Source organism: Plectrocnemia conspersa, unplaced genomic scaffold (assembly GCF_051122295.1).
Source record: "Plectrocnemia conspersa isolate PC_06_02 unplaced genomic scaffold, ASM5112229v1 ptg000006l, whole genome shotgun sequence".
NCBI classification, from domain to species: domain Eukaryota; kingdom Metazoa; phylum Arthropoda; class Insecta; order Trichoptera; family Polycentropodidae; genus Plectrocnemia; species Plectrocnemia conspersa.
In genome coordinates, this window is record NW_028277170.1 from 9,202,962 (window position 1) to 9,460,797 (window position 257,836).

Consider the following 257,836-nt stretch of genomic DNA (forward strand, 5'->3'; position numbering starts at 1 on the left):
TACATTTCCGAATCGAGAGATTCTGCCACTGTTTTGATTAAACGGTGTAACGTGTAACTTATGACAAATCATGTCGGAGGCTTTCTCAAAATCAGTTTATACGTCTACGTGCATTCTCGCAACGAAAGATTTTATCATTGTTTTGGTGAAAGACAAGAGGTTTGTAACAGTAAAACGTGTGAAACAAACCCTTGCTGCTGGTTCAAAAAAAAAATGGAAAACTATTTAGAAGAGCTTAGCAGCAGCTGACAATACTACGCCTGGTCTGTAGTTTATTATGCACAATTTATTCCTCATTTTATGTATTTTCAAAGATCAGGAAATTATGACATTTTGAGATTGAGAAAATACGCTGTAAAGAAGTAGTGAGCTTGAATTCGTAACCCTTTAAAATAAAATCTGGAACTTAATCAGGCACAAAAGAGCTTCAACTTTTTAAAGTCGTATTTAAGGTCTGAGTTTCCTTGTATCTATCATAATTATGGTTTTAAAATCATCACAACTTAATATTAGCATATCTAGAAAAAGATTAACTATTGATCTAGTTAAAAAATATTAAAAAGCAGGGGAGATAATGTTTTATATTTTATATATAAATAGCATTTTGATAAAGCTAAGCTGTGACCATGTTTTGAGTTACAATTTTGTATCATAGAGAAAAAGGTTGATCTCGGGGATATTCACTGGGGAATCAAATATCATAAAGCGGTCTGTAACTAAACACTGTTGTTGTTGTTGTAAATAATAACCCTCATAAATATTACATGTCCATTTCGTGGTGTAATGTGAATAAACAATTACCTCAATTTGAAAGTTCTGACGTGCTTGTGTAAATTATGTGCCTTTATAATATATTAATATTTTTTCTTACGTTTTCGAATTAATTTTATTCATGGTACCAATTAATATTATATATGTACATATTTTTAACCCAAATTTAATGTAATTTAATAGACTTAATAATTTAAGTAAAATAACTTTTATTATCGTCTACGTATACATTAATGTATTTTTAAGAAAAAAAAATATATATTTATTGTGTTGGTATTTAAATATTTTTCTCAAAACAATACTTTTATGGGTTTTTTTTCAACATTAATATGGTTTAATAAGTCTAGTATACAAATAAATGCTAAGATGATGCAAGTTTTTTAAGGTTTTTACTGACAATATGATTCGAGATATAGGGATATGACATATTAAGATAAAAGTCGTTAGATTATTAAACATTCTTTTCAACTCAGTGATTAGAATAAGCTACTGTCAACCCAATGAAAGGTTGCTTGAATTATATTTTTTTTAAAACCAGTAAAATAAACCGACCGATAGATATATTCCTAGTTATGTCACATTTAAAAAAAAAAGCAAACTGGTAATAGAGGAATTTAATTTTTTTAAAAACATCAATTAGGCTTTAAAATATAGCAAGTGCATAAGTTTAAGCAAAAATTTCAGGCGTATCGTTGGAAAACAAAATGATAATCATAAAACCGGCGTGTTATTATAGAGCTCAGATTTGGAATGTGACCTCCATATCTAATATAAATATTTTCGAGAGATTCCAGAATAAATTTCATAGTTTCATGACCGTTGCTCCTTAGTTTGTGCCTAGCAATATATTAAATGACTGCAACCATTGTCATTAAAATACAATAAAAAAGATAAGCGAACAATATTTAAACAAATTAAAAACTCACCCCAATCTACTGTCATGTAATCTGCTACAATACAATGTTATAATCAAACGTAAACCTTCAATTTTCTACTCTGGAAATCGTATGAACAGTGTATATAATAATACACGTAAACAAAGGAAAGATATTTAATTATAATTATAAAAATTGAATTTGATCCATTGTTTTCCGAGCCACTGGTAATGTATTTTCTTGTTTCGGCCAATAAAAAATAAGCATTCAAATATAAAACAAGATGGCCGACATTATCGTGACAACAGTTTTAAATAATTTTGCTACGCGACATTCATTTTTATTATTTTGTCATGTGCGTTGTTCGATTTGACTAAATATAAATATTCGGATTGTGAACTAACTAGCTATGTTATAACTATGAAAATTAAATATATACATAGCGTGTAAAATACATTGATTAAACTATATAAACAATCATAAATCAATCTTCGTAATGAAATCGTCGACGGACTCCGAGGCCGAAAAGTGAGTTTTTTCTTTTATAATACATTAAAATTATCATTGTTTCTTATTTAATGCACATATTTGTTAGATTTGATTATTACTCGAATTGCAAATATATACTTAGTACATGTGATTAATGAGGTTAATGTCCATCAAACCATATAAATGCTAATAAAACGTATTATTATATCTATTGATATTTGGGGATCCTATCTTTCACGACGCTCGCGTGATAACGATTGTGATGCAGTCGGTTATTTATCTGAAGAAGTTTGGATCCATTTTTCCGTAGTCATCTTATTGCCTTGTATACACTAAGGTATATAAACAAATTCATTTGCATAAAAAAATTCATCTATTTTGTTTCGTTCCGAGCGACTTTACGTTTCATTTAAGTTTCAAATCCAAGTTTCAATTAAAATATTTTCTTCTGGAAATATTTAGCTTAGTTGTAAACCTATTTTCAAATGAATTGAAAATGTTAAGTAGTTTTTTATAGATTAAATCATTTTGACTTTAATTGAAAATCCTAAGTATTATTGTCTTAGTACAACCATTAAATTTAAAAATAGGTTAAAAAATAAAAACGAAGCCAAAATAATATTTTAATCATAAAAAGTTGAGGATGCGATATCTGCGCACTCGCTAGCTTTAGCTAGCTAGTTCGGTGATTATTGCGCAAACAAAAATGGCAAACGCGTAAATTTGTCATAGGGAAAATTTCGATTGATTGAATAAATTATTGCGCACTATTATTTATATACGGAATTTTTGCTTTGTGGAATTTTCACTGTGCGCAATTTATGCGATCGGAATTATTGTTTGCGCAATAATCGTGTCACGTATTAAAAATATATATTTCAAGCACATTTTTTCTTGTCTCTTCAACGTAATATTCCTGAATTACCAAAAACACAATGACACTGAAAAACTGTTTTAAAACCACCACAAAAATACTTTTCATCGACGTAACGATACTTTTTGCGAAAGATTTCAGTTAAAATTAATAAGTTTACTAAGCGCTAGTTCTGGTTCATTGAAATTACCATATGTAGTTTAAAATATATAACTATAAAATATGCGATATATGAAATTCCGAAAGTTTGTTCTCACAATGATTTCCAGCACTCAATACAAAAAAATGCTTAAAGGCAAAACCCACAGTAAACATTCATATGTAGTGATAAGTATATATATTAAGGCAAAATATTTTATGATATTGGGTAACTCTCGGAAGTTCTTAAATAAAAAAAGTCAAACGGTTTGAGCGATATTTTATGATTATTTATACACAAATGATGGGTTATAATATACATAAATTATAAATCTTGTTCAAACCGTTAAAGGTTTTTTCTTTTAACTCGTTTCGAAAAATATTTGTATGTTATATAATATTTTTGTATATACATACATATATGTATGTATGTATTTTATTATGTAGTAAGTAATGTTTTTTCTTTTAACTCGTTTCTAAAAATATTTATATAGTATATAATATTTTTGTATGTAGGTACATACGTATACGTAAGTCATGTTAATTAATAAATAATAAGACCACGGTAATAAATTAAACAATGTAAATAAGCCTTGCATTACATATTTAATTGTATTGAATTATTATCGTATCGCCCATTTGTCTGTCGCCCAGTTTTAATACAATTTTTCAATTAAAAACATTTCGAGCCAGATTTCTGCAAAACAAAGAGATTTGTATTTGTATTTGTATTTTTTTAAAGGTGAAACATTTTTACTTATGAATAATAAAATGACCGTAAGATAAGTTATCCTTTTTTACAAATATACATACATGCTATTTTTGCTTTACTACTTTTAAATTATTTTCTAGATTAGATATTCAATTTATATACTACTTAACCTGAATTTTGTCATGCAATAAAATTATCTACCATTCTTTACTATATTGTTATTAATAATGTTATAACAAATGCCAATTTGTTTTACGAACATAATTATCTATTATTATTATCGTTATATTTAATGGGTCAACGTTCTAAATACGAGATAAAGAAACAAAAAACATTGCAAATCGTACAATAAAAATAAAAGCATTAGTAAAATATATGTGATTTAAAGTACATTATAATGTAAATATACAATTAAAACAGTTAATGCTAACTAATCTCAATATGTAACTAGATAGTTGTATGAGCAATTAGCTGGCAATTTTAACAGAAGTTTGGTTAACCAATTTCACAGAAATACCACTAGGTCATGATAACCATATTATGTGTAAATCTTTATTTAAATATGTCTGATATCTTGGCGATAACATCGAGTATTTAATAATATTTAATTAATTTATATAATATTCATACATATATTATATAACAACCTTATGAATATGGACATTTTACTTAAAAATATACAAGATAATTTATTATAAAATTGATTAGACGTAGTAGATCACGCAGGACATGAAATCAGTCTTAAGAAAAACTAACATTCAACCGTTGTTGAATAAGGCGTACACGGCAACGTCACAAATGAGCGCAGACAAATGAGCGTGCGTTAAAAGAGCGCTGCATTATAAGCGTTGCGTCATTAGAGCGTTTACCAAAGTAGCGCTGTAACAAAATGCGCAGACAGTCATATGAGTGTTTGACAAAAAGTTGCTCTGTAAAGCTGATAATTTTGCGCATAATAATCAAAAAATTCCCCCACTCCTTGCATAGCGCTAGCGCCCCCACGATCGGTCGGAAGTCAGTCATCCCTTCGAGTGCACGCATCGTTTTCTCGGCGTCAATTGCATACTCGTACATTGGACAATTATTATTATTTTATTTGAGTACAGTTAAAAATCCAAACCATTGATTGTGATAAAGCAGGTGTGTGTTTCTACGTTTCATAGCTCTTTGCTGCAATTGCTGTCATATTAAACACACAATATTGTTTTGAATAAGTACCATTTTTTAGTACTTTTTCCTACTTTTTTTTTTAATTTTGAGTTCATTAGTTATATTTACCACCGCTTTTTAATGTAGATTTTATATACAATATAAAGCTTAGATCTATCTCTTTGTGATACATGTAAAATTGGCTGCGGATTTTTGCAGTTTTTAACACATTGCATACCATTATTCTTAAAAATCGGACGGGGTTTAGTCGCGAAAGCTAGGACCTAAGCGTTTTAAACTATTATAACTTCTTAACTAGGTGACATGTTAACGTCAAATTTAAAATACAGTTTTATAATGATAGTTATTTTTTATTAATATGATCACCATGGTAAAATCAGTAAACTTCAAATTGTGGATCGCGTACTAATAAAATAAAATAAAAATTTGCTTATAATCACCAAATATACACATATTTAAAAATGAAAACGATACCGAGTATGATAAAATACTAGTAAAATATTTTTTCTTGTTAAAAAAGCAGCAAATATCAAACTTTGTGACATATACAATTTATTTTTTATTTTTAACACTTGACGCGGCGAAATTCGCACGACCGTTCAACGCGGAATTCTTCTTCCTCGGGCCTACAATTTAAGATATATTTTAAATCTTAATAAAATAAAATTGCATGAATTATTACATGAGAAATAAAAATGAAAGTTTTTTTTTTTTTAATTTTTTTTTTAAAAAAAAGTTTGTTTTTCTATAATGTATTTTTTAACACTTATAATATTATATATTTGACTAAGAGCACTTATGGAATCAACCAAAGGGGAGAAATAATTTTGGCCGCCCAGATCAGGCAAATACCCCACAGTGCGCCGTACACATGTTTTGCTGGACTTCCTACCTAGGCTCTCGACAAACAATTGCGGTAGGTTAAATCTGCGTTAAATTATTGACGGTCTTATAGAATTCTATTTTTGTTGGAAACAGACAAGAAAGTTAACATGGATAAAGGAGACAGTCAACTTGTGTTTTTCTTACCTCAAGGAATATATATCTTTTACATTTATAATGTATCGATCTTCACCAATCGATATTTTACAAATCATGCGTATTTTTTAGAATCAATTTAGATAGGAACCATTATTAGCAATGATAAATAAATAAGAACGTATATAACTTCGTTATTACACGTCTTAAGAGCTTTCAAGAAGGTACTCCCTTGAGACACCGGGAATGCTCGTCTTTTATTCATCAGAATGACTCCTCGGGGCCGACCACGTCAAGAGTTTCTTTCAAGAAAGAGATCCACAATCTGGAATCTGCACCACTTCGTTCTCCAGGTAACAACACGAAAATGTTAAATTAATCTAAATCAAAGTGTTCTGTGCGTCACTTCAACTGGTTATGAATTGTCATCAAAAATATCAATAATACCAATAAAATAGATCTTTAGTGTTGATGTTTTTTTAAATGGTGCAATGATTTTACTCTTAATACTAGGCATAATATATTTTATGTATCTAATTATAATAACTATTATATGTTGTCCAATATGTTAAGTGTATGCATTATTTTTTATGTCTGCTTTAATTAAGTAAGTAAGTGTAATAAATCATGATAATGATATTAAGTATTGTATGTATCAAATGTATTATTAGAATACAGTGCCCTTTGATTTGTTTCATTAGCGATGATTCATAAAGTATACTCAGGATTGATTAGTAACTTTAATTTATATGTATGGTAACTTGAATGATGAAATGCATTGGATATGATTTATGTACTTTTGAATCTCTTACGCATTTTTATAATTTAAGATTAATTACTATATAAAATTACACGATATTTTATTTTTTAATGAAACAAAATAGCGCAAATATGATATTGAAAGAAGGACAAGGTAACGAAGTAATTGTGATGCAATTTTATCAAGGCGAAAAATCAGTTTCATAAATGTGTATGGTCACCTCAAGCGGGTTATCGCTCGTAATACGTCCAATGTTTCGTCAATAAATACTGTCACTCCACGGGTTATCGGTCGTTGGACGCCAATTTAGCATCAGTCTCTAAATCGCGATGTTGTCAAACGGTCTATTCTTTGTTTCCATCTTGACTTTTACGATAGTACAACCAGAGATCGCTCTGGCAGAAGATTCGGTCATTGACCAGTGGTTCTCTCAGAAGTTGGACCATTTCAATCCTTCGAACAATGCTACATGGAATCAGGTGATGTAGTTTTAATTTAAATATTTTATTTTAAGCTCCTCTTTTATACAACTTTAGCTTTAAGTATTTTTATGATGATTTTGCTTTACAGAATTATATTTTCAAGAACCGCAAGTTTTTCTGCTATGATTTTATTTGTGCTTGGTGGTGATCTAATAATATGTGTGCATCATTCTAAAATAATAATTGACAAATCATTCCAGCTAAAGGCATTGTTTCAATTTCTGATTTAATGAAAATTCTTTAAATGTAAAAAAGTGATTAGAAATACTTTTTATGTATATAGAACTTTTAGATGAAAAAGGCACGTACTATATGAAAACATTTTGGATGATAGTTATTGCTAAGCAAGACAGCTTCTATCACTTAAGTTACTAGTGCACACCTTTGCAAAACAACATTTCGAACTGACAGTAGTTGACAACCAGCTTCGCACTACTAAAACTAGCTTAGCGTTTTCTCATTTATCAACAATATATGATCGTTTTTTATCTTCATATTTAAGAGCGTATTCTTTGTTGTAGTACAAAAATACTTATACTGAAGCAGAATTGTTTGTGCATGAACAAACTAGTTCGCTTAAGCATTATTTATTTTGTGTATAATGGTACTGAGCAGATTGGTACGTGTTTGATCAAACTAGTATATTCATGAGCAAACGAAATGTACACTTGGACTTTAACATATTTATTTACGCTGGCGTTACCCCTTTGATGTGAAAGGAATAAAAATCATATATTATTTAAATTAAAAGTTTATTTATTATATTTACACGGAAAATACATTTATAAATATAAAAACTATAGAATATATGCAATAAAATAAATTTATTTTACTATTATGAAACAAGAGGATTCCCTTGAAAACATTTTCACTTCAATTTTGGAGAAATGATATTGCTTCATATTTGATACAATAACATCAAAAGCATACAAATATGACAGATCTTATTTTCTTTCAAAATCAATACGTACGTTATTATTGGAGCAAAGTTTAAAAAGTGAGATTCGTTTCGTTTATTGGCAATTTCAAATTTAAAGGGATCTATAGCTTGGTCATCCAAATAACCGGCCAAATACATTTTTTTCCGGTTTTTGGGCAGCTTAGTTCCGGGTAATTTTTGGCCACTAATATGCACTGACATGGAGTTAAAATTTAAAATTTAAAATACTTGGTTTTTGTATTTTGCTTAAGTAGTATTTAATTAAACAAATTAAAAAATGTTGAACACACATATCTGCCATTTTAAAAGCGGCTGGTTTTACCAATTCCTCACCAATAATATATGATTCCTCAAATCAAGCAATCAACCAGGCTACTTCAAACTTAATTTTTAATGATAATGTTAATTGAACGTAACTCTCAAATTGTTATATATTGATATTCTAAATTTACAAAATATTCCCGCGATTTGGAAAACAGATGTTGATGCAAATTATTCAAGTATTTCTTCAATTGACTTTTTTAAAGATTCTGCATTACGATTAAACAAAATACACACTGTAGTTTTATTATGTATTTGTCTTCTATTCGGGTAAATTCATAATACAATAACTCTTTCTGGTATAATATTTTTTTAGTTGATGTCATCTGAAGGGTGAAAAAGACAGTGATCGAAAAATTTTTTATTTATGCCTATTGAATACTCATTACCCTCAAGAAATTTCATTTTAGCCCCATTAGGGGTAATTTATCTCGATTCGTCGATCCCTGCTTTAATCCTAAAGCTTTGAATTATATAAGCTTCTTTGTATTGATTTTGATTTTTATATACAAATTCTTATATTTGTATATTACATCTTTCAATTCATATGTATTTATTATCATAATCTATTAAAATTACTCACTGAACTACAATTAAAACGTTACGAAATATTTTGTCATGGAAATTTTAAAGATCATTTCGAAAGACACGTCGATTGTATAACAGATTTGTGATTTATTTATTAAGACGAATGAATTTGTATAATTTAAAATATGATTTATTTTATATTTCTAGAGATATTTTATCAACTCGGAATTTTATTCGCCTGGTGGTCCTGCTTTTTTAATGATCGGTGGTGAATCAAAAGCTTCACCATTGTGGATGAGTACAGGACAATGGACGAAATTTGCCAAAAAATTCAATGCCATGTGCTTTATGCTAGAGCATAGATTTTATGGCAAAAGCAAACCAACAAAGTATTGTGAAATATTTAATACAAAATTTAATTTGCGATAATGCTTTATTTTTATACTTGTTACTATATATATTCAGAGACATGAGCGTGAAGAATTTAATATATCTAAATTCCGAGCAGGCTCTTGCCGACTTAGCATATTTCATTTCGGACATGAATGAACTTAAATTCAACACAACTAACAAATGGATCGTATTTGGAGGTTCATATCCTGGTTCTTTGGCGGCATGGATGAGGCTTAAATATCCTCATTTAGTACACGCAGCCGTTTCTTCCAGTGGCCCTCTGCTAGCAAAAAAGGATTTTAAAGGTAAGTTTTACTTTATTTTATTTTAAACATGATTTTTGTGTTTGTGTGTAGTAATGAATATATTTGTAAGTTATGTGTTAAAAATATGAAAAGTTAAATAGGAAAATATGTCTTACAAAATATTTAAAAAAATGAATTTCAAAGAATAGTAATAATATTTGTAGTTTATTGAAGTATGCGAACCATAATTAAAAAAATGCTATTGTTATAAATGTAAAGTTCATTAACAAATATAGAAATACTAAGATATCTTTTAAATATAAGCCTAGTTTTCTCCATATGTCTTGTCTCAGAAATATATGTCATAATAATGGCAGATAGAAAAAGATTCAATATTTTATATAAAGGTTATGTAGCTCATAGAGGAAATGGTAAAAAAAGATTGCTCAGATGTTCGACTGACAAAGTAAAATAAGGTATTGGGATTTTCTATGGTGAAGGCATTTCGGGTAATAGTATTAAGAATGACATCTTTCATACTCACACCAGTCAAATACTCGACCTTGTATATATGGATGGTTAGCTACAAATATAAAGTGTATTAAATAATCGTTTATGTTTCAGAATATTTTGAAGTAGTAGTAGATGCATTATCAACTAGTACTAGGTCATGTCCTATACGAGTTATGGAAGCATTTAAAAATATTAGTACGATGATGCAAAGTTCAGATGGACAAGCAGAATTAAACAAAATATACAAGTATATTAGTCTTCCACTTATATTTTACAACCATTTACATACATCTATATTTTTTAAAATGTAATTTAAGGTTATGTGATCCATTGAGTGAGAGTAACAAATTAAATCAGATGAGTTTCTACGAATCATTAGCTGGTAGATTTGCCGAAATTGTACAGTATAATAAAGATAATAGAGTTGGAAGTGAAGTGAAGTTAAAAAATGTAACAATTGACACTGTGAGTATTTTAATTATTTTATGTACATAATTGAATACCAATGCAAATCACCGCAAAGTTTACACTTAAACTAGATATAGTATGACGATTTGTTTACATAGCAAGTTTGATTGCTCATCCGGTGTTATATTTATTATTCAAACGGAGAGTTCGATATTGTATTTGTACGTTCACCACAGCTTCCTTTAATTAAGTCTATTGCTGAAATTGCTATTATTCCAAACGCCTTTCGCATAATTAACTTCCAACAATTCATAGAACTATAATATTAGTGTAAAAGTAATGAAGTATAATTTGCTTTAAAACTTTGAAATATTTAATTTGAGTGTATCAAAACATAATTTATATAAAATTAAATTATGTTTTGATACACTCAATGAATACATAAAATTCCATGTATACAATTTCTCAATGAAAACGGTTAGGGCTGAAGCGAATTTTTTTTTAAATGGGTTCATTTGAAACCATTTTGCTGACCGCGGTAGAATCAACAAGTCGCGGTATTTTATGCTCTTTTTGTTCGACGATGTATTGAAAGCAAAATAACCTACACAAACTATCTGCGAAATTTATTTAACACCCAGTAAAGCTGCCGAAATATCATAATTGGTGTTGATTGAGAGTTGAAGGAAAACCAAAAATCAAAAAGAACACTAAAATTAGATGAAAAGGTTCTGAAGTCACTAAACAAAGCTCATCCTTATAAAACCATTTAATAATTGTCATTAAAACTTGGTTGTCCTTGGTAAATTATAAAATATCATCTTAAAAGACTGAAAATAAACAACAGAGGCGATGAGTTTGGGTTCTACGTGACTTTTCCTAACATCTATGGAGCAGCGTCTCTAGAATCCATAGATGAAACTGAATCATTTGTAAAAGTAATTGTAATTAGTGATAAAATATATGTTTTTAGAGAATTAAATTTTTTTTTAGATGTTCTTGAATCATTAAAAAAATATTTTTTCTGAATTTTTTTATATAAAAATAATAATAAATTTAATTTAATGACCCATTATTATTTGTTAATTTTCTTTAATTTGCTTACTATTCACATTTTGTGTTTTTCAATATATTAGTAATCTGATTTTAATTCATCATTATTTATTTTAGGTTTGCGACATGATGACAGACGAAAGTGCTGGTTCACCTCTACAGAGATTGGCAAATTTCAATGATTTGATTATGAAGTTAAATAATGACACTTGCATGGATTACGACTACCAAAAAAATATAGATGCTAATAGAAACGACACTTGGAATGAAAAGGAAGGAGGTATAAAATATATTTCATTATATTCCAGATTATAAAAATATTATATTACACTTATTCATCTTTAGGTCGTCAGTGGGAGTATCAGAGTTGTAATGAGTTTGGATTTTTCCAAACGTCGTCAGGAGAATCGAACATATTCACTGAAAATTTTCCAATCAGTTATTTTGTTAAGCAATGCATGGATATATTTGGAAAAAAGTAGGCAAATTAAACATTACTAAAATAAATCATAATCTTATAGTATTAAATGGACTGATAAATGAATAAGTATAATTACAAATCAACATATGTTTTATATGTTTTAATAATAATAAACCATATATATTTATTAAATGATAAAATGGAATACTAAAAATGTTATGCACTTTTTAAGGTATGACTCTGAATATATAGACGAGGCAGTAAAACGGAGCAACATTATGTATGGTGGTTTAGATATTAAGATCACTAGAACTGTTTTCGTTCATGGAAGTATAGATCCATGGCATGCTCTTGGAAAACTACAATCAGATGACGAAGATAGTCCAGCTATATTTATAAATGGTACGTTCTACTACATTTTATGCTATTTGTACTCGCATGTTTATTTATTTTTATATATTAATTATTAAAAGGTACTGCACATTGTGCTGATATGTATCCGGATAAATTTGATGATCTACCACAGTTAATAATGGCAAGAGAAAAAATTGGAAATTTGATCGAAAAATGGCTTGGTGAAAAATAAATATTTAAGTACGGAATATGTTTATATATGTATATTGCTTAAAAGAAAATAAAAAATGTACTAAAATGCAAAAACATATCATCTTATTTTTAATTGTTATTTTATATTTTTCTTCAACAATAAATGGGTATTATTTTCTGATTTTAGAAACACTACTTGAGTTTCATTTGCATGTCTTAAAATATGTCTAGGTCAAAAGAGGTGTTAATTAATGTCGAGCCTGAAGATACATTGTATCACGGCTTAAATTATTGTATTTTAAATAAATAAGCTAATTAAATTATACTAATTTTTGCCACAAAGAGACTCATACTTTCTTTTAAGTATGTGGGAAAATTTCCTATGAAGTTTCCGGCTTTCAATTATACATATTTAATTTATTTTTGCCGCACATTATTTGAAGTCGAAATAGCATAGTAAGCCAAAGGCTGTTGTATCAAGCCACGGCAGCAGAATCAAATTTTTATTTAAGAAAAATGCGCTATTAATTAAAATCAGCTTTAGCTGTAAAAGTGACACCTATTGATTAGAAAAATAATACACATAATAATTTATTATTAAATAAATACAATAGATGTCACTGATTTCACTACTCGCTGTCGTCAATGAGCTGAAACAATATAATTTTTGAAGGTTATGAATAAATTGCCGATGGGTTTGCTCAATATTTTTAGACTGTATGTACTAATATTGGGTCGCATTCAGATTTTACTTCTAATTACTTAAAAACTTTAGTTTATTTGATCTAGCTTGTATAGTCATGACAATGTTTTCATGTTTTTATAATATATTATATGTATTTGTATGTTTGTATATGTATATGTATGTATGTATAAATATATATTTAAAATTTTTTCGCAAAACTCGTAAGCATGTATTAGCATTCAATAATATATTACATCCCAATAAAGCATTCTCTTTGACTTTGACATCTATCAGATTATCCGACTAAACAACGTTTAAAAATACTAAACATGACAATTAAGTAGAGTTGTAATTTAATTGTAATGTAATAGAAAAACAAGAATGGATTGGTTTTGCTTAAACAAGAATGTGTTTAGCAAATTAATTGCAGTTTATTCAATTAAAAAAATAAATATATTGAAATTAGGTTATATTGCATTGCAAAAAAAAATTATTTTTACCAAAAATGGTCGGTAATCTTTTTTTTATGAAACGCTCTTTTGTCGTATACATCTAAATTTTATTTTATGAACGAAACATATATTTTTTGTGTAATATTATATGTACACTTAAATATTAATTTTAAGTATATTATTAGATACGAAGTTACTTTGAACCTAAGCAAACTTTTCGCTGATTACATGAACTTAAAACGGTCGCATTGTATCGATAATACTTGCGAATTAATTTAAAATCCACAAATGCGTACTTGCTTAAAATATTAAATTTAGTTATAAATAAATTGGTATTTAGCAATTTGTCACAACCGTTTTTTAATACCAAAAGTTTACAATTGTCTGGCGTTAAGTAAAAATAAAAACATCAAAAAGGTAAATAAGATCAAGAAAATAATAGTCGTTTGAAATGATTTAACTGTATGATATTTTTGGTAAATTTGTAACTATTTACAATACATTTATATTCCTAAATAAAATAGGATTCTAAAAATTACATTTTCTCATAAAAGCGCTAATTTTCAAGTTTACGTATGAAATGAAACGGTTTTAAATTAACGCTCAGCATCTAATAAATATAAATTATTTTAGTTAAATTTTATTTTGAGCAAGTAAAAACACACACGGCAATAAACTAATAATACATACAAATTTATCGTTACTATTCTGTTTTACTAAATAATTATAAAATATAATTAAATTTTAAAGAAAAAATCTTAAACATATATAATACATTTAAAGGATTTTAAATCATCGACATATAAAGTAAAACTGGAATTTATAAGTAGTGTATTCATGTAATATATAATAATGAGAATAGCAGAGGGCTCAAGTTGAACCATTTCCATATAAACGGGCGGAATAAAAACCAAGCTGTTGTTCTTATCAAGAAAAGTACTCTTGAGTAATTGTTAAAATATCATTCGTTGCGGCACTGGCTCTTTTACGTCACAAACCATTGACGTAAATGCACTTGATTTTTATAATTGATTTGGGTGTCGACATGAAATTTTTAATTTTGTGATAAAAATAGTTTTTTGAGTTGCAGTTGATCATTAAACCATGGTTACCATGGAATATAGAATTAATTGGCAAAATTGTCAAATCAGCTCTAGTTTTGTAGTTTGATTTTCAATTGATTGTTAATCTTTTGTTGCAACATGGCAAACATCATTTCACTGTGTTTTAATAAGATAAATACAGTCAACAACTAATAGGAAAATGATGAGAAACAATACTTAAATTAATTTTCTAATAAGTGACATTTATTTTATAGATTGTAAACTATATTACAACTTACAATTCATATACACATTACCTAATTCGATTTTATTAAAATTATTCGCCACATTATTTCTCCATAAGATAAAGAAAATCTTTAAAAACCTTATCTGTAATAAACAATCGTTTTAAAAATATATATTAATCACACATTCCAATCTTTTAGACATGATTCATAACAATTTTAAAATAACAAATTTAATAACACTAGGTTCAATATGAGCTTCATACTCAAATTTCAGGTATTTCAAGTCTCCGACTACTAGTCAATAAATCACATATAGATTAGCAATGTTTTTATTAATTTATTATAGATTATAACCATATGTAATTTTAATTTATTACATTAATTTATTATTAAATCTTGAATATGCGATATCTAAAAAAAAAAAATTATAGGTTAAAAATTTAATCATATAAAATAGAATTCATTTTATATTGAAATATATTGTAAAACACTTGCCATGTGATTAGAACAATAACATAATTTCAATAGATTAATTAATTTTCCACGTGAAATTATTAAATTGAATTTATATACAATTGCTATTCTTAGTATTTGTTAAAATATAAACTTTTATGTAAACGGCTTAATATAGAATTTTAGAAACAAGGTTATAAATGTACATAAAATTGGACAGAACTATTTTTAGTACAAAGATATAATTTTATAATTAATAATTTCAATGCCTTATAATACTGAGAGAATTATTTTTGGATTTTTTATTTTTGTCTCGACTATGTTGTTTGATTATTTATTTATAAATTAGTATTTTAATGTTTAAAAACACAAGCAATACTTTATTAGGTGTTGGTTTTAAAATCAATGTGTTAAGATCAGTTTTGTTTAACACATATGGCGAAATTATTTTTTTAAATTTATTGTAAATGTTTTATTACAACATAACAGGCGTTAGTACAATGCGTTTTAAAAGTATTAATAAACCAGTGAAACTCCAGACAAAAATCAATGGATGACATATTTGATTGATCAATAACTATTATTACAGATAACATTCACTATATTTAACTTTGATTGATTGATTAACTCAACCGAATTGGATTTTAATGAAATTATTTGCCACGATATTTTTTTGTAATATCAAGAAAATCTAATAAAACTTGATCAATAATAAATGATCGTAATGAAAATTATATAAAAATCACTTAATCTAATCATAAAGAGTTTAAATTTTTTATAAATATAAATAATATTGATTACGTTAAAATAATATATTTTGGATTTTTTATTTTTTTATAATATTGTACCGACACCCACTAAATATTTATGTAATCTAAAATGAGAAATTAAATCTTAATTAAATTAAATATTTTTATGAAGTTTAAATTTATTCTTTATTGAATTATATACTATATATAGAACTTGCCATGTGATTGCAACAATTACATTGATACAATAGGTCCATTCATTTCCACGTAAAAATATATATACAATAGCTATTTTAAGTATTTATTATCGCTTAATATAGAACTGAAAAAATAATTTGCTAAAAATATTTATATAATTCTATAATTAACATCATGAATTCCTTTTAATATTAGAAAAATTTACTATATATATATATTTTGTGTTGGTTTCAGAATCAACGTGTTGCTGTATATTGGTCTTATAATTAAAGCTAAAAACATTGTCAAAGTCTTTTGTTGCAATATGATAGGTGTTACCCTAGTTTGCAACACTTTCCATGTAATGATTGATAGTAATTTTAATTATATAATAACTACAAATTTTGATTTCTCAGACACAATAGAAATTTTAAAATACTAGAGTATATAAGAAATTAGAACCCTGGCCTTAAAAATATTTGTTAATGACTTATACTTAGATGCAGTACATAAGGATGTTTGCCAGGTCGAGAACGAAAGCTTTTGCATATAAATATGTAGTGCAGATCGTATCTTGCCATTAAAATAGAAAATAACATAGAAAATATCTGCATTTCTCCAGATTTAAATATCTTAACATTATACATTTAATCTAATATAAGTATATTTTTATTAACGTTCCAGAAAATTTTAGATAATAATTTAGCATTAAATCTGTATGCACGTACATATATGTGAATAATAATATCAGATTTTATGTTACTATGGGTGACATACCAAATCTAATTATCTGAAACAATCTAGCGCGTGGTTATCTAGTAAATGGAGATTTGCTTTCGTTTGGTGATGACGTCACAGTCAGATAACAATTGCTTGTCGCCTCTTTCTCTCTTAGCGCATTTTGACAACGAGTGCGATAGAGACAAAACATACTTGTAACAAAGTAATTCGTTTGCATGACACTCAGCGTTTAAAACACAAATTATAAAATGCACGCGATGTTCACAATGGGCCTTTTATTTTAATCTTCTCTCTTGGGCTGTTAAGGTAACCCTTTTTTAATATGATGGATTCATTAGCGCATTTTGCTTTTTGGAACGCAATAATCAGAGTGTTTCAGGTACGTTCTTCTCGAATTTTAATTGCGCTGATAATTAAAGGCGAGTGCCACCACTTCGAAAATAGAATCCAACTTTCGCCACCCTCTTCTTTTAGAACGACCCTTGGTAGTTAATATTACACAAAACGTGTACTATAAAAGAGTTGTTGATTTACGATTATGCTATTCAATTTTATCGCGACACAATTATCAATTGAAACATTGTATATGATATGAATATATTTAGTGTTTCTCTAGCAGTATAATCATAAAAAAATTACTATTATAAGTTGTAATTAGTATACACACATGGGAAGTTGAAATTACCTGCGATATTAATTAAACTTTTAAGGCATACGACCACTTGAATAAAAAAAATAAAAAATTGAAATAAAAGAAAAGACATTATTATACTTAAAAAATTTTGGTTATAAAATTTACTATTTATTAACATTTACCTCTTAGCTAAAATATTTAATAACGACAGAGCGACAAAACCCAATTTAATAAAAAAGTATGAAAAATATCAGTATGCTACAACCATTTTAACAACAAGCACTCGACCATCATATAGACTTTCAGAACATATTTCTATCAATAGAAATAATATAAAAACACCTGTCCGTCAAATATCGAAAGAATTAAGTAGATTTCTGTAAATAAATGTGGATCCGTCAAAAATTAAATATTTATGGCCACTTACCAATTGTATTTTTTTATTTTTTAACCAAAATATCATATATTAATAGTTTTTTAAAAATTTTATTAATATTTTTTTTTAACCTATATTTTTTTCTCTTGATTTTATAATGGAGCTACGATTTTTTAATTATTTAATTAGTCGCCATTTTACAAATAGATAGCGGATCAGGCTGGCTAACGAAATTATTAGAGCTATTATCAAGGTCCATTTTTTTAAAAGTTTAATGGCAATATTTTAAAAATTAAGGCACTAATAATGCCTTCAAAAACCATTGACGAAAGAACGGACATTTTTTGCTCAGAAAAACTACCTGTCTATTCGGCTTCGAAAAGGAATAGATAATAATTCATTTTACTTGAATTGATTATATTTATTGATTGTAATTAATATTTTTTGCAATTAATATTTTTGGAAAAAGCAAACAATTTTGTTTTTCAAAATATTTTGGTAAAACATGTGCTTATGAACTTCCCTTTGAATTAAAATTTACTTCATTACTAAATCATATTAATTTTAATTGTTTTTAGTAATTACAAGAACTAATTGCACTGAACAAAAACTAGTGAAGAATATTGTAAATAATAAATAATAACAATACAAACATATTTGCTGTATGTTTATTTAAAACATAAAATCAAATTATGATAAATAAAATTAAAATTATTGAATACAAAATTTATATTTTAAATTGCATTTGCACCGCACACCGAGTCTAAAGTTTTACTGAAAATTGCCAGTTAGATTACAGTTTAATTGGTAGGGTAAGCAAATTACAGCTACAAAAATAATATATTTACGAGTATTACACTTAAATATCGGTAAGCAAAACATAACCATAATAAAAAAATGTGTCAACCCAAATAATTTATAGTGTCCCATAAAAAAAAGGGTAACATTGTCAGTGTTTATTTAATTTTAATTGCTATGCACTGACTTCAAGATAAATTAATTTTATTCTGACAACAGTAGTAGCATATTTCCAGCTTAGTTGTGGCCGAATTGTCACGATGTGAAACTTTGACTTTTAAAAAGTTACTTACATTCGATACTGTCTCTTTTTAAACATAGCAAATATTTATGCACTAGGAAGTACAGTGTAATAAAGATATCTACGTATTTATTTTAGTGATAATAAATGTCTGGTCCATATATTATTTCATCATTGTCAAAAACTCACATAAATAGCAAAATAATGTTTTTTTTTAAATACAAATTTTATGGCATATTTGCCGTAAATCAGGGACGGTCATTGGTGATGAAAATGCTGATCAATGTGTTAGGCAATTTTTCTTATGGTAATTTTTTGGAGAAGCTATTTGAAATTTGTTCAATTTCATTTACAATTAAATAAATTGAAACTTGTCAGTGTTATAAACTATTTTCATGCATGCTTACTTTGTTTTTTATAATTTTTAATACATTTGTACAATTACTGCTAAAATCTATTGATAAATCTCGAAAAACACCTGCAAAAATTGGTAATCCAGTACTTATACTTAAATTTTATTTCATGAGACGCTTAAAAAATATTTTTGTGAAATTTTCCGAGATTTTCATTTTAGAACTCTTGCAAAAATTCAATTACTGGTTATGCCTTATTTTTTTGTTAGGGTAATTTTGTTAATATTAGGAAGATTTTTTTAAGACTGATTTTTTCCTGCTAGCGTGGGGTGTAGTGTGCGCGCGCGCTTCTTGCTACACTCGCTTCAGTTTACGTCTGGTGATTGCGACACCATGACGCGCGCCGCGACCTCACCGCCACCGCGCCGCCGGCGCGCGCATGTAAACAAACGCGCAAACTAAACAAAAAACACATGAAAAGCGACGGTAAACGCCGCGACGCGGCGGTCGCGATCGAAACACGAGTTATCCATCTTATCCCTGCACACCTACGCAAACACCCCCCTTCCCCACACACAAGCACCCCTCTCTAACACCCACACAACCACATACCCATATATACACATAAAAATTATAATCACTGTATATACACACACACACATATATATAAATATATATATATTTCAACATGTTGATTAGTCTTGGGGGATAGAAGGGCTTGCGTATCACGTCTTTTCTAGGGTTGATTTAAATATAACTTGCTTTAAAACTGTTAACAAAGTATTTGAATCGGTTTTGTGTCGTTTTTTATTTATTTATTGCTAATTTAATAAAAATTTTGTTTTTTAAATTTTGCCTAAAAATTTATATGGTGATTTTAGTCAAAAGTATGGTTTGCCAAAGTTGATTGACTTTGTTAAACCAATCTTTCGATAAAAATCACCATGTAAATTTCAAGAAAAAAATACAATAAATAAAAGATGCGACTTAAAAGCTATTTTACTGGTTTTAAATATAAATTAAAGTGTGATAAAATTCATTTAAAAACTAATTTAAGCAAATGTTTTAAGCGTTGATTCACTTGTTGTTTTTCTAGCAACAAATATACAAGCACTACGGAATACTATTGCTAAAAATCATTGTCTTCGCGATGGTCAAGATAAGATCAAACTGAGCTAGAGATGATGACCCCAATATCAGAGGTCGAAACCTTGGTAAAAGAGATGCGAGCAAGAAAAGGCGAGCTCCTTCGTCTCCTAAAGTTTAGTAGTGTACATATATGAATATATATTCACACACAAACATATATGTATGTACATACATATATATTGAAAAATTGCAACATATTTTTCGATATTTTAGCTTTGATATCTCTGCCATGATCACAAATTTAAAGATATTAATTTTTCAAGATATGTAAAGATATTATTATTTTTTCGTAACATATACATATTTCAATGCATATATACGTATTTCGATATATATCGACATACATAACACAGACACACACTTCACCTTATTATTAACACACAATTATTTGCCTCCGCCAGACAAGTCAATTTTCAAGGTCACTGACATATTTGTATCAATCAATCTTTTCCACTATTGTAGATTTTTTTATTTACTACAAAGGTCAAATAACTTTATTATACGCTGATTTTTTGATAATTTCGAATCTGTTTTATTCTGACAAAATACTCAAAGATTATTTGTATTGAAGATTATAATGTATCAGTACGTGCATAGTATCTAAGAAAGAAATATATGTTTTTATTTAAATAAATATATTTTTGTTGCAGCAAGAGTCTATTTCTATAATAATATTTAAGCTGATATGTACAGATATTTACTTTGTTTACTAGTTATATGCAAAATTTACTTGGAATTGTATTTACTAATTCCAAGCAAAATATTGTATATTGTCATTATTTAAAAATAGATCTTTTGAGATAGGGTTTAAGCTAATACTAAAATTTTATATTTAATTCAGTTTTAATAGTTTGAAAAAGAACAGATATTTAAAGCGTGTGTGATGAATTGATAATATGTAGTTATTTGTTGTTGCTTATATTCAATGTTTTATACCTGTAATAGAGTTGTATCAATTTTTGATTTTAATGTATTTAAATTCCTAATTCCCTTGTTGAGATTAAGAAATAGTATGTTTTTTGCATTATATTGTATCATAATTAAAATACATTTAAGCATATTTTTAAATACTTTTTTACAAAAATCGTCTGCATGTACCTATATTTTTTTTGTTATAGTTTACGACTTTTGATATCTGTGACAAAAATTCGTGAGAGGTATTAATCAGCGACTATAAGCAAAATAAAACTATACATACACTCTCATAACATATTTTTTATAACAAAAATAATCTCACATAATCATAATTTAAAGCCTAAGCTAAGCTAATTTAAAGCCTAATATTTAAATAAAATAAACATGTATTATGCAACATACTGTATCAATATAATTAATAAAAACATATTTAAAAATATTTTTGAGTATTTTTTCTAAAGAACTGATTTCTTAATTCATTTATAAATTTATAGTCGACTATAACATAAAAAAGTTTATAATCGACTGTAACATACAAAATACAAAAAACTGGTTATCTATCAAAAACAGAAGATTTTACTTTTTTAATTAAAAATCAATGAAAACAATTATAATTTGTATTATTATCATAAAACTAAATTAAAATTACTATCATAAATTTATATATTTTTTTAAATTAAATAATAAATAGTTTGAGCTAATTAATCATCCTTTAATTTAATAAAAGAAGCACGTTAACACTTAACAAAGGATTATCAGTAATTTATATAATATGTTATGAAGTATTATCAAACACGGTAACCAAGTATGGAATTGCGTAAATTTTTAAGATAAATCCTACTACACAATTGGGCTCACATTCATGTTAATGAATAACCATAACAACTAAGACAAATTCATTTTAGTTGATAATAATTATATTTCATTAAATAATGTGCAATAAAAAGTATTTTTTTGCAAAGCGAAATTTTCAATATTTTTTTTGGCAACGTGTAGGAATCAGGATCATTTATGAAGAAAAGTTATAATTTTGAAACTATTTTTTTAAATAAGTATAACAAACTTTCATAAAGAAAATCGATTAAGTCAAAATAAGGAAAAGTTATAATATTCGAAATCAGCGTATAATTGTACATGTAAATCGGCCTGACCTTTGTGGCAAAAATCCTTGTGAAGTATTATATTATCACCTGTTTGAAATCAGATGTATTCAATCTGAAGATTACATTTTAAAACGAGAGGTAAATCGCTTTAAAATAAATACAGTAATATTTAACATATTATTTCCTCTCACTTTTTTCGAATTTTATATTTTTAAAAATTAAAGATTTTTAAATTGTACATATAAAAGGTACAGTGGCACATGTGGCATAAAAACAACATTTTGTAAAAATACAGTGAAATATATTTTTTAACATTAGCTGATTACGAATACAACTCTTAGTTAAAGTTTTATAAAGAATATTCGCAATTATTTAAAGATTTATACTTTATTGCATTTAATATCTCTTCTACGTAAACTAATAATAAATATTATATATTATATATTTATTAGGATATTTAGAAAATAACCTCATTTATAAACATACTTTAATTTTTAGCTTTCGGTCTTTACTCTGCTTACACTAAAATTAATAATATTTTTAATAATCATTTACCATTCGTGTAAATATTTATGTGAAATTCTTTATTTCATTGTGGTATGTAATACATATATTATTATACCATTAATATTTATAGAACATGGAAAATAATAAGTTGTTCAAATAGTAAATTATGGAAATCTTGGATATCGTGTCGATATATGTACATATGTACAAATGTCGCATGGGATTTATGTTGAAATATTTGGCTTTGGTTGATTTATTTATGGTACACCACGTTGATGAGATATCTTCCCAACACGTATGCCACAATATTGTCGATGCTTTGTTGTAGTCTTGCTAAATCTTACTAACTAAATTTGATCAATTTGGCTTTAACGGTTTTCGTTAATATGCATAGTCTGCTATCACAGGAGTGTATAAAGCACTACTAGATTTTTTTCATGGAAATAACTCTAAAACAATATATAATAAGTAAATAATCAACTAACCTGTATATTTTTATATTCACTGATATATTATTTATTTTATTTAGAAAGCTCACTATAAATTAACTGGATTGTGTTAATAAAAATAATACAAATTAGGGAATATTCAACTTTATTATATACACACTTGAACGCATCTTCAAAACAATTTATACATAATCTATATTCATCATTAGTATACTACTCACCGAGGCGGATAAAAAACCGACATTATGTAAGTTACACTTTCAAGGGCCTTTCTGGATATATTTAATGTCACACGTGATGCCTAAGGAATAAATATATTTGGTAAATAATTTAAGATTAGAGAGGCACACGATTGACATAATTTAAATATGTTTTATGCAACGATTTGGAATCATCGAACCCAACCTTCAAATACACTTGAATACATATTTATACTAATGAAACGAATAGTTGGTTTTGATATATGTGTAGTGTAAATCAAACTATGAATTTTAAATAAAACCATTTTGATTTTATTAATTTTTATATAAGTAAAATGTTTATTTAAAACAAAAAGTATTATAATTATCTTTTATTTATTTAAATTTTTGACTGACTTATGAAATTTTTGCGAGGTATTACAATCAAATTTTGTACATACACATGTATGTATTTGATGTTTCATTTAAGAATGTGTGCATATTAGCACCTTTTTTGATAATTTATATAACAGACGTCTTCGTGACAGAACACTATACGAACAAATACATAATTTCCACGTAATTTCTTACCTTAAAAATATATTTTTTTTTATTGATATTATATGTATATTAAATTCAGAAAAACTCATTTTATAAAATCAAATCATATATTTATTTACTTTAGTTTAATTCTGCAATGTTAGTCGGTTAAAGGTTAACATATTTTTTGCCTTTATTTAAGTTTTTAAGAATGAAAGATAACAAGCTAAAATTTTGCACTGACCTTTGTTTTGCCGTTCTAAAGATAGGGTGAAAAGTCTCATAAGATATCGTGTCTGCTAATCAAGATATTAAAGGTCAAAGGTCATAAAAATCGTTTTTTTTTAAATATATCGTCTCCTTTACGTCGCACGTCATTAGATTTTTAACAAAACTTATTGCACATAAAATTTTCTACAACTTTGTAATAATGTATTTCTTTGTATGGTTAATGGTTTTAGAGATATAGCGCGGAGAGTGGGAAACGCGCATCCGTTTATAGGATAACGCTATGTAAACTACGGAGCCAGAGTTACCTGCACATTCTTCTACAGTTTCATAGGAAGCATCGCAAATTGTTATCTGCTCAATAAACCCATCTAAAGCATTATAACTTTCAATCTCCATATCTGCAAAAATCATCATCGATAATGCAAAAGCGTGACCATCAAACATTTTGTTGACAGAATTCGAAGCATATATTGTACTGAGGGCTTCCTTGATTCCGCTTCCATTCATTATATACCCTATGCATCCAAGAAAAGACATAAGCATATGAAAACCTCTTCTGGACAAGTCTGAGTTAGCATCTGAAGCAGCTACGATTTCACGTGCTTTTATGTACAAAGGCTGATCAAAAGTTATTAAGCATGTTGTCTATCTGTGTTTCTTGGCAGTGTTTATAGCACACTGTAATGTGGTGTAAATAGTGTCCATATTACTCGCAGGATGATGAATAAAAGTAAGAAACAGAATCCGAGAAGTTACAAAGTTCTCATTGTTTTTTGTAAGTTGTTCAATAAATCCATTCCACCCTGGCAACGGTGAGATATTTTTCCACTTTCCGTACATACACAACAAATCAACTACATTAAACATTTGTTAGGTTAGTTCTTTTACATCATTAAAATTTTGTGCTTGAATTCTGCTCAATCCAGGTACGACGTGCTTTTCATACACTAGAAGGGGTATATGTGATGCTGCTGTTAACTCCTTTGCACTTGGTTTTGTTGTAAATTTCTTTATGCGTTCATCGGATATAACTGCAGATTTTAAAGTTATTATTTTTATCATTCCCATTACATAAACAGTATTAAAGCCATCAAGAGTATAAATATTTACATCTGCATTGTCCGCTGCATACTGTACTAAGGCTCTGACTCTGATGGTTGATTACGAAGCTGTGGGTGATAAACAGCTGAAATTTCATATTTTACAGTATCACTATATGAAGCGAAAAACCCTAAACTTGACAAAACATCCAAAAGTCTTTTTGATCCATATCTTCTATGAAGAAATACAGATAGGCCAATTAATAACTGCGATAAAAAGGACCATTTTTTTATGGAAGCCATTATAGCATGACTTATAGCTGTGTATTTCGTTTTCAAATGCCCTGTCCTTCCTTTTCTATTCTTTATAATAACTTTTTGCAGAAAATGTAATAAAGTTTTTGGAATTTCTGCATTAATATTGTCCAACATTTTACTCGGGGGCGGATAGGACTTGCTCTCAACAACAGAAGATTGAATATCTTCGCTAATAATCGCCGCAGCAGCTTCCACTACGCGCAAGCGTTCTTCTTCCGAAGTCCTTTTTTTATTTTTATACCAAGCTTTGGATAAAATATAAGCTTAAGCATCGCGAAAAGAAAAAATAGTGAATGATCCAGTCTTCGTTGTAATTATAATATCAGTTAAATATTTTTCTCTTAATTTGGAAATGATCGTCTTATCATCTGGTACATACTCCGTAAAGACATCTCTCAACAAATTTCTTGTCGAGCAAATTTTCACTCTTAATTCCTAATAAAACAATGAAGAAAGTAATAAAATTACGGTTCAAACGACTTGCCGAGACTACTTTTTTCACGATTGTTACTTTTTCAAAGCTTATACCAAGTTAAGCAGATAGAAATACTCGCTTAATTCTATAAACGGATATACGCTTCCCACTCTTCGCGCTATATCTCAAAAACGGTTAATTATACAAAGCATATATTTTAACCAAACTTGTAGAAAATTTTATGCTTTACAAGTTTTGAAATGCATCTAATGACGTGCGACGCATAAAAAGCGAGATATTTGCAAAAAAAATTGTGACCTTTAACCTTTGATATCTTGATTAGCAGACACGATATTTTATAAGACTTTTGCAAAATTTTAGCTTTTTATTTTTCATTCCGAAATTTAGCCTTTATTTCGCCTTATTTGACTGGACTATACAGCATTTTTTTGGACGACCAATGAGTACTGCGATGTTTTTTTAAAGCATTGCAGTTATTTTGCAACTGACTAAGACAAGAATAACAATTTTGTACTTTACCATAAAAGTCACCGTTTTTGGCATATTTGGCAGGGTGAACTCAAACAAGATTTAAAGAATGTGACGAACATAGTAATATTTACACTTTTAGCTATATTCGCCAGATTGTCATAACAACGAAGACTTAAATATTCAATATAAAAGTTTCAGTATGCAATTTGTCTATAATTTATTGTGTTATTTCCTCTTCAGTGTGATGTTTTGATTTGATAAATCAATGAACCTTTCTTTCATGGAACAATTTCTATGTTTTGTAATCTTAATTGTAATTATAATTAAAATTTACGTGTTGATATAACAACAACACCAGAATCGGTAATATATATTTCAATATGGTTGGCAAATTAATTTTTTATAAAGGGCATAACATTTTTTTTTAAATATAAATATGTTTTAAATAACGAATAAAAATTCCATTAAGCGGTGGTATACAAGTCCACTGCTAAGGATTCATAGCATTTTACCGATTTCAGCATTTAATCTGAATTTGAATACATCTATTGAAACTGAATAAATTAAATTCGAAGCAAATGCTCAATTCTGTAACACGTGCTACTTTATACCAAATTATTTTTATTTACTTTTGGTTACGATGAATAGATGCTAAATATGATTTTATTAATAAAAAATAATTATATAAATCAGTGACATTTATACAATATAAATATTTCAAATGTGACTCATTAACAGAGCAATTAACATTTTGTTTTATATAATCCATTTAAAAGTGGGCGATGGTACACTAACTAAAAATCTTTGTTTTCACTATTATTTTTAATAGAAAATGCGTACGGAATTCCCGTATTTTTTGCCATATATTATATAATTGTAATAATACTCGTTGCTTGTAATTGTTACGGCTGTAGGTGCGTGCTTATCTGGCTTTATCTAAGTGGCCAGCCTTTTAAAAAAAATCTTTTTGGTGTTTCCACACTATTCTCCATACATTGCTATCGTTTAATTTATCGGAAAATAATTTTCCAGAAGTTTGCTTCAGAGCGATTTTGATGTAGTGATTGCTTTTAATAGCACTGTAATCTTAAATGGAGAATGCAATGCCAATACCCTCGTTGGAATTATTCTAGAGAATGTTGCTACCCAAAATCGCCAATGAATTATCCTGCTAATAACATTACACCGTGAATCTTAGACAACGCTTTAATTTTCGGGGATACAGTGTCCTGTTCTGTCATTGAACCATCTCTTAGTGTTTTTTATACTGAAAGATAACATCGATGTCGCCCCTGAGATAATCTTCGACCACGTGAGAGCTGACTGGAAAAGCTGCAAAATCGATGTTGAAAATGGCTTACATTTCGAACAGTAAATATACAATGCGCAAGTCACTAAAACAATCGACGATGATATTAATTATTTCACGTCCGTAATTAAACAAACAGAAATATCTTTCGTTCTGACGCCTATATATACTCCCAATAAAATTGAACTAACTTCGTCGAGTATTGAATATATAAATTATGAAAGCAATGACATAAAATTAGCATACTGCATTTAATAATACCATAATACCATATTTAAATTAAAAAAACGACACGTGGTAGGATAAATTTTATCCGGCTGACGATTCGTTATAGAAAAAAATCAATATCGCTAAAAAATAAAAACCTTATAATTTAAAATTTAAACAACCGTAAATGACGTAGTAAAACTAATTAAGAAACGTATGAGATGTTAGCCAGTGATTTTTTGACGTCTTCTACGTTGACACAAAACTACACACGACTGATTTGTAATACTAAAAAATCAGTGATGGATAATTAATATACTTATTAATAAAAATCTGGTAAAAAAGATAGTATTTCCATTCATCATTAGTTCAATATTCTATTATTTTAGCTTAAAAATATTATAATGAAATAATCTCTTGTTTAAGAAATTATAAATGAATAAATTATTTTTAGCCAAATATATACAGTTTCTCAATAACTAAACAGGCCAAATTAATTTTAACGACAAAAAAGTACAAGACTAATAATGTTAGTTATTGAAAACGCATTCAGGGCTATTTTGTTTCGCTAAATAATGTACTCGTGATACCGCGTAAAATTCCACCTGGCGTTTTGCAGGATAGTTCGCACGGTCCGTTTCTTTTCATTCTATATATTAATGCCATTTATATTTTTTTTAAATATCTTTGACCGCTCACGACACGGGCATCTTATGATTAAGGGCAGATTTTATTCCAGACTACATTCTGAAAGGATGCAAGTCTGGTATTTTACAGCCTCTAAAATTTATATTTAATTTAATTTTGAGATCCTCTTGTTTTCCAGAATTGTGGAAATGTTCAAAAGTCACTCCGATTCATAAAAAGGGTCCCAAATCTCAGATTGACAATTACAGGCCAATAGCTTTGATCTCATCACCTGCAAAATTATTTGAAATTGTTTTGCATAAATACATTTTTAATCATTGCAGGTGTATGCTTCTCGACCAACAACATGGTTTCCGTAAATCTCGATCCACTGTCACTAATCTAATGGTTTTGTCTAACTATGTTTCAAAATCATTGGACTCTGGTGTACAAGTGGACGTCGTCTACACAGATTTTGAAAAAGCATTTGATAAAGTTAACCATGCTTTACTTGTAAAAAAGTTATCTAATTTCGGGTTTTCTGAAGATCTCATAAATCTATTCTCAAATTACTTGACCAATAGATATCAATTCGTCAAGTATAATAACTCCTTTTCAGAACGATATAAGACCCCTACTGGAGTACCTCAAGGATCCAATTTGGGTCTATTGTTGTTTTTATTGTTCATTAATGACATAGAAACAGCAATAGAGCATTCAGAGTTTTTATTATATGCAGATGACTTGAAAATTTACAAGAAAATGCATTCGATTTCTGATTCCCTCGACCTATAGGAGGATCTCAACTCTATATGGAAATGGGCTTGCTATAACCAATTGCCTTTCAGTGTAAAGAAATGTCACACAATTTCATTTTCAAGGTCGTTAACGCCGGCAAAATATTCATACAATCTAGGCGGATATTTTCTGGAAAGGTTTTCTTCAACTAAGGATTTAGGAGTGACTTTCGAAGAACGTTGGAAATTTAGCCAGCACATTGCAGAGACTCATAGCAAATCATTAAAAATGCTCGGTTTTATCTTGAGAAATGCGCGTTACTTCAGGAATACTTTAGTATTGCGCACTCTTTATGATACTCTAGTCCGCAGCATACTAGAAACTAGCTCCATCATTTGGATCGCAGGCGTAATGAATCAATGTAATGAATTGAAGCTGGAAAAAGTACAACGTAAATTTCTTCGATATTTATACTTGAAGGAATACGGGTATTATCCGTTCTTGTTTCCCAGTGCTTTTATTTTGGGGAGCCCTGGGATACGTTTCTTTGTCGACTCGAGAAGTGTTTATGTAATTAAACACTTCTGGAAATTGCTCAAGGGCATCGTAGACAATCCTTCAGTGCTCGAGCAGCTTCAAATGTGGGCTCCTGAAAGTGGTTATAGTTCTCGGTCGCGTCCACTATTCTTGCCTGTTAAGTGTAGAACTGGAGCACTTGCCAACTCTTCTCTGGCCAAGGCTATTCATCTGCTCAATTCTGTCCATAGTAATATTGACATTTTCTCTTGCACATATGGAGTTTTGGTTCAGTTCGTATGGGACAATGCACACCTGTTGAGGTGATTTGTGTCTGTTGTTTTGTCTCGTTTATATTTGTATGTATTATGATGTATTAGTACTTTTGACTATCGTGACGCATTAGGTTTGCCTATCAGGTCACAATGGTTATAATTTTAATAAATAAATAAATAAATATTAAACCAATTGTGATTGTGTTACAAAATTTTAATAACAATTAAAATAATACACAAAAAATATTAAAATAAAATAAAAAATCTAATTAAATAGCTAGAAATATCTGTAATCAAGACTAACTAAAACTAACATTGCAAAACTCAGATTAAAAATACTTGCTGCCATTGCGGCCTTAAAACCGATATTGAACAGAAGAAGCGCATTAACATTAAAAAAATGACTATACATACGTGGTCCATAAATTGTCTTCTTAATTAATTTATATGCGCTATCGTATCTCTCGGTCTTGGTAAAACGTTTTTCCTAAGTCTTTATAGTATAAGAATTTTTTGCTCATAAAAATTAAAAACCAACCCATGTTTTTAGTTTTTCTACGTTCATCTCATTATAGTGTAATTTTAGTTATAAAATTACAATTTTTTTTAACTAAGACAATAAAAATCTAATATTTAATAAGTTACACGATTGAAAGAAATGTAAAAAATACCACACAAAAATCTAAAAAAACTAACAAATTATCGATAAACTCAGTTCCCGTATTGGTGTTAAAATTATCATTTCAGCAAGATTGCTTTTAGTGCAGGATAAAGTCTTATAAGAAAAGGTGTCATTGCCAAAAACCTTTTGGTACGTATGGACTATATTTGTGTTATTAGCCCTATAAATCGTAATTATGTTGATATTTTAGAAACTCTTTTAATTGTTGTCGCAATTCTCCGACTAGGTGGAAAGGACTCATCCAGTTCTATTAGAAAATACAAATCCATGACTCGTCTGGTCTAATTAATAACTAATAGCAACCTAACTTTTGATCCTGTTGACTGTGTTTCTTTGCCTATACGAAGTGATACACTCCTGATCTGAATGTGAGGGCTTGATATTTCTCTAATTAGCCCGAGATAAATCACACTTTCGGTTTCGGGTTCATGTTGTTAGAGCATCTGTTGACATTTGCTTCTATTAATCGACGACGATCCCATATTTTGATAGTTTTTACAAAGGTGTCGTTGCATTGGATTTTTGTTTTTATCATATCGTTAATCACCAGTATGGTAGCAATACTCGTAATACGTTGCATGTCGTTCTTACCGATGTCCGACGTGCGTACCGATCTGTCCATCTCTAAAAACCTCGAAAGTCCTTTTTTCTGCCATTTTACCCCCTCTCTATTTCTAATATCTTTACTTAGCTGAAAGCCAGACAAACCGCCCTGATTTAGTCGGAAAACCATGCTATGTATAGCCGCCGGCGTGGTCGTACCTGCCGACATATCTTAAATAAATTTGATGGTAGGTTTAGTAGTGATAGTGGTAGCGCGTCTCTCGCTTGTATCCTGCAGGTATGTTGTTTTATTGTTGAATTAAACATACACATTTTAAGCGTTTGCATTTAATTAATTAGATGCATATAATTATTACATACTATGTATAATATATATATACATAAAAATTTAAAATATATTTTTTATAATTAGTATTTAATTTGAAGCTCTTCATCAGATAAATTTATTCAATCATTTATTTTTAAATGGTATTTATTACAATAATTTTATGCTTAACCTGTATAAAACTTACAGGATCAGAATAGTTGCTCTAATAATACATATGTACATATGCACACATATCGCGATAAATTCAATGCTTTTGCTTTCGGTTTTAATCAAATTAAATTCGAACCGTTTCATGCCGAAAGTTTAGAACGGAGATTTAGCTTCAAATACGGTTATGTGAAGTTGAGATGGGTGGAAAGGTTGTCGACATTATAATGGGTATACATAACACATATATTCATTATTAATACATTCAGGGTCGTTTGTCTTTACGGTTCCAAATATACAGCGGTACAAAGACTGTGGTTTTAATGGGGCACCACGTTTTACAAAATATGCCTATATAGGGTTTTCTATGTAGTATATAAGAACATACATATTGTAAATTGCTATTACTTGTAACTGACAAAATATGTGATTCTTTTATTGTTTTGTGTAAGTCAGCCTAATGAGGTTTGTAAAACACTTTAAATATATGAAATATTATAAATATTGAAATTTTCATTAATAAGTTGTAATTTTCCTGAGAAAATGTTATGGTTCAATTGGCCTCATCTTCAAATAATATAATCGGGTCCCTATGAATATTGCGCTCATTCGTCCTTAGAATACTTTTCATTTCTATTAAATGGGATAAGTGATGGAAACCTTAGATTTTCGTTCTGATTTGTAGGTATGTATATATTTATGTAGGTACATACAATACGGGACTTTTGGTACATGTATTCCAATTATATAAAAATACTTATCTAAAGACTCTGAAAATCAATAAAAGACGTTATTTATAAGTTATCCTTAATTATATAAATACAGTATTACAATGCATATACAAAATTACGATTAGAAATAAAGATAAGCTTAGTACTGTAAAAAACAAATATAGTGAAAAATGATGTTTATAATAATTTCACATTTTATTATATTGAATCTTATATCTAATTGATCTAAGCCGCTTCCGCCGTCGCTTCCGGACGCGCATAATTTAAATGATACATTCTCCGTTCAATTCTATACTTTGTAAATTGTATCGCTTTGTGTGAACGATGTATACACGGAAACAAAAGAAATATATTTATTTATAATAATAAATAATATTAAAAATAAAAATTAAATTTCGTGCCGCCGGTAATGCGTTCTGTTGTTTCGACCAATGAAAAATAAGCATTCAAATTAAATACAAGATGGCCGACAGTACCGTGACAACAGTTTTAAATAATTATTATTTAATTATAAAATTTTGCTATGCGACAATAATTTTCATTAATTCGTCATTTGACTTAATATAAATAATCGGATTGCAAATTAACTGGGTGTGTTTTAACCATGAAAATGAAATATATACATATTGTGTTGAGGATTAGAATAAAACATTGATTAAACTAAATAAACAATCATAAAATAATCTTCGTAATGAAATTTTCAAATATTCCTGGCGACGGGCTCCGAGGCCGAAAAGTGAGTTTTTTCTTTTATAAATAATCGGATTGAAAATTAACTAGCTATTTTATAACTATGAAAATTAAATATATACATAATGTGTTAAGGATAACAAGAATACAGTGATTAAATTAGATAAACCATCTTCGTAATGAAATCTTCAAATTTTGAATTCCTGTCACCGGGCTCCGAGGCCGAAAAGTGAGTTTTTTCTTTTATATTACATAAACATTATCATTGCTTCCGATTTAATGCACATATACGTTAGATTTTAAGAATTGCAAATAAACCGGTTTTTTTTAAACGTGAACGGGTAATATATCATTAGTGTATATTAGGATTGAATGTTAATGTCGATCAAATCGGCGCTGTCGCAGTGGGAACGCTATATATATCAGCCAACGGACAGCTTATAAACGTGTAGTTTTTTGGATGTTATCTAATAAGCGACATTTTACAATGATTATAAATATGTGATTGCATACCTGGAATAATCGATATCTAAAATATCTTAATTCGGATGTGGCAAAATATGTATACGTTATGGTTTTTATCCAATTTTTGTTCTGTGCCATCATTCCTCTTTCGGAATAGCAAAATTTAAGATATTCAGTTACATCAAACTTATGTAGTATGTTCTTTATTAAAAGATAATACTTGCTGACAGTGACTTCAACATAAGAAGATTCACTCTTTGTTTATATATACCAATTCTACGTTTAGCCATATAGGTCATCAAATTGTTCCATAATTGCCTCTGAAAAAAAATTAAAAAACAATATTATCTTTATCAAGAGTAAACATTGAGCACAATATTACTGCTAATAATCCATAAATTAAATTTAAACGAAAACCGAAGAACAAAATTGACGAAAGTTACTGTAGAGGATTAAACACGTTTGGCATCTCTTCATCTTCTACAAAATTGTCGCAATATGACATATATTAATTGGTTGCCATACGTAAATGTTATTAAATTTATCATTGCTTCTAAAAATGAACTGTAAACGATACTATATAGTGGGTTAAATGTAACTTTTTGTATACAATAATACGAGATTTTTCATTATTACTAGTATTGTAATATGTTTAATTAACTTTGGTATGTTTCCTTTAATTGTCCAATCGCCGCTGTTTGTTTTTTAATATTAGATCCTGGAAAGTCAATGGTAATTTTGTTAAAATAACCGTTATATATTATTCATATAACAAAACACTTACTGGCAAACTCATAATTTATAGTTTTGATTATATTGTCTGTAATTCCAATGCTACATAACTTTGAATCATCTTCAATTGACACTTTGTAAGAAAAACACCGTTATTATAACATATTTCACTGTTTATTTAATTGCACAGAAATTGGCACAGCGAGCGCTTGCCAGATGACAAGAACTGTCACATCACATCATTGAAAATCCTAATTAATAATGTCTAATTTGAACCATTAAATTTAAAAATATGTAAAAAAATCAGAACAAAGCAAAAATAATATTGAAAACCCAAAAAGTTGAGGGCCCGGTATTCTCACACCCGCTAGCTTCGGTACCTCACGATAGTGAGATACCGATGATTTTTCTCAACATTATCGATCATTTTACTAATTATTTTTAATGTATAGAAAGTAAATTTAAAAAATAATAATAATATAATATGATATAAGTAACAGTTAATAAAGTAAAAAAATATTTATATTTATATTTAAAATGAAAATAGAGCTATTAAATATTTTATAGAGATTTGTATATGTGAGATATGATTATAATTATATTGTATTATATAAGAAATACATTTCACATTGAAGTATATTGGTAAATTATTTTTATTACATTATCCATCTGAAAAAATGTTTCGAAAATTTGTGCAAAAAGGGCAATTTTGAATGGTCTTTACCTTGTTTGAACCCTTTGTTTAGGTCTGTGGTCTTTCAGGTACACCTGTTTGCTTTGTCAGGGCTTCAAAGGTCAATGTATGTATGTATGTATATACATACATACATAAATATATATAAATATATATATATGCATGTGTGTGTGTGTGTGTATATTCACATATAAACTATTTGTTATAGTACAATATTATATATACAAATGCAATCTGATTATTTAAATGATTATAAAATATTTTGGATCAAATAAAAATAAGCTTGTACTTTTTTAAAATTTTATGTTGGAACCGGTATAATATAACATAATAAACGTCTTTTATATGGATTGTTTTAAAGGTTCATGTTACTTTCATAGCTTTTTTTTCTTTCGAAATTCTGTTTTTTTCAACGCTTGGTTCTTTAGCCATGAAGTATTTATAGGCCTTTTAAAAACCGTGGGTAATAATAACTTGCTTATTAAAATGTATTATTGTTAGATGTAATTGTGTTTATTTCGGTATTGATATAATAGTATAAATTAGGTTTATTAAATACAGCAATTTTATTCTTGCTTTGGCGATCGGCTGAGATTGACGCGGATTATAATTCGGAGTGAAGTGACTACTCGCAATATTTTGAACGCGGTTTGTCTTTCTTATTCATCGGTCTTCAACATCTGATCCGCCATGACTGAATCTCAGACTAATGCAGACTATCTAAGCACGGAGTTCACTCAAGTAAGTGAGCATTCATCTTATTACTAGCCTCAAGGAGTTCCTTCGTCAGGAGCTCTTTGAGAATCGTGGACGACACAAATAGAAAATCTCATGACAATTATAATAATATATAACGCCTTTTATATATTATATTTAGATAAAATTTATATACAAAGGAAAAATTTAACGTAATGTATATTATATATTTCCCTAAATATTAAGTATATTAAAACCCTCTGTGCTAATCGATAACAAAAACGGCGGGAATGAGGAGGTAGTAATAAATTAATATTAAAATCAGAAACAACTTTATTATGAAAAACACTAAATTTGCTAATTTTGATTCTTTTCTCGATTTTGTCTTTGGCTAAATGTGAAGGTTGTTCTTTTATTTTTTCTGCCAAACAATAAAATCAGGATAATAATTTGTTAATGCTGAACTAAATAATTCTTGGTGTTACTTAAACTCACTCCAAAGAAAATACTATACACGAAAATAAAATACACGATTCACAAAAATATGTGGACCCAAAACACGAAATCGAATATTTAAAGCATCTTCGTAAATATTTATCATTAAATACATACTTCAAAAAAATATCACAGTGCAAAAAAATAATTTAACAATCAAGTAATAAATTGTAGAAATTAAATAACACTGCAAATTTGCTTGCAACTCATTTCATACTCACGTAATCTCCGTAGATTAAATATAAATTGTACCATGACTTAATAATAGCAACACTGTCTTTAATATATTGTATTAAGTTCTGAATTTAGTACATATTAAAAGTATTGTACGTTGTATACGATATGTTACGTTAAATACGTTAGATTTATTTCGTTACTTTTTTTTATAAATGTTCTTATGTTTGAGAATTTGGTAAAATGTTTATTTTCGGGAGGCATTGGATTATAATTAACTCACGTTTTTTAAATGAAAAAAAATACTTTCAATGAAATCACCGATCGTGCTATTTTTTCCTTGCAGTTTTAGATTCAATACACCTAATTTTATTGTGAAATATATTAAAAACGGTAAGCCACACAGAGAATTTGGATTTAGCAAGCACTGGTGAATCTTGCCGCTTTCTACAAGAAAGTGAAAAATCTCGTATAGCAAATATCGAAGTATTTAAAAATTTGCTTCTGCTTAACCCTTTAAATAGTGAGTTAATTTAAACACATTTGTTAATTTGTTAGTAAACATCTGGGAGTGAGTTGATTTTACGTATTTTTTCATAATTTATTTTGTTGTTATTTGATGTTTGTGATGACCTGTTGTCGCTGATCCTTATCGCAGCTTGCCGATTCCTTATTGACAATTTTAACAAAATATTTAAGTCATTGTAACTTTCGCTTATATTGATTACATTTTTTATTCTTATTCAGATAAATGGTAAAGTATTAAAAAAATATTTTCCAAATAAATCCAATTGCAATAAGAAATATGTATTCCAAAACCAAGCTGACGCAACTTATGTACACCAAAGTGAATACATCACTAATTTGCAACATTCGCAAATATTAATTTGGCTAGTGACAACAATACGTTAATTTATATATTTAGATTCACTACATTATATAACTGTTTTTATTATCAATCCTAATCTGTATCCGTAAGAGTGTCGCAGTATTAAAAAATTACAAAATAAACTGCTGAAAACTGCATTACAAAATTTACAAATTAAAAAAATGTGATAAGCACGTAATAATTAATTATTCTCGATTGACCACTTTGTTGTTTGCCCAGCTCAATGAACGAGTATTATAAGTCGTTGATTATTATTCTGAAAAACCTAGGTTTGATTCTTATATAGTCCTTAGTGTTGTTACATTTTTGTCGTGTCTGGGAGATCAGAATTAGTGATTATTATGTAATTTGATTAGGTTTACCTAGATTATCCTTATCGCACGGATAAGTACCGTAATGATTAATTAAAATCAATTACGAATTAAATATTCTCAATTTATGAGCTACTTTTGTTCATAGAGAGTAACTTATGTGTATTTGACAAAAAAAATATATCCCTCTTGTTGTGATAATATGGTCCTCTATAAGTTATAATGAGCGTTGCTTAAAGCGTGTTTGGTAATTCATTGACTGTTTTATCAGATAATTGTAAGTTTCATGTCCAATAAATTTATGTATCTAATTATTATTCATGTTCGTTTCACTTAGCGTGTCACGTGTACAATCCATTTGTATGTGAACATATGTAAAGAGTTTTATGTCAGATTTGATTTACTTCATTGTTTAATACTACATTAAATTTTTTGTACAATACATGTGCAAAACGATCGATAATATATTCAAATTAAGCTTAAACGAACTTTGATTTATTATTCTCTCTCCATAGAATATCAATATTAGATGTGATTTGAACCACATCTAAAATTCGTTGATGTATCAACCTTAAGCAGCCCTGCCAACAACAGTATTTAAAATTTAAGGAATATTGTATCAGATTTTAAAGCTGTCCTGTAAACTATGGGTTAATTAAAAAAAAATAACGCTTTTCTCCTCTAATTTATGGCTTTGGCTTTGCCAGTGATACATTATATATTTTTTTAAGTTCGATTGACTGAAAACGTGCAACAAAATTATGCTTTGTATATGGTGGGATCGTAAGATTATGGTCTGAAATATAACTAAACAGTTACAACTGAATGTTATTGTGATCAATTAACAAAAAAAAACACCACTGTCGAAAAGGTTAGACCTCAATTGGTAAACAGAAAGGGGGGTAGTTTTTTTACCATGGCAATGCGGGACCGCGTGTGGCGATGATAACCCATGACAAGCTAAAATAATTGAATTGAGATATTATTAGACATCTACCATAATTTGACTATCATCTGTTTACAAGATTTTTTACTGTAATGGAATAAACAAGCTAATAGAAAAATATGAGAAAGTTGAAGCAACCAAAATAAATTATGTAATTAAATAAATAATTTTATATGCAAAAAATTATATGCAATAATACATAATTATTGACATACTCTAGTTAACATTTATTCAGATCATTAACAAAAAACATAGATAACGCGCTTTTCTGCTCAGATTTTCTGGACACACTGCCTGCAGTATTCAGGCAACTTTAATCGTAAAAATCAGTGATTTTGAACGGGAAATACACAATAATAATTTTTATTTACCTTTTTTTATTATTTATTTTATTAATTTATTTAGCTTAATAGCTAATCTTTACATCTAACAAATTTAGTAAACATATATAAAAATATATAAAAAATACATAACAGAAAGAAAAAATAAAAGTATACAATAATAAAGACTTAATATTATAATTTATTTCTATATGTACGAAGGTGTTTTTTTCTTCCATTTATGAAACCCGTTATATTTTTGCTGTTTCGGATTTCTCTTGGAAGACTATTATGTAAATCAAAACCTCCGTACATAATTCCCCTAGCCGTACTCGTTTTCTTATACTTAATTATCTTTAAATTTTCTCTATTTCTAGTATTATATTTATGTACATCTTTATTTCTTATTAAATACTTATTAAAATATTCTGGTAACATATTATTTTCTAACTTATATATAAATACTAAAACATTCATACTCAATATTTCTTGAACATTCAACCATTCTAATCTATCAATCATACTTTTACAATTAGTTAATCTATTTTTATTTAAGATTACTCTCATTGCCCTATTTTGTAATTTTTGCAACATTTGTTTGTCTAATTTATTTAACATATTTAATAGTGTTGCACAATAATTAAAATGGGGCAATATTATACTATTGTAATTTTTTTTTTGTATTTATACTTAATATATTTCTTAATCTAGATAATAAACCTATTTTTCTACTAATTTTATTCGATTTACTTGACTTGACTCATGTTTTAAGTAATTAAAGTTATAATTATAAACAATACAGATGCGCTTGCTTTAATTTAATCTTAAACTAAAAAATAAATACCGATAGGAATAAAATTATATATTACAAATTGCGTTTGTACCGCACGCCAATAAGCTGCCAAATTTAAACAGTTATAGAATTTTTTTAGTTAGATTACAATTTAAATGATATGAAAAAATAGTTATTAAATAGTATAGTTACAAATAATATAAAAACAGCAATTGGCATGTATAAATACTTCTAAATTCGCCATTAAATCGACATTTGAGTGTCTTCTTCTTATAAGATTTATTATAGTTGGTGGCTAAAAAGGTTGACATTCTTACTATATACTTAAATTTTTACATGATAAACAAATTAAAAACATCTTTTGCAATTTTTACCTAAAAAAAAAACACTAAAAGCGAACATATAAACAAAAGATGTTTCATGGATGTCAATCGTGTCAATCTTACTCTTAATCACTCGCGACGTAAAAAAATCCATCATTTGATAAAATATCCTTATCTTATTCTTACAAATACTGCATATCACGTCAATAAAAATGTCTTAAAATTGCTTTAGTATTAATTTTCAGCAGCGAATACAAAATCAAATATTGCGATCGTGTAAATCAGGAATTTTTATCGCGTAAACTATTAGTGCGATAAAAAACTGTAATTTTATTAGTTTTGCAGTTATTAAAATTGCTTAAACGCAGTTATTAACATTGCTTAATAAAACTGAGATTTTGGGTAACCGCTTATTCAACTTCACAATCATAACAGTTAATTTTGATTCAAAACGCTACGATTGAAATCGCAAAGCATCAAAGGTAGACTCTTCTAGAATTTATTGTAAAGGAAAATAATAACGCGGAAGCCCTGATTACGCTTACACATTATTCAACATTCGGTTTATCAGGCACAATATATATTAGGTAGCTATAAATAAAAATATACCAAGCGCTAACGATATCGAAATTTACAATTCTCTTTAACCTTATTAAAACTAATCATGTGTTTATATGCTTTAACCATTTTACATATTTTTAATACGTATAAGATATTCTCTGTGAGATGTATTAACTCATTGTTGGAGAATTTTCAATACCATATATGTACGACCTAGATCAATTTTAATTAATTATCACGATATTCATCCGTGAGATTAGGAAAATCTAAGTAAACCTAATCTGATTGTTCAGATTGTTCAGGTAATTAAACTTTTGTAGGTGTATATTAAAAATATATTTTTTTAACAAAGGATTTTCATTAGAGTAGAAATAAATCTAAAAAAGAGGCTAAATGCATTATTAGATTATATACATATTTTTACATATATTTTTACTTGCTTTAATTAAAAATCCATACTTGAAATTTGTTAAACTAATAATTAATTTATAGTCTATTATAGTTAGTTATATAAATAGATTATTTTTCATGTTTAATTTAAACAACATTTGATTTTTTTTACAATAAATTAGAAGTTTACAACAGAGCTTTTATAAAACTAAATTTAAAAGCACTCAAATTCTAATAGTCGAATAGGACAAAATCGAGGTCGACCTTTGATGTCTAGGATTTTTAGTCAAAGGATTGCCAATAATCAGCAGTAATAATAACAATTAACCCTACAAAGTAAAGGGTCCTTCGATATAGCCGATTAACTGTGGGACTAGTCCCTTCGAATAAAGCGTCTATCCGAGCGTAGTAAACTTCTCATTTCGATTAAATGGGATAAGCGATGAAAACCTTAGATATCCGTTTCGATTTGTACGTATTTGTATATACCTAAGATTTGTGTTGGTGAAAACGACAGTGTCTAAAATAAAGCGTTAGAATCAACTAATGGCAAATATGAAGTCAGCTTATAATCTTTTGGATGAATAGAGTTATTGATTTGTGGTTTCAATATTGATTGTGTTTCAATGGTAACACCATTGAAATACGCTGATTGTGGTTAAATTGAGGTTTCGATATTACTTCTACGTAAACCCAGCTTATTTGAAAACATTTCAGAAACGACAGGTAAAAGTGTATTCGATCGAACAGGTACTTTGGTTGTGGCAGCGGAATTTGGAAGTTTTATATTGAAAAAATAACTGTAATAAAAAATGTATTTAAATCAAATATTTTTTTAAGCATTACATGTATTTATTGGGTTCGTTTAATTTTGCTCAAAACGACAATAATAATTTTCAGTTATAATCAGTTAATTATAATAAAAAGTTACTGTAAATAATGCTTAGCTATATCTTAACAGATTGTTTTTGTTTTTACTGGAAACCAGACGACCATATTACATGTGTAGTAAAATGATATTAATTAGTAGTTTTAATGTTGGAAACGAAACGATGTATTTCAGTTTGTAACTGATACTAGAAATTAGAAACTTTGTTGTATAAATTATACCTAATTGAGTACATATATATATAGGTAGCATAATTAAACATTATTTGCACTTTCATAATTAATTTGTTTTTGTTATTTTCTGTACACTAAATTATGAAGTATATTATATTCACATACCTTAAATTCCATTTGATGGAATTACAAATTTATTTATGCAAATTAACTTAAAATATTTATTTAAATTATCTGTTCTTATTAATAATGTGTGGCATAAAATCAGAATTTATATATTTTTTTATTGCACAGATTAAGTTGATTATAAGTTATAGTAAATGCCACTAACGAATTGTTACCAAAGTAGTGACAAAATATAACTCGTGCTATTTAAGCGATCGTAAAAATACAAATACAAATAGACGTTGTATGTACTGATTTTGAACAAGTTTTAGCCAAAGTTATGTTATATCTTATTACTGAGTGATAGTAAGTGGGTCTTAACCTATTGATGTTGATAGAGAAAATTAAAATAATAATATTTCACCCCTTCGGGAGTTCCACAAAGGCCCAACCTGACCCTTCTGTTTTATTTTGTATGCCGATGATTTCATATTGTTTAGAAACATTTAATTTATAACAGAATAATGATTTCAAAAGAGTTGCTAATATTTTCTATAGAGATGGGTTTCCGTTAACTGACATATAGTGTCATTTCCTGATCTCATTCGCAATAGTCTTACGGTCTCGGCGTGAACATTCCGGCTAAAGAAACTTTTACTACAGATATCAGAATCCCTTTTAAGAACAAGTAATGTTTCTGTCTACACGTAAACGACGTCTACGAAAAATCTTTGTTATGAAAAACGCATTTCAATTTGACGATCCGTCAGTTAGTCGTGTCGTAGTATTCTTATACAGAGATCTATAACCCCTTCGAGGGTTTTTATATGGTTCAACCTTTCTGCTCTTTACGGTATTTATTAATGACATAAATACAGCAGTTACAAGTTCAAGTTACGTTTAAATTTAGATGATATAAAATTGTTTATACGCATATCTCTACACAGTGATTTATATTCTATATTCTATATTTTATTTTTATTTTATTTTATTAATTTATTTAGCTTAATAGCTAATCTTTACATCTAACAAATTTAGTAAACACATATAAAAATATATACAAAATACATAACAGAAAGAAAAAATAAAAATATACAATAATAAAGTCTTAATATTATAATTTATTTCTATATGTAAAAAGGTGTTTTTTTATTCCATTTATGAAACCCGTTATATTTTTGCTGTTTCGGATTTCTCTTGGAAGACTATTATATAAATCAAAACCTCCGTACATAATTCCCCTAGCCGTACTCGTTTTCTTATACTTAATTATCTTTAAATTTTCTCTATTTCTAGTATTATATTTATATACATCTTTATTTCTTATTAAATACTTATTAAAATATTTTGGTAATATATTATTTTCTAACTTATATATAAATACTAAAACATTCATACTCAATATTTCTTGAACATTCAACCATTCTAATCTATCAGTCATACTTTTACAATTAGTTAATCTATTTTTATTTAAAATTACTCTCATTGCCCTATTTTGTAATTTTTGCAACATTTGTTTATCTAATTTATTTAACATATTTAATAGTGTTGCACAATAATTAAAATGGGGCAATATTATACTATTATAAATTTTTTTTATTGTATTTATACTTAATATATTTCTTAATCTAGATAATAAACCTATTTTTCTACTAATTTTTTTTTAATTGTAAAAACAATAATCTTTAAAATTTAATTTTGTATCAACAATTACTCCTAAATATTTTATATTATCCACTATTTCTATACTAGAGCTATTTATTACTATTTTGGTACTAATTTCTAACACATTTTTATAATTAATAAATATACATTTAGTTTTATTCTCATTTAATTTAAGTACATTATTCTTTAACCATATTTTTAATATACTTAATTCATTATTTAAATTATTTACAATTTCTTTAATGTTATCACCTATGCAATACATTAATGTGTCATCCGCAAATAGATGAATTTTACATTTTTTCACGTTATTAACTATATCATTAATATACAAAACAAATAACAATGGTCCCAATTTAGACCCTTGTGGTACTCCATAAGACACTAATTTCTCTTCAGAATATACATTATTTATTTTAACTTTTTGTTTTCTTTTATATAAGTAATTATTAAACCATCTTAAAACTATATCACTTATACCTATACTCTCCAACTTTTTCTGTCTATTGTTTCGAAGGCTCTCTTGAAATCTAAGAAAACTGCTCCAATGATTTTGTTTGTATTCTTAGCCAACAGCCAATCATTAATCACTACTTGTAATGCAGTTTCAGTGGAATGCTTTTCTCTAAATCCCGATTGTTGTTCACATATTATGTTTTGAGAAGTAATAAATTCCTTTAATTGTTTGATTACTACTTCTTCTATTATTTTTTCTATACACGGTAGCATGTTGATTGGTCTCATTTCTTCAACTTTTTTACTATTTTTTATTTTAGGTATAGGTACAATAGTAGCAATCTTTAAATTTTCAGGCATTTCTCCTAAGGAGAGTGCTTTATTTATTAAATAATTTAATTTAGTTCCTATTATTTCCCATGTTTCTTTAATTATATTTATATCTAGTTCATCAGTACTAGTTCCTTTTTTAAATTTACATATTATGTTATGAATTTCATCTAATGATACTGATTTAAATTTACTAAATTTTACAATTATTGCTTTATTATTATATTGTACTAAATTACTAATCCTTGGTATTGAATTCACAATTTCTTCTATGCTCTCAATGTAATATGTATTCATTTTTTCTGCTATTATATAAGGATCTTGATATATATTTCCATTAATTTCCATTTTTATTATGTCGTTTTGCTGAGTTGGATTAATTAATTGTTTTATTGATTTCCACATCTTATTTGGATCATCATGGAAACAAACTGCGTCTTCTCTTTATTGTTGAAAAGATATTGATAAATACGATTCACGCAGAAATTTGTAGGTCGCTAAGCACTTTATCAAGCTATTGAAAGACTTGATCATATTCACTAACAAAAATATATTTTTTACAATAAATCATAACCTACATTTAAATGATAAAAGTGTAGCTTTTTGTCATCACAACTATTAATTTTATAACTTTCTCTATTAGCACGGTCAACCGCAGTTAAACAGTTATTTAATTTATTAAAATGTTCGTATATTTAAAACACAACTTTTAAGATTGTGAACTACGGATTGATTTATGTTGTACGTTAGCGAAACAATAAGCGGGTTATTGACGAGCAGTCGGCATAGGTTTGTAAAATATTATCAACGGATTAACATATTTAACGTCGAATCTTAGTAATTTGACAATTTCAGGTAAAATGATTTGGTATTACCAAATATTTTTACCGTAATATACTAATAGGATCGGGAAGTAACTTAAGAAATAAAATATTGGAAGTCTTAATATTAAATCATTTAAAAAGGCGCCATATATTATATTTAGGTATGACATACATTTATTTTGACTTCTAAGGGTTAAATATGGGTTAAATGATTTATTGCTCTATAGTTTTTTAATTTTATTTTAGTGTATTATAAAACATCTGTGACCTTTTTCAACGAAAGATTATTTAAATCGTTAAAAGGTGACTGTCTTTGATAAAATCCCATAGAACAGATTGAAAATAAATCATGAATTTTTTGCTGAAAAATACAACTAAAGCAGGAGATTTTTTTTTAAATTTCACTGTCTGATTTTTATTAAATTGAGTATTTTTAAATATTTAAAATATGTTCTTATATATATCAGCAAACTGTATCTATCACACATTCACCAGTCTTTTCAATTTAGCACAATAACCTCGAGTACAAAGCCATAAAAAGTTCTATTTTGGTGAACAAACACACAAATATTGACATTTGCATTTTGATGAAACATACATATACATACACCATCGTTGCGTGAATGTGCTGTGCATATATTATACATATGTATATTCTATATCAATACGATCGCTTAAATCACTTAAATTTATATACAATATGTATGTACTTATATACATGCGAATACGTCGCGCTTAGATAATGAAATATCGGCTTATTGTCTTTGATAACAATAACGCCGTGACGTAATAGTACTGTTGTCCAATACAATATATTGTACAAGATAAGCAACAACCAAAAATACATTATGCCTTCAAGAATCGTATTTCCTGAACAACGTTAAAGTTATAATAAATATCGACTTTTGAAGTAATTCGCTAAAACAACTTCCTCTTTGTACTATCCAGTGCTATGTATTGGTGAAAATTATATATAAACGTGTTTAAGTTTTGGATCGATTTGTATTAATTTAATGCGCAATTTAAATATCAAAGAAATATTATATAAATTTTATTAAAATGTTTTTATTTTGTAGATATGTATATAGCAATTAAAATTGCGTAATTATTACGTAAACTAAACAATAAATATATTTGTATTTATTGTAGCAAAAATATCAAAGCATATACATACATATACAATACATATCAACAGTGTATTGAATTTTACTCTTTTTTGTATATTCTCAGTAATATTTTATTAAAGTTTCGAATGGTGTATCGAAATTCAGCTATTCCTATCATGCAGTCTATTTTTGGTTTAGTTTTCTACGTAAAAATGTACACAAAATCACGAGATAAACATTGTTTCCTCGATATACATTTGGGTAGAAATAAGATAACATAAAAAAGACGTATTTTTTCTGAATATTTAAACAAAACCTTATGGCTTTAATTGTGTTATATTTCTTAGAAGTTGGCAAATAATGGTTAAGAGCTTTCAAAGGCGGAACGAGTAAACAATGCAGACTTTTTGGTAAGTGTCAAATTTTTTCAATATTATTTTTATATTTTATTAAAGAATATGTTCTATTATGAAACATATACATTACGTAGTCGTGAAATAAATGTGTTTTTTAATGAAACGCTTTTACACTTTTATTTTAATTTTAACGATTTAAAATATAAGTACCCTCTTAAGATATAACTTCCTACCACGTTTTGGTCATTTTATATTTCCATTAGCAAAAAATGTTAAAAGCTTTGATTAAAATAATCTGATTTGTAATATTAATTTTTACAAAATATTCTAATGAAGTATCTTGATTTTATCGAGTCAATATCGCCAGTATTTCTATGCCATTTCTGTTGCCTTTTTTTACTTAAAGATAAGTTTCACTCGATCTTTAATTAGTTATTAAAAATTAGCGTCGCATACGAGTAATATATAAAAAGGTAAGTTAATGTCAAAGATGTTGAATTAGCAATTAAAAACTCTTGCACCTCATCGATAAATATAAATTTGGGTTTTAGCAAACATATCTAAATATTACCAAAACGAGTTTTTTAAAGATTAAAGATGCTAAATAATAATTTCTACTATAAATTTACTTAAAATAGTATCTGTAAATCATATTGTGTCATGGGTGCTAATTTAATTTTATTAAACAAAGTTTGTAGCTATTTACATCGAGCTGGATCAAGGGATGCGAAGAGAGAAGCGGTGACTTTTGCGATCTTCGATGTTCTAATTTTGAGTCGGACTCCTCCTTAGCAAACTTTTTGCATACACTTAGTATACATTTTTAATCATTGCAGGTGTATGCTTCTCGACCAACAACATGGTTTCCGTAAATCTCGATCCACTGTCACTAATCTAATGGTTTTGTCTAACTATGTTTCAAAATCATTGGACTCTGGTGTACAAGTGGACGTCATATACACAGACTTTGAAAAAGCATTTGATAAAGTTAACCATGCTTTACTTGTAAAAAAGTTATCTAATTTTGGGTTTTCTGAAGATCTCATAAATCTATTCTCAAATTACTTGACCAATAGATATCAATTCGTCAAGTATAATAACTCTTTTTCAGAACGATATAAGACCCCTACTGGAGTACCTCAAGGATCCAATTTGGGTCCATTGTTGTTTTTATTGTTCATTAATGACATAGAAACAGCAATAGAGCATTCAGATTTTTTATTATATGCAGATGATTTGAAAATTTACAAGAAAATGCATTCGATTTCTGATTCCCTCGACCTACAGGAGGATCTCAACTCTATATGGAAATGGGCTTGCTATAACCAATTGCCTTTCAGTGTAAAGAAATGTCACACAATTTCATTTTCAAGGTCGTTAACGCCGGCAAAATATTCATACCATCTAGGCGGATATTTTCTGGAAAGGTTTTCTTCAACTAAGGATTTAGGAGTGACTTTCGAAGAACGTTGGAAATTTAGCCAGCACATTGCAGAGACTCATAGCAAATCCTTAAAAATGCTCGGTTTTATCTTGAGAAATGCGCGTTACTTCAGGAATACTTTAGTATTGCGCACCCTTTATGATACTCTAGTCCGCAGCATACTAGAAACTAGCTCCATCATTTGGATCCCAGGCGTAATGAATCAATGTAATGAATTGAAGCTGGAAAAAGTACAACGTAAATTTCTTCGATATTTATACTTGAAGGAATACGGGTATTATCCGTTCTTGTTTCCCAGTGCTTTTATTTTGGGAGCCCTGGGATACGTTTCTTTGTCGACTCGCAGAAGTGTTTATGTAATTAAACACTTCTGGAAATTGCTCAAGGGCATCGTAGACAATCCTTCAGTGCTCGAGCAGCTTCAAATGTGGGCTCCTGAAGGTGGATATAGTTCTCGGTCGCGTCCACTATTCTTGCCTGTTAAGTGTAGAACTGGAGCACTTGCCAACTCTTCTCTGGCCAAGGCCATTTATCTGCTCAATTCTGTCCATAGTAATATTGACATTTTCTCTTGCACTTATGGAGTTTTGGTTCAATTCGTATGGGACAATGCACACCTGTTGAGGTGATTTGTGTCTGTTGTTTTGTCTTGTTTATATTTGTATGTATTATGATGTATTAGTACTTTTGACTATCGTGACGCATTAGGTTTGCCTGTCAGGTCACGATGGTTATAATTTTAATAAATAAATAAATAAAATAAAATAAATATCAAAGTTGAAGGGCCTTTGAATATTTCAAAAGATGTTTTTTCGGTGATGTTCCATTATAAAAAAGAGGTTTTTTGTCTTATACGCTTAAAACTCTTAGTAAATAACATGTTAAAACTGGCTTTGTCACCGATGTTTATAATTTAATAGCGTAATATTTTAATTCTCAGTCTAGAAAATTTTGCTAAAATATTTTTGACTGTCTTTAATCACTTGAGTGGTCCAGTTGTTAAGTAAAACGGTGGTACAATTTTTTTTTTTAAATTTATTTGTTATTATGACGTACTATTAATAAAGGTAATAATTATAATTAAAATTAAATAAATTACAAACGGGAAGATGGGTAATGGAGAATGAAAGGAAAAGCTATTTACCTATCGCAAGGGAGTTATTTATCCATCTGATTAAGGTTAATAATAATAAATGAATAATATTTCTAACATAATAATTATTTTTAATAAAAACTACATTTGTATAATAAGAAATAAAAAAATCTTAAATGAATTGAATTCGGTTAAATCTTACTTTATTATAATAATTATATTTCCATTATAATAACCGATTTTTGCGATTTATAAATAGAAAATCTTTGATGTTAAATGTTTGATTTTTTATGACTATGAATATAAATAACTCTAAGTTAATTAGAATAATAAATAAAAAATACTAAATTAATATAGCGAACAGAATGCTTATTAATTAAAAACTTGCTTTAAACATAAAACCAGATACTTTTTGTCGTTTAATTTATTACTTTGCTCACTTATGGCGTATATAAAAATAGCGTTCATTTATCGATCGGACAATAAATTTGCAGTTCAAAAGCCGCAATTACAGACAACGACCAACCAACTTTCATGGTAATTTTTACAAAAGTAAAGCGAAATCAATAGCCGGTTTATATTTACGCACTCTCGCTTTCAAGGTTTTGATAGTTCGCCAAAGCCTCGTGGACGTGTGCCAAAGGTTTCTGTTAAAAAAATGTAATATGATGGCACACTAAGAAAAATATATTTTTCTATCTTGTGTATTGGTTCAAAAAGAAAAAAGTGACCTAGATCAGAAGTTTTGCAAAAATGTGTGTGAATGTGGTACCCATATCTAGTACGTAGACACATACTCGTATCATGTGTCATTCCGAAATTATATTGAACAAACAGTTATGTTGTTTTTTTAATTTACACAAGTGCTGATAAAGTTATTAACGAGTACCAGTATTGTTATACTTTATGTAAAAAAACGTATACTGAAGCGTTTCACTCGTGCAATGCAATACAAAAACCTTAATAGGAAATTAAGTTGCTTTATAAAATGAGGATAATAATCTGAAGATTTTAAGGGTCGTATATTTGGTTTTTATATACTATATAGTATGCGACATTTTTTTTAAATAATAAAACATATTTACAGTTTAAAATATGAATTTATAATTTTACTCGCAGTTATAACAATTTAAATAAAAAAAATATTTGCCAATTTTATTGTTTGATTAATAATAAAATTTATATATTAGTAGCAAAGCAAATTTATTGGTAAAACAAACATACATTTATAAGGTTCTTGGTATTCAGTCGATTTTCCAAATGTCAATTAGAATTGTCAACATAAGTTATTGAGATAGAAGGGCATTATTTTCTCCATTTTGCGTCCAATTACAAAGTCACGGCCTGTGTGAAGTATTTCAACAAATTTACTTGTTTTCCTACAGTCGTGATTGAGTAAAGAGTGGCCTGAAATAGCTTATTGATATTGAGACGAAAATATATTACTTCGTTTCTCGATTTAATTCGATTACATCGATTTTGATTAAATAACCAAATAGATTTAAATGAGCGAAAGCACAGTATGTTGATTTATTATTAACAAGTAGCATTTGGTTTATAAATTATTAAATCGAAAACGAGACTTGCGATTTTTGACAGACATGAAAAAAAAACAGACCAAAGAAAATATATATCCGTTTGTCAAATAGTTTGTAAATGTAAAATCGTAATAAGTAAATAAATCATACATTTTTCTGAATAAATAACAAAATACACATATATATCCAGTGAAGTTTATTAAAAAAAATATTTTTAGTTATTTAATATAAAATATTATCTTAGAAAAGTGAAGACAGACTACATTTTGAGACATTTGACATTAAGAAAAATACTTTAATATAAATATAAAGAGTAATATTTTGTGTCTAATATAGTTGTATATTTTTGCTATTTATTTATCACAAATTTGATTATTGCATCATGATATCTTTTAAACAAAAAAAGTGTTAGACTACATTTCATATACATATGTACATACATATAAACATGGTAACTAGAGTCTCCAATTCGAGTAATCGAGTACTCGATACTCGAGTATTTTTGTCTATTTTTCAAGTACTTGATAATCGAGTATTTTGAAAATTACTCGATTAATACTCGAAATTAAATTTTTTTAAATATTTCAGAAACAAAAATAACTTTAACTCGGTCCGGTAAAGGTTACCGTCTTGCTTTTATTTGGCGTTTATACCCGAGTTAGAGCGGTTACTATCAGGTATAATTTTTTCATAGTTCCATAGTTGCATAGTTCCGGTCGTCGGCTATGTTAGTGGGTACGACAGAGAAATTTCTTTTGTGTTTTCAGCTCGACAGTCCCGACTTATCTAATTTATGGCAATGAACAATATGAAATATCAACAAAAAAATTTTTTAGGTTTTATGACTATACAGTTGTAGCGTAAAGTGTTGTAAATTGTTTATACTGATCCCTCAGCTTAAAATATAAATCAAAACAATTGTGTGTTTTAAAGGCATTTAAAGTAAAGTCAGTTCTTTGCGAACCGTTTAGCTCTAGAGTGAAAGGGATTCACCCAAATACATCTTCAAATGATATAGATTTAAATTCTTCGCATTAATCAGAAGGAGTAGAATATTGTATATTGTTAAGAAAAAAAAATCTATTCAAGAAGGATTACAAAATGCTATTTTGTCAATAGTCGAAGGAAATAAGAGAGAAGCAGAGAAGGGAATGAAAGAAGAGAACATAAAAAGAGAGTTCAAAAAATTTTATATATATAAAAAGCAAACAGATATAAATTAGAAGCCTTATCCAACGCGTTAATGACAATAAGACTAACATCAACAGCAACGGAAAGGGTTTTTTCCATAACGGGAATAATAAAACCAAAGGTTAGCAGTAATATTAAATTCGAGACACTTTTTGCATTATTGTTTTTAAAAAGTATGTTCGTGAAGTTAAAATAATGTTAAAAATTACCATACTAAGTGTTTTATTTATTAATTTATATGTGCACGAATTTGAATAATAGCTATTTTGGTACATTTGGTAAATACTCGAAAGTACTCGAGTACTCGAGTATTTTAAAATTTTAATATTCGATACTCGAGTAGTTGATGGTTCGAGTAATTGGAGACTCTAATGGGAACATTAGAATGCGAGTAATTTGCTTTGCAATTTTTTTGCAATACGAGCAAGTTTTTTTATTATTAAATTTTGCCTTAATAAACAAGAATATTGCGTATTGGGTCACACTCTCCATAACTGAGCCAACGATTCTTCCTTAGAGTCGATGATTCTTTATTCAGTGAAGACATACATTTTAAAAAATAATTTGCTACTCAAAGTTTTGCTGGTTATGGATAATGATCCTGCTTATTTTCAAGTCATCGGAGCCACCTAGATAAATTATAGCTCATTAAGATCAAGTATCTTCCTCACTATTTCTCCTGCATATAGATTAACAGTTTATTTTGATCATTGCATAAACGATGCTACGAAGTGATCGAAGAAACTAATTTTAGCTTCAGAGACTCTTGGAAAATCGTTTTCATACCGTGAGCTGTTTCAAGATCGTCGATAATACATAGGGTGCGGTTATCGAGAGAACTCTCAATTCTGTTTGGAGAAAACTGTGACGGAATTGCGTTAATAGGTTTGCTTATGAACGGGAGCTGCCAATTTTCTTAGAATAGAACATGGCACATGTCTAGTTAATGGATATTGAATAATTAGTAGAAAAACATGGCTTAAAGCTGATCACTGATAAACTAAAAGATCCAAGCATATTTTATCAGGCAGTTTTAAGTTAAATTGCAAAATTATACAAATATATGTCTGGCTAATTAAAAATATTTCTCGAAAGCATTTATCTTGCAAAAGTATTCCAGTTTTCATCCGTGTCGTAAATGCTCATTAGCGTAAACTTTTCATTTAATTAAAGGTAAAAGAGTGTTAATTCACCATTTATTCGCGTTAGCATTTCACAAGACACTTTGCACACTTGCTGAATAAACAAAACATCAAGAATTTTTACTTATTCTTTCTTACCCCTTCCGCTTCAAACGCGCCTCGGCTCATCCATCGATCCACAAGGTATGTTTTAATTATACAAGTGCTTAAAAGAGCACAGTTTTAATTAATATCAGGTTTTCATTCTAAATAACCCCATTTCAACGAAAGAAATATTAGAGTTTTCGTAAAAGCATATAAATTTTAAAAGTTAACTTTTCTGTAAATAATTTAAAATTTCTAATCTGAAAAATCGTTATTAAACTGTGTGGATAATTCAGAAGAATTAATTTAATTTTAAATTACACTGAAAAAATAAAATTATTGTCATTAAATATTTATGAAAACGAAAAATAAACTCAATAGTGCTTAAAATTCTATCGCATAAATGTGTGATTTTAGTGCCGCTTTTTGAGCTATGCTGTATGTATTAATACGCTTTGATGAGGTTTAACTAAATTTTAGTATTCGGTTGTTACATATAGTATAAAATTCTTAACATCTTAAATGAGATATTAAATATTTAAAACGATATATATTTTAAATTTTACTAATCAAAATATACTTCACAAAATATAAGTTTTGTTAGACCAGCAAAAGAAAGCTGAAAGTGATTGAATACATATATATGTATGATTTTTAAAGTAAGTCATGGAAACAACAGTTCAGATTTACAAATCAAACAATAAATACATTGACAGTATTACCGAAAATCTTGTTGAATTATCTTAATAAAAATTATAAGTGAAAAGTTTTTTTTATATATGTATACAAGTATATCTTAAAACATATAAAAACACGAGTTTACACTCAGAATGGGTCTCTCATGAGAATACAAAATCGCATCGTTCGATAAACGAATATATTCTATGCCGGGCACGATTTATTCAGCCGATTGTTCGACGGTAATGTAGGGTAAAATATACTTACTTAAACTCATGCATTACTTTTATTTTATTATCGCACAAAAATATTTTATTAAATATATCTCGAAATGGTCGGTTTCTAATAACGTAAATAATCGAAGGACCAGAACGGGTCGATTTACTTTGATTGATTACAGAGCTTCAAGTTACAAAGGAATTTCGGGCCCCCCGTTATTATACTCTAATCGTAGAGATAATTGATAAGAACAACTGCTAATACTTTTTTTACATTTTACATTTTTCATATTTCCAACAATGGATTATCGAAAAAGACAAGATTTTGACTTTGTGGAAAGCTTCTATACATATTTGTAATTTACCCAATTTCACCTGGAATATTCTTTTCTTATCTAAATAATAATGTAGTGGATAAGGAACTCTTTATGACATTCAAATACATCTGACTTCTATTAAAAGCTTTCAAGAAAGCATGCATATTTTGAAACATCTAGCACTAACCCACCCTTTTTATGCAGCAGTTGTAAATCATTCGAAAATATGTATACAAATTAAATTTTCACCAAAAATATATTTTAATAATACAATGCTTAGTTTTATTATTATTTAGTTAAGTTTTAAAACCTAATCTTAAATGATGCGCAATATTTAGTTTCATCATTATATGTTTCAAATCTGAAAATATTTAGCTAAGTTGTAAATCTATTTTCAAATGAATTGAAAATATTAAGTAGTTTTATATAGATTAAACTATTTTGACTATCATTGAAAATCTTAAATAATATTGTCGAATTTCAACCAATAAATTTAAAAAAAAATAGTAACAAAATCCGGTATGCGCACACTCGCTAGCTTCGGTACCTCACAACAGTGAGGTACCGACAGCATGTCTCATCATAATGTCACCCCACCGCTGTTGATTTTCCTTTATTTAAATATATCTTAATTTAGTATAAAATATTCGCATCCTGTCACATACAACCCGTACATTAAATTTTAAATGCTCCCCGCAGTTATCAAATTTCTGGTATAATGACATATACAATTTCATCATCATGTAGGTCAAACCCGTGTAAAATATGTATAAATACGGTATAATAAATTAAATAAAACAGACCGACGAAGCTGAGCTCTGATTTCAAAAGTATATATTATGAAATATTACATTTTTTGATATTAAATTGTTAAATAATAATTGTGATAATTGATTTAGACAGTTTTTTTGTCGTTATTGCTCGTAGCACAAATATCAATTGCATTGAATCGAACACTGCAAGATTTTCGTGGAAACGAACAGCTTAATATTATTAGCAGGTAATTTTCGCCACGTTCAATACCAGCTGATGAACTAAAAGCATCAACTTTGTGAAGAGATATTAATACATTCATTCGTGTTCAATTGCAAAAGGATGCTTTAGCAAAACGTTTATTAGATATTATAAAAGGCAAAATTTACACGCTGAATTAAATTATCAACCGATTTTTATAGTATCACACACTTCATTATGTCATCAATGGTTAAGTAAAAGTGCAATATTAACTGCAAAAAACGTGGATGTAAATGTTATCAATTTTTTCGCATCTTATTTAATTTTTCGTATACCAATTATACAGACATGTGCTTCTTACATAACTCATCGTTATTATTATTTTATTATTACATTCACGTAATCACATATTTGTCAAATCTGTTTCTCTAATTGAATTACCTATAATAAACCAATGTGTTCTAATATCAGGAAGAAATGATTACAATATGGTTTCATATTATTGTTCATTTAAATATTGCGTACAATTAGTGTACATTGCATTATCATGAGGAAAATTTAAAGTTAAGATTTTGACAAAATGATAAATTAAATTTGATCAAACAATAAAAAAACAAGAATAGTTTACAAAATTATGAAGTAAATAAAACAATTAAAAAAAAAAATAAGATAGATAGATTTGAAAATAAATAATTATTTGGTTATTTATTTTTTCTTATATAGATTGTAAATAGACAATTTATAAAAATTGCTGAGGTATTTTAACTACACTACTAATTAAACATTAAATTTTATTTTTTAATAATATTAAAGAATTAAAAAAATGAAATGCATAGCGCAAACTTTTATTTTAAATTTGTAGAAAAAATATATTTTGCAAATTATATTAATATTTCTTGCAATTTTATCTAAACAAATAGCAATTACTAATTTTTATTAGTAATATTTATATTAAATAAAATAACGAGTAATTTAAATATATTTTACTAAAATTAAACATTCCTATATAAAAAAAAAAATTATATAACTTACTTTTTGGTACGACAATTTATGTTCTACATTTATTCTTAAAGGCAAGAAACAATTAACCTATATAGATATAATTAGAGATTTTACATTTACTATTACATTATAATTTTCATTTCGATAACAAATACATATAAATTATTTTCTCAAATGCGAATTTTATCAAAAATCATTCTACTCATATTAGATATAATGGTGTTAAGGACCTGGAAAAGTAATCGGCTAGACCAGTGGTCGGCAAACTTATTAGCCAAAGAGCCAAACATGTACATTACAACGGCTAAAAAAAAATTGAGAGCCAAATTCATTTTTTAATTTAGCAAACCTTTATTATAATTTTCCAAATCAACACAAAGACGTTCAAATTTAGAGCTTCATATTTCCTTATTTTTTAAATCCGACGCGTCTTGCGTGAATGCCCGTAGATATTTGTGCCAGAGCCGCACTTAAGGGGCCAAAGAGCCGCATGCGGCTCCGGAGCCGCACTTTGCCGACCTCTGGGCTAGACGAACGATTTGTTTAAACAAGCGTATTACTGTTTTCGGTATCGAGTATACTATCGATTCATCGCTTCGATCAAACGAATGATACAAAATCGATCCCTTGTTTGCTCTAATTGCTTCACTATAAACAAACGTTCATATAACTCGATTTTGGGCGATTAATAAATTACATCACAGCATAGCAATTGCGTCTCAATCTTATTAAATTATATAATAATATGAATACATAGATTATAAATCAGGGTATATAACAATAGGAAATGTTTAAAAAATACCACTGTTCGCAGATAAGTAATTATAATAAATATTAATTATACTTTTTTGATAACTGTGAATAAATTAATGTGAGATATAAAATACTTAGGTGTAATTCGCCTTTTCATTGCAATTATTTGCAATCAAAAGCGGAAACCTTTGACGTTACTCAATAAGTAATTAGTATACATTTTCGACAAATTTTCACCTATTCAAATGATAGATACAGGTATTCAATGAAATGAAAGTGTTTATAGATAGGTATTGTAATTTCTTAAGTGATCTGAGGCCGCTAAATCTGATGCCATTGGACATTGATAAAATATGATTTTTATGACTGCTTCATGCGTTTCTTTATACTGATAATAACATTAATTTTAATGCTTAATATATATGCATGACAACAAACGACTCATCGTATGTATTATGCATATACGTAATTTGTTTTATTTAAAAAAATATTCATATTCAAGCATATTTCATATTATAAATTACGTAGGCCATGTAAATTCAAACTTCTTATTTTTTTATGAATAATTTACCGTTATCCATGCTAAATTGAACGACACACTTAGATGTTATCTATAACGTATTTTTCATTAAACAAACGTCAAAAATGTTTATATATTTTATATGAATAATTTTTCATAATATATTAAATTTTCATAATTTATTCGATTTTTATTAAAATAAAATACACATTTCCAAAAAAATATTATTAATAATAAATACTGATTCGTTTAATTTAAAACAGTAATTATTAAAGTATAAAGTCTCACATTATTATGAAGATATATAGTTAATAATATCGTGTGTCTTATGCATCTTATTAGTATTTGTTTTACCTTTCCTATGGCATCTAGAAAACTCTAGCTCTAAAAATTTCTGATTTTCTGTATGTGTTAGGTGGCTTTATTTGGTAAACTTATTATAATAACTCTCGGTTTATCAATGTTTCAAACATAGTTTCATGTTATAAATTGGCTGGTATGGATGAAGCTTGCCGGTGCTACAAATTTGATGTTGGTATTTTGCGTGTCGCTGCTGAATCCTGTGGTTTTGAGGTGGGTCTGAAACTTTCTATGTAACTAAATTCTCTTCTCAGCTTCTAGGTTCAAGGTATGAGGGGTTCTATTTCAGATTTTAAGTATAATAATGAAGATTATAGACACGCTATAAAATAATTTGTTACTATGTGAAGATCGATATTATCTGACTGGTTTATTACAAATGCTCTTGAAACAAATCTCCTGAAATATAACATATTTTAAATTAAACAATTTTGCTAACTAAAATTATAAGCGAGTAAGTGATTTTACAATAAGGTAATCCAAAAATTAAGGTTGTTTTTTTAATGAAAAAAAATTAATAATTTAAAATTTATTATCCATATTAAAATATACATTTTTTTAACTATTAGCATATGTTGAAGGCTTTGATTCAAAATATTTCAATAGTTCCCTTTTTACATCGTCTGCATTATTATTTTTTTTCGATCAATGTTGAAAAGTTGCATCGATTAAAATAAACAGGAGCTAAAAGAAGCAACGACTAAAGAATAAATGCGATACAACTTTCCAACCAAGTTTCTTAATTTACAAGAGAGTTTATTTGGGCACATGGGGACGCGTATTTTCACTTCCTTTTACAAATGTTTCAATTTAATATAATAAATTTATTTTTTAGCCAATTTTTAAAGTTTCGTAGTTTACAATCCCATTGAAATATCACTAAACACACTAAAAACATTTTCTTACAATGGCTTATTGTAAGAAAACGTTTTTTTGTGTGTGACCTTTGCCCAGTTCGTTTTGCAATTTGAACTGTCTTCTATAACGATAGCTATCAAATATTTTTTCTAATGTGTCTGCATTGTTTATTGTTGTTTGTTTGTCTCCCAAATCTAGCACAATTCTCAATATTGTAATTTTCTACACTTGTATTATTTTTTATCTTTCAAAGTTACAAACGTCATATGTGGCATGCTAAAAATACTATTATCAATAATAAGTCCATAAAATATTCAAGAGCGCTTTGAAATTGTAAAAATTCACTTTAAAAATTTGCCGAAAGTTTGGAGTGTTTTTGGTCGATATGAAGCGCCTTTCTGTTCAGATGTTGTTGATTTAATCAAGGAAGTCCCGACAGTGTTGCTGATGTAAAAAGAGAAAATATTACTCGTCCAATTTAATCTACTGAAAACATTTCTAATGTAGCTGAAAGCCCATATGTGTCAATAATAAGACGTGAACAGCAATTAGGCATTTCGTGTGGCACTTTGGCTCGCAGGTTTATGTATATAGTAAAATTCATTCAGTAATTAAGCAAACCAAATTTCTAAATTTAGAGCTGTAAAAACACAAGAACAACTGTTAAAATGCCTATCCATGCGGGCTCTTGCCCGGGTTTTGATTTTTATTCTGATTTTTTTCAATAATGAAGTTGTTGCCACGTTAATAGTGAATAGATTGCGTTTTTGATAAGCACATTTTTGTACTTATATGATATCTATTTTTATCAAGGTAGAGCTACATGGCACATAAGCCAGTTTTTAGGTAAAAAAATAAAAATAACGGCTGAGTTTGGGTCACCCTTTATTTTATGATAACACACGAATAAATAGGTAATGAGGGACTTGTTTATCATAAACCTATAATGTGGAATCCCAGTACGATGAAATAACAAAGAATAATTTACATTTTTTTTTCTGAAAGAATATGCATATTTTTCTGAATATCTAAAAAGTTTATATGTTGATATTTATGTTGAGGGCTTATTGCCACTTTAAACTTTATGTTTATTTGTTTCATTTATTATTACTATATATTTTACTTATTTATAATGTAATAATATAATTATTTAGATAATTTATAACACATTATTACACATTGGCGTTAAGCTGTTAAGTTGCTAAGCCTTGCAAATATAATAACCAAATAAGTCGTTCTATTTCTCTCTCTCACACTCACACGTTCACAACAAATGTTTGAAAATTTCACGTGACACATTTGATTTCCATCTAGTACAACTGTAGCACTAAGGTAATGGGACAAGGTTGAATTTGCAGTTATAGAGCAGGTGAAAGAGACGGGTAGGCCGTAAGCAAAATGTTTTGTGAATCGATACATATAGAAATACGTAAATTTGCACGCGTACCTTGTTTTAATATAATTGAGAATGTGTGAATATCTATCTACCTGCTAAATAATACAGTACATATTTGTAAAACATTGTATGTTTAGTATTAAGGTCATAATAATTTAATTATTTTTTATTTATATTATATTATTATACAAGATTTATATAATCTCTTGAACTGTGTTTTATTTTTTACAAAATAAATAAAAATTACTTTATCACATGCGATTGAATGGTATAATTAAAAAATAATAATTTAATACAATTTAATCTTATTTTTATTCTTACAAAAATTTCTAAAAATTTTAGGTTACAATTGATAGCCTTCAAAATTTAATATATAAATTGTAAATAAAGCTTGAAAATACAGAACCGTAGCGAGTCTAATAAAAAATAATAATATCAAAACAATATAATTTTCCGAAGAACGGCTTGCTTCGAAGCGATTTTGATGTCATGTATAGACTTGGCAGCTTAGTTATTTTAACTTAAGATGTTAATGCCGCACAGGTGTGAACTGATCCAAGAGATGGATATTTATTTATTTATTTATTGATTTTATTAATTTATTTAGCTTAATAGCTAATCTTTACATCTAACAAATTTAGTAAACATATATAAAAATATATAAAAAATACATAACAGAAAGAAAAAATAAAAATATACAATAATAAAGTCTTAATATTATAATTTATTTCTATATGTACGAAGGTGTTTTTTTATTCCATTTATGAAACCCGTTATATTTTTGCTGTTTCGGATTTCTCTTGGAAGACTATTATATAAATCAAAACCTCCGTACATAATTCCCCTAGCAGTACTCGTTTTCTTATACTTAATTATCTTTAAATTTTCTTTATTTCTAGTATTATATTTATGTACATCTTTATTTCTTATTAAATACTTATTAAAATATTTTGGTAACATATTATTTTCTAACTTATATATAAATACTAAAACATTCATACTCAATATTTCTTGAACATTCAACCATTCTAATCTATCAATCATACTTTTACAATTAGTTAATCTATTTAATAGTGTTGCACAATAATTAAAATGGGGCAATATTATACTATTGTAAATTATTTTTTTTGTATTTATACTTAATATATTTCTTAATCTAGATAATAAACCTATTTTTCTACTAATTTTTTTTAATATGTAATTACAATGTTCTTTAAAATTTAATTTTGTATCAACAATTACTCCTAAATATTTTATATTATCCACTATTTCTATACTAGAGTTATTTATTACTATTTTGGTACTATTACCTAACACATTTTTATAATTAATAAACATACATTTAGTTTTATTCTCATTTAATTTAAGTACATTATTCTTTAACCATATTTCTAATATACTTAATTCATTATTTAAATTATTTAGAATTTCTTTAATGTTATCACCTATGCAATACATTAATGTGTCATCCGCAAATAGATGAATTTTACATTTTTTCACGTTATTAACTATATCATTAATATACAAAACAAATAACAATGGTCCCAATTTAGACCCTTGTGGTACTCCATAAGACACTAATTTCTCTTCAGAATATACATTATTTATTTTAACTTTTTGTTTTCTTTTATATAAGTAATTATTAAACCATCTTAAAACTATATCACTTATACCTATACTCTCCAATTTCTTTAACATTATTTTTCTGTCTATTGTTTCGAAGGCTCTCTTGAAATCCAAGAAAACTGCTCCAATGATTTTGTTTGTATCCTTAGCCAACAACCAATCATTTATCACTACTTGTAATGCAGTTTCAGTCGAATGCTTTTCTCTGAATCCCGATTGTTGTTCACATATTATGTTTTGAGAAGTAATAAATTCCTTTAATTGTTTGATTACTACTTCTTCTATTATTTTTTTGAACAACACATATACGATTAAATAACACCTAAAATCATCAACGCATTTAGCTTTAGTCAAATGTAACTCTTGGACCTATGTATGTTATTTCGTTTAAATTAAAACAATCTAATAAAATGTAAAGATATTAGAGCAAAGCATTTGAAATAAAATGACTTTACAGATTAGGTCAATATACAGAATAATTATCACAATTTATACAATAATTTGGGTAATAGATTGAACAATTGTATTGACAAAAATAAATCATCCAATAAATTTAATTCAGTTTTTGACGAAGCCGATTTATTTTTACGTAGTAAAGGAACAGAGGTTATATATTGAAGTGTATTGAAGAGTTATGTATTTTTCATTATATATTTAGAGCAACAGACTCTTTTATATTTATTTTCGAATTCGACAGTGCCAAGCCGTAGATAATTGGTGATTATCCTTTAGTAAGATAGTCGCTAGTAGTCGACAAAGAAACTAAACGTAAGGGCAAATTTAATGATCCAATCAAGTTTCTGTTTTTCAGTTGGATTTATAAAACTTTACTTGTATTCACTGTGTCATGTTCTGCCATCAAAGCCCCAGTTGTCGACTTCATCAAATTACTTCAACTTACTTTTTGTAAGTCCATGATTATCGTAGTTGTCTGAATCAATTTGTAACCAAATTTTTGCTAAGGATTTTGTCATTATTGCCAACGATCTTAACTACTATTTGACTAAAAGATATCAATGTTTGACAACAATTTGTCAGGGTTCGCATCGTTAGCATTACATACTACAACAGTTTTGGGTTTTGAGGACGAAAAAGTGTGACTTTGCAGTCACAATACACACTGGTAAATCTGGTAATAGTATATTTTTATTATGTACAATTTACCACAGTAGAGAAATAGTGTCGAGTTGTATTTCGAAGACTGAGTGCTTTGGTTTGTCTTGAATGCCGTCTGCTGTCTCAAGTCGTATCTTTCGAATCACAGATGCGAATGTTGGTGAGGCAATTGCATCGCTTGATTATGCAACTAGCAAAATATGTTTAAACCTTGACGTAAAACTTTGGAAGATCCTCAATGCAAGATGTCGATTACAATAGCGGCACAGAATAGACGTATTGTATATTGCATATACATTACGCTCCAATAGGTAGTTTTTATGGTGCTTAGGATTGAAATTTAATAATCCCACGATCGTCAAATTGCATTTTTATATAAAATAGATTTATATATGCATATTCTTTAATGAATATTATTTAAAAACATACATATAACTGCCATTCAATAGGAATTTGTTCAATTAATAAGGATTCCGAAAGTTTTTGAGGAGACAGATTTAGAAACGAAGTATTTTTTCATGCTCTTTTTTTCAATCTACTTAAAAACCTATCATCGGCGACTTTTGGACCGCGGTACACCTTTGAAAAGATAGCTGAGAGTTGGATTTTTTCAACATTAAATATGTACATATGTCATAGCGCTCACGTGAAAAATTCAATAAATATAAATAAATTATCTTAAACATTGGGATACATTTACCTGTATACTTGTTTTGGATTTCCACTACGGAGAAATTTGCACTAATTGGCGTGGACTAATCTATTACGACCGTCGCTTCAATATATCACCTGTCATCTGGCGAAAAGGAGATGTTCTGAGAATACAAAGTATAATGAGATATTTGGACGTCTCGTTGAAATTTTCGTTGATAAGTCACTCCTTATCTTGCCTTCTTAGAATTTGGGACTATTTTCATCCGTTTAACTAGACATTTGTCGTGGATACACTTTTTTATTACTATAAAAAAGTATGTACCTATATGTATAATATCTAAAATATAAATTATGAAACTAAATTTATTTTCCAATACGTAACATGAAAATAATATCAATGCTCATAAGGCTTTAAACCTAATATGAATTTCATGTCTAAATACAATACACAAATAAATTCTATTACAATAATGATTAAACCAGTGTTATTTATCATTTACATTTTTTCTACAATACAAAAGAAGCAAACATTTGACTAAATGCAATATATTTTACATACATCTTTGTATTAAGACGCATATTTTGTTTCACCTATACATAACATAAATATTATTACATACTTGGTTTTATGAAAGAAATCTACTTTGTTAGGATAGATTCTATTTACGGCGTAAAAGGCCGAGTTTTCCTTTAAGCACATGTGCATACTGCCAGTACCGTGGAAGCCGTTTTCTCTTTCGAAAAATTGTTTTTTCAAAGGCTTAACGTCTCTTTTACGCTTTATATATTATAATATAACATAGCCCTGTATTTTATAATATTCCGAGTTTTGAAATCGCTATGTCAAAGAATCTTTATGAGTCTTTCATCTGCATTCATGATTTGCTATTTTACATAAATTGCCGGGTTAAAAGAGATTTTATGACTATAGCAAACAGATGTTCGCTGAAGGGAAAACGCATATTAAAATCTCAACAATTAGTATTAAAGGAAAATGTATACAAAAGAATAATTGTTTTTTCTGCTATTCTTGATGTATATTTTTTATTATTGTCAGCAGACATGATTTAAACACCGTGACGTTTAAAATATATTCATAATCACAATAGAACATATATTTGACTGAAGTATAAATATCTTAAAACTGCATTATTATAAAGGGTAGTACTAATCAAATTGCGCAGAATAAATTAACGCGAGGTCAGAGATTAAACACATACCCTTTTAAGATTTTACGACTATGGATGCTGCCATCAATTGTGGTCAAAGATCAAAACAAGCCTGGGAAATTTCGAGTACCGTTAAAATTCACGAACGACCTGAATGAGGGTCGATCCCATCAACCTAAGGCGATTACTTCACCAAATGATTGATTAAAATCGTAATGAACTTCAAACGTATTTTATATATTATAGTAATATTATCTAAGTATTATATTTTTTAATAATATATATGTATTTTAAAAATATATTTACATGTACTTTTAAAATCAATTTTTATAAAGATTGATGCTTAATTAATATTATTTACACATATGTATATCGTTAAGAACAAAAATACTGTATACTTTAATGTCTTTATTTGAACATATACTTAAAGATAATTTTTTGAAGACATTCATAAAAGATAATAATACTGAAAATATAAAAAAATATTTTTCGCAAAATATAATGTATGCAGAAAAAATCACATTTACGTTCGATAAGCAAAATAAAAGAAACAGCTTAGAAATAAAATTTTATTTCCAAATTAAATGGTAATGATGCAGTTTAAGAATGTAGATAGATCTTGTTGATGCAGTAATGTAATACATAAGTTTATATGTTATATTTAAATAAAATAATGGTAATATGTATATATTGTTTAAATAATAAACAAGATGCTATAATATGTTTGCTTGACAAATACACACGGTTACAATGTTATTTATTAATTAAACCTCAAATGCGTTAGACTTACGTTGAACTGTTTATTTTCCGAGTTGTGTTATTTATTTATATGGTTCAAATTTTGACGTAGATTATAATTTTGTGGTGTCAGAATAGTTTACATTACGTATGTTAATTTTACCAATGCTTCTTAATTGAAACATCTAATTGTTTATGCATATGCAAAAGTACTTGGTCGTCTAAAGTTTATATCTCTATTTTGAATAAATCTTTATTAAAAAATAATAATTGTATGATAGAGATGTATAAGCTTATAAAATATTAATTTAATTAAATGTCACATCATAACATGATGGCGTCAGTTTTACGCTTTTCGCTGACAATTTCGCTATCCTTTTTTATATTCTTGTAATTTATTATTTTATTCCCAGTATCTCGATTATAAAAATCGTTTTATAAAGCAAATTAGGTGTCAGGAACAAAGCACTGAGAAAACTATTCTTTTGAAGTTTTAAAACCACCTGATAGACGAGAGAAATAAAAAACTCTTTTATCATAAAACGCGATAAACCATTTCTACATTTTTATTCATATATTAATCAAAGATGTAACAGCAAGAAAAACGGATGAAATTTATAATTTATTCTATCGATATCTACTCTAAGGAATTAGTATTAATAACAAAATTCAGTATAAATAACATAATTTTATAAGCAAAATGAGTAAAAATAGAAATATTTTAATACAAAAAATGTATAAAAATAATTTTATGCTCACTCAAACAAAAGAGGAAGGGAGTGATAGTGAAATAATGGCACTTACCTCTGTTAAAACTTTACTGGACCATATAGACCAAAAGGGATTCTAATATAACGATATAATAACTCTTAGCAAAATTATTAAAAATAATATAGCAAACTATAGTTTTGTAAATTTTCTTTTAAACTAAAAAAAATTGTATAGTAAATACATGTTTTAAAACTAAATAAAAAGGAAAAATTCAGAATATCCTTGTTTTTATCTTATCCGCGCCCTTCTTTTCTAGCAATAGTCTGGATTGAAGCATTCAAACACCGGGTACCCGGTTCTCTTCCGGGTAATTTTTGGCAACTATTATATACTGACCCGTTGTTCAAATTAACGAATATTATATGTCTTGGTATGTAATATAAACTAAAATATCTGATTTTAGTAATTTGCTTAAATAGTATTTAGTTAAATAAATAAAAAAATCTTTGATTAGTAAATTAAAACATATTTTTCTTGATATCACTACTCGACACGATTTTTTTGCTAAAATATGAAATTTTGCTTTCTCAAAAATCTATATTTTTTTATAATGTTCATCAATACGCATTCATGATGATTAAATTTGTAATAAAAGACATAGTAAAATAAAATTATTTTGTGCAGTATATTCTTATAAATTAAATTTTATTTTTAAAAATTTTTCATCAGAGCAATTTAATGGATCATTACAGCTTAAGGTTGCCTAGATTTTCCTAATCTCACGGTTGAATATGGTGATGATTAATTAAAATCGAGGTATGTCGTACATTATAATAATGAGCTACTTAACTCACATAGTATGTTTTTAACAAAAAATAAATAATAAAATTTTCCACAAATACACGTTGGTTTCTCACGTTTCTAATATATGCTGTAAATGTTTCAACTTCATCTTATTGCTATCTTACCAAATATTTAAGATTCTGTAAGATCCATTTTTATCAGAATTTACCATTTTAAATATATTGTATAGCATATTTTGTATTTACTAAGGACGAATCAGAAAGATTTTATACGGTTGTTAGTATTAATAATATACGTTTGATCATATAATTTGTTTAATATATAACGAGGTAAATTTACGCGTGTCAATCAATGATAATGAAAATTTAAATAGCTAGCTAGAAGGGCGTTTCTGCTTTTCACCATCATTTTAACGCACACAGACAATATTGATTTTTGCTAAAAGCTTTCCGTATAATATCCACGACAAGCTGTATGAATATTTGCTTAAGCATTGCTATATCTAAACTTACAATTTTAAAACTACTATTGAGCCATTGATGATATTATATTTTTATTTTCACGAAGCTTATAAAAAATATGATTCTCTATAATTAAATATCTGTGCTACAAATATACTCACAATTGATAGCTTTTTAGAATCAAGCTTTAAATGAAATTATACAAAAAATAAAACAAGATTTTTGGTAAATTTAAAATACCTGCTGATTTTCAACTAGCACTAAAATAAATAAAATTATACGATTATAATAATTCATAAAAGAATTTTATGATGTTGTTATCAAGAGCAAATTGTAAAAAAACTATATCATTTGCCATTCAAAATCTTGATATAGAAAAAAATATTCAGACTCATCTTAGCATATGCCTGTTTGGTTTGGGGTAACACTAGTTATACTAATTTGTCTAAATTTAAAGATCTTCAAAATAAATCTATAAAAACAATACAAATATTATTCACCTATTTTTCTGATCTTAAAAATTTTATAAAGCCTTAAAATATCAACACTCAAAGAACACACAGTCTACTATTTATATTAAGAAAATATTTTATTAGTATTTATTTCCTCGTTTCTGTCATCAAGTTTAACTTTAATTTTTAATTAAAAACACAAAATTCTTTCTTTATTAATCTTCGTATACTATTTTTAGCTACTTAATGAACTCAAAATATATTTCGTTTCATTTCGTATTCAATAATTATTTCAGTGTAATCAGAATTTGAGAGATAAAGGATTAATTAGATAAAATATCAAATTACCATTACGTTCAGAACTGAACGATGAAATTTCGTCTTATACTAAAGGTAAATATAACGACATAAATAATAAGATGTTGATATTATAGTAGATGAACTAGAATTTTCGCAAAAGTTCTCGTTTGCGTTGTGACTTGCCGTATCATTTTTATCTTGCTGAAACAGAATAAATTGCCTGATATGTTTTTTTATTAGATAGTTAATGAAAAGATGTGTGCAGCATTTTTATTGATCATTTTTAATTTTGAAAAATTATACCTTTTGAAAAAATAAGCCATAGGTGAGTCGGCTAATGCCAACGTCCTGGCTCTAACGAGGATCAGAGGAGGACGCAATCGTGATACTCGAAAACGTTCCAGATCCCAAAAACTGTACCTCTTAAAAAATAGTGTGATTATCAACATAATTGTTAGTAGTTTAAAGAAATGCTGAACAACATACACCTTTATTAGACAACTCAGCGAATCGTATTTCATCGCTCCTGAAAAAAGGCACTGGGTTACAAGAACGAATAATAAACAAGTATCATTTTATTAAGGTATCTTAAAAAGCTTTTCAAAATCATTTTGATGATTTGGTTATTCGGCGACTAAAAAATATACATTTCAATATATGGATGCTGCAAACTTAAGTGTCTTTTCTTATACCAAAGTAGAACATTCTTAGTGATTTTGTGCAGACGTTGCTTATGTGCAGAGAACTTTAATTTTTTTCAAAAATGTTAAACTTGTAAATTTAAAAATGTCTTATAAATATCGCTATTACTGAATTTTAGATTTAATCAAATCACCGCGAAGATACCAATTTAAGTGGATGTTATTTTTTACAAATATATTATATATGCTTAGGCTTTAAAAAAGTCGAATGTAATATAATATTTTGAAATGAAAGGGTTAATGCGAGAGTATACAAGATCAATAAAACCTTAGTAGGCTTTACGCATTGATTACATCTTCGTATGAAATAATATATGAATTTCTCAAACGGCCCTTTTGCGACCTTTTGAACACCATGCAAAAGTTCAAGGGCCTACTTATCGATTCTGACGCGAAAGAAAAAAATCACCTTCAAAAAATTTACATATCTTTTTTTTGATAAAACTTTATATTGGCAACGATATCGTGTTATATATATATATATTACGAATTGTTATTAATTTAAATGGTTTACATGAAAATAAAACATTAGGATAGTTATGGCGACACATTAATAGAAGTCAGACTTTACAAATTTGTTATCGTGCTGTGGGTTAGTAGTAATCAAATTATTCTGTCGCTTATTGTTACTCATTGATAAATATACAGTTGTTAAGAGTAGTAAAAAAATAAAGTAATAATAAAATTTAATGACAAACGGGACTTGTTCTTTGTAGCTGGATGGTGACAGCTATAGGCGAGTCGAAACTGAAAACTAAAATTTTTCTAAAATATGCTGCAATAACTAATGATAACCCAGCGCTCCTAAAAAAGGCGCTGGGATACAAGAACAGATAATAACCAGTGGCGTACGGTGGGTGTTAATATTGGGTGTGCTATAAAAAATAAAAAAATAAAGGACATTTTTTCATTTTTATTAGCCGAGGTTTTGACATGCCTAAACTGCCTTACAGCTTTTTCCCATATATAAATAAATAAATAAACATCAAACCTAATCTAAAGTATTATTATATAAAAATATCAAATTTCCAATAAACATAAACTTATAATTATTTATATATAAAATCTAATCTTCTTTCTTTAATCATAAATTTTTCTATCACGCTGTCATAAAAAGTGCTCTTCTTTTTGATATCCATAAGGATCCCTTTTTCTATTGAAATCAAGCTAAGGCCACATAGCCTTTCTTGGCCTTGGGTACTTCGATACCAATTATTAATTCGTTTCAGAGCAGAAAATGAACGTTCTGCTGAAGCAATACTGCTTGGAAGAGTTAATATTAGTTTGCCTAATTTATCTATTTCCTGAAAACCTGACTCAAGATTATTTGTGTTCATAAATTGTACAAGCTCATGAACAGATTTCTCTGCAAATTTAGGTAAATGATAAAGAGCAGCAAGCTCATTTTTTAAACTTATATAATCAAATAATGCTCCATAGAATTGTTGCAGTTTGGTAAGTAATTCATTTGGAAATTTTTCTTTATATTTCTCATATTTTTCTTTCTCCAGAAGGTGAAAATATTCCAATTTGGACATTGAAGAAAAACGGTATTCAATTTGCTTACATATATTATCAACTATTGTATTAAATAGTTGGCTAAACGCGTGCTTTTCTTCAACAAGCAAATCATTACTCAGTCTTGGATAATTTTCTTCCGTTACATAAGAATCCCATAATGTTTCATAATTATTTTCCTGTTCATGTCTGAGTTGTTGCAAAATTTCGGTAACTTTCTTACAGCAATATAATATGTCAAAAGATTTGGATTGTAAAATGTTGTATAACACATCAGTTTTTCCAAAAAGGTTTGAAAATATGTGGAGAAGTTTTCTTGTTTCAAAATCTACCAAAAAGCTAAGAAAACCTCGTGCTTTTATTACAGTGTCGGGGTCCCATAGTTCACAATTTTTCACGACGTCTCGAAAAAAGTCCGTAAATTCATTTCTGTATTTTTGCACTGTGTTACTTAACCGTGATGTATAATTCCATCTTGTAAGTGTAACAGAAGGAAGTCTTCTAGCTACAAACTCTTGTAAATCATTTATTCGTTTGGAAGATTTCGAAAAGAATGCAGACAATCCATTTAAAGTTTGAAAGAATGATTTGCACACTTTTATATTGGAAAGACCTTGTTGTAATGTTAAATTCAACATATGAGCATAGCAGTGTGTAAAAATGGCCAGTGGATAAACTTCGAGTACTTTGGCTTGCAAACCATTAATATGCCCACTCATTACACTCGCCCCATCATAAGTCTGTCCAACTAATTTTTCTTGAATTTGAAATTCTTCAATTATATTTACAACGTGGCAAAATAAGCCATCGGCTGTTTTATCAGAGCTAACGTCTGTAAAGCCAATAAACCGCTCGTAAACTTTACCTTCATAAACAAAACGCAAAACTGTTGAGAGCTGTGAATTCGTCATTATATCCGAAGTTTCATCAAGAATAATAGCGACAAAATTTGCTGAATTTACTTTTTCCTTAATATGATCTTTAATAACATCACCAATTGCTTCAATTATGTCATTCTGTATGGATGGGGTAGTACCACGAAACACCGTTGCAGTATTTAAATGAGTATCCAAAACAGAATCGTATTCTCGAAGTGCATTTAAAAATTCAAGGTAATTTCCTTTGTTTAGTGAATTACAGGATTCATCGTGGCCTCGAAAAGGTTATTCTTGTTTTCCTAGATATACTACTGCGTCAATCATTCCTTTTAATATTTCTCTATTTTTATGAACTTGTTCATTATGTTGACTTATATTAGCTTTACGTTGAGCGTCAATCATGACTTCAATTCGTTGTTTTCCAAACATTTTGAGAGAGAAAAAATGATTGAACGTATGACTGCGCTCTTTTGTGTTTTTTCAGTGCCGTTATCAGATGACGAAAGATGTCAGCAAATCCACTTTTACTCCACATGCTTCTTTCTTTGGAAAACAATATACATGGCCAACAGAACAATCTAGATTGAAGTTCGCAGCCTGTTAACCACTCAGTTCGTTCATATGAGTCATAAACACGACAAGAATAACTGACGAATCGTCAAAGTAAAATGCTCTCGTTCGATACCAGATTATTCAAAGGAATAATCTGATATTGAACGAGATCGAGAAAATGATACAACATTGCATTTTCTGACACTACAGGGCAGACATCTCGATAAAGATTTTAATTCCTCCTCTCTGTGAAAACTCCTCTCTACATAGTAAAAAGAGAAGGAGTGCGCACAGATAAAATGCAACGAAATAATTTTAAATCATCTGCATACAGAAGAAAACTTGAATTTGTCATTAATAAATAACTCATAGAGTAGAGGGTCCAGATTAAACCACTGAGCAACTCCCGAAGGGGTGAAATATTCTTTGGACAATCATCCACCATTTATGTTTTTATCAAATTAAAATTTAAGTATTCTGACATTTTTCCCAAATATATAATATATACTTCATACATACATACACATACTACGTTCTTATTCAAACACACACTCATGAGAAAATTTGAAATGCAAATGAGATTAAAACCGCATCGCACTATTAACACTATCCAGTGACATTTTGAGTAAAACCAATTTAATCAATTTATCGGCGCTTCTGGCTGGTGAAGCGTAATAGCGTTTAGGGTTTCATACTCTTCGATTATGCTTCGTCAAAATGCATTTATGTATATATAGATACAAATATTTATAATTCAATTTTAAACTTGTATTCCCCTTGTTGTGCAGGGCGTGGTTTATGTATGGAATTTTAGCATCAAACTGGACTTTCGTCAAAAGCCCTCCGATTGTTTACCTTGAGCTTTCGAAAATGTTCAGAAGCAAAACTCTGTTAAATTCGTGAGAACCCTGCAAAATACACGATGAAAATTCTGCTAAAATAATTTTGTTCGATGCATGATAAAGACTGATAAAGTAATCTATAAAGTGTATGCATACAATTCATGCATTACGTAGCTGAAAAGCAATTATAAATTGTACAATAAATCTAACATAAATATTCAGATTTTGCCAAATTAATTTGATGCTTACATTTCATTTTAAACATATTGTATAATATATTTGTAGCGGTAAACTTCAACATTTTTAACTTTGAGGATTTAAGGAATCAGTATCTGCATTTTTTTATTATTTTACAACTTATTAATGACAATATCTATTATTCACTCGAATTATAATTTCTGAATTCATTACTGTCTTGCTTGATTAAATTCCAAAAGCACTTTGACAACTGATAATTAATTTACATTTTATGATAGAGGTACCGTCAAATGCTATTATGCAATTGGCAAACACTGATTGAAATCGAAAACACAGATATGTTTTATATATAGGTATTCTACAAATCTAGTGTATTTTAGGCAATGAATTATTGTGCCATTCAAAACATTAATATGACAAATAATCTTATAATATCACTATTGAACTAGAAATCATATATTTTTATTTAATCCATATATTGGTATTGTGGGAACTAGTTATGATAGTATATAAAAATAATTCCTCTTTTTTAGAAACAAGTTATTCGAAATGTATTGGTTTACAATCTTCTGTATGTGTGATTATAGCAAATCTCTTTTTTAAGATTTCTTTTATAGTCTACATTATAAAAATACCTCACCTTTGTTTCACATGATAAGTGGTGTATTCATTACAAATTTCATTTAAATATAAATTAAACTTAAAAGCTCATTCCACACCATTGTTATTTAATTGAACTGCTTTCTAGTCTTTGTTTCGTGCATATCCTGTACGACGGACAAAACTCAGGTTTTCGGTTCGCATATTAAAATGTAGTTTGCAAGTATTAATTAATTATTAACTCAACTCCATCAACCGTGCAAAGTGAGGTTAATTATTATATCAAATATATATTTTGATAATATACGTATATTTATCACTACGCGGTTAGTATTTCGGAATTTCTAGGAAAATTAGTCGACAGTAAAAACATTTATTTCGCTTCCGTGCATTATATACTACTACAAACAATCATAGTAAATGTGCTATATTCAAGACTCCAAGATTATAGATTAAAATACAAATATATAAAATTGTATGTCCTAATAAAGCAGTGGTTCTTAACCTTTTCAAAGTCACGGTGCACTTTTTATCATGGGAAAAAGTGGCAGTGCACCAGAATTCAGAGGTCGAAAACAATATGTGGACATAATTTTTATTACATATTTAAAAAAAATAATAGTTACATTGAAATTTTTTACATATTTTTTAAAATTAAATTATATAAAAAAGTTTAGTATTAAAAATAAATTTAGTTAGTTAATTTTGCCCTAGAAACAATTTTTTTTTACGTGTTTTATTGAAAATATTTGTATTAATATTTAAAGGTGCTCTTTGGGTGGCAAATCTAAGTGATGCATTTCCCCCCCTTTGTTTACCCAAAATGACGTTCCTGCTTAACATAATGGAATTTATATGATCAATCAAAAATTAATTAATGTGATACTTAAGCTTGTTGGCTTTTGCAGATATCAGAAATATTAGGTCGAATATTTTATGCAGTTACCCTGAATTCTTCGTTTAAATTTTTTTCTGTCTTACTCGTTTTTTAGTTTTCATATTAGTTGTTGTTGAGAAACCAAGCTCACACAAATATGATGTTGAAAACTGTAACAAAATTTTCAGTGCCTTCATGTAAAGAAGTGAATATTCTTCTTGGAGAGTAATCCAAAAATTCTTCATAGTTATTTCGGAAAATTTAATTTTTAGAGTACGATCAGTCGACAATGAGACTAATTTGATGATTTCGTATCCGGTCATAATTTTCTATATTTAAAAATGGAAAATAATGTGCAATCTTTTCTTCCAATAAAGTTAAGTGTTCTATTATTGCGGAAATAACTCCTTCGGGAATGTTTTCGTTAAGTGAAGGAAACATATCTACTTTTTTTTCTATTATTTGATTTTTCCAAAGAGTTATTTTTTTCCGAAATCCTGTCAATTTGTCAATGAATGTCATGAATTTTTCGTTTTTTCCTTGAATGCTTGTGTTAACGTTATTTGCGTAATTAAAAATATTTGCTAAGTATGCCACTTTAGCATACCAATCATTATTCTGAAGACATTTTACAAAATCATCCATACTTTCATTTCGAAAAAATATTAACAATTCATTCTTAAGTTCTATGAATTGGCATAAAACTTTACCCTTAGATAACCACCTGACTTCAGTGTGAAAAAGCAAACACTCGTACATAGCTTCCATAGAAATGCAAAGTTTTTTAAACATGCGTGTTTTTAAGATCTTGATTTTATGAAATTCACTATATTTACAACTTGATCTAGTACAGGTTTTAGTGCTGCTGGTAATGTTTTCGAAACTAAAGATTCTCTATGTAAAAAACAGTGCGTAGATATAATATTAGGTTTTCTTGTCTTTGCAAGGGTTACAAATCCTTTAAATGAGCCTATCATTGAAGGAGCACCATCCATACAAATTCTTACACATAACTCCCATGATATTTTAAATTGTTCTTAATATGAATAAATAAGATCAAAAACATTTTGTCCGGTCGTATGCTTGGTAATTTCTTTGCAGCATAGATATTGATTCACTATTTTGTTTTCATTTATGAAATGAACGAATCCTAGCATTTGTGCCTTACCGCTAATGTCAGTAGATTCGTAGACTTGTAAAACAAAATATCGCTTGGAAAGTTTATCGGTAACTGTTTTCTCAGTATCATCCAACATATTTAAATATTTTTTTATTGTATCGTTTGAAAGAGGAATTTTCATAATTTCCTTTTTGCTTCATCACCAAACATAATTTTTCCTATTTCACAATATGCAGGTAAAATTAGAGATTCTGCTATAGTATGTGGTTTTAATTGTACAGCAATCAATTCAGCAACCTTGTATGACGCAAGTTGTGCGTTATCGGAAGCTAGTAAATCTAAAACGAAAATATTCTTCAGAATACTGTCCATTATTTTTTTTGATTTAACTGGATATATTTTCTTTTGTATGAGACATATGATGTTTAGTAACATCTTCACTACTTCTTCCACTTGTACTCCCAGTGTCATTAATATTTGGGTCTGATTCACCCTTTCGTTTGGTAATAAATTTATCCATTGTGTATCACGACTGTAATAAAATACAAATTGATTGAAACATTAAGATTTTACTATTTTGCGGATTTTCTGTTTTTACCAATTTTCTCGCGGTGCACCGGTTAAGAACCACTGTAATAAAGCGTTATAATTTTTAATTTATTTTCCTAGTATTTAAGTGTAATAATGTATTTTATATTTATTAACAATTTTAAGAATTTCGAGCAATTTCTTTTAACATAAACATTTATACATACGAACTATTACCTCTATTTATATTTATATATTTATTTAGGTTAAAATATACTTTTTAGAAACGTATCATTGAGTTGCTCGTTGCGTTTATTCTGGGTATGCATATGTAGATTTTTTATTTCGAATATTTGTTTTCATAGGTTTTTATTAATTTATTGTGTAACTAATTAACTTATTTTATTATTGTACAGGTATTTAAAATTTATTATTTAGTAATATAGAATTTTTATACACTTTTACAATTAAATTGTTATATTTTAAAATTACTACTACCCAAACTAAAGTATTTCATATTTTTAAATAAACCAGGTAATCGCACTGAATTAGTTTCAAGTAATATATAGTTAATAAATGCAAAATATTCAAATAAATAGGTATAACCCCAGGAATAAATAATATTGACTTATTGTGTGGAAATAGTACATATTGAAATATTGACTTACTGTATTATGTGTTTATTTATATATCAATCAAATACCGAAACAATACGAGCAGTATATAATTTCTATATTCTAAGAAAAAAAAGCGTAATGTAATATGTGTCTTTGGTGAAATGTAATGATAGTTAATGTTGCTGTATGCATAATGGCACTGGATTGTGTTACTAAAAATAATTATTTTCGTACATTGCTTCATTACAAATCAGCTTAAGCGTGTATATTATTTCTAATTATTTTATTACATACATATGTAGCACACATCTGTACATAATAAAACAAAATCAATGTTTAATGCTTGTCTTCGGCATTATTTATTTATTTTTAATTATTTGTCATGAAAGAAGGTTGTAAAGTTAATTATACAATTGAAAAATATCTGATCTACTGATTATAAAGAAATAATAATATTTTCAAAAAACGTTTTCTGAAAAATGATTCTTTGAAATTCTGAAAAAAAAAACAAGAAAGTAATTCAAAGAGCCGATCTTCGGCTCTTTGAATTATATTGGTGTATTCAAGTTATTAACCTGTTGCGCCCTAGAGATTTCCATTATTTATCTTTATATGTATAATATATTCTAAATAATATTTAAGATTTTTCAATAAAATGCAATTTATATTAAAAACGATATAGTTAAAAATAATAAAATAATTGAAAAATAAGTTAAGAATACCTTTTATCATTTTATTAAAATCAAAATTTCATTGTAAGCTGGATTAAGTTTCCTCGTTTAATTAAAAACTTTTATCGTCGTTCAATTGAGTGCGGTTGCTTTAAAGCACTATTTTAATAAAGATATAGGGATATTCTACTGGATAATTTAATTAAATGAAAAGCGGTTGGTGAAATAGATAATAAAAAACTTATGCAAATATTAACCGTTGCTCTAAATTACAAATCATAGCTGCATCATTGTTAAAAGCATGCTTTAAATTTCACCAGTCAACTAAAAACTGGTCGTAAGTGTCCGATTTTAGGCTTAAACTAAAATTATAATACATATTAATGTCGAACTCAAATAAGGCATGCTTTGAGTCATTTGAAGGTATTTAAGTGTTCTGTGATGATAAGGGCTAACAAAATTGCTACCAACCAACAACGGTACTATTGCGTGAATAAAGTAAGACAATTTTTAAGAAAAGATATTCTGATGTGATTTTGATTTAGAGTATATAAAAATGTATAAAAATACTTTGCTTAATAAAAAGTATAATGAAAAGCTGCTATATATACACTCAGGTATCCATTACAGATTGGTTTTCTTTTGCATATATTCATTTCGCAATTTCATTTGTAAAATGGAACGATTGCAAAGCTGACAAATACATATAAAACCCAGAATTAAATATTGATAGCTATTTACGCGCAAAATGAGTTTTTTAATACTGTCATGATTACATTCTAGGGAATTTTCAAATATTAGGGATTTTATAACATGGTTAAAAAAAGCATTCTCTCATATTTTTTACTAATTTTAACTAAAAAAATATACCATGCTATATTTATAAATTCAGCAATTATATTCGCTGCATCAATAGTGATTAAAAAAAACACAAATTTTTACGTTAGGAAAATTTGTAACACACGTTAATTAATAAATTATATAATGCACCAAAGATCACCATGATTAAATTTTTTTAGGGAGAAGGACACATGCCAATAAACGATGAAATAAAGAAAAGTTTATTGTACGAAAATCACTAATTTAGATATTACATTTTAAAAGATTGAATTTTAATTTTATCTTTAGGGTATGCTTGTTACAACTACTTGATTTTTTTTTATTTTTAAAGGTCACTTTAACAACCATTTTGAGCAAACAGTAACATATCTCGAAAGTAAGGCCACCCACATTATTTTTCACTGCAATAAAATATAGATCTCATTACTAAACAATGCATTATTATTTGAAAATAAGACGTTAATCATTCATAATTACTGCTGAAATACTACTCTTTATTTGGATAGGACGCGTGCTAGACAATACATTATATCCTGCGCTCATTAGTATTGTTCTTTGACTCTTTGATTATATATCGCCGAAGTCTGTCCATCTGGATCGTTGTTTTTAAGACATGCTCATATTTTGGGAGTGTGTCTAAGAAGCATATATAAAAAAACTAATTTAATTGTGGTGTTTTAATTTAACACAATTCAATTAGAATTACATCCTAGGAAAGTTTGCTCGAGCCGTTTCTCTTTATCTGCATACCAGGAGTGGCCAAAGCGTCGACCGCGTAATTCTTTTTGATATGTACACATCTTTGACATTCCGGGAATCAGCTGCTAAGTACACGTGCAAATGCTAAATGAATTAAATTTGCAGGGAAAGAACAAGACATTGACTGACATGGTTAGCGACGTGAATGCATTTAAAAGGAGACTTTTCTTCCTAGAAGCACAATTAGAAGAGGGGATTTAAAAAAAATAAGGTAGCTAAACCTACAATTAGAAATTCAGAATATGATCAATATGCATCTAAAATGTTTCTAGAACGAAATGAGTTTGATGAAAGATTTATATATATTTAAAACATAGAGACTATAATATTATTCATGTCATTCATATTCAACGATGATATACATATAGAAAGAATATCAATAAAATTAAAAGAAATTTTAGATTTTGACCAAATACTAGCTGAGGATGAAATCCTTAAGAATGCGATTTATTTTTGAAATCAAGAGTTTCTCAAAATTTACTCTGTGATATATTCAATAGTGTGCATATTCAATAACCTTTTTCAGTTCTTTCCTTTGCGAAACAATATTTTCAACCAGGAATGCAATCAAAACAAAACATCGCTCCCGTTTGACAGATGACTATTTGGCAGCATCTTTACGAATAGTTGTAAGTACATATGAACCACAAAATGACAAGCTTGCTGAAATTATACAATATCATGTTTAAAGCGCATCCTCTGATACGATATAAATTATAATAGTCATATTTACAAGAACATTGTTTGCATTAATAAAATAAAATAAAATAATATATTGCTTTATTTATAAACTATTTTTATTTTTGTGTGAAAAAATCATTAATTTCTGTTATTAAAATAACTTGATATTGAATAGGTTATCTATGTTTATTTTAAATTAAAACTGATTTTTGGCTTTGAATAACTACTTTTCGTATGAGCACTTAACACACACAATGTAAGTAGACCACAGCCAATAATTTAAAAATTAGGTCGCCCGTAGTGATCAAAATTTTGGGCACCCCTGTTCTATACAAATATATCAAAAATAAATAAATAGGCGTTTACCTATATATGTACGCTGACGAATAACGTTAATTGTAAAAGTGTCTGGGCTTACATCTGTACTCCAAACTTAAATTTAAAAAACACATTTTGGAACTTTGCTACAAAGAGCTTGCCGCCATTAAAACATTTTTATTTAATATTTACTATAAAGAGCGCGGTAACTATAAAAAATATAATTTTAAGCTATAAACAATAAATTAAACCCATTTTAACATATGTCTGCCCGGTGTGAAGTAACATCAGTAATGCTATAAAAATAATATATAGCACACCATTTAATACCAATTTTAAAAAATGCATATTAGCCTTTCAATACCAACAATTAAAGAACACTGATTTTTTCATACCAGAAAATATTTTTAAAATATTTCGCGAAAACGTACTAGTCCACTAATCTCGTGTATCGGTGACAAGCACAAAATGCCAAAGCAAAAGGCTGTAGAGGTTAAAAACAACATATTAGTTATTCCGGATCTTCAGTGAAATTTACTGAAATTAGCATTTAATTTTTTTTCCTTATATTTTTTTATTTTCGCTTAAATTTTTTTTAGATTTTTCCTAAAATTATAATAGCTTGTAAATTATAAAAAAATTTTAAACATGAAAATGATTATAAACCAATAACATTTATAGTATATATAGTAAGTATGTTTGTAAAAATATTATTATTATTAAAATCAACCTATTAAAAAAATACAAATTGTATTTTAAAAAGATTTTATTCAATTTTAAATACATATATCAATATTAAAATTAACTATAAAACCTTTGCTTCCTTAGTTTAAAGCCGATTTTATTATATATTTAATATTTTTCTGAGATGGCGTACCGATTTTTCCGATTTTACTTTGCGACAAAACAAAATTCACAGACCCTCTTCGACATTAACAAATCTTTATCCAAGCATGCTTACATACATATTTTAAAGACTATTTTTATATGAGTTTAGTAGTGTTTTTTTGCTACATAGCTTAATGTAGTTTTTCATTTTCTTTCTTAAGAATATTGATTATTAAATTATTTCGTTCACTTTAACAATAGTTAAATTAAAAAAAAAAACTATTTGAACTATTATTTCATAGTATATAGTTATGTATTATAACAATGTGGTAGCATTGATATAATATATACTGTGGACTGCGTGTAGTTTGGATTTTGTGAAAACATTTAATTAATCATGTATATGATTGAATTACAACCGTTGGATTTCCACAAATACAAATTGCTGAAAATTGAAAAGGTAAACTTTGATTAAAACTAACTGTTATGGTTTCTATAATTAAATTACCCGAACAAGTTGTAAACATATTAAACTTATGGTTCTGCTGTGAGCTTTACATGCAATTCAGAGAAAACTTTTAAAGGTTTCCCGAAGTTTATTATAAAACTGATAAAAATCGTACTGATTTATAAGTACAGAAGGTAATAATTGAATATTCTTTTTTTAGTTTTACAGTGTGCATTAAACATACCTGTTTACTTCCTTCCTATGGTTTTTAAAATGCTACAATTTCATCAAATTGTATTGTTATCTATGAAAGTACTTAAGAGTGAATTTTTCACCTAAAAACGGGTTTGATATATTGGTGTATTAGCAGAAAAATTCTTTTTGCATTAATAAAATGCTGCGAATTGTACGTACTCTTTAAACTATTCACATTGATTCAACTAAAATTCAACTAGAGTTTAACCAATAAATATAATTAAATACATTTATTTATTTAACAGTGATTAAATTAGATAGTTGAATATTGTACCTAGATAGAGACCTCGTTTATGCCTAAGCGTGCCGCGTGTCGTCGTCGTCGTGGTATAACTACAGGATATAGTAAAAATAACTCAGTAACTAATGGATTCAAAGTACGCATTATTTAAGCGAGGGCGTCTCAGTAGGCTTAAGAGAAAGGTTCCAGAAGAAAGTAATAAAATATCGCAAAAGGGAAATATTTTTTTAATTGATATCGTAACGAACGCAACGACTATGAATGAATTTATTAACAAGCGGAAGCAAATCACCGCAAATTAATATAAAAATATGCAGCGGCTATATATAATTAGCGTTCCAGCTACTGGAGAATAGCGCTTCATTTGGACGTATAATATTTAGCGAATCAATTTTGTGCCAGACGAATACTTTAACGTATATATTTTAATTATAAGAGAAAAAATATTATTATATTTGCAATGGTTATAAACATTATATGATCATTATCTGTGTTTTGGGTGAATTATATTATAAATGCTACATATTGTTAAGGGTTTCAAAAAAATATACATCAAATCCTACAGAATTGCAAAATATAATAATACTACATACAATAAAATAAAAGCTTGTTATGTCGGTAGATATTTATTTAGTTGAATAACTAAATTGCATTTATAGATTCACAGAAGGTCCTTACAAATTAATTTTAAAATGCAGCGCTGTTATCTGAACGCGCTGCATACTTCAAAGAGCAGCTTTTGTGTAAAAATATTGAGCGAGGAAAATTTTTTTATAAAAGTTATAAATTACATTATGTAAAGTGCGTTGGCTATCTCATGCAGTAGTGATTCAAAGGGCTTTCGACATTTCGAAAAAATTTAGTTTCCCTCTGATGAAAACAACTATAAAGAGGTTAATTTACTAAATTTATTTTTAAATGTAACTAGTATATAGTTTAATATTTTATAAAATTAAGTTATGTAAATAAACCAATGCAAGAGCTACAAATAAATCGAATGATTAAAAAAGAGTGTGTAAGGATTCATAAAAAAATTAAGGTATAGAAATCTCAAATTACAGAAATATAATGTTCGATATTTTTTCTCACTGAAATGATTTTTGCACCATAAATAATGTTGAAGTGAACAAAAATCTTTTCACTAAACATTTTTAAAGCTTAATCAAACATGTTTAAAAGTATTTCAATGACTTTGATTCTGAAAAGTTCGCATTGTGCACATAATACATTTATCGATGACATAATTAGCAACTGATATAATTAATACAAAATTTAAACTTGTAGTAAACACGACTTTACTTGAATAAACGAAAAATCAAGAGCTAGCAAATCTAGGCTGCAGGGGGAGTGGTGCAGTTGTAGGTGATATCAGTTTGTTACGAAACATTTCCTTCACTACATGTATAGTCACATTATATATACGGCAGGTTACCCAAACTTGCACCAATTAGATTTTACATATATAAAGGGTAGATCAAAAACTTATGATCTACCCTTTAATATATATACTGAACTGCGTAGATCGTCACAGATCTGTATTTTTTCACGTCAGTACTTTGTAAATGATTATCTTTACTATTTTAAATTATGTTTTAATACAAATTTGACTTGATTTGACAAATAATTTTTTTTAAGCATTTCACATAAATAAAAACAATCATGATGGATACTTAAAATAGGTGAGCACCAACCATCGCTGAAAATATCTTTGTATTTGGTAAGCTCGATAGGAAGCTGGATGGCTCGTGCAAGAGGAGCGTTCTCAAGCACTTATGTCATGGCAATGACGGTTCAAAATAAGGGACGCGATTGCGATCCTCTATGGCAATGTTTTCCAACATTTTTCAGAGTAAGGAACCCCTAGAACACCAGACTATTTCAAACTAATTGAATGCTTTTACATATTTCTTGTATTCTGGGTCTTATAACTAACAAAAAAAATCAGTTTTTATAACCCTTAACATGCGTTTTTTTTTGTTTTTTTATTGTAGTAAGATCAGAAAAGCCTAGTTTAGATATGTGGTTAAAAACTATAGTAATACTTTTATTTTTTTTTCTACTATATTAAGGTATTTTTTCACTCTTGAGCTAAGCCAAAATAATCTATTGTATGAAATTCATGTTCTATCATACTTAATATTAGTCAGTTTCTATTCTTTCTTGATATTAAATTGTTCGCTTTTTTATTATTATATTATTTCTTTAATAATGAAAATTAATATTAATTAAATGGCCACCTCGAGACCTTTTGCAGCAGCATATCCTATTACTGGATTTTTTTGGAATTCTTTGGTAAAGGTACTCACAAAAATGAGATGGCGTAAATATTAGGAATTCTTGATTTAGTTTATTATAAAATATATAATTAAAGAAGTGTGGCTTGTCTCATTTATGTATGTTATAACAATAGCTAGAAATGTTTACCATTACGCTTGAAAAGCATAAATAAATATGATACTATCAAGAATAAAATTACTGTAGCAATGACTGGCAAAATAAATAGTGATATCTCACTGCTTAGAAAATATCTTGAACGTGAAATTTTATCTATTCATTCTGCTATTTCACAAGAATAATACATTTAATAACGAAGATAAAAATATTTCAGCATTTTTATTCAAAATATATTTCAGAGTAAACAACATTTTAGTTTAAATTTAATAGATTAATGCAATATATTAGCATATTTATTATGAATAATTTTATCATTACGTTTTTCGATAATTAATGATGTACTAAGTGTTACTGATAAAAAATATTTTTTTTCTTAAGTGTCACAATGATCTTTATTTTTAATATTTAAAATTTATTGTAACAATTTTAAAGCGAGTTTAGAAACGTGCATTATATATAATTTTCATACGCTCGCTTTTAATTTGAGATATTTTCTCGAGCACATAAAAGCTTTTTATGTTATATAATAGTGTGTAAATGAATTTAATTAAAGAGTAAGTATTTTTTTATTATTATTTTAATTAACTCAAAAATATCATAACTAGTTATGATTGCTTTGTAGGAATGTATATTGTGGAATGGAAATTTGAATATAAAATGTATTTTCGCAGCACACCATATATATATATATTATTTATGGTTTCTTGAAAAGTCTGGTTAACTTTTTTTCGATTCACTTAAATAGCCGCCGACAGTTTGCAAGCGAATATTTCTGCAAAGATTATTAGGATTTGGAAGTTATCTTGCACCACAGATTTTTATCATTAGAATTTAATAATTATAGTTTTGATTTGTTATGGGTTGCTATTGTCGTATCTGCTATTTTTTTGGCTACTGTATACTCCTTGCGATATTACACTGGACGTATTTCCAAAACTGCTACATGTGTGTTCGTGTCTTCATCAGAAATTAATGATCCATCATTAACGCTTGTCCAGATTCTATCTTTACAGCCCTTGTTTTTTTTCACATCGCCAATATTGTCTATAACATAAATATATTCATTCCAAGCATATTTTTCCTTGTCTTTTAGACTTAATATGCCTGAATTATCCATTTATGAAGAATATAAACTAGGGTAACTCAAATTAGTCTTTCTCAACAATGATCTATAAAAACAGTTATCTATAAATAACCCACATATGCAAAATAAAATACATACTTGTTTTCATGCTGTTCTGAATTTTTTTTAGCAAAAACACTGTGACAAAGTGTTTTAAAACCACGACAAAAATACTTTTTAAAGACGCAACTAAACTTTTTGTGAACATTTTCAGTCAAAACTCAAAAGCATATTGAGCGCTAGTTCTGGGTTATTATATGCATATATAACTACCCTGTCAAGTTTAAAATAGATACCTGTAAAATATTAGAGTTTTGTAAATTCCAAAAGTTTATTCTAAAATTAATTTCCAAGGCTCAAAAGATAAAAAAAATTTCGCGTTAACATTAAAAAGGCCAAAATCCACGATAAACATTTATCAGTAGTGATATGTATTTATTTTAAAATTACAGATTTGAGCCGTAATGTTTTATGCTATCCGGTAATTCTTACAATATATATATTTTTCTGTCTGTCTTTCTATATATAAAATAAAATAAAATCACCCCTAAAACAAAGGTGAGGACACTCTGGAGTCATTGTGGAGATGGTCTATTGGCAACCGTTTGCCTTTCAACATTGCCAAGTGTAAAGTACCTACATTTTCCAGATCCTTTTGTCTGGTGAAATTTTCTCATTGTTTAGGCGTCGGTGTTTTAATTAAAAAATATATTATCGATAGCTTGGGAGTCACGTTCGAGCAAATAAGATAAACTATTGATTCTTTGTTGCAAAAATATAATCATTAAAAATTAATTTCTGACATCAAATCTCTATTGCGTTTGATGCGCGCATTCATCTACGGCGCATCCATCAAAGCGCACTGTGTTTTATTTTTGCACCGTAACCGGGAGCGCAGGGGTGGTGGTTGTGGTTCAGTAGTGAGTGGGGGTAGATGTACATCGGGGCTGATTAGAGAGCGGAACTACGTGGGGGTAGTAGTATATTGCATCCTGACGCTGGGTGCAGTCGGACTAGTTGCACTCGAGCACTGGTCGCGAGCTTACGGCGCGAGCTTTCGGTCGCAATATAGTATTTCGATTTATCTCAAAACGTCTTTGTTAATTAACTTTTTATTAATTTTAATTTTTTACCTTTCTTTATTTGTTCATTATTCTTTTATTTTGTTCATTTTCTTTGTGGTGAAATTTGTAATTATCAAGAAAAAGTATTCGAACATCGACCAAACGACAAGTAAGTGAAGCTAATTGATACTTATATTTAACTTTCAAACACGTATCTTATTTTTAAGTTGAAGCGAATTTATTATTTTAATTATTTATTTAATTATTTTAAATATGCGTAATAATCATATTTGATCGAAATATATGTATTTTTTTTAATTCGAATCAGATACATATTGCGTATATACTTGCCGTGAATTGACGAACATTAAAATAAAAAATTCAAGCGCTTTTGATTAGTATTTTTCCTAATATTACTCTTCGTATTTATGCGCTTATGATTAATAATTAAATTGTATATATTAAATAAAATTATTTTGGATCTCAAACTGTGCGGTAATATTATTATGCCAGAGCTTAAAAAAAGGAAGCTATCACGATATCGCGTTAAACCAACTTGTTGCATGCGATAGAAGAAACTTTAAGAAACGGTGTGTGTATATACGATGTTCAATAATTTGTGATGCCATTTTAAAGCTTAAAAATTAAGATATAAATTTAAATTAAAAAATATATAAACGTAAAATAAATATATAAATTAACAATATATTAGGGTTATAATTAAAATTTAGGTCTTATAAAATAAAAATAGCAAAAATATTTTTTATTTTCTCAAGACAATCTGCTAAAACATTTTATTTTATTATGAAATTAAAATAAAGATTTTAGAATATGACAGATTTTATTTCTCTTTGAAATAAAAATCTACAAAAAATTTACATCCGCCGTTTATGAAAAATACGTGTTTTTTTCGCGTTCATCTTTTTCGCCAAGATTGTCCCAGCATCATCAGGAGCTTTTACATTTTTTTTAAGTATTTTTTATTCGCACTTTTTTTTATTGGTTTTATTGGTAAAATCACGTTAGTTTGAATACTGTTCCCCTCACTGCTCCGCGGATAGGAGCATACTTAGGAATTCACTGTCACCGCTCCTATTTGCGGAGCAGTGACAGTGAATTCTAAATAACCAAATACTCAATCTTAATCAAGAAATATAGGGTGTTATTGTCAATCCAACTATTTTGAATAAATATTAGTTTTGCTTTATGTGTAGACAATAATCAAATTAATAAATAAAATAATGAAAACATGTTTTGTCAATGAGTGGAAAATGCCTTATACCAACAGTGTTTTCAATATATTCGATAGTGAACTTGCACTCTATTTGGAGTATTTTACATAAACAAATTAAATAATAATAATATATTTTAAATATTTTTTTATATTTCTGGAACCAAACATGTTATGAAAAAGTGATTACTCTATTCTATTTGTATATTGTCCGTAACGCAGCTACTTATAATCGACTGGACGTACTTTATAAAAATTAAAACAGTTAAATAAATAGTAAATAAAATATACATATTTTTGGTGATTTATGTACATATCTTCATTGAAAAAGCCTGTTTTTATTTTTTTCCGTTATAAAACAGAACAGATTCTGATTATAATATGAATATAATAACAATTCATATACTAGCCTATAAAATGAATCAAAATACATTGAAATGCCAGTATTTGTATTTTATTATTAGAGTTATTTGGAAATTGGTTTTATATATTTTTGTAACCAAATGTGAAGTACGGTGACCCGACAAATCCACGCCGTCAAAAGCGTTCATTACGAAAATATAGCAATTACATTAAATATATTTTAGTGTATTTATTTATTTAAAAGTAAATAATTAAAAAGATATTTATGATTCTGTAGATTTAATTGTTGTAGCGTTTATTAATTAAAATACATAATAATCTATTTATGATTAAATTAAATTTTAATAATTGACGATGATAAAAATAATATTTTATTGGCAAGCCAAAGATGTAATATATGTTGTACTAAAAATATTTTTTGTTGGAAATCCGAATCGCCTTGAAGCCAAGCAGATTTCTGCATCTCCAATTCCCCACTCTCCCCAAGTATGTATTATGCTATACGTTCGAACATCTATATTTTAGAAAGGTCGTATTTTTTATCCTAAGATAACACATAATAAAATAATATGAAAAAAGATTCAGTAAAATAAAAACATATTTATTTACTATAACATGTATAATATATTTTCGTTAATAAACAAATGGCAAACTCACAACATATAATTTTTATGTGTTTTTTTGATTTTTTTTTCTAAATTTAGCTCTTATAGCACAAATGTAATAATTCTTTATTCTCCTAAGCAACCCCGCACTATCGGTAAATAATATTTATTATACCTAGCTGCTAAATATACTATGTATATATCTATATCAATTCAATATGTGCTACATAAATTTGTATAAAATAATTTTTATGATAAAAATCCATGTGCGTAGTTAAAAACAAAAATATTTTAAGCCGCCTATATATAAAACAATAATCATATAGGAAATGAACGAAACAAAGCCTCACAGATGATAGGTTCTGTTTTGCGATACGCCCATGAATTGAGGATTTAGAGGGCACTTTGAACCTTGTATAATCAACTAGTTTGCAGTACTAGTATTATTTTATAGTCTGCTTGCCAAATAATGCACCTTTAATAATAAAAAATATGAACAGTTTTAAGATACCTGTACTCGAGAGAATTAAAATATAATCTATTTTTATTTAATACAATTTTTTACAAGATATGCTGCAATATGATTCACTTGAGTTGCGTCGACAAGTTTACTTAAAAAAAAACACTTTTTTTTAGCTGTTAGTAGAAAATATACATACGTTTGTGTTCTTGAATATTGTTAGAATTATCGCATGCAAGTAAAGAAGTAAAGAGTTTGTTCAGCATCGGTTGGATCCTTACTTGTCCAAATGTAGCCGGGCTACCCCTTCTCAGGTGGAAGCTGTGCTACTAAACTGTGTATACATATTTTTTCTGTGCAGGGTGCATTATATGTAAATAAATATTATTTTGCAAAATGCTTTTTAAAATATCATATTAAAATCAAAATAGCACAAAACTATTGTTTATAAATATTACTCGAACATGCAACACTTTAAATCGTAAAAAACATACTATCACAATTTACGTAAATTATTTTTATTGAATAATAAAATATCTCTTTTCTATAACATTTGTGGTATTATATTATTTGCTTGACTGAGCATATGTGATATTGCTACACAAAAAGTAATGTGGGGCAGTATAATAAACTGAATATATTTCTTATCACAAGTATTTTTTATTGCATGCGAGTGATCTTATTTTTTTATATACTAAAATATAGGTAATACTTATTTATTGTACATAGTCCATTTATTGTAGTTAATTTTTTTTAAACTGTCTTAATAGAATACACCTGTTTAACAACCATATTTATGTTTTAATTGAATATATGTATAATATAAATATATTTCTACTAAAATAAATTAAATTAATTTAAATATTGTTTTCTGTTTTTTTTCTTAAATAACATTGATCTGGTTATTAATTAATCTAATAATGCTTTTTAAAAGGTATATGAAATATTTATATTGTATTTTGTTAAGTTATTTTAAAGCAATTTTCAACTATGTTCGTGCCGCTTTGTGTGCGAGCAAACATTAATAATACAATGAATTTTTCCGAGCGAACACGAGGAATTCATCTGTGAACAATTTTGATTACAGTGGATATTGAATATTTTTTTATAAAAATATATACGCGTATTCAACAATCGTTAACGTACTAACGTCTAATCGATGGAGACGAATTGAAAATATTACAAAAATAATTAACTGACTGCCACAAACGAATTTCATTATTAAAGCCTAGAAATACCGTGTGTAGAAAAACATTAAATTGCGGGCCTGATTAAATATAGCAAAAATAACTTAAGAAAACTAAATAATTAGTAATGGTTTAATGTGAAATTATTTCAATTAAAAATAAAAGCATTGTAAAATAATGTGAAATAATTCACGGATAAAAAAATCTAACATAGCTAAAATGTATTATTTAGACTGTGTTTCTTAACCGGAGGTTCATGAAACAGTAATTTAAAAAAAGTATTTGTGCAAATAAATGTAATGCTTCAAAATCTCATAAAATCATGAAAATTTGTGCTTCTTCAAGGAGCTGAGCACTACGTTTTTTAATACCGTCTTTTTATATTTCGGTAAGCCATTTATTGTGGCATTATATTGATACAGCGAAACTTTTTAACATTCTTAATTAACAATAATAATCAGAAGAAGACTAGTGAAGACACCAATAGTAAAAAAAATAAGTACATACATCAAATTTTAATACATGTGCTTTGGCATTTTGTGCTTGTATTTAAATTTAATGTTGTATTTATTGGTTTCGCGAGATATTTTTATAATATTTTCTAGTATAAACATTAGTGTTGTTGGTATGAAAATTAGTGTCGTCTTTAATTGTTGGGTTTTGAAGGTTATTATGCAATTTTATAAGATAAGTATTAAAAGGTGTATTATATAATATTTTTAAAGCTTTGTTTTGAACTACTCGTAATTTATAAAAAAAATAGTATTATTAGTGCTACTCCACACTGGACAGGCGTATGCTAAAATGGGTCTAATTTATTTTTTATAGTTGAAAAACTTTTAAAAACACCACCGATTTAGACTTTGTTACAATATTATCGATTCAATTATATATGGTGTTACGTATAAATTTTAAGATATTTAATAGGAAAATAATGAATTAGATGAAAGGCAAAATTAATATAAAATAATAAACTAATAACGAAAGAGAATTAATAATAAAATGATCGATAATGGAGTTCTAAAGATAATACCAAATAAAGCGATCGTGTTCCACATTTTTTAAATAAAGTCTGTGAGTGTTACTCAAAGAGAAGGATTATGCAATGTTCTGAAAATAATTAATTAGTACGATCGAGAAAAGGTCAAAACTGATTTATTAGTGAGACTGAAGATCAATGACCAGGTAGCCTATATATATATATATAATTTATATTATTATGGAATATTAAATAAGCTGTCTTGTGCTAAAACGCAAAAAGTATTAGATTATAATAAATAATTTGTTGTAACATTTTATATCTTCTTGATTATATCTTTATATAAATATGTATATTCGTATATTAATTGCAAAACTAGAAGGCTAAATAAATTTTAATCGAAATTACAATAAACTTGTTTTATAAAACAAAACATGGAGGGAATATAATTAAGTATTTTAAAGCAATTCGCTTTGCCTTATATGTTTTAAGCCGCAGTGAATTTAATAAGAAATAATATTTAACTCAAAGCGCTAACTCTTGGAGGGTAGTATTGCGAAAAGTTTTTTGTTCTTATAGCCTTAAAACAGATTGATTTTCTGATCAGTGGACTCCATAATGTCTGAACCAAAAAATAAATATAGAGAATATAATGTTGAACATTTAAAGTACAGCGTTATTCAGTCGTGCATGATTTTTCATAAATTCATCTTCTGAAAAAATTAATTTTAGAATCTCAATTTAATAACTCAAGTAAGGAAACGATACGATAATCTTCAGGTTACATGCCTTTTACAACATTTCCTTCGAAAAATGAAGATTCCTTAGTTGTAAACCAATTCTCAAGTGCTTAATAATTAAAATTACAATATAAATTAATTTAATTATTGGCAAACATGATGTTTATCAAAATAAAAATTAAAAACGGGTATCTAGAATACTGGTTGTAAAAGCAAATACCTACACCTTATTCTGGATCTATAATATTCACATATTTAATTACATTATCTTTATCATATTTTGTCAAATGTTGATTTAATGCAGTCACACAATTATAGACTAAATGCAGTTACCATAAAAACGCATATTTAATCATACAATCTCATAGAACATGAATTTAATTTTCAGATGAATCCTTATCTTTTCGGTCAATATCAATTAAATTTACCGTTGAATGGCAAACATTTATATGTATACCACTGGCTTTAATTTGTCTACAAACTACTGTGTAATACAAGTTTTAAGTAGTAAATACACTATAATGAATCATGTATTGTATATGCATACAAGCCAGTGCATACTACATTGTTTACGAGCATTATGAGCCACGTACATGAGAGTATTTATACATTAAAATCTACAAGTCAGTTAAACATAGACAGTTTATAATATAATTATTTTGATTGTGCTGAATTATATTAACTTACATGAAACTATCACTTTAAATAAATATATATTTATAAAAATATTTATCTTATAATATATATGTACGATGTTAAATTACAAATCCGTCAGTCTACAGAACATATATTTTTACTGGTGTGGTGCTAATTAAGTTGGAATATCATCAAATAAAAAACTAACTACTACATATAAAATAGATTTCTCTTACCCTATTAAATATTTTAATTAGAAAAAATATTTAGTACAAAGCATATATGTTAATTTTATATAAATTTCTGTGAAGTCATTTTCTTTTACAATAAAAATATGTCACAATTTTATTTTAAAATGAGCATATATAAGTCAGAAACACAGACCTATAATTTGTGTTATTGCTAAATATATACGTATCATATTAAAAATATATCAAAGGCACACATTGTGTCGTGAATATTTTCTACCTGCAACTTTTATGAAATCGTTCTAGAAATGTAAGATAATGAGACTTGGATAACATATAAGGAATTTGTCGCCGTAACGTCTACTATATTTTTTTGCACAAAATAGTATTTTATTGAAAAATCAATATTTTAATGAATTTAGCAAATCTAATGTACTGCCAGCCTTTCAAGCGCTAAAAAACATTTTTAAATACTAATAATTACCTATTTTAACCTTATTAAAAATTTACTTTGATACAAGAATGAATTTTAACCAAATATGCTTTTAAAACGGTATCTCAAGAATTTTGGTTCTTGGGAGACTCCAAACTATAGATTTCGATTTTGGAGTGCTGCGAAATATTCCCGCAAAGATATGTTGTTACTGTGGTTATTATGTTGGTCCAACAACATGACTGCGGTAATTTAAAATTTATATTTAAATAAATCAACAGCAATTTCAGTTTACTATTCAAATTTATACCGAATTTTTGATTAGAAAGGTACTAAAACAATGAAATCATAATGCACAAGCTTGTTTCATAGCAAAATAAATAATCCACCCTGACTTAAAATTCAGGCGTTTTCTTCATATATAATTTATTCCATCTGATGGCTGTAAAGTTTGACATTGTCACTGTATATTAAAATTTTTAACGATATTCACTGTCTTTGGGATAAGTTAATTTGATTTTAACAATGATAGCAAACCGCTAGCTTACAAATAACGGATAAATCACGATGTAAAATTTTGGTTTAAAAGAGTATCTTGCTTCCGATACTTACTTTCTCTCTTTTTTCACATGATAAATTTATAAGCAAAAAATCAGTCTGATATACATAACTATGTGAGTTTATTTTCATAGAGTTTTCCAGAGAGGGGTGTTAAGAAAAAATGTCTTTTCAAAGACATTTGTTCATGTCTAGCAGGTGTATAGAAATATTCATAAAAAATAGAGCATTTTAAAAAATGCAAAAAATGTACACTGATACTGAAAATTCACAAAGCAATAGTGCAAAAGAATATTAAAAATAATAAAAAAATATTATTAAATACATTCACTAAACTTATAATTTTTTAATATATTTAAAAAAACTAGCAATATTAAAAATAAATATTTTTAATAATGTGTACTTTAAAATTAATTAAATAAATAATTAAACATGTTGATAAATTTGTAAAATAAGTCAATAGAAAATTGTTTTACTTCTATGAATGTTTGTTAATTTTATCTTAAATTAATATTTTGTATTTCTTTATAAAACTAAAATTGAGATTCGAAATAAATGAGCATTTAAATAATACATTTTCACATTTTTAAAATCTTTTGATGTAAAATTGTATTATAAAAATAAACGGGTGATAAAAATCTTGAACAACAAACCACAAATTAATTTTAAAACAAATTATAAAGCAATTTTTAAGGCTTTTGATACTATAAGTGCGAAACGGAGAATAATAAGAATTTTATTTATCGCACATTTTATTAGGAGCGCTGTTACTAAACTAATAAATAAAAATAAATATTAAATTATAACAATAAGTCACATTAAATAAAATAATTCTGCTCAACTGCCAATATTTCATATTAGCATTAAACGACAATTGTGTAAGATAAAATAAATTTCAGTATATAATGCTAATTTTTTAAAAGGGGTTTTATAAGTTATAAAATGATTTATTATTTTTTTATTGCAAAAAAAATTATATTAATGCCTTAAAATATAATTTTATTTTACAGATACAACTATTACCCTCCTCTCGGTAAATTTTTAATGACATTAGAATTATATATTGATTCGTATTATTATGCATTTTGATTTTTCCGTGTTGCATCAGTCGAATTAAATGTCAGAAAAACAAGGTTTGTGGATGTGGTGGATGAGATAAAATATTTTATGAAAGTTTTTCTTTAAAAGTCCTTAGCTATGCGATTTTTAATTATTTTTTCTTGTGAAGCTTTCTACATATTTTAAATTTAAATATTTTCTTTAATTTAAAAACATGTTGAAAAAATTAGGTGCGATACATGAAAATTACGAAACCGCACAAGTGTGGAAATAATTTGATGCCGCATAAGCTACCATATAATGATGCTTGTAGAAGGTCGTGAAAACGCATATTATCCCACTAACCAACTATATGCGCGGTGGTTGTGGTTTCAAATGGGTAAATAACAAGACATACGTTATATCACGGTATATGTTTACCATGTACCTACTACGATTTTAATATAAACACCATCGCAACCATTTGAAAAATCAATCTAGATTGAAGTTAATTGCCAATTTATTACCAGGAAAAGCAATATTAAAGCTTAATGTAAAGCAAAATAAATATAAAATGAATTAACCTAATTTTTAATACCGACTGAGATTAAAGTATTATAGATAAATAAAAAATAATATTAATAAACTAAACAAATATATTCAATAAGTTTGACTCAGATTACATTCATAAACTTTTTTACTAAATAATTTTATAAGAAGAAAATCAAGGGAAAGTTAGCACACCCATCTACATGAACAGACACATTGTTGAGACTGCTGCAAATTTCAGCAATTATTTTATTATTTTAAATTAGTCTCATATTCTGAAATCAAAACTGTGGATTTTTTGGACCTTTCCCTGTATTTGTGACCGAATTTCTTTAGGGATTGCTCGATAAATAAGGGACCGAATCCCTATGCGAATGAGAACAGATGAAGCATACCGCTGACGTATAATAAACCCTGAAGCTCTCCATATTATTTAATGATGCGCTCTTTTTTTGAAAGAAAATTACTTTTTGTGAACATAGGACGTACGCTACACCACTAAAAGTAATTACAAAAAAGGTAAATTTCAGTCGCCTCTTTCACTCTCTCTCTCTTTTCCCATAATCGATTGGTAACGTATAACGGTGATTGCCTATCAAGTGTTGGATATTTCATGTAAGTACGTGCAAATATAATTTACGGTTCAGCGAAATAATAATTACATAAAACTTCGTATGTAATATAGTATTATAATAGATGAATGACAAGCAGTAGTCAACGTATCATATACGAAGCAAAGTAATTAAATTTTACTATATTTAACGTATAATTATTGTCCTCATAACATGTGTAGTGTAGTTGTAGTGGTTAAAAATTAAACGCATGGTCAACTATAGAAATATTATTATGCGTGCACATAATAATAATCTTATCCAAACGTCGAAGACGATAGTCAGCACGCACGCGCACTTCGTATTTGTGTCGCTCACTATAGTTACAAAGACAGGTGACCTGAATAAAGCTGTTATAAGGTCGGCTGTCCAGTATTTTACAGCAGATATAAGATTAATACGTCAATTATTGTGAATTGTGTTTTATTAACATCAACTTGTTAAATTTATGTACATATCTATACTATTTATTTGAAATATATATTTTTTAATTGATTTATCAATCAAAACGTATTTAAACCATTTAATAATAAAACAACAATAACATCCCTAATAGCTATTTATTTATTCAACTTTTTCAATAGCTATTAAGCAAGATTTTATCAAAGATTTTTTATATCTATTTTGCGACTTTTTCGACTATACATCGATTTAGGGTAATCGTAAACAAAATTTACCAGAGCGATATGCCGACACAATAGATGTTTTTGCATACAAAATTGGGTTTGCGATATTTTTCGCTTTCAAAAATAAAGAACACATATTTTCATAGAGCAAAAGCAAAATATATTTCTTATAAACTATAAATTTATTATTTTAATTTATAATTCAGTATAAATTTAATAATTTTATATGATATTATAATATAATGTTTCTATTGAGATACAAATTAATATTTGTTTTTGTGTATTTATAATATATGATTTTTCGAGTGAATGTGAAAATCACCAAATATTTTTTTAACAATCTAAAATTTATGCAAATTTTCAAACACAATTGTAAAAAATAATTCAGAAGCAGTCCAAATAGTGATTAAGAATATCAATAAATAAAATAACGACATAAAATATTCAAGAAAAATTAAAATTTTTATGACGTTTGACATTATTATTTTTCATTATATTTAATTTGTGATATCACATGAAAGACAGGACGAGTCTTTTCAAAAGTGGTAAATAGTTGTCAATTCCCACTATCATGAGGTACTGCAGCTAGCAAATGTGCGATTTCCAGACGCCTAACTTTTTGGGTTTTCAATATTATTTTTAAGTCGCTCTATTTTTTTAAATTTATTTTTCAATAATTTTACTAAATATAAAAAATCTTAAATAAATCAGAAAAGGTTTATAAGAAAAATCGTAAAATTTAACAAAGAAAATTAGAGCATTAAAGCGCAATCAAAATGTTTGATAAAATAATCAGCATTAGAAATCCATACTTTCAATGAAAATCATTACATAAATTTTCATATAAGTAACATGTTATGCAAAATTAAAAACTTAATTTTTAGAAATAATTAAGAAGCAATCGAAATATCAATTAAAATTAAATAGACGACGCGAAATGAATTTCTTATAATTTACTATAGATTTTCAACATTTTTTTTTATTTACCATTGCAACGTATGTTTTTAAATCCACATGGCTTCTTTCAATAGCTGTTTTTTCTGAATAACCACCCGTTCAGAACTCATACAAAAACTGCTTTAATTTTCTTGTTTTCCATCTTTAATTTATTAACTCTATTAAAAATTTCGTTTATAGCAACCTAATATGTTTTATTGTGCGTAATTTAAAACATATAAAAAGGAATATTAATATGAAGCATTGCCAAGCTTATTATTAGAATAAATTAAATTGTTAAAGGTCAGGGGTAAGGGTGAGGGCGGAGTTATTATGCCAATGTAGACATTGTGCATGACATAGGCCCTTGTTCGGCGAGGCGTGCCTCAATTTAAATATTTAAAAAGCACACGAACGTAGTGCTTCGTTCACAAAAAGGGTCTTAGGTCCTTCGTCTGCACCATTTTATCTCAGCTACGAATCAACGTCACAGATTGCAGCCGAATCCAGTTTTTCTTTGTTAAAAGATATATTTACTAAAGCGCCTTAAACGAACGACTGACTCGATAATAATTTGCTACATTTGTATTGTTGTACATATATTTTTATGCAGTTTTTATCAGATACATATTTTATGCGTGTATACCAAAGCAAACTATTGTAGAGTTGTTTTTCTCTGAGGGCTGGTGGAAAAGCTGGCGAAGGAATGATGTTCTCGGAACGGTCTTTTGAGGTGTTTTGATGCAGGGGCGACGTCTTCCTGATTTGTCTCATTGTCTTTTCTCGTCTGTTTGCTGCTTCGTCTGTCTGCCATTTGTCTGCTGCTTTGTCTCCATACCGTCTGTTTTTGGCTATCATGGAGTAAAACCTTTTTTCAGATGATTGAGTATGTTTTTTTTTGGTTTACTTTGGTATTAACTACGCGAGTATATGAAAACTCCTCACAACTAAAAATATGAATTAATATTGAGTGATCTCTTAAGTATTTTTAAAAACTATTTATAAAATAATTGACTATTTGTTGTTCGTGATTCGCCAATATATACGAATTAATACAATCGAAATTATGTTAAGCCAAATTACAAACAAAACAAGTAATGCATTGGTACCTAAGAAATTTACATTAAATAATTAATTAAACTTATAATAATATTTCTTATGACTATGTAAACGAGATTGCAATTTTCTAATAAATGCCCTTCAATGAATTTATTATAAGTAGAAGTTTATGAATGACAACGGAAGTTTATCCATTTATTTATTTTAAACAAACGTATTTTATTATTTATTTAAATTGATTGCACCATACTGCCTAAATTGATGAAAAATTTACACAGCTGTTTCTTCTCTCGCACAAAAAAACAGATAATTTAATGCACACCCTATTTAACTGACCACGCATCATCACGCAGTCCCCAGCGGAAACATTGATTCGGAGGTAATGAGACATTATATGTTAGTTTTATAAAAAAAAAATATTAATTTAGATGAATAAAAGTTATAGGGATAAAAAATATATTATAAATACACTTCTGAAAAAATAGGATTTACATAATTTAAAACTCGAGCTTAATTTAATAACGTTAATTTTATAAAACAGTTTCTCTGAAATTCTGAATAAAAAATTTATTATAATTTTAAATATTATAACACTTGATACAACACATTTTAATTTATATTATCATAATTTATACGCATTGAAGTCATTTACTTACTGAGATTTTTTTTCGTTTTCCTCTCAGAAAGAAAAAAAATTATAAAATGTAATCAAATAAATATTTATTATATTTACATACCGTCACGTCATCCATTCGATCGCCTTTCGAGCAAATTCTCTTTAATCTTAGTCAATCTGCCGTTGAAGGGCCTTTTTATTAAAACTCTTTTATAGCTCGGTTTTTATTTTAACTTTTTTTCGTTTCTACAACGCACACATACATAAATTACAAATTTTCGCGCTGGACGAAAAGCGTTTAAATAAATGGTTATTATCTTTATACGTCGGACCATTCTTTTAATTTTGTGATTATTTATAAAATTTGTAAGAAGTTCCGCGAACTATTTTCATGAACCAAGCAGCTGTCTACTACCCTGTCTATATTACACGATACAAAACCTGACTATTTATTCATCGACGCTTGGACGCTCTAATAATTTCATCGTTGAACGAACTTCCTCAATCTTGGACTTGCCTAGCCTCCTGTTTCAATAATCACCTCCAACATACACGCATGAGAACAATATCCCTTTGCAGAGATAGAGAATTGGTTTTTGTAAAAATACCATTTAACATTTTTAAATCGTTAGTGTAAAGCAAATTGAAATTCCTTATTGCCGCTTTAAAAGCTCTTTGTAACGAAAAAGTATCGTAGCTTACTAATTGACGGCGATTGTGAAGATACGTTGCGTAAAAACTGACCATTTAAAAATAAAAATCACTTAGTTTGCGAATGAAAAGCTTGTGATAAACCTTATCAGACGCCCTTCAAAAGCAGTGTACAATACATCAATCAAGAAAAGTCATTACTGACGTGAAAATGCATAACAGGCTAGTTGCTGTGGAGCGACGCGGTCGAAAACCGTGCTGTTGGTCAATCGTGAATATACTATTATACATTATTACACTATTAAACGTGCTGTTGGTCAATTGTGAATATATTATATTTGACAAAATATATTTTTATAAAATGTGGGGTACCACATTTATTTATTGAACATTTTTTGCTAAAATACTAATTTATATTTTTTCTTTTAAAATGAAAAGTTTTCACAAAAGTATATTTTTTTTTATTTCAGTACTATACAAACAAAGTTAAAAATAAAACCTAAAACCCTCGTATAATAAACCACTTCGTTTTATTATCTTAGGCGCCACTATATGATAAATGCTTTTGTTATTTCTTTCCCAAAAATACCCTTTTACTTTATAAATGTAGGTTGATAGTCCTTGGCCTTGATTTTACGGTGCCATTACACGCCTTTTAGTAGCCAAAGTCTAATTTTGTCGTATTATATAGTAGTATATTATATGTATATACATATGTATATATATATAAATATATAAGGCGATTGGAATGAATGGCAATGGTATATTGATTTTGGAAAAGGGCCAAATTTTAAAACAGCCCGTAGTCTTGTTAAATTGTAGACCTTGACCGACACTAATCTGCCTACATTAAATAGCACATGTTGCTGTACACATACACATGGAAAATTGTATTGTAAGGTTTTGTAAGGTTTTTATATAATAAGGTAAATTGAAAGGTTTTTATATAATAATATTTTATTTTCTATTCGACCTCAAAAGTTTATTGTAACGAATTGTATAAGCAAGTCGATGAAAACGATTAATAAACAGAATTTAATATTGTATTCATAACGAACATTATTATTGTTGTTTAAAAACATTAATCAGTAGAACTTAAGGCTTATAATGTAAACAGTTAAAATTTTAATATGAGTATCGACCGTTATTAATTTACACCCTGCGTTCTTATCTTACATGAGTTGAGATTTATTTATGATAAGTATCTGTCCATTAGAAACATGCTTATGTCTTTAAAAGTGTTTCATTGGTTAACCATTGCTTTTTTTTTGTTTCAGGTTGAACGTAGAATACCTTGGCGAAAAATGATGGAGGAAACGGAGTCTATTAGCATTGAATGCGAGACTACGTATGTTTCACGTTGATACTATCTATAAAATATATTATTCGTAGAACAGAGTAATCGTTAGAAACATACGGTTAATCTTGCTTTTGTTACAAATAATTAACTCTTAAAATATGAATATATACCTGCTGATTTTTGATATTATTTGTGGAAGACTTTATTTATTTGTTCAAAGAGCTCTAAATAATAAATAAAAAATGACAAAATGAGTAAAGTATTTCGCGAGTTAAGACTCGCATAGTGTAGATGAGGCCTCCACCCCCAAACTTGTTGCGCGAGTCAATTTCATGGCGAGCCACCTTCCAGTCGGTTTTTAGGCGCACATCAAAGAGACCCAGGAGTATCCATATATATTACCGCCTCATAGAACCGGACGTATTAAAGAAAATGAGTGTGATCCTTCATCACTCTGTCTTATCTCTGAAATCAATAATGAAAACTATGATGGGATCATACAGACTCCACCAGCGTTGACTTCGTTTCGTTTGCAAACTGACGGCTCACAATGTAAATTGGAAGGGTGAGTTATTCTCCGAAATAGTTGCGTGAGTGTAAGCGCAACTTTAGAAATCAGCGTGTATATGTAGTACCTAATAATAATTTGTAGCAAAAATGAAATTAAGAACAATAGTAATTTTGATTATTTATTAAATTAATTTTAAATTTAAACAATCACTTCAAGCGCTTAAATAATATTTGTAATTATCTAGATTAATTTATAAAATGTTAAATTTATATTATATAATTTTTACAAAGCAAAAAAATAAAAATAAAAATGTGATAATAAATACTTTAAAATATCAAACTTGATTTTGTGTAATAGCTTACTCTGTTCTAAGTTAATTTATTTATTATGGAAACGCCACAAAACTATATATTTAGTACAATAAATACACTATAAACATACTGACAACTGAGGAAAAATTGATAAATATATTTATTATGATTATTTTCGTCCGAATACAAAAATAATCGTATATTTCCAATTTATTAGAAAAACATGCTGGAGCCGATCTAGAAGTAATAATTATTTTTACTGCATAAATATTTACTGCTTTTTATAGATATGTATATATATATATAATACATATTTATGTATGTGAATTATTTCGCTTCAACGTAAATTAAATTGCACAATATTTCATTGTTACTTTAACAAAACGCTATATATTACATTGAATCAAGAAAATCTAGCATCTGCTCGGTCTTAAGCTTTATTATACCACAGCTCTTTAAGGGTAGTGCCTGATAAGTCTGTATAATAGGTCTTATAGGAATCTGTTTATACTATAAAAGTAGCTTATAAAATTGGATATCATTTATTTTGAGAGTTTTACCAGTAGAAAGATGTCTCCTTACATCTGAATTATATTCATCTTCTTGTGATTTTTATTGCTTATGAAATTTCAATAATATCTCAGTATCTTTAATATATGTATATATATATATATATATATATATATATATATATATATATATATATATATATATATATATATATATATATATATATATATATATATATATATATATATATATATAATACATGCAGTAAAATAACAAGTATTAACATACTGCATGTCGATCAAAATATAAGAAATAAATGATAAATTAATTAAATAAGTTATTAAACTTTAACAAAAATCAGCTTTAATAATTAAAAAGTTTAAATGAATTTTCTCTTTTAATGCACAAAGGTAAATTTATATTTTAACCTTCGACGTAATTTCAAGCTTTCGATCAGAATACCAAAATACATGTTTAAACGCTCATCGTTTGCGTCATTCATAATTTAAGGTGTAATATATTCAGGAAGCGCTTTTTCTTTTTTTCTCTCCCTTTTCTTGTTTCGTACCCGAGGAAACAATTTAAGTTTTTTTCCCTATTACGAAAAAGAGTTTCATTATATTTCCGAGTATTCTTTCGATCCACCTACCTTGACAAAGTTGTCCTTCGTCGTATAAAATTTTGTCTTTTGTCTGAATTATTGATTCCGAAGCCGAAATTCAGAATCTCGTTCACTTTCTTGACGTATATATTTGTTTTTTCTTCTTCCTTTGCTCTATTAATTCTCTTTTTCAAATATCCCCTTTCGAATACGCCGCAATCTATTTTTCTTTTTCGTTTCTTTTGTGCATGTCTAAAACTGTTGACTTATTCGAAACTTGATACAATATTAACGAAACGCTTAAACTTTTACAAAAGACGCGTCTCGGAGTGGAATTGCATGTATAAGTTCTATTATACTAGGCGAAATTAAGTATTCCTGATAACAATACAATTGAAACCCAACGTTTAAACAAAGTTTCGGAAACAAATTTTCTACGCCCATAAAAATAAACAATCGATTAATCAAATTTAATATTAGTCACATTTCTAAAAAAATTCATAAAATTACAATACGTAATTTACCAAGAGCTTTTTTATTTTAATAACCATGAAAACTAAGCTGTGTTCTATTAGAATTAGACTTAAAATTAAATTAATCGATTACAAAGTGTAAAAGTATCAGTATATAAAAAATATAATATATGATATTATATGCCGTATTTTTATATCAAAAATATAAACCGTATCTAATGCAGTTTGAAAAATAATAATAGTTGTAGAATATCATTTTTTTTTATATATTCCTAAGTTTTCTGAAACGTTTTAATTATTTTTTAATTTTGCTTTTAGAGAATATTTTCTACGTTCAAATTCTGAATCTAAATTGGCATTCAGATGCTTATAATCATATTTGTCATAATTTTAATGTTTTATTCTTCATCCACATCATCCAGATTATTGTCAAATATAATTAGTTTTCCACTAGGCTTTCACGTATAAAGACTGTTCATAAAAGCTGTTACACATATGCTCGTAAATTCATAGAAGCCATATTAAACATATTTTATATATAAAAACTAGTCTTAATTTGTAGATATGATTTTCTTCTATAAGTATAATTATATTTATGCAGCATATAATATTTTAATTAGTCCATTTATCAAATGTCTTATAGTGTATATTTAATAATAATAAGCTTTTTTTACTCCAAAACTCTAATTAGTTTTAATATATCCAATAGATTTTTTGGCCATTTATAGCGATTATCAAATAAATATACACAAAAAGGTATTTTATTTTGAGCAGGAAACTGGTTAATATGAATTTCGCCATTAGAGATTAATTGGACACATTTAAAAGCTTTCATCACTAATCTCTCTAAATGACTCTATGTGCGAAGTAAGAATAACATTGTTCCATCTATTAGCATATTTGATTATAATGCTTTCAGATAATAGATTAATTTTTTTGGGCTAAAAACTATAAGAAATCTATTCAATAAAATTTATAAAATGCTTGCTTATAAACGTTGTCAATAATAAGAAAAAAATCTGTTAATACTGAGAGACACTGAAATGAATGACAAGTTAAAATCACTCTTTTTGTATTTTAAAATAATAATATTTGTTAATAAAATCATATATTTAAAAAGTTAGCTAAGCTTATATTTAAACATTTTATTAAAGATACTATTTTTTTGTAAAGTAGATAATTTTATTATGTAACTTTAGTAGAATAGTGAAAGCAAAATTTATTTTTGCTTCTGTCAACGATAATTTGTCAGTCAAATACCTGTGAAATATTTCAACTATAATTTATATAACGGATACAAAATTTAAAATTCTCACAAATTATTGAGTTAGGACTAAAAGCCATCGAATGTTGTTTTGAATAATTAAACCATTATACACTGAGCTTGCTGTATTTACCAATACTGTAAATTATCATGATAGTTTTGGATAGAAAGTCATAATATCATGCAATGAAAATTATGGAATGGAAAATTAATGACGTATATATACTTAAATTGTAATTTTTTTACGAAACTATTCTCGCCAAATATACTTTTAATATAATTACTAGTTACTGATTTTTACATAAATTAATATTATATAATATAATTTATTTATTAAAAATATATTATAAATTATATATTGATAACTAAATTTAAGAAATCGATGTTCTATTTTAAACTTCCTGTATAAAATAAGATATCTCTCTGATGCTTCTACCGTGCTTTGTGGTAAAGAATTTAAATTTAGCAAGTATGATCTAACATGAAATACATGCTACTCTTTAGTACATTATATAATTTTTTAATTTAGTGTATCATATCCGAACGCTATTAAGGTAAGCTTAAGTACACACACTATAAAATGTACATACAAGTACATTTATCTTTTAACGATTTCTTGCTTTGCTTCTCGGATTTTGAGGCCTAATGGGTGTGACATTGCCGTCAAATGGGCGCCGAAAAGGCTTTTTTTAACATATATAAATTATCACATGTATAAAGAAATATAGATGTAAAGTTGAAATACCAGATATTGGAAGTTGGAGAGCTATCGCTGGCGTGTCGAATTGTATTATTGTCAGCTGTGATTTCAGTGGGGCAGCTCGGATCCATTTAGTCCCTTCTCGATGTTACTAAGTGTTACATATTTTACAATGCTAGTTCTAGACAGCATTGGTGAATCGCTGATAAAAAATTTTGCAAGACCGATTCATCGCTTTTTGGACACCCCCCCCCCCCCAAAATGTGCTTGCACCTTAAATAAAAAGTTAAAAAAAAACAGCAGTAATGTGCAAAGTGTAAAATGTCATTTTCAAACAAAAAAAAATGTTTTAATGGTACTTATGGGTGATTAACGTCTCATAACGGATGTGCTATTAGCTTTTTAAATCAATCACCCAAATATTTGGTTATAAGATCTCTCTTCCATTGATCGTTATTGTGACCCCTAAAGTATAACAAATTGTGCTTGTGATTAAAACTTTCACAAACTGTAATTATTTTTTAATATTATTTTATTTGTAGGAATGAAAGATGTTTTCCGTGCCTCATCTGGCCCGTCATACTTGGTATAAAACTCGCATTCACATCTCTCACTACTTTATAGATTGAAACTTTTTCTCAACTTGTCAAAACTCTATAATTTATCAATATTAATGCTATAAATTTTGCAGCGTGTGAGCCCTTTATCCTTTTATTGAATTGTTTAGCCTAAAAAAACGTAAAAAGAGGACATCGCTCTTGTAACTTAATGTAATAAAATTCAAAAGTTTGCCAAAAAGTATAATGATATAACGTGTATGACAAAGCTTCAAAACCGGAAAATGCGAGAAAATGTTAATCATGAAACGTCTATCAACGTCAAACATCTATAAAATTTGGATTTGTCGCTGGAGTGTAGTGAGAAAAAAGTTTTCAAAGCAAAATCCCCCTCTGATAACGAAGCCGGGAAAAAGGAAATGAATGGCTTAACAAACCCGTTTAACGGCCAAAGAACGAACGACAAAGAAGGCAAAATCGTTGAGGTACTCGTTGATTGCGTAACTCAGATTATATTGTTTAATATCAAACACATATACTTTGAATGAAAAATAAATTCTCTTCTTTGTACAATAACATTTTTTGTTAAAACTTATTAAATACTTCTATTAAATTTTTTAATCATATTTAAACTCGGCAATGTTTAGATCGTAGTTATCTGCCATATTTAATTCTAGAGAATAAAATTTTAAAAATGTTGTAGTAAAAAAATAAAATTTAAAAATTGTAACTAGTAATCTTTTATGGCCAGTTAAGAACATATACTCATATTTGGCAGCATATAAAATCACAATTTGAGGTCAGTTTACAATCTTTTTTTATAATAAAAAGTAAAGAATTTCAATAACCAGTTTCATGAAATGTTATCTCAAAAAAAATCAATCACATTCTTTCCATAAGTAAAGCTCATTATTAGAAACGCGTATTTTGAGCAATGATCTAAAAATTCATAATATATTCAAACATATGTTTTTAATAATAATAATAGTTGAATAAAAATTGATAATAGATTAATAAAAATTTTAGAGAATATTACGTAAAAAAGCTCACATTATGTTTGCTTTCTGGCCCGCCGAGCTTTAAATATTTACGATCTGACCCTTTACTAAAAACGCTTGCCGTAATATGGCTTAGATGTACGTTTTATTTTAACCACATATTTACTTGCATAAATTATTACTTAATTTAAACTACACACTTAATTGTAGTAAACATTAAAGCTGTCAATAACATTTACCAATGACATTTAATAAAAAAACTCTCAGTTAACAATAAACAATATATGTTTAAGATGATATGGATATATATAATAAAACAATAGGTTTCATTGAATAACTAGAGAAAAATACTATTTATATTTATAAACATATTTCAATTACAAAAAAAAATGTTTTTATGATAGGCATGAGTATATCTTACTGTTGACAGAATTTTATTTATGTAATTCTATACTTGTATCTAATACAACAAGCGTCAGAATAATGCGTAGCAAATATTTGGATTCTAGTTTCACTACAATAACAAAAATAGAACTGAATATTACGAATGAAATATATTTAACCCTTTGTAGTCTTAAATTCAAGCCATTTTAATGAATATATTTAATTGAATAATATAATAAAATTTAATTCTATAAATTATCTTTCTATGTGTGCATTATATGAAATCAATTTTATTTTGGCAAAAACCTTGGAAGTTAAATTATATATTTACAATATAATTACTATCATATTAATTAGAAAAATATATTTATTTATCACTACATTTCTAATTTTCTTAATTAGAATTTTTTTATTGAAATTTAGTTTTTATACGTAAATGTAATTTATTTTATATAAATTCAAGAAATGTAAAAAATTCTTATTAGATTAAAATACTTTATTATTTATAAGAATTGTTTTATTAATTTATTTTTTATTAAATTATCTAGAGATATTTATAATATATAATAAATTTAATTTAAGCAATACGTTTTAATTATTTATTTTATTCATAATATTATTATTTTAAGATATAAATTTAAATAATCTAAAAAAATATGTTCACACGTTATGGATATAGGAGCTACAAGTATAAAACAGATGTCTAATATGTGACAAAAGACTTCAAAGGGTTAAATTTCTACTCGTTGCGGATATGTCATTTATGTTATTGTTCATGTTTCAATTGGGATAAGTGAATTATTCATGTTTTCAATTTGCACAAGAAATTACGTTTGCACGGTACACTGCAAAATTAACTCGTTCAAGCGACGAGCATACGTATGAATAAAAAAACAAGCACGTTTGTCTAACCATAAATATATAATATGATTCAAATGAAATAAGGATTTTTTTAGATAGATTTGTGCTTAGTGTAAGATACTTAATTATTACGAATTATGACATATGACACAACAGTTCTTAGTAGTTATAATATTTACATAGATCAGGCAAATAAAAAAACATTAATTTTGCATTAGCATGAATAAAAAATAATAATTAGTCTGAAATGCAATTAAAGAGCGGTGAATGTAAATGAGGTTGCAGTGAAAGCAAAAATAAGTCAAAATAAAAAAATATTTATACATGTAAAAGAAAATCATATTTTTACTTGCAATGCTAACAATATTTTAAAATAATTTTATTGCGAATTAAGTAATAAGCTTAGATCAAATTTTAATTAATCTCCTTCAAAGTACTCTCCTTGGCTAGCGATGCAGTTATCCCAATGTTGATTCCACGATTTGAAGCATTTTTGGAAGGGTCTTCAGCTACTTCGTCGTGGCCTTCTCACGGTTTTTATTTTTGGATAGAGTCAGAAGTCTGGAGAGTAAGGTGGATGTGGACTAGAGTCTCCAATTACTCGAACCATCAACTACTCGAGTATCGAATATTAAAATTTTAAAATACTCGAGTACTCGAGTACTTTCGAGTATTTACCAAATGTACCAAAATAGCTATTATTTAAATTCGTGCACATATAAATAAATAAATAAAATACTTGGTATGTTAATTTTTACAATTATTTTAACTTCACGAACATACTTTCTAAAAACAATAATGCAAAAAGTGTCTCGAATTTAATATTACTGCTAACCTTTGGTTTTATTATTCCCGTAATGGAAAAACCCTTTCCGTCGCTGTTAATGTTGGTCTTGTTGTCATTAACGCGTTGGATAAGGCTTCTAATTTATATCTGTTCGCTTTTTATAGATATAAAATTTTTTGAACTCTCTTTTTATGTTCTCTTCTTTCATTCCCTTTTCTGCTTTTCTCTTATTTCCTTCGACTATTGACAAAATAGCATTTTGTAATTCTTCTTGAATAGATTTTTTTTCTTAACAATATACAATATTCTACTCCTTCTGATTAATGCGAAGAATTTAAATCTATATCCTTCGAAGATGTATTTGGCTGAATCCCTTTCACTCTAGAGTTAAACGGTTCGCAAAGAACCGACTTTACTTTAAATGCCTTTAAAACACACAATTGTTTTGATTTATATTTTAAGCTGAGGGATCAGTATAAACAATTTACAACACTTTACGCTACAACTGTATAGTCATAAAACCTAAAAAAATTTTTTGTTGATATTTCATATTGTTCATTGCCATAAATTAGATAAGTCGGGACTGTCGAACAGAAAACACAAAAGAAATTTCTCCGTCATACCCACTAACATAGCCGACGACCGGAACTATGCCAAATAAAAGCAAGACGTTAACCTGTACCGGTCCGAGTTAAAGTTATTTTTGTTTCTGAAATATTTAAAAAAAATTTAATTTCGATTATTAATCGAGTAATTTTCAAAATACTCGATTATCAAGTACTTGAAAAATAGACAAAAATACTCGAGTATCGAGTACTCGATTACTCGAATTGGAGACTTTAATGTGGACAGACAGAAACAGTTTTTCGACTAAAAATTTGCTGTTCAGAAGCAAAGTATGATTGTCGTGATGAAGGTGGAAGTCATTGGCCCCATTTTTCTGGTCTCTTTTTCCGTATATCGTTTCACAAACGTTACAGTATGCCCTTGTAATATTCGGAGTTTACAGTGGTTTCCCTTGGAACGAACTTTGATCGCTTTGCTTTGCCCACATTTTTTAATCAATATGTATTTAATAATATTGAATAGTAATTGAATATATGTACCTATTACATAATATATGTAGTTTATGTTGTTGCTGTTCAATTAACAGTCGCCAATTATGAATCGCCCAGTTGTCAAGTACCATGGAAAAGTTACTAACTTACAACCTAAAATTTCTCAAACGCACTATACAACAAAACACAACACCACACTATCCTATAACTGCATTAAATTAGCCGTTCTCATCCCACAAGATATATGTCCCTTAAAAATATTTTTTTAATGTTAGTTTATCTAATAATGCTTGTGGTTGAGAATCGCGAATTTATTCCCATCCGCGAAAATTTACAAACGCGTAAATTGTGTCGCCAAATCGTTACCATGAATATATTCTGTAGTTTATCGTCGGGTAAAGAATCGATCGTCGATATGGTGGCAGTTGACGACTTTTAAAGACTGGAAAATGGTGGACGGGCGTACGTACGCGCCCGTTACTCGGCGCTCGTGTACCGTCAATTGCAAATTAAAATTATGCAATATAGTTCAAAAAGAGCATCGATCGTAAAACATGTCTCAGGTGAATATAATGCGATCTTTCAGCTCGGACAGTGCGACCAAGAGGCGCGACTGGAAGAAGAGGCTGAGTCTTCGCGGCAGCAAGAGCCGGAACATGGTAAGTCTTTCTACATTGTTTTTCTATAATATAAGGTTTAGGGCTTAATTTAATTGAATGTGTATTATATATGCAGAAGCACCTTTCTACAATTTTAATACTTAAATGACATTTTAAAGAGATTGGTAATATTAATAATATTTAAAAGGGATATTTGTAAAATAAAGATATAAAGTTAAAGTAATTTATTTTGAGATTGGCATAAAAAAACAGCTTTTTAATATATATCAACAACATCTGATTAAGCACACATTCAATCAGTATTAGTAACACTAAGAAATAAAAGAAAGATTTTTTTAAATTATTCTTTCAATTCATATTAAAAAAAATAGCAAAAGGACTGACGCAAGTGACAGCCCAGGTAGGAGGTTGGACCTAGTATTACTAAAGTATATAAAATATATGTAAAAAACAGTATACAAAAAAAAAATTATCGACATGTTTTTTCTTAAAAAATACTTTTGCACTAAAAAGTGAATAAAACACTTTTTACTGCATATTTTTAAAGTTTGACAATGTACTCTACTAATAATTGTAATGATGTTAATTTTACAAAGCTCGCATTTGCATTAAATCTACTTGCCGATGAACAACATTATGATTTAGATTTAACTTTAGGAAATAAACAATTGATATAATTATCATGCGATACTTTAAACAACAATTTAAGACTAAAACTCTTATTCAATTTTGGTAAAATCAAAATAAATATTTTTTGAGAGACAATGTCAAACATGAAATAAGGAATTTTTGGCATTAGCTCCTATTAAATCTAAATAATTGTATTAAAAAAAAACCCTAAGTAGTTATTTTATCGATAATACCACAATTCTAAATAATTTCGTGTTCATATATAGTAGTTTATCTATCACATTAAAAATCAAAGACATTTATAAAAATATATATGGGTTAACCTTATTGTTATGAATCTGTAAACTTTAAAGGAAAACATATTTTTCACTATTTTAAAATGTTTCTGGTATATTTTATAAAATCAGGAAGGACTCCCAATTTTATATGCGGCGTAGTAACATACAATTTGGAAACCACAGCCTTAATGAAAACACCGGTATTGCCAACCGAATAAAATTGCTTATATTTTTACTAGTCTTGTATCTTTATTTACCAATTATCCTTTGTATTACTGTGTTCATCTTTTGCGATCCGATTAATCATATGTAAACGTTATTTCTCACAATCTAATTATTAGTGGCTGAACTATCTTCTCGAAGAATAACATTTAATCTAAACTGATCTATTATAATAGCAAATCTCTTATAAAATAATGAATAATTTCTACGATGGAATATAGAACATTTATATAAAAGATAAAATAAATAAATTATAAATTTTATTTGTCAAATAAATAAATGGAAAGCCTGAGTTAAAAATATTATTTAGTTCTATATTTATTTTTGGTTATATAAGTACTTATCAAATCCAATGCAAGATAAATGTATGTATTCCTTACTAGCTATTGAATCTCGATTTCTCTATACATATTGTGAGCATCAAAGAAGATAATATTAAAATGCATATAAAATAAATGTGATAAATCTTTTTCATATAAAATGGTAAATCTAATAATCGCAATATACTACAAAAAGTTCTTCAAAAAAGTGGTTTTTCCTTCATTTACAGCTTCATAGTTAGCCGCAACGAAAAATAAAACCAATTAGAATTAAATAAATTAAAAAACAACTTCTGTCAATAATTAATATTTTTAACGATAATTTCTTATCCATATTAGTGCATTTTTTTAATAAATAAAAAACTCAATCGCATGGTGTCTTGGATATTAGTCTGAGACATAACGAACTATACATTTATTATATTGCTTATAGTGAAACTATCTAAGGATAAGTATTACAACGTTAAAATTTGAAAAGTTTATATAATATTTATTATATTATAACACAAACCTTTTGTAAAGGATTGTGTTAGAAAAAATAATTGTTTTCACAAAGGCCGATTACCAACAAAATATAATAAAAAATAACTATCGCCATGTAAATTTTGATGCTTGTTATTTTTTTATATTTAAATTGTGAAATCTTCTTACAAATTCTATTACATAATGTTTGAAAACATCTTAGCATATTTCTACCGATTTTACGCCCTCTTGGATGCATCGCTTTTGTGTTTCAAGAGTTTTACTCTAAAGAGAAATTGCGAGAAACAGGTAATACTGGCGTATATAACGTAGATTCTTTGTTTCCACTTGAAAAACGTGCACCAATTGAACACAGTTTATGAAAATTTAAACTTTTAAAATAAGAAAATATTATCTTAAAAGTACTTTGTTTTCAATGAAAGTATACATCATGTATAAAAAAAATATTTTAAGTTCTTTAAAATAATGCACTTTTGCCTCTAATGCTTATATTATATTTAGTAAGGGTGAGGATTATTCTTACTTAAACATTAAAAGTATCACAAGTTGTTTTGTTAATTAATGATATATTTGCTAATTATATTTTATTAATCTCATCATCATGTAAGATAAAATTAATTTTTAAATAATAAATTATTCCTAATTTAATTCTATTTAAATTAAGTTTCAATTTTATTTAAAACTTGTTATTATTTATAAAAATATTAATAATAGCAAAATGTTAAAAAACGTAATTAAAGCGAAAAAGCTTATTATTAATCCAACCACAAAATCGACGAAAGGATCAAAATCAGCAAAAATAAATTTGGTTTAACAATTTATAATGTTTTCTTTATTAACGTGTTTTCGAGTTTACTATAAATTTATCTCTACCCCGTATTATTATTTTTTTATATATAAAGTCGATGCCGACAACAAACAGGTTTGCTAACTCTGGTCTACTTAAACACAAAGACGTCTCAATCACCACACAATCGCGGCTGAAAGAACCCCCAAGGACTTCTCCGTTATTTATTATTTACGATTTAACGAATATTACTTAATAATTTTGAATTTCTAATGAATAATTAAAGTACATCAAAATCAATAAAAATAAATATATTAGGGTAATCCATTAAATTATATAAAATTTTATAATTGTAATTTGAACGCGCATCTAAGAATATACATGTATTATCTACTTATATTATATTATAGTAATTAATAATGGATGTAACTAAATAGTACCTAGTGTATTCACAAAAAAGCAAAGGATCTTAATATAGCAATTTATTTATTTTTATAGAGTACGTTGTTATTCTAGACGAGCAATTTGTGCTCAGTATTTTTTCTTCATCTTGATATTCTTGGTCTATAAATATTATATATATGTTATCTTGATATTATATTATTAAAAACATATTAGTCATGTGGATAAATAATTATATGCAAATTTAAAAGAACGAACATCGCATTAAAGGTTATTTCAATTAATGGGATATTCTTTACCCCCATGGATTTTCCTTAGATTATCTCTATTCGTAAACATAATTATCTTAATATGTTATTCATATGTACATGTGTCTATGACTTTCTTGCATAAATATTATTTACGCAAATGTACATATACATATGTATATAAATATTTACGTAGAAAAATAAACATGCTTCTCAAAAGTCGTAACTTTATTTTTGCTAAATATTTTAGATATAGTCAAGAGATCGCGCTTATTAAAATCTAAAATTGACTGAAAGCTTATATATGTATATATTTCGTCAATGTATGAAGATATATACTACATATATAATAATTTAAATAATGAGTTTCTTTGGAATGATATTTTAATTTTGAATAACGTTTCGGAAAGTATTGTATTACCAAATCTATGTGTTTTTAGTCAAATGGAATCCTAATCCGGAAATCAAGACTTTTTAATTTAATTTCTCCTATCTTGTTTATTTATTGTAAAGGCTCGCTTGGTTTTGTTCTGTCAAACCGATATAAGATGCTCGCTAAGATCTTGCTTTGAATGAAGTATTAAAACAATTTATCGTCTTTGCTGTTTTATTTTTTAACAATAGTGATGTTTCGTTTTTATATTAATATTTTATCACATTGTAGATGTATTTTACTTGGAATGATAAGTAGATCGAGAACAAGATCAGAAGTTAATCCTAGTCCGTTACCATGACAGGAATATGCGAATAAAGACGGTCAAACGTGCGTTATTTAAATTTTATTACAATAAAAATATTTTTAAGTGCATGGTAACTTTGTATGTATCACAAACATTATTTTATAAATGATATAAAAAAATAATTTTCGATAACTCGGAGTCTTCACTGGCGTGTCGAGTTGTATTATTGTCGGCTGTGATTTTGTGAAACAGCTGGAATCTGTTGTGATGTGTCTCGTGTTCATCTTTGTGACTCTCCGCGCCTCTCCAGGTGCATTGCAGTTTTTTTTTTAGATATACTTATTCAAGAACATGAGTTTTTGCGTACTTCTGAATAAGCACAGCTATCTGAAATTTAACTATCCATTAGAAAATATTTATTAGATCTACATAATTTAATCTAGTTATTTTGTTATTGTATTAATTTTTCCCTACAAAAATGACTACCCCAGATTTATCCAAAGAATCCGTAAAATTTAATTTGGTTCCCTATCGTTCGCTTATTTAAAAAATATTACCTTATGCTAACATGTGCTAAACATCTTTGAGTTAAATTTAAAGCAAAATTTTGATTTTACAGAACATTAGAAAATTGTCCTTCTGCAAAAAGCTTTTCTTGAAATTTTCCCCAATAAAATATTATATAAATTGTATTATTTCTCGAAATGTTTCATTACATGGCTCAGACATAAAGAGCTCTGATTCTTATCGTTTTTACAATAAAATCTCTTTTCGATATTTGTGTCCATATTTCTCTTATCGCATGTACAGGCACATCTGAATGTATATATGTACACGAAATATTATATACAGTAAATGTCTCTCTTTGTTTTTCACGTATCTATGACTTTTTGACCTTTATACACAAAAATATGTATAGAAGGTAATGAATATGTTATTATAAAGGTAAGTTGTGTTGAAATATGATTTTTTCTTATATACTCACAAGTTTTTAATTTTCCGCGAATATCACTTAATTTTCTTTTTACCGTTTAAGTCTTTGTTTTCACGGTTAAATGCTATTAGCGATATTACATTACAGAATTTACAATTTTCCTCGTTAGGCACTTTGCGGACAACGGAAGTCCTTCCGCTCAATTATATATAACGTACGTCTCTTTCTGCTTTAATTTTATAATACCATTTTGCCAGATATACTTTGTTCGTAATTGTTCACCATAAACATTAACTAGCTGGCGATCGATTTCAACAGCAGTTGCTCTTTTAACGCAAATAATTCTTACTTTTCGGGATTAGGAACTGACACGGCTGTATTTACCTTAGTATAAACGGCTTTGTTGCCAACCGAACAAAAAATAATCTATAATTCTGTCTATATATATAATACATATATATAAAATATTTTTATTTATTTGAGAAGCACATATTTATAAAATATGTACTTTTCAAAAATATTTTACCTCTCTTATATATTATTCGTATTCGTTTATCAGAGGTTTCATTTCGACTTCGAAAAGTATCGAGAGGAGAAGGACCATTGTTGTCTGTTGCAGCAGCATCAGCCCAAGTTTTACACAGGGGAAACCACTGTTTAAATATTTATCAATCGAGAGATGGCCAAAGTTTCCGGCAATTTAATCTCGGCAAATGGCCCGCTAAATGCGGGCGCCCATTAAATGTCCGTTAATCAAACACGTTTGTTGCGGACATTGCAATAATGTTTCCAGACCCGCAGGCACATAATTGGTGTGCCAAACATGTGATTGGGTCTCAGATTGCAAACATAATCGCCCAAGTTCTGGTCGGATTTAAGTTGCAAGTTAAAAGGAAGATATGTATGCTGTAAAAATGTTTGAATTTAGTGAGCTCATAAAAGACGAAAGCTGTGTAAATTGAAATACGTCACGCGCTTAACGTTTACGGACTTGAAGCGTTGAGCACTCTCAGGCTTGCAGGATGCGAAGAGTGTAAATTTAAGCAAAATTGAATCTTCTTAGAGAGTGTACAAATGCGAGAAAGTAAGGCAAATGGTGTTGACATAATATGACGTTATTTGCTATATCAATGTTCTTAAGTGAACGGGCTCGGAATTACCTGTGATTTAATAAAATTCATTGAAATTTATTTATTTATTTAAATTGAATTAAGACGTGACCTAAACAAAAAATCATAAGATAATAAAATGAAATGATATGAACATGTCAGATCCTCGTAACTCGATTCTAGCGTATTAAGGAACCGGATGATGACAGCCATAGGTAAGTCGGCTAGTGTGAACATCCTGACTCTAGCGGCCAACAAAAGATGACGCGATCGTGATTCTTGAAAACGTTCAATTTTTTTTTTATATTACTTATCAAATGTTTTATAGTATATTATCTTATAAACACTCTTTTTAAGAGACAGCAACGAATATTTAAAAATATTTTAATTGTTTTTTAAAATATAAAATATAATAAAAAATTGAAAACAGTCGTAAACATAGTACTTAATAAGACTTAAGTACACTTGCGTACAAAAATTAACTTGTAATCAATTATTTTTTTTTAACATTTTAGACGATTTTTTCATGATCAATTTATTGGCTAATTTGTTCGAATGTTTTTCTAGTCCTACCATATATTTTCGTCTTGCATTTTCCACTTCTTCCTTGACAATTTTCATTTTCAAGTCCTTGTTAATAGTAATGTTTGTGACATACTACGCAGCATTCAATAAGATTTAAAAAAAAAAATTTGAAACCCTTGAATTATTTCTATGTTGGAGCTGCTAGCTGATCTCCAGAGTTAAATACTGTACATTCGAATTAGCTTAATGATGGATTTGTATACGAACAGATTATCCTCCACTGTTAGTAGGAGGATTTTCCCAATAGCCAGTAATAGGTAGTTCCTTTCTTTTACTTCGAATTCAGGTTTTCCAGGTAAGCTTTTTTTTCGAGGTGTATCCTCAAATATTTTTGATCATCTGATTGTGGAATAATTGCGTTATTTAATCAGACGGTAGAACATATTTTTTTCTCTTAACGGTTAACGTAACATGGACAGATTTGCTTATGTTATATATAGTATTTTATTTGGGTTTTATTGGAGATAAGTAAACGCTGTGTCCGGGTATGAGTAGTCCTGTTTGTAATTGGAAATTCGGCTGTATATATTAAATACAGTACTAGCATAGCACACTGCCTTGATGTACTTCATATTTTATTAGACAGACTGACGATTTTTGCCTTGATATTTTATTATAAAAGATCTATCGCTCAGATATAACTCTATGAATTCATATATGTATATATATATATGGTGAAGTAGTGCTTATTTGAATTTATATTTTAATCCCATATGTCACACTTTGTCGAAAGCCTGACTTATGTCAGGGATAGAAGCCGAGCAATATTTTCTCTCTTGTAGATTTTTTTATCTCATTTGCCACTCGGTGTATTTTTTCAATTATGCCGTGCTCCTGCAAAAAGCCGAAATAATGTCTTGGAATTATGTCTCCTTTTTGTAATATTAGATTTGTTCTACGTATCTGTAACCTCTCAAACGTTTTTGATAAAATATACAAAAGAGTAATTGGACTGTAATATTTCACGCAGCCTGCCACCTTCGATATCTTTTATTGCGTTAAAAATGTTTTTAATTATTTTTTCGGTAGTTTTTTAGCACCTTTCTTATAACTAAATCATTCTCAGGAGCTTTTTTGAAGCTTATGTAATTTTATTATAAAATTAAATTATAGACAGGATGCAGGAAATGGTTCGAAAACTTTTGGTGATTTTTTATTTATTTTTTCTTGCCCTTGTTAGTGGGTAGTAAATGCATTTATGGTTATTTGATTAATTAATTATTTTATTTAAAATTTATAGTTTAAAGTACATGATAATGAAGCATATGTATACGTATACAAATTTCAATATATTTTATAGTATATTATTATTTAATTATATTTCACCTAATAATCATACACATTGTTTGCTATATTATAACAATGCATGATATTGGTACGTTTGTCAATATACACACGAATCCTTATTAATTATTACATCGTTTCAAACATACAGATCGTTTTATCTTGTACATACAAATGTTACTATGGATATTGAAGCTGATATACTGATATTGCCTCGATAAAAGCATATTAGTATATTATGATAAAGCAATTTGACAATATATTGTCACCAAGAAACAAATCTCATTTTCAGAGAATAAGCTTTATAATATATGTTTGCTTTAATCTTTGCCTTATAAATAAATTTAAGCAGATCGTAAAATATCATTTAAACTTAAAACGGTTATGTTTTAATTAAATTTAATTTAAAAGATTTGTGTCTAAAAATATATTTTTATTTAATTTGCAATTTATAATAATTTCATTAATAATATGAAAACTTATTATTGGTATGTATTATTAGATATTTAAATAATATAAATATTATATATAAGTTAAATTGCTTTTACACATTATAAATATTATAATGTTGTCACATCACAACATTATGTGAAAAGTGTAATTTCATAACCATTAATAATATTTCTTTGTACATACTTGATAGCTCAAAAAGCCTGATTAATTGATATTTTATAAGCATCGTACAATTACCACGTATTGCTACATGTTTATTTAATGCATGCCATACATTCAATGTAAACAATAACTTCTATTTATTAAAACATATTTTCCATATATCAATATTTGCTGTTATATCAATATTTACTTTTAATTGTAAACATAAAATTTCAAATATTAACACAAAGTATTTTAAGTGAGGCTCGATATATTTTTAATATTCTTATTACAAATAAAACTGCAAAGGAATATTTTTTTTTACTCTAAGTGAGCAATTAATAATATAGTTAAAAATACTATATCGTATATATTAAAACATTTATTAAGTATTACAAGTTTGATAAAATCCTTTTATAGACATTATGTAGCAAACGCTTCTCGTACGAGAATACCTCGCTTCCAACTAATATCCATTATCTAACTAAGTGGCCGAAACTAATAAAAGGCTTTTAGTTTCTTTGTGTAATGTCAGAAGATAGTTATATATCATAGTTCAATATCATAATTTTATATATCGCTTACTCGAATTATTAACTCATTTATTATCGAAATTAATTAAATAACAGATAATATTCGCTTTTTCTTCAAGCTCACAATAGCTACCGCAATTTTAGTTAAATAGATTTTTTTCCTTTTTCTTACCGCATCCTTTTATATAATTTAATCCGCTCTGAAGAAAATTAATAATTTAATTTTTCTTGTTAGAGTAAATCTTTGAGTGGCTTATATAATAGCGAGATTAATTATTTTTTTATTAAATAGTTATATATCGCACTATATAACTACTTATCCATTATATTACAAAATCTGATTGCGGCTTATTGCTAAATTAATTTCCTAAAACATAATTGCAAATCCTATACAAAATTTCTTAGGGGATATTTTTGGGTTTTGCAATATGATTTTTAACACATTTTTCGTTTCAATGCTTAGCACAATTGAACAAATACAAATATAATATAACCTTATATATACCTTTCTTTCCTTTCTTATGTCCTTCTCCTATCTTTACATCCTTCCCCTTATGGACTAAAAATAGTGACTTTAACACCAAGGTAATTGAGTTTTCTTGGTTACAGATAGATGAAATGATTTTCCATAATCAATTTGTTGGTTGGTTAGAGAGATTATAAAAATGACAATAAATTATAGGATACATTCCTCATTAATATTTGCAATTATTTTATTCTGACAAAAGTATCTTTAAGAGCAGTCGTACATAAAAAAATATCGCAAATTGTTTGGTTAATTTTTACTACTGTAATGAAATTAGGAATAGCATTTACCCACTTAGCTATTATCGGCCTGTTAATTGTCTATTGTCATATAATTTAAAATTCACATACTCATTGTAAAACAGCTGTTTTAAATAAATAGCATTAACAATATTATATATACTAGGGTAATTCAGAAATATTGGCATTTATATCAATAAAACACTAATAGAATTTTTCAGTAATTTTGATTTTTTAATAAAAAAAATAAAACCAATGGTAATAAAAAAAATATGTAAATTTGGGAAAAATCGCAAAAACTTTTTACATTGTAAAATAAAAGAAAACATGAACTAATAATTTTATTATTTAGTTTAAGCTATTTATAACTATCTACTTATTTACTTAATTAACCTGGGGCTACATAAAAATATCGCCTTTAAAACCAGACGTGTTACATTTATGTTTTTTATGTGATTATGAAAATGTTTTTTAATTGGTAATATAATAAAAATCTAATATAAAGTTTTTGCAAGATTAGAATAAAAAGGTGTGCTAAGTATTATTTCTATCGCTTTCTTAATAACTTGTAGTTAAAAAAAAATTAATTTCTAATGTTATTCTATACTGGGCAAGCCTTTGATATATTACCAGTCTAATTAGCTGTTTATATTGCAGATTTTCTGAAGGTTTTATTAAGTAATACTTCTACTTAATTAACGCTATTTCTGAGACACAGCAGATTCAGACGGATGCTCGATTTTATCTAAAGAAATGAGCGATACTTTATAAATACTTCAGTCCGCAGTATACTAAAAGTTAGCTCCACTATATGGATTTCAGGCATAATTAGGCAATTCAATGAATTGCGGCTCAAAAAAATACAGAGTAAATTCGTTTAGTATGTAAACTTGAAACCATACGGTTACTATCCATTTCTGCTTCCCAGTGCTCTTATTTTGAGAGCTGTGGGATACGTTTCATTGTCAACTCGCAGAAGTAAAAGAACACTTTTGGTAATTGCTACTCGAGAAGCTCCAAATGTGGCTTCCGGAGGATGATTATAGTTCTCGAGCACGTCCTCTTTTCTTACCTGAAAAGGCTAGGACTGGATCACTTTTCAAATTTTCTCTGTCAATAATGCTTGATATAGTACATCAAGTTCTTGATATTTCTAATACGCATACAGGGAGTTATTATTGATCTATGCTTTTGGCAAATTACTGATTTCACACATTGTGCTATCGTTAAGAAGCAAAATATTTATTTGTTAGAATTTGTAAATAATTATAATAAATTATTTATTGAACATGATAAATTGGTAATCTAAGCAGAAAGGCATTCTAAAAGTGTATTCCATTATATAATATTATAAAACATAACTTTTCGTCATGTTTTAAGTTTGAAATTTATTATTATAAAATCATAATAAAATTAATATACATTATAAAATCACTTTATAAAATTAATATTTACTGCTAATATATAAATGAACAATTCCTTTTATTATATGATATACAAAGCAAAGTCACACAAGACCAATTAATCTTACGGATATCCATATCATATTTAGGATTTGATATTTTAAATACCTATTTTAAAAACACAAAAATATTTTCGGTTAGCAAAGTGAAAAATAGACAAATGTTTCTAATAATTGTTGACTAATTACAGAAAAATTATTATTTATTAAAATAATTACTTTTTATAAAAATATTTTCTTTTGAAAGCAAAAAATATGATTTGATATGATTACTTAATTTCAATTGGCGTAGAAAAAACTTTTAATACGACGTGACACATTTCACATAATTCACTCATACCTACAAAATAGATACATCACTTAATCAAAGCTGGAGGTATTCTAGCTTTTTCTTATAATTGTAGATACATTTTTAATTCACCCATACTTAATTATGTACGCTGACACCGCAAAGCTGTATTAAATAGTTATTATGGCCTACAAAACCCTAATCAACCTAAAAAGACTACAAGATAAAACCTAGATTAAGCATTTACTTACACATGATTATGTATACATATATAGTTGTTCCTTTATTCGATTTAGGAAAGCTGCTACATTTTTTTTGCTGAAGATTATAGGAATATTATTATACAAATTTACACCTCCATACATTATTTTCCTTTTCTTATTTAACTATCCTTAAATTTTCTATTATATATTTCTTGTATTCAATTTATGTACAAATTTATTTATTATTTAATATTTTTTTAAATACTCTAATAACATATTATTTCTTATCTTATATATTATATAAATACCAAAAAATTCATCTTTAATATTTCTTGAACATCTACTTATTTCAATCTATCAATTATACTTCTATATTTAGCAAATCTAATTTTCTTTTTTTTCAATATAATTTTATCTAATATATTAAACTTGTGTAATATTGTTGCACAATAATTAAAATGGGGCAATATTATACTATTGTAATATTTTTTATTCTGGATATTACACCTTTTTTTCCACTATCTTTTAAATATGTAATTACAATATTTTTTAAAAATCTAATTTTTTATCTACAATTACTTCTAAATATATTTCTATAATAGAGTTGTATATAACTATTTTTATAATATTATCTAACATTTTTTTTTAATTAATAAACATAAATTTAGTTTTATTCTTATTTAGTTCAAGTATATTATTATTTAGCCATTTTTATAATAAACTTAATTTAATATTTAAATTATCTACAAATTCTTTGACATTATCACCTATGCAATGTGTCGTCAATAAACTGATATATTTTACATTTTTTCATATTAATTATTTTATCATTAATATATAATATAAAAAGCAATGGTCCCAATTTAGACCCTTGTGGTACACTATGAGATAAAATTTTCTCTTTGGAATATGCATAATTTGTTTTAACTCTTTACTTTCATTTTTTTAAATAAATTTAAACCATCTTAAGACTATTTCATTTATACTGATATTCTCTAATTTATTCAACATTATTCTTCTGTCAATTGTTTCAAAAGCTCTCTTGAAATCCAAGAGAACTGATCCTATGATTTTTTTGTATCCCTGACTAACAACCAAGTATCATAACTACTTGTAGTTATAATACTTGTATGCTGCGTTCGTGTGCAGTCGTGATTTCTTGCATGAGGTGTATGTAATCTATAGTAGATCTGTTCGGCCGGAAACCGTATTAACCCTTAGAAGTCCATAAACATATACGTTATACCTTAATTGATTTTTCTATTGCAGTCCAAATGCATCTATGCCATGTCCAATATAATTTTTATTTTCTGAAGCCATTTTGATGAAATGATCTATGAAAAAGATTTGGAATAAAATATAATAAAATATTTTGGAATAAAAATGTACGTGAACACAGCACAGAGTGATAAAATAAATAATAAAAATAATACAGATTGGGGTTGTAATTAACGTGTTGGACTTTGGAATGAACCATTGACACGTTCTCTTTTCTTTTCCACTGAACATAATTCCTTAAATATCTGTAAAATTCTTTTCATAATAATAAATATCTTACAGAAGCATACGATATTATAAAAAATACAATAAACGCTTGCAACAATACAAAATACGACCTGCGTATTTTAATTTTTAAAATAACATAATTATAATCAATTATTTAATAATTTTCGCGAAATCCTTGCAAGACACTTGCGAAACCAAAGTAGAGAAACACTGCTATATATGAACGAACAATATAATATTTGCACGGAAGGACCAGAAAATCCTCACAATGTGCACTACGCGTGACTTATAAAATAGGTATTATTCATGTATTGTAAATTTCTATGTTATGTGAAAAAGTGGCGAAAATAAAACGACGTGAAGACTTTTCAAAGCATGTGATCGAAAATCATATATTTATATGGAAGATTGATTCGAGAAATATCATACGACGGAAAAATATAATCAAACGAGATGTATATAAATATTAAAATAATTGGAATGTACGTACATAAATATATTTAGTAATTTATTAAGCAAATTGATAATAACAACAGTGTCATTAAAAATGTGTTTAATACCATAAGTGTTGTGTGAATTACTATAATAAAAAAATAACTAAATACCATTAAAAAGCATAGAGCGAAGCATGCTCGTGTTTATTTTTTCAGATAGTGATCCTAACATCTGTAACGGGTACTATTAATACATAAAACATTAATAATATGTAAGAAACCTTATTCTCACTCGTTTAGGATACTCTTAATGTACTTCAATTTCCACTTTTAAGAAAACAATTCGAAATACAATGTCCCTTTAGTAGCATTGCTGCATTTTAATTGTCCGGATGAAAACATTCCACAATCTGTCTCTATTTTAATATACCTTCCCATTTATCCCGTAGTTACCTCGCTATAGATATTTTCACATAGATTACTTGGCGTAACGTTGAATAAACAGGTATGAACATTGTCAGCACGCATTAGTATCCTTTTGTACGAATATCCGTAAATACGTATATTGTTTACGTAACATGTCACGTCAATAGAAGGATTTCAATATTAGATTTGAACAACGCTTCTGCCATTTTTCAATTTTATTTTGCATAATATAAACCTTTTATATTTACTCTTTGAATGGTTTATTTAAACTCAATTTATTTCATATGAAATGTTTAAAAATAATTAACACTAGTTATATTTAGAAAATACATTTTATATAAAATATATGTAAAAAAATGATATAGAAAGTAATATAAATATTATTAGAATTAGATCGGTGTGTTAGTGAGATAATGTAAAAACATATATGTATTGTTATCTGTTGCGAAAATGATTATTTGTCTGAATATTTATTTTTTAAATAATAAATGTTGGTCAAAGCTCTAAGGGATAAATGTGTTTATTAAATTTAAGCTTGGTACCCTAATATACACCTACATTCGTATTTAACGCTCAATTTCTATTTTATACTATTGTGTTTACAATGGAAAGGCGATGGCAATGTTTCGTAAATTAAACATTGTAGACGTTTTCTATATTTGTATTGTCTAATGTATATTTTATATTAATATCATTTACACCGTCAGTTCCATCCAAGCATTAAGCAAAGAATACGGACCATGAGTGCTTCGATCAATGTTTTGTGCCTAAACACATAATTGCTTAAACGAATCATATTCGAAATAATTTTATTAAGAAAATTCATGAGCTTTGAAAGATAAGCAATGAAGATCATATCTACTATTATCGGTTCATTATGAAAACAGAAAAAAAAAATTAATATTGGAAGCTTACTGGAAGTTGAACATAGTTAACGATCTGAAACTTTTTGGAGCTTCATCAATTCGACGCGAACAATGAAACATAGATTTGCTAGTATGAAGCTGAATGAACGTAATACCCTGATCCAGTTGCATTCACTGATCAAACTCATTTCGGAGAAGCCTGTAGCATTCATTTCATAAATTTGTTATTGATAATATCAAGTTGGAGTTGTAGGTTGTAGTTGTTAATGGGCCAAAACTCCTGAGCCATATACAACTATTAAACATGGGTTGACTGCATGTTATATCAAATAAATATTCGTAAAATTAGTTCCGCCACTAAGTAAGCCACTCTCAATTTTCTAAAATAAGTTCTATTTAGTATTTAAGCGATGTTTATATAAATATAAAATGATGACTTGATTTTTTTTACATCAGGATATAAGTCAAAGTCCATTTTCGGTGGACAGTAGCTGCAGCGCCCCTAAGCTGTCCAGGAGTACTCGCCGCAGTGCATCTTTGCGTCAGACAGGAAACACCTGCCAGGTGAACCTGGAAATGACAACCATGTTGGGTTCGAGCGCGTCCACGCCGGCCGGCGACCCTACGTTCAACAACTCGGTAGCTTCCAGCACACCGACGGAATCTGCTACACCCAAGAAGTCCAACTGGGAGGTGATTGAACACTTCAATAAGCCTCAGCGTCCGCTGCAATCGACCGTAAGTATTTGCCTAAAAATGTATATACATTCTATCTTAGATTATGCACTAATACCCAAAACAACGCCATTCAAATAATGCTTGATTGATTTTTAAATTCTAATAAATTCTAAAGCCGTTTTAAATGATTTTATGATAAAAATTCCAGTATTTTATTTTGTCAGTTATTCGCGGATATCTCTATTAGTATATTACGGTGAGATTACATCCAATCATTTCACCTAGAATTGTCAAATTCAGCGTAAAATCAGTAAATACATCGATGAATTTTGAATTTAATTTGTTTACCAGTACGTGCTGACCACTCGTTGAAAGCTCCCCTACTGTTTCGTGAACCTCAAACATAGAATGATATGCGGTTCTCAATCTAATAAGTTTTGTTTTTTTGTTTTAATAAATTATATAACTATTAACTACTGCTGACCGTGCTAATATAGAATATTATAAAATCAATAGTAGTGATGATAAAGAGCTAGCTTTTATTATTAAAATAGACAAACAATATTAACTTATTTGCCGAAGAACATATACTTTATTCTAAAATATATTTTGAGAGAATTTCATGGTTCAGAATGAATTTTTTGAGAATTTGTATGAATGAATTTTATCTCGAATCAATGTAATGAATTGAAGCTGGAAAAAGTACAACGTAAATTTCTTCGATATTTATACTTGAAGGAATACGGGTATTATCCGTTCTTGTTTCCCAGTGCTTTTATTTTGGGAGCCCTGGGATACGTTTCTTTGTCGACTCGCAGAAGTGTTTATGTAATTAAACACTTCTGGAAATTGCTCAAGGGCATCGTAGACAATCCTTCAGTGCTCGAGCAGCTTCAAATGTGGGCTCCTGAAGGTGGTTATAGTTCTCGGTCGCGTCCACTATTCTTGCCTGTTAAGTGTAGAACTGGAGCACTTGCCAACTCTTTTCTGGCCAAGGCTATTTATCTGCTCAATTCTGTCCATAGTAATATTGACATTTTCTCTTGCACATATGGAGTTTTGGTTCAGTTCGTATGAGACAATGCACACCTGTTGAGGTGATTTGTGTCTGTTGTTTTGTCTTGTTTATATTTGTATGTATTATGATGTTTTAATACTATTGACTATCGTGACGCATTAGGTTTGCCTGTCAGGTCACGATGGTTATAATTTTAATAAATAAATAAATAAATATATATATATACACTATTTTTACTATATTTTAACATCGAGTAACTTAATGATAAACAGCTAAACAATTAGTCGAACTTTATGTACATACAATAAAAACATCTAACATAAAAATAGTACCAGAGACTCTTTACATTTTTTTTAGTGACGCAACTGAATTTCCACTGCTTACAGCAGCTGATAATCATAGGAACAGTTCTAATATGTACTTTACAATTTATTTCCCACCTGAGTGTGCATAATAAATGATTATATTAGTTATTCCGATCCATTAATACAGATTAGTTCTTACTACTCTCCCAGATGTATTTACATATAATACGACTGATTACAAAATTGTCACACATGCATATGCAAATCTTCAACCAATTATTCAAGCGTCCATTAGTTTACGTATTGCATCAACTATTTAAATATACTGCTAAATGCAAGGGGTAGAAAATTATTTCACATGAGATACATTTTATTGTCACTGTATAAAAATAATAAAAATATATTTGTAAATACTGTATATGTATACCACACATACAACTTAATGAAAAAAAATAAAGATACTTAAAAACAATACAAATTGTATAAAGTATTTTACAGAATTTTATATTTTAGAAATAAATTGTATTTTTTTAAATAAATTAAGAAGACTAACGCTTTTCTGCTTTTTTTGAGCACTTATTTAAATTGATTAAATTATTTTTTAATTAGCGTTTTATAATCAAAAAAATTTATATTGATGCTTTATTAACCGAATGAAGACCTTTTAATAATATTTGTATAATACATATTTTATAATATTTATTTCTAAATAATTTATCATCTCTTTTGTCAATATCAAAATACGAAAAAATAGTAACAGTTATAAAAAATGACTCCTCAATACTTTATTGGCACATTTATCTATTTAATATTAGCTATGAGGAGCTGGTCTTTTCCGTGTCATTTAATTTTAATATTTTACTATATATTTTTTCTTACTATTTTGAGTAAAATTTTTAATCTTATTTAATAATAATATATTATTTTGTATATTAAAATGATTCTATGCATTATTTTATGACCATTTGGGTGACTGTTAGGACACTATGGTTTTAATTTATAAATTTAATAAATATCAAGCACATGATGATTAAGCGAAATCTTTCAAATATTGTTCTTTCACTTCATACAATTTTGTGAAAAAACTTAGAAATTATGGAATTTAGTTCTTCAGTAATAATAAACTCGTTAAAATTTAATTTAAATAAGCTATGCAGGGTCAGTAACATCACTGCTTTCATCCAAAGCGATGGAATAAGAATTAGAAGTAACTGTATGTTTTTCGGACAGAATTTTGCAGAGCTGTTGTTAAGACATAAGATTTTTTCCAAATCCCTAATTATTTGTATGCGGCACATTCTTTGTATTCTATAAAATTAAGAAAAAACATAAATAATGTCATTGCATTGCAAATAAAAATACTAGTTTTTCCTTAAAATTTCCTTTGCCGTATGAATAGTTTATTGAAACATAAAGCCATGCTAAATACATTTATTTTTTTTAAATACTTTATTTTTAACAGTTTAGATACAAATGTAAGACACCTCTTCTTTGAAACAAAAACACGTATAAGGTTTTGACCAGATGATAAATTTGATTTTACTAAGCCAATATTATATTTTAAGTAGCTATTTTTTCAATTAATATCATTACAAGCAAAGACTTGCTGGTTAAACAAGAAGTTAATAGACAATTTAACCATAAATTCAGTAACATAAATCGCGTTACTATATATTATAATTAAAGCAAAGTGTAGGTTAAAAAAAACTTCCTAATTACAGGAAGAACAACCCAATGAGGTAGAATCTCCGCAAGTTCAACTGCCAATGTGCCCTGGCTCTAAAAACGCCAACCGCGAGGAATCGAAAAGTAAGTAATGTATTTCAAATAAAACTATTAATTTAATAATCTGTTTTAACGTCCTTGTTGAATTTTAGGCGAGAAGATTGAAATAGATATTCCTGAGGACGACGAAAATGATCAACCTGGGGACGGGAAAAACAATCTGTTCCCAAAATCGTTTTATACGTTTAATTGCTTCAGAAATCTACAGGTGAGTGAATAATACATTACTGTTTGAATTTTTATCACAACAATATTTATTTACTGTCCAAAATATCGTAAGATTCATTATTAATTTTAAATTATGTTTTAAATAATCTCATATTATTAAAAATAAATCAAATTGATAAATATAATACATAATTGGTTTATTGTCTGTATTAAACTTAAAATTATTAGATCGTTTTAATACGCATTATAAGTGCTTAAAAATCTTGAAAGGGTTGTGTTCTTAACGCAAAACTGACATTAAAAGCACTTTACGACTTCTAATACTAAATCGTTATGTTATACTACTCTCAGGTATACCCATGTTTAACCATCGATGAATTGCCAATAATCAAAATAAAAAATAGTTTTTTTAATAATTTGTATCTTGTTTTTATTGTGCAAAGTCTAGAGCAGGGCTACTTAAACTTTTTTCATTCACGACCACATTTATGATTGTTAGTTTTTCGCGACCCCAGATAAATATAAAATAAATATTTTGTGCCGATTTATTAATAAGACTTTCAATTCGAAGTAAATACATATATCGCAATTATTTTCTTAAAGAAACAAGATGAGATCGATTAATTTCTCATACAGCCATAGGTCATTTTGAAAAAAAGCAGCAAGATCACATTTTTGTTCGATTAAAAATATTTCGATTTCGTCCTTTAATAACAATACATTTCTTAAACTTTAACCTCTTGATATCCATCTTACTTCTGCGTGTAATAATAAAATTGTATAGTGGGAATGCGTATTCTTACAGAGCTTTGAAAATAAGTGGCTGTTATGGGCATGGCTCTTAATAAAAAAAATTATCTTAACAGCATCCTGAAGCACATCATTCAATTCTGGTGCTAATTTTTTTGCTGCAAGGACCTCCCGATGTATAAGGCAGTGAGTTAAAGTTATATGATCATTATGAGCACCTTGAAAAAATGATTTAAAACATTTAATTGAAATTCAAGTATTTAAATATTTTACATTAAAATCTCGCGACCCATAGTTTAAGAAGCCATGCTCTAAAGTAATACCTTCCACTAAAATAAATCTGTCTAATATTTAATATTTTTATGAAAAATAATAAAGGTTATTTAGAGAGTACTAATACTATAATATAAAGCAATAAACCAGTTTAATACAATAAAGTTCATAAAATAAATTAAAATTAAATTATATAAAAAGGCCATAAGGGAGTATTTTGGAAGCCGTTACAAAACACTGCTAGAAACATACATATGTACACATATAAAAGCACACTTAAGGTGTTTATATTTGTATTTTCCAACTCCCTTTCACATTGAACCTACAAACTTACCCTAAGGCGACGTGTTAACCTTCTTGTAATATCATCAAATATTTAACTTTACAAGGTATCCCAAATTGTTTAAGGACTTCAAATGTAGCCCTTCTATTTATTTGTGCTTTGTACGTTATAATTCTCGTAGAGTACTAATGTCGATACAATAACGTATAATAGCTTTCACATACTTAATATAAAATATTGAATTTGTGAAATAAGTTATATCATATGTAATTATATTAAGCGTATCTAAGAATAAGATATCATTAATTAAAAACAGTTTTTAATAAAATTAATTTATACTTACTATGATTTATGATTTTTGGAGAAAACGGAAAAAATTTGAGAAACCCTTTCAAATCATTTGTAATAAATAAGTATATACATACAACTATTAGTTAAAAAAAATCAATATAATAAAAAAATCAAAGCAGAATTTATAATATATTAAGAACAATAAATTTTGCCAATTTTAATTTTTATAATAATGTATTGCCCAATAATTGTAGTTATTTTCGGTTACCGAGAATTATTCCTAAATATCATTGTAACTAAAATATTTTTTAAAATTCTATTGTCGCATAGTCTTTACACCTGGTACATTTTGGTAATCCTGGGATGATCCATGAACCATATATGTTAAAGATAACCGAATACCTCTGCAGATCATAAATCTCAAAGGTAGCGAAGGGTACATAAAAAGAATATTTTCCTTGGATTGACGAGCGTTTTTAAGTGTTTTCCATGTGTCGTCACTTTTGTCATTATCAAGCTAAGGCGTATTTTCAATTTACTTTTAATTCACTTACTAAAATAACGTGCATTTATTTTAAAGTTGTTTTAATAGTGAAAACATTATAAGTCATATTTATTATTGCGGATTTGGGACATTTACTACTTTCTATTTTAAGGCGTCTAAACTTAATAAAATAAAATAAATACGTTAAAATGACAATTTTATAAAATAATGCTGAGCTTTTTGCTAAGCTTAAAAATACGTCAATATAATAAAAATAGGAACTTAAATATGAATTTTCAATAAAATGTATATATAATATATAACATAAATAGCCAATTGTATGTTGTCGAGATGAAATTTTCATATAATAAACTAGTCGTGATCTACCTATCGTATTTACAGAAATATTAAGCGTATTTAAGCCTTCCAGGCCCGTGGTGGTGAACCTAGGGCACGCTTGCAACAGATGGCACGTACAACAGTTTAGCTGGCACGTGCAAGATTAACAGATTCATTTTTTTTTAAATATATAACTCATGGATATTTAGACTTTACGTTTTTATTTAATTTTTTCGTACACAATATGATTATGTATACAACATTGTTATTGGCATTTGTTAGCATTGGAGGTTGTTGGTTTTTTGCTATTTGACTCAACTTACGTTCATCTCGTTGATAGCGGATTTTACTTTGTTCCACATAATTATGTACATGTGAAGAAATACGCTGTTTCTTACACACGCAAAAAAAATACTTTTCATGTGAATTATTCTTTTGACCGAAATATGTGAAATGTTACGCTGTGATTTGTTTTGAGCTTTTACTGTATATAGCATATAGATGATTAACCAAGGCAGTAAAGCACTATGTATTTTATATTCTGGGACAGTTGTACACAAAGCCTCGTCGGTAGAACGGCATTATGAAATAATCAATAAATCACAATAAAATCAAGGATAAACAAATAGAATTTATTTCTCAAGCAAATAAAAACAATATTATTTAATCAACATCCCTAATGAAATTTATCGACAGTCGTTCAAATATAACTGCTGCTAGTTATTCTGCCTTCTGCTTATACATAATCGCTAATCTTAGAAAACTGTTCAGTATGGGGAATATATGAAAGAAGCGTTGTTAAAATATTACTACATAGTCCAGTCAAATAAGGCGAAATAAAGGCTAAACCTCGGAATGAAAGATAACAAGCTGAAATTTTGCACAGGCTTTCGTATTGATGTTCTAAGGACAGGGTGAAAAGTCTCATAAAATATCGTGTCTGCTAATCAAGATATCAAAAGTCAAAATTCACAAAATTTGTTTTTTTGCAAATATCTCGCATTTTATGCGTCGCACGTCATTGGATGCTTTACAAAACTTGTAAAGCATAAAATTTTCTACAAGTTTAGTTGTAATATTTGTTTTGTATCCTTCACCGTTTTTGAGATATAGCGCGAAGAGTGGAAGGCGTACATCCGTTTATAGAATCCAGCGAGTATTTCTACCTGCTTAACTTGGTATAAGCTTTGAAAAAGTAAACAATCGTGAAAAAAGTGGTCTCGGCAAGTCGTTTGAACCATAATTTTATTACTTTCTTCATTGTATTATTAGGAATTAAAAATTAAATATTGCTCGACAAGAAATTTGTGCGAAAAAATTGAAAGAGTTGAGAGATGTCCTTACGGAGTATGTACCAGATGATAAGATCATTTCCAAATTAAGAGAAAAATATTTAACTGATATTATAATTATAACGAAGATTGGATCATTCCCTATTTTTTCTTTTTGCGATGCTCAAGCTTAAGTTTTATCCATAGCTTGGTATGAAAATAAAAAATGCACTTCGGAAGAAGAACACTTGCGCGTAGTGGAAGCTGCTGCGGCGATTATTAGAGAAGATATTCGATCTTCTGTTGTTGAGACCAAGTCCTATCCGCCCCCGAGTAAAATATTAATGAAGAAATTCCGAAAACTTTATTACATTTTCTGCAAGAAGTTATTATAAAGAACAGAAAAGGAAAGACGAGGCATTTTAAAACGAAATACACAGCTATAAGTCATGCTATAATGACTTCCATACGAAAACGGTCCTTTTCTTCGCAGTTATTAATAGGCCTATCTGTATTTCTTCATAGAAGAAATACAGATAGGCCAAACATCCATAAAGACTTTTGGATGTTTTGTCAAGTTTAGGTTTTTTCGCTTCATATAGTGATACTGTCAAATGTTAAATTTCAGCTGTTTATCACCCACAGCCTCGTAATCAACCATCAGAGTCAAGTGCCTTAGTACAGTATGCAGCGGATAATGCAGAAAAATATTTATACTCTTGATGGCTATAATACTGTTCATATAATGGGAATGATAAAAATAATAACTTCAAAATCTGAAGTTATATCCGATGACCGCATAAAGAAATTAACAACAAAACCAAGTGCAAAGGAGTTAGCAGCACTATCACATATACCCCTTCTAGTGTATGAAAATCATGTCGTACCCGGATTGAGCAAGAGATTCAAGTTCAAAATTTTAATGATGTAGAAGAACTAACCGAACAAATATTTAATGTAGTTGATTTGTTGTGGAAGTACGGAAAGTGGAAAAATATCTCACCGTTGCCAGGGTGGAATGGATTTATTGATCAACTTACAAAAAACAATGAGAACTTTGTAACTTCTCAGATTCTGTTTCTTACTTTTATTCCTCATCCTGTGAGTAATATGGACACAATTACACTACATTACAGTGTGCTATAAACACTGCCAAGAAACATGAACAAAGAACATGCTTAATAACTTTTGATCAGCCGTTGTACATAAAAGCACGTGAAATCGTAGCCGCTTCAGATGCTAACTCAGACTTGTCCAGAGTAGTTGTGAAACTAGGAGGCTTTCATATGCTTATGTCTTTTATTGGATGCATAGGGTATATAATGAATGGAAGCGGAATCAAGGAAGCTCTCAGTACAATTCATGCTTCGAATTCTGTCGACAAAATGTTGGATGGTCACGCAAGAAATATCAGAGGCCATACGCTATTACTTTTTGCATTATCGATGATGATTTTTGAAGATATGGAGATTGAAAGTTATAATGCTTTAGATGGGTTCATTCAACAGATAACAATTTGCGATGTTTCCTATGAAACAGCGGAAGAATGTGCAGGTAACTCTGGCTCCGTAGTTTACATAGCATTATCCTATAAACGGATGCGCGCTTCCCACTCCCTGCGCTATATCTCGAAAACCATTAACCATATGACATGCAACGCAAAGGAGGCGAGATATTTGCAAAAAAACGATTTTTATGACCTTTGACCTTTAATATCTTGATTAGCAGACACGATATCTTATGAGACTTTTCACCCTATCTTTAGAACGCCAAAACAAAGGTCTGTGCAAAATTTCAGCTTGTTATCTTTCATTCCGAGGTTAAACCCTTATTTTACTGGACTAAACAACCAATTTGAAGATTTTTAAAATCAGAAAAAAATATTAAAAGAATAAATGATTTGTTTGTGGTTAGAAAAACAGTGAACGAATTCTATTGAATTGAGAGCACTGACATAAATAGATCAGCTTCTTTAGTAAATTTGGTTCGTTACTGTATTATGCCGTATATTTACGATTAATGAATAAGAATGCTCAGTGTGCGACTAATATATTTATTGGTGTGTTTTTATTTTTATATTAGGTGTACAAAAAATAAACAGCGTATTTTTAAACTATTATTAAAATTACTATTGAAATTAGATTTTTGGCTAGCCTTCGAGGAATTTTTGTAAAAACTCTCATCTCCATAATCCATAGTACTGTTAAATTTAAAGAGCATCGGGAAATCGAATAAAATGGGGAACGAATAAACTATTTGAGGTTAAAAAGGGCAAGCGAAGAAAGACGCATAATTTATTGTTGTCAAAGCAAAGAATTTATCGATTTTTACATTAAATTTTAACCGGAGATGACAAGTAGATTTACATCAATGTAATTCAATGTTTCGAACCAAATAACTATAAATATTTCAACCCTTAAGCCCAGATTAATAATATCAAAAGTTTTTCCGCGCATTTGCTAGAATGTAAGCAAAACAATTCATTATGAATTATTAAGCTTGGTAAAATGGTTACAAAAATACCGCAAATGCCTGAAGGGCTTAGAAATGCGCTAAAGCTTACAATAATGCATGTATTTTTAAATACAGTAGAACCTCAGTGTACAAGAATATTTCGTTCTCATATTTCGAAGCAATTTTTTTCATTAAAAAATATGAAATTGATTCGTTAAAAACCCCAAAAATATTCATATGAAAATTGATTACACAAAATATATTATATTTGTATACGTATATTTGGTATTATTTAAGTTTATTATAAAATATTAGTATTTATTAGCTATTTATATCGAAATCATTGCTGTCTATCACCGATAACTTAATAACATATTTTTCTTTTCGTGAAACTTGCGAAAATATTACATTGAATTGCCATTTGATACATTTATTTTCCACTTTTTATAGATTTTCCCTAATCTCATTTATAGTGAAGAGTTTCTCAGCATCTTTCTCCTCCTTCTCAGAAAAAATCTTTTTTGTAGCTGGCCATATTTATTCATCAACTCTTGAATATCATCCTCAATAACTACAAGCTCCACGTTACTCCCAAAGGATACAATTTAATCGATAGTTGGCGGCTCCCATTTATGAGCAAACCCGTCAACATAATTAGGTCACAGTCTTCTACAAAAATAATTAAGGATTCACTTAGTGACCCCGCATCATGCTTAATCGATGATCTTGAGGCAGCTCATGATGTAAAAATTACTTTTACAAAAGTCTCTAAGGGTTAGATTTGTTTATTTGGTAACTTTGAAGCATCGCTGAAATATTGATTTTTTTAATGACGGCTAATGTAATGGGGTGGAGTTGGGAGGAATAAACTTAATCTTAACGGACTTAATTATTCTAGTAAGTCGTCCACAAAGTCTTAAGAATGAGCAGGAGCATACCTGGTACCGGTAATCTACTAATACTTTGTGTTGGCGCAAAATCCAAATAGCTAACGCTATATTTCTCGGAATATAAACATACATTATATATAAACTATTCTAAATGTAACCATATTTCGAGCTGCAAATCTAGCTACTTATATTATTAATTAGTATTTTGCATTTAAACTTTTTATTTTTAATTAATAACATATCGATATAATAATAACAATTATATATATATTTTACATTCTAATGAGCTGAATAATAATTAAATAAAACTATTGATATTTATTTACTTTTTTTATTGGTAAATATTTTATTTAACAGAATTAATATAAACTCAAATGGTTTATTATAATTTAATTTATTCAGCACCTACTGGTTATGATGAAAAAATATTTATAATTATAATTTTTAGATAGTATATGATTTAGTTTAAGTGAAACATGTATATTCAGATCAATTAATTATATTTAAGTAACTCTTTATTTTAATAATCTAACATAGAATAAGACAATAGTGAGAGACTGTATTTAATTATATAAACTTTGATTATCTTCTATATCTAAAGGATCAAACTTATTATGTAAAGTTAATAACCAAAACTATATTGCAACCCCTGTGGTATTGCGTCGTTATAGTCCTCAAGTTTTATCAACGAACGAATTAAACTCTAGAATATTTAAGATTACTAAGAAATCAGAGGAATTAAAAATATCTATAATATCCACTCAATTTGATTTTTACGAGAAGTAGAAAATTAAAATTAAACAGGAGATAAATCAGAGTTAATTATATTTATGAAATGTAGACAAACTTTGCCAACGTCTCTCCAAATATGGTGACCGGATTATTGCGCAAAAAAAAATATTTTTAAATTAAAATTATATTACCATCCGTTATATATATTTATACAAATATTGAAGGAAACTATATTATATATAATTGCGTGAAAATTTAGAATATAAATATTTTTTAATATTATAAATAACATATGCGATTTATTTCTTGTACTAATAATTTGGCAACAATATTCTAAATAACAAGTCATAATAATTTAAAATTTAATCAATAAAAGTCAAAGCGGAATTTTTTTTTGAAACAGGAATGCTTTTCAACATTTGACAATTAATATGAAATGAACAAATCGTTAAAAATCACCTAAAATAGAAGAAAAAAGCATAAGAATAGTAGTTTAAATAACATTTATTTAGCTTTAAAAGCATAATTTTAGATTTCAGTATCTATTATGTATATCTATTAAAATCAAATAATTCTAAATATTTTTTTTAGTGAAAATAAATTATAATTTTTTTACTAATTTATGTTATTATTTTTTTGTGAAATTCATATGTACTACCGATTATCGTAAAACGCAAAATACAAAATGTTTTTTAATTACTAAACAATATTCAATATCACGCAATCAATTTTGAACGAAAACTAAATCGAGTTGGACTTTGTATTCAGAAGTCCACCTCCACTCAAAATGAATTATTATTTTTCAATTGTATTAAGCTTCTAATTAATACAAATTAGTCAGTGTTAATCGTTTATCGAGCAGTCGTGTACGTCCAGCTCTGCCATTCATACTGACAAAAAGGTATCGACTTTCATTTTAAATATTATACTATAATAGATTATAAATCAATCATTATTCCCAAACCTAATTTTTTTCAATTTTTTTTTTTGGATATGAGTAATTTTTGAATCACAGGAATGTAATGAATCATAACAATATTTTTTCGTAAAATAACTTAGACACTAAAAGGAAGGATACATATTTATAATACATTTTTTTTGCTCTATTATTATAAATAAAGTAGTATTATTGACATTAATATATATTTTAGATATTTCATCTTTCGCTGCAGTTAATTATGCTCTTCGTGTGAGTGTTGTCTCGTCTTTGCACTTTTAGCAAGCTATGTTTCTATGTGTAAATAAAAGACAAGATAAGACATCACCTTTTCTTAGTTCATGCCGACTTTTTATTGTTTAATAGAATAACATAAAGCGTGTTATTCACTCCAAATTGTGCATATTACTTTATGTGCTCCAATACTATAATCAGAAAGAAAATTATATAATTTTTTTTAGAAAAATGCAATGATTTTGAGGAATAGGACCACCTACGTCTAATTTTTTTTCAATTACTAACAATAACATACAAATTTAAATTAGTTGAAATTGTTTTACATTCATTTTAAGATATGATCAAAGGCCTTTAAATTAGCTATTAAATATTAAATTAGCCTTTAAAGCACATGTTTCATCTCGATTTATTACTTTATAATTGGTTTTGCTACATTTGATAAAGGTATAAAACGTAAAGCTAGGTATATACCAGGTGAAGCATATTTTAATTTTCCCACGTGTTTTTTTTTTTTAATTAAATAAATATTTCGTAAAAGTATATTATAAATTTTTTCAAGTTTTTGTATCAATTTTATTTTTCTAAAGCCAAGGTTCTAGACATATCAAAGTTATATACGATTAGATTGCAATTGATCAAAAAACCTTTCTTATTAAATTATTTTTTAATAATGTGTTTTCAAATACTTAGAACCTGAATTAATATTTTAATACGTAGATAAATATATTTTAGATAAAACAATAATAAAATATTTTCAAGATTTAAAACAAATTAAGTAGTATACACCATATATTTTAAACTAACACTATAATTTTCAAACGCAAGCTACAGAAAGATTTCATTACAAGGAAGCAATTCATCTTTATCCCTAAAAACCAGCTAAAGCACAAAGAGACAAGAGTCACAAAGCGGCAAGAAATTTCACAGCAAGTAATAAACGTAGCCTTTGTGAAAAATATCTAACTTATAATATAAAAATATTGTTTGACACAACTCAGCCTAACATAATTCATTACCCAAATGTGGCAATGGTTTCTAAATAATTTTAATCACGTATCCTTAAAACAGAAAAAAGATGGGTCGTCAACCCGAATGTAAATGTAATTTTGTAGAACAAAAAATCTTAGAAATGTATATTGAAAATATATACAATAATATAATTAAACTGTTTATTGTTAATTGAATGTGACAATAAGCACAGAACAATAGTCTAAAATTGCACATCAAAGAACAATTGCCAATGTATTGCTAAACAGCGTTAAGTACAAAGTACAACGCTCGATATCAATCATAAAAAACACGTGTCTGTATATAACTCTATATGTATTTCAATAATATATTTTTTATAACTAACTCCTATTATTATATATTATATAACTCATATTAGATAAATCCTATTATATTTTAAAACAAATAAAACTTGAGCACCAGTAAATGATCAATGTAGTCCGACTCTACTACAGTGCTAATTACAACCCCCTGAAATTTTAGCATTTATTAGTCATCTTATATTTAATTATTCTAAGCCGCTCATATTTAAAATGAAACATATCGCATTGTATGAAAAGTGTATAATATTACAAGTAAATAATGAAAAAATGTATTTAATTATAATTAATAAAAATGAAATTAGAGTTGATACAATGATTTCCGAGCCTCCGCTAATGAATTCTTTTGTTGTCGACTAATGAAAAATAAGCATTCAAATATAAAACAAGATGGCCGACAGTAACGTGACAACAGTTTTAAATAATTATTATTTATTGGTAAAATTTTGCTAGGCAACAATAATTTTCATTAATTCGTCATGTGCGTTGTTCGATTTGACTGAATATAAATAATCGGATTGCAAATTAACTAGGTATGCTATAACTATAAAAAGGAAATATATACATAATGTGTGTAAAAATTATAACAATATATTGATTAAACTAGATAAACAATCATAATGAAATCTTCAAATTTGATGCCGAAAAGTGAGTTTTTTTTTATAATACATAAACATTATCATTGCTTTCAATTGAATGCACATATACGATAGATTTGCCTAAGCCAAGTTCGTTTTAAACATGAATATGTAATATATACTTAGTACGTATAAAGATTGAGGTTAATGTCGATCAAACCATATAAATTCTAATACAACGTATTTTTGTATCTATTGCTATTTAGGGATACTATCTTTCACTATGATCGCGTGACAATGATTGTGATGCAGTGTGTTATTTAGCTCAAGTTTGGTTCTGTGGCAGCATTTCAAGCTTTAATTTAATTTATTTACATTAAACTTATGTAGCATATTCTTTTAAAAAAGATGATACTTGCTGACAGTTACTTCAACATGAGAAGATTCACTATTTGTTTATATATACCAATTTTACGTTGTAGCCATATAGGTCAGCAAATTGTTTCATCATTGCTTCTGAGCACATTATTACTACTAATTAATCTTTAAATGAAATTAAAATGACAACCGTAAAACAAAATTGACGGAAGTTACTGTAGAGCAGTGTTTCTTAACCTTTTAAGTGAGCCGCACCCCCTTGAATCTGAAAATTATTCTCCGCACCCCCGTTGAAAAATGTGCTTCGATTTTTTAATTTAGAAAAATACATTTTTTGCGAAATTTATTGTTTATTTAAAAAAAATTGAATTTTATATATCAAATACAAAACAATATTATTTTTATCAATAGATAGGCCGCTGTTGCTTGTTCATTATAATATTTGTGAAGCGAGTCTTTTTTTTAAAGAGACACGCGTAAATCATCACTTGCATTTAAGCAATTTTTTGCTTTAGTTTTTATATGCAAAAGCGATGAAAATCCACAGATAGTGGTGGCAAATGGTAGAAGTGACTGCAATGCTTCTTTCGCTAACTGTGGATAACATTCTAACTGTGTACACCAGAATTAATGTAATTCTAATTGTTCAAATTCCATTTGAATATGTCCATTGTCTCGCATTTCAAAAAGATCGTCTTTTTTTTAATCACTATCATCCATCGAATTTAGGTTATATAGAAATGGATCCAGTATCCATCTCTGAGTTTCGATAATATTTCTAGTAGAAAAATATCTATTGAATGATTCGCTCAATCGTTTCAAATGTATTGCAATGTCAGGTATAATTGTATTTTTTTCATTTTCCACAACAATTTAATCAAGCAAGGGAAAGTTTGCAAAATTCCCGTTTTTGACTCGACGTATCCAAATTTCTAGTTTTCCAATAAATAAAGATAATTTTTCACTAGCTATTATCATATTCTTTTTATCAAATCCTTGCATTGATATGTTCAATTTATTCAATTAACTAAATATATATGTTAAGTAGGCTAGTCTCAGAATTGTATCCTTACTCTCAAAATCTTTTACTAAATCACAGTTTTGACTAGTCAGGAACTGAAAAATTTCTTCACGCAATTCAAAAACTCTGTTAAGCATGCGGCCTTTAGAGAGCCATCGTATTTCGGTGTGATATAGAAGCACGGTATGAGCAGCACCGATTTCTTCACAGAAGGCATGAAAATTGTGATGCTTTAGCGGTCGTTCACGGATATATTTTACTATATTATTTGCAGTATTTAGGTGTTGATTTAAACTTTCTGGCAAAGCTTTAGACGCAAGTGCATGATAATGCAATATGCAATACGTTATTGTAACTTGCGGTAATTCTCTTTTCATGTATGAAAAAAATCTGGAATTTTTGCCGAACATTGCTGGGGCCCCATCAGTGCATATTGAGGTAATAATATTCATTGGTAATTGATATTATAGAAAAAATCTTTGATATAATTAAAAACATCAATTCTTCTCGAAGTCAACTCCAGTGGCTCACAAAATAGAAATTCTTATATCATTTCTTTTACATATCGCACAAATACCAAAAGCTGGCTGCAATTATCAACATCAGTTGACTTATCAAGTTGTATGCTTACTTTTAGTGGACTGACTTTTATGTCTTATTATTTACAGTAAAATATCTTCACTGAGATCTTGAATTCGCGATCGAATTATATCAAAATCTAATACAGTTTTAGCTATTATTAATGCACAGGGTTTTACAAACCTTCCTCGGCGATCGTGTGAGGTTTTTTTTTCTTTGCACACAGATATGCCACTTTGTAATTCACTTTGACTTTGACATGACGGATGTTTTTACATGCAACATTCAAGGTGTTTCACCGACCCACAAACTTTTTTTATAAAATATTTTTTCACCTAATTTGATTGTGTTCATTACAGTATCCTCAAAAATGGACAAAAAACGATCTATCAAGATAATAAAAGTTAATTTTGATCATCTTCCTTACATTCAATGTAACAAACTTTTGGTATAACGATTTTTTTCTGTTAGCTTTTCTATACTGAGATTTTACTGTAAAATGTTTAGTTTTATTATTATCTAGCTAATCTTCAATTATATACAATATTTAGTTTTAACAAGTTTTAAATCTAACTTCAAATAAAATAAAATGCATTCTTCTGGAAATATTGAGCTAAGTTGCAAACCTATTTTCAAATGGATTAAAAATATTATGTAGTTTTTTATAGATTGAATTATTGTCTTATTTAAGCCATTAAATTTTAAAATAGATTAAAAAATCAGAACGAAGCAAAAATAATATTTAAAACGCAAAAAGTTAAGGGTCCGGTATTCGCACACTCGCTAGCTGTGGTACCTCACAACAGTGAAGTACTGACAGCTAGTGTTAATTGATTGTTTTAACTCCTTAATCGAATTATTTTTAGCTTAATTTAATTTGTAGAAATGTTATATTTTTATATATTTAACCAGTTCTGAATTGCTAATAACTTTAATATTAAAGTTTTTAATAGTTTAATATTGATTATAAGTGATTTATATAATACATATGATAATCTACAGAAGTATATATATATTTTTAATTTTTAATTAGAACTGGGCTGTTAAGCCGCTCTTAGATAAAATATGTTAAATTTTTTTTATACAAAACTGACTTTTCACAAGCAAGTCGGTCTTTGTATCGCACAATGCATTTTTTAATAAACTAGATTCAGCTCATAAAAATGCTACATACGATATAAAACTCTTCAATCATATAAAGAAGGCGGAAATACTGAATCCGGATGCTTTGCCGGTGTTTGTCACATTTCTCTCTTCGTGAATAGCTTATCGCACAGAAGAGCTCCATAGTTACTATTCATAAATTATACAGAAGGTACGAATTCACGGATGGCTAACCACGGTATTTCGAATACGTGAGGATAAATTCCACACATTTGAACGCAAAATCCAACAACCTCTTGCTATTATCCCATTCTGACCTTCGTAGAATATCTCTCACTTAGTCTTTCTCTCTATCGCTCTCCCTCTCTCTCTCTCTCTCTCTCTCACTCTATTTTTTCCTCTCCTGTAATGAATAATGTATGCAGGTATATACATAGGCCGAAAAAACAATATTTATTTTGATTCACAAAATAACGTGAGCTCTATTTGCGTATAAATATACACGAATATACTTATAAGTTGGTTTACTATTTAGTGCTGCAAACAGCTACTATACTATTTAGTATTGCAAACGGTTGTCATCCTGTATTCAATAGGGCGATTTATAGATAATAATTGTACAATTAAGATAATAGATAGAAGACTTTATTGCTTTATTAATATTAAAAAGCAATTTTCATTCATATTTTTTCTTTGTATATGCCTTTTAAAAATGTAAATTATTATACTTTATAAATAACTAAAATATACATGTCAGGGGAATTTATTTTGCTACAAGACAAAGTACATTGAAAATTTGGTTGAAGAACATAATTCTTTTCAGAAACGTGCTCGTATTTAAAAACAAATTTTCTAATAATGATATGTGTATATTGTTATAAAAACGAACAATACCAAATACTTGTATAATTTTTGATATTTAAATTTGTTAGAACACAATTAAATTTATTATTATTAATATTAAATCACTGTTCTATACTAATAAAACAATGATTTTTTTACCTTAGAACTTTAACTAGAAACCTATTCAATAAAACTCGCTTTTGCCTTCTTTTGAGAATTTTTCGAAAATGTAAAATTGTATTGTCATTGATTAGGTTTATTGCGCACACTGCCAGTCTTACTCGAGTGGTGCTTTACCACGAAAATTGTTATTATTACACACATTTTACAGTTACACCTAATCTTATTAAAAGTGACAGGTTTCCCAGCCTCTCTATTTTTCTCCTCAGACAAGATTATCTTTAACTTCGTGCTGTTAAGATGTATTAATTCTTCGGTGATCATTTTCTGACCATGTTATTCTACCGACTCTTGTCCTCATTCATCCCCAGTCTCACGTTCTTCCTTCAAGACACCTTTTTACCGACAATTGCTGACTGTTTATATTTCATTATCTACCCACTGAAAAATTTTATTATTTTATTATTTTTATAATATAATAAAGTAGTTAACTAAAGTTTGGTTTTGGTTTTTCTAAACTCATTTTATCTCACTTATCTTTAGGCTAGGCTTACTAAAATACCGATTAGTTCATAAAATGTTATATTTAAGAAAAATCAGAATCTTAATATCAATTTTCTTTTATGTGAGCTAAGGTAAAACCTGTAGTTTTAATATTTTTTTTTAAATAAAAAAAAATATATTAGTAGACAAAAATACAAACGGTGTCTATTTTTTGTATATACACTACCCTTATATTTAATTGCATTTTACGAAATATTACGTAAATCGAAGCATGGATTGAAGTTTGTAAAATATAGAAAAAATATATTAAATAAACGTCTATGATCTTTTGTAAAATAAGAAAGGAATTCCTCGACAACGCTGCGTCTTAGAAAATTTCCCGGTACGATCATATTGCATTATACAATAAAATACCATATAAATTCCTTTTTACACATTTTAATTTGTCTGGAATTTTACATTCAGATACAAAGAATTTATTATAACATGTTATTTAAAATCATATTAAAAATATGGGTGGAGAATCACATTTGTATACCAAAAAAAACCTTCAATTGTGAGATTATATATAATAAAAATGTGTTATCGTGATTTGGGACTGATTTTAACATATCCAGATATATGTATGTATCTTCAATAAACGTAAGGTATGATCATTACAAGAAACAAAGATGAATGTTTATGCTGTGCTTTTGAAAGCCGATAGTTTACCTAGCCTCCTAATAATTTAAGCATGTAACTTACAACTTGTCTTTTCTATTAGTATCTGTGATAGGACAAATATAATAAAAGACGCATATTTGACTTGTCTATCTAAGGTTTTAATACATATACCCCCTCGGTGTGCAGTAACATAAGCAATGTTTTTTAATTGTCATTCAAAACACATTTTTATACTAATCTTAAAAAATTGCATATTAACTTCGAATACCAAGAATTGAAAAATACTGTCATCTTCTTAAAAGAAAGTATAATAAAAATATTTCGAAAACCTAAACTAACCCACTACGTATACCGATGTTAACATCTCGTGTTTTAGTAAATACGATAAAAATAATCAGATATTAAAATACAAGCACAAAATGCCAAACTACATATTGCTTTAGAGCAGTAGTTCTTAACCTTTTCAAAGTCACAGTGCACTTATGATCATGGGAAAAAGTGGCGGTGCACCAGAATTAAGAGGTCGTAAAAAATATGTGGACATAATTTTTATTACATATTTAAAAAAAATAATAGTTACATACAAAATTACATACTATTTTTTTACATATTTTTTTTAAATTAAATTATATAAAAAAGTTTAATATTGAAAATAAATTTATTTAGTTAATTTTGCGCCAGAAACAATTTTTAATTACGTGTTTTATTGAAATTATTTGTATTCATATTTGAAGGTGCTCTTTGGGTGGCAAATCTAAGTGGTGCATTTTCCCCCCTTTGTTTACCAAAAATGACGTTCCTGCTTAACCTCAGAAATTTATTTGATCAATCAAAAATTAATTATTGTGATACTTGAGCTTGTTGGCTTTTGCAGATATCAGAAATATTAGATCGAATATTTGATATAGTTGCCCTGAATTCTTCGTTTAATTTTTTTTCTGTCTTTCTCGTTTCTTAGTTTTCATATTAGTTGTTGTTGAGAAACCAAGCTCACACAAATATGATGTTGAAAACTGAAACAAAATTATCAATGCCTTCATGTAAAGAACTGAATATTCCTCTTGGACAGTAATCCAAAAATTATTCATAGTGATTTCGGAAAATTTAATGTTTAGAGTACGATCAGTCGATTAATTTGATGATTTCGTATCCGGTCATAATTTTTTATATTTAAGGATGGAAAATAATGTGTAATCTTTTCTTCTAATAAAGTTAAATGTTCTATTATTGCGGAAATAGCTCCCTCGGGAATGTTTTCGTTAAGTGAAGGAAACATATCTACTTTTTTTTCTATTATTCGATTTTTCCAAAGAATTATTTTTTTCCGAAATCCTGTTAATTTGTCAATGGATGTCATAAATTTTTCGTTTTTTCCTTGAATGCTTGTGTTAACGTTATATGAGTAATTAAAAATATTTGCTAACTATGCCACTTCAGCATACCAATCATTATTTTGAAGACATTTTACAAAATCATCCATACCTTCATTTCGAAAAAAGATTAACAATTCATTCTTAAGTTCTATGAATCGGCATAAAACTTTACCCTTAGATAACCACCTGACTTCAGTGTGAAAAAGCAAACACTCGTACATAGCTTCCATTGAAATGCAAGGTTTTTTTAACATGCGTGTTTTTAAGATCTTGATTTTATGAAATTCACTATATTTACAACTTGATCTAGTACAGGTTTTAGTGCTGCTGGTAATGTTTTCGAAACTAAAGATTCTCTATGTAAAAAACAGTGCGTAAATATAATATTAGGTTTTCTTGTCTTTGCAAAGGTTACGAATCCTTTAAATGAGCCTACCATTGAAGGAGCACCATCCATACAAATTCCTACACATAACACTCATGATATTTTAAATTGTTCTAAATATGAATGAATAAGATCAAAATATCATGTCCTGTCGTATGCTTGGTAAGTTCTTTGCAGCATAGATATTGATTCATTATTTTGTTTTCATTTATGAAACGAACGAATCTTAGTATTTGTGCCTTGCCGCTAATATCAGTAGATTCGTCGACTTGTAAAACAAAATATCGCTTGGAAAGTTTATCGTTAACTGTTTTCTCAATATCATCCGACATGTTTAATTAATTTTTTTATTGTATCATAATTTCCTTTTTGCTTCATCACCAAACATAATTTTTTCTATTTCACAACATGCAGGTATGTGGTTTTTATTGTACAGCAATCAATTCAGCAACCTTGTATGACGCCAGTTGTGCCTTATCGGAAATTTTACCAAATTTTTCTAAATATTTTGCTTGTTTATTTTGCATGCTTAACAATCTTTTGAAGTAATCTTTACTTTTTGATGCAAGATCGGCGTGCTTCGTAGTGAAGTGGCGATTTAACTTGTCAGGATACATCGCGCTATTGGACAGTTTTTCTCCACATACAACACATAGTAGAATGTGATATCCTTCCTCATTGATGCTAGTAAAACTGAAACGAAAATAGTCTTTAGAATACTGTCCATTATTTTATTTTTATTTTACTGGTAACATCGTCACTACTTCTTCCACTTGTACTCCCAGTGTCATTAATATTTTGGTCTGATTCACAATTTCGTTTGGTAATAAATTTATCTATTGTGGGGTATCACGACTATAATAAAATATAAATTGATTGAAACATTAAGATTTTACTATTTTGCGGATTTTTTGTTTTTACCAATTTTCTTGCGGTGCACCGGTTAAGAACCACTGCCTTAGAGTCTAAAATAAACATATTGATAGTTCCAGTTTTTTAGTAAAATGTACTAAAATTAACTCTCGAAGCATTTTTTTCGTCCTATACTTTCCTTTTTCTTTTGCTTAAATTGTAAAAGCTTTTTAGTTTTTTTCTTTAAGTTATAACCATGGACGATTTATTTTATATTTTTATTTTTTATTTAATTGTAGCTAATGACAAACTTCAAGCATGACAATGATTATACATCACTAACACGTATAGTATATATAATTGGTATGCTTATAAAATTATTTATATTATTAAAATAAATGTATTAAAAATACATTCGCTCCTTACATTACGTGTAATTTGTTTTGTATGACCATCGTCTTGTGTATGATGGAATATCTTCAAAAGATAATCAGAACATTGCATTACCTGAAATAATAAATTATCATTACAACTTTAAGCTTTAAATATACATTTTTAACGAATGCTACAATTTAAAAATACATTGAAAGCAATAATAAACGCTATTTTTTATTATACTAAAATAATTTGCCGTTATGGGGTTCGTCAAATGACTGTAAATATTGCGGCATTTCTATTAAAACTACTAATTTATGAATGGATGTTTTACAGCCTAAATATGCAAATATAGTATGTTAAGATAACAAAACATAGTAATTGCTCGATGAAGAAAAAGCTAATTGATTTTATCAAATCTAAACAGCACACTGTAGCACAATAAATTTGTAGTATTATTTTTGAAATATCAGGATTCATCGTGATTTAATAATTTATATATAATTTTATTACATATGTGTATTTATACACATGTATATTAAAATGTAAATATCATATAAAATATATGCTTATTTCTGATCTACGACCGTCGCAAGGGATGGATGGACCCTAAACTTTCATGCATGTTAACCCAATATATTTAAACTTTTCGACAATCATTTACGCTTGCTAAGAATAAATATACTGGATATTTTACAATGAAGTGATTACCAAATATTACAAGTAAGAAATTTCTTGTACTTGAACTATATTTTTAATTGCTATTTCTCGCGGTTTGCGCTACATTGTATTACATAAAAAAGATGCATAGATATTTAATCATCATTATATATTATTATAAGCAACTAATGGTTTATTTATGTTTTGTAAAGCTATGTATAATAAGAATATTTGTAAGAAATAAAAATATTACGCGTTTTTTAGCTATCGGTCTATCACACATTGAAGTTCCAATGAGATTTTAATTTAATTAAAGAATTATTAATAATGAACATATATTAAGTACACATTGATATAAATAGAAATCAGTATTAAGAATTATATTGAATAAAACTAATAATATATAAATGAGACGATAACTTGTTAAATGAATGATATTTTATTGAATCATATTTTTATTCACAGGTCGAGATGTTGTACCAACGCTACCACCTGCGTCTTAATCAGCATAATATGACCCATTTGCTGATCTTCCTTGTGTTTGTCTCACTGTCCGTCGGTATTTCTCAGTTGATATTTATGTCGCTAACGAAGTCCGCAACCGACGAGTACCTAGGCAAAATGATAAAAATTCGCAATGTCAAGACTGACCCGGCATATACTACTGTTGAAATCGTATCTGAAATTATCACCAAGATGAAAGATCAATCAATCATAAAGGACCCAAAGCTTCTAGAAGAAATAGAAAAGGTTATGGACAATTATTACTCAATGAAAAACGGCTACATCATTGTGTCGATTGTGCTTGGAGTTTCCATGATAATTTACATCTGTAAGTATAAGAATCTGTCGTGTTGAGAATATTAAGGGCAAACAAAAATATGCACTTTTTGAGATAATCTAATTTTAATATATTTTATATAAAGCTAAACTTAATCACAATCGTTATATTTGAGTGGTAGGTGTATTACAGATTCCGCGTTGCGTATTAAGTTTGTATTAAATATTCGAACATCTCTTTTCACAAAGAATAGTTTTAACCACTCTTGTATTACCATACATATTGTTAATTTATAGAATATTTAGTGATTGCTTATAATATTCATTAATAAATATTACTGTAATTTTAATGATAATAATGCATTTATCAAGTGCTAAGCTGATACTGTCAAAGAATAATAAATCTTTTAATTCTTGATCATCTCTATTCTTAGACAATTTATTTTATGTTAAAATCAGCTTGTTGTATCTGTAATTTTTCTATATATTAGTTTTGTTATATATCTAGCCCCAGATGTTGTCTCTAAACTAACAAAGTGCCATTTTTTATGTATTATTCAAACATACTTTACTTACTTTTAAGACTAATTAGCTTATATTATCATATTTATTTAATCGAATGACTGCTCTATAAATAAAAGTTTTATGTTGTATTATAAAGAAATCTTTCTTTCATTTTTACCATATTATGATGACAATTAATGTATTATCATAATTTATTCATACTAAGTAAAAATATTAAATTAATGCTTCGTATTTTATTTCAGTTCATATTGCTTATCTCTATCGTCCCGCAACAAACGAAGTTTACTTGCTGACAGGATCGTACATCGTAGCAGCTACCTTTGGAATATGCGAATTCATTATGATCATGTTCAACTCGACCAGGTGATTATATAAAACCGTACCTGCTCTATTATTAACTTTGTCAAGGAAGAATTTAATTAAAAAAATCCAATTAACTTTAGCTAATCTGCTGCACAATTTTTAATGTTTCTCGGTTATACAATATTATTATAACTACCTTTGACGGCGAAACTCAACAGTGTATACATTTTAAAATGTAAAATCTATCCTTATCTCGCGGTAAGGATTAAATTAGTAGCGAACCGGATATGGCCTATGGGAATAAAACCAGATAATTACAAATGTTAAGCTCCTAAATGTAACTTAAACTAAATTAATTGTGCTGTTTATTTTAAAATGAATTAACGTGTTATATATATATATATATTTTTAATGTATCCCGTATAATGCCTTTTTTATATAATTTGTTTAAAAATAAATAGCGTCGAGTTATCTCAAAAGTTTCTTATTTTATATGTATCATAGGTCTCCTTTTGTCGGTATGGGTATCACAATGATGATGATGTTTATTTGCTACACCCTCCTACCGCTTAGAATTCACGAAGGATTGATCTACGCAATCATCATGACCGTCGTTCATCTGAGTTTGCAATTTTACTTGAATTCCGAAACGGAGTTTTTGTGGGAACAGGTTAGTCGATAATATATTTTATTTTTTTTATATTTTCATGATAATTAAAAATGATTATATTGTTTAAAGCGAAGTTTGATTATGTAATCGAATATCTTACTCTATTTTGATAATATATAGATTGACGTTGATATTTAACGGGCTCTATACATTAAATCTTCAAAACAACTACGACAAAAGGTTTCGTGTTACATTTTAACCCGTATAAAACCTCGCATACTTCTTTCTTATAGTTCTATGGGCTAATTATAGTCTCATTGTATTATATAATGTAAAGCACAACATCTAAGCAGATATCAATACAAATCACTCTAAAACTACAGTTTTTACGTTGATATTTACTACCTCAAAATAAGCTAGTTATTTTTTTAAATTAAAATATTTCACATCCCAAACCGTAACATTAATTTTCTAAATCATGATTTTATTATGTTTGCCTTAAGGCAGTGGTTGAATTGAAACGCGTAATAAAATAACTCCACGTCTTTGTGTATATATTTTATATTACGTTCGTGTTTTATTTCTGAACAGGCGTCATTCAAATGTATAATATCCTTATTGTAAAAAAACTTCACATTTCAATAAGTGTAGAATATAAAAAAATAGTATTGTTTAATGTTTAAAATTTGGTTATAAGTATAATATCATGTAAAGAAAATGGGCAGCAATTTTTTTTATTTTAAATTGTGTTATATTATGCGGCTCAGCTTAATATGAAAAATATATAGTTATATATCACCTGAAATAAATAAACGTCAAATAAAAAACTCACGATTAAATATATTGTACATATCAACAAATATCGAAAGCAATAATTTGTAGATATTTCTTTTAATTAATTTAAAGCTTTGAATTAATAAATCAAGCAGTATTTACTCTAAATCGTAGCATCTTAAATTTTTTGGTTTACTGCACCTTTTTCAGAAAAAAATTTTGCTATTTATGTACGTCATTTTAACAGATATTTAATAAATAAAATCATATTTTTCTGTCAATTATTAAAATTAAAATTTTATTTGCATTTGCATTTTACAACATATTTTAACATAAAATTTCGACTCTGATTCTATAAATTATATTTTATTATATTAATAATAAAATAAATTGTACAACTTTTTCGCCATAGTCTGATCAACTGCAATATGTAAAGAAACTAATGCATATTGTTTAACTTTCTTCTCTGAATTAATAACCTGATTAGTTTCATACAAAACTTTTGATTAAGCTACTCAGCCATCATCTTCTCGTTTTTAAAACCACCGGAGCAAACTCAGACGGCTGTTTTTGACGTTTACAAATTCCATCGCGCCCTCAATAGCTCTTTGAGTTCAGAGATAAATAATTAATTAATTATAGATAACACTTCAAATACAAAATTGTATTTATAAAGGTAATTTAAGAAAATTGCAAATAACAGTGTCAAATTTCAATTAAGCTCCAGTGTAAATTGTTTTTAAATATAGGATACTGATTTTATGGCTTATTATATTACTAGTTGCAGCGAATTAATTATATTAAGATACAACTCGGTTGCTCATATGATTTTTAAGTGATCTTAAATAGTTTGTAGCTTTTGGCTGCTGAATGCTGAAATAAATTTTCATGCCTTTGAGCGTTCTTATAGGGTCCAATCTGTGCCCTCTGTGCTTTGCGATATTTATCAATGCCTTAAATGAATGAACGAAAGTTACAAATTCAAGTGTTGTTTTGCTTTATGCAGATTATATCTTAAATGCATTAGATCTATTGCGGACGGAGTGATTAAAATTATTTTTGTAAATGGACTTACGTCAACCCTACTTCTGCTTTTTATGGTTGGAAAATGCCATATGGTGTCATTTTTTCAATCTCCTTCACTGTCAGATTATTGCTTTAATTTCGATGATGTTTGCAAAAGTATTACTCTAAATACAAAGTATTGCTTTTTATACAGCACTCTTTTCTGTATAAAAAGCAATACAAAGTATTGCTTTTTATTTATTATTTTATTTATTTATTTTATTAATTTATTTAGCTTAATAGCTAATCTTTACATCTAACAAATTTAGTAAACATATATAAAAATATATAAAAAATACATAACAGAAAGAAAAAATAAAAATATACAATAATAAAGTCTTAATATTATAATTTATTTCTATATGTACGAAGGTGTTTTTTTATTCCATTTTGAAACCCGTTATATTTTTGCTGTTTCGGATTTCTCTTGGAAGACTATTATATAAATCAAAACCTCCGTACATAATTCCCCTAGCAGTACTCGTTTTCTTATACTTAATTATCTTTAAATTTTCTTTATTTCTAGTATTATATTTATGTACATCTTTATTTCTTATTAAATACTTATTAAAATATTCTAGTAACATATTATTTTCTAACTTATATATAAATACTAAAACATTCATACTCAATATTTCTTGAACATTCAACCATTCTAATCTATCAATCATACTTTTACAATTAGTTAATCTATTTTTATTTAAGATTACTCTCATTGCCCTATTTTGTAATTTTTGCAACATTTGTTTGTCTAATTTATTTAACATATTTAATAGTGTTGCACAATAATTAAAATAGGGCAATATTATACTATTGTAAATTATTTTTTTTGTATTTATACTTAATATATTTCTTAATCTAGATAATAAACCTATTTTTCTACTAATTTTTTTTATTATGTAATTACAATGTTCTTTAAAATTTAATTTTGTATCAACAATTACTCCTAAATATTTTGTATTATCCACTATTTCTATACTAGAGTTATTTATTACTATTTTGGTACTACTATCTAACACATTTTTATAATTAATAAACATACATTTAGTTTTATTCTCATTTAATTTAAGTACATTATTTATTAACCATATTTCTAATACACTTAATTCATTATTTAAATTATTTACAATTTCTTTAATGTTATCACTTATGCAATACATTAATGTGTCATCTGCAAATGGATGAATTTTACATTTTTTTATATCAATAATATACAAAACAAATAACAATGGTCCCAATTTAGACCCTTGTGGTACTCCATAAGACACAAATTTCTCTTCAGAATATACATTATTTATTTTAACTTTTTGTTTTCTTTTATATAAGTAATTATTAAACCATCTTAAAACTATATCACTTATACCTATACTCTCCAATTTCTTTAACATTATTTTTCTGTCTATTGTTTCGAAGGCTCTCTTGAAATCCAAGAAAACTGCTCCAATGATTTTGTTTGTATCCTTAGCCAACAGCCAATAATTTATCACTACTTGTAATGCAGTTTCAGTGGAATGCTTTTCTCTGAATCCCGATTGTTGTTCACATCATACAGAAAAGTTTAATTGTTAAATCGATAAGTCGAGATTCCAAAATAGTTCTTGATCAAATTGTGTCAATTATGTAAAACACTTATTATACACACGTAATTTAGATGATTTATAAGAGAAAGAGTATTAAATCTGTGTACATACTGCCATACGATTATTACATTTGTTCACACAGCAAAAATTTAACAAATTTTCCATGTTCTTCAGCAATTAAATATCTAGCAGATATTTTTTAGCGTTAAAATAATGTTGATAAAAGCATACAAGTAAAAAAAATACTGATTTCGATTGATAAGCTTTGCGCACTCAAGCACAATATTTTCACGGTGAAAGATCGTTTTTAATCTAATTTCACTTAACATATCATTGGTAAATTTGTACCTATAATAATCGAAATTACTTTAAAGGGTTTCTAACTCGAAATCAAGTCAGCTTTTGTATTCTTTGCTTATTAAATATTGGAACACCGCGTTAGAGAATCGCGTTATATTAAAAAAGTTGTCGCAATATCTTTAGCGCGTTGTAGAAACTCAATTTATACGAAAGTCTACTATATTTGTAAGACGCTTAGCAAATGAAAAAAGTCGTTATCGATAGTTTAATTAACTTAAATAGATAAAAAATAAAACTGTTTTAGTAATTAGTATGATCCTATAAAATGTAAGCTTGGTAATATTAATAATAAATCATAATGCATATTAGCCCCTAATTGTGTTTTATATTGCGTAAAAACCACTTAAAGAGCTCTTAGAATTGCATTAAAGCTTTGACTCGACAAAAATTCTGAGGCCTTGTTTGTAAGCCATTTTATTAAAGTAAAACAGCAAATTTACGGCTTATCCCACAGGAGAATATTGTGTCGGTTGATGTGCCACAAATTGCCACCATAATTTAAAATTAGCAAAAGAGCCTGACCTTTTATACTATTTTATTATACATCACAATATACTATCATAATATTCACTTAATAATGCAACTCTCCCCTTTTTTTAACTATTTAAATTTCAATATTCACGTAGAAATGTATCTGATTATTGACTAAAATCCATTATAGATACACTAGAAACGACTTTTTCTGTGAAAAAAAAATATTTGTACGAATAAGACGACAGTTTATCGATCCTACTGTTCGCTGTTTTGAAGAATAATTCATGTTATATATTAAAAAATAATTTTATAATAAAACATTGTTGAAAATGTTTATTTAGGTTGTTTGTCAACTTTATTATAAAATAAATATTATATTTTGTATTTACATACATATTTTTGGAACCAAATATTAGATTTCAGTTTTTTATTCACATTGACTCCGTTATGGAGAAATGCGATATAATAATAATATTTCAATACAAAAATTCAGTTTCAATTTCAACTTATACGATATATAGGTACTTGCGTATCTTTGCTTTACCTCCAATAATTTATATTATTAGAATTCATGTATATTTGCCAACCTTTTTTAACAATACACAAGAAACATGCTCAGTAAAATAATATATTTTTTATATCTATTCTTGGGTAATATGGTGGAATTTTAATTTAGCGTTACGCTATTTCGTTGTATTGATATTTTATTTTAAATTCACAATAAGCAATGTAAAATTATTATGTTATTACAAGACTTCAATACGCCGTTTTTATATTAATTTATTTTATTTTATAATATTTAAAACATATTTTACTATTGTAGGTGTTCTGCAACCTGTTACTATTTATTTGCATCAACTTGTGTGGAGTCGTCGTACACTACAGCAGAGAAATTTCTCATAGGAAATCATTTGAATTGACCAGAGCCTGCATCAAAGAAAGACTTATTATGAAAAGAGGCAACCAACAGCAGGTAAGGCTTTTATTTTATTTTAATTAATAAACTTATAAGCTAATATATACCGCCCCAATATTATAGATTATTGTCCCAAATTGTATTATTAGCTCCTTAATTAAAGCTAATAAATTAATAAATTCACTGTTTCTGCATATTTATATAATTCAATATGTTTGCTCAAAGAAAATTGATTACACGTGTAACACATCTTAATACTCAAGAGGGTTGAAATCCATATGTTTATTATCAGATTACATCACGTATTAAAGACGGTGTGGTGAATTAGCATTGTCACTATCCAATTTTATATAACCGAACAATCCAGGGTAGTATTAGTAAGTGCTGATAAATTACTACACAAATTCAAACATATATTTATATCAAATAAACATAATTCTTTATTATAATATATCAATGGATCATCCTCTAGAAAGGTATAAAAAAGAGAGTGAAAAGGACTCAAATAATAATTGGTTCCGAGAATTTCACTAAAGATAATTAAGGTTTCCGGAGAGCTCGACGGAAAATTAACTATTTTCTCTAGCATAATTACTACCAGGTATTGTGTGTCATCGAACATGACCCATACTAGTGTGTTTGGGAAATTTGAGGACCTTGCAAATGAGCCACATCGAACCTTATCGTTACCCTATATATACTACGCGACTACAGCGTAGCGGCGTTATTCTACGACAAAAGAGCGAAAACCTCTTTAATCTTCCAAATCAAACAGATGCGACATTTTCGTCCCAAAACCAATGTTTGACGTAGAATTCATTAGGAACATATCGTATAAAGCATTGTCTAGATGTATATATTATTAATACTGTGTTTTATACTATCTATAGCATAACGTTCCAATCTCTCAATTTTTTATAAATTTTATAACTTACAGCCAATTAAGCGATCAAAGTTTAAGTTTTCTACTAAAAGCTGTAAAAAACAATATCATATTTTTCATTATATACGTTTTATATTCATTGTTAATATTGAAATAATACAATTTTATATTTTAGTACTCAAAATAAATATTCTACAATATTTTATAGACACATACGGTCTTGTATCTTTTCGGAAACATTAGTCGAACACAGCATAAATAAAAGACAATTGCTAAAAGAACAATTTTGTTTATGTTCCGATATGTATTAATCAGTTTGATATAAAAGAACGCCAGGTCGAGAAACTGTTGACTGACTTTTTAATAATACAAGGCAACCTACTTTTAGTATAAACGTTCGATAAGCTCACCGTTATACACTCTTAAATTCCTCCCCTTCTGTATTGTTCAAGCATGATTAACGAGAAATCGCATTGATGTAGTTTTATAGATCTTTTAGTAGCAAAGTGTTTACTTTATGTTTGGATACACAGAAGCCGTTGTAACTGAAATTTAAACTTTGTGTAAACGCAAATATTTTTCATTGTTATTTACACAAAAATAAATTGTGAGAAAATTAAATTTTTATTTCAATAATAAATCCGTATAGTAAAATAATTAAAACAGTCTTGAAATACAGCAATATGTATACGTAGGCTTGAAAATGCTGAACTTTTTTCTGAGGACGCTAAACTGGCTACAAAAAATATCTGTTGTTTATATGCAGCGGGTATAGCAGAGCTAAACAAAAGTACTCACATAGAGACACGGTAGTCGAAAAAGAGCACATCATAAATAAATCTCAGGTTGAGAGAAAATGCCATATTTGCAAGCTTTAATATTTTACAAACCACTGGCTTTAATAGTAGTTGTATTTGCTACAGATGCTTTTAAAAATATACCCGACACGTTAGCAGCTCGACATTTTTTTTTATTTCTTTGGCAGGCGAACATAAAAAATTCACCATATCTGCCCTACAGAAACGAAGCGGAGCATTAACGAACAAAAACCTATATATGTAAAAGCTATGAATAATCGAGAAAATAATCCTGCGGACAAAACGCTCGCTCGTATAATTTAAAAGATAGTTTCAGTTAATTCTACAATGGGATTCGCAATCTTAATCCATAGCCACGTTTGTTCATACATATTTCAGTTCGTCGAAAACAACGACTGTATTTCAGATTTCTAGTTATATTTCATATCCTAATGAAAATGATTTCATATTTTTCACTAAAAAAAATTCTCAAGAATTCTAAGAAAATTTCTAATAATTTTATACAAAAAAAAAAAAATATAAATTGATACGTAATTTTTAATTAACAGATGTGTTTACAGACATATTTTATTTAGATTATTATTTTACACACGAAAACACTAAAATAATAATAATATTAAATTAAAACGTATAAATGTATCTATTTATTTATTTTAAAGTGGTGATTAATAAGACAAAACGCATTCAACGTTTAGTTACCTAATTGAATTTGTTACAAAATCATTCGCAACTGAAAAATTTCGTTCGTTTTTAGTATATGTGTTTTTTTATCATAGATAATGCATCATTTAATTGCTGTAAATTACAATATTAATTTAAAAGTATCTGTAGGATTATGTATGAGATAAACACCTTTGGCGCTCAGAGTAAACTGAGCGCCAAACTTTTTGTAATTATATTAAAAAAACATAATTTAGCTACTAATTAAGTCATAATTAGCCGTGTTACAAATTTGCTTATTGTTATTATATCATTAACAATTCAATTTATTTTTATTGTATTTAAGCATTGTTTCTAAAATTTTTCAAAAAACGAGTAATAAGAAAAAATTGAGAAATTCTCAGATTCACAGTTAACATTGCTTACTTGCAAACTTTCAGATATAATCTATATATATTATAGCAATGAATTCAAATAAGTAATTTTTATAAATATTTTTGTAAGTGTCTTCATTAGACTTTTACAAATGTATAACTACACTACAAAAATACTGTTTATGATATCTTATTTAGAGATAGTGCTCATTTTTTCCTGTATGAAGCATACAAAACGTAAAATTAAATATTTTTTTAACCTGCATAAAATAATTTGTGTTGACCTAAAATATATAAAGTATTTTTTTGCATATCTGATATTTAAGATCAAAGAACCAAATTAACTATAAGCTAATAAAAATATTCTCAAAACAAAGATTATGTTGTATAATCGTGTAGTCAATTTATTAAAATATTTTTTTCGGTTTAATAATTACAAACCATTTAATTTGATTTGTTTACAATTACTTCATTAAAAATTTTTAAGCTTTCGAAGCGTCAAATTTAAAATGATATAGTTTTGGTAAAATTATTCAAGCTTACCTTAAAGCGAAAAGTATAAGCAAATATTAACTTTTGTTATTATTTATTTTATTAATTTATTTAGCCTAATAGCTAATCTTTACATCTAACAAATTTAGTAAACATATATAAAAGTATATAAAAAATACATAACAGAAAGAAAATATAAAAATATACAATAATAAAGTCTTAATATTATAATTTATTTCTATATGTACGAAGGTGTTTTTTTATTCCATTTATGAAACCCGTTTTATTTTTGCTGTTTCGGATTTCTCTTGGAAGACTATTATATAAATCACAACCTCCGTACATAATTCCCCTAGCCGTACTCGTTTTCTTATACTTAATTATCTTTAAATTTTCTTTATTTCTAGTATTATATTTATGTACATCTTTATTTCTTATTAAATACTTATTAAAATATTTTGGTAACATATTATTTTCTGACTTATATATAAATACTAAAACATTCATACTCAATATTTCTTGAACATTCAACCATTCTAATCTATCAATCATACTTTTACAATTAGTTAATCTATTTTTATTTAAGATTACTCTCATTGCCCTATTTTGTAATTTTTGCAACATTTGTTTATCTAATTTATTCAACATATTTAATAGTGTTGCACAATAATTAAAATGGGGCAATATTATACTATTGTAAATTATTTTTTTTGTATTTATACTTAATATATTTCTTAATCTAGATAATAAACCTATTTTTCTACTAATTTTTTTTAATATGTAATTACAATGTTCTTTAAAATTTAATTTTGTATCAACAATTACTCTTAAATATTTTATATTATCCACTATTTCTATACTAGAGTTATTTATTACTATTTTGGTACTATTATCTAACACATTTTTATAATTAATAAACATACATTTAGTTTTATTCTCATTTAATTTAAGTACATTATTCTTTAACCATATTTCTAATATACTTAATTCATTATTTAAATTATTTACAATTTCTTTAATGTTATCACCTATGCAATACATTAATGTGTCATCCGCAAATAGATGAATTTTACATTTTTTCACGTTATTAACTATATCATTAATATACAAAACAAATAACAATGGTCCCAATTTAGACCCTTGTGGTACTCCATAAGACACTAATTTCTCTTCAGAATATACATTATTTATTTTAACTTTTTGTTTTCTTTTATATAAGTAAATATTAAACCATCTTAAAACTTTATCACTTATACCTATACTCTCCAATTTCTTTAACATTATTTTTCTGTCTATTGTTTCGAAGGCTCTCTTGAAATCCAAGAAAACTGCTCCAATGATTTTGTTTGTATCCTTAGCCAACAGCCAATCATTTATCACTACTTGTAATGCAGTTTCAGTCGAATGCTTTTCTCTGAATCCCGATTGTTGTTCACATATTATGTTTTGAGAAGTAATAAATTCCTTTAATTGTTTGATTACTACTTCTTCTATTATTTTTTCTATACACGGTAGCATGTTGATTGGTCTCATTTCTCCAACTTTTTTACTATTTTTTATTTTAGGTATAGGTACAATAGTAGCAATTTTTAAATTTTCAGGCATTTCTCCTAAGGAGAGTGCTTTATTTATTAAATAATTTAATTTAGTTCCTATTATTTCCCATGTTTCTTTAATTATATTTATATCTAGTTCATCAGTACTAGTTCCTTTTTTAAATTTACATATTATGTTATGAATTTCATCTAATGATACTGATTTAAATTTACTAAATTTTACAATTATTGCTTTATTATTATATTGTACTAAATTACTTATCCTTGGTATTGAATTCACAATTTCTTCTATGCTCTCAATGTAATATGTATTCATTTTTTCTGCTATTATATAAGGATCTTGATATATATTTCCATTAATTTCCATTTTTATTATGTCGTTTTGCTGAGTTGGATTAAGTAATTGTTTTATTGATTTCCACATCTTATTTGGATCATTTTGTATTTCATCCATCAATTTTTCATACCATTTTTTTTTAGCCATTCTTAATACTTTGACTGCCATATTTCTACATTGTGTGTATGTTTTCCATTTTTCATTAAAGACTTTTGTTAAGCAATATTGCTTCTTTTATCTTACGTGATAACCCTTATCAGCTTCGAGGTGGCAGGAAGACAATTTAGGCCTAAACGGATACATATAATAATTACCAATTAAGTTTATTTTCGTCTGTATATTTCTTAGTTTTTTTTTCGGCAATACAATTTATTAAATATTTTATATAATAATCTAATTTACAAATCCAAAGTCATTTCAATTTTAAATACAATTATTTTAAGTTAATTTTAAATTTATTATATGTAACGATATTTAATCAGAAAAATCTAACGGACTCACGATTTTTTATCTGAATACGTCAATTGTATTTAGATATATATACAACTAATGGGAAATAATAAATACCTATGAATTTTATATTTTAATTATGACGTTATTCATAGAAGCTCTACCATTTTACCATTAAAACATAGTTTTAAAATACACTTTGGTAATTGAAAAACATACATGTCGAGTTGTACTTGTAGGTGCCACTCGTATATGAAATACATCGTAAAAAGGTAATAATTTCACAACTTTTAATTTATTATTCTTCTAAAATTAAATATTCTCAACCACTTAAACTTACTTTTATGATCAGTTATGATATATAGTTAGATAAATTAATTAGAGTGGCGTTAAAAACATCCAAACTGTTTATCGCATTTCATTGAATATTGCTTGAAATTTCTTTGCTTGTGTATTTCCGTGAGGAAGTCAATATCTAGATCTTTAAGCTCCAAGTGTTTATTATGCAGATGACTCAATTTCACGAAGCTGTTTGTGATATTAAGACGCTTATGCTTAGAGCACGTTTTCTTTTTAATATTTTGCAAGCTTTTGCTGTATAAAAATATGATACCTAAAAACCATACATAATTAATTATAAAAAAAATCCTTATTTTATTTGAGCAGTAATGCTTCTTTTTAATAATATTTATAATAACAATAGGATTATCAAAAAAAATCTAAATTTATTTTTAGCAGTAATGTTACTTATAAATGGCATAATATTATTATTTTTTTCGGTTTTGTTTAATTATTCTTGATTAAAACTCAGCCACTAAAAGATGCTAAATTACTCATTGAATGTTTTTTTTATAAATTAAGCTTGACTACTTCTGTCATATTTTGCGCAATACTGCCATAGTAGCTTTATAGAAAGCTGATGGCATGTTTGGATTAAACATAATTAAATCATGTATTAACTGTAATTATTACATTGACTTGAGTTATATATGTACTTGAGGGCTCTCCAAGCGTTTGGTTATCTAGTATTTTATTTCTAATAATTTAATATATAAATGTGTAACAAAATATATGTTAAACCTTTAAATGTTTTCGCAGAGATTTTAGTTACATTTTTTTTGCATAAAGATAAATATTGAAATTATACACTAATATTTTTTTTTTGAAGATTTATATTCAACTTAAATTGACCGGCAACGTTTACAAATTCTATACACTTAAATTATTTTATATGGTTGTCTAAAAAACCAGGGTGTTTAGTACCATAGCTTCAGATCTCACATGTATCATATATTATCTACATAAATCTCTGTCACTTGCATGCGTCTGCTTGGGACGTTTATTTATTAAAAGATCCATATACTTTACTCAAGATGAAACTCGGTAACTCAAGATGTCAATGGGTTACGTTGTTTTTTATATAGATTTTTACTCTTATATTTACATGAGCTTTTTTTGTTTGAATGTGAACAATAAAAAGGCTTTTTAAATATTTTTTAATTATTTCAATGATGTATAACCAAATACTTTTTATTTGAATAAAAGTTGGGTTCGTAACTTCTATTTTAAATTTTAAATGCTGTCAAAATCTTTTGTTTCTAAAGACCAGAATCACTCATTATTAAAAACGACAGATGCCAGATCTTTTGATGGCCGTAGGGACTAAGACGTCCGCACTTGCCGACTCGCCTATGGCTGTCGCCACCCGGCTCCTCAATACCTGTTTAATGTCACAATTATAGTCTTTGACCATCGTGACGCATTGGGTTAAACGGTTACGATGGTCTTAATTTAATTTAAGTAAAGAAATATATATGTATTATATAAATATTATTTTTTAATAAATAATATTAACTTTTAAGCCTTTGCTAGCAAATCTGTAAGGCTTTAAATAGTTAAAGCAACTATTGTATATTAAAATTGTTTTTGTGAGATCAAACTTTATATGCACTCTTACAACGTAATTAAATGTGGCTTTATGAATTCCTGTAGCAACTCAAAAGGATCTTTTGCTACCTACACCATTGCAATATTGCGCTTTATTCTATTTGTGTGTAATATAATATCTTTTATAATTAAATATCCACTTCGCTTCTCTCGAGTAAATATCATATAATGCAATTGCGAACCCATTCCACAGAAAAATAGATATACATATGTATATGTACATATATACATCTATAAAATATTTAAGAATACTTACTAAATAAATTTAGAATTACTGTAGAATATTGATCTATATTGAGCCGTATTGGACGTTTTGAGTGTTGTTAAGAACACTAATATGGTCTTTTTATATGCAAATTAAAAATAAGGAGGAAGTTTTTTTTACATATAAATTTGTAAAATTAAGCATACTCAACTACAAAAAAAATATTTAGACCTTATATTACTTTGAATGTTAATAAAAGCTCTTGTTTATTTTATAAAGTCTAGTTTTGTGTAAAAATCGATTGTGACTAAATTTTTTATTTGGTCAAAAATGGTCATCGCAAATTTTAGAGCCCGTTTTTTAAATATTGGAATATAGAGTCAATATGCACATCAATAAATTTTTAAAATAATGTGCCCAGGTACTTTTTGATTATTTAATATATGTGACACACATTAAATTAATTATGAATATAAATAGTAATGGAGTAAATAAAAAGCTTATCTTAAAATACTTTCAAGATGGTAAATTTATATAAATATAATGCTTTTACACTAATATATAAAAAATCTAGTTTTATGAAGTAGTTGTATTGGCACTTATTTATATATGCACATATATGAGTAAAGAACGCTTGTTACAACGTGACGTAAAATTTATATGTAAATGAATTTAATTCGGGAATTTAAGCCATTTAAATAAATTTCCAGTGTTTATGATAAAATAATGACCTAATTTCTCGTTACTGAATCAATACTGCATAGTTTGTAATACAAAATTTTAGTTGATAAATACTATATGGTAAATTAAAACTTAACTCCGTTATTTTTTATTGCAATTTAACCACTTTTTTAAATACCTTTTAAATAAAACAACGATACTCTAATTAAATATTTATCCAACAATATGGCTTATTTTAACAGTATTTACTAACAGTACCTAAATAGCTAGCTAGTATTTCGTATCAAAATTTTTATTAGACTTGTTACATAATATGTTGTATCTAAGATATACAAATAATATTTATATATGTTTTTATTTTTTAGGAACGTCTGTTACTCTCAGTACTCCCTCGTCATGTAGCTATGGAAATGCAAGCTGACATCGCTGAGAAGCCGAAGATTGAACAATTTCACAAAATATACATTCAACGACACGAGAACGTCAGGTAAATACCTAAATATAAGTTTATTGCAATATGTTTTAAAATAATATGGGATAAGTTGCTATTAGTAGCACACCCAAAGAGCAATTAAATAAATACAATAGTTTGTTTAAAATATGAGCTCATGTTTGTCTTTTGTGTTTTGTAAAATTTCTCTATTTTAAGTTTTTATATTTGAAAGCAAATACTTATTTTAAATATAAAAACATAAATAGTTTAAATCAGATAAAAAATATATACTCAAAGAAAGTTCTAATTGAAGCTACACAAATTAGCATCCTAAAACCACACATCACAGTTTACATAATTTTGTTGCCTGTATTTTCTTATTAGACAAGGCCCATACAATCGTGCTTTTTTACTGTCATTTTATGGTGAGCGATTGTTTTATCATCTCAAATTACTAGATACTTTCGTATAAATTAAAAGTTTTGTGTTTTTGTATATTATAAGTTTCACTAATAAAATTTTTCATTCTCTATCGTTTAGACCAGTGGTTCTTAACCTTTTCAAAGTCACGGTGCACTTTTGATCATGGGAAAAAGTGGCGGTGCACCAGAATTAAGAGGTCGAAAAAAATATGTGGACATAATTTTTATTACATATTTAAAAAAAATAATAGTTACATACAAAATTACATACAATTTTTTTACATATTTTTTTAAATTAAATTATATAAAAAAGTTTAGTATTGAAAATAAATTTAGGTAGTTAATTTTGCCCTAGAACCAATTTTTAATTACGTGTTTTATTAAAAATATTTGTATTAATATTTAAAGGTGCTCTTTGGGTGGCAAATCTAAGTGGTGCATTTTCCCCCCTTTGTTTACCAAAAATGACGTTTCTGCTTAACATAATAAAATTTATATGATCAATCAAAAATTAATTGATGTGATACCTGAGCTTGTTGGCTTTTGCAGATATCAGAAATATTACGTCGAATATTTTATGTAGTTACCCTGAATTCTTCGTTTAAATTTTTTTTGTTTTTCTCGTTTTTTAGTTTTCATATTAGTTGTTGTTAAGAAACCAAGCTCACACAAATATGATGTTGAAAACTGTAACAAAATTTTCAGTGCCCTCATGTAAAGAACTGAATATTCCTCTTGGACAGTAATCCAAAAATTCTTCATAGTTATTTCGGAAAATTTAATTTTTAGATTACGATCAGTCGACAATGAGACTAATTTGATGATTTCGTATCCGGTCATAATTTTCTATATTTAAGAATGGAAAATTATGTGCAATTTTTTCTTCCAATAAAGTTAAATGTTCTAATATTGCGGAAATAACTCCCTTGGGAATGTTTACGTTAAGTGAAGGAAACATATCTACTTTTTTTTCTATTATTCGATTTTTCGAAAGAGTTCTTTTTTTCTGAAATCCTGTCAATTTGTCAATGGATGTCATGAATTTTTCGTTTTTTCCTTGAATGCTTGTGTTAACGTTATTTAAGTAATTAAAAATATCTGCTAAATATGCCACTTTAGCATACCAATCATTATTCTGAAGACATTTTACAAAATCATCCATACCTTCATTTCGAAAACAAATTAACAATTCATTCTTAAGTTCTATGAATTGGCAAAAAACATTACCCTTAGATAACCACCTGACCAGTGTAAAAAAGCAAACACTCGTACTTAGATTCCATAGAAATGCAAAGTTTTTTAAAAATGCGTGTTTTTAAAGGTCTTGATTTTATAAAATTCACCATATTTACACCTTGATCTAGTACAGGTTTTAGTGCTGCTGGTAATGTTTTCGAAACTAAAGATTCTCTATGTAAAAAACAGTGCGTAAATATAATATTAGGTTTTCTTGTCTTTACAAGGGTTACAAATCCTTTAAATGAGCCTACCATTGAAGGAGCACCATCACTATTTTGTTTTCATTTCTGAAAAAAACGAATCCTAGTATTTGTGCCTTACCGCTAATGTCAGTAGATTCGTCGACTTGTAAAACAAAATATCGCTTGAAAAGTATATCGTTAACTGTTTTCTCAATATCATCCGACATATTTAAAATTCTTTTTTTTATTTTATCGTTTGAAAGAGGAATTTTCATAATTTTCTTTTTTGCTTCATCACCAAACATAATTTTTCCTATTTCACAACATGCAGGTAAAATTAGAGACTCTGTTACAGTATGTGGTTTTAATTGTACAGCAATTAATTCAGCAATCTTGTATGACGCCAGTTGTGCCTTATCGGAAATTTTAACAGTTTTTTCAAAATATTTCGCTTGTTTATTTTGCATGCTTAACAATCTTTTGAAGTAATCTTTACTTTTTGATGCAAGATCGGCGTGCTTCGTAGTGAAGTGGCGATTTAACTTGTCAGTATACATCGCGCTATTGGACAGTTTTTCTCCACATACAACACATAGTGGAATGTGATATCCTTCCTCATTGATGCTAGTAAAACTGAAACGTAAATATTCTTCAGAATACTGTCCATTATTTTTTTTTATTTTACTGGATATATTTTCTTTTGTATGAGACGTATAATGTCTAGTAACATCTTCACTACTTCTTCCACTTGTACTCCCAGTGTCATTAATATTTTGTTCTGATTCACAATTTCGTTTGGTAATAAATTTATCCATTGTGGGGTATCACGACTATAATAAAATATAAATTGATTGAAACATTAAAATTTTACTATTTTGCGGAATTTTTGTTTTTACCAATTTTCTCGCGGTGCACTTGCAATAAGCTCGCGGTGCACTGGTGTACCGCGGTGCACCGGTTAGAACCACTGGTTTAGACTTTAGCATATTTTTAAATATAATTATCTTAGTTCAATTATTCCTACTATAACATGCAACATGTTTTTTTGAAATTACATTTAATTTAATAATAATATAATTTTGATCAATATTACTCATTTTGTACAAAACTATTTTAATATTAAATATAATCAGTGTTTCAAAAAGCATTAAACCAATATAAACACAAGTTTAATTAAATTACGTAATGGATCCAACGTCGAGTTATTCTAACGAGCTTCGTGCAGATTTCTAGCGAGTTTATGTTTTACTCATTTCACATCATGATATGAAAAATATATTACTTTTATTATGAATATAAACACTATGTGGTAAAGACTGTAACAACTCTGAAATACTACGTGAGCTTTAGTGGGAATCCCTGAATTAAAATAAAATATTAAAAATTGAGAAAATATCAACAAAAAAAAATAAGGTTCAATTATTCTTATTTATTGTTACAAAAATTTTGAAATATAATACGATTTGCAAAATAATTAAATATATATTATTATTAAATAAAATGTTAGTGTAGTAACAAAAAATGTTTGCAACTACTTTTAAATTTTTATTAAAGCAAAATAATTTTCAGAAACTACAAATACCTTTTTATTATTAAGACACAATAAATTAAAATAAAACTTAATGTAACGTGTAAGACTTTTAATGTTAGACTTTCTAAAACAATAAAATTCGAATGCCTTGTTCCTAAAGTTATTATAAATCATTCGTATTGTTTAAACTGTCGTGATCACCCTAAATTGTAGCTTAAAATCTCAGTCACAAAGAATTTGCTAAAAGGGTCTTTAAACTAATTTATTTGTGTTGCTTGGATCTTTTAAGAAACGTCGGTCTTTTTATCATTGTATACTTATTTAAAAAATGTGAATAAAATATAAGGTCGGTGCCCAAATATTTCCTATGAAAAAATGCACAATAACGTTGTCAATTTGTCCGATTTTTACCCTAACTTTTCGCAATTATACATATGTGTTAAAAAATATCGAATTATCGAGATTAATCAGAAGACCCTTGTTTTGGTTTTTGTGCCGAATGGCGTGATTTTGCAGCTACATAAAATCCAGATAAGCGGGTTACCGTTTATTTAATAAACATATATAAATTATGAGAGATCATACTCATAGAGAGATGTAGATGCTGCTATTAGGCAGTAGATTAAAATTGCAGATCTTGTAAGTTGGAGAATTGTATAATAGTATTGTCTGTTGTGATTTCGTTGGAGCAGCTATAATATATCGTGATATGTTTTTGCGATACTCTCTGGTGTCTCTCATACAGATGCAATCTCTTATCTCTGCTACTGTGTAAGCCAGCTCTGGTAAATTGCCGATGAGGATGTTTGCAAGCACTCTCAAAATGTGTTTATGCTCTCAAGAGAAACGGTCCTAATGGCCACTTCACCGATCAGTAATCCAAGAGTCGAAAAATAATAGTAAAATTTATTGCGCAGATTAGACTGATTTGTCTATCGCGCGTCCTTTCCATATAAAGAGTATTTTTTTCAGCGTGATTAATGTGTCGCGAGGGGTGTCTTATTAGGTGGTTCGTAAAATATTTATAATTAATGACGCAATAATAAAGATCTCTCTTCTGTCGTGAATGTAATCCATGTTTGTTTCTAATGATCGTTGTGGTGACTTCTAACCCCTAAAAAATTCTGCGGGTGGTTCTAATTCTCAATATTAGAGGTGTCTAAGACTTGAATACTGTCGTGCTAAATACCTTTCTTCATCCATATTCGCACTAAGCGATTTGGTCTAACCAAGCAGTCACCTAAATCTCAAGTCAAAACGAGAACAGATACATATACATTTATATTATAAACATAGTTACGATTTAAACACAATTAATAAAAAATGTGCATTAATAGAAATAAACGTAGACATCGTCAAGTATTGCACAATACTTGTTGTTATAATTATCAATTAATTCCTAACAAGAATCTCATTCTGCAAATTGAAATACGGCTCTTTGAGTTTTCTTTCGCTTTTATCTCTCTCATTCGGTTTTCTCTCTATGATTTAATGGTGTACAAAACGCTAGCAAACGAGCCATACACAGTGAGTTCTCCTAATTATTAATATACACACGTAGACTAAATCCTCATACGGCAGAACGTACCAAACATGTGCATTATCAAATAAAGCTGTGTTTTATAAGCTTATAATATTACATAGAACGAGGTTTAGTTTTTTTTACATTATAATTATGATGCAACAAAATATAAAATACAGTTTCTTTGACTATAGCCTAAAACAACCTTTAGTCAAAATATTTTATAACATAAATTATATAAATTGTTATATAATAAAAAGTGATTCAAAATTGTCAGCTTCAAAAAGCAACGAAAGCTATGAAGAAGCCATGACATACTCTCCGCAAATTAGAAACGGAAAAAGATGTGAAAATGATCACCATATCAAAACTGGAATACTTTCCTTAGTTCTCGAAAGTAGCAGATTCAATAATGATACCGAAACCAGGAAAACCACTCGAAGAAACAACGTTGTATATACCAATAAGCCTGAATAAACCTAATAATTTAAGAGAAAGAAGTCATTCCAGATCACAATTTGCATTCAGAACATCGCAACGGGACCATAGAGAAAGTCCACGATTTTAAGGACAAAAGGTACTGCACCACTGTGAAAACAAAATCTGGCACGATGGACTGCTCTTTAAGATAAAAGTAAACTTGCTGAACAAAATTTATAAAAGATTAGTATCCTACACAAGAGATAAATACTTCAATACAATACAAGAGAAAGAAATAAATCTGTAGTTCGACAGGGATGTGTATTGAGACCGGTACTCTACCTAATTATTATTAAATCTCCCAAAGATAGGTTCAGCAACAATAGTGTCATTTGCAGACGATACAGCTTCGATCTCCTCTCATCAGAAAACCTCCAGAGAAACCTTCACGGAATTGAACAATGGATTCAAACTAGGAGAATGGAAACAAACACGAAAAAAACAACTTATGTAACGTTTACATTAAATAAAAAGATCTACCCAAATGTTTCGCTAAATAGTCAAATATTATAACAAAAAAAGAGGTCAAATACTTAGGAGTATATCTGCACAGAAGTCTCACATATCTTTACTAAAAGGAAACAACTCGGAATTCAACTTAAAAAAATGCACTGGATGATGGGAAGAAAATCTCAGATGACACTGGAAAACAAGTTACTAATGTACAAGTCGATTATCAAACTAGTATGGACTTACTGGTAGTGCCTGTGCTTTAGAGTCTCCAATTACTCGAACCATCAATTACTCGAGTATCGAATATTAAAATTTTAAAATACTCGAGTACTCGAGTACTTTCGAGTATTTACCAAATGTACCAAAATAGCTATTATTCAAATTCGTGCACATATAAATAAATAAATAAAATACTTAGTATGTTAATTTTTACAATTATTTTAACTTCACGAACATACTTTTTAAAAACAATAATGCAAAAAGTGTCTCGAATTTAATATTACTGCTAACCTTTGCTTTTATTATTCCCGTTATGGAAAAAACCCTTTCCGTTGCTGTTGATGTTGGTCTTATTGTCATTAACGCCTTGGATAAGGCTTCTAATTTATATCTGTTCGCTTTTTATAGATATAAATTTTTTTTAACTCTCATTTTATGTTCTCTTCTTTCATTCCCTTCTCTGCTTTTCTCTTATTTCCTTCGACTATTGACAAAATAGCATTTTGTAATTCTTCTTGAATAGATTTTTTTTTCTTAACAATATACAATATTCTTTTTCTTCTGATTAATGCGAAGAATTAAAATCTATATCCTTCGAAGATGTATTTGGGTGAATCCCTTTCACTCTAGAGCTAAACGGTTCGCAAAGAACTGACTTTACTTTAAATGCCTTTAAAACACACAATTGTTTTGATTTATATCTTAAGCTGAGGGATCAGTATAAACAATTTACAACACTTTACGCTACAACTGCATAGTCATAAAACCTAAACTTTTTTTTTGTTGATATTTCATATTGTTCATTGCCATAAATTAGATAAGGCGGGACTGTCGAACAGAAAACACAAAAGAAATTTCTCCGTCGTACCCACTAACATAGCCGACGACCGGAAGTATGCAACTATGGAACTATGAAAAAATTATACCTGATAGTAAACGCTCTAACTCGGGACTTCGGGCATAAACGCCAAATAAAAGCAAGACGTTAACCTTTACCGGACCGAGTTAAAGTTATTTTTGTTTCTGATATATTTCAATTTTTTTTAATTTCGAGTATTAATCGAGTAATTTTCAAAATACTCGATTATCAAGTACTTGAAAAATAGACAAAAATACTCGAGTATCGAGTACTCGATTACTCGAATTGGAGACTCTACTGTGCTTCCACCATCGCCATCATCCAGAGATTCCAAAACAATGTTTTACGAATGACACCAGACGATTTAGACCATCTGACATACCAGATAAACATGACAAATAATAAATAAGTATAAACAAATAAATTGTATTATATAAAATAAATTAGATTATGTAATAATAAATATGGAAAGGCATCCAATTTTCTTCACATGCCAATATCATAATCAAAAAATTTACTAATTGTTTACGTATATACAGATTGTCAATATAATAAATAAATAAAAAATAAAATAACCTTAAGATTGTTGTCGAGTCCTTAACCGGAAGCTTGAAGAATTTATTTTTTATGTTCATATTACGTTGACGCGACTATAGAATTTGTATCCCAAAATATAATGTATTTAATATGTGATTTTCATCTTTATAAAGGATTAATATAAACTATATGTATTTGAAGCTCTTAAATTGTCGAAAATAATTTTTATATAGATCTGTAGTCTGCTTTAAATTATTGTACCAATTCTATGCGTTAAAGTTACTACCCATTTCTCAATAATACATGGCGAACAGCAAAAACTTTCGCAATTTCGTTATGCATTCTAAATTTGTTTTTGGTATATTAATGAAAATGTGATCTAAAAATATAAATGATATGTGTTATAATATTCATTTCCACGCTTGACCCTTAACTGCCTATGTATCATACATGCGTGTATATGCGTATACCTTTGATCGTGCGAAGCGTGTAAAATAAAATAAAAAAAAATACAGAAATGCAAAACAGACAGAAAGAGTGTTATGAAATTAAAAAGATACAGATACATTTTTATATTTTCGAAAATGTCACGTATTTTGTATTTTGTTTCTAGCATCCTATTTGCAGACATCTGCGGCTTTACTTCTCTCTCGTCCCAATGCTCCGCCGAGGAATTAGTACGTTTGCTGAATGAATTGTTTGCTAGGTAAGTGTTTTTTTTTATTTACTCAATTATATTTATATTGTTGTAACAAGTCACTTGCGGTAAGTATTTATTTATAATTTATTCAAACACATTATCATATTACCTGAAAAATCTCTTATTGATTGTTTAATTAAAAAGGTAAAATTAAAAAAAAATAGTTTTTTGTAAGAGATTTTTGAGAACCTCTATATTTACTGGATTTAAATTATTAGGCGAAAAAGTAAAAAAATTATTTTAATTTTTTAATTTTTTAATATTTTCATTTAAGTTTTTTTTATATAAAAACTATAATATATAAAAATATGAAAAAAATCAAGATTATTGTAAGTGAAAGTATGTTAAGAAAATATAGATTAAATATGGATTATCCAAAAAACTAACATCAAGTTATTATGTAAATGTTCTCAAGAACTTTTTTATTATACGCAGAAATTGTAACGAATATCGATCAAAGATTATAGCCTACAAGTTACATTAGGAACTATCAATTTAGAGTAGTGTCTGCCTAACAAGACGTAAGGTAATATGCATATATTATATACACAAAATCGAGTCTTTATCCAGGATAAAGCAAGCTCAATGAAAAATAGTAATTAATTATAATGATACTTATTCTTTGCTAAGTATACCTCACGTGCTCTACTCGATTAAGGTAATAGCAATCGAATTACATCATTGTCGTACGTATAGAAATAATTGAAGACATAGCTTTCATTATAAATAAAATAATTTTAAAGCATTTTAACTATAATTACACAATCGATATAAAATGATAATATAATCATGTATATGATGTACAACATTCACTTATAGGGTAAAAGAAATATGGTATATCACATAGTTCAATAATAGCAGACTTATAACACGCAACGGCATTTTATGTGACACGCTATCTTTAACTACAATTGTACCCAAATGAATTAATGAAACATATAATTTACAAAAGAGCCATTTTTAAAATTGGCACTTTACTATTTCAAGAAATGCTGCTTTTATTAAGTGTATTTCTGGTTTATCACTTAATAGAAACATCATTAAAGACAAAACTTTGAATATACAACATTAAACAAAATAATTCATACATCAATAAGCCTCTCGAAGGCCATGACAAATCCCTCGATTCAAAAATCCATGTCGATGTAATCTTTACTGACTTTTAAAAAACATTCGACAAATTTTGTCATGAGCTATTTTTTTCGAAAGGTAAACAACTTCGGTTTCTGGAACGGTATTGCTATTGACTTCTCCACAGCAACTCCATCGATCGATAATAGACTTCCTTTCAGTATTGCCAAGTGTCACGTTGTCACATTTTCTAGATCCCCTTGCCTAGCGGTTTACACTTACAGTTAGGGTGGTTTACTCTTACAGCTTAGGTGGAGGTGTTTTAAGCAGAAATGCTTCCGTTGACGGCTTAGAGTTGGGATGGAATTTTTCTACCTACTTATTCGAAATATGAAAAATGTAACGTAGCAACTGCTGGTATTGATAATGTTTTCAACGATTCGGGTATAAATAGAACAGAACGAAATTCCTTTGTAACTCGACGATTCAAATACAATCGAATTAGATCGAACTGTTCTGTTCTATTATTATTCGTGTCTATTATAATAAATCATTATCCTATAGAAGTTTGTCGCCTTTAACGACCATCCAAAACCAGATGGATCCCAATGAAAACGATGCTCTTTTAACGAATTAGCATTTAGTAACTTAAATTATAGTATTTAATTATTACTGAAGGATTATTAAAAACTTTACAGTCAATCAGGAAAGAAGAAGTTACACTATAAATGACACGATCAAAGAGTTGTGTAATGGTTTTTAATATTTAATTCACCATTGAATTTTATTGATTGATATATTAGAATTGCTCTGTAGTAAGTTATATGCTAAATTAACTAATGGATGTTTGTTAATTTTTTTGCATATTTATGAGCTGTTCGTTTTTTAGTTATATTATACAATTTAATCGTTGAATATGTGCAATATTTTAAAGCACATATTTAGTATAATTTACTAAAATAATATGTTGAAAAGTACAATTGATATGCTTGCATTATTATATTTAAAAAAATAGTTTCGCATCTTCTTAAATATTGAGCGACTTAAAGCTTACTTTAAAATGTTAGTTTATTTTTATTATTACCCAATACTTATGGAAGTTGAACAAATGGCAGAAATTATGTGGTTTTAGCTGGATTAGACACTCGAGGAAAATAGTTTTCTCAACGGAAAAACGACAATACAGTAGTGCTTTATTTTTTGCAAATATCAAATGTGTCAAGATAGTTTTTTTTTACTTTTATATAAATAATATTAATAATTATTTATTTAATAAATATAGAAATCGACAAAAAAAATATTACTATTTATATTTAATGGATGTCAGCCTGATAAATAAATTTCTTATATACTTGTTTAAATGTCACAGATTCGATCGTCTGGCTTTTGAACACCATTGCTTGAGAATAAAGCTTCTCGGTGACTGCTATTATTGCGTTTGCGGACTTCCTGAAGCTAGAGACGATCATGCAAAGTGCTGTGTTGAAATGGCTCTGGACATGATTGATGCAATTGCGTAAGTACATATTTTTTTATATTACGATAATGTACCATTTTTTTTTAATAACACACAAAAATTGGTATTTACTTATTGTTACATATTATTCGAAATAGCCATTATACTACATCTGACTTAATTTGGTAAGGCTAAATGAGTTATTTAATCAAACGCCATTTAATCTGTGAAATTTTACATATTTTTTCGGTAGTATGCTGTTTAGTTTTTGAATAAAGCCATTGATTAACAAAAGCTTGAGTTCCACAAAAAAGTGTTTGAGTCGATAATCTACTTTTTGTACACGTATGATTTGCAGCAAATAGAGTAAATCACAATTGCAAAATTCGCGGATGATACAGCGATCCTGACAGTGGGGAAAGAAATACTACCGAAAAACTTCAAAGTTGAATGAATTAAAATATATACAAATCAACTTCACTAATAAAAATGTAACTAAACAATAGCAAATTTTCATTTGGAAATACAGTTAAATACCTTGGCATGACCCTGGATACCAAGCTGCGGTGGAGGAACAAATAAAAAAGGCAAAAAAGTACTTGAAAGCCATAATGGCTTATGGGGGAAAAAATCTTTTGAAGTCACTTAAAATATTTTACCGACAATTTTTTAACAATTTAATATTATTATTTTTTGACAGCAACAGCAAAACTAAATCTAGTCCAATTTTAATTAAATTAGACATTAAATAGATGCTTCTACTAATTCAACGTTTATGGGATCTTTTTAATTAGATTTGAATGATCCAGTTTCCGATTTTTCCATTTCTCTAAAAATCTTAAAAATACAGTTTCATTGTATTAAAAACAATACTCATTTAAATAATATAACACGAATAGTGCTTACATATTTAAGCACCAAAAATACAGCTTCATTCGATGTCTTTGATGTTAGACGACCAGAAAGCAAATTAGAGTCTACAATGCCGGCGGTAGTATTTAAAAGCAGTGTGATTGAAAATATATTGTTTCAATGTCCGCGACTCCATCCACTTTGCAAGAACAACGTGTTTGCAACATTTGATTTTTGCAAAGATTGCTGCGACGAAAATAAGAAACAATCCGTTCGATTCAGCTCCTGAAAACAATAACCACATCGCGATTGAAAGCGATTATTTTTTTTTTATTTAAATCCTATGGTTTGTCTGACCAATGTAAATTTTAGAACAATAGCCACAAGAAATTTGGTATACTCCTGATTTATTATAATCACTGTATTGTTCATTCGGTAGAATGGTTTCTATGTTAAAATAAGATTGAAAAATAGATTTAAAACCCTCTTTTTCGATATTTCTTAAACGTATGGTATTATTATTATTATTATTTTATTACAAATATTAGTGAATCAATTAAAGTTTAATGCTTCTTTCACATTTTAAAATCCGATTAAAAAAAATGGCCGTTTGAAACGCATATTGCAGTAACTAAGGCCTTGTTGTATTTGCCAAATCACAAAAGACCTATTAAAAACAATGTTAAAAAACAATTAATACATTTTTACTTTCTGAATATTTCTATTAATATTAAAATACAATTGAGAAACATTAAATGATATTTAGTATTATGTGATTTATTATGTATAAAATAAATAAATACTTTGACCGAAGTAGGATATAAAATTTTTATTTAATCCTATTTACATATCGAAATTATGCTTCGTGAAAAAATCAATGATGGTTTTATATAAACACACAATCACATGAACTAAATAAGACGTTATAAAAACTTTTGTCTCCAAAATACAAAAATATGTGTCTAAGGATAAATAATGAGAATAGTAAATATATACATACAGGTAAAAAAAAAACAAGGGTATAAAATATACAACGTAAATAATATTCAAAGAAAAACAGAAAATGCGAATTGCGAAAGATTGAAATATATAGAAAGTACTAAGATGTATTATGTTCTAGCGGCGTTTATTTTTCTTATATATTATATTTTAATTTTTTTTTTTTTTTTTATTTATGAGTATAAAATTACTCATTCTACGGTTACATTTTATTACAGTTTTATGTTAAATATGAAAAATTAAAACGTATACATCAGAAAGTATAATAAACATATTTAAACTCTTATCAAAATAATAAGTATAACAAATTATAACAATGTACATACACATATACATACATTCATACATATGCATATATACATATAAATATACAATCATAAACATATACACACATTTTTTTTTTTTTTTTTTAAAGTTCGATGAATTTTTTTTAAAAATATTTTCTTATTTCTTTAAAGTTATTTCTGGTTGATATTGGTAAATCATTATATGTTTTAAAAGCTATATATTTTAAAGAATTTGTTCCAAACTTTACTGAAAATGGTTGAGGGATGTGTAGATCATATGCAGATCTAATTTCATATTTATGTTGTTCTTTTCTAATTTTAAATTTAGTATTTATAGTTGATTTTCCCTCTAACATTTTTTTTGTTATCATTATTAATTCATATTTTGGAAGGATAGTTATAGGTAAAATTTTTGTTTTCATATATATGTCTTTTGTGTGAGTATCAAACGGTAAATTCAATAAATTTTTTATGGCACTATTTTGAATCACCTGAATTTTTTTTTGATTTTTTTTTGACTGAAATTTTGCGAATTTACACCTTATAAACTTAATAAAACGCGATCGGATTTGATTTAATTAGCTTACTTACGCTTAATAATATGTTAAAGAGTAATATGTACATTTCTGTCCACACTCGATTCATCAATTAATTGAAAAAAATAGTTTACTTGTGGGTGTTATGTCGCTGGACCAAATGGCGTGTGGAATATTTGACGCGTAGGGCTTTTGTCGTGGACGTATAGTCATTGCACGAAAAGTCCGTGAAGCTGTTTTTGAGAGCTTAGAGACAAGGTCTATAGTTTTTACAAGTATTGAGCTAATAAAACAAATCAGCGCGTTTTTGCATATCCAAAGAGCTTCTGGATCTTGAAGCTGATTCGTCTTTTCTCGATCATTTGGCAACTGGAGATGATAAATGGGTGTTGTACGACAACAATCTTGTCAATAGTAGTACAATAGGACAATGCACGTCTTCGTGAGATAAAATTGACTCTGTATAAAACCAAGAATTTTTTCTAAATTTTCTTCCGACTATCATTTAATTTAATCGATGCAACACTTCCTAGATAAAAAAAATCCAAAATGCAAACGATATGAAAAGGAGGCTATCGACTTATTTCGAATCAAAATCTGTATTTAAAAAAGAACAAATATTTCTAGATTACTTGAGTGCGAAAATCATTTATTTTGTGCTAATTGAGAATTAATAACGTATTGAACGAGCCAAAAAAGTGTGAAGGTAAATAAGTGATGTGCATAATGAATGTTTCTTTATGGCAATTATTTATAAGTCTTAAGTAAAACAATCAATAATATAATTTTTATTTTTTTATTATAAAGTATAAATATGTATGTTTTAATAGTGCTTTTTATTTATTTTCAGTCTTGTGAGGGAAGTCATGAGAGTAAACGTGAACATGAGAGTGGGAATACATACAGGCCGAGTGCATTGCGGTGTGCTGGGTCTGAGGAAATGGCAATTTGACGTCTGGTCAAATGATGTCACATTAGCCAACTACATGGAAAGCAGCGGAATACCCGGGTAATTTAATCTGACTAACTGAATATTAAATATAATTTTGGCTATCTACTACCATAAGCAATTTCAAAATCTTTTACATATTTTCGATTAACTATATTGTACTGAACACCGTGCTAAAATAAAACAAACATGGCAGCTTTGCCCTCACCCTCCGTTTTTCTTTCGCTCGAACGCGTATATCTGGCATAAATTTATTTACGGTATCGGCATAACATATCATTCAATCGAAAAAAAATGACTACATAAATACAAACGTCAGCAACTCAGTTAAAAAATAAATAGCTAGGATAAATAATACAGACATCATACATTTCTCTACACTTGTATAAAGGCATTCGATCTGTTGCGGACTGATTTAGATTCTGTATATTAAGATGGGTCTGAGTAATTGTTTGAATATTGTGTGTAAACGCGCACTTCATTAAAAATGGGTCTATGGACCAAGATGGCAGAAATCGCTAAGTCTTAAAATGTGTTTACTATAATTTTAATAATTTTAGCTAAGGGTCCAAGTATCAACGCAATATTTCTAAAACAATTCACTTTATAAAGTCTAATTATTGGTATTAAATCTCGTTTAGTCATGCACTCGTTTTATTTAAAATATGTTCCAAATAAAGTGTTTTTCACCTATTCAATCTCTTTACTAAAAAATGCAGTGTTAACAAATTTGTTTAATGAACAGTAGCTTCCGTTTTGTTTGTTGATCAAGCACAGTAAATAGTTATATGAGCTCCTAAATATTTCGTTAACCAGCAGCTAACTTATGCAAAATACAAACTTTGTGGATAGAAAACAATGTGTTTTTGGTGATAATTTTCAGTCGCGTGCACATAACTAAGGAAACTCTCGACTGTCTGGGAGGCGAATATGAGGTTGAACCTGGTCTAGGAGTTGAACGGCAAAATTACCTGAGGGATAACGAAATTCCAACGTATCTCATTGTGCCTGATGGAAAAAGTCGCGCTGTAAGTAAAATATATATTGTTGCATTACATACAAAATTAAAATTGCTTTTCAATAAAAAAATAACCTTCGACAGTTTATAAAATTTCAAAGTAAAAGCTGCCACTTTCTGGGAGGTAATAATTGCTTTTAGCCAACGTGTGAGCTGTATTTAAATAATAACAATAAAAGCTACTTTTACTTGTAGATATATTTTATACACAACAATTGATTACACAAAAGATGTTAAGTATCAAATAAAATATATTAAAAAATTATGAAACAATTTAGTACTTAGATGCCATTGAAATTATTGAAACAAAAATACGTTATTCTATCATAAATCACATAGGAATATGAATTAAGTTTATGAGATTATTGTACAGCTCTAATAACGTAACATTTAAATGGATAATATAGCTTTTAAAACGAAAATCGAACGTAATCTTTTGTGTCCCGACAACTCTCTATGCATAATTATTTTAATTTTATTTTCTACTATAAATGTTTTCAGGATCGCAAGCCTGATGAAGTGGTAACAAATGGATCGGAAATTGCCAAAGAACTCAGGATGATGGGACATGGATCGCAACATGGAAAGTCAAACAATAAGTATGTTATTGAACTTTTTTATAAGATTGTTTAAATACGTAAATTAGGTGTATCTGTACATGATCTTATTTATTTATTTTCTTGTGCAGTATTGGATCAGTTTTTTTTTTATTTATAAATCAAAAAAATTGTGCTTAAGTTTTTTATTGAAGGATATAATCAATACTAAATAAATGCATAAGTTTTAGCATGAATATACCGGTGGTATATTCATGCTAAAAAATATTAAGATTCTAAAATTTATTTAACCCGCGGGCCCTTCTATCAAAAAAATAAAATTTCAACGCTCACCTAAATATCTACATTTAATAACCTAAAATAGGATATAATAAATTTGTGTTTTTTATGACATACAATGGTAACATTTAAAAAAAAATATGGATAATAAGGATATTATTCTTAATAAGAAGGATGAACATGTTTGACTTTAAATTTTACCAAAGAAAATATAAGAACACACAGTGGCGTAGCTATGGGGGGCGGAGGGGGCGGGACGCCCCGGGCGGCACTTGCTTGGGGGCGGCATATTCGCGATGGGATCGTCTAGTGTGGTTCTTAACCCTGAATGCACTAAAACATATATAAATCCATAAATAACAAAAGCTTAATAGTAACTTATTTATTATTTTAAGAAATGCTGATTTTATTACCCTGCAAAAAATGTATGGGGGGAGCGGCACTTTTAAGGGCGGCACATACCCTAGCTACGCTACTGAGAACACAACAAAAATCCATGATAAAGTAAAGGCATCTGCCTTTGCAGCTATAACTTTTGATAGACGTATATCAAATTGAATTCTAATTTTTGATGTGTTGCTACATAGTTGTATATAAGTTTTCCTTGTAAATTTATAAATTTTTACTATTCTCGTATTTTTTAAGTAAAATTAGATCTGTCTAAAAGGTTGTAATTAGTGATATAAGATATAATAAAAGTTGCTATCCATCAACACAGATTAAATTTTCCTAGATTTTCCTAATCTCGGAAATGAATATCATAGCGAATGACTTAAATAAATTATGCTAGGTTGTGTCAGTGACTCCAGTTAATTATTTTAGTGACTTCTATTGATTGTAATTATATAATTTATATATAATTAAATACATAGATATCACTTATTCACAGTAATTTCATTTTGGTGACTTATTACTTTTTTTTTCTATTGAGTATATATAATATATTTTCTATGAACTCAAGTAGCTCATTTCTATAAAAAAAATTATTTAAACATCACGATAAAATTGAAAATAATAAAGTAAACCTAATCTGTGATGATCGATTGGAATTAAAATTATATAATATTAACTAATTTTGCTTTCCCAATCACATTTAAAATTTAAAAACACTAAGGTTTATATGAGATTCTCGCCCAAGTCTTTCAGGTAAATAGTCAGAGCTTATATCACTTGTCTATCGTGCTGGTTACTTAGTAATTGTTGATTATGTTAACCCTGTTGTACCGCATTCTACTTCTTCACGATATATAAATTACCATAACCCTTACATTTTAATTTTAGCCGCCAAGGTTATGAACCAATGGAAAAGAAGGACCCAGAAGAAGAAGCCAACGAGTACTTAATGACTGCAATAGACGCCCGAACCCTTGATTGCGAATTACACTGCACAAATAAGTACACCATGACTTTCATATTGCAAGAAAACGAAGATACAGTGAGTGCCCTTCCGACAACAAATAAAAACTTGCTTTTTTATTAATAATATTATCTTGTAATTAAACAAATTTAAAAACGAAACTTTTAAACAACCTATTATAATAAATTTTTCAGTTTGTTAAGGAGAGGAACTCGATGGTTGCAATTTATTTCATCTGCTCGTTAATCGTATACTTGATGATTTCCATCATTCAGTTCATCATTTACCCAATGTAAGTACATAAAACGTGTTAATATAACATATGTTCCAATAAAAAACATTTATTATTTTTAGGACCAATATTAACGTCGTGACATTCTGCATCTTAACCTTTATACATTTAACACTATTTTTCATAATATGCTTTGGAAAATATATGGTATGACTTATCACTATTATTTTAAACTAAATAAAATTGCTGTTCTTACTTAATTTATATTTTTAATTTCAGGCTAAATACAGCTGTGTGTTTGCAAAATTAATGAATTGTATCGACAATAACCGAATCGTTGCCCAAATAATTTCGATATTCTCAATTCTCACACTAACCTGGTTGATCAACTCTTTGACAGTAGGCGTAGATTATATTCAATACAATTAAAATAATCAGTTTAATTATTCATTCTTCTTTATTTACAGTTGAACTCGCCCATTATTTTCTCAAATGACGGAGATTTCAAAGAAAATTTCCCTCACCATCTTTATGACGATGTAAGTAGATCTGAAATAGTAGTATATGTAAGTAGATCTATCAATGTACGTAGATCTAACGTTTATTTTTTTGCAGCTTTTCTTGCACATGACTATAGTGCTTATGTGCACATGTGCAGTACACCAAATTCTGATTACTCCCATCAAAGTCATTATCTTGCTTATTATTCTCACTTCTTATATTACAATATCCATACTTAGGAATCAATTCGTCTTTGAAGCTGATCCATTGAGGTTTGTTAATTCGAAAAATATAGGACTAATATTCTTTGTCTGGAAAAATATTCGCTGCTTATTTTGCTAAACGTCTCGTAAATATTTATATATATATTACAGTGACGATTATTTGCAATGGATTAGAAGAGCCAATATAATTTGCACAAACACCATAATTCTTGTGGCAATAGTACTTACTTTTATTCTCCAATCTTATCAAACTGAGATCGCTCATCGCCTGGATTTCTTGTGGAAGATGCAAGCCAACGGTAAAATATAATTTAAAAATTATTTAAGCGTGATTAAAGATACACGAATATTTTTTTTAATTTATAGAGGAAAAAAAAGAAACGGAAAATATTAAAAAATACAATGAAAAACTCATTGGAAACATCTTACCATCGCATGTCGCCAAACACTTTCTATCGAACGAGAGGAACGATAAAAATGATGTAAATATATTTACTATTATTCTTATTTTTTATTACATATTAGTATTGGGTAGCAAATAAATAGTTTGTGAATTGCACTACGCATTATTTAAAAAAAAAATCTAACAGTAAAAGTTATGATATAACTCTTTTTTTATAATTAAAGTTTTTCATAGTCTTAAAAAGTTGTAATAGTATGAAAAAGATATTAATGTATTAAAAATATTTTTTTTAATGAGGTGCTATAAATACTCACACACAAAATGTCTGCTAATGTTATCATTACAACTGTCAAAAAATTGTTTGGTTATACTGTGCAAAATTACTATATGAATAGTTGTAAGAATAGATTCAGTGCTAGTTACAGAAAAATGTCTAATAATATTAGCAGGAGCTTTACCACGAACAATGCGAGTCAGCTTGCGTCCTCTTCGCCTCAATCCCCAACTTTTCGGAGTTTTACGTAGAGCTTGAAGGAAACAACGAAGGCGTCGAGTGCCTCAGACTACTTAATGAAATAATCTCTGATTTTGACGAACTACTTTCTGAGTCCGAATACCGGTGCATCGAAAAGATTAAGAGCACAGGAGCTACTTACATGGCAGCATCCGGTAAGTCTATCCCCAAGTATCACTATGTATATAATCAAAATCAACTATTCACATTAGTTTTTTATTTTTATTTTCAGGTTTAACCATGTCTGCTGAAGATATGGCTAACTACGATCACGTTACTGCTATGGCTGACTTTGCGTTGAAGATTAGGGAACTTTTGGGAAACGTTAATAAGCATTCGTTTAATAACTTCCGAATCAGGATTGGTAAGTTTTAAGGGCCTAAAATATAATAATCTTAAATGACAAACGCTTGCAGCTTCGATTATAATAATTTATAATTAACGGCGATATATTTTTACTATGATGTGAAATACATCTGCGGCGGATATGATAATATAATATAATAATATACGTATGTCATATGCCTATAGTATGTACTATCTTCAAGAAATATTTACTCATTAATAATAAAATTTAGCTTTCGAAATATCTCGTGAGCACTCGTTATTTTTTCGGTACACATATTTCGATAAATTGAAACAGTTAGTTGATTTTTTAAATCGACTGTATCTACAAAGAAGAAAACTTGGCAGGTATTAAATTAACAAGTTTAACATATGAATAAATATAAATATCTTATTTTGTGACAAGCCCCTTCTTGTATTTACTAACAAATATTTATTTATACAAATCCGATGTACCCAGTATTTCTTGACCTACATTAATATGATTGTCTTCAACCATTTTTATATGCTTGTTAATATGATTTTTTTTTTAAATACTCACTCTTAACTCAAATTTATAAATAAATACAGTAAAGTATTTACATCGTTAAAAAGGGTTTGAGTCGGTTTAATTATATTATATTATTACTATTTAAAACATTAAAAGTTCATGAGATATTTGCATTTAAAAATGTACATTTTTTTGACGATACCATGTATGTTATGTATAAATAGCACATGTAATCGAATTGTTTAAATTAAAAAATATTTGCGTGTGTGTATATATATATATGTATACGAAATATTACTACTTTTTGTTAGGACTCAACCTTGGACCAGTTGTTGCTGGAGTAATCGGAGTCAGGAAGCCACAGTATGACATTTGGGGAAACGCTGTCAATGTTGCAAGCCGAATGGACACTACCGGAATATTGGACGAAATACAGGTATAGAAAAAACACCATATAATATTATGTAATAATAACGTGGTAATGCGATAAAGTTTGTAGTATATGCGATGACATGTTTATGCAAGCTAATATCCGCGTTGTATATTTATATAAATTAGAAAACATATGTTCAAAATTTTAAATATATTCTAGTTTAATATTTTTCATGTATATTTATTTTCTAGGTTACTCAGGAAGTGTATGATATTTTGGTGAAACGTGGCTACATTCTTACATGCAGGGGAACAGTGAACGTTAAGGGTAAAGGAGATATGGTCACTTACATGCTGAACGGTCATGTAACCAAATTCGAACCGAGATTTTCTCTAGCCATAAAAGTAATATTATTGAGAGATACATTATGAAATTAAAGATTGTAAAATTGTAAAAACATTATATTACAGAAACTTCGCCAGCAAAATGAAAAGGATAATGCCTCAGTGAAAAGCATGAAGAACAAACCTTCCGAAGATGAAATTGAAAATGAAGATGACTCTTTGACTGACATTTTGGTAGAAGAAGATGGTATAAAATTTTATAACTATATAAATCAAAAGTTTTTTTGTTTACTAATATGTATTTTACAAGTATAGTTATTTGTCTGTATAATAATTATCTGTGTAATTCATAAAAATACCTGGTTTCATATATTGACTCGTATTCTATTTTTGTTAGAAATGACACCGGATGATGTATCCGAAACAACATACATTTTCAATAAGAACGGTCTAAAAAAGAGGGTCGAGAAGCGTTCCAGACCTGTTTCTTTGCACGAAAATGTCAACTTTCTAAGCCGCGCTACTTCAACTTTGCAAACGAAGTTTTTATCCGACAGCAACATTTTCAAGAACAAGTATTCCTCCATCCCGAATGCAATTAGTGACATCAACGCCCCGTCTACATCCGGATATCAGAAGAAACCGGACAAAACACCAGAAAACATATTCTTCAACTCTGAAAATACCTTAGACAGTATCATCTTTTCTGTTAAGGAAAAATCGGTCTCCTCGAACAAAACCCTTATTTTCAACGAATTTCAAAACAACGAGAAAGTGATCGAAATTCCGAATCCATCTAACGTTGTGGTGACAGAAAATCCATTGGCTGACATCGAAATTCATTACTCGGATGACTCTCGCATTATCGATATCGAAGAAGAAGAAATCTAAATAAACATGGAAATGAAAATGCAGAGCTAATCTCATTTATTTAATAGCTCCACCAAATATTTTGTTAGCGTAAGATTTTATTTCATGTATACGCCTGTATGTATGAACATTGTATTACATATTATATGAATATTTTTAATATGACGGAAATCATCTAATGATCGATCGTTTATATTAGTAAATATGTTGTGGTACCAAAAGAGTATATAATAATATTAAAAAAAGACAGACAAATAATTTTAAACATGAATTGAAAATACATACACATATGTATGTAAACGTATAAAAAATATATGCATAGCATAAGACTGAATTTTGAAACTTATAAAGTTCAGTGCGTTCAGAATTGACATTCAAAAGAGCAGCTAAAATTTTGACATGGAAAATTAAATATATATATATATATTTATATACATATTTATTTATCGACGTTATTATCACATTTGTTTATAGTTTTCAAATAGCATCTGAATACTTTTCTTATAGTGTGTGAACATATATTTTGTTTATTAAACTTAGTTGCATAATCCAACATCTCAATACAAATGTGTTAATGTGTCTATTATGTATCTATATTAAAAAAATACATATCTGTCTTTCCATAATAAAATTACTTGCCTTACTATTTAAGGAACTATCAATATTTTTTTCAATTTTATACACATTATAATTTTATTATATTTCTATATTTTTTATACATACATAATAATTTATTTTGAAATATAAAAAAAAAATTTCAACTGCTTCTCAAAACATTTTATATTATCAAAACGCTTTTTTATTGTATAATGATTATAGTATTTTTTTAATATACTTATAATTACCCATTATTATTCTTCACATACTAGGACTTTTTGTTGTATTATCAACGAATTACAACTAAAGTCTTGTTACTACAATTTTTTTAACCATTGATGATCTTCAGGCTCTATAATAATTTCTAATTATGTAATCCGCTATCACACAATAACCCATATGACAAGGTTTTTTAACAAAACACGCAGTAAATCATTTTTTAAACCTTTTAATCAAAATATTTTATTAGTGATTCTCAATCAATAGCTTAATAAATATATTCTTCTACAAAGGTGTAATGGCGGAATATCGTATGTTATAACTGTGATCGTAATATTAATTCGGAAAAATGTAAATTATTCTCGAAAGACTTTCTATACGTCACTCTCCAAAAGTCCCACAGGGTAACTATAAAAAATCTTCTACATAACAAATACTTGCTAAAAATTGTAAAATTTGCTTAAATATACCTAATAATAAATTAACAGTGAGTTTCGAAATACATAAATGACCATTAAGAGTGTTGCCAGTAAGAATTAAATCTTAAATATAAAATTACATTATGTGTATGTACATATACATAATATATTGTATATGTTCATGCATAGATCTTAGGAATTGCGTTTGGTGCAGTATAATATGAGCTTGATAGCTTTCTGGTGATAATATTTAAAACATTCCAAATTTGAATTTCACTGTATAAGATTAAAACATTTTGTTCAATTTAGTCCAGGGCACAACTATTTACTACAAAACTCATCAATTAATACATATTATTATTTTCTACATAAAGGAGCATTAACACTATAACGATACATATATATGAATTGAATACTCTTATATCCAGATATTATTAGAGAAATAATATATATCGTCTTTTAATCATACATCCTATATCGATACATAACATTAAACTAATATATATATATTATATTAATAATCATATATATGCACAAAAAATTGTTATCCTTTACGTTTAATATGTAAAAATTGTTTAAAATATAATTTAAATTTACGTTATGATATTTTGCGAATAAATTTTTATAAAAAAAAAATATACATATATATATATACTACCTTACATACTTATATTTTAGCATAATCGCATAAATCAAAGCTTTGAATGTAATAAAAACATGAAAAATAAAAAAATATATTTATTCTTATAATGCATGTTAAAACTATATTCGTTGTCGTTAATGTTATCAATTATTATTTATAAAGATATTTGGGAAACCAAATCTCATGTTCTTTGGTTATTTCATATTTACGTGACTGTTATTTATATCCTTTTCGCTTTTAAGCTTTTTATTTAAAAAAACAAATAGCACATGTATTTTAAGTCTAAAGTAGCATTTATTGTATTAAAATATATTGTTAGTAAATTAATTAAATATATATTTATTTATATACATAATATTTAATAAATCTTATTTGTTGAGTTAATGTTTTAAAATGAATTATAACATGTAATAACTATTAAAAGTATTTTGGGATAAAATAATTTTTGTATAAATTTTCTTTATTGACCAAAACTGATACAGTGTTTTCTATGATATATTTATTTATAAATTTTTAAATCTGAATGTAATGATCTGAATCATATATCATATATTATATATATTTATTATCACTTATTTTTACAATTAAAAACTACAGTTATATAACTAAAAAATATTAAAAAGATCTCTCATTTTTTAATCATTATTGTAGAACGCATTATTTAATTACTTTATTTTACCTAAATGGCCTAAATAATTATTATTTGTAGTGAAAAATCCTGTTGTAAAACGACTGTCGCAACTTTGAGATATTATTTTATTGAACCAATTAGTATATCAAATCACTACTAACTCGCTAAGTTTCGTTACTATTATAATAATTTCCTACGATAAATACTAAGTTATTTATACATATAGTAATGTACCGTACTATAAATGTGAAATACTTATAAAAAATTGATGTGTTAATAAATGTTTAATTCCAATGCAACAATAAAATCGTGTTTTTTTTAAAAAAGTTTTTGATCTACAGTTACCAAAGTTCAAGTAATTTTTACAATCTGTCCATCCTAACATTTTAAATCTCATGTGAGTGAATCACACATCGGCGATTCATCAGTCGATCTCTCCATTTTTAATATTCTGGCCAATTTGTTCGGATGTTTCTAAAATCTTTAAATTCAAAATTTTTCGTCTCGCATTTTCCACTTCTTTCATGACAATTTTCATGTACAAGTCTTTGTGACATATCACGGAGCATCTAATTATTAGATACTTTGTGATATGTCTTTAAAAAAAAAAATAAGTTAAATTAATTTTTGACTCTTCTAAATTATATATACGTTAGAATTGAATGCCGAACATCCAAATTGGCTTACAGATGAATTTTTATACGTGCAGCTTCTTTCCAAAGTCAGTTATGAGGTTTTTCACATAAACCAGTATTTTTTTCTGGAACTGTCCTAGTTGCTTTCATTTACTTAAAATATAGGTTTTCTAGGTAAGCCTTTTGAAAAGGTGCATCATCAAATATCAGATTGTGAAATTATTGCGTTATTTAATCGGACAGAATGACATTTCCTTCTAACACCACATGGTTAGATTTTAGCTCGTTTACCTAAGTTCTTCAAATTCACAGCCAGCATCCTTGTATTCTGTTGAGATTTCTTGTTGTATCCGGATTCTCGTGAGAAGTTATAATAGCAGTGTCGTTAGCAAAGATTGTGCATATAATTCTGTCTGTAGCTCACAAGTCCACTGTATATAATAAGTACAGTACTGACCCTAGCACACTTCCATAAAGTACTCAAGTTTTATTGGACAGATGGAGAATTTTTAATTATGATATTTTACTATAAAATATCTATCGCTTAAAAATGAATTTATAAATGCATATACATATGTATTAATGGTGAGGTATTGCCTTTTTGATTTTGTATATTTTAATCCCATATGTCACACTTTGGCAATAGCTTGACTTATCTATATTTATAGGAGCAATTAAATAATTTTTGTTCTCTTGTAGATTTTTAATAATCTCGTTTGCAAATTGATGTATTCGCGATGCTGAATTGGTGGCTTGGAATTATCTCTCGTTTTCTGTAATATTGGATTTATTCTACATATCAAAACAGTTATAATAAACAAAGCAAAAGACTAATTAGCTTGTAAGATTTCACGTCTTCTGTGTTCTTTCCTTGGAATAATGATAAGCTGTACAATATTCAATTTTTTAGTCTTTTATACATTTTTCTAATAGTTATTTAAGCATATTTCGTTTTATTTAATTAGGCCTAGGAGCTTTTTGAGACTAAGTTAATATTTTATTATAGCAATAATTTATCTTATTTTTATTACATGTTTATGTGGACAACATACTGCATTTATTTTTATCTTTTTGTGCATTTCATAAATTTCAGCACACATATAACATATCATTATTTTTAAAATTTGTTATGTTAAATAGTTGATGATTATTGTTATACCTCCATGAGTAGTGCCATCTGGGTATTTGGGTGTCATAGAAATTTTGTCTTCTTTTATAAACATACTTACTTCAAGAGCAAGTTGTGTTAGTTTCTTAGCATTTCATAGAGCTATTCGTAGAAATTGCTACATTATGGCATTATTGAATCACTCTTGCTTAAATATAATTTATTCTTGATTTGTATCTTAATCTGTCTGATTGTATTTTGTATCTGGACTAATATTTATTATTGTATAAGTTTTAGTTAATATTTTTTTTACCATATTGATATATTTAATTTTGGAAGTTGTTGTTCAGAATAAATTATCGTTATATTTTCTTTGATGATCACTTTTTCTCCCTAAGGCGGAAATTTTTGTGTTTTAATTTTTGCTATACTTTACAGCTATTGTATATTATATATAATTTTTGTTAAAAAATTTTACTCTTAATTTTAAAAGAAAATATTTCTTGATATTTTTACATAAAAATCATTTATTTCATAGAAGCGTTGAATTAAGATTGAAATGTTTACACAATACGATTTCTTTTTTAAAAACCAAATTGAAATTAAGGAAAACGTAACAAAAATATGAGTTTTGGCACAAAAAATATTATACTGCTTATTATTTGTAATGTAATAATTTTATTTTAGAATTTAAAAAAAAAATGTAATTAATTATTTTAAATTATTTTTTGGTAGTATTACTAAATAAATATGTAGGACTACCAGCAACAATCAGCAAGGTATATTATATAGCCCTTATTAAAATTGATGCATTGACAGCGAGAAAAAAACGTGTCGTAATTTGCGTTAATTCACTATGTATTAAATATTTTTGTTATGCCAACCAAGCATCCCTTATAGTCGTTTGACACTTTTAAAACACATACAATTTTTTCGTGTTGATAAACAGGTTGAATTCAAAATTAGAAGTGTAAGATTTTCAACGTTTTAACGGTCTAAATTCTCACGGTAAAATAATGTTAAAATCTGCCATAAATAAACAAATCCAATTGAAACCAAAAGGCGATCAAAAGGCAAACAAGTAACCTTTCACGAGTCAGATATAAAAATAATATGGAAATTAAATGTCGCACTACTAAATTCTAAATAATTAATAATTTTTCTATATATGTATCATATCTTGTGAAGATATAAAATTTTATTTATAAATTTAACATTTATAATACATATATATTGTGAATATATTTAACCTTAAATAATTTGTCATGTAAAGTCTTGATACAACTATATCAGTGATGTCCAAAATTTATTACAAAAGATACGTATTTTTGGAAACATACATATATTAAATTATATAAAAGTTAGATTAAAACCTTGAAAACCTTGTATAAGTGAACGAGAAGGATCTGAAATTACGTTCATTGTAAATAGCTAAGTAATAGTATCAGATCCTATTACAGCAATTTTAAAAATCGTGAAATAAATTTGCCGGATATAGTCAAATAAAAATATGGTTTAGCATACCACAAAATCCATAATTTAAAATAAATCACACCAGCTTACTTTAGAATTTTAATAACGGTGTATTGATACCTAACGCTTTAAAGAAGATGCTGATTAATATAAAACCTAGATTCACTATCACTCGCCGAAAACTAAGTGCAAGAATTAGCGCGATACATAAAAGAGATTGCTTTCTCCTTTCGGAATGAACGAGGTATAATTTTGGTGCACTATATTGGCAATAGCAGAAACAACGTTCAGGTCTAACATAGAGGTGCAGCAGGCGGTGCGTTAACGACTAGGAACTGAACCAAAATATTTTTTTCTATCTCTTAAAATCTTGTATTGAATGTAGTTTTGTATACTTTATGTTCAATAAATTACTAATAAAAGGTATATTTGGTTTTCATTTTACTCACCAACATACATAAATTCATATTTGTAAAAAGATGTGCATTAAGTAATCTTAAATGTACATATTATACATACATACTATGAAATATAATATGTACATTTATTTTTCAAATGTATTTTAGAAGTACACTTACACCATTACAATTACTACAAAATTAAAAAAATAATTAACAATAATAAAAAAAATATTTGAAGAACTCGGTGCGATTTGTTTGGCCACGTATTGCAAAACTTTAACAACTGATATTAAATATAAACGAAATTTCTCTATTTACACGACAAATTTCCTTTCTCTAGTTCTTAAATAATCACGTGACACGATTTTATAATTCTCTGATTTAAATGTACACATTTTTCCTAATAATAAATTACTTTTTATATACATATTCATTAAAAAAGTCTTATTTTTATAGTTGAATATAAAAAGAAACATTAGTAAATCAAAATCCAGTCTTATTTATCAATGACGAAAAATAAATCAATATATAACTTGTAATTTTTAACATATGAGAAATACATTAGTTATTTAAAAGTAGCAAACGTGAATGCTTTATAAATACTTTATTGTGTTAACCTTCCCTTGGCTTAATAAAGCATGACAAAAAATCCATTGGCAATGGAAATATAATTGTAGAGTTCTTCTCGGCCGATATGGTGTTCAACGTCTGAAAATATATTATGTTGCATTAAATATTTGTAAAATATATTATCGTAAACTGAATATTTATTAAATGTTCTATATAATATATTAATTTTAAACAATACATGATACGTGTCAAGAATATACCTTCTTAACACACATTTTGAGCGTTTTTTAAATGTATTATGTGGTTGTAGAATGCATTAAAATGCATCGGAGCATATCTGACACTAGTAAATAATATTAATTACCTGTAGATATCTGAGTTGCAAAGCTGCAGGAGAATCTCCAATAACTTCTGAAGCCTCCCTTAAAGCTCTGGAAGCTTTCTGCTCTCCTTCTGCAGCGATTACCTTAGCCCTTGCTTCTCTGGCAGCTTCAGCTTCAGCAGCCATGGCCCTTTGTAACTGAACAGGTAGTCTTACATCTTTTCTGTAAATCACAAACAAAAATAACCTACACAGTTTACCTACTCTATTATATTTGCTTACATTTCTACTCTTTCCACTTTGATTCCCCAAGATTCTGTCGCTTCGTCTAATGATGCTTGCATTGTTCCAGAAATAGTCTCGCGCTCGCTTAAAATCTCATGCAGGGGTCTTGTACCCATTGTGTTCCTCAGTGTAGTCTGTGCCAATAGTCGAGTAGAATGATGGGCATTTTCAACGTTTGCTATAGATATGGTGGCATTTGACACCTTGTAGTATACAACAGCATCGACGGACACAGTGACGCTGTCTTTTGTTAAAACCTAAAAATTGAAATAAATATTTATATATTATTATTTTTATTGAATTAAGTACATTATTGCTTAAGAAATATAACTTTATTTCATTAAATTATACGTGTTTTACTAGCAACTTAAAGTAGTGGTTTTACAAACAATACAAGTAGCAGTTAAGATGCTACTGATGTAGTGTGTTTAAGTGCTTGGTAGAAAAATCTCGCTTATCATTAAAATATTTATACAAAGAGAAATAGAATTAACGTATCATTACAAGAAAAGAGTATTACAAATTTTAATACATGAGATAAAACTAGATCTCTTTAAGTGAAAATTACGATTTTGGATTTTTATATTTGAACAGAATTAGTTTGATTACAAATTAGAAATTGCAAGTCATACTTCCTGCGGGGGCACGTCATATGTGCGAGTTCTCAAATCAACTCTGGCGTAGTTGTCGATGCACGGTAGTATGAAGAATATTCCTAAAAATACATAAATAGTTAAAGTTAAATATTTTACGTTCGAGCGTTGGCAAACAATACGGAAACTTACAAATGAACGTTAAAGGGTTCTGATCGATATGTTCATATGTAAACACGAGCATATAAATTGAGGCGATTGCATAAATTATGTAAGAGTTCAGTACCTATCTTGCGACTAATTTCAACTACATTCATAGGCAATATCGTATATAAATATGTATGTAGTATAAACAAGGTTATCTTTTTGGGCCTATGGTTTTTTACAATTATATCCTAACACTCTTGTTTTATTACAATAAAATTAGCACTGATTATTTTTAACATTTTTTTTTTAGATTAAATTAAGACCATCGTGGCCTAACAGGTTACCCCAATGCGCCACGATGGTCGAAAACAAATTTTAAATTTATAAAACATTAAAAACGTATATATACATAAATATAACAATACTTAAACATAACAAAAAAAAATATAAAATATCAAAATTAAATGATACAAACTCGATCGATCCTCGTAGTTTATATTAAATAGGTCAATATGTAATGCCAGCGTATTAAGGAGCCGGATGGCTACAGCTATAGGCGAGTCGGAAAGTGCGGATGTCCTAGCCCCAACGGTTATCAAAAGAGGTCGCGATCGTGATTATCAAAAATGTTCCGGAATCCAAAACTGGAATTCCTCGAGAATAGCTAGATTGTCAACAGCACCTTTTAGTAATTTGAAAAAATGCTTAGCGACTTACAGCTTTCTGCGAGAACTCAGCGAATCATATCTCAACGCTCCTAAAAGAAAGGCGCTGGGATATAAGTACGGATAATAATTAAATGTCCTTTTGTAAAGGTATCTTAAATACCCTTTTTGAATTTTTTCCACTAAAAGGGAATATTTGGCTATTCGGGGATTCCAAATTATAGATTCCGATTCAAGAATACTACGAACTAAGGTGTCATAGAGGATGCGAATAACTGACGGATCATCAAAGTTAAAGGCATTCCTCATAACAAAGCCGAGTATCTTGGAAGATTTATCACAGACGTCGTGTATGTGTAGAGAGAACCTCCATTTGCTCTCGAAAGTGATTCCGAGATCTTTAGTGGAAGTTTCTCTAGTCAAAATGTTACCACCGAGATGGTAGAAATAAGCTGATGGCGAATGGGATCGAGAAAATGACACAGTATGGCACTTTTCGACACTAAAGGGCAGACGGTTAATGGAAGCCTATCTCCACAGAGAGTCTAAATCACTTTGTAGAGAGAAGGAGTCCACAACAGATCGAATGCATTTATATAATTTTAAATCATCTGCGTACAGAAGAAAGCTTGAATTTTTAATTGCTGTATTTATGTCATTAATAAATAACACAAAAAGCAAAGGTCCCATATTGGATCCTTGTGGAACCCCCGAAGGGATAAAATATTCTTTTGACAATCGGCCACCATAGGTTACAAACTGTCTACGATTGCTTAAGTAACTCGAGAATAATTACCTTTAATCTTTGAATAAAAATATCAAAGGTTTTTATTAATTTTATTTAAATATATACATATATAATCAGTATGTCCGTATAACTATTTTAATTAATAGAATAAACGTATTTTAAAAAAATATACACTTGCGCTTCAGCTACCTAAGTTAAAATACTGTCGTTCAAAATTATCAATATTAGAATATACCTACCTGGTCCTTTTGCCCCACCGGATAATAATCTTCCGAGGCGAAAAATGACTGCTCGTTCATACTCTTGCACGACCTGTATTAAATATATTAACAGTTAAATAATATTTCTAGATAAAAAGTAAAAATAATCATTTTTTGCAACAGAATAGTAATACATAAAATAAATATACTAATTAAAGTCAATATAAAATAATTTACTTACACTAATTATCTATGATACTTTCCTTATGTATTAATCATGACCTAGGAGGTGACCCCAATGCGTCACAATGCTTAAAAAACAATACATTGCATCGTTACAATACAAAAAAAAATCAAAATAGGAAGAGAAAAATAATGAAATTAAATAATACGAACCAGACCAGCTTCTCGTAGCTGACAATAAGCAGAGAAATGTGCAATGCCAGCGTATTAATGAGCCGAGAGGCGGCAGTCAGAAGAAGAAGAAAAAGACCGGAGAAGCTGAAGAGCTATCCCCAATGACGAATAAAGATTCCTAGAGAGCATTATCAGAAAAGAGCGGAAAAAAGAATCACAAAATAGTGACGCAAGAGCACTAGCTCTAGGATAGCTACCTCCCTGAAGTTTCAATGTGTAAAAGACGTACAGGTGAGGTATTAGAAGCGGAGGCGATATTTAGTGGGTAAAAATTCCACACCACCATTAACCAGCTTGGTCCAACGTCTTCGCGCAGTGTACAAAAGCCAAGTTGAGTAATATCTAGAGTCTCCAATTACTCGAACCATCAACTACTCGAGTATCGAATATTAAAATTTTAAAATACTCGAGTACTCGAGTACTTTCAAGTATTTACCAAATGTACCAAAATAGCTATTATTCAAATTCGTGCACATATAAATAAATGAATAAAATACTTAGTATGTTAATTTTTACAATTATTTTAACTTCACGAACATACTTTTTAAAAACAATAATGCAAAAAGTGTCTCGAATTTAATATTACTGCTAACCTTTGCTTTTATTATTCCCGTTATAAAAAAAACCCTTTCCGTTGCTGTTGATGTTGGTCTTATTGTCATTAACGCGTTGGATAAGGATTCTAATTTATATCTGTTCGCTTTTTATAGATATAAAATTTTTTGAACTCTCTTTTTATGTTCTCTTCTTTCATTCCCTTCTCTGCTTTTCTCTTATTTCCTTCGACTATTGACAAAATAGCATTTTGTAATTCTTCTTGAATAGATTTTTTTCTTAACAATATACAATATTCTACTCCTTCTGATTAATGCGAAGAATTTAAATCTATATCCTTCGAAGATATATTTGGGTGAATCCCTTTCACTCTAGAGCTAAACGGTTCACAAAGAACTGACTTTACTTTAAATGCCTTTAAAACACACAATTGTTTCGATTTATATTTTAAGCTGAGGTATCAGTATAAACAATTTACAACACTTTACGCTACAACTGCATAGTCATAAAACCTAAAAAAAATTTATGTTGATATTTCATATTGTTCATTGCCATAAATTAGATAAGTCGGGACTGTCGAACAGAAAACACAAAAGAAATTTCTCCGTCGTACCCACTAACATAGCCGACGACCGGAACTATGCAACTATGGAACTATGAAAAAATTATACCTGATAGTAACCGCTCTAACTCGGGACTTCGGGCATAAACGCCAAATAAAAGCAAGACGTTAACCTTTACCGGACCGAGTTAAAGTTCTTTTTGTTTCTGAAAGATTTCAAAAATTTTTAATTTCGAGTATTAATCGAGTAATTTTCAAAATACTCGATTATCAAGTACTTGAAAAATAGACAAAAATACTCGAGTATCGAGTGCTCGATTACTCGAATTGGAGACTCTAGTAATATCCGATTGCCCATGGTCTAAGAATTTCGAGCTTAATTCTATCGTTGGAGGAGGCCGTCGGCCTATTTAAAAAAAAGCACTACTAGAAACATTATCACAAGAAACTTTTCTTAACTTTTTCAATTAAGTGAGAGAATATGGTTATTCGTGGATCACAACTTATAGATTCCGATTCAATAATTCTGCCAACTAAAATGTTATACAGGATGCGAATAACTGATGCATCGTCAAAGCCGAGCATCTTAGAAAATTTATCACATATTCTACATTGTTTACATGTAGAGAGAACACCTTCAATTAATGTTAGAACATAAAATTTTTCAATCGAAATTGTAAGAGTAGACTGATATGGCACTTTCCGACAATAAAGCTACGCTCTTTTTACTCAAGCGTCGCGTCGTTTACGTGTAGAGGGAATTTAAATTTAAAAAAAATTAAATTTGTATCTGCCGTATTTCATTAATAAATAACGTTAAGAAAAGAGGGCTCAGGTTGGACCCTTGAGAAACCACTTTAAGTTTAATTTATATACTATAATATTATATCAGTACTTTATTATAAAATACGCAGTTATCTAAAGTGACAATTTTTCAAAATTACAAAAACATTTATTTACTTTATATTATTTATTAAACTGTTTTTTAACTTAACTCCCTGATTGCTTTACTGTTACTGAGTTAGTCTCCAGTAGATAATAGACATCGGCTCTTCTTCTATCGTATCATAAATATAAGTGTTTCGTGAATATTTAATACACTGAAATGTACTGCCCCAATATCAAAACTTTGAAGCTCAATTAACCTAAAGATTTAAACGCCACTTACATATTGTACATATTATATTTTATATCGATCACAATTATTTATACATCACGATTGAATGTAACGCACACGCATATATTAAAGTCATCATTGTAAAACGCAAATTGCTAAAAAAAGTCATTAATCCAAACTATAAAGTATAACAGTATGATGATATGCTTTCCAACATAAATTAATATTGCAGACATTCAATATTCAGTTAACATACATTACGCTGAGAACTCGCATTTCTGAATAAATATATAAACCCTGTAGAATTTTTATTAATGTAGTAGCAGTTATATAAATTTAACATTATTTATTTATTAAGTGTACGTATTAGGTAATCCCAAAATGAATGTCGTTTTTTAAAAATTGAAGTTTTAACAATTAGTGTGAATTAATCTTTATTTATATAAGCTTATTTTTTATTATTTATTTTTACAGCTACAAATGTTTTACACGCCTATAAGCTCTCGAGCTCTCGGAAGTTATTTAATCTATTACACAAAAAAATATACAACTCAATCAATTTGCAGAAATACAAGATTTATTTGACGTCCAGACACAACAGAAGATCAAAATATATTTTATATTTTACAAAGTATATTTTTAAAAAGCTAAATAGTTAAATTATTAGTATATTATAAATAAGAGCAAAATTTTTCTGATTTAAGAAATAATGCAGCCCAAGTAATCATGAAAATTTATAATGCCATTCCAAAAATCTGTATATATATTTTTTTATTTAATGATTGGAAGTATATGAAGCATAACTTATTATTAAATAAATTTTTGGAAATTTAATTTATACATTAATAATATTGACTTTTATTTGATAATTAGTTTGAGTTAGATTGCGTGTACTATTTATTCTTAATTTTTAAAAATTAACCGCTGATTTAGCAATTTTATTTATATTATTCTTAATTCAATAGCATGGCCATATATAATTTAAGCAAAAACATGTTTTTTTTCTAATGCTTTTCGTCTACAAATCCCACTGCTAAAAGTTCATTTGCAAATATAGCAAAGATCTACATTAGTGAGCGTTGAAATTTTATGAATAAAAAATAATTTAAACATATTATCGAATTTTTCGCAATCGCCATTTCTAAAATCATAAAAATATTAAGTTGATTACCTCCACTATTCACAAAATTTATCATACTTAACTTGAAGCACACGAACAATGAGAAGGGCATGGTGATGAAGACCAATACCCACGCCAACGCTGTTAGCACCCTGCCGAAAACCTTTGATTCCTGCTCCATATTTTCGGCCTCGGCTGTATGCAGAACATCGAAAGAGTTAGACATGGGCTGCATCATTTGGCACAAAAATTGCAATAGTATTAAAAAACGTTGCTTCAAAGCCGCCTGCTCGCTGGAACGGCACTAGCACTACTGCAACACCCATAATAACTTTCCTTGTTCTTCGGCCTCAGACTAATATACATAAAGAATTATTTTATCGATTTACTCTGTTAATATAAATAATCCATGCGCCATTCACATATTAAATTATACATACAATACGACCAAATACAAATAAAACAATTTTAAATATTAGGTCTAAAAATAAATTATAATATAAAATAATGGACATCTTATCATTAAAGCTTTTTTACAAACATAATAAATCGTTTTATAAGAAAAATAATATTTTAATTTTCGATAAAAATACTACATTTTTAAGTGATTTGTATAATCAATTCATGCAACATTTTTTTAATGATGTTTATAATTTTACAGTAGGACATGGCTCGACCTGGTATGCATATACTTCAAACAGTTCATATATAAATTAAGCTCAAAAAACATAATAATTATGAAGAGAATGTTTAAATAAATAAATACTTAGCACACTGGTTACTGGTACTTAAAATAATTTGAGAGGCCCTTAAAACGACGAACAAAACATGGACATAGTGCACTCAAGCTTTTCAATTGAAAAGCGTGTTGCAAGACGAATCTTAACAATCTTCATTGAAATCAATTTTAAAGAATACTTTAAGATCATCAGCAGGAAATATAATTTTTTTATTACAAGTAACTGTATTAATATCATTAATAAACAGAAGATACAATAATGGGTCGAGATTAAAACCATAAGAAATTCCCGATGTGTCAATGTATTCAAACGACTTGTATCGCCCATATTTAACATATTGGTGACGATTTAAAAAATATGAAACCCCCAAATTCATCTATTATTAATAATAAAAGCATGAAAAATCTTATCGAAAGCCTTTTCAGAATCAGTGTAGAGATCTACTTGATTACATATATCGAGATTTTTCGTCGCAAAACTGCAAAAATTCTGTTGATCAATCAACTATCGTTGATTCTGTTGATCAATCAAGTCGATCAATATCGCTGCATTTAGAATTAACAGTATCGCTGCATTCAGAATTAACAATCAGTTTTCTCTTTCTGTGGATATTTTAAAAACATAAATTTATCCACCAGGCCAAAATAAAAATTGCTAAAATAATATTTACATCAAATATGTTTTATCGAAGGGTGAGACACAAGTATTTTGATGTAATTCTAGTCAGAATTGTCTAAAAACGTATTTGACTTATACCTACGTTTAAAAACGTACCTTGTATTCAAAAATAAATATATATATTACTAGTAACCAGTATGGCAAGTGATTCAGAGTACCGCACACGTTCAATATAGGGTTTAGCTGCGAAGCTTACCGTGGGGCGAGTAGCATGCGAGTGACAAAACCGACGACTAAAAACGCCAAGCAATATCTAAAATAGACCTTTATCGCTTTTAAAACACTAACTTCAGTAACGCATTATTGAGCTGGGCAAACGCCATGTTTATAGTGCGCTATCATAATACCAAACATTCAAGTTGACCTCGATGTTAATACGCACGCGTTTTTCATTCGCTTATTTTGTTGTTACCTCTCGCATACGTAGTATACAAACATTGGACAAGCTTGTCTAAAATGGACACTGGCAAAAATAAGTGCTTTACCATTTTCAACGAAACTGAAACTGACTTTTACAAGTACATATTTGTTGTATATACAGATTCAACAAAAATGTATATGTGCACACGAGCACCTACAAATATGTACATATAGGTATGTATACCCTCAGAATAGTATTTCTGTGTACTTTTTAACGATTCCTTAAATTTAAAAGTAAGAGAAAAATATTTAGTGACACGCTTGCATTTCAGAATGCAACTCAAAACACACTGCATGGGCAGTGGGAGAGGTTCCAGATGTAAGTCAAGAGCAAGAAGTGGGAGTAAGCCATTAACCTATGCGTTTATACATTGCCAGTAAAAAGCCACTAGGATACAAATACAGATACGACTCGCTCCAGTAGAAATGAGAGCTTTTCTTTGAATTCTCTCTAACAACAAGGAGTATTTCACTTCTGAGTGATTTCAGACAATAACGACATATTCGATAATTCTGCGAACTGTAGTATTTTACAGAATGCGAATCGCCAATAAATTGTTAAAGTGACATGCGCTCCACATAACGAAGTCAAGCATCCTTGCCACCTTATCGCAATCTTTGGCGATACATATACGAAATCTCCATCCTTATTCAAACATCACTGCCAAGTCATCAACGGAAGTATTTCTGTTTAAAACACCTTCGCCCGAAAATAATTCCGCTATGAAAGGAGATCGTGAAAACGTGAAAATTATTCCAACATTTTATTTAGATAATGACATGTATTGATTGACATTTTATGTATAGTTGTATGTACACTATGTACGTACACTGCATTAAAATCAATATGTGACATACATACAAATCCTCATAGTTAATATGAAATAACCACACAAATGATAAAAGTTTACATTTGTAAAATAATAGACACACACACAATACCTAGGTAATTCTTTTCATATGAACCTTAATATATTTTTTTTCAATTTCATTATTATTACTAACATTAAGTAATCAGATTCATAATCATAAATTACGTGAATTTGCTGAAAACCTATATTAGCTCAAAATAGCCTACTCGTTGATAATTTATATTTAGACTAGACCCATTTTAATCTGTAGCACTATAATTTCACGATTCCTACAAATAAAATATATATGTTTATATTAATTTACTTCTGTAAAAAGATATTACACTTATTTTAATAATAATAAAATTATTTGTATATTGTGAGGGAGCCAATTTATTTGACCACACGCTAGGAGTAACTCCGGCAACACTGGCTCGGTGGCGGCGAGAGCAATACATTCTTTGCTTGACCACGACAGGAAGCGACGACAAAGTGTTTATATCATAGTGGTCTTTCGAATGTCTATTTTGGTGAAATTCCAGTCGCCTATGCAGCAAACATTTACAGACTAGCTTAGTAATTCTATGAAGTTAAAAATGTGTAGGATTTTACAATATAAGACGCGAAACATCGATATAAAATATTTTTTTCAAATCCATAGATCCTGATTGCCGTTTGTTTGAATTTAAACAATGTTCCGTGAGAATGATTTTCCGAGAGTAATATTCTATGAGAGCGTTGATCCATGTGGGTAATATTCCGTGAGAGCAACGTTTATGGACGCGATCGTCTAGTCCGTTCACCCTCTACTACAGTTCTAGATGCCACGGACCTACAAGTTTCTAATGCTCTAAAAGGAATGGGCCAAAAATTAAAAGTAAAATCAACTATGAAAAGTGTGACACTAGACTTGACTATACAAATCATATATAAAAACAGGAAAAATAATTAAATTTAAACTGAATAATGTATATGAATGCGAGAAGTCTCAGAAATAAATTAAATGATATATAGTATATTATACAGAAATAAAAATACATATCATAATTACTGAAACATTGATCAATGAAAGAGCAAAAATATTTAAACCTAGATCAAGTTTTCTCCTCTTGCACAAATATCACAAGTATATGTTTTAATATAGTGAAAATTTTATTAGATTATATTACATATGAATGGCGAGATGTTTTCTCCGAACAGTGGTGGAGAGGCTGGTACGGGGATGATGTCGGTGGAAGATCCTCAGAGGCCTTGTAGGTGGCGTGACAGTGACAGTATAGCGGAAGATCCCTCGCTGTTTCGGTGCTCGAATAGTGTAGTCCCTCTCAGGATGTGAGTGCCCATGACAGTATGTTGCCCGCAAGGCTGGCGGGTGTCTGCTAGACGGGGCGAATCTACTGGTCTCTTCGAGTGTCCGCCAGAGTCTGGACTGTTATTATATACTATTGTTAAAATCCATTTAATGATTGTGCATTCAATGAAGTATTTTATTACCAATTATTTTATACTTTTTACGTGGACATGTTTTTCAAACCAATATCAGTTTTTGTCGTGAATATAAAGAAGCTTGCAGTGTTTTTATTGATGACTTAATGTTTTCTCGTTGTGTACATTCCCACAAACTTGTTCTGAGTATAAGTATTATTATAATATTCATGTAAATATTTTTATAATGAAACAGAACAGAGTAGTATCTAAATATAAATGAAATCTTACCAAACACACCAATATTTTACAATAACTATTCCGCTAACTGATTGAAATTTTAAATTCAAAATTAAAGCAGATCTGCTTTTTTTGTTGTAAAATTCATGCCATTAAAATATTTGTGGATACAGCACTGGCTACAAATATTTCAGGCGACAAAGAAGATATGTTAACCACTATCTTTCCATGAACGCAGCTGATATCATGACACTTTGGAAACGGCATCCAAATTAAAAGCAGGTTATGGAAACATTTACGTTACATGCAGTAGCTCGCAAATGAATACATGGTTTTAGATACTTGGAAATACAGGTGAGATTTGAGCATATAAAAACTAATATGTAACCATAATAAACTAATAACATATTCTTTACCCAAATTGTAATGGTAAAATTCAATTAGACAAAACATATTAACACAAAATTATTGTGATTAATACGATTCTGCATCAAAAATCTATCTCACACATATAAATAACTAATACCATTCAAGCAATAATCCTCATACATAATTAACACCAGCTTCGACTATATAATAATGCAAGAGTGGTTATTAATTTAATGTCGACATGTTATAGAGGCCACTTTTATTTCTGTAGGCGGAAATAATGTTAATGAATAATTTAACGTCCGAGCGGTCTTTTTTTCAGGCTGCAATTTAAAAACATTATGGAATTACAGACAAAAAGTTAATGATTTAATTTCCACAAGTCGATGAAGGTTGTTACAAAATCGATAATGTAGTAAGATATTTTTAGTTTTCAGCTTTGTCATTGTTATCGACTCTTACGCTTTGTCAAACTCGAGGTAAAACTTGCTAAGAAGAATTTCCTGCCGAAAGACATTTGACCGGTAAGTATTTATGGTCATCCCATATAGAAGTTTAAATAGGTCGGGTGTAACACTTGACATCTGACATATACTTGGTCTTAACACCGCAAAAAGCGGCTAGCTACATACAACAAATTACATACTTGTAAATTATAAATATATTTTAATAACAAAAAATCACCCACTTACCTTAAATAATGAATTATTTTTAAAAGGAATAAACAATATTTATGATATTTTCTTGTTACCAAGAATATTTGTTTTATTATTTAATATTATATAGAAGAATCTAAAAATTCTTTTCCGGTACGATGCAAGTTTGACATTAATTTAAAAAAAACTAGTTATCCAAACTCATAAAATGGTCCCAAATAACAAAAAGTACGATAAATATTGCTTTTTTTTTAATAAAATCAATTTTGAATGTACGTAAGTGAGTGATTTTTTGCTAATTGTTAATTATATTGACACTATACTCAGAAACCAATGGCTATGAACATTTGTTTTGCTCTAGGTCCTAACGTCTACGAAAATTACTAACAACATTTTTCTACATAAATACGTTTTAAAATTTAGGCCTTAGTTTTTTATCACCATGCACGTGTTAATTTTCCAGACATTCGTTGCAAATCAGCATTAACCCTTTATCAATGTCGCCAAAAACACTGAATCACACACGACTACACTTATAAATTAGAATGTCATTTAGGGGGGGCAGGTGGGAATATTCCCCACTCCCCATAAATTTTACCAGAAAAATGCATGTCATTAAATTAAATACTATTAATCTCAATAAACTAGCCAACTTAGCCCCCCTCTCCTAGAAAAAGCTAAAATTACATCCCTATTGATAAACGGTTAATTGTAATTTTCAACCAATGTTAAAAACCATCCTACCCTCCTGTCGCAGACTGTCACAATTTCGCTGATCCCCTTAGCCCCCTAAACCTGTGACATAATTTATGGAAGCCATCTAATGCAATACAAGACAAAAATTCATTTTATTGTTAATTTGAATTACAATGGATCATAAAATACACAATTAACGTGAAAAATAATTAATGGTGAAGCAGTGTTTAATTGTTACTATTTTGAAACTTATGCTTTACATATAATCAGATGCAGCTGGTGAAACATTGTGTCTCAGTCGTACACTCGCAAAACGTCGTGCTGATACGTGCGTGTGACAAAATGAGAGAATTGAAGCTTGAGGTCACACCAATCTCACTGTGTTACACGTATGCATCAGCACAATGTTTTGTGATCGTGCAACTGAGTCACAACGTTTCACCTGCTCCTCTGCATATAATGAGTTAATAATAATAAAAAGGGGGAAAGCAAACTTAGTTATTGGCTAGAGTACTCTTTCAATGATCGCTATTTGTTTTTTAATGTGTTTATTTGTGGTAATAATAAATATAAGTTATTGTTTGTTTATTTTTAATAATTTTATGCTTATGGACAGCACAGTTATTGTTATGGCCACAGGAAAGAAAATATTATTCGATACGTTTTAGTTTGGCAACATTCCTTCGGTGCTCGCCGGTAACTGTGCAAGTGACGGTTGGAAGTAGCGCTTGCCATTCGTCTTCGCGGGCTACGGTCTCGTATGTAAGCGATATTTGCGCAGCGTCGTCGTAAGTATCGCCGATTATAACACTTCTATCGCGTTCGACGCCAGCTTTACATTTCAGCGCCTTTTTCGTGTTTCGCCGTGCGACCGTTCGGTGTTGCGCATTTCGACGCAGTACACGAAACGATGTTCTGTCGTCGCGATCCGGATCTGTGAAACGATTGCGTCGATTCCGATTGCGCTTCCGACTGAATCTATGTACAGCATCATGTTTATTACTGCTCAATATTGCACTATTCGATCCATGTCGACCCGCCATGTTTGTTCGTACAAAATGGCGCTCAGATTCTATAAGCGTTACGGAACGCGTGACAACTGTTGCTAACGGCGTAACTTTATGTTCGCCCATACAATTCATGCATTGTTTAACCCTTTACGACGTTGGCGACGAATACCGCAACTTTTAAACGATATGCTTTGTTCTCAGTACTGCCTTGGCTTCGTTCGTAATGGCGCTGAGACTTGTATGTTTTCTAGTATTTTTTAACCTTCGAGTTTTGAAGTCAAATACAACATACTGCTACTATAATACGTTGTTTTAACTCTAAAGACAATGGCGATGAATATAATAATTTATAAAACATAATGATAAATAACTAGATTTTTATAATAGAACTTCAAATAATTTCTTTATAGAAATTTATGTTTTATCATCGCTAATGGACTCTTCACATTTACTTCAAAGGCGAAATTTGTGAACCTTGTTTTATGATTGTGATAGTTTGGTTTTAAGAAACGTTTTGTTTAATTTATATTTAAAACAATACATGACCTCTTGCTACTCTGAATTTTTGGTTTCTGGATATCCCTGAAAATTATCGAACTAAAATTATTGTATATATAATCGTCAGTTACCAGATATTCGTAATAAATGCTTATTTCAGTTAAAACAATTAGACTTCGTAAAAGTTTACGGTGAAGCAAATTTAAAATGAATTTAATTTATTTAAACCTTATAGGCCGATGACGCATTTATGCGTCTTTTAACCTTAATGGTCATTTAAAATTTAATACCGTCATTTATTGTAGTATATTTATATCTATACTCCGTAATTTAGTAAAATTATAATGTGGCAACCCTAGTATTTAAAAAAGTAGAAAAACGTCAAAGATAATAATAACACATTACCATCTGTTTTGCATGTAAGCAAAATTCGAGAGTTACAAATAATGGAAGTTAGACTTTAAAAAGTCGTGCAAACGTAAAGGAGATTTAAACTTGTATCAAGAGATGATAACAAATATGTATTTAATTATTTTGATAAAAGTCGCACTGTAAAAATATTAAAATTTCGCGAAAATAACGGACCGTAATGTGTTAAGAATCATAGGAAATATTAATGTGTACTTTTTTATTGGTTATATATTTTTGTAGACTATAAATTACCTTTCATGTCTAGAAAATAAAGTTTAGAAAAACGCTTGCAGTGAAATGATTACCACTAGATTTACTGCACCTGTCAAATTGTCAGGTTTCTAATTTATATTCTGATTTGATTTGTATCAGACAATATTTTTTCTGGTTTTTTTACGACTTTTTATATTTGAACAATGCAAATATATTAACACTATTTTTTTTTCGTAAACTTCTTATTTTTGAAAATCTGGTCACTATATACCTATTTTAATGATATCCGTCAAATTGACAGGTTTATTCATTTTAATTTGTTTAGTTAACAAAATATATTTCTGATTTCCAAATGACATAATAGCCATTGTCAAAGCAGGCTTGGATAGACCTTTTTACTAACTATCAGAAAAAGCGTTTTGGTTTTGGTTTTGACAGCGTCTAGAACTATTCACTATAATGCCCATAACTAAGAATTATGCTTAATAATGTAATCGCTCAGTCTAGATTGTTATCTATTTCTTTTTGCCAGCAATAGAATCTTAACTCTCCTATCCCTAAACAGAGTACATTTGAACCCCAAAATTTGTGCATCTTCAACCATCTGATAAATATTTAAAATATTGAGCTGGTATTCATTATGATCTATAAAAATATCCCAATGAATTGAATGCATAAAAAAATAATTAAATAATTCTAATTTGAATGGAGTTGCTTTGTATCATATTCCGGTCCTTGGATCGCATTTTCGAGGTTTCGATACTCAAAGGTTAACCTAATCTCGGTTTCTTGATTGCGGCTGAAAATTTCTTCCATTAGCCATAATCGTACTGGTCGTCTATTTTCAGTAATTGTAAATTATTATATAATACTTTTTAGTCCTATTTTTATATCTATATTTTTGAAAGGTTATTTATTCGTCCGTGACTTGGTAAAATCAGGCAGTTCATGTGCATACAACATTATTCTTAATATTGTATTTTAATTAATTATTCATAATATTTTACTAAACAATTCGTCCGTATACAATAGTTTAAAACGGACTCGTTGTAGTTTCAATATTGCTACATTTATAAATGCATAAAAGTAATTAAAAGTTGTTTCACTATAGTGAAACTCTTGGCGATGCCTTCTTTTGCAAAGATGGCTAGTACTATGAAACCAATTAGTTAGCTTATAAATAACTCAAATAGTATGGTTTAGAAGTTTGATGTATTTATATCGAATTTAGTATTTTTGTTATGATTTAGTCATAAAGAATTGAGAAATACTTAACAACAAACTGCTGTATTTCTCAGAACTATGCATATAATCAAAATTAATAAAAGAGAAAGAATATTACTAATAAATGTGTTTTCTCAGAAATGCATAACGCTTGTTTCAAAATTGATTACAATTTTTTTTATTTTTTGTCGTTTCAGTAGTTATATATATATATAAGTTATTAAATTATTGATTTTTCTAAAAAAAACTCATTGCTTTTACGAAAATAAATTAAAGCTGAATAATGTCAACAAACTACCAAAGTTTACTGATCCTAAGTCTGTAAAATCTTATGTATACAAAAAATTCAGCAATATGAAAAATCTCTTTGTAGTATAATAGAATAATGGTAAATGCAATTGAAATCACTCAAATATATCACTACTCTAATGGTTATCATCGCTTATATGTTATTTTGAAAAATATGGAATTAAAATATTGTATGTCATTCAGTGTGTGTTTTTATTGGTTGAAAAGTTATAATAAAACATATTAAATTATTGGACCCCAGTATAATTAAAATTTGTAAGAGAAACTAGAGTTATTATTTTTTTACATTACATTTTCTATATTACAGAATAATTTTATACCAAGTCATTCAGAAAAATTTCACTTTGTAATGGTAGTTAGGAGCAGAGATCACCTTTAAATATGCTAAAGAAACTGAAGCGAGGCAAAGTATTATCGTTGAATGGAAATTTTTCTTATATATCTCTACAAGTAGGTACGTATAGGTTTTTGGAATACAAATCGTTCTTCCTGACGCAGTGCATATGTAAGTAGTGACGTCAATACTTATATATTGCCTAGAGAGCTGTGATTAGCATTTATAAACACCCAACTCAAAATTGTCTTCGAGACTAGCAATTGATATGGGATTGTGCAACACATTAAATTTGTATATTAAGTTTGCTATCTGTTAATTTTCATTCAACTTATCCTCAAGACTCATATAATATAATTACATGCACTCTACTTTGACCCTCACTTGTCATTCAGTGATAAAAACAGTTATTCTTTTAAATATATCCGTCCAGGTCAGGGATTGTTATTGTACTGAGATAATATGTGCCGGGTTAATAAACATGATGCATTTATTATTATGCACATTTACAGTTGACTTTTATGAGTGGAAGACAGTTTGAAGTAATTGGGTTATTAAATATCAAATTTGTATGACTATGGTTAAAAGACCTATGTATACATTTGAAGAAAATGTATTGTGGTATATTTATAAATATCGGCTACTCATTCAAGTTTGATATTTAACGACTCAATTGTTACCTTGCTAGCTTGCTTGCGAATTGACATTGTTTGCAGCGTTAAATTTCCATTTAAAGTGTAGCGTAACAAATGTTTTCTTTATTGCAGTAACATCCGGCAACCATGTCTGACTTTGTGTGTGTCGCGTGCAATACGGGCAAAGCGCTTTTGCCTGAGTCAATCGGTGCGCAGCTTTGCAAAATGTGCTATTTGGACAATGGCCAGCAGCCTAGCGCCACCACCGTGACACCGTCGAATGAGGAAACCGACGTTAAATCTGAATCTGAAGTGGATGAAACTCAACCATCTAGCAGCGGCGTACAGCCGCAGAAGAGAAAAAAAAAGTCTGTGACAATTGCCGCTGTAGAAGAAAAGATCGAAGTCGCAAGATGGACGCGTTTGCGCAACAAAACGGCTATGGGTCCTCCACCACCGCCGCCGCCACTGCCGCCTAAAAAGCGCACCATCAAACGCAAGGTCGTGCCTTGCGGTGTTGGACGTCGTACCCTTTTCAAGGGTACGCCTAAAAAGTCACCAACTAACACAGCTACGACTGTTACATCAGACCAAGTATATTTCGAGGTACAGCAGAAACATAATAATCTGTAAATAAGATCTTGGAGCTTAGTAGGAGAGAGGCTATTTTTACCGAAAAAAAATATGAATGGATAGCATATCCCTATTGTATCATTTGAGAAGAATGTTATTTATATGAATAGATGCCATTAGGCGATAAAATGTAAATATAAAAATTAGTTCCTTTTATATGTTAGTAAGTCGTTTCATTACAAATTCAATTACACAAAAAGTAGAAATTTTATAACAAAAATATTGGATATTTATGTTTTGTATGAAAGAAATTAGCTACATTCGTGTTTACATTTTTAATGGTTATTAAATAGCAAATCCTTATTGTACCACTTGAATGTTATGATTAATAAATAATTGCCATTAAGCGATTAAATGTAAGTGTTCAAATGTGTCCCGTTTCTACAAGATAATCAGTTTTGTTTTAAATTTACATACGATGTAGACATTTAAAAATATTTTTAAGTAAAATATTTAGAATCTTTATTTACTTATGTTTTGAGTGAAAGAAGTGAACTACATTTGTTTGTTTTCATTTTTTTCGAAAGACCTAATAATGGATAATATATCCTTATTGTAAGAATGTTATGAATAATAGATGCCATTATAAATACAATAAAATGTAAATGTACAAATTTGTCCCTTTTCTGGTCAGTATCGTTACAAATTTAGTCACACCAAATTTAGTTTTTTTTACTGTAAATATAAAAGTTTTTTTATTAGATATTTATGATTTTTTAAGATAATCGAGCTTCATTAATGTATTTTTCTCTTTTATACTTTTATATGACAAACTATGCCAAAAAATTATTATTAAATAGATGGATAAAAAATGTATGTATAACTAATTTAAAATTCACTAAACTATTAGTATAAATTAATTTTATTTAAGTTGTTTTTCTCAACAGGATATTTTACACTTGTCATAAAACAGGAAGTATAAAAACAACTACATAAACATACAAGTCACTCAAACATTTTTGTCATTCAAAATAGTTGTCAATCTAATCTGAATATGTGAACTTTGCAAGCATACTTATCGATTTGGTATTAAGACATTTTTTGTACAATTTGTATAATATATATATACTGTTAACCAGAGCCGTAAATATCATTTCGTGTGCCCTATTCGAAGCTTACGATGAGGCCCCTTATTTTTAAATAAAAAAGTAATTATACAGAATACAGTGTGTCATTTATTAATAAATAAAAGTATACGCGTTTCATATATTAGTTGTTTAATTGATTAATTATTTTATAAATTCACACTCAAGATATTTTCAATTTTAGTTATTTTACTCTTTTACCTGAGAAAAAGTTGAGACATGGTCGGTTACACGGCGCGATGTTTCAGGATATTTTTCTGAAAAAATAGGCCACAACCTTTAAAGCAGAGTGTGGCTCAAGTCCAATTAAACCTACAGTTGTATTCAACAGTTTTTTGATATATTGCAATTGATTTGTTGAATACAAATTTCAGTTTAACCAAAAATTGGACATACTTCAGAACTGTTATTTTGCTTTTACAAAAATATTGTAAAATATAACGAGAAATTAAAAATGATTCTTAATAACTACTACTATCTAAAATACTTAACTAAATATAATAATTTTTAAATATATATTTTACTCATTCTTTAATAACTCTAGAATTTCATCTTGGCGTACCTGTGTCATAATATCTGTTTTAAAATGTTTAACCATAATAAAACTGGATTATTCAAGTAACAATCGATTAACTTTCAGCGTCTAGTGTGATATGGTCACATTTTTCAAGTTTACTTCCGCAGCGGAATTTTCATAGAGTAGGCTGGAGTGATTTAAATAGAAATACTTTTGACAAGGACTGAGTAACGTTCAAGGAGGGATGGAGATTGAATACTAACATTGCTGGCGTTTGTTATGCAGAGAGGCTAGACATTATTGGTGGTTTGCATTCCATATGGTATCTTAGCTCCTAACTTGAAAGAACAGGTACTTCTTGTTGCTCAGAAATCACTACAAGGTGATTCGATTTGCTTCTCGACAGCATCGATGCTTGATGAATTATAGTTGAGTGCTTAGAGAGTTGCAATTGTTTCTCATTTATACATATAGATTAGAAAGCAATCGAAAACTCCCTATAATAAAAATACGACTTCAGAAATAAATTCACTTAATTGGTTTTAAGTGTACACCATTATCATTCACAACGAAAGCTAAATTAATATTTTTTAACCTCAATCTAATATCTCTTGAGTCTGTTGCACCTATCCTTAATTTATCATTCATCACAAATAGTTAATTTTAATAATAGATATAAATGTTTTTTAACTAATTTTCTTTTTTGATCCTAATAATATACTAATCTCACATATGAAGCATTGGATTCCACACCATTAAACATCATCGGATATCAGTGATAATCAAATATGGCTATAGCGATAAGACCTCTTCTACCTAGCTCCTCAAATTCTATTGACAAAAATTAGTGATATATATTAAATAATTATATTTCATTATGTATTTGATTTGACTTGTCATTTTGAATACATTCTTGCGGCAAATTTTTTTTTCCTTGCACAAAATCTCAACTGAGATGTGGCGATTATCTGAGTAGTGCTCAACACCTGAGGATGATAGCCACATCACGATTGAAAAATAATTGCCGCACGGAAAACATATTCAAAACGGCAAAAACAAATATATATTTTCCATATTCTCAATTTAACCATGTTTCAGGGTCGATTTATGAGATCTGGCGATATTGTCTCGATGATAGACGAAGATGGCGATACGTATTATGCTCAGATACGTGGCTTCTTGACTGATGAATACTTGGAGAAAAGCGCCGTAATCACCTGGCTCTTACCCACCAAGGCTAGTCCTCCTCCGTCTGAGTGCTTCGACGCAACTACATACATAATCGGTAAGATATTATTAAATATAAGTGAACTGTTTCTAAATTGTATAAAGTGAAAAAGTGTTACTAGGATTTATGTTGGATTCAGTGTGTTATAGAATATACCAGTCCCATTATAATAGTGCCTCGTTATCGGTGGGTGTTGTGTTCCTCCAATATGCCGCAAATAAAAAGGAAAAACTCAGATAAATAATCTAGTAGGGGGGGGGGGACGTTATTATTTGTCTTTATTATCATAGATTCCACATTTTCAGCCTCTGAGAGACCAGGTATTTAATTAATAACGTAATAATTAAACATACAACCCTTTATTCTTCATTTTTCGTTCTTTTACAAACTCTAATTACAATGAATCACGACCCAGATTTAACAAATAGTTCCATGCAAAAATTCAAAATGGTGGCCATGTTTTAAAATTTCCTTCATTGTTTTAATTTAGTGTTAACAATTGGCACTCAAGAATGATTTTATACAGAGTAGGGCCTACTTTTGTAGGTAGGTAAGTATTCTACTCGAAAAAAAATTAAAATGGACACTTCTTATTAAAGGATAATTGATCTTATTTTCTTTTATTATAATTATTATTATATGTGATAAAACTGATTTTACCCTTAAATTTTTCAACCGATTCGTCAATAACGATATTAGGACCAGGCACGTATTTCCGAAAGTTTTGATACGAGTATTTTAAGCACAGGTTGACTTTTCAATCAGATCATTAATCGATTAACAAGCTTATCGGCGACCCGATCGTACAGCCGGAAACGTGTTAACACGATTTTATGAAACTCGATATTTAACAGACATACTGACATCTTTGAATATTTTAGAGCACCAAAATGGATTAATTATATTTTAGATAGTATATTCTTTTAACAGATTTTGTTATTATAATTCTTTCCATACAAAATTAAATAATTAATTAATAATTAGTGGTTCGAGTTTTTGTTAACATGTACATGTATATGAGAGGGAGAAGCGATGTAGCGTGTACTTCGTTGTCTCGCTTTCTCTTTTAAGGACAGTCGCTGATTCGTCAATGCTGTTATTGTTCGATCTTCTCTAGTGATTTATTTTAAATAATTTTGTGTTGATATTGGTTTAACCCAGATATGCCCACTGTCCCATGGGTAGGTCACTAAACTCGTGCCACTATTTTTTTTATATATAAATGAAATTTGAAGAGAACAAAATTTCTTGGGAATATCTGGGTTAATTGATATCAAGGCTTCAAATATACACTGTAAGTTATTCGTTTTCTTACCTGTGGATTAAAATATTTTAATTATTTTTCCATTAATCCGTACGTTGTTGGTTTTTTTACACTATTATCTGTAAGGCTTAAAAAAAGTTATTCTTATCGTTGCGCCAATGATAATTTTTTTAATTTATTCAATGGATTCTAATGATTTAATAGAGTCGTCGAGCCATTAAACAATCTGCGAATAATTTCTTTCACCATTTTATATCTTTTTGCTTTTGAAGAATAGCTAAAGACTTCATTATTTTTTGACTAGTGAAAGATTTTGCATTTTGCAAGTATTTAATTAATGACATCAATGTCTGGTTTCTTCGATTATATAATATATTTTTAATTGTCCGTTGAAATTTCCAACTTAGCTCAGATGTATGTATGTTAAATAAACATATATTTTCTTTTAAAATAAAAAAATTAAATATTCTGAGCGAAATTGTTTTGAGCCACACAGTTCACGCACACAATAACAAACCGGAATCCTTATCCCGAGCGTACTCTAACACTATAAGTTTCAACATATATTTATTTAAGCAACACAACCGGTCTATTTTAATGATTAGTTTATACGTGTCTTCATTGCTTTTTCGAAAAACCCACAACCAAATTCACGGATATAAGATTGAATACTTTATTTCAATTTTTTCTTGATTGCTCTTCTTGCATTTTATCTTGCATATTACTACAAAGACCTGATCTTGTACATTCATTGTCACTGATGTGCATCTGAAAGAGAAATAAAATGACAACTATTAATTATAAACAATGATAATAGTTTATATTAATTATAAACAATGATAGTAGTTTATAATTAATGAAATATATGTCACTAATTCCCAGACTTTGATTTCAGTCTGGGAATATAATCAATCAATACCTACAAGATACCCTGTTGTAACACATTCGGCTTTCGCCTCTCATGTTAAAACGGAATATTTAAATCAATAAAAAAATATTGGGATGAAAATACATTAATTCGTATATGCCAATTATGTAACTGTATATTATTATATAATGACTAAATGTTATCTCAATATAGTAAACCAAAACTTCACTTTCAATATGAGTTGTAATTCAAATTATATTTTATATTAATTTTATAATGTTCTCTAAGAATAATGTTTTGATTCAATGTATGTTATTATATAATGAATGGACTTCAATGGTGTGGTAAAAATAAATTATAATTCTATTTGTCTGCCTCCTTTTACAAATCGGCTTTTCTACTCTACAGACTCGAGGGATTGAATTATAAAATTAAAAATTATTTTTCCAGGACCCGAGGAGGATCTACCGCGCAAACTGTCATACATGGAGTTTGTGATGCACGTCGATAGAGATTATTACAAGTCGCCCAGTCCGTATCCACCGTTGGAGTCTGAGAGGGTTGCAAACGCAACTGGTGGATTCATCTGGACATCGCTTTTGCCCGTCGATAGGTCTGAATAGACTGTTGAGATGATAATTTGCAAATGTAAGTAGTCTATGTTTCAGTGTTATTCCACCATCTCATGAACTTTAACCTCCCATTGGCTTATCAGTTCTGTGTGAGTGACAATTATCAGTCACTTAGAGTTTTGTGCGTAATTTAATTTTATCAGTTCAGAATACAATATATATTGTCTACACTAAAGCTTTTATATGACTCACCCTCATAAATGACATCTACTTTATACATTTAGTTTGCTTTATATAGTATATAATGTATATGATACTAATTTCCTTTTACTTTCAGATCACTGATGAGCGTTCTAGTATCAAATAAAAATAGATTTACAGTGGATGTTTAAATATAATACTTTCTCGAAATATTATTTTATATATTATACATGTTTATTTTGAATAGTTACATAAATTTGATTCTATAGTACGTTCTGGAGTTGAATTTGCACACTTGCCAAAGTTAAAAAATTAAAATATTTTTAATATATTAAATTTACATTTATATAGTATGTGTCTTTATAAAAAAATCATATTCGGAAGGACGAGACACATGTTTTGAACTGGCTGTGTGGGAAAAGAATAGAGCTCTAATTAAAATTTGTCATTTAGGGTTTTAAATTGGATATATTTTTTGATTGTTATGTATATTTTTATTGATTTTGAAAAAAAATCGGTCGAGCAACAGCAACGAAATGATAATTTGTAAAGCTGAACTGAACGATTTAGTCTGAAACGACGGGCTGTGTGATTAGGTTAACAGTATGTATCGAAAATTAGCTTGTTTTAATGCACAAAAATTACGCAGGTTAATTTTTGTTAGACACGGTAAAGTGAGTGAACACGTGAGGTATTAACGTAAGAAAATGTGCCAGAATTATTGTGAAAGCTTTCATTCCATCAAATGTAATTAAATTACATTGGTCAATATGTAACATTCCACTTCATATTTTTTTTTAACAAATCGCAGGTCGAGGATAGTAATTTTTATTTATAATATTTCATTTATATAGACCGATACCTGGCTGAAAATATTCGATATTTATTTTTAATAATTTTATTTATTGCATTCACCACTGAATAAAAATGATAAAAATATCAACATTTGTAATTAAAAAGAAATTTATTAGTTTTATTGTTTTTATTACTATACATTCACATATAAAATATTATATGTGATCTTCGTACAGTACATTAATCTTTTTGTTTCGTTTTAAAAATGTGAATTCTCGTTTTAAAAATGACACATATAGCACATATCGTTATGGGCACAAAGAGTCATTTAATTTGTTTTTAATTATATGCCATTAAAACTGATTTTATAAATATTTTGTAAATGATATTTGCTGTGAGGTCAACATATTTAATAGTAATATTTCTCCTCGATCAACATACATGCATAATTTTCATTTTAATAATAATAATATATATATATATATATATATATATATATATATATATATATATATATATATATATATATATATATATATATATATATATATATATATATGATTAAATTAAGCTCTCGATCAATGTATATTCTGGATAAATGCAACGACATGACAAGCCACAATGATTTCTTTTTGTAACTTCTGTATTTGTTTACTTTTTTCAGTTCTTTCCTAGAAAAAAGGATCTAAACATTTTAGTTGCGTTACATTGTATTAAAAGAAAGTTATAATTATTTGATTGTCTAGTCATAGATAGTCAATGGCAAGCTTTCTTTTACTACTGTACTTTTATTTTGTAGGAACGCAAATATTTTTTTTAAATATTACGTAAGTTTTAATAAAAACAGATATTACTTCAAAAAGATTCTCATTAATTAAAACTATAATTAGTGTAGATGTTTATATGTATTTATGTTCCTCTTTTTTATGTAGTGTTATTGCTTATAGTATATCATTTATATATGTAATAATAAATTTAAGATTGTTTTACCCAAATTATTATATTTTGAAAAATCGATACATTAGCGTTTTTTTATTATTAATGAATAAAGCTAAAATATGAATGTGTTCACTATTTTATTTCAATAATCCTGTAACGAGTAATTATTATGTATTTTAATTCAATCTAAAAAATAATGATTGTTATTAAAATACGTTTTCCAAGAATATTTACGAATTCGTAGATGGTTCCACTCTCTCGGTGATTGCCGGTTTCCTCTCGCTTAGCTTTAAGATACAATCCCTTAAGAGATCTGTGCTAGACTCACAAAACGACTTCTAAACCACTACCTCACCGCATCAAATACACCAACAAACTATTTCACATCTTTCCCCATCCCAGTCTATGACGTCCTATCAAGATTGTTATCACTAAAAACAAGAAATCACCTAGACTATATGAACCAGGACAAACTTAAAAATATTCGCAAGTGGCAGCAAAACTGACAGCGGAGTCGGAGCGGCATATTTCATCCTTCAGAACACGACTAACATTTACAAAATAAATAGATAGATTATTTTAAAGCAAGTTACAATTTATTAGATAGGGATAATATCAAGCACCAATCATACTTACCAGACCTTGCTCCCTTATATTAAAAAAATAGAGTATTGATCTAATTCTTCATACTTATGAAACATAAGATTTTTTCCCAAATTGATTGCTGATGATATAAAAGCTACAGTACCAAATGTCAAAACATAAACGGCAAGAAAATACTGACTTGTTTCAAATTTTCGTCAATTGAACCGTTTTTGAGCAATGGGAATAACTTTATACTGTATCTAATTATATATTTTAAGAAATAATAAAAAGATATAAAACAAATTGTAATAATCCACCTATGAATACAGCTTATTTTCATGAGATTTTGCTACAAATAACTTTTATTGATTAACAGTTGACAGAACTAATCTAGTACCACTTTTTGGTAGAACGTAACTATTCAACTAGTTACTAAATATTCTTAATGGCGCATTTAAAAATATTTGAATATATGTTGGTTGAGAAACATATTTTGGGGAAGGTGATGGTGACGGGTGGCAATTATACACAGATTGAGCCGCTGCAGTATTATTTTATTGATGATACGACTTGTTTACATGTTTTACAAAGTACGGGGCGCGCGCATGGCGGCGCGCGTTCGAATCGCCTGAAGATTGCCAGTGTAGAGAATAGCTCACGTCAGTGCTACTCAAATGCCGACCAGTTTTGGTCATAACAAATCTAAATCGGCCCCCATAATATCATGTGTAAAAGAGTTAAGAACTCTTCCATGTCATATCTTAAAAAATATAATTCCAAAAAAGTGTATGAATAATGATATTCATAGATTCATTGCGCTAGATAAAAATTATAAAATTTTATTTTATGTGGGCCGCAAAAAAATAAAAAGATTACATTTTTATATTTTTGTTTTATTTTGTGAAATACAATATCTATAGGCTTACCATAAGTATAAATGCTGCAGGAGCAAAAAAATCTAAATATCTAAAGAACATTAAAAAAAAAAATTAGCTCCACAAACTTATAAAATTATTATTCTGTTTTTGACACTTAGCACCTCTTCTCCGATACTAATTTTTATATTTCTGGTGAAATGTCATTTGGAGCTATTACTTTTAAAACTGGAATGGAATATCATTAATGCTGGATCTGATAGGAGATTTATTTTCTTACATAAATGAAAACAACTCTTTAACCGATAAGTACTTCCAAACATGGAAATTATTTTTTGGCGACGGCGACGGTGATGGTGACAGGTGGCAATTATACACAGATTGAGCCGCTGCAGTATTATTTTATTGATGATACGACTTGTTTACATGTTTTACAAAGTACGGGGCGCGCGCATGGCGGCGCGCGTTCGAATCGCCTGAAGATTGCCAGTGTAGAGAATAGCTCACGCCAGTGTTACTCAAGTGCCGACCAGTTTTGGCCATAACAAATCTAAATCGGCATCCATAATTTCATATGCTAATTTTTAAATCTAGCTGATAGATATTTGTACCAATTAAGCAAGCCAACCTCATTGTATTTTGCCTTTAAATCTGAATCACACCGGATCTCAACAAATTAGGTACTTTTATTTGCATATGGCTCTGTACAGATTCTATATATATTGAAAAAGTCGACGAAAATAAATTAAATTTACTTTGCAAAGATTTTAAATTTTCAAATCTATTTTCAAATTCAGTTCTTAGGTTTGAAATTTTTTCCACATATTTTTGTCATGATGAAATTTCGCATAAATTCATTTTGTTTATGTTGCATGCTTCCACGCTCAATTTTGAAACTCAATATAAATAAAATAAAATAATCTGCTAATAAAATAATAAGGAATCTGGTGTTGAGGATTAGTTGACGAAATGCATATATTTTGTTTAGTACTTATTCAGTGTCACGACGCGCGCCACGTGGAGCCATGCTCAATTTTAAGACTCAATCTAATTAAAATAAAATAAAAATGTTGGTTTTTAGGATTAATTGACGAAATGCATTGCTTTTGTTTGGTACTTATGATCTTAAATCAGATTTCACTTTAAACAGTATTATAAAAATGAGTTCCAGATAGTTTGCTTTTTATAACTTGACAAAATAATGAAGCGACTTACAAAGCATTTGTATATTCTAGAATATAGATGGTGCTTATACTTTAGAGAGCCTGTGGGGTAGGGGGGGGGGCGATAGCCTCTCCGTGAATCCGCCCATGGTTCTGACTTGGTTCGTACTTAACTTGTTTAAATTTTAAAAGGTATTTATGCCGTGAAACGTTGTTGACCGCTTTCGTATACGTTAGGGCCACACGATATAGAAATTATAAGATATGCTCAATTGTTACACGAAACTGGTTTCGTTCTGCGCATGACGTCATCAGGTGACAACTTTATATTGAATCGCATATATTTGGGGGATTTAACATGGAGTTGGAGTGTATTTTTTATGTTGATATTATTTTATTGTTTTTAATTTTTTTATTAAACTTGCTTAATTTGAAAGTATGGCCACCAATTGTGACTATTTTTTTTTTGATAGTTGATATTATTTTTTTATATATACAAAATCATTGATAGAATCGGTCAAAAATGGCAAATATTATTCATTTTATCTGTTTAGAAATTTATTGTAAATACTGTATACTTTTAATCTTGGAAATACATAAGTTTAATGGAGTAAATAATATTGTAATATAAAAAATAATGGGCACGCATAAGCATACGAGTATACCGAAGCCGCATACATCATGATCGTCATGATATAAAGTAATATAATATAATTTAATCAATATTAAATTAATTATAAAACTTACTGATTAAGATTATAATTTTAGGTAAAACTAAGACATTTTATTTATAATTAACTAACAGTTTTGATCAATTTTCGTTTCCTAGTATTAACAAGTTTGGCGGTTTAAAATTATTATTCTTTAGAACATTTCACATCGGAAAAAGATATTCTTAGCGGCAAGACTACAAATAATATTTTCAGAATTTGTAACCAAACTTTGAATATATTTAGGCCCACATTTTAATCCAGCTCCATTATATTCAAAGAAAACTTGTTCCGATTTTAAAATTGTCTTAAGAAGTTATCACTGGGTTTAAAAAACCCTCCTTCCGATAAATGATTTGTCCAGGTTTCATCTCATCCACCATTATAACACATACTTTGTCAAATGCAGGTAATGAATAACTTTTCTTGAGTCTAAATACAAATTACAAAATGCCTGGAGAAACATAATTTTGTTAAGATTTTGATTCTTGATTGTTTTATATAAAAACGAAATAATTAATAAATCCCTTTAGTCAATATTTATTTTAAAATTTTACAAAATTTAATACATATATACATTGATTGTTATTTATTGTAATACTTTTTGAGTTTACTTTATCTTATCTGTGAAAATAAAATAAAAACAATTAATTACAAATAATAAAATAAGGCAATAATACAGTGGCGGATCATCCATAGAACAAAATAAGCGCGCGCTTGGGGCATCAGAATTTTCAGGGGGCCTCTCAAGGCCTCCTGAAAAAAATGTTATGTATTTGTAAAAAGTATTGAACTAGTGAATTAATACAGCTAGCATATTTGCTTTTGTGATCAAATTATTTGTGCATTTACATTAAAACTTCACTATCATCAATGACTCTACAAAACAGTTTTCCCCTTATTTCAACACATATTTAATTTTCGATGTTTTCAACAAAATTTTCAGGTGCTCAACTTAAAAATGATTTTAAAAATCCATTATTCTTCAAACATAATTATATTACAATTTAAGAATACGAAACAGTTATATATATGTATATTAAATACATATAGTACATAGCGGAACTTATGTTGTGCTTAGGGCTTCTAAAAAGCTTGATCTGCCACTGCAATAATATGTAAAATAAATTAACCATGAACAAATTCACCACCATCCATTATAATGATGGTCATGGAAAAATGGTTCTTCATGATGATGGTGGTAGACAGGCTCGTGGTGATGAAACACGGGCACTTCTTTTATTATGGGCACATGCTTGATTATTGGTACATGGTGGATGATGGGCTCTTCATGGTGGTGCGTGTGGATGTGGTGCGGCACGTGAATTATATAGTGTTTGCTATATATAATATATAAAAAAGTTAAATATATAAAAATAAATTTAAAAAGGCAATTCGAAATATATTAGTATTGCATTGTATGACATTGTGTTTTTGTAACTATTTTTTTCGTATTCTATTTTATATAATATATCAAATTTAGGTGTGTTTTATTAGCAATTTTATTTTAGTTTACTTTTTTACTTATACAAAGATGATACATCGCCAATGCTAAAACAAATTATTAACTCACTGCTCTTTCCAAAAAGTAGGCGCAGTCTCAGCAACAACAAGTAACGCAACAATAGCAAACTTAAAAAAATAAAAAAAATACATATATATAATTTTAGACAATTGACGTAAAACCAGTATGTACAACATGTAACAAAAAATAAATATAAAATTAAAATAAAAACTCACGATCAATTTTTTCAACATCTTTGAAATGATACGTATAAAATATAAGTTTATAATTATTATACTTTGATAATCCTAATCGAATGCGACTGTGAAGCGGCCAGTTGTCGAGTGCGAGCTTATTTTGTGTCAGAAAACTTTATATAGTGGTCGGTGTGATATACCAAAATGGCATAATCGACTGTTAGAAATCCCACTAGGAAATTAATGCGGAGGACAAGATTCATTCACAAGCCAAGGAGAGTAGTTGCTGACATAATTCTTCCACGCGGATTGCGTATTATTACTGGGTATATGTGTGCTAGAGTTTCTTAACGTTTTGTTCGTGACCTGATATTAGATGGGTCGTTCAATTTATTTTAAAAATATTTTAAATCGTAATTTATATCTAAAATAGATTCGTTCTGATTATTAGACTATTACATTCTTGTACCACGATTTCCTTCAAATTCTCTGAAAATGTAGAGCTGTGGAGGCAGTACAAAAATATATTGTACCGATTTCTCTAGGTTCATAAAATAATATTTATTTATTTATATTTATATTAATAATATTTTTATTTCTTTATTTTTTTACGTTTTCTATTAGAACTAAGTCGGGTTTATTATATGGCAACTAGACATTCGAAATATTCGTCTGATCCAACTATTGGAATATTGAATAATAAATGACAAATTAATCGCAATATTATATAAAGGACGAAAAATAAATAAATTTATTTATTTATTTTGAAAAGCGCCAAAATATGATATTTTATAGCTATTGCTACAAGTCTATCCCTTAGGGTTCAAGAACATATTTTCTCTATTTTCTGAACTTTTAAAATATAATTAGTCTAATTGAGCTTGAAATAAACTTTGGATAATTTATAGTTAATGATAATAAATTAAATTTATAATTTATAATAATTTATACATGTACTTTTGTAATATACACCTGCGAATTGAAATATCTTCTGAGAAATACTGTTGCAATTAAAGTATACACACTTATATGTAATTATGTAATGTTATCAGCCATTATGAGTGTAAGAGTGTAACACTATATTATACATATGTCGCAATAACAGTTTTAAATTAAGATTTTATATTAAAAAAAAAATTGTTGCGTAAAAAAGTCTCAAATCAATATTATATATGTATTACATTACACTTATTTTTTGCTTTAATATATATTTCTTACCTTAATAAATATATTATTTATTTATTATGCACTTATATATTATAGTACATCTATAAAAAACTATTATAATATAATAATTTATTTTTCTACATATTTTTTAAAAATATTTGGTCCAAATTTATCGCCTAAAAAATAAGTTTTTAAATTGAATTTGTATTATCTAAGTGCATAGTTTATATTGCGTTATTTAAAAAGCACCCCCAGCTGCAGTGACATCTATTGTTAATAAATGATATTTCACATAATAATTCATAATTAATAATATAGATGTTACCGATTCCCAAACTTTGTCTGGAGGTCAATTGTTGATTTACTTAGTTGTTACAGATTTACCCCGTTGTAACGCATTGGTCTTACGCTTGTCAGGGTACGGAGGAAAATGTAATTAGTCCAGTCAAATAAGGGTTTAACCTCATAATGAAAGATAACAATCTGAAATGTTGCACAGACCTTTGTTTTGGCGTTCTAAAGATAGGGTGAAAAGTCTCATAAGATATCGTGTCTGCTAATCAAGATATTAAAGGTCAAAGGTCAAAAAATCGTTTTTTTGCAAATATCTCGCCTTCTTTGCGTTGCATGTTATTAGATGTTTTACAAAACTTATAGAAAATAAAATTTTCTACAAGTTTGTTATTAATTATTTCTTCGTATGGTTAATGGTTTTCGAGATATAGCGCGGGGAGTGGGAAGCGCGCATCCGTTTATAGGATAACGCTATGTGAACTACGGAGCCAGAGCTACCTGCACATTTTTCCACAGTTTCTAGGAAACATCGCAAATTGTTATCTGCTGAATGAAACCATCTAAAGCATTATAACTTTCAATCTCCATATCTTCAAAAATCATCATCGATAATGCAAAAATTAATAGCGTATGGCCTCTGATACTTCTTGCAAAAGCGTGACCATCCAACATTTTGTCGACAGAATTCGAAGCATAAATTGTACTGAGAGCTTCCTTGATTCCGCTTCCATTCATTATATACCCTATGCATCCAATAAAAGACATAAGCATATGAAAGCCTCCTAGTTTCACAACTACTCTGGATAAGTCTGAGTTAGCATCTGAAGCTGCTACGATTTCACGTGCTTTTATGTACAACGGCTGATCAAAAGTTATTAAGCATGTTCTTTGTTTCTTGGCAGTGTTTGTAGTACACTGTAATGTGTTGTAAATTGTGTCTATATTACTGGCAGGATGATGAATAAAAGTAAGAAACAGAATCCGAGAAGTTACAAAGTTCTCATTGTTTTTGTAAGTTGTTCAATAAATCCATTCCACCCTGGCAACGGTGAGATATTTTTCCACTTTCCGTACATCCACAACAAATCAACTACATTAAATATTTGTTCGGTTAGTTCTTTTACATCATTAAAATTTCGAACTTGAATCTCTTGCTTAATCCGGGTCCGACATGATTTTCATACACTAGAAGGGGTATATGTGATAGTGCTGCTAACTCCTTTGCACTTGGTTTTGTTGTAAATTTCTTTATGCGGTCATCGGATATAACTTCAGATTTTGAAGTTATTATTTTTATCATTCCCATTATATGAACAGTATTATAGCCATCAAGAGTATAAATATTTTTCTGCATTATCCGCTGCATACTGTACTAAGGCACTTGACTCTGATGGTTGATTACGAGGCTGTGGGTGATAAACAGCTGAAATTTAACATTTTACAGTATCACTATATGAAGCGAAAAAACCTAAACTTGACAAAACATCCAAAAGTCTTTATGGATGTTTGGCCTATCTGTATTTCTTCTATGAAGAAATACAGATAGGCCTATTAATAACTGCGAAGAAAAGGACCGTTTTCGTATGGAAGTCATTATAGCATGACTTATAGCTGTGTATTTCGTTTTAAAATGCCCCATCTTTCCTTTTCTGTTCTTTATAATAAATTCTTGCAGAAAATGTAATAAAGTTTTCGGAATTTCTTCATTAATATTTTACTCTTGGGCGGATAGGACTTGGTCTCAACAACAGAAGATCGAATATCTTCTCTAATAATCGCCGCAGCAGCTTCCACTACGCGCAAGTGTTCTTCTTTCGAAGTGCCTTTTTTATTTTCATACCAAGCTATGGATAAAATTTAAGCTTGAGCATCGCGAAAAGAAAAAATAGGGAATGATACAATCTTCGTTGTAATTATAATGTCAGTTAAATATTTTTCTCTTAATTTGGAAATGATCTTCTTATCATCTGGTACATACTCCGTAAGGACATCTCTCAACTCTTTCAATTTTTTCGCACAAATTTCTAGTCGAGCAATATTTCATTCATAATTCCTAATAATACAATAAAAAAAGTAATAAAATTATTGTTCAAACGACTTGCCGAGACCACTTTTTTCACGATTGCTTACTTTTTCAAAGCTTATACCAAGTTAAGCAGGTAGAAATACTCGCTGGATTCTATAAACGGATGTACGCCTCCCACTCTTCGCGCTATATCTCAAAAACGGTTAATGATACAAAACAAATATTATAACCAAACTTGTAGAAAATTTTATGCTTTACAAGTTTTGTAAAGCATTTAATGACGTGCGACGCATAAAATGCGAGATATTTGCAAAAAAAACAAATTTTGTGACCTTTGACCTTTGATATCTTGATTAGCAGACACAATATTTTATGAGACTTTTCACCCTGTCCTTAGAACATCAATACGAAAGTCTGTGCAAAAATTCAGCTTGTTATCTTTCATTCCGAGGTTTAGCCTTTATTTCGCCTTATTTGACTGGACTAAATATAAATAACATAAACGACAGCGCTGTTATGCCCGGCGCGCAATGGTCGGAACATATTTTTTTATTACATTGACAAACTAACTTGATTTTAGCAAAGCGTTATCTGGGTTTGACCGTATTATTTTTTTGTACATATGTAATTAAATCTGGTTTTACCTCATATAAAAATGTCAGAAATTTTCGTTACGCGTTCTGATATACTTTTTATTATTACATAGTACATTAAGCATGTTGATTTATAATGCAATGAAATTGTCAAATAAGTTATGTAAATAAATTGACAAAACCATTAACCTGCCAGTCATTCAAAGTTACTGATACAGTTTGGACATTTCTATTATCTTTCAGCGAGTTCATTTGATGATACATCTTGTTTCTGATGCAAATGATAATTTATTATTCCTAACACTAATATTGTTAAGCGGGCTATCTAGTTTCAATACTTTAAAATAAAAATTCAATGATGATAGCTCAATTTAGTTTGAAATATACTATATTTTAATTATGTTAAATATAAATATCTCGTTCATTATAAAGACGAATATTAAATTGATTGCAGGATGTATGTATGTGCTAAACGTCGTTTATAGATACGCTTCTAATAAAAAGCTCTCTTTAGCGTTTCTTCGCTATTATGTAACGATTACATATTATTTACAATGGAATGCGCGAGTATGTCGCCAGACCATACATGTGTATAGGAACTGTATCAATCTTTTCCGGAATCGCTACATATTGTAATAAAAAAGCAACAAACCGCGTTTTACATAATAACTAACTCCAACTTTTACATAATATTGAAAGTTGTATTCACATATGAGTGGTCAGAGTAGAACATGAATAAAAACTATATGTTTTTATTTTAAACTTAATTATTCTCAGGGTGTCGTACGTTCCAAGATATGTTAAGTGAGTTACGTTGTATTAGTAACAGTTATATTATATGTATTTAAAATAGTGTGTAGCGGAATATTTTTATTTTATACCCCTTTGACCAAAGTTTGTTTTATTGGTCCACTAAGCAGAACAGATCAAAGTATGACAATAAAATCAAAAAGACCATCTCGAAAATTTTTGTTCGAGGAGAATAAATTGATAGGGGAGCTAAAAAAATGTCACATTGGACCTTGTTCGAGGAGGACAAAGAAAGACAAAGGAGAAGGTTTTCACCTTAGTATATTGTAGCCTTTTTTTGAAAAATAATCACATCACAATCACCTTTCCAATCAATGGAAAGCATCGCACGGGCTTTAATATTCCACGTTTCTAGTGGCCGCCATTTCAATTGAGGTACTTAACATTCATCATTCGTGTTTTGTCGTTCCGAAGATATTGTATATTGCTATGTGTCATATGTATGGCGAGTAGTTGATTGTAACGGATTATACTTAGCACGGACACCATTATTTTCTTATGTGTAATTTATGTTTATGAAATTCAAAGACAAGCAATAATGAGTAATATATTTTATTGAAATATATTGCCGAGTGGTGCTCTAAACCCTGAAATAAAATTTTTGAAGGCATCCAGAAACAGTCAATCAAAGACAATAATATATCATGAAAGTCGACGTTGTCCTAGATTTATTGTTCCAAAAGTAGAAAGATTTTAGTTTTTTTATAAAAAATGAAAGTGTTTTAATTAAAATAATAAATATTCTTAGGTACATCACATCCTTGGTTAAAAGTCCTGATACTCCAATATTCCTACTAGACACGATTCTTACTCCATATGTTGATATTCCGATGATCATTTCCATTGGGATATTAAATTGGTAGGAAAACTTTTAAATTATTCATTAATATGTTTTCCTTTTTAATAGAAAAAAGGATGCTAGTTTTTTATTTAAATTAAAACTTGAATCTGTTCCTCTAAAAAATATCAAATTGTACATAGTCGCTAATGTCACAGCTTTTATCCAAACCTAAAGATATTTACAGTTAGAGATTCGCTCATTTAAATTTATTTATATACTATTTAAGAGATCGTCAATTCTTCTTGCAATTGTTAAATGTAGAGTTCTCATTATTTTATTTATTAAAATAAATTATTTTACATCAAATGGTGATCTTGCACTTGTCATTTGTAAACAGATCGATTGTAATTTACAGATATTTAATTACCTACTCCAAAGTTATATATTCCACATGATAACAAATGGGAAGTTATAGTCGATTTGTTTTTCTACAAAATATTTTAATACAAAATTTTGGAAAAAATATTATTAAAACTATATTGAGATTTGAGGTACTGCAGTAGATTTTTTTTTACATAATCACTCTCATTATTTTGTTAATTTTGTATATGTTGCATATTTTGCATAGTAACTATATCTAAGCATTAAGCGTAAAATTAAAATGTCTTCTTCTAAAATCATCACAATTTTGTGTTTATTTTGTATAAAAAATAATTTTAGTTTTATCAAAAATTATTTATATATTTTTTAAATCAAAGGGTTTACAAATTTCCACCATATATTATTTATTTAATCCAGTTATATTTGTGGAATGCATTATATGATACAGTCTTTATCCTCTTCCATGGTCGCAAAACATTGTTCTTCCGATGTCATCTTATCTGCGTGAACATAAACAGACGTAGTTAGTACGGTTCCATATCTAGTTAGTACGGTATACTTTTTACAAAAATACAAATACGAGCTGTTTTCCCAAAATGTTGATAGTTTTCTTTGGATTGTCTCAAGAAAATTGCGTAAAACTGTGCTCTCAATTAAATAAAATAGTAAGACACTTTTACATTCGATCGAACTAAGCGTGCTTTTTTGGACATTATATCTTCAGAACAGTTTTCATTTGATTTAATACATTGGAGCAATGCTGGATCATCGACTTCATTCAATAATTTCTCGGTAATTTTTGCACGATTGCAGTTTTGTTGAAAGTTCAAAAGTTATTAACTGCTTCATCAATCTCTTTAATATTGCTTCGGTGATTATTATACACAATATCTAATTTTTTTTATCAGTGATTAGTCTGCTAGGCTCTATCTCTCTTCTATGTATTACGAGCTTTCTTGAAAATATTTTAACCGTTCTTAAACCTTTATTTTGGATCCTTCTCCAAATTTTGTATTTAATACAGGATTTGTTTTAGTACTAAAAGGTGTCGGAGTTTTCCACACACTATTCAATAAAATAAATATTATATTTAATTAATACCAAGCTGTGTGCTAAAAATAAAAAAAAAATCACGAAAAATCTTTTGAATAAGCTATACATTTAACGCGTCTTATAGTATTATTTTTATTTTTATTTATTAGCTAGTCGCAAACGAAACAATCAATATTTTAGTAACGGTATAAAACTTGAAACAAAAAATAGCAATCATATTTTCGTGTGCTCTTGAAAGACATTTTTATTGTTAGGACGAGATAATGAATTTTTAATATAAAAATTAAATAAACTCTCTTGATATTTTATAGGTATTTCAATAATAAACTTTGAATATAGAAACTCCATTACTTAATGTTATTATGGTACAGGTGTGTTGCAATATCTGACTATAGCAATTATTATTAAAATACTTTAAAGCACAGGCTAACCATTTTTGGAACATAACTTCATTTGACAACCATTATTCTTTATAACATTACTGAAGAATAATAGTTGTTTTTTTTAATATTGTCGATGCATTATGTTCGATATATAATATACATAGACAAGAACACTACACTTTTTATTCTTAATTATAAGTATATAATATAAATAAATATTCATAGAAGTATTTTTTTGCGATCCCCATTATTAGTAAATCTTTACCATAAAGTTTCAACAGCTGTTTATGTATTTTTTTTAATCTTTCGTTGTAACCTGACAGGTGTGAGCCAATACGTTACAATGGAGTAAATCTGTACCAACTGGGTAAGCCAATAAGATATAATGAATACCTACATATATGTATGTAAAATCACCAGACTTGGATGTCACCGATTCCCAAACTCAATCTGGGAATCGGTGACATCCATATAAATAATTATGAATTATTATGTGTATTGTATTTTATAATGTCACTTTGCAGCTGGGGCTGGTTTTTAATTATAGCTTCAGTGTTCTGCCGTGGCTCGAATTCGCAGCCTCTGGATTACAAGTCAATACCGTACTAACTACGCTATTACGACCTTGATATATAAAAATATTATTAGACTAAATCCTATAAAATTATTTAATATTGCATGGATCTGCATATAATCCTAGTTATTATTCAATATGATGTAAATTTTATTATCAAATTCAACTTTATGTTCTAAGATAATTTGGTGTAAAATATTAAATATCTCTATTTTGTTATCATGTAGCATAAATTAAATTACATTTGTATCCCATTTTCGACAATTTGTCTCTTTTTTATACAGATTTAATAGTTCTTGAAATTGAAGATATGCATTTTAATACTAGATTTGCTAAAACTAAAGTTCAACGCTACTAAAATTGTTCATAAAAACATATGCGATTTTTGTTTAAGGTAAAAATAATGCTTTATAAAAGAGTTATTATAAAGATATGTAAAATATTCAATATATTTTTAAAGACGTTAAAACAATCAAAACATTTTCAAACACTGGTGTATCAAGATATGTAAATGATAAAAAAGATCTGTAAAATAAAATTTATTTTATAATCTGGCTACTGATATTGCATATTTAGTACAGATGCTTCAAATTTAAGAACCCATTAAATAAATATTCATTTCAAGTACTTTTTAAAAAAAAACTGTTATATACAAAATAAAATAATACCTAAAATTTAAACATTAAATATAAACGCGTAATATAAATTGTATTATGTTTATGCATTGACATTATTATACATAACCAAGCCACATACATACATATGTACTTCATTATTTTGGATAATAACTTGTGTAGCCGGTTATTATGTGCCAAACAGAAAAATTACATATATTATTTATATGTACATAATAAGATACAAAACACTTACCGAAACCAATTTATAAAAAAATACTTAATAAATTACACGATTTTGAAAATATTGCTAAAATTAAACAATTACTTCAATATTAGTTTTTAAATTGTTTCAACAAATATAATATAATTTTCAAATGTAAAAGTAAAAGTCGTTTAAAAATTTAAATATTTATTTACATATCGTCTAATTTCATGAACTAATTACAATTTATGATATGCGAGATCAATAAAATAATCTATATAAAATAAAATACTGATGTTATATTTATATTTAAATTTTAATATAACAACTTATATATACATAATATATAATTACATATGTAACAATCGCACTGCCACTCAATGTTTATACCTTATAAAATATAAGTAAAATAATTAGTTAATAACACGCGTAAGCTATGCAATATGCAATATTTTTTTATAATAATATATTATATTTCATACGATTTAAGAATAATTATTTGTTGTACAAGTCTTATGATTATAAAATTATGTAGTCAGCAAATATCAGTCGAATAACGATGCACCTTTTCCGTATGATTTTTCTGGCCTGAAAAAATAATTAGCAAAAAGTTTTATTATTTCAATTATCATTTAATAAAATACATATGTATCGTCGGTTTAATGCAAATATTATACAGTTCTTTAACTAATGCAAACAGTTTTTCATAAGTATTTATTATAATATTTTAAAATTCTATAACAACCAATAGTGCTTAATATAGCTTTGTGTAGCTACATACATATTTCTATACGTCTGTAATTTAAAATGAATTTTAAATATTCCGTCGATGTTTGTGTATTTTTTAGAGTACTAAAATCAAAATCTAATTTGTTATATTTATTTTTAATCTAATTAAATTTTCAAAATAATATAAAAAAGCTTCAGAAAGATGTTTAGATAATTATAATACAAAATTCCATAAAAATAAAAAAAAATAAGATTAAGCTACCATAAACAGAACAATTTTTTTAGCATAACTAAAACGTATGAATAATAAATATTCAGAGAAAAATTGTATAAAATCTGAGACGGATTTTATTTTTAGGAAATATAATATAATGATTTGTATTTTAGAAACCTTCTAATATCCTTAATATTTAAATTAAAATATTTTTTAGGAGGATTTTTTGTTATATACATTGTAAAATGTACAAACCAGTGAAAAGTGTGATGTTCTTCTTTGTGATGTATTGGTACTGGAACTGGCACTGGAATTGGAACTTTTTTAATAACTGTCCTTGTGTGTGTCCTTGTGTGTTTATATACAGGTATGTGGATTTTAACATGACTGCTAAAATAATAATAAATACCAAAAATTAAATATTTTTGTTCTATTGATTAATTTATTAATATAATATATAAATTACTTACTGTTCGTATGACTGAGGATGAGAAAAAGCTTCCAAAATTATAAAAAACAATAACAATACACGAAAGAGCTGAAATAACGATAGTGGGTTAATACACTGAGATAAAGACTAGAAAAAAAATCACTCACTAAATCTTTAACCGATAGCATATTGATCCTTTTATATGCTTTTCTTAAGAAATTTATATAATTTATTTATATACACGTTTAAACCACAGCTCACAATATTGTGTACAGTAAACTGATGCAGTTCCAATGAACGAATGGCGAGATTGTCTCATTTCTCTGCTCTTAAATACTACATCATTTTATTCACGGCTATTTATAAATAATTGCATTCTTGCTTTATAACCAATAATTTACGTTTATATCTGCTGACATATTATAGTAGAAAGAACATGAAAAGGTAAAAAAAGTTTATATGGATAATAATCTCAAGAATGAATAAGATAGGAAATGTATCATTATTATTTTTTAATTGAATTGCTTGCAATTTTATAAAATTTTCATAAATATGATATAAAGGAAACACACATTTATTTTTGTCGTTTATTAATGACATATTTTTCACTCAAGCTCAGGGATGGCGAAGCTTTTTGTGAAGTGGGTGAAATTTTGTTCATTATTTTTTTTATACTAGCTCGTGGGTCACTTGGATGGTTAAAAACTACTTTTTACTACGAAACATGACGTTTTACAACCATGTATGACATACACAGGTGTATTGATACGATAGAAAATTAGGTACTCAACGTCCACATGGAAATATTTTTTTATAACTCCGACTTTCGTTATTTATACTTTGTATTTTTAATATTTTTGATTTTCTATTCTCTCTTTTATAATATAAAATGTTCGCCATCACTGCTCTAGATGATAGTGTTTTTATAATTTTTTGCTTTTATAATAGAGTGCTATTAGAACTGAATTGTTTATTTGTGATTACGAAAACATTTTTACACTTGAAACTACATATTATATTTATTTTAACAATGTTAAATAATGTATAATTAGAACCAGAAATACAGTTTATTTGCTTATAGTAAAAGTACATTGCCTATTTATTTGTACTTAATCGAATATTTGTCAAACCTTTAATGTTTATTTTAAACATTTTAAATTAAAATATTTATACGTATCTATACAAATATATATTATATATAGAGTATGACTGATTTATTTATATATTTTTAATAACTAAAATTTACATTTAATATTGAAATAAATTGCTTCAACTTTCACACAAGCTTTGTGAAAATCGAGTGAATCTGGTCGAGGATGACATTCTTTTAAGTTGCCAAGATAGGTTCTTCGTCGGATATAACAAGATTATACGTAATACGAGGTACATGTCGTTTTTATATAATATGAGGATACATATACATTAACTACAATGTACAATATATACGCAAATACTAAAAATGAAAAAATCCTTAGTATGAAAGAATTAAATAAGAATATAGGTAATTAAGCTGGGAATTAAAACACGTTCATATGTGTCAGTATGTGATATTATGTTACGGAAAAGTTGTTCATATGAAATACAATACGAACTCAAAAACATCGGTTACATTAAGTAGGTAATAAGAACGTTATACTTTATGTGTTACAATGTATCGTTTACCCTGCAGTAAATATATTATAATATTGGCAGGAAATTCGATTGAAATTAAAAATTAAACTAATTTTATACAAATGAAATAAAAAGATGTTGTTTCTTTGATAATCAAGTTTTGCATGGAAAACGTTTTAGTAATTGATTTTCTCAGGTTTCCTCCGAACCACGAGTCATTACTAATAATCATATTATCTATACTCTCTATTTGTCAGATATGGTCAATCGACACTAAAATAAGAAATTACAGATTTATAAAAACTTACTAATAAAATGTTTAATGTATTCTAGAGCTTTACACAACTTTAACCGACTTGTATTATAGTTATATAGTTTATACGCGAATGTAAAAAAATAATATTTATGTTCATTATATAATCTATACTTAAGAAACTAACACAATATGACAGTGATGACCAAACTGGAATATGACAGTGATGACATACCTAAGATACTACAATAATCTATATCGAAAATTGCTTATATATTAAATATAAGATATGAACTGCACAATTTATTAGTATAAACAATTATTTTATGTCAGTAATTGAAGAAGCAATATTATATTTTTTTATGAGGCGTCAACATATGTAATTATTATATTATTATAAGAAAAAATTTAAAATATTGAACTTGTGGGGGGCAATTTAATTAGCTACTACTGAGCTCCGCGGTAACTGGCAACACAGACTGGCAAAGGCGTGGCAAAGACGACAATCTGGCTTTGCAACGTTACAAATGGGCGATGGTTATTTGGGCGACGGTCATATGGGCGACAGAAATTTTAAAAAACTTGCCCGCTTAGCTTTATTGTAAATATTAGTAAAATATAAATTAAAACACAAAAGTATAATAAATAAAAAACAATTTTATTTTTAAATTATTAACTCATATTATAATTATATATATGCAATACCACGTAAATATTGTATGAATTTTTTTCTATCGTATCTCAAAACCTATATACCAATTATTTGGGCAGCTTCTTCGTAGCGTCTTATTTGCGCTGATGTTCAAAACCTACTATAGTTCTCTCATAATCAACATTATACCTTTTTTGGATTTATTTGAGACCATTGATAAAAATCTATAAATTTGGATAACTGCTACAAAAGCTCAATTATAGTTTCCGATAACATGCCTCGGCAGAATTATTGGTTTTATCACTTCCGTTTAATGTTCTATGATAAACAGACCAAACGTTGGATGGAAAAGTTGGTGGGTCCTTACTTCTTTTATTTCTTAGGCGACCTATATAGGCGTTTAAAAATATACTATTGTATTTTATTTTTATATGGAAAATTTTTATAAAAAAAATATTTAAGCTAAAGTCTGCGATATCTGCTTCAACGCTCGTGGACAACCAAAATGAATCAAGTACTATGTGATCTGCTGGAACAACTTTCTCTAAGCGTTTCCGTAGTCGGGACTATGATTATGTCAATCTTGTCCACAACGCTTCGAAGTTGATTTTCATTGGCAAATACCTGATCGACCGCTGTAAAACTACTTTAAAGTTCACGTTTATACACGACGACAGTGTCAATTATAAACGCATATTATTTAACTATGCATAATTACGCGAAATGACGATATTGTATAAGAAACGAGGGAGGAAATAGTTATTTTAAAACGCAAGTAAAATAATAGAAGTACGATTCAAATTTTTTAGACATACCACAAAGCCATAATGTATATATAGAGATTGTGGCTAAAACACAGAATTTAAATTTATCATTAAAACTAATTTTTGAAAGATAAGAGTTATAAAATAATAATAATATTATACATAAATATATATCATATAAAAAGAACAGTAAATTCCAACAATTATTATGCATTAACATCAACTACTTCTTAAACTATTAAGCTTACTAATTTTGCGTAGCTTCAAATGTTGTTATTTTAAAAATAAATACCTTAATTCGATAAGAAGCTTAATGTATATGATCGAAATATCTATTTGCTCAGATAAAACGCGAAAAACCATTTTTTGGTGTAAATACTATTCCTGTTTAATAAAATGTATCAAATAATAGTAGTAGTATGTTTTTGGTTTTTATGTAAACTTTTTAATTAATAAGCTAATATAGATTCATATACATATATTAATATTATTTTGCAGTACACTTTCTGTTTCTAATAAAAATATTTAAGAACATAAATTTTAATGACGTTAAAACATAAAAAATATTTTATATATAGACATGAAAATAATAAAAAATAAATCGAATTCTTAATATATTACACTAATTATAAAAACTAAATTAAAGTCCTAATATGTTAATTATAAAAATATTTTAATTTAATCACATATATGTAAATAAATATTTTTATTTTAAGCCCTATCAATTTAGTTAAATTAATATACTATTTTAAATTATTATAAATATTTTTCTATTTGTGACTCAGCAAAACAAACTGAATGCATTGATAAAAAATATTTATATACCTAATCAATAGATGTCGCAAATATTCTAAATTAAAACTCAATAATATTTATATAAATATAAATATAGGTGCATTAAAAATATTTCATAGGATCTTAAATATTGTATAATGCTCAATCCTTAACACTACACAAATTAAATGGATAGTTGACTTATACTAGTGTTTTATTTATTTTTTTAATTAAACACATTACAATTTTATTAAACTCATATTTTACTATATTTCAAAAAGTTATAGAATATATTGCACATGCTTATGTGATATTTATATTACGCGTGTAAGAAAGTTGACAAGAAAACTACTGAACATCATTAGTGAGTCGAAGCAGTTAAAGTAACAGTCTTGCTAATTTGAAAGCGAAATCCTCAAGGTGTGTAATTTAGTAACTTATTTATTAGTTCTTGTTATTATTTTACAAGTAATAAATTAATATATTTTTTAATCATATAATTATTAAAATAACATAAAAAGAACATTATTTTACAAATCACACAAATACACTGATTTATTATTATATTTATCGCATACTTATATATTGCATACTTCACAATATTTATTTTAGAATAATGAGGTTAAATTTAACGGAAAATTAATTTTATAATACTAGTACTATTATAAATAAATCGTGTACTACATTGCGGTTGTAGTTTATTTCCTAAAGTACAATAGCTAGACAATGAGAGTCATTTATGAAATGGTTTGATATTATTGCAAATGTCACATGAATTATTGCTATGCATAATTAAAACGCGAACTACTCTCTTCAATTTGCACACCGTTGATTATTCTTCTCGTTTTTCTCCTTTGTGTGTATGTATGTATATATATCTGGAAAGTGCATCTCTTGGAAGGCGATAAATTAAATGGTTCATAATAATAACAATGTTAACTGAGTGAAAGTGGGCATTTTTCTTGTAATCTTGGTATTTCTGCGCCTCAAATACGTAGATATCTGATCAGAAACGACGATTCCATGTTTTCTTCTATACATGTTTTTACTTGCCATCTTTTTTTGTCAATTTTGCTGGAGAGTGAGAAATATCTATTTATTAAATTTTTTTGAGATATTTTATAAATGATCTGTAGTTGTAAATTAATAATATAGAATACATAGTCACTTTTTTTTAGACATTTTTTAATAACAAATAAATAAAATTGAGATAAACCTCTAAATAGAAATAGACGGATAATAATTGTGCAATTATAATATAAATTTATGTCTCTAAAGCATATATTGTTTATATTTAAATCACCTTTTATTAAAGTTACTGATTCTTGAAATTTGTGGGTTAATGTGGCATTTTTCCATTTTTTTTATTGATGAGATTTATGACCAACAGAATACGGTGATACTTTCATTATAAGTATTTTTTTCCTAATTTTAAATCACATCATCAAGCCTTTTGTGTCCTCTAGATTTTTGGCCAGACTATTTTCCTCTGCTAGGGACAGACCTTATCTTTATGGGAGACACAGGGTCTTATCTGCAGGTGTTGCAGGCAACCGCGCCTTAATCGCTTCTTTAATATTTTTTGAAGGTTGAGGATCCTAGATATGGAAATTATTTTACTTTTTCATATTTAGGCTGGTCTGGCTTCGCTCCATGTATTTTGTTTTGTTTTTTATGGATATCTAAACCAAAAACTTCCCCTTCTCTTTTTTTCATTGACGATCTGGAGGTTCCTAAATCTTTGAATGGGTGACGAGTAGAGTCTCCAATTCGAGTAATCGAGTACTCGATACTCGAGTATACTTGTCTATTTTTCAAGGACTTGATAATCGAGTATTTTGAAAATTACTCGGTTAATACTCTAAATTACAAAATTTTGAAATATTTCAGAAACAAAAATAAACCGACAGTCCCGACTTATCTAATTTATGGCAATGAACAATATGAAACATCAACAAAAAAAATTTTAGGTTTTATGACTATGCAGTTGTAGCGTAAAGTGTTGTAAATTGTTTATACTGATCCCTCAGCTTAAAATATAAATCAAAACAATTGTGTGTTTTAAAGGCATTTAAAGTAAAGTCAGTTCTTTGCGAACCGTTTAGCTCTAGAGTGAAAGGGATTCACCCAAATACATCTTCGAAGGATATAGATTTAAATTCTTCGCAATAATCAGAAGGAGTAGAATATTGTATATTGTTAAGAAAAAAAATCTATTCAAGAAGAATTACAAAATGCTATTTTGTCAATAGTCGAAGGAAATAAGAGAAAAGCAGAGAAGGGAATGAAAGAAGAGAACATAAAAAAAGAGTTCAAAAAATTTTATATCTAAAAAGCGAACAGATATAAATTAGAAGCCTTATCCAACGCGTTAATGACAATAAGACCAACATCAAAAGCAACGGAAAGGGTTTTTTCCATAACGGGAATAATAAAACCAAAAGTTAGCAGTAATATTAAATTCGAGACACTTTTTGCATTATTGTTTTTAAAAAGTATGTTCGTGAAGTTAAAATAATTGTAAAAATTAACATACTAAGTATTTTATTTATTTATTTATATGTGCACGAATATGAATAATAGCTATTTTGGTACATTTGCTAAATACTCGAAAGTACTCGAGTACTCGAGTATTTTAAAATTTTAATATTCGATACTCGAGTAGTTGAAGGTTCGAGTAATTGGAGACTCTAGTGACGAGCCTTTAAATATAATAATATATTTTCGTTTACCTTTTTTGTCTACCATCAGCTGCTCAAATTTATATATGAAATTTGGAATATTTTCGAAACGTTAAGAAAGAATATATGCTAACGAATGTCATCTGTATTAAATTTAAGAATTTGACAAAATAGGATGCCTTAGCCATTTGCAACGTATTGTCATGTATATAAATGTATGTATGTTGTATCATTTATCAAAATTGAATACCCAAAAATCTTGACGGGTGGTGAGTTTAGTTAGCCCTTAATATTCTTAACCATGTAAAGCCGATACATATAGTTTTTTTAATAAAAGATTATATTTTTCACAACAATAATATTTTATTAAAAACGTTTGTTTAAATACTATGTATGTATATATATACATGTATATGTATATATACAAAAATAACAATTATTTACAAATTATAAAATAGTAACGTAATTCACCGGGAATATTCCCCGATCATAAAATGCTGAGAAAATGTGGCGTTCGTTTTCGTATTAATATAATACTAGCTGAAGAATGACGAAGCAAAATGCTGATAGTGTGAAGGGAGCAGTATTTCTATAGCTCTCTTCCATTTACTTTTTGTGATGATGACTTGAACCGCCGTATCCTCCGGCACTGTAGGAATCGTGCCCTGAACTATAGGAATCCTGACCGCCTGAGCTGAAGCCACCTCCGTGGCCGCTCGAGCCAAATCCACCACCAGAGCTACCCCCGTGTCCGCTTGAGCCGAAGCTAGCGCCATGGCCGCCTGAACTGTAGTCGTATCCTCCATGACCGCCTCCACCGCCTCCATTACCACCCCCTACGCTGTAATCATATCCTCCGTGTCCTCCACTGCTTCCTCCGTGTCCTCCACTGCTTCCTCCGTGTCCTCCGCTGCTTCCTCCGAGACCTCCGCTGCTTCCTCCATGTCCTCCCGCGCTGTAATCATATCCACCTCCAACCGATCCGCCGCTATAACTATCATGTCCTCCGGAAACATCACCGTGTCCACCCCCAAAGCTGCTACCTCCGTGTCCGCCTCCGGAAACATCTCCATGTCCACCACCGTAGCCGCCGCCGCCATGTCCACCTCCGGAGATATCTCCGTGTCCACCGCCGAAACTGCTACCGCCTGAAACGTCTCCGTGTCCTCCGAATCCACCGCCGTGTCCTCCCGAAGAGTGTCCACCTCCAAATCCGCCGCCATACCCGCCTCCAAATCCACCGCCGAATCCTCCACTGCTGCCGTGTCCACCTCCGAATCCACCCCCGAATCCACCGCCGAAGTCCCCATGACCACCTCCGAATCCACCCATTGACAAATGGTCTATGAATCCTCCGTGGAGACCTTCAAATGATCCGCCGCCGCCGCCGCCGCCACCGCCTCCATGTCCGCCTCCATGTCCTCCTCCATGACCATGATCGTCATGGCCGTGATCGTGGATTATGACTTCTTTTTGATGGTGGATATCATGGTGCTCCTCCGGTATGATCACACGAATATGAACACTGCAACAATAAAAAAATCATGTGAAATCTTATGCATTGATCTATGTATTATATTATATTTAATACTATGAATAACATCTTCATGTAACACACACATGAATATGATATTCATAGTATTATGACATCACATTAATCTAGATAGAAGAACTATTTGACAAAGGAGAAAGAGAAAGTTATTGATTTTTTCAAACTAATAAAATACAAATTCTATCTAAAGATTGGCCGTTGCATTTATGGCGAATTTTAGCTCGTGATCAAATGACAAAGAAAATAATAACATAAATGTATCATTATTTTACTCATTATTCTCATTGAATTAATAAAACTAGAAAGACACGGTTTAATATTAACATGCTGAAGAAGGATGTTCGGTATATCTTGAAGAGAAAAGGAGAGAGTAATATTTTCATATTAAGAGATCACTATAGCGGATCGAAAGTCATGTATATCACTAGGAACGTCGAGAAACAAAAATGCGTGAAAGATACTCTTTAAGATGACACATTAAGCTAAACGGTAATTATAGTTCAATTTATCACTTAAAAATAAACACTTTTAAAAATGTAAAACTTGCGTTTTTGATGCGCGATTCGACTCGCAGTGCAAAATTAAATTCAATAAAACGCCGCTTATATTATAATAAATAAAAAAATACTTACTGCTCCTTTCCGAATGTTGCATAGGTCGAGGAGATGATCGCAATGAATGCACAAATCAACTGTAAATATAAAAATAACAACAAAATGACATGTTAATATTATATTATATGTTATTATATTAACTACTATTTTATTTTCCAAAGATCGATTATAAATAAACGCACGCTGTAGATTTTATATAGATATAAAAATAAATGTCTAGTATGTATTTAGTAATAGTACTCACACCAAAGTACGATGCCATTGCTTGCTGGATGCGTTTGTTCGCTAGTGAGTGTCGAACGAGAGTGATGTTCGAGGTGGGCCACCATCTCTTTATATGCGAAAGTAACGACCCCTCTTTTTGAGGCCCAGAGCCAGAGGCTCGGTCCTGTAAAAAAATTGTCTGCGAAAATTCCAAACGAAAAAGAAATCGATCAAAAGGCTGTGAAGGTAATTACACACCGGTGTATTATTATGTGTATGTATACATACATTTTACAGATTTGTATGCGTATATATTAATATAAGAAACATCGAAGACAATGACCATCTGAGATCATCGGCGAAAGCGATAACGCGATTAGATAACAATGCACGAATTACATTGAGCGTCTTGAATACGTGGAAATGTACAGTGCAATTTTTTTAATTACTAAGCTACATTTTTTTAATTGGCAATATTTCTAGATATTATTTAAAAAATATATTTATTAGAAGCATTAATTTTAATTAATTAAGTGATTTATTTGCTACCGTTTTAATATTTAAAATATTCTATACTACTTCTAAAGAATAGCTATATATTATTTATAATATTATTAAAAAGAACACAATGTAAAACTAATTTTATTATATTAAATATAATCGTATATCTGTTTTTTTATTTATTCTATTATTAAAATATATTTAAAATTGCGCTCTAAATAATTAATTTAAAGTAAAATATTTTAGTTTTATAATATATTACTTGACAGAAAAATATTAGGTAATCCTGAAAGAAATGTCGTTTTTATAAATTTAAGTTTTAATAGTCAGTCGTGTTGGTGCACACCTGAATTATTGTATATATTCCGGTATTTTAAAAAAATTGCTAACTACAACTAAAAATATTTGTGGTAAAAATATGTGATTTAATATATATATCCATAAATGTCAAAGATGATTCAATATGAATCGAACGGAAATTTATTATAGTAAGAATAGTCTTGGATATGATGATATCCTGGCTGCAGAAATGAAAACAAATCCTAGTTAATAATTCCATCAAATGATCGAAACTAAACCAGTCCAAATCAACAGACACATTAAGAAGATTGGAAAGGCTAAGTGACAAGCTATGGCTTTTACACAAACTGAGCAAAAAACAATCTGGGCTTATCCCGAGAGTTTTGGATATTGAAGTTGATTCCACTTTTCTCTATCATTTGATAATCTAAGATGAGAAACAGGTAATATACAAAAACAATCATTAAAGAAGACAGTGGTTATCCAAAAGTAGTAAAACCTACATCAAAGCCTGGATAAACTAGTTATGTTGTGTGTATGATGCGATTGTAAAGGGATTGTGTTATATTGTAATCAGCTAAATCGATTAAATAAATAATTTTAAAAAATATCCGTCAAATTAAATAAATAAACTCGACAATGCGCGCCCCTATGTGACGAAATTGACTCTCCATAAAATTAAAAAAACTTGGCTAGAAGGTTTTATCTCGTCTACCATATTCTTCAGGTCTCGCTCCTTCCGATCATTTATTTCGATTGCAACGTTTCCCAGACGAAAAATAAAATTAAAAAGGGTGGCTATTAGAATATTTAAAGTCAATTGATTGGAAAATATATATAAAAACTTTATATACCCTTACAATAATATTACATTTTGTATGAAAGTATTACCCATCACTTTTTATATAATAGTTATTACTTATTTTTAAATTAAAATGTGATAATTGTTGTAAATTATTAAGATTAAACATATAGTATTTTTTTTTCAAAAATCGTATTTAAATTACTGATAGAAAATTTTTATTTTTTTTGTATTGTTCTAAGGAAACTTAACTTTTGAGATATCTCAAAAAATAGTTAAAGATAATGTAAAAATTTAATTGACAAGAACTTTTTATTTATGTATCACATTAAACATAACAACAAAATTAAAAAATAAACTTTTTTATAGCTACAAAATTATACAAAAAAACTAATATTAGTAATACGATAAAAGTTGAATGCATTTCGCCTTCATCTCCAGCTGGCTCAACGTGAACTTTTAAATGAGGGACGGATAAAATATAATACCTAACAAGCATAACGAGCTTTCATGTGGTGTTTTTATTTATTTTCATTCCTATGTATTTTCAAAACAGACTAACAACGCATTTATTCCTTTTAATAAATTGTATTTATTATTTACTTAAAATATTATTATTTTTAATATATTATGACATCTAGGATTTTAAGCATTTGCATATTCGAATTCCTGTTAATTAACAAGATGAAAGTTAAAAGTAATTTATATGGCGAATATTTAAATTTTATTATAAACCAATGATTTGTTCGATTTCGAACGAAAGTTGTGTTGTCCTCTTATTTGTTCGTAATTATTTATTTATAAATATTTAACACGCAACTGATGGTCATTTTCTAATGGAAAATGTGAGATGCAGGCGGATAATAATAACGCGCGTGAGTTTAGATACAAATAATTTAATTAAAATGAAACTTTAAAAGAAAGATTTATTGTTTTATAAAAAAATATTATTTTTTGTAATGTAATTTATTTATCTCAATAAATAAAAATATATAATTACGATAATTAAATACATTTGGGCATATGAAAGGTTTAATCAATAATATTTTAAATAATTGGTTGGATTTTTATTGACGCAGCTGAAAAGTTTGCAACGGCTCAGATAAGCTCAAAGTTATGCCCAAAAAGATGTCGAAACGTCGAGAAAAGAGATGCGATACGCAAGCCCTTACATCTCAAAAAGCTTAGTAAGCTTTTTTTATTATTAAAAAAATATGTATATATGCGAATGTAAGAAATTTCGTCTCTTTTATTTAGTGCTATTTTTCATTTTGTCTAAAATTTTACTTGTATCAAAATTTATATGGTGATTTTCAGCAAAAGTATAGTTTATTTTGGGTCATTTGCCACAAGAAATTTGTTACTCCTGATTTATTAAAATTTTTGTATTTTTTATTTATTAGAATGCTTCCTGTTTTATTATGACATATAAAAAAATTCTTACACCCTATTTGAGTTAAAGAATTATTTTTTTAGATTACCGCTTATATTACGAGAGATGTCTAAATTTTAATTTTTCTTTCAACGTTTCTAGTAACTACAATCCCTTTTATATAGTCACTTTCCCTACGCATTAAATACGCAGAAAATGGGAGAATTATCTTCGTGCAAATCGCTAAAGGCCATTCATTTATTATATAGTACCGCATTGCAAATAGGCATTATGGTTTCTCGATGTTCTTCATTTCTCGAAAAATGAGCATTCACATTTTCAATTCTAGATTTTCTCGAGAATTTTTGAGAAAATCTGATAAAAAAAAATACATATAAACGAATATAATATATTGTATATGAGTATAATAATAAAATATATTATTATAGCAATCTTTATATAATATATATCAAATATATCTACTACTTTTATTTTTGTAACATTTACTAATTATTTGTTTATATATTTAATGACTAAATTTTTTAATACGTTGTTCTTAAGATAACATTTCAAAAAGCATACCGTCTAATCCTTCTTTTTTGTTAGGATATTTTTGGTAAAAATAAAAAAATATAATGTGATGATTTAAATGTAGTTCTTAGTTTATCAAAGATATAGTTGAGAAATTAGTAAACAATTTGTTGTAATGGTAATATACAACGACTTCTATTAAAAACTTTCAAGAAAGCATTAATATTTTAAAACATCTGACACATTGCAGCGTTTTTAAGGATTTAAAAATATTCGTACAATTTAATTCTTGATTTGATATTTTTTATAGTAAAATATCAAATATAAACAACGTAAATTTATAATACGCTTTCTGCTATTTACTATTCATATTATAGAAATTACTATTACTTTCCTAAATTTTTGCATTATTTTTTTTACGTAGGAAATGATTTTTCAATCAATGCCGTTAATATTAAACAATTATTTTTAATATATCTATCAACGCGTTCAATTAGAACGTCGATTCATAATAAAAAATTACCGATCATCATTCTCCGGAAATCTACCGGATGCTCAACAGAACCTTTACTAATTTATTATAACGTACATGCAAAAAATCTAATAATCGTTTCCTTTATAATTTTATATTTTATAGCGCTTTTGCTTTCATCACATGTATATATGATAATTTACCAAATGTATTGTGGATTACGTTATTTTACAACTGTTGACTTATAAGGAGAAGAAAGTAACATTGCGTTTGACCGATGAATTCTCACATTTGCAATTGTTATTTTGATATAAAGGCTCGCGAAATCGTGGTTAGCCTACTAGCAGCTCGATTGTCACTACTTTTACCATAATCGTGTTACACAGTTATTTCTATACACTATAATGGTAATCATAAATAAATTCCACTCATTTCACCAAAATGACAAACGATTCGTTAGACGGCCGTTTTCTTCGCGGTTAAAGCATATTATTAAATTTTAACCATTAACTACAGAAGCAGTACGTTTAATAACAGCGTTTAATAATAATTACTTTTAATATGATTTATTTTATTAAATGCTTAGCAAATATTATTTTTTAGCATTAATCATTTAAAATAAGTTGGTTGAAAGACAGTAAAAAATTTAATTATCAAAAATACTGCATGTCAAAAAATATTGAATTGTCGAAAAAAATATTTATTAAATTTATTTATTTATTATTATTTAAAACATTGTGACTTAACATTAAAACAAAAAGCATTAAACATTAAAATAAATAAAATAAAAAAATCAAAACAATCAAAGAGAACAACTACAAATCACCTCAACAGGTGTACATTGTACAATACAAACTGAACCAACTTCCAATGCGTGAACGAAAAATTAGGCCCACATTTGGAGCTGCTCAAGCACCAAAGGGTTGTCAACTATGCCTCTGATAAATTTAAAAAAAAGTTTAATTACATTTATTTATATTTAAAACTTATTACTTCTGTGACTTGTACGTATCGCAGTACTTCTAAAATTAAAGCTCTGAGAAACAGGAACAGATGATGCCCGATTTTCCTAAAGTATAAATACCGAAAGTACATATTTCAAACTGCAATTTATTGCACTGACTTATATGGCTAGAAATTTATATAATTGTCAATTTACAGTATGCTGCGGATCAGGGCATCATAAAGAGTGCGAAATACTAAAATATTCCTAAAGTAGCGCGTATTTTTCAATATAAGTGTGTCTCTGCAATGGTCAGGCTAAATTTCCAGTGCTTTTCAAACGTCACACCAAGATTCTTAGTAAAGAAAAGTCTTGCTAGAATACATCCACCTAGATGGTAGGAGTATTACGACGGCTTCAAGTGCTTTGATAATGAAATTGTGTGACATTTCATTATACTGAAAGGCGTAAGAACTGAGATCCTCCTGCAGGTCAAGGAAATCCGATATCGACTGCACTCACAAAATACATAAGCCACTTCCGTATGGCTTCTTAGCCTTGACTCTTTGATTTCGAAAATTTAAAAAAAATAATCTTCAACTTCAGAAAGTACACAAATTTAATGTGAGCCGTCTAATAAGCCCCATGACCGAAAAGTCTATATAATGCAACTCAACTCTACTCGTATTAGCCCCAAAGTATTATAGTATTCCTCCGTAAATCAGATAAATATGTATGTATGTATTTGATACGACTTTAAAACATTAGATCTATCTCGAAATGCAGTAGCGATATTGAACTCGAGATATACTAGGAAAGGCGTAGAGTAGAGAAACAGGTTATTCGATGAGAAAACGTATGTATGTACATATGAAAAGATGCAACTCGTTCTGTTAAAATGCAGACAGTTCTGAAAAAATATATTATTATATAATTGTCTTTATTTATATATTCTTTCTTTGGCGTATTTAATTAGTTTTATTTAATAAGTTGAGTAAATACACAGTCTACTCATATAATATTCCAAACTGGTAATTTAAAAAAAAACATTAAAACACTTATCTTACAGAATTCATATTTCGTAATACTTATTCAAGACTCCTAATTTAACTAGGATTGATTGATGTCATTTTGTAATTATTTGTATAAGCAAAAAAACTTTTCTTGAACAGTTGCTTCATCTGATTAGAAAACGTCTCAATCTATTGACTATGGGATTAGGATAGATCCTTCAATTGAAGTGAAATATTATATAATATTAAGAAACTCATAAATCACTTGCACTTTACTTTTGGGTTAATTGTCCATTCTCGGCAGGTGAAATCAACATTAAGGAATGACACGGTAGTAAATTTTTAGAAATGATGATGATAATGATAACGATAAGATTTTTCTCACATTTAAAATTATTCTATAACAATTCTAATTCATTCCGATTTAATGATTATTTTAATAAATTCAAGATTAAAAATACATTTTAAATTAAAAATCGTATTAAAAATGGTAGTATTTATTCACAAATGAAAGCAATTTTAAGAAAACTACTGGATACGATGTAATCACGGGACGCGTATTTAAACACCTGTCACAAAAATTGAACGATAAAATAAACGCAGTCTTCTACCTGAATTACGTTGTACCATCAAATCAAGAGATCTTACAAATAATGTATTTCGGTATGCTTTTAACGTATTATAGTACATATGAAACGCGGATCTCCAACGAAACGAGTGATAAAGAAAATACCAGAAGTAATTAAGAAATTTTCCCTATCACATCAAGGCTAAAGGATCTTGTCAGTACTAAGGACGTTCATCTCCTCAACGTGGAAGATCTAACCAGAAGACTGAAAAGAACCAATCCACACAAATTGATACAATCGTAATAATGTTAAGTTAAATGACAAATAAAGCAAGCTATGTAATACATATGTACCTGAGCAAGTTACTTAGAAAAATATTTTTTATTAGCTAGTATGTTAGCTAGATTGTAATTTTCTAATAAACGCCTTTTAAGGGATTTAATATCATTAAAATAAAAATCTTAGCAACGCAATGATCATTAACCAACCATCAATCTTGCTTTATACAAAAAAAAATATAATGATAGGATTTATGATAAAAAACAATATAATATTTTCGACAATGAAGTGCTTTGTTATAAACAATAATATAGTTCTACATTTTTTTAATTATGAAAAAAAATCCTGCGTGTATTTGCACGTAATATTTGTTTCGCAATTTACTATTTTATTTTCCACATGTTAACGCATCGGTGAATCTCTACATTCACTATAATGTATTTCATATTTTTGCTGGATCATAAATTTCTTAATAAATGTAATAAAATTCGTATCCAAAAAATATGTATTCGTTGCACGATGAAGTCACTCTTAACTTTGGCTAAATCTAAACACAGCAATGTTATTATTTTAGACTTGTACCCATTAGTATATTCTTAAAGATACACATACAATATTTCATACGTTAAAAATGATAGTAAAACTTTCCGTCATTAAATTTTACCAGTCAATTTTACTGTTCTATTTATTCAAGATATTTACATTAAAATATTACCTTGAAATATTTAAAATAAAATACTTTCTACGGCTGCATAATGCATTAAATAAAACAATGTCTGTAATTTCCTGCAATAATCGTTCGCGAGTCCAAAGAGGGCTTCCGAAAACCGTTCTTTCTCCTCACCAAACTAGTTTCCGAGCCAGTTTACTGTGTGCAATTAATCCACCGAACAACGAACTACCTGGACCAAATTCACTCTCGACCTGCATGTGGCCTTCAAGAATACGAAAGTGAAATTTCTGACTGTGAGTCCAATCTTATGAATGAACTCTGTTCTTGGCATTACGTCTAATGCGACTTTTCGCTTTCCCAGAGGTGCTTTCGCATTGTCGTGTGATAGTATTATATTATATAATATAATAGAACGGATGTACGAATGCAGTCGTTAAGATCCAAAATCAGCAATAAAGCTTTTAGGAATTAGTTATTGCTATTATTAATAATAATAAAACTCTACACTCAGAATAAAAGTAATATTAAAAATTAGTATTCAGCAAAAATTTATACTTTATTAGAATTATAAATTAAAGTGATTCACTCTAAATATTTACGAGTTCTCAGCACAGAATCTAACATTTTATGCAACAATAACTTTTAGCCTACAATGAAAAATCACTCACAAGTCAATAGGGAAGTAAGGTAGTGTAATTTATTTGATGATTTTAATGTTCGATATAGAGAAAGCTTTCGACACAGTATGGCATGACGGTTTGATTCATAAACTATGAAAATATAAAACCTGCTACGCTTAATACGCTCATACCAGAGTAGTTTTATTAAATAATGAACTCACGATACTGCTTAAAATTCCAGCTGGAGTACCCCTTGTATTCGAACAAGATCCTAAATATACTCGTTTATCTATTTACGCTAATGATACAGATAGTTTAACAAGTGCTTACGGTCAAAAATCAATTGCAATAAATTATAAAAATCTTTTGAAACCCTAAATAAATATTTTGCGAGGTAAAAATAAAAATCAACCGAATTTAAACAGAAACAATAAATTTAAGAAAATGTAGACAAGCTCTACCACAACCTCTCCAAAATGAACAAGGCTGTAACATAAATTGTAAAACAAGCGCTTAATACCAAACTACAAACTTTAATTTAATAAACATATTTTGCAACTTTGCTCTTAATGACTTGCCGTGATTGAAGCCCTTAGACCAATATTTAATATAAAGAGCGCCTTATTATAAAAAATAAAATTTTAATCCATAAACAATTAATTAAAGCTATTTAAACATTTTCCTGTCTTGTGTGGAGTAGCACCGATAACACTGCTTTTTCTTAATTGTAATTAATCTCTAAAAATAATGTATAAAACACCTATATATACTAATCTTAAAACAAATGCATATAAGCCTTTAAGTGCTATCAATTTAAGACCACTGTCATAATCATACCAGAAAATATATAAAATTATTTCATGAAACTACACCTACTCACTAATCCCCTGTTTTTGTGACTACGATAAAAATAACCATAAATTTAAATATAAACACAAAATACCAAAGCACATTGAGACTAAAGACAACATAATTTCGATCAGCATGACGCATTGGGGTAACCTGTTAAATCACGATGGTCTTAATTTAATCTAAATAAATAAATAAATATCAACGGTTGCAAATCTTTAGTGAAATCTACTCAAATTATCATTTAATTTATTGCTTTTTTCCTTATATTTTTTTCCGCTTAAATGTTAAAGAAAATTTTATTAAAATTGCCCCATATTGGGCACATAACCTTATTCTTTGTGTACTCAATCTACACTTATCTATACATATGTCTTGATTATTTTAAATTCGTCTTGATATGGTACGAAGATTTTTCTCGAGACCATTCTCAATACCCTGTCAAGACGCCGCTTGTACCAAATTTATTAATTTAATATATTTTTTACCTAATTAATATTTAAATAATTTTAGGAGGTCAAATAAAGTCAAAATAAACTTTATTTGACCTCCTAAAATGTTTACTATTATCAAATTAAGTGCATCCTGTCATGTGACCTTTTTCTCATATAAGTCTAAACGATTTTTTTCTCTTAATCCATCACATTTTTTCATACATAGTTGTTTTAGTCTGAATACATATAGCTTTACCAATATAATATTTACATATAGCGAGAAATCATACAAGGAGGTTCAGTGCAATTCTGTGGTGATGCACTATGGCAATGATGAAATCGATCCTCTATACGTTGATATTAATAATGAATTCCATACTTCACAGTAAACTGTCGGTAAATATATGTTATAAATATATAATGTAGCTTAGCGTTATTTTATATACCACTCGAAAATTATCAGCAATGCTACATATACATACATAGTTTGAAGAGTAACCAACAGGTTTGTAGATAAAGGGTGTTTAAAAATTAACGCAAGATTTAAATTTACCGTCATTTGTGCAGTAAATGTTGGCAACCCTGAAAAAAAAATTTGACAGCTGGGTTAGTAAAAATGGAGCGTTACAATATCTGAAAAATATTGAAGATTTAATGCAAAATAGGTCGGAATAGTGTTTTAAGTTCGTCAACTGCGAAGAGATTATTTGAAAAATTCAGAGAGACTGGATCAGTTGGAGGCGCTAAGAAGCCGTTCAAATGTCAATATCTAAGCAGTGCGTGAGAGTGTTGGTGAAAATCCCGGAACATCAATTCGGCGTCGTGGATAAGAATTGCAAATTTAAAGAAGCTCTTTACAGCGTATACTCACAAAAGATCTGTGCCTCTATGCTTATAAAATTTAATTAACACAACAACTGAAGCCTAATGACCATGCACAGCAAAGAGAGTTCATTGAATTTAATTTCGTTCGTTAATTTTGGGACACCCTGTATAAGACGTAATGCAGTCACAGCTGTAGTTTATTAACTGGTCGTCGAACTTAAACAGGTTAAACATTATTCTTTAAGCGTCATTCATTTTTTGAGCAATGAAAGGATACAACTAAATGCAATTCATCGAGAAATCATTGTGCCGTTTTCTGACGTATCTTTGTCACTTAAACGAGTAAGCGAATGGAATATAAATAACGCTATTCGGGACATATGGAATATATTGTGAAGGAAAATTAATCAAATTTGAGGTGAGTTATGGGTTAGTACTTTAGTAGATTAAAAAGGATCAGCATGATGTGTATCTGGGAATTGTATATATGTAAACAAAAATAAAAGTGTAAGTTGAGTTTATTTAAATTAAGGAAAAGTTAATTTTTATATGGTTGATAAAAAATTGATTCTCCCTTGCTCTTTTCACATTAAAACTATTTTATAGAGACTCTTTTCTTGTAATTCTTTGATGTATTCCAATTCATTGAGGGATAAATATATTTCAGTATTTAAATTTATTGCGATAGTTCAACAATGAATTTATACTAACGACAATTAATGCAGAAAATATCTCATGCATCGTTGTGTGCCGGTAGCTCAGAATCAGAATCGGCAAAGTGGAACCTCGCAACGAAGCAACGAGCATGTAATCTGAAACGATGTTACATGCTCAAAAAGTGAAGATGTGCGATTAGATCTTGTGGTGTAAGAAGTATATGCGAGCTGTTATGTGACCACATTTCACCGTAGCATTTCGATCGAAGTGAAAGGTGGACATTTTTCGACGTGAATAGCAAGTACTTGCTTTTTTATGTCATCATGACGTTTGCCAACATCGTGTTCGACGTGTTGGCGAGCTCCGGATGCAACGTCCGCTTATGAGAATATTTATTTAATTCACGCCTAAGAGATTTAGAGCCAGTAATCAGAAACATGCTAACGGAACGGTAAAAATATGTTATACCACAAAATTTAAATATTCTTGACATAAATGTATTTGATATAGTTGTTTTTCATTAGAAATTTTGATTGATTTGCTTAATGAATTTGTATAATAATTAATAAGTATATGAATCTATTCATAATCATATTTATGGAAAGTTCACCCACTGCAATTCACCGACGGAAAGTTCACCGACTGGTAAATTTTGTTATTTTAATATATAATATCAGCTATTTGGTTTATTTTGGATTTTATGTCTATAGATAAGTTTTATATTTTTTTTTTTTTTTAATAATTAGCTAATATATTCTATTATATACATTTAGTTGCTAATTCAACTGTACTTTGCTGCAATCTATTTTTATTTATTATAATATATCTTTATAAATTATTTTCTAAAAAATATCTTTAAGCATTTGCTCCGATATTTATTGATTTATTTATTAATTTTAGAAAATTATTTATTTAATTGCGTATAGATACAAATTAATTATTTACTCTAATTTTTAATTATTTATGCGTTCATATTATAGTTTATTTAAATATTGTGTATAATTATTGTACAATACATTGCATTATCATAAAGGCAATTTTAAATTAAATGAAATTTGCTCAAACAATAAAAAGAAAAAACGACAATAGTTCATATAATTATTATACAAAAAAACGATTTAAAAAAAATAAGGTGACGATAAAAATAATTAATCGGCTGGTAATAAAACCAGGCTCAGGAGTTTCGGCCCATGAGCGACTGGATGTACCTAGCCTGGCTTTCGCGCCTGCATACTGCGCATTAGAGTCTCCAATTCGAGTAATCGAGTACTCGATACTTGAGTATTTTTGTCTATTTTTCAAGTACTTGATAATCGAGTATTTTGAAAATTACTCGATTAATACTCGAAATTAAAAAATTTTGAAATATTTCAGAAACAAAAATAACTTTAACTCGGTCCGGTAAAGGTTAACGTCTTGCTTTTATTCGGCGTTTATGCCCGAAGTCCCGAGTTAGAGCGGTTACTATCAGGTATAATTTTTTCATAGTTCCATAGTTGCATAGTTCCGGTCGTCGGCTATGTTAGTGGGTACGACGGAGAAATTTCTTTTGTGTTTTCTGTTCGACAGTCCCGACTTATCTAATTTATGGCAATGAACAATATGAAATATCAACAAAAAAAAATTTTAGGTTTTATGACTATGCAGTTGTAGCGTAAAGTGTTGTCAATTGTTTATACTGATCCCTCAGCTTTAAATATAAATCAAAACAATTGTGTTTTAAAGGCATTTAAAGTAAAGTTAGTTCTTTGCGAACCGTTAAGCTCTAGAGTGAAAGGGATTCACCCAAATACATCTTCGAAGGATATAGATTTAAATTCTTCGCAATAATCAGAAGGAGTAGAATATTGTATATTGTTAAGAAAAAAAATCTATTCAAGAAGAATTACAAAATGCTATTTTGTCAATAGTCGAAGGAAATAAGAGAAAAGCAGAGAAGGGAATGAAAGAAGAGAACATAAGAAGAGAGTTCAAAAAATTTTATATCTATAAAAAGCGAACAGATATAAATTAGAAGCCTTATCCAACGCGTTAATGACAATAAGACCAACATCAACAGCAACGAAAAGGGTTTTTTCCATAACGGGAATAATAAAAGCAAAGGTTAGCAGTAATATTAAATTCGAGACACTTTTTGCATTATTGTTTTTAAAAAGTATGTTCGTGAAGTTAAAATAATTGTAAAAATTAACATACTA

The 257,836-nt window shown here is 28.1% G+C and overlaps 5 protein-coding genes and 2 long non-coding RNA genes across 13 annotated transcripts; 3 read left to right on the plus strand and 4 right to left on the minus strand.

The window, feature by feature from the left end:
* Positions 1 to 7,081: 7,081 nt before the first annotated feature.
* LOC148234178 (putative serine protease K12H4.7) lies at positions 7,082 to 12,809 on the plus strand. Its single transcript, XM_088187652.1, has 9 exons — positions 7,082 to 7,246; positions 9,246 to 9,427; positions 9,504 to 9,736; positions 10,301 to 10,436; positions 10,507 to 10,654; positions 11,768 to 11,930; positions 11,996 to 12,128; positions 12,304 to 12,473; positions 12,545 to 12,809. The coding sequence occupies exons 1-9, from the start codon at positions 7,097 to 7,099 to the stop codon at positions 12,655 to 12,657; spliced, it is 1,428 nt and encodes a 475-aa protein (XP_088043778.1). The 5' UTR covers positions 7,082 to 7,096; the 3' UTR covers positions 12,658 to 12,809.
* Positions 12,810 to 19,934: 7,125 nt separating this feature from the next.
* On the plus strand, positions 19,935 to 188,388 carry LOC148234179 (adenylate cyclase type 6). 6 transcript variants are annotated; one of them, XM_088187547.1, is made up of 30 exons: positions 36,175 to 36,351; positions 101,788 to 101,858; positions 111,412 to 111,484; positions 126,942 to 127,223; positions 130,208 to 130,295; positions 130,364 to 130,479; positions 150,609 to 150,975; positions 151,691 to 151,811; positions 152,256 to 152,421; positions 157,438 to 157,587; positions 166,299 to 166,420; positions 174,424 to 174,516; positions 176,951 to 177,097; positions 180,562 to 180,720; positions 181,544 to 181,688; positions 182,180 to 182,277; positions 183,796 to 183,949; positions 184,066 to 184,163; positions 184,226 to 184,310; positions 184,383 to 184,502; positions 184,571 to 184,642; positions 184,719 to 184,876; positions 184,979 to 185,127; positions 185,195 to 185,310; positions 185,678 to 185,900; positions 185,978 to 186,109; positions 186,892 to 187,016; positions 187,205 to 187,357; positions 187,424 to 187,544; positions 187,695 to 188,388. In XM_088187547.1, the coding sequence occupies exons 1-30, from the start codon at positions 36,301 to 36,303 to the stop codon at positions 188,186 to 188,188; spliced, it is 4,449 nt and encodes a 1,482-aa protein (XP_088043673.1). In that variant the 5' UTR covers positions 36,175 to 36,300; the 3' UTR covers positions 188,189 to 188,388. The 6 variants fall into 6 exon arrangements, with proteins under 6 accessions (XP_088043676.1, XP_088043679.1, XP_088043678.1 ...); XM_088187548.1 differs by having other exon boundaries at positions 185,681 to 185,900; XM_088187550.1 differs by lacking the exons at positions 36,175 to 36,351; positions 101,788 to 101,858 and adding an exon at positions 19,935 to 20,053 and having other exon boundaries at positions 111,210 to 111,484.
* A 6,386-nt stretch (positions 188,389 to 194,774) lies between these two features.
* On the minus strand, positions 194,775 to 201,881 carry LOC148234180 (band 7 protein AGAP004871). The gene is made up of 7 exons (XM_088187498.1): positions 201,678 to 201,881; position 200,771; positions 197,863 to 197,935; positions 196,103 to 196,185; positions 195,468 to 195,727; positions 195,228 to 195,408; positions 194,775 to 195,001 (listed from the first exon to the last, which is right to left on the minus strand). Exons 1-7 carry the CDS (start codon positions 201,830 to 201,832, stop codon positions 194,906 to 194,908), a joined length of 849 nt encoding a protein of 282 aa, XP_088043624.1. The 5' UTR covers positions 201,833 to 201,881; the 3' UTR covers positions 194,775 to 194,905.
* Positions 201,882 to 205,414: 3,533 nt separating this feature from the next.
* On the minus strand, positions 205,415 to 206,884 carry LOC148234181 (uncharacterized). Its single transcript, XR_015809898.1, has 3 exons — positions 206,000 to 206,884; positions 205,778 to 205,911; positions 205,415 to 205,712 (listed from the first exon to the last, which is right to left on the minus strand). It is a non-coding gene; the product is annotated as an uncharacterized LOC148234181 (long non-coding RNA).
* Positions 206,885 to 208,313: 1,429 nt separating this feature from the next.
* On the plus strand, positions 208,314 to 218,983 carry LOC148234182 (GATA zinc finger domain-containing protein 1-like). 2 transcript variants are annotated; one of them, XM_088187982.1, is made up of 5 exons: positions 208,314 to 208,431; positions 212,436 to 212,909; positions 215,637 to 215,823; positions 218,349 to 218,546; positions 218,808 to 218,983. In XM_088187982.1, the coding sequence occupies exons 2-4, from the start codon at positions 212,451 to 212,453 to the stop codon at positions 218,519 to 218,521; spliced, it is 819 nt and encodes a 272-aa protein (XP_088044108.1). In that variant the 5' UTR covers positions 208,314 to 208,431; positions 212,436 to 212,450; the 3' UTR covers positions 218,522 to 218,546; positions 218,808 to 218,983. The 2 variants fall into 2 exon arrangements, with proteins under 2 accessions (XP_088044108.1, XP_088044107.1); XM_088187981.1 differs by having other exon boundaries at positions 208,323 to 208,457.
* Positions 218,984 to 234,698: 15,715 nt separating this feature from the next.
* LOC148234183 (uncharacterized) lies at positions 234,699 to 235,974 on the minus strand. Its single transcript, XR_015810189.1, has 4 exons — positions 235,861 to 235,974; positions 235,734 to 235,801; positions 235,519 to 235,653; positions 234,699 to 234,908 (listed from the first exon to the last, which is right to left on the minus strand). It is a non-coding gene; the product is annotated as an uncharacterized LOC148234183 (long non-coding RNA).
* Positions 235,975 to 242,771: 6,797 nt separating this feature from the next.
* On the minus strand, positions 242,772 to 244,966 carry LOC148234184 (uncharacterized). Its single transcript, XM_088187668.1, has 3 exons — positions 244,839 to 244,966; positions 244,613 to 244,671; positions 242,772 to 243,953 (listed from the first exon to the last, which is right to left on the minus strand). The coding sequence occupies exons 1-3, from the start codon at positions 244,854 to 244,856 to the stop codon at positions 243,035 to 243,037; spliced, it is 996 nt and encodes a 331-aa protein (XP_088043794.1). The 5' UTR covers positions 244,857 to 244,966; the 3' UTR covers positions 242,772 to 243,034.
* Positions 244,967 to 257,836: the final 12,870 nt, after the last annotated feature.

Bases quoted from the DNA above. Each gene is read 5' to 3' on its own strand.
- LOC148234178 (XM_088187652.1), top strand. From the start codon at position 7,097: ATGTTGTCAAACGGTCTATTCTTTGTTTCCATCTTGACTTTTACGATA. The intron at 9,428-9,503 runs GTATTGTGAAAT...ATATATATTCAG, and splicing joins GGCAAAAGCAAACCAACAAA to AGACATGAGCGTGAAGAATT. The intron at 10,437-10,506 runs GTATATTAGTCT...ATGTAATTTAAG, and splicing joins GAATTAAACAAAATATACAA to GTTATGTGATCCATTGAGTG.
- LOC148234179 (XM_088187547.1), top strand. From the start codon at position 36,301: ATGACTGAATCTCAGACTAATGCAGACTATCTAAGCACGGAGTTCACT. The intron at 152,422-157,437 runs GTTAGTCGATAA...TTACTATTGTAG, and splicing joins CGGAGTTTTTGTGGGAACAG to GTGTTCTGCAACCTGTTACT. The intron at 184,164-184,225 runs GTAAGTACATAA...TATTATTTTTAG, and splicing joins CAGTTCATCATTTACCCAAT to GACCAATATTAACGTCGTGA.
- LOC148234180 (XM_088187498.1), bottom strand. From the start codon at position 201,832: ATGATGCAGCCCATGTCTAACTCTTTCGATGTTCTGCATACAGCCGAG. The intron at 195,409-195,467 runs GTAAGCAAATAT...TGTGATTTACAG, and splicing joins AAAGTGGAAAGAGTAGAAAT to AAAAGATGTAAGACTACCTG. The intron at 195,002-195,227 runs GTAATTAATATT...ATATATTTTCAG, and splicing joins TGCAACTCAGATATCTACAG to ACGTTGAACACCATATCGGC.
- LOC148234182 (XM_088187982.1), top strand. From the start codon at position 212,451: ATGTCTGACTTTGTGTGTGTCGCGTGCAATACGGGCAAAGCGCTTTTG. The intron at 212,910-215,636 runs GTACAGCAGAAA...ACCATGTTTCAG, and splicing joins CAGACCAAGTATATTTCGAG to GGTCGATTTATGAGATCTGG. The intron at 215,824-218,348 runs GTAAGATATTAT...TTATTTTTCCAG, and splicing joins CGCAACTACATACATAATCG to GACCCGAGGAGGATCTACCG.
- LOC148234184 (XM_088187668.1), bottom strand. The intron at 243,954-244,612 runs GTAAGTATTTTT...TTATTGTTGCAG, and splicing joins GCAACATTCGGAAAGGAGCA to TGTTCATATTCGTGTGATCA.